At 36.1% G+C, this 288358-nt stretch overlaps 1 protein-coding gene and 4 pseudogenes across 6 annotated transcripts; 1 reads left to right on the top strand and 4 right to left on the bottom strand.

The window, feature by feature from the left end:
- Nucleotides 1-24743: 24743 nt before the first annotated feature.
- LOC119507075 lies at nt 24744-25451 on the bottom strand (annotated as a pseudogene).
- Nucleotides 25452-60591: 35140 nt separating this feature from the next.
- On the top strand, nt 60592-264245 carry USP25 (ubiquitin specific peptidase 25). 6 transcript variants are annotated; one of them, XM_037833407.1, is made up of 26 exons: nt 60592-61074; nt 101174-101251; nt 104455-104599; nt 112859-112982; nt 141987-142149; nt 159797-159883; nt 168263-168400; nt 180292-180368; nt 187380-187453; nt 195650-195798; nt 201626-201753; nt 202146-202241; nt 203343-203504; nt 204118-204344; nt 207463-207533; nt 208300-208528; nt 209936-210136; nt 219776-219915; nt 224390-224503; nt 226603-226698; nt 241851-242029; nt 243854-243932; nt 248688-248767; nt 251482-251605; nt 255529-255724; nt 256054-264245. In XM_037833407.1, the coding sequence occupies exons 1-26, from the start codon at nt 61030-61032 to the stop codon at nt 256224-256226; spliced, it is 3375 nt and encodes a 1124-aa protein (XP_037689335.1). In that variant the 5' UTR covers nt 60592-61029; the 3' UTR covers nt 256227-264245. The 6 variants fall into 6 exon arrangements, with proteins under 6 accessions (XP_037689335.1, XP_037689287.1, XP_037689298.1 ...); XM_037833359.1 differs by lacking the exon at nt 224390-224503 and adding an exon at nt 107974-108057; XM_037833370.1 differs by lacking the exon at nt 224390-224503.
- LOC119509733 lies at nt 145812-151617 on the bottom strand (annotated as a pseudogene).
- On the bottom strand, nt 233493-234627 carry LOC119509718 (annotated as a pseudogene).
- A 12256-nt stretch (nt 264246-276501) lies between the features above and the next one.
- LOC119507003 lies at nt 276502-277453 on the bottom strand (annotated as a pseudogene).
- Between the last annotated feature and the right edge of the window lie 10905 nt (nt 277454-288358).

Genomic DNA, 288358 nt, shown 5'->3' with positions numbered 1-288358 from the left:
TTGCCCTAAGGAGAAAAAATTCTGGGGGAAAAAGAATATAATAATTCAGTGCATTTTTTTTTCTCATCAGAAGAATAGTATAAACTAAAATTTGTTTCCAAGGATGACTATACTTTTAAAATTATATTTAGTTTATATATGGAATTACGTTCGTATATAATATTTTCTATAATATATAATCTTCCCACCCTGCAGTTTCCTGACACTTTATACAGAGTCATATTATAAGAGAGACTCCATGTCCACAGCTTCTCAGCAGGAATTTGCAACCAAACTTATGGAGCCTGAAGGACTTAGTGGTATTGTGAGAAGTTTGTTGCATCAGCTAAAAGATTTTGTTTGCGCTCTCATCTAGAAGAAGTTGTAGTGTAGTTTAGATCTTCAGCTTAAACTTATGGATCCCAATGCTTGCTTCTGTGGTTAGAGATGGCTGTGATGTTAGCCTTGTTTCTGGGATGACCCAATAGAAATTAGCAAATTGTTATATGAAAATAGTTTTTTATACTATTAAAACATATATGACCAATTGGAATATCATTAATCTAAACTTTTTCTAGTTTCTCCACTGAGAAAATTCTAGTTATATGGTCTTACCAATCTCTGTGCTGTATACACCCTTTTCCTCACCCTCCACCATAACAATAAAGTTTCCTTGCTGTTCCAGAATGTGTAATGCAAATGGGACCAAAGAAAAGCCTTCTAACATAATCAGAGTTCTGTGCATCTAACTTGGGAATAGTCTGTATGTGAGAGGAGTGTCCTGCCACCTTCCCTTCCCTGGTGTTCTCAGAGGCCAATAGCACATCTCTTCTAGACCATCTTCTGCGTCCTGCCTTTGGAATTATACCATGCTTACTTTTTCACTCCAGGAAAAAATTTCCTCATTCCTCATTCCTTCCCCTCTGTTCTAGTTTGCTAAAGCTGCCAGAATTGTAAAATACCAGCAATGGATTGGCTTTTATAAAGGGAGTTTAGTAGGTTACAGATTTACAGTTCTAAGGCCATAAAAGTGTCCAAACTAAGGCATCAACAAGAGGATAGCTTCACTGAAGAAAGGCTGATGTCATCTGGGGTTCCTCTGCACATGGGACAGCACATGGCCAGAGTCTGCTGGGCCTCTCCCTGGGTTAGCTTCTGGTCTCCATTGCTTTCTCCAAAATGTCTCTGGACTTCTGTCTTAGCTTCTTTCTCTCAGCTCCTGTGCATCCTTGCTTGTTTCTCCATTTCTCCCAGAGCATTTCTCTCTAAGCATCTGGAGGTCCTCTCTTATCTTCTCCAGGGTAAACTATGGCTTTCATCTCTTAGTTTCTCTCCTGGTTCTTGTTTCAATGGCTGTCTCCAAAATGTCTCTGAGCATTTCTCTCTAAGCGTCTCTGTCTGTGTTAGCTCTCTTAAGGACTCCAGTAAACTAATCAAGACACACCCTGAATGGGCAGGGTCACATCTCCATGGAAACAACCTAATCAAAAGATCCTACCCACAGTAGTTCTACCCCTACAAGATTGCATTAAAGCGCATGGCTTTTTATGGAGTACATGACAGATTCAAACCAGCAGATTCTCATTTTTTTGTGAGACAAAAGTAATCCTGGTCATAGCTGATACATACAAAGGTGAAAAGAACTATGATTTATCACCATTAAGACACCCAGGAATTTATAGTGGAATTAGATACCAAAATGAATTCCATTTATTTCTAAAACCTTGAAAATAGCAGTTTCCTTCAAAATTTTGATAAAGGCTTCTTCCATTTTTCTGCTAATTTAAATGTATTTTTCAAACAGAATTTCAAAAAAAAAGAAAAAATATTTTTGCCTTTCTTGGTTTATGTCATAATAGTCCTAGAGCAATTTTAAAAGCATTTTGTTACAAATGCAATATCTTGGCTATGCCATGTGTTACATGGGTTTTGGTAGGCTATCCTGGGAATGAGAATATTTGCAATAAAGCAACATATAATCATCTTAGTAGTCCACTTTTCATACACAACTAAATGACGTAATGCTAAGTACTGATATCTATGCATTTTTCCTTCTGTATATGTCTGTAGTTAGATGTCAGACTCTGTTAAATGCATTAAATGGAATACTTGCAGAAACTAAATAGTCATTGAGTACTTATTTGTTCTTCATTGAAATTAATTAAACGAGAGTTTCCTTGGCCTCTTTTGAAATGTTATCTCTATACCAAAACAAATGTTAGATATTTAAGGATAAACATATTTCATTAATACCAATAATGAATGAAGACTTTCAACATTTTTTCCCCACCTTAACATGAAGAAGAAAAAGTAAAATTCAAGATTAGTTTGTTCGGGTCTTATACTTGTTGGTATATTAAGGAGGACTACCAACATAATACACTTGTTTCCCATGTGAAACCTTGATTTGGACATTTTCATGGCTTCAGCTTGTAAGCTTGTAAGTTAATAAATTCCCATTGTAAAAACCAGCCCATTTCTGGTATACTGAATTTCAACAAATTTAGAAAACTAAAACAGGCACCAACCTAATCGTTTGAACAAAGTCAACGTGAATAGTGGACCAGATCTTGATATGATGCTCTGAGAACACAGCATGAGTTCTGAAATATTCCTATCAAAATGCCTAACCTGTATCTGATCATGAGGGACATCAGATAGACCCAAATTGAGATACATTCTACAAAACAATTTGCCTGTACTCTTCAAAAATATGAAGATTCTGAAAGACAATGAAACACTGAGGAACTGTTACAGATTAAGAGACTTAAAAGACACTATAGCTAAATGCAATGCATGGGCCTGGATTGGATCCTGGACAGAGACTGGGGAGTCCAAAGATGAGGGAGAGAACTTTACAGGGCATTATTCATTATTGGAACAATTGATGAAATTTGAAAAAGGAATATGTGTTAGGTAATAGTATTGTATCTATATTGATTTTCCTGGTTTTATTAATATATTATGGTCATATAAAACATTTTCCTGTTCTCAGGAAATACATGCTGATATTTAGGGGTCAAGGGGAAAAATGTCTGCAACTTATTCTCATAAGGTTCAGAAAAAGTCAGTAAACTAGATAGATAGATAGATAGATAGATATGGTAAAATAAATGAGGCCAAATATAAACTGTTGGTCTATCAGATCAAGAATATATAGGAGTTATTCCAACAAGTTTGAAATTATGTCAAAATATAATTTGCCCCCAAAAATGTAATTTTTAGGATTTGTTTCTCATAATATTCGTAATTTGCATTATTTGAAAATGATAAAATCTTTCTCAAAGCATTTTGTCTATAATTCTGTCCTCTAGATACTTAGTTCAATACAAACCTCACCATTTAATTTTTAAAGGAACTTGGGAGCTCTCTTTCCTACAATTAAATTTGAATTTGATACTATGATTTCTATGAAACTTGTAACTTAGAGGTTTAAAATTGCTGCAAATCCCAAAGCAGCACAAAATTAATAGAGAAGTGTTCAGAGACTAAGACTAGTCTAGGGGACTAGACTAATAGTCAAGAGGCATAAATTCTATTCTTTTATTTGAACATTAAGCAAAGTGAATTAGCCCAGCTTTACTCATATGAATACTATGACTCTTACAGCTAATTAATTATTTTATAATACTATTAACCATTTTTAATTTTAAATACCATTGCATATTTTAAGTTAAAATATAGAAAAGAGAATCTGACTCTTCCAGAAGGTAATTGTGATACAGACACATTTAAGAATATTTTGAAGAGTGGAGAAAACAGAAAAGAGAACAGCACTTACTATTCAACTTTCTGACTTTGTTGTAAACTGTATGTTTGTTTTGTGTATTGTAAAACTCAGAAAATAATTGGGGAGAAACTACTCATTCTTTAAAATATTAGTTTCAATTTTTTTCATAGTTCAAATGTAGAAAATTCAAGCAAGAGGAACTATTATTTGTTCAATATTATTAATTAAAACATTTTTTGTCCATCCTGTGAGTTAAATTTTCTGAGACCAAAAACAGCAATGAATGAAAAGAGTATGTTTTCAGGAATGTAGAGTTTGTATTTTAAAAGGAAGAGCAGAATGTGAAAGGAAATGAAATAAGCTTCAGTGACAGAGAGATTCCAAAAGGATCTGAGAGGTCACTCTGGTGGGCACTCTTACGCACAATATAGACAACCCTTTTTAGGTTCTAATGAATTGGAATAGCTAGCAGTAAATACCTGAAACTATACAACCCAGAACCCTTGAATCTTGAAGATGATTGTATAACAATGTAGCTTATGAGGGGTGACAATGGGATTGGGAAAGCCATATGGACCACACTCCCCTTTGTCCAGTGCATGGATGGATGAGTAGTAAAATGAGGCAGGGAAAAAAAAAAGGCACCCAGTGTTCTTTTTTACTTTAATTGTTCTTTTTCACTTTAATTTTATTCTTATTATTTTTGTGTGTATGGTAATGAAAATGTTCAAAAATTAATTTTGGTGATGAATGCACAACTATGTAATGGTACTGTGAACAATTGAATGTACACTTTGTATGACTGCATGGTATATGAGTATATCTCAATAAAATTAATTTAAAAAAATAAAAAAACAAAGGAAGAGCAGAAATAGGATATTTTTTTAAGATGTATAGGTCATAGTATCATCTGCATTGTTATGGTTCTGAATATGAATCATTTCTTGCATATAAAAATAGATATTTCATGAAGAAAATATGTACTTTGATGGAAAATATGATTTAGAGGTTGAAATTCTTTAAAAATCATTTACAGCCTCTGAAGATACTTATAATTTTCCTTAATAGTCATATATATTCAATCAAATGCAATGCAATGCAATCCAATGCAAAATTTCCATGTTATTATATAAATTATAATTTAAGAAACCAAAAAAGATATTGGCTTGTTATAGTCTAGTCATTAATAACCTTAATGCTTTTTGTCATTTAAGTAAAACAAGTTCAGTCAAAACTGGAAATAAAGGGTTAACCAGATTATATGTGTGATTCTTGGATACTGAGTCATTAGATTCTCCAGTATAAGAAAAGTAGATGTGGTCTTCTGCAATTATTTTGGACATCTGTTTGGATAATGGGATGAAATATGGGCTCAAAAACTATAAAAATGATCCTTCATAATTTCTAGAGTATTCAAATACAACCTGTGATAGTTAGGTTCATGTGTCAGCTTGGCCAGGTGATGGTGCCCAGTTGTCTGGTCAAGCAAGCACTGGTCTATCTGTTGCTGTGAGGACATTTTGTGGACTTAAGTCATTAGTACACTGATTACATCTGAAGTTGGCTAAAGTGAATGTTTTCTGCAATGAGAGATGTTTAATCTAATCAGTTGAAGGCTTTTAAAGGGGAAGTGATAGCTTCAGGAATCAGAAGAAAGAACCCTCGTTTCTACTTCAGCCAGCCAACCTCTCCTAGGGGATTCACCGAAGACCTGTATCAGTGTGCCAGCTTGCAGCCTACCCTACAGAATATGGACTTGTGCATCCCAAGCATTGCTCGAGACATTTTTATAAAATCTCATATTATTCACATACATTTCCCATTGATTCTGGCTCCCTAGAGAACCCTGTCTAATACATAGCCATATTTCATTTCAAAATAGACAATGGGATAGAAGAGTAAATGAGCCATGACATAGACCATGTCCTCTATTGACTATTCTACTTTGTAAGGTGATCTCTTTGCCAAACATTCAGGTCTCAGCCCAAATGCCCCATCTTCAGATCCCTGTAATTTTCTTCTCTTGCATTGTCTTCATAGCACTTTTTATCTGCTATTATCTTGTTTGCTTATGTGCCTTCTTTCTCTTTGAATGAAAACATAAACTCCATGAATGTAAGGATATTTGTCCCTAAAAGAATGCCTGGCACAAAGTGGGAACTCAATATAAATTTTTTATATGAATGAATCTCCAAAATTGGTTTCTTTTTTCTTCTGTCTAGAAAATGACACTATTTGTGAAACCCTCAAATTACATAAAGCATCTCTTTACTTTACATTAACAAAGAATTCCTTGAGACCAAAATGGACATCATCTTCTTTTAACTTAAATGATTTAATGCTTATATTTTAGCCTTTCTAAAATTAAAAAGTACATGAAAAATTCTGTTTTGTGAGTTTAAGGAAAACACCACAATGTCTGCCTTGTGTTCAAATCCAAGTACAATGGAAATGTTATTGCCCTAGTGCAATGTAGTGTATAAGAACATTTTTAAAAAGCATTTGCATAGCATAGATTCTGTTCATCGCTGAATTTGCAAGCAACAATTTATTCAGTGGAGGGGGTGGCAAAACGTGGTGGCTTCCTTCATTGCAGTGGAATAATATTTATTGTTCTATTATTTCAGTCTTTGAGCAGGCAATCCACACAGATCTTCTTTCCGAAAATTACATTAGTCAGGTTGCTAACCTGGACATGACTGCATATTCTTCATAGTCATCATAGGTTTATACCCAAAAGAAAACTGGGTAGAAACCTCTCTTCAGGTCCCGTGAGCATTACACAGCCAATAGGAGCTATTCACTAAGCTCAGCTACTCCTTAAGAGCCCTGCTGGATCCTTACCTATACTCTCGATACCTAGCATAGTACTCAGTAGTAAATGAAAAAGGAGCAGATAATATAGGTGAGAATTTATCAGCCTATATATTGTCAGCCATCAGTGGATGAACAGCTTTTGTTCAAAAAGTTCATTTCCAAGCTAGTCATGTTTTAAATGAAAAAAAAATGTCCCTGACTGTAAAGTTAGTTTTCTAAGCTAGCCCATTAAAAAAGCAATTTTTCATTCACTCCTTCATCAATATTTATCAAATGCCTTCTCTTATGCTAGGCAATATGGATCAAGTTGGTATAAAATGTATGGAGGCAAAAAAGTAAAAAAAAAAACAAGGGAAAAAAATATGCAGAGCACCCTTGAGAAGCGGTGGAGAATGCACGGATATTGGCCTGCCCCACCTCGATGCTTGCTAACATGCCCACAGACATAGGGGACTGGTGGTTTGATGGGTTGAGCCCTCTACCACGGGATTTGCCCTTGGGAAGACTGTTGCTGCAAAGGAGAGGCTAGGCCTCCCTATAATTGTGCCTAAGAGCCTTCTCCCAAATGCCTCTTTGTTGCTCAGAAGTGGCCCTCTCTCTCTAGCTAAGCCAACTTGAAAGGTGAAATCACTGCCCTCCCCTCTACGTGGGATCAGACAACCAGGGGAGTGAATCTCCCTGGCAATGTGGAATATGACTCCCGGGGAGGAATGTAGACCCGGCATCGTGGGATGGAGAACATTTTCTTGACCAAAAGGGGGATGTGAAAGGAAATGAAATAAGCTTCAGTGGCAGAGAGATTTCAAAAGGAGCCGAGCGGTCACTCTGGTGGGCACTCTTAACGCACAATATAGACAACCCTTTTTAGGTTCTAATGAATTGGGGTAGCTGGTGGTAGATACCTGAAACTATCAAACTACAACCCAGAACCCATGAATCTTGAAGACAATTGTATAAAAATGTAGCTTATGAAGGGTGACAATGGGATTGGGGAAGCCATAAGGACCACACTCCACTGTGTCTAGTTTATGGATGGATGAGTACAAAAATGGGGGAAGGAAACAAGCAAACAAACAGACAAAGGCGCCCAGTGTTCTTTTTTACTTTAATTGCTCTTTTTCACTTTAATTATTATTCTTGTTGTTTGTGTGTGTGTGGTAATGAAGGTGTCAGGGATTGATTTTGGTGATGAATGTACAACTATGTAATGGTACTGTGAACAATCGAATGTACGATTTGTTTTGTATGACTGCATGGTATGTGAATATATCTCAATAAAATGAATATAAAAAAAAAAAGTATGGAGGCAAAGTATGATCAGACAACCACCTGAGTATACAACTATGAATTACAAGTGAAAAAAAAAGCTCTGAGAGAATGTGGCAAGGAGATCTGATTTAGTCTGATGAGTCAAAGAGGGCTCCGATGAGAATGTGACTTTTGAGTTGTGATTAGAACAATGAATATGGGTTAAATAAGCAAAGTGAAGAGTTTGGGGAGAGTCGTATTCTGAGTGAGAGAAGAGCAGGAGAGCAGGCCAGAGCTGGGTGAGAGAATAGCATGTTGAAGAAACTGAAAGAATACAGTATGGCTGGAGATGAAGCAATGGGGAGAGACTGGCACATAATGAGACCAGAGAACTAGGTAGGAGATAGACACGGAAGGGTCTTGTAGATATTGTTAATGAGTCGTTAATTGTTTTAATCTGGGTAATAGAATTAGACTTGCTGCACTGTTTTTCTGCAATGTGTTGGATATGGCACCTATCTAAATGCAAGGCTTCCTTTGGAGGCATGGCCTCCTCAGACTAGTCAGCAGGGGGAGAGGGAGCTAGTCAATGGCATCTGACTTCTCGGCCCTGCCTCTTCCTGGTACACATGAACAATCTCTATTTTGAGACATATACTCGATGTCTGAATTTAGGGGAACACAGAGTTTGTCATGATTACAAAGTCATAGAAATAGAATTGTTTAATGATGTCATCAGCATTATCAAGAAAAATTCATCATCTTGAGTTCTTGTCATAAAAAGCTTTTAAATTCAAAATAACCATTTAAAAGAATGTCCCTTTGCTACTAAACTGGAATTTAGAGAGTATGTAGTTTTGATATGTTGAATTTGTAGAAGCATAGAATTCAATCATTGGCCTCAAAGTCTCCTCTGACTTTGCTACTCAAAGTATGGGCCAGGGACCACTGCCACAGTAGCAGCAGCATCACCTAAGAGCTTTCTAGAAAGAGAGAATCACAGCCTCCCACCTCCCCCGCCCCACCCAGACTTGAATCAGAAACTTCATTTTAACAAGATCTCCAGGTCATTTGTTTACATATTAAATCTTGAGAAGCATTGCCCTAGAAATTTATTCACATCTACGTAGGAATCTCCCTTTATTGAAAGGGTTTAGTTGTGTTTGTTTTTGTTTAATTTCATTTGAATTAATAGTTCTGCCCTTTCAATATGCTGCTATTTAATACTGAGTTCTAAAAGCCAATTCAGAAGACTGACAAATCAACATAAAAAAAATTCTATTTTCAAATTTTTCTTCTCCCTTCCCTTCAGTGGGCATATTACTTCCACATCCCTATTTGAAGTGCACATTGTAGTCTAAACAAATATATTTTTAATGTCTTCCTGGAAGAGGGATAATTTTATTTCTAGAATCATTCATTGAACAGTGTATTTGTAATAGAAATGAAAAATGTCATAAAAATGAAAAGAGGAATTGAGCATGACAAGGCACTTTTCCATTCGTCGTAAGGATACATGGCTCTTTTGTAAAGGAAGTTTGTTAATGGTCTTTTTAATTTGCTAAAGGAAGGTTTCAGAATTTTTGTAGAGCAAATTTTGGGTCAAAACAATTAAGATGTTTCAAAACATGTAATAAGAGAAATTTTGGTTTGGAGTCTTGGTTCTTGTATTAGTTTTCTATTTGTAGTTGTAAGAAACTACCACAAATTTAGTGGCTTAAAATAACACAGATGTAGTATCTTATAGTTCTGTAGTTAAATGTCTAACGCAGGTCTCACTGGTCTAAACCCAAGGTGTTGGCAGGACTGCATTCCTTCTGGAGGCTCTAGGAGATCATCTGTTTCCTTGCCTTTTCCAGTTTCTAGAGGCTGCCCACATTCCTTGACTTGTGACTCCTTTCTATCTTCAAAGTCAGCAATGGCCAGTTGAGTCTTTCTCATATCATATCACCATGACACTGACTCTTCAGCATCCCTCTTCCACTTTTAAGGGCCCATGAACCCACCTCAATAACCCAGGATAATCTCCCTCTTTTAACAGCAGCTGACTAGCAGCTTTAATTCCTTTGCAACCCTAATTCCCCTTTGCCATGTAGCAGATTCACATGTTTTGAGGATTAGGATTTGGACATCTCTGGGGGTACATTATTCTGATTACCTTAGTCATTGTAGGGAAGGGTGGGTAACATGGAATGGGGAGAAAAGTGGAGAAAGAATTCTGGAGAGAGATAAGGAGAAGGCAGTCCCTTCAAAGGGCAGCAGACTATGATCTCAAGAAAAAGTTAAGCAGTGAGAATTTCGCTGTAGTAGTGGTGATTGATTGGCAGTGAGACTTTAAACTGGTTTCTATAACGGTTTTTAATATTCTATTTTAAGTTATTTTCTGTTCCACACAGTTGTGTATCTCTCCATTAAGCTCTAACATTTAATGAAAAACCCTGTTACATCGGATGTCTTCTGGAATGAAGAAAGAGGTGGGTGAAGCTGTGTTCACCCAGCCTGGAGAAAGGCCAAGATCAGAGAGAACAACTGCTGTAGAGTGAAAATGACTAGAAGGTGGGAATCAAGCCAGGAACAGAAATTCACAGCGAGAAAACAGGGATATCACCTCCATCTCCATGCCCCACCACCTACAAGGGTTCACAGAAGATACATCTATGATGATTCATCTTAACTAAGCAGAAGTGACTACTGATTCAACAATTAGGGATTGGAGTTCCTCAATATGGATTAAGCACTGAGATACTAAGGCAAATAGATATGCTTCTACCTTCAAAGTGCTTGCAGTCTAGAGGAGAGATGACAACAAAATCCTGTTACAGCGCAAAGTGTGCACAGAGAAATGCAAGGGAGCATATGGAAGCAGGAGGGGAGAGACTTCCAAATTATATTGCACATGACAAGAAAGCTTTCCAGAAATGATGTTTGAATGATATATGGAAGTCTGGCTAGGAGCATATGTGTAGGTGGAGAGAGGAAAATGGGCATTTCAGAAATAGCAAACATCAAACTGCACAAATGTATAGTTATAATGTAGATACTAGAGACATGCCAATTTTATCTTTGTTGTTCCTTTATCCCATCACACATTTTTTGCAGCTGTGCAGGATTTTTCTTCCTGTAAAACTGAATCCTTCATGCTCTGATCCCATCTATTCATCCTACCCAAGAATCTCTCTGCTATGTTGATTGTCCTTTTTTCCACTTGAGTCTTCAATCTTTCCCTCTATTCTGGCTCCTTCTTTTATGTACTTAAACAAGCTCTCAACATCTCCCATTTTTAATAATTTTTAAAGTCATCTCTGAGCCCCACATCTCCATTTATTTACTGCCTCCTCTCTTTTCCTTCACTACCAAACTTCATGAAAAGACTATCAGTCCTAGATTTTTCTACTGTCTAAAATCTTAGTCACCCCCAATCACTAGTTATCCAAGTCCAAATGTCCCCACACACCTCCCTAAAACTGCTTTCACCAAGAACTTCTTTAAAATTCAATGAACAGGTTTCACACATAATATTAGATTGCAAAGGCTGCCACAACAAAGTAACACAAACTGGATGGTTTAAAACAACAGAATTTATTCTCTCATACTTCTGGAGGCCAGAAATCCAAAATCAAGGTTTCAGCAGAAACATGCTGTCTCTGGAGGCTCTAGGGAACAATACTTCCTTGCCCTTCCCACCTTCTGGGGGTTCCTGGAAATCCTTAGGGTTCTTTGGCCTGGTAAACACATCCCTCCAATCTCTACCTCCATCTTCACATGTCTGCTCCCTATGTGTCTCAGTCATCATTTGACATTCTTCTCTCTCTGTCTATGTCTCTTCTTCTCTTCCTATCGCAGCACCAGTCATATTGGATTAGAGGCCACCCTAACTCAGTGTGACCTCATCTTAATTTCTTTTTCAGCTATTTCCATTATTGTAAAATATAACATACATACAGAAAGGTGTCAACTTTCTATGTACAGCTCAGCAAGCAATTATTTAGGTAATTTCAAAAATTGTTACGGGTTACACACAGTTTTAGTTCTTTCCTTATTATGCAATATAGGGTATATACAGAAAGGTGAAGTCCCTCAAAGCACAATTCAACAAGTAGCTATAGAGCAAATTTCAAACAATGTTAAAGGTTACAGTTCGACCATGTGATTTAACTCCTTCCAGCTATTCCAACACCCCAGCATCCAAAAATACGTATTTGTTTATATAAAATTTCAGTATTCATAGGCCTCTGTCAAATCCTATCTTGCCTGTTACCGCCCCTTCTTCTCAATCTCTTTCTCCATCTTTGTGGTGTCTAGGCAGTGAGCATCTTAACTTGTTCATATTGAAAGAGGGTGTCAACAGTATGGGGAAGGGGGCTGCATCTGATTGTTGTTCTTAAAGAGGTTGTTGTTTCTGTGTTTAGGACTTGTCTGACATAGGAACACTCTGGTGGATTTAAGTTTCTGAGAGATAAAACTTAGTGAGTGAATCTTTTATAGAATCTCAGGTAGGGACCTAGGTATTTGGGGACTACTTTTGGTAAGAGCATGGCATACTGTGGCCATTTGCGGATATCTAGCTGGAGATTACATAGGAGAAACCTCCAGGATAGCCTCTGACTCCATTTGGGCTCTCTCAGCCACTGTGACCTCAGCTTGTTACCTTTCTTTTTTCCCTCTTTTGGTCAAGGAGGCATTTTTCAATCCCTCAATGCCAGGGCCAGGCTCATTCCTGGGAGTCATGTCCCATGTCCCATGTCACTAGGGAGATTCATCTCTGAGGGAGTCATGTCCCTTGCGGGGACAAGGTTAATGAATTTATTTGCCAAGTTGAGCGAGAGAATTAGAGAGAGAGAGGCCACATTTGAACAACAAAAGAGGTTCCCTGGAGGTGCCTCTTAGGCATAATTATAGAAAGGATAAGCCTCCCATTTACAACCCTAAGTTTCACAAGAGCAAGCCTCAAGTCAAGGGCCTGATTTATTGAGTAGTAGGTTCCCATCTTAATTTGATTACATCTGCAAAGACCCTATTTCCAAATAAGGTCAAATTAACACTCAGTGGGATTACAACTACAAAAATTTCTTTGGAGGGGTACACAATTCAACCCATAACAGCCATTAATTTTCTGAACTCTCTTACACATCTGACCCTGGTGCTGACTTCTGTCTGGGAATGTTCTCTTCCTCTCTCCTCTGCGATAACACAGATTCTGATCTTCCACCTCCCTGGTCAAACCTCAACAACTTTTTCAGCCTTCTCTTCCTCCACCTCTTCAAAAAGAATCAATGTGCTAAAGTCCATTCACGTACATTTATTAGTTTAAGGGTAATTCAATGAAACAGACTTCTCATGTAAAAATAATATTTGAAGTGTGACTTAGAATTCACACTAACAGAATTCAACCTACACAAGGCACTTAACGATTCCTTCAAATGACTGCTATTGTTTCCAGCCACATTATCTCCCAGGCAATTCTGTTACTGCTGTTCTATCAAAGCAAATACACCAAGTTAATCTGAAAAAAAATCCGTGCAATTAGAGTATGGGAACAGGACAGTGCAATGCAGAAGCAAGGGTAGAAAGTAATTGTGTTTATAAACTTTACTCTGAAGTTCTTAATGAATGGCATAAGAATAATAAAATTTAACCAGCTAATGATATTTAAATGCAACTCCCATTTTTCAGAAGAAAAAAAATTAAATTATCAACACCAAATAAACTATGAACTCTACTTCCTCTCAAATGACTGAGACTGATTTTTTAAAACAGAAAACATCCTGGAAAAAGCATCAGGAGCATTTTTCTGATGCTGAGAAATATTTTACTACTTACAAGCTTCCACCACAGCCTTCTGCCCACACAGAGTGGTTTTGAAATAACAGTTCATTTTCTTAATGAAAATAAAGTACTTATACAAAGCTAGTCAAAACAAGTATCTAAAGATTAAATAGAAATATTAAATGAGGTGCCTTGCATGGAGAATACAAGATGAATGAATGGAGACCCTGGGGTTGGGTGATGCAGCAATATTCTGATGACTTAAGAGTTATTCCACTTATGCTATGGAAACCTGATTTTGTAGACACATCCTTGTAAGTGGGACCAAAATAGTCAAAATGATAATGCTAGTGTTTACATTTTCACTCAAAGTCTACAGAAATGTGCTAATCCCTGGTTCATACTATAGATGAATGACACTTTGTTTAGTTGACATATTCCCCAAAACATTTCAGGAAGTTCCCTTTGTTTTGCAAAAGTCATCATTTTCTAAATGCTCCAAATAAACTTGATTTTTTTTGAAACCTGTGACTCGTAATTTGAAAAATTATATTCTAACACACTTTATAAGTAATGAATTCTTTTCCATGTCTGGCTGAAACTAAGACTTCTCTTTTGTAATTTACCTGGAGTAGAATTTTAGGTGATGGCTTGGTTCTGGAATCAACTTGTAATGTGAAAAAGTGCATATCCTTGAAAATCCCTTACACTGCCTATAAAATATAGTCCATAGCATTTCTAAGCCACAGTAGAATATAATTTAACATCTCTAGAGTCCTGCAAAGCCAGTTTCTCCCTCAGCCTCAGACCAGATTTTTGTTCCTTAAGGAAATAATATTAGCTGGCTTATGTTCAGGAGCACTGTTGTATAATGAAAAACTTGGCTGGTTTTTGTCCCCAGTTCCTGGGGAAGCAACCTCTGAATCTTTGGAATTTCCTGTGATGAGAGTGTCTTTTGTTCTTCATGGTGGGCCAGGACCACACCTGGTAGTTATAGGGTAGCCAGCCACACTTGGTAGTTATAGGGTAGCCGGCCACACCTCCAGTCTTGGGTAGGGGGTTGGGGGGCTGGCCACCCTAGAAAGACCAACCATGTAATTAAGGGGTTGGGGCTTTGAGCCAGGTCATCTCAGCCTACCTCCCTGAACTCTGGGATGAGAGGAGGCTGGAGATTGAGTTCAACCACATGGGCACTGATTCTATCAATCATGTCTACATAATGGAACCCTATATAACTCTGGACACTTGAAAAGATTCCTGAAGAGCTTCCACAATTGATAAGATACATCTCTGTGCCAGGAGGGAGGGTGACCTGTCGACTTCACATGGAGAAGAAATGGAAACTTGCATTTGGAACCCTCTCTAACACCACTCTTTGTGTCTCTTTTTTTGGTTTCTTCTTTTTGCATCCTTTTACTATAATAAAGTGGTTATCTTAAACATAGCACTTTCAGTGAGTTCCATGAGTGGTTACAGCAAATTATCAAACCCAAGGAGGTGGTGGCAACCCCTGAATTTGCAGTAAGTTGGTCAGCAGTGTGGGTGGCCTGGGTCCCTGAACTTATAAATGGTGTCTGAGTGAGGCAGTCTAGTAGAGGTTTTCCCTTAACCTGTGGAGTCTGGCCTGTATAGGTAGAATCAAAATTTGAATTGAATTGAGTTACTACAATATTTATGATTGGTGTTGTGATGGTTAGGTTCATGTGTCACCTGAACAGGTGATAGTACCCAGCTGTCTGGTCAAGCAAACACTGGCCTAACAATTGTTGTGAGAATGTTTGTGGCTGGCTAATAAACCAACAGGCTGGTTTATTAAATCATCAGTCAATTGACCACAGCTGTGACTGATGACTCACCAAAGGGCGTGTCTTCCACAATGAGAGAATGCATCTGGCTGGATTTAATCCAATTAATCAGTTGAAGACTTATAAGTGAGACAGATAGAGGACCTCCACTTCTTCAGCTGCCCAGCAAAGCATTTCCTGAGGAGTTCCTCAAAGTTGCCAGGTGGTTTCCTGAGGAGTTCATTGGACATCTTCCTTGGAGTTAACAGTTTGCTGACTGCTCTACAGAATTTGGACTCATACATACCCACAGTTGTGTGAGTCACTTTTATAAATTTTATAGTCATAGATATCTCTCATTGATTCTGTTTCCCTAGAGAACCCTAACTAATACAGGTGTCAGGAGCTGTGTGGAAGCTGGGAGAAGTTTCTGCAAATCCTTGTAACAACATTGCAAGAAAAATATTTATCTTTAAACATTAGAATCACACTCAGTGGGGGAGATAATTATACCATAGGAGGCACAAGAGAACTACGGAAAAAATAACCTATAAAATCATCCAACCCATTTTTTTGTTACCTACCTTGTACTGTACAATTTAATTACATTGTGTTTGATGATACTTACATATTTCTGAAGTACTAAAAGATCAGATAACCTAGGCATCAAGCAGGTCATTTCCATGATCTATGTTAAAAGACCCCCAACCCCCATCCCATACCTACATCTTGGACAGGAACAGTAGTTCTCAGTGGAGGGCTAGCACATTGGACAATGTCTGAAGACATGTTTGCTAGTTACAACATGGGGTAATGGGTGTTACTGTCATGTAGTGGGTAGAGGCTAGGACATTGCTAAACATTTTACAATGCACAAGACAGCCCCCACAGCAAAGAATTGTCTGGCCCACTAATGCCAAGGTTGAAAAACCTTGATCTAGCATGTCAGAGACAACATGGGTTTTCATACCCACTGACCTAGGATGAGACAACAGCTGGTCTGACAGTACTTGTATATTATCTAGTATCTAACTCTATTTTTTATCTCCTTTTTCTTCCTGATATAGATTTTCCTCTTTGGGGAGTGTATCAGTTTCCTGGTTGCTAAAATGAATAGTATCCAATAGACTGGCTTAAAAACAGGAATTTATTGACTCATGGTTTCAGAGGCTAGAGGGATTTCTTCCTCCTCAGGTCATTATTTTCTTACTGATTAGCAATTTTGGAGTTCCTTGGCTTTTCTATCACATACATGACAATGCACATGGCAACGTCGTCTCCTTTTTCCTCCAGGATCTGTTGATTTCCAGCTTCTGGCTGCTCCCATGACTTCTGTGGTGGTTTGAAGCTGTATTGCCCCAGAAAAACATGTTCTTAAACCTAATTCTTTCCTGAAGGTGTAAACCTATTGTAAGTAGGACCTTTTGATGAAGTTGCTTCAGTTAAGGTGTGTCCCACCTCAATTAGGATGGGTCTTAATCCTACTACTGGAGTCCTTTATAAGCAAATGAAACTCAGACAAAGAGAGAAAGCCACAGGAAACAATAGGCTGAAACAGAACCCAGAAGAGAAGGAAGAGAACAGGATGTGCTGCCATGAGCCTTGCCATCTGACAAGCTAAGGACCAAGGTCCCAGCAGCCAGACCCAGAACGCCACAGTCTTGGGGAGAAAGCATTGCCTTGTTGATGCCTTGATTTGGACATTCTCCTGGCCTCAAAATCGTACATTAATAAATTCCCATTTTTTAAGCCAACCCATTTCATAGTATTTGCTTAAGCAGCCTCAGAAACTAAAGTAGCTTCTCTTTCTCCGTCCAATTTCCTTTGCTACTGAGGTCTTCAGCCATATTGGATTAGGACACACCCTCATTCTGTTTGGACACACCTTAACCAATAACATCTTCAAAGGTCCTAGTTACAAGTGGGTTCACACCCACAGGACCACAAGTTGGGACCTGAACATGTTTTTGTGGGGGACATGATTCAGTCCTCAACAGGGAGTAACAAAGATTTTCTCTCATTATTTATATTGCTTCTCATGACTAGAGTAAGTCCTGTGCATTTAACCAGGGGCTCCAAATTGTCTAAGAGTACACTTGAGAGAGGATAGTCTACTCAGTAGGAAAAGAGATTTGATACTTCTTTGATGCTGGTCATTTGCATATTTAAGAGAGGTAAGAAAGACCATGGTAACTGCAGGCCTAGCTCAGAGACAGTAGACATTTTATTAATATTTTCTTTTTTTCCATTCCCAAAGTTATAACTGTTTAGGGTAGCCATTAGCTATGTCTTTAATTTTACTTCTAATGGTCTTTAACACAAAGGAAAAATGATCAGACCATGTTGTTAAAAATTACTTTTCTCAGAAAGAAATTTATAAATGCCTCCAGAAGTAAGCATGTTTACAGAGACAGCAAAACTGCAGAAAAATTCTAAAATCATGACTCATATAATTGTAAATACTTAGCAGAAAATCAGAGAAGTACCTTAAGTAATCTAAGCACCCTTACCAATGACGTATTAAAAGCAAATAGTAAGATAGAATATACATTGCTGGAATTTTAATGTGGTTTGTTAAAATTTATTTTAAATGTCTAAAATCTTTTAAGATCCATGATAACTAATGAAACAACTTTTAAAAGTTTGCCACTACATAGAGAAATTTGTGGAGTTAAAAGGAAAGATTACAATGCAAAACATCATATCAAGAAGGAGGATCTAAGATGGCAGCATAGAGAGGAGTGGAAGCTAGTTAGTCCCCCTGGAACAACTGAAAAAAAAAAAACAGATACAACTAGTAAATAATCCAGAATAACTGCAGAGGGACAAAACATGACCATTCACTCATCAAACACCAACCTGAATCGGGAGGAATGCCCAAGATCATAGCATAAAATCTGTAAGTAAAAAGTGTGGATCCAAGGCGGGAGACCCTTCCCCCTACAGCCCAAGCTGTAAAGCCTCATGGTGCTAGAGAAGAGCTCTCACCCAGCAAGCAAATGTAATTCAGTTGACCTCTAACTGGGGTTTTACTTAGAGATGTGAACTGCTCACTATGAGCTACAAATCCCCAACAAGCAGACAGAGGCTTTGGGCAATGACTGACCTTGGAGAGCCAGAGGGTCACTACAGACTAGCCCCAAAGAAGGAATTTCTGTCCCTTTTTTGGCTCATTGAAGAAAGCCTCAGCCATTTTCAGTTCCCAGTGCTCTGATCCAGACAAGGGTGGAGACAGCACAGGCAGAGAGAGACCATTTAAATGCTAATGACCTCCCCTAGTGGGTCTATCTTCTCTAAGAAGAAAGGAGTGGGACCCAGCTCTACTACCTGCCTTCCATTCAGAACCAGACCCCAGAGCCTGGGGAAAACAGCCACAGGCCATGCCTCCTTACATCAGTCTGGAATTATAAGCTGACAGGAGCCACCTGCTGGGCAGGAAAGTACAGTGACCTGAGGCATCACAGGGTGTACCAATTTTCTAAGACACACCCTCAGGGAAACTGGATACTGAATATTTCTTCCTTCTGGGACCAGCCCATTCTGGTCTGGGAAAACCTTATTGGGGTAACCAAGGAAACCATGCCTAGACAACAGAAAACTACAACCTACATGAAGAAAAATGAAGTTATGGCCCAGTCAAAGGAACAAACTTACATTTCAACTGAGATACAGGAATTGAAACAACTAATACTAAGTCAATTCAAAAAGTTTAGGGAAGATATGGTAAAAGAATTGAAATGTATAATGAAAACACTGGATGTACATAAGGTAGAAATTGAAAGTTCAAAAAACCAACAGAATCTATGGAAATGAAAGGCACAACACGAGATGAAAGACACAATGGAAACATACAACAGCAGATCTCAAGAGGCAGAAGAAAACAATCAGGAACTGGAGAACAAGGCAACTGAAAGCCTACACACAAAAGAACAGATAGAGAAAAGAATGGAAAAATACAAGCAATGTCTCTGGGAACTTAAGGACAAAACAAAAAGCAAGAATGTATGTATCATTTGTGTCCCAGAAGGAGAAGAGAAGGGAAAAGGGGCAGAAGCAATAATGGAGGGAATAGTCAAAGAAAATTTCCCATCTCTTATGAAAGAAATAAAATTACAGATCCAAGAAGCGCAGCATACCCCAAACACTTAATAGTCAGATTATCAAACATCAAAGATAAAGAGAGAATCCTGAAAGCAGCAAAAAAGTGATCCATCACATACAAAGGAAGCTTGATAAGACTATGTGCAGATTTCTCAATAGAAACCATGGAGGCAAGAAGGAAGTGGTGTGATATATTTAAGATACTGAAAGAGAAAAACCATCAACCAAGAATCCTATATCTGGCAAAACTATCCCTCAAATATGAGGGAGAGCTTAAAATATTCTCTGACAAGCAGACAGTGACAGAGTTTGTGAACAAGATACCTGCTCTACCGAAAACACTAAAAGAAGCACTGCAGACAGAAAAGACAGGAGTGAGAGGTTTGGAAAACAATTTTGGGAGATAGTAGCCCAGCAATGTAAGTACACTGAACAAAAGTGACTATGAATATGGTTGAAAGAGGAAGGCTAGGACCATGTGGGACACCAGAACAAATGACAAATGACAAAGACTGGGACTGTGTAATTCAGGGAAGCCTAGGGTTCTCAACAATTGTAATAAAAGGTACAAATACGTTTTTACATGAGGTAGAGCAAATGAATGTCAACATTACAAGGTGTTAGAAATAGGGTGGGATTGGGGGGAAAATACAATCAATGCAAACGAGAGACTATACTTAACAGAAACATTAAATTATGCTTTCTTTAATATAACAAAGGCAATATACCAAAGCTAAATGCATACATGTGGGCGGGGGGGAGGACAGGGGAAGGGTATGGGACTCCTGGCATTGGTGATGTTGTCTGACTCTTTATTCTACTTTAGGTTATTGCTGTCTTTCCTTTTGTCACTTTCTAGCTATCAAGGTTTGTTTTTTTGTTTGTTTGTTTTTCTCTCTTTCTCTCTTCTTTTTTCTTTTGCCTCTCTGCCTTCTTTGACTCTTCCTCCATCTTTGCGGAAGAAATGGAGATGTCCTTATATAGAGAGTGGTGATAGCGCTGAATACATAAATATATGACTATGCAGGGAACCAATGATTGTTTACTTAGGACAGAACATATGGTGTGTGAACAAAACCATCTTAAAAGAAATGGGTTGATGAAGAAATCTTGAAGGCACTATATAGAGTGAAATGAGACAGACACATAAAGGCAAATATTGCAGGGTCTCACTGATATGACTTAATTATAATATGTAAACTCATAGACATGAAATATAAGTTACCAGGTGTGCCTGTTTGAATGTATTATGTTCCCCAGAAAAAGCCATATTCTTTGATGCAATCTTGTGGGGCAGACATTTTAGTGCTGATTAGTTTGGAATTCTTTGAGTGTTTCCATGGAGATGCGCCCCACCCAACTGTAGGTGATAACTCTGATGAGATAATTCCCATGGAGGTGTGGCCGCACCCATTCAGCATGGGCCTTGATTACTGGAGCAGTATATAATCTCAGACAGAAGGAGCCAGCTTGCTACAGCCAAGAGGGACACTTTGAAGAAAACACAGGAGCTGCTTTCAAGCAGACTCTTACTCCAGAGAAGCTAAGAGAGGACAAATACCCCAAGTGCAACTAAGAGTGACATTTTTGAGGGACTGCAGCCTAGAGAGAAACATCCTGGTTCGAGAAAGCCATTTTGAAACCAGAACTTTGGAGCAGATGCCAGCCACGTGCCTTCCCAGCTAACAGAGGTTTTCCGGACACCATTGGCCATCCTCCAGTGAAGTTACCCGATTGCTGATGTGTTACCTTGGACACTTTATGGCCTTAAGACTGTAACTGTGTAACCAAATAAACCCCCTTTTATAAAAGCCAACCCATTTCTGGTGTTTTGCATTCTGGCAGCATTAGCCAACTAGAACACTAGGATATAGAATGAGGCTAAAGAAGGGGGAGTGTTTGCTTATTATGAGCAGAATGTTTAACTAGGGTGAACTTAAACATTTGGAAATGGACAGGGGTGATGGTAGCATGTTGTGAGAATAACTAACATTGCTGAAAGGTGTGTGAAGGTGGTGGAAAGGGTAAGCTCAGAGTCGTGCATGTCACCAGAAGGAAAATTGGAGGCTGAAAGATGGGAATGCATAAAACAGTGAATCTTGTGGTTGACGATGTCCGTGATTAATTATATAAATATTAGAAATCTCTCTCATGAACTAGAACAAATATATGACACTATAACTAGCAGTTAATAATAGAGAGGCATATAGGGAAAAAATATATACCTATTGCAAACTATATACTACAGTCAGCAGTATTTTAACATTCTTTCATCAACAGTACACAAATGTACTATAATAATACTATGAATCAATAATGGAGGGAGGTGTGGTTAGGGGTATGGGACGATCTGAGTTTCTTTTTTTTTGTCTTTATTTCTTTCCTGGAGTAGTGAAAATGTTCTAAAAATTGAAAAAAAAATTAATTGTGTTGATGGATGCACAGCTGTATGGTGGTGCCATGGACAATTGATTGTACACTTTGGATCTTTGGATAGTTGTATGGTATGTAAACAATCTCAATAAAAAATATATATTAAAAAAAGCAAAAAAAAAAAGACATCGTAACAATACAAAATATTGCAGTAGCATATTTAAACATTCCATGTTACTGAAAATTAATCTATATGCCTCCTTTCTATATTGCCCAGTGAGTATATGATTAATATTTAACAAATTATTGTATGTCACTCCACATGAGGTCCTGGAACCTTTGAGGTTTTCCCTGACAAGCCTGAATCCAAGTATTCATAACCTCATCGGCTGCCATCACCATCACCTTCTACTCCTCTGCCACCACCAACAACAACCCCATTACCATTACTGCCACTGCCACCACCACCACCATCACCATCACCAACACTACCACCATCTACCACCACCACCACTATCACCATCACTACCATCTCCACCACCATCATCACCATCTCCACCACCACCACCACCATCACCACCATCACCACCATCTCCACCACCATCACCAGAATCACTGCTACTCTCTCCACCCTGGAATAATTACTCTGGTTTTGCTCAGTCTTAAATTCTAAGAGAACACTAGACAAGGGTTTGAGTTTACTATTGACCAAGTCAAATAATTTCCATGGATATATTAGATATTCAAATTGAATTCTAAAATAATATACAAATATTTGTATATTTTTAGATTAGATAGCTTTTCTAAGCATGACACTAATAAGATAAACCATAAAGGGGAGTACAGATTTGGTGACATAAAAACCAGCATCATTGTCATGAAAGAGATACCACAAACAAAATTGAAACACAAACAAAAAGCTAAAGAATTTTTGTCACGTATGTGTGACAAAACAGAAAGAGTAAGGGTGGATAGTGCTACCATTTACTGACATAGAAAAACCTGGGGGAGAATTAGATTTGGGAAAAAAATCAAGATGTTATTCAGGACATGCTAAATTTGAGATGGCTGTGCAACATACAAGAAGAGGTATTAAGTAGATATATATATCATATTTGTGTTACATAATGACATTCAAATGATTTTTTGTTATTAAGAGTTTATTTTTAATATGTCATGAGAATTTTTATTTTATATTTTCCAAAGTACTTTTCCAGCTGTATCTACCAACGCTTCCAAAAGATTCCTTTCACCTTTCTGATAAGGGAAAAGATGCTGGATATAGTGTTGTCCTCCTCTTTTTGAAAGCAATATTCATGACTTTAAAATTGTCATATATCCTTAGCTAATAAAAGAAAAAGTTTACAAATGTCAGAACCCAGTTTTGAAACATTTATATTAGTTTTAAGTTGTATCAGCATTTTGTGGGTTTAAAAATCACAGATAACACTATGAATTCACAACTATGGTAAATACATTTCTGCTGAAGGAAGGGGAAAAAAGAGGGAAAGCAACTGCTATATTTTTCTATTGGCCCCACAAGTGTTCATTTTCCAAAAGGATACATAAAAATCAAACCCATAATGATGGTTTTGAAATTTTTACTTCAATGTAGGATTGAAGTAAGTAGTAATTAGACAACTATCAATTTTTCCCCAAACATGTGACTAGAAAATAACTCTGCCTATATATATACAGCTTCTCAAATCATGTTAGAAGGGTTATTCAATGATTAAGGAATTTTTTAAAAGTAGTAGCTATTTTCATCTTGAGAAGTTTCTCCTCTCTTCCCAAGTATTTAACATGAAAGAAGGCATTTTCTTACATTAGTGTCTTATGTATTTGAAGAAGCAACAATAGTCATCAATAACTTGATAATTCTGTTTACAATTGCTCCAAGTTATTTTTCAATTTCACAAAATCATTATACAGTGTTGCCATGAAATAGAGGCTCTAGATTCTAGGAAGCAAAGACTCTTTCTGAAACCAATGTCAACTCAAAGAAATATAAAACAGGACATGATGCTAAATTTCTGGACCTAATACAATAAAAAGAGTGATGTTCTGGTTTACTAAAGCTGCTGAAATGCAAAATACCAGAAATGGATTGACTTTTATAAAGGGGATTTATTAATTCACAAATATACAGTTCTAAGGCCATGAAAATGTCCAAATTAAGGCATCAAGAGGTAGATACCTTGTCTGAGGAAAAGGTCAATGGCGTCCAGAACACCTCTGTCATCTGGGAAGGCACAAGCGGGAGTCTGCTTCTGGTTTCCATTGCTTTCTCCAAAATGTCTCTGGGCTTCTGTCTTAGCTTCTCTCTCTCAGCTCCTGTGCATCCTTGCTTGTTTCTCTCAAGGCATGTGTCCCTAAGTGTCTGGGGGTCCTCTCTTAGCTTCTCCAGGGGAATCTCTGGATTTCATCTCTTAGCTTCTCTCCTGATTCTGCTTTCAATGGCTGTCTCCAAATTGTCTCTGGGTGTTTTCTCTCTAAGCATCTCTGCATGCTCTTCAAAATGTCTCTCCTTTTATCCTCTCATAAAGGATGCCAGTGAAGATGATTAAGACCCATCTTGAATGGGCAGGGCCACATCTCCATGGAAACAACCTAATCAAAAGATCCTACCCACAAGATTTGATTAAATGAACATGGCTTTTTTACTTGTGGGGTACCTTATAGATGCAAATCGCACAATTGAACACCTGAGAAAAGTTACCTACTGTCTTATGGAAGAAACAAAGACCTGCTGATTTTTGGTTGTATGATATTCCATGCACTGCATGAATAAACAGTGCTAATTTTAGTATACTTGTACTGTTTTTATCCCTGTCCTATTTCCCATATCTATGTCTCCCCACCCCAATAATCTATGACCTTTTACTAAATTGTGGAGATTAGCCAAAATCATTCTAGACTATCCGGAGAACAATTAGTATAATGCACTAGTGTGAAATATGAAGATAAAACGTGTCCCTCTGAATCTTCTCAAAAGCTAAATATGCTTGTATCAGAAATCCTTCAGGAAATCCTGATGTCTTTAACCTTTCTATGCCATCTTTTTCCTAAGTTTTACTTGAATGTGGCTCATATGAGCACTTCCAACTTCTGTATTTCCTCCTCGGCCACTTACACCATCTCTTCCTTGACCACCAATTATTCAACTGTTCTATTTAACATCTGAATCAAATGCTCCTGGTGTTGGCTAATTTGCTTCAGTATTTGAGGATTCTTTTCGACCTCTCTGAGATAGCATTGCTGGAAGCTGGGAAAGATTCTATTGACTAATTCAATCTCTTCTCTTGGAATTCATGCTGATTCCATAAAAATTCTAGGGGATGGCCTCCAGAAGTTGTTGTAATCACTGCTGTTGTAGAAGTTGCAGTTGCAGCCACTGCTAAAGACCCCCAGTAATCCTTGCTTGAGTAGGGTCAACCATAGCCTGACATTCTCTTTCACTAGGACTTTTCCTCAAGATTGTTGAAACTAGTTTTCAGATCTGCAAATACTTGCTCTTGCTCATAACTTATTGGCATGATCTCATTGTCATAGTTTCTTAAACCCGGACTAGGGCAAGGTACTTTCATATTCAAATGGTTTGACCAAGAAGGATTTCCTAATGCGCAGCCAGTTGGTGTTGGGACAGTAGCCATTGGTGTTCTTGCTTGCTATTCAGAAGGTGTCCCTGTTGACAGAGTGATGGGTGCAGTTGCAGAACTGGGAGACAAATCTAGGGCAGAAGTTGGGGCTTCAGCCAAAGCTGCTGCTCTGGATGAACCAACTATAGTAGTGGTAGCGGGATTTGATTCCTGTGTCGTAGTTGGGCTGGTGTTTCCACTGCTTTGGGATTTGCCACCATAACCATCATGACATTTTCCTTATTAAGTTTATATTTTTTGAAAATAGTGTATCAATAAAGGTTTTGTCCACAGAAATTAATTTTTGTCCCATTACTAGAAAGACATCTATAGCATGATGAAAAAGTTGGCTTATGTTTATCTCAAGTTCCTGGGAAGGCAATCCCTACATCTCTGGAATATCTGGTGACTGGACTATATTATGTTATTCATGTTGGGTCCAGGACCATACTGGATTGTTCATATGCTAAAGAGATGGCAGGATAGGGCTAGCAACACCTGCAGTCTTATGGTGGGGGCTGGCCACACCAGAAGATCAAATGTGTTTAGGGGGCTGGGGCTTTGAGCCAGGTCATGCTAGCCCACCTCCCTGACCTCTGGGTGACAGGGGTCTAGAGATTGAGTTCAACCACATGGGCAATAATTCCACTCATCTTGCCTACACAATGGAACCCCATATAAACTCAGGACATTATAAGCTTCAGTGAGCTTCCGTGATTGATACATCAGATTGATACATCTCTCTGCCTGGATGGTGACATGTTTTGACTCCACATGGAGAGAATATGGAAGCTTACATTTGAGACCCTCCCGTAACTTACTCTTTGTGTCTCTTTTGGTTTCTTCTTATTTGTATTCTTTTACAATAATACAACTATAATCATAGGCATAGAATTTTCAGTGATTTCTATGAGCTATTTTAGCAAATTATTGGACCCAAGAGCATGGTGGAAACCCCGGAACTTGTAGGCAATTGGTTGGAAGTGCAAATAGCCTGGGCACTGACCTCGTGACTGGTACCTCAAGGACAATCTTGTAGAGGATCGCCCTTAACCTGTAGAGTCTGACTTGACTCTGGGTAGTTAAGAGCCTGAATTGAATTGAATTGAGTTACTGCAGTATTTGCGACTGGTGTCAGAAACTGTTGGAAGTTGTAGAAGTCTTTGCAAATCCTTAAAGAATTATTCACCTTCAGTCCTTTCACCACAAAGCTGTAGCCAACTCTAAAGGTCTAGTTCTGTATTAAGCTGACTCCCAGAACCCAGGCTCTGCCTAAACTTGGAGCCACAGGCTACATTGCATTCCCAGAGCCATACTTTCCACCTTACCCTCCTCACAGCCTCAATTATCTTTTAAATGACTAAATAGCATCAGTTTCTCTTGGTATAAAAAGAAAAAGGAAAAAAAGCCCTCCATTGGTATACTAATTATCACCCTAAAATTTTAAAAGTTGTAAATAAAAGTAGCACAGTTCACACTGGAGAAATTATAAAATAGTATATTTTTTAAAACAATTTTTAACTGTTGATAAATAAAATCTAGTAGTCCCAACATGGAAGTGCCCATGCTAAGCCCCACATCAGCAAAACCAAAATCTAAGTTTGTTTCTATTTCCTGTAAATACCCGGCTTGCCCAGAAAACCACATTTAAAAAGGCCGGCTAACTTCCTCCTTCCTACATCAGCTAACTTCCTCATTCCTAAGCAGCTACCCGCTCCCTACTTTGTAAGATCCCTTAAGTAAAATGGAAATTTAATGTCAGCCAATCAGAACATTTCCTCACTTCTTCCGCGTTTGCTCTATTTGAGCTTCCCCTTCCCCATGGTGGAGCTTCCTTCTACTTTCTGAATGTGGTGTTTACCCAATTCATGAATCACTCATTAAAGCTGTCAGATCCTAAATTGCATGAAAAATTTTTCTTTTATCACTATTAATATTTTTAAAGCACCTTTCTGCTTTCAATATTTATCTTCTCATACCTGAAAAAAACAATACACAAATGTATATGATGGAGAAGCTTGGAATGAAACAGGTTTAATCAAAAGTTCAGTTTTGGACATGCTACATTTGAGGTACTTGTAGAAACCCATGTGGAATTGCTGAGTAGGGAGGTACCAATTTTAGAATTTTTGCAGAGATGACGTGAAAGTCATGAGACTAAATGACATTATCTAGAAAGTAAATGCACATAGAAGGGGAAAAATGTCTCTAGGCTTGCCAAACTAGAGATTATAAAGGTAATGCAGGATCAGAACTAGACAAGGAGTAGCCAGAGAAAAAGGAGTATCAAGAGCAAAGAAAATCCTGGCTTGGAGCTGGGAAATTGTTGCAAGAAGGAAGGGATGATCATTTGTGTCAACAGCACTTACAGGTTAAGTAATACCAGGACTGAGAATTAGCCCTTGGATTTGACCACATGGAAGTCACTAGTAACCCTGAACAGAATTCCGGAGAGTGACAGATGAAGGCTGATGGGCATGGGTTCAAGAGAGGATGGGAGGGTAGGAATTGTAGACAATGAGTAGAGATGGTTCTTTTTCAGAGGTTTGGCTGTAAAGAAGAGTAGAGAAATGGAGCTAGAGGATATGTGTAGTCAAGGGTGAGTTTGCTCTTGTTTAATATGGAGCAGAGGGAGACAAAGGCAGGAGTAAAAGCCTTGAGAAGGTGAGAGGCAAGGAGAGGAAGTGCAGAAAAGGAGGAGTTGGCCTTAAGACCAAGGACAGTTTGCCAATTTTAAATCCAGGAGGAAATACAGGATGTATGAGTATACAGACAGGTCAGCAGATTTGCATTGTTTTTCCATAAAATAAGAAACAAGGCAATCAGCTAAGAATGAGAAGCAGGCATGAAGTGCTGGAGGCTTTTGTAGAGAGAAGAATATGTGAAATGGTGAGAGTAAGAGATTGAATTGATTTAGGAAAATCTCACAAATTCTCCTGTTAAACGAGCCAGGAAACTTCCATAGTGAAAGTGAGTTATTGCACGTAGCTGCTTACTTGACTAGGACAGAGGTTAAAGGCTATAAGACCTCCCCAGGGGGGAAAAATGTACAAATGGTATTGTAAACAAAGAGGAGATCCCCTCCCTGGTCACTGTTGATAACAAATCTCCACATCCCTGTGTCACAAGACCCTGCTGAAACTCTGTTCTCACACCCTGTGGAATGTCTTTGTCCTAACCCTTATAAACCATCCCCTGGCATCCCCTACTCTTTGCGGAGCACTAACTTCCATTTTTCCTGGCCGGCTGTCACTGCGGAACAATTTCCTGTTCATAAGTCCTAATTAAACTCATGTCTAACTCCATGTCTGGCGTGTTCTTCGGTCTTGGGACTGAGCTGGATTGGAACACCTATTCAGGCTGATATTCAGGCTGATAAAAATGGCTTGGGGGTTTTCTGAAGAGTTCTAGTCCAATGGAAGGACCATGAAATCCCAATTCATTTCCATTCTCATGAGCTGCATTCAGACGTGCTAAGCTCCAAAATATACCCCCTTCATTGGCCTACATAATTACAGACTTCGTCCCAAACTAAGAGCAGAGTCCATTTCGAGTTATTTCTGTTGAAATATACCCTTATAGAGCAATTCAGGAAGCTACCAAGATGACTGAACTATATATAGGCATCCTTCTTGCCAGTTTACTGATTGAAACCAGAGCCTTAGATAAAGTGTCCTATCTCTGGCCAAAATCAATCTGGAATATGAGACAAGTTATCAAATTATCATAGAACACCTCAAAGTGAGTAAAATTTTCATTATAAAATGCCAAAATAATAATTTAAATTTGGATAATGTTGGTTTGTTACATAAACTGTCAGTGGCAACCTCATATAACCAAAATTAGACCAAAATCTAACTTTCTTAACATGTAACAATACTTTTCCTTTATTCCAGAGAGGCTTTAATAATCAAAATAATCTTAAGATTGTGATAGTAAATGTGATTTTAAAAGTAGTATGGGTGAAGAAGCCTACAAATAGTATTATAAATATAAGGTGAAATACTGAGTTCAACTGAAATTTTCAAACATCATGAGTTAGTTATAGGAATATATTAATATCCAAAATAAACTATGAAACAATAAAATAAGGACAAATATTACTCTTGACCATTGGGAGTATAAATAATATAACTATTGAGAAAGATTTGATAAAGTGATATTGACTGGGATTGCTATATTTATGAATTGAAAAACAATTGATTTACAAATTGAAAATTTTAATTTAACTGCATCAAAAATAAAAATTTCAAAAAAATGAAAACATTAAACTTTAACTAATATTGAATATTAACAGCTTTTAAAAATAATTAAAAATTTTTAAATATACATAAATCACCCAAGAAAAATATTGAATTCCAATAGAATATTTTAAAATCTTGAACATAGCTATTAAGTTTGCTTATAAGTTTAGACATATATGTTTAGAAATAATTTAGTTAGGTTTCTGGTTTCCACTCTGATATGTAAAGACCTTGGAAGGCATCACTCCTGTCTTTGCAGCAAGAAAAAAGCTTAACAAATGGAAAATCCAGAACTTTTCTTGAACTCATCAGAGAACTAGGATCCCAGGGCAAACCCCCACCCTGAAATCTGAAGACACTGATAAATTCATAGACTTACAATTGAGATGTACTTACTGAAAGTAGAAGCTGCTGGTAAGAACACTTAAATGGTAATATCAACAAATTGCTGGAGTCTGAGTTAAGGACCAGTGTGACAGTAAAAGTTCCTGGTGACTGCCATTTTAAAGGTCCCCTGCATTTTCAGGGCTTTACTTCCAGGCCCACCTAAGGTTCTGACTGCAAAGATCTGAGATCTTGGAAAGATCCTTGTGGCTTTGGCAGCAGGTGGGCAAAAGTAAAATACACCCAAAGCCTTATGTACAGCAAAGGTCTACTCTCCAAGAGAAAAGACTTTGCCCATAACTTATCTCAGCTGGTAGAAGGGAATTCCTTCTATTCTGTCCCCCTCTTGTCTTCCTGCCCCATCTAAGGAGGGAAAATTCCCCCTAGTCAATAGAGTTCAGGAAACAGATTTGGGAATGCTGCATCCAGGGAAGAAGGTAAAGGACAAAGGGAAGTTGGAGGAGGGAAACAGAACTATCCCACTGGAGAAACACTTACGAAGGTCATAGCCCTGAGAAACAAGCCCTTCAAAGACTGAGATATAATCAAAAGATTATAGGATGTTTGCCCTCCCCCACATCTTTCTACCACACCAACAGGGTTCCAGTGTAGTAACAGTGTATTACAACTGAAAGAACAGCAAGATTCAGACTCTCTCTGAGGAGGAGAACTTAGACACCCAAAGTCAAGATGTGTGACAAAAACAAGGGCACTAGAGGAATTTGAAGCCTCTGGCACTCATAGCTACAAAAAAATATTAAACACAGACAGATTAACGTAAATCCTTGTATTAAAGACCTATTTACCTCAGTTCCTATTATTCGATATATGTCCACCTTTCAACCAAAGCTATGAGACATGCCAAAAGATAAGAAAAAACACAATCTAAAGAGACAAAGCAAGCATCAGAATAAGACTCATGTGACACAGATTTCAGAATTATCAGACAGGAAATTTAAAATAGCTATGACTGATATATTAAGGGGCCTAATGAAACAAAGTAGGCAAAATGCAAGAACAGATAGGTAATGTAAGCATACAGATGGAAACTCGAAGAAAGCATCAAAAGGAAATGCTAGAAATCAAACACTGACAGAATGAAGAATGCTTTTGATGAGCTTATCAGTAGACTCTACCCATTTGAAATGTCTGAAGATAGGTTAAAGGAAATAATTTAAAAGATCTGTTTATAAGAGATGTTAGAAGTTATATTGGATGTCTACTTATTTTTCTTCTGAAGTACTGGACTGAAAATATATTTTCTTTTGTGATGGAATACCAATTATGTAAATGATCATATAATTCTTGCTTTCAAGACTATTGCAATGAGAAACAAATATTTTTAACACTATTGTGATAGCTGAAACAGCTTTAGCCATTCAAATACCATTTGGCCATCAAAGAGCTATGAAACACACAAGTTATATACAGTGATGATTTAAGAGAATTAGGGAAAGATTCTACATTTTCCCCACTATTTGAATATCTTTGTGACGAATTTCTTAGCTTCTTTGCCTTGTCATTTTTTACTATATGCCCTATGTTCTTTATGTTATTGCCTTTACACCTGTCTACTGCTACTTTGATCCTTTCTGGAATTAAGGATCAGTTGCCAAACATTGGATCTAAGAGTTCTTATTTATGGCCTGTCTTCTTGCACTCCAGTATTTAGTATCACTCCCATCAGTGTTCAATTTCAGTTCAGCTGTTCATGTTTGAATACTTAGGTACTTGCTTCCAAATACTCATGGCACTGAACTATTAAAGGTCAGATTACTGCTAAGTGGACTTTTTTCTTAATCATATTTTTGTTGTGGAATATAACATATACACATAGAAGTGATAACTTTCCAAAGTGCAATTTCATGAGTAGTTAGAGAGCAAATTTCAGAGAATGCTATGGGTTACAGTTCCAAAGTTCAGTCATTTCCCCATTGTGAAACACAACATGTCTGCAAAAAGGTAACAACTTTCAGAGTATATGTTAACAAGGAGTTATATAGGAAATTTCCAAAAAATGTTATGAGTTACAGTACCATAGTTTCAGCCATTTCCCCATTGAGCAATATAACATATATACAACAAAGTAATAACTTCCAAATTAAAATTTAACAAATTTATTTGCTCAAATAGCTGTAGAGCAAATTTCAAAGAATACTATGGGTTATATTTCCACCATTTCAGCTCTTTCCTTCTAGCTATTCTAATACTCTAGCCACCAAGAAAAAGAAAATTATATAGAGATTCAGTATTCATAATTCTTTGTCAAATTCCATCTTGTCTGTTGCTACCCCTTCCTCCAGTTCAATCACTCTCCCAATCTCCAGGCATGTTAAGTCAGTGGCCACCCTAACTTTTTCATGTTGAAATGCTGTCAACATAATGGGAAAAGGGAACACATGTGGCTGATGTTCCTAAAGAGGCTACTGCCTCTGAGTTTTGAGACAGCTGGCATATGAGCTCTCTGGAGAATTTAAGTTTCTGAAGAACAAACTTAGAGAGTGAAACTTTTACGTAGTCTCAGATCAGGATCCAGACATTCTTTGGGGTCCTTGGGACCACTGTTGACCTGGGCTCATCACTGTAGCCATTTTGCACATCCATCTGAAGCTTGCATAGGCACAACCTCCAGGACAGCCTCTTGACTCCACTTGAAGTCTCTCAGCCACTGAGAGATAAACCTTATTTATTTCCAAAAAAATATATAAGGTTTCATGTCCCAGCCCGCGGGACGATCAATGGAGGCTCCGAGTCCTGTGAGGGAGGAATGGTACGGGACAAGAGACATGAGGAATGACAGCAAGACAGGTTTCTGATCAAGCTGCAAATCTTTATTGAAGGGGCAGAGCATATATACTCTAGGAGAGAGGGGGAGTGGCTAGCAAGGGCGGGTGGCGGTCTAGGATTGGTGGCTGCTGTTGCTAGGGCGGATGGCAGATGTAAGGCTAGCACAGGATTGGTAGCTACTGTTGCTGGGGTAGAAGGCAGATTGTAAAGCTAGCACTCTAGGTGCGAATCTTAGGCACGAACAGCTATCACTTCCGTAAAGAAGGCTGAGGGCAACTTAAGCCGTTATTGCATCAGCCCTAGCAGCCATGTTGCATATTTCTGGCATCGCTGAGGGTGGATTTTATACATGCTACCTTAATTGTCCCCAACATCTCCTCCATTTGTTTTTCAAAAGGATGGAGGAAGAATGCTGATCGAGCATTCTTTTGGCATTAACCTGCTGGGGGAAATAGAGGCCTCATTCCCCAAGTTGTTTGTGGCACTGTTTTCCTGGGGAGGGGAGTTTTTGGCGGAGCAAAACCCCTATGCAAATGAGGCATATTTCTCAAGGAGCTCGAAAATGGCCTTTAATTGCTTTGGCCCTCCTTTGCAGTGCTTTGCTTGGCACCCAGCGGTACCAATCATAGCATACGCTAGAAGCATATTTTCGAGTTATATGCTGCTCCCGTAGGAGGGGGTTTCTTACCCGTAAGGGTGGGTAGCAGTCAGATGATCTGGATCCAAACCCTGGTCAGCGAGGTGAAGCCGGTGATAATGCACCTGAATAGGCTTGCTTAGGGCAGAGTCAATTTGGTCCTTAACTAGCTGTATTATTCTTTTTATGGCCCAGGGTGCAAAGGATATTATAAGGAGTATGGTTACTAAGGGGCCTAGTATAGGGAGGAGGTAAGGGAGGATTCCATTAAGCCCCCAGGAGATACCCCCTTGGGTTTCTCGCTCACGTTTGCGATTTTCAATTCCTTCCCTAAGTTTGGTCATGGAATCCTTAACTATGCCAGAATGGTCAGCGTAAAAGCAACATTCCTCACCTAGCGCAGCACAAAGCCCTCCTTGCTTAAGGAAAAGCAGATCTAAGCCTCTCCTGTTTTGGAGAACAACCTCCGATAGGGACGTAAGGGATTTTTCAAGATGGGTAATGGAGGTTTCAATGCGGGCTAAATCTTCGTCTATAGCAGCTCTTAGGTGGGAGAAACCTTGGTGTTGGAGAATGATAGAGGCGGCTCTGGTGCCTATGCCAACAATACCTAAAAGAGAAGCAATAGTAACAGCCGTAACAAGTTCTCTTTTTTTTCTTAGCATGGCTGGAGGCTGTGCGTCCCAGTATTGATAAAGGTCTTCTTCTTTATGGAAGAGGACATGGGGTAGAACAGTTACTAAGAGGCACATTTCCCCTGTTTCAGTGAGGGCTTTTGCTGATACGCAAGGAGTAAGCCCCGTGGAAGAGCACAGCCATTTTGCCCCTATTGGGGGAATATAGAATTTACCTTGCGATGGAAAGGACGACTGTGCACAGACCTTTTTTAAGGAGGCGGAAATGTTACCAATACAATGCCCAGAGTAAAGAACAGATTGCATGGTGAGACCGATTTTTTTGTTTGCATTCCAAGGACATTGGGGAGGACTGTCTTCATTAGAAATATTAAATGAGGTATTAAGGGCTACAGCGTCATAATAAGGGGGCTTGACAGAGAAACATAGCCAACAACTGCGAGTAAGGTTAGGCTGGGAGGAGTTTAGAGAGAGAAAGGTGGCTTGGAACACTGACCAAAGTGAGTTATAGATTGGCTTAAGCACTATGGAAGAGCTTGAGGGTGACAATGTTGGGATGTTAGTAGGAGAAGAAGTAGCGGGATGACTTTTGCTAGGCGTGCGAGAGGTAGCGGATTTGCGAGGAGGGGTAGTTGGGGGCGGGGGCGGGAGCACCACATTTGGCCCAATGGCGGATGGTTTTTGCTGTACTGCTTCCTTTTTTATCATGATAAGACTCCCTGGGTCGACTCCTTCCAAATAGATTCTGAAGCCCCAGGTTCGACCGATTAGCCAAGAAGGATCAGTAGGGAGCTGTACAGTGAGATTTAGTTTTTGACAATTATATTTATCGTAATAAGGATTGATGGAATGGTCACGGGGCTTGCAGCCAAGAGGGGCCCATTTTAAAGTTAGGTAATGATCAGGGGCAGGAGGTTTCCAAGTAGTGGCTAATGTTTCACACCCCCAGTATGCACAGTAATATTGGTTGGGAGTATTGCAGTACTGTTTCCCGGGGTTTGAGGATGGGCACATGTAATATTGGGCTTGGTTAAGGCAAGGTGTGCCCTCCGGGAACAGGATTAGGTCACAGGCGTAAACAACGAAGGAAGGGCATCCTGCGGTAACGTGGGTTTGCACAATTTTGGAATCTTCCCATCGTGCTAGGGTCCATTTCCAAGGCTGGTGGGGATTGGGATCAAAGATAGTGATACTTGGCTCACTAAGCATACTTTGCAAGAGAAAATGTAAGGTGGCAACTTTAAATGGCAGTAGGCTTAACAACGCCATACTAATAGGGGCTATAGGTTTTTTCTTTTTTTTCCGTTAAGGAAAGCAAGCTAGCAGAATGATACACCCTACAACGCACAAATATGTTATAGCAAGCAGGATTCTTTCTAACGGGTTCCAATCTTTTGGGGCAACGGTTGCTAATCCGGCTGCAAACAGCAAGGCCAAAAGACCAATTAGTAAAAGCCAATAGTAATTCAAGTGGTAATTCATGTGATTAGTGATGGAATAAACCTGTAAGCAGGACTTCTTTCCACTTCCGGTTGTGTGCGGGCTGGTCGTCTCTGGATGGGTTATAGCAGGAGTTATTGATGCGCTGGAAGAGAGAAGAAAGATATTTTTCTCAGGGAGAGGCTTCTACCCTGGAAAGGTTATCATTAAGAGGAGGGGAGTGGAGTGTCTCAGGGGTTTGTTTCGGCAGTGGAGGATTAACATGTCTTATTAGCCTTTCTGGAAGCCAGCGAGGACCTTCCTTTTGTTGGTCATATATGCAGGCAGAGCCTCGTCCCCAAATGATAACGGGGTCAGGCCCATTCCATTCTGACTTTAAGGGGTCACGCCACATAACAGTGGCTTGCTGCATCTGTGCTTTGGGATGCCAATGTCTGTCAGCTGCAGATTGTCCTTCATTATCCAGAGTTAGGAAGTTAAGAACAAAAAGAGCATGATGTAAAAGGTCTCGAGGTCGTTGTTTTGTGAGATTGAGAGTGCTTTCGACTAAGCGGCACAGGGCATTTTTTAAGGTGCGATGTGCTCGTTCTACTATTCCTTGCCCCTGGGGGTTATATGGTATTCCCGTAGTATGCTTAATTTGTAATTGTTGACAAGGTTTGAAAATTTTTTCCAGTATATCCAGGCCCATTGTCTGTTTTAATGATTTTAGGTTGGCCTAAAATAGCGAAGCAATGTAGTAAATGAGAAATAACATGCTTCGAAGCTTCTCCTGTTTGCAAACTAGCTTGAATAAATCCACTATATGTGTCAATACAAACATGGATATATTTAAGTTGCCCAAAACCGGCAAAATGGGTGACGTCCATTTGCCAGATTTCATTTGGGATGAGTCCTTTTGGATTGACTCCCAAATGAGGGACTGGCAGTTGGATCACACAATTTTTGCAGGTTTTAACAATTTCCCTTGCTTGTTCCCTTGTAATATTGAATTTTAAGCGAAGGGTATTTGCATTTAGGTGGTGTTGAGCATGGGCTTGAGAAGCTAAAGTTAGAGAATTAGAAAAATTAGGACATATTAATTGGGTGGCAACATCTGCCATTGCGTTGCCTTCCGTTAAAGGGCCTGGCAGGTTTTGGTGGGCATGGAGGTGTCCTATAAAAAAGGGACGCTGTCATTTAAGAATTAGTTTTTGTAACTTTGAAAATAAGGGAACTGCATTGGTGGATGGTTTGATAAATGGAGTTGTTTCTAATAGCGGTACAGACTGAGCTATATACGCGCTATCAGTATACAAATTAAAAGGTCGGGTTTGGAGATGGGAAAAGACCTGCAGGACTGCATAGAGCTTGACGAGTTGAGCGGAGGTATAGGGAGAGTGCATGGAAAATGCCTGGCCTTGGATGACATATGCTGCGGTCCCATTTGCTGAACCGTCAGTAAAGACCAAAACAGCAGGGTTTATTGGTTTTGTTTTGGTGACCTTTGGGAAGGTGAACTGATGGATTTTAGCGAATTGGATTAACGGATCGCTGGGGTAATGGTTATTAATATCACCCAGAAACGAAGAGCATGCGATAGCCCATTCGTCATCGGTTTGGAAAAGCCAATGGATTTGATCTTGGCTGTACGGGACGATAAGGGAATCAGGGTCTTTTCCAAACAACTGGCGACTAGTTTGTCGGCCTTTAGTTATGAGGGCAGCTATAAGAGAAATATACAGTGAGAGCACCTTTGTTGGAGTAGCAGGGAGGTGAACCCAGAGCAATGGGTGACCTCGCCCGTTTGGTGATTTTAAATTGGATTGCCAGAATACACCTGTAGGTGTGTGGGTTGTGGCAAGAACTATAAAGACTAAAGGCTGGTGGTAGCTTATTTGATAGCAAATTTGATTTTGGATAGCCTGATTGATGATTGTGAGCGCCTGCCTTGCTTCTGGAGTTAGGTTTCTGGGAGAGGAGGGGTTTGCGTCTCCTTTTAGAATATTATTGAGCGGCACAAGAGTTTCAGTGGGTAGCTTTAGATAGGGGCGAAGCCATTGCATATCTCCTAAAAGTTTTTGGAAGTCATTTAATGTTAAGAGATGGGAGATTCGCAGTTGAATGCGGGGTGTTAAAACTTGCTGGTGCCAAAGTTCGAATCCTAGATAGGAAAAGGGATCTGAAGTTTGTATCTTATTAGGGGCTATTTGAAGACCTTTTGCTGTTAGATGTTTAAGAAGGTTCTGAAAGCAAGAATGCAGTTTAGATATGTCCTGGCCTGCTAATAGAATATCATCCATATAACGGAGAATGTAAATTTGTGGCCATAGTTGTCTGACAGGGTTAACGGCGTCAGCAACAAATTTTTGACATAAAGTTGGACTGTTGGCCATGCCTTGCGATAAAACCTTCCATTGAAATCGAGGCATAGGGCCTTGAAAATTAATTTGAGGGACACTAAAGGCAAAATATTGTCTATCTTCCAAGTGAAGGGGTATGGAGAAAAAACAATCTTTTAAATCTATAACTATTTTGTGAAAATTAATAGGGATAGCAAGTGGCGAAGGGAGGCCAGGTTGCAGTGCTCCCATAGGTACCATAGCTTTGTTTACGGCTCGCAAATCTTGCAGCAATCTCCATTTACCTGATTTCTTTTTTATGACAAAAATAGGAGTGTTCCAAGGGGACTGAGTAGGTTCAATATGTCCGGCATTAAGTTGTTCCTGTACTAACTTTATAGCCGCTAGGGTCTTTTCCTGAGTCAGAGGCCATTGATCAACCCACACTGGTTCCGTAAATGTCCAGGAAATTTTTTCAGCATGGGGTACAGGGATGTCAATGGCCGTTAGGATAAATTTTGGGAGAGCCCAAGTCCTGTTCTAGCCATATTAGGTGTTACAGAGATGGGCAGTTTTATCCCTTGATTAGTTTTGCCCAGGCCTTTGCCAGGGAGAAAATTCATTTTAAGCATTTGAGCAGTGACTGTATCACTAGGGCTGCACATAAAAACCTTCATTTGATTTAATATATCTCTACCCCAGAGATTAACGGGGAGATGGGGGATAACATATGGTATAACTGTACCAGTGTTTCCTTCCTCATCCTCCCATTTTAGGGTTTGTGAACTCTGTAAAGGATTTGTGGCTTTGCCTATTCCTTGTAAGTGGGTGGCAGCGGCTGTAAGAGGCCAGGATTTAGGCCAGTGATTTGAAGATATAATTGTGGCATCAGCCCCTGTGTCTAAGATACCTTCAAATGATTTACCATTTAATTTTAATCGTAAGATGGGCCGATTATGGGATATTGGCTGTGCCCAAAAAATATCAGAGGATCCAGGGGCCTCTGTAGGGTGCTGGAATTTTTTGAAGTTCGAGTTGACATGCTGAACGGGGAGTATTATAAGTTGTGCTATTCGAGTGCCAGAAGGAATAGAGATAATATTGTTTGAGGTGGCTGCAATTATTTGTATTTCACCTCTAAAGTCATTATTTAGCACACCTGGGGTGATTTGAACTCCACGCAGGGTGACACTAGCTCTTCCTAGAATGAGACCAAAAGTATTACGGGGTAAAGGTCCATAGATTCCTGTTCGTATGAGGAGAGGACTGTTTTCTGGGGTTAATATTGATTCGGAGGTGGTACAGAGGTCCATCCCTGCGCTCCCTGCGGTTGCTCTCCATAAGTCTGAGATATGGCAGCGTGGTTTATGATTGGGAGCGCAGGTACTGCGACTGGGGATGGCTGAACAAACCATACTGCCCCTGGGTTCGTTCTGGTTGGGGCCTGGGGCCGGCCCCATTGGAAGTTTCCCTGAGGCTTAGGCTTAAGGGGTTGGCCGTTTATGTCTGTCTGAGAATGGCATTCAGACGCCCAGTGAAACCCTCTTTTACAGCGGGGACAAATAGAGGGCGGCAATAGGGGTTTGTTGATAGTGGGTAAGGGGGAATTAATCTGCGGCACAGGGCAATTTTTTGAGAAATGGCCAGGTTGCTTACAGTTATAGCATGTTGGAGGCCTTGCTTGTGCCGCAAAATTTTTGTGCTGCACTGCAAAATTTTGAAGAGCGGCGCCAATAGCTATTCCAAGGGTTTGAGTGGGCCCGATGCCAGAACAGAGCTTTATGTAATTATTAAGATTGGTATTACGAAAGGGACGGATTGCTGCTTGGCAAGCAGCGTTAGCATTCTCATAGGCCAGGTGTTTGATAAAATCACTTTCGTTTTCGCTAGCCCCAAATAAACGCTCAGCCATGTTTTGCAGACGGCTAAGGAAATCGGTATATGGCTCATCAGGCCCCTGTCTTAATTTAGCGAGAGAGGCAGTGGCGGCGCCCTTTTGCGGAAGTTTTTTCCATGCTCTAAGCGCAGCCGTTTGTATTTGCGCTAAGAGACCTGGGGGGAATTGAGCCTGCTTATCATTTTGATGGTAGGGACTTTGACCTAAAAATTTATTTAAGGTCCAAGTTTTAGAAGTGGTCTTACGGGCATTACGGGTGGCATATTTTTTACAATGCTCCTCATAATCAGATTTCCATAACAGGAAATCACCGCCAGACAAGGCAGCTCTGGCTAGCTGGAACCAATCGTTAGGAATAAGTTCCTTTTCACTAAGGCTTTCCAGCAGGGCGAGCGTGAAGGGGGCGGTAGCGCCATAATCACTCACTGCCTTTTTTAATTTCTCTAGATATTTTAGACTAAGTTTTTTATATTTAGCTGTTGAGGTGGAACTAGCTTCCTCCTGCTCTCCTTCGCTAGAGTCGGGGGAATCTGATTTATTACTCTCCTCGCTATCGCTACTAGAATCGCCATTTTTGGAGCCGGCGACACCATTTTGGGAGCCGGCAGCGCCATTTTGGGAGCCGGTGGCACCATTTTGAGAATCTTGAGTCTGACTACGCGTAACCGGAAAAGTATAGGCACGGCGAGTACAATGGAGGCGCGATGAGCAGGCGTTTTCTGGAAGCGAAAGGGCTGCAATGCTTTGAGTTGCCGACTGGAGGTCGGCGAGCAAATCGGTGGCATGCTGCCGCTCCTGTTTAAAAGTTTCTCTAAAATTATCGGCGTGTAGCCGGAGATTTTCTGTGGCTTCTTCTAAAGCGCGAAACTGAGATAAGGGTGTGACTGGATAAAAATGAGAATATGGTTTGAGAAAATCGGGTGCGTAAGGGGGTGGCCGAAATGGAGGAAGGGAGTTATTTTCTAAAGAGGGAGAAATTCTAACCTCTGGTTCCTCCAAAGAGGGAGAAATTTTAGCCTTTGGTTTGATTTCGTGCTGATCGGGCAACAAACTGACTTGACTGGTTGGGGTATTTGGCCTATCCCTGTTAGAATTTTCATTTAAGGGATATTCAGGCATGTTAATAATTACTGAGCCGCACGCTGAAGCAGGGTGAGAGTGCTCTCTCAAAGCTTCCTCTCCTAATTTACAGAGGTTTTGAACGTCTGGAGCTGAAGAGTGGACTTTTAGAATTTCATTAATTAGGTTCCAATAAGAAAAGGCAGTAACCGGGACCTTTTCAGGACCAAAGGTTCGAAAATAATCTTTTAAACAATCTCCGACTCTCAGCCAGCACTGGTGATCTATAGTACCTTCTCGAGGGAACCAAGGGCAGGTTTTTAAGAGGAAATTAAAAAAGCGCGTGAGATCTTTTTTCTTTACTTGTGTTCCTCGTGCCTTGAGTGATTGCTTAACTTGACTAACATATAATTCGTGTTGGGAAATTCCTTGTCCCATGATTAGGGTGGGGGCTTACCTTTTGTTGCTTTCTTTTCTTCTTCTTTCCTTTCGCCGACACTGATCGACTGGTGAACGGATCTGTCTTGCGAGCGCGCTTCCCCGCGGCGATCCCGGGTGCGGTGAGTGTGAGGTACCTCTCTCCTTGAGTGCGGCCTTCCGTCTCTCACAGAATTCAGGGACCCATGTTGGGCGCCAGTTTGTCCCGGCCCGCGGGACGATCAACGGAGGCTCCGAGTCCTGTGAGGGAGGAATGGTATGGGACAAGAGACACGAGGAATGACAGCAAGACAGGTTTCTGATCAAGCTGCAAATCTTTATTGAAGGGGCAGAGCATATATACTCTAGGAGAGAGGGGGAGTGGCTAGCAAGGGCGGGTGGCGGTCTAGGATTGGTGGCTGCTGTTGCTACGGCGGATGGCAGATGTAAGGCTAGCACAGGATTGGTAGCTACTGTTGCTGGGGTAGAAGGCAGATTGTAAAGCTAGCACTCTAGGCGCGAATCTTAGGCGCGAACGGCTATCACTTCCGTAAAGAAGGCTGAGGGCAACTTAAGCCGTTATTGCATCAGCCCTAGCGGCCATGTTGCATATCTCCGGCATCGCTGAGGGTGGATTTTATACATGCTACCTTAATCGTCCCCAACAGTTTCAGTGGCTAGTGGACTTTTTAAATAAATTTTAATGTCACAGGAAGAGGAGTACAGCATTTTCTCAAGATTATTAGCTTCTGCTACTTTCATTGAAATTGTTACTTGAACTCATATTACATGAGAGACACTGTGCTGCTGTAGAGGTGGCTAAGATGCCTCTGCCTTCAAGGCATGATCAGGCCAGAGCTGTGGTTTTATAATCATCTTGGAAGATTTTTTTAAATTCTTTCATTCGTACTCCAGACCTGTTAGAGGTGAGGCCCAGGTATCAATATTTTTAAGGCCCCCAGGTAATTCTGTTATGCAACCAGTATTAGAACTTCTGAATGATAGAGTAAGGAAAGTATAACACAAATAGATTTGGAAGTGATAGATAAGAAACACACATGCACACAAGATTTCAGATGACAGGTGATTATATCCACTGGAAAAATAAGTAAAGGTTTCCGAACTTAAAGAAAATTTTGGAGAGAAAAATCTGACCTGAGTAGAGAAGGCATTCCTGAAAAGGGCACCCTATACCTGAAAGATGGCAAAGAAATATACCTGACACAGTCCTTTTTTGAACAATGTAAAGGAAACAGACTGAGGAAAGAATCCTATAAGATATTAGTGGGAAATAAAATGATATATGGAACACAGCTCTAGATTGAGAAAACCTTGAAAACTTGAATTTCAGGGCACTAACATTATAAAGTATTTCTTAAATAATTTTTCTATTATGTAAATATAGAGATTTGTATCCATAAGCCTATTATACAGCTTAAGAATTAAACATTGTTTGTACAGTTGAAATCTCCTGTGCTTCCCTCAATAATCATAATCATCCCATCCTCTGCAGAGATAATCATCATCCTAAAATTTGATGCCTATTATTACAGGTATTTATACTTGTACTATAGATACTTATCTCTTAAACAAAAATGAAATACATTGTAAAAGATTGAAGAGAAAGAATATGGCCTTAAAAATATTGAAACCTGCACCTCACCTCTAACAGGTCTGGAGCCTGAATGAATGAAAAAGTGTTTCAGAGCTTACCTGTAGCATACAGGAAGTTTTTTTGTGTGTCATCTAGGAGTTTTTGAGCTAGTGTGTGAGACTGGGTTTAGACAGTGTTTAGGGTTGAATTGTGTCCCCCTAAAAAAATATGGTAATGTCCTTACCCTCAGTACCTCAGAATATGACCTTATTTGGAAATAAGGTCCTTGTAGATGTAATTAGTTAAGATGAGGTCATACTGGAGTAGGATGGGCTTTTAATCCAATATGACTAATGTTCTTATAAGAAGAGGAGTAGAGGCACAGGCCCACACAGAGGGAAGACAGCCAGGTGAAGACGGAGGCAGAGATTGGAGTTATGCTGCCACAGCCAAGGAATGCCGAGGATTACCAGCAACTACCAGAAGCTGGGGGAGACAAGAAGATCCTCTTCTAAAGCCTTTAGAGAGAATATGGCCTATTGAAACCTTGATTCTGGACTTCTGATCCCCAGAATTGTGAGAGGATAAATGTTTGTTGTTTTACAACACCTAGTTTGTGGTAAATTGCTAAGGCAGACCTAGGAAACTAATACAGAGAGAAAGGGGTGGATATAAAAGAATGGGAAGGAAATCTTACTGCCTGAAACATAGAGAATGAGGAAGCAGAATGAGTCAGATAAAGATACTAGGCTTTGGCCCTGAGAGATTGGGATAATGATGGTGGTATTGACAGAGGCAATGACTAATGGAGGAGGAACTGGTTTCCAGGAGTGTAAATCTTGTTTCGTGGAATTTGGTCCTGTTAAGTATTTCCTCGTTCCTGAGGCACTGTCCTCCCTAGCTTTATGCCACATCTCTTTCTTTTGGCTTTGTTCCTACTTCTCCTTCTTGGTCTCCTTTATGGCCTCCATTTTGTGTCAACTCTTCTCTTCCTATAGCTCATACCCTCCTAGATGAACTCATACATTCCCAAGTGTTAAATACACAAATACTGATAACTTCCAAATTTGTGGGGTCACACGTATTTCTCCTCAACTCCAGGCCTGTATTATGAGTTGTCTATGGTTATCTCCATAGCTACTTTTTTTTTTTTTAATTCTTTTTTTTTTTAATCTTCATTTTATTGAGATATATTCACATACCATGCAGTCATACAAAACAAATCGTACATTCGATTGTTCACAGTACCATTACGTAGTTGTACATTCATCACCTAAATCAATCCCTGACACCTTCATTAGCACACACACAAAAATAATAAGAATAATAATTAAAGTGAAAAAGAGCAATTGAAGTAAGAAAGAACACTGGGTACCTTTGTCTGTTTGTTTGTTTGTTTCCTTCCCCTATTTTTCTACTCATCCATCCATAAACTAGACAAAGGGGAGTGTGGTCCTTATGGTTTTCCCAATCCCATTGTCACCCCTCATAAGCTACATTTTTATACAATTGTCTTCGAGATTCATGGGTTCTGGGTTGTAGTTTGATAGTTTCAGGTATCCACCACCAGCTACCCCAATTCTTTAGAACCTAAAAAGGGTTGTCTAAATTGTGCGTAAGAGTGCCCACCAGAGTGACCTCTCGGCTCCTTTTGGAATCTCTCTGCCACTGAAGCTTATTTCATTTCCTTTCACATCCCCCTTTTGGTCAAGAAGATGTTCTCCGTCCCACGATGCCAGGTCTACATTCCTCCCCGGGAGTCATATTCCATGTTGTCAGGGAGATTCACTCCCCTGGGTGTCTGATCCCACGTAGGGGGGCAGGGCAGTGATTTCACCTTTCAAGTTGGCTTAGCCAGAGAGAGAGGGCCACATCTGAGCAATAAAGAGGCATTCTGGAGGAGGCTCTTAGGCACAACCATAGGGAGGCCTAGCCTCTCCTTTGCAGCAACTGTCTTCCCAAGGGTGAAACCTACGGTAGACGGCTCAACGTATCAAACCACCAGTTCCCTATGTCTGTGGTCATTCCACAGCTACTTTTAACATGTCCCAAATCAAACTCATTACTATATCTTATTCCCCTTCCACTTTATTCATCAGCTTTATTATTATTTATTCCTGCTCTTGTTTTTCCCTATCTCTGTAAATATTCCCCAGGATTCATCTTCTTACCCAAGATCTCCAGGGAGAATTGGGGATTGGATGCCATTAAAACCCTAATTGACATCACAGTCAGATATAGCAATCTTAACCATGAGTTAAGGTAACATGTATCTTCTAAGTTAATGTGGGGCGGGGATGTGGGTTTCAGGATAAACTTTAAATCACTCATCCTTAGGAAACTCCCCATGAGAGTTTCTGGAGCCAGCCTCAGTTTTGGCTCCTCACCCACCTGGAGCTCATCTCCAGCACTTTGTTGCATCTCCCACAAAGCACTCTAATCACCATCAAGCAGTAATGAGAAATAGGTAGTTTACTGAAGATCTTGCAGAGAGAGGGGGAATACATGGCATATCACATTCTACATGGCAGGAATATAATCAAAATCCTAATAAGATCCCTATTCTCTTCCCAACACTCCTTTCCTAATCTAATTAGTCCCGCTCTTTCTTTTTTTTACCTCCTGTCGCCTTTTTTTTTTTCAATTTTTAAAACTTTTTATTTTGAAACTATTTCAAACTTAAAGGACAGTTGCAAGAAAATACAAATCCCATATAGAGAACACAAACATACCTCCCACCCAGATACTCAGATCCACCAACTTTTAACACTATGTCACATTTGCCATATCATTCTACATTCTATTTATCTATCATCTATTCATCCATCTATGTACCTACCTATTTTTAAATACTTTGATTTTAATATCCTATTGCACATTATGTTATTTTATCCTCACATCGGCCTCATGAGGTAGATATCATTATCCACAGTCTAAATATGGGGAAACTGAGGCACAGTGTGTCTAAGTGACTTGCCCATGATCAGGTGACTGTTGTAGACATGCTTTCATTGCCTGGCTCCCACATAAACGCCGTCAAATGGGTGAACCAAGTGACAACGCCCTTCCCACCCGAACCAAGGACAGCAACCAATAACCAAAGTTAACCAATAACCCAGAACCCATCAATCTTGAAGACAATTGTATAAAAATGTAGCTTATTAGGGGTGACAATGGGATTGGGAAAGCCATAAGGACCACACTCCACTTTGTCTAGTTTATGGATGGATGAGTAGAAAAATGGGGGAAGGAAACAAACAAACAGACAAAGGCACCCAGTGTTCTTTTTTACTTCAATTGCTCTTTTTCACTTTAATTATTATTCTTGTTATTTGTGTGTGTGGTAATGAAGGTGTCAGGGATTGATTTTGGTGATGAATGTACAGCTATGTAATGGTACTGTGAACAATCGAAGGTACGGTTTGTTTTGTATGACTGCGTGGTATGTGAATATATCTCAATAAAATGAATATAAAAAAAAAAATGAAGAAGAGGAACCTGACACTCCCTTCCCAATACATTCTACCCATGAGTCATTTCTACATGGAAATTCTACAGCAGGATTAGGGGAGACTTAAGGAGGATAGAATTCCCAGCCTAGGGGAACTTCAGGAAGAGGGTTTCATAGCAAGAGAAATACCATTTTCTTGGTAGGATATGGCTACAGGTGAAATAAATGGCAGTTTCTTCAGGATCGAGAGAGAAACTTTTTTAAAAGGGCAATAATAAGAAGGTAATTACTAATTAATAAGACGCATAAAAAGGTAATTTAACCTGATAGTAAAGTGATGTTGGTTACACAAAGTCAACAAAATAAACTACAAGCAGATTAAAAAAAAAAAAAAAACCTATTGGTATTTTAAAATAAATTTGTTGAAGTATAATTTACCCTACATTAAACTGCATCCATTTAAAGTGTGTGGTTGGATGAATTTGACACACAATCCATCACTTTCAAATGATTCCTTGGAGAGGCAATAATTTCGTCTTTGTACAAAATTCCTTTCTCCTTTCTTGCAGTATCTAGCCCCAGTATTGTTTTCAGCCTCAACTCTAATCCCAAATTTAAGTAACTTAAGCAAAGCATTAGCTGGAAAGTTAGCCAAAGAGTAAGGCATCTCCTAGCAGATTTCACTATCCACCATATTCAATTCATTCTCAGGACCCTGTCAAACAAACAGAAGTCTCCTCCTAGTTAAGGATGAGAATTTCACTGTTAAGAAAATAATTCTTTCCCTGTACTGCTACATTCTCCTTTGCTGCAGTACTTTCTAGTGTTCTGTATAGAACTAAGAACAAAAGTCTTTATCGTGGTGGCTAAGAGCTGACTAGATATGCCACTCAACATTCAAAAGGTAAGATGTCTACTCTTTGGGTATGTGCATGCATGTTTATTTGACAAACATTTGAAACAGGTCTTTCGATCACTACAGTGACTCTAGGCACCTAATACTCATTTCAGTCAGACAGGTCTCATTTATACATATATTTTTATTTTGAATTTATTTGCGATATTTCTTTGGCAAAAGAGCTCCAAGGCTAAAAGTAATTTTAAAAATATCCAAAACAAGTGATAGGTAACATCAAGTCTTACATGCTGAACCTTCTTTGATGGTGCAGAACTCTACATGGCCTAGCCTCTGCCTGCTTTCCCACTGTGCTCTCCATACCCTCCCTATGCCCTGATTCTGACCAACCAGCACTCTTGATGTTCCCAGAATGCACATGATATTTCAAGCTTCTGAGCTTTTGCTTGTGCCATTCTCTCCATTCACCTTGGGAGCACCCGTGTGCATTTTGAGACACAGCTTGTTAACTTGTCTATGAAGACTTTACTGACCTTCCCATTGGAATGGGTCACATCTGTCTTTTTTACCCTAGTCTCATTGTGCTTATATAGCTTTTGTTTACATCTGTTTTATCTCTAGTAGACAGTAAACTTTTTTGATAGCCACGACTTATCTTCCTTATTTACTTGTGACTCTCAGCCAGTGTGTAAGCATAGAAGATAAACTTTGACTCTTTGAATAGATACTCATTTGAATGGCCATTTTCAATCTTAAATTACTAGGGGTATTGGTGAGAAAAAGAGGGTAAGTATACAACTGTATAAAGCAAATTCTGCTTGAAAAGATTTAATAAGTCATGGGACTATTTTTTCATTTTCTTTTTAAAGTATCTTGGGTAAGTATGCATCATTAATGATTTATGAGAACTATGTCAATTGCATATTACAAATAAAGGTATAATTTTCAACTACTTCACAGAGTCTGAGATAGCTCTCTAAAGCCTCAACAAAACTGGTTATGAATCTCAATAATTTTCTATTTCCATTCCTAAAACTCTCTGCTTTGTTGACTAACGGAATTGTTCTTAAATAAAAATAATTCCCCACAACCCCACTTACAGTTCCTGCTTATTTTAGAAAATATTCGTCCTCCCAACTTTTAGGATGCTTACAATATAGGCATATATAACACATAGTACATAGCTAGTGGTAGTTTTTGAGAAGCATTACTAGAGATAATTTCTAATGTAGTATCAAAAGAAGGGCAACATTTCCCCAATGTTAAAAAAATCAATTTAAACTTAAAAATATGGTTAACATATCTGAATTGATAGCAATAGGAAAGGTTTATAAATTAATTTCCATGCAAAAAAAAAATAGGACATACATTTGCATCTGAATGTATGTCAATACAATGAAATGCCTCACAGCACAAGAATATTGTGAAAAATTCTCCTTATCTTTTTAAAATGAGAATAGTTTGGGTGATAGAGTGATAAATAAATGCAGACTAGAACACTTATACATTGGAATTAGTATAGACTTGAATTAAAACATTGAGATTGTTAAAGTTCTTTTTGAATTATACTGAAAAAAGAAAAATCTATTTCTAGACCTGTTATTTATTCATATTCATTCTCTGACTCACATTTATGATTAAATTTGGGGCTCTGGCTGGATATATATTTTAGATAGAAATAAAAGAGAAAAAAAATCTGTTTATCACATCACCATAAGAATAGTAAAAATAATTTAAGATGTGAAAAAATTAGCAACTATTAGTATGCTGTTTTATCCAAAATATAAAAGGCCAAACATTGGGAATCCAATTAAATACTGTTTGTATCACAAACTATGGCCAGAATATCCTTTTTTTTTCAAATGGTAACCTATGTTGAGGAAAGACCAAAATATAAAAAAATGAAAACCAAAAATCTGAAAAATCTTTTCATCTCTGAAAACAGGATAAAGTACTTCTAATCTATGTACATTATACTTGCATTCCACAGTCAATTACTCCAACAGTGAAGAATTGTACTGTTCTGTTTTTATTCAGATGAGCTGGGGGATAAGAATATGTAAAGTTCCCTAGATTTTTAGGTGTCAATATACTGTGTATATACCTTATTTCTGGTTTTGAAGACATACTGAGTGTAAGTTTTAGTCTTTATTAGGTTTATTTTTCTCAGTTGTCCCCAAAGAAAGCACCAATACTGAGACTCAGAAACCAATTCCAATTTGTTTTAGTACATGTCTACTATCAGAGAGATTTTCTATTTAATAACTAAACACAGTAATTAATATTTAAAGATTGAAGTACTTGTGCTGGGTAAATTCTAAGTAAAGTAAGACGGAAACTAGTTTATAATGATAAGTTTATAATGATAAGTTGAGAATTCTCATATATAAGGGGTGCATGTGTATGTGTATGTGTGTGTGTGTGTGTGTGTGTGTGTGTGTGTGTGTGTGTGTGTGTGTTAATCATTTTCAGTCTATTTCCAGATTAAATTTGGGCCAAGTAGAACAAGGAAAAACAAACAAATAAAATAAATTTACAACATAAGTTAATTGGAAGATTAAAGTGACACTTCTAAAACTTTTGTTTAGCTCTATACTCTTAAAACAAAATAAAATCAAGGGAAAATAATATATGCATATTCAATTCTTGGCCATTAATATAACCCTTTGTATTTTTTTCCCTTCTGTATCTATGATACCAAATTATTATCTTGCCCTTAAGGAGCATTCAGTTTAGAGTCTTCATAGCATAGATATTTGCAAACAAACTCTTTTACAATTCTGTGAATGATCTGTCTGACAAATATCAAAACAGGAAGTAATAAGAAGACTGAAGTTTATGACGAATGGTTATTTCCTAGATTTTTAGGTTTGGTTTATTTGACCAAAGGTAGTGAGGTATCAAGCATTCCCCATAATATTTCTGTATTTTAAATAACAAAAATAAAATCTGTAAGCCTGGATTGGAAAGTAAATTTGGTTTGATGGGTAAGGATAAAGAGAATGTGGCTCAGGTAGGAATATTTTTTAGAACAATTTGGTTCTAGCACAGAACTGCCCCTATAGAATATTGTAGAATATTGAAAGAGCCTATATTGGAAGAATATTTTTACCTCTGTCTTCAATCGGATGAAATTATTTGAGAGTATTTGTTTTTAAGGACATGAAATGATCTCCAATAAAAATAATTAAATGAAAAAAGTAAGGTACAGAATGGAGTGTATGGAGTATTACCTTTTTTCCTCAGGTTTCTATATGCCTGTATATGCATGGAATGCATCTAAGAGGACAGAGAAGAAACTTATAAGAATAATTGCTCTGGGGGGAGGCAAACAGGGGCATGGAATAGAAGAAATCTTTTCATCCATATATCTTTTTGAAATTGTAAAATTTGGTGTCATATGCATGTATTAACTACTTTAGAAACAAACAAAACAAAACAAAACAAAACAAAAAACACAAACCAACAGCTAAAAAACAAAACAAAACAAACAAACAAAAAAACAAAAACAAGCAAGTAAAAAAAAACAACAAAAAAACAACAAAAAACCCAAACTACATAAATGCCCAGGACCTAGTTCTACTGAATAAGAATCTTGGGGGTCTGGCTGGCACATTTGAATTTGTATAAGCTATACCCTCCCATTTGGCACTTACTAATTTATATTATACATTGTTCACAGAAGAATATAATTTTTATTCCCCAACTAGAGAAGCACATGCTTTCCAGTTTTCTCTACAGTCTCAGCTTAGAGAAGGAATCCAACAGCCCCTTGACAAGGGTAGTATGGAAATGTAACTGCCATTCTCCTATTTCCTTACATTAGAGTGAGGAAGTATTTTTTGTAAATAAATCTCAATTTAGCAGGACTATGAGACCATTAAAAATTTCCACTTCCAATTTATAAAGGGTCCAAAGTCAGTAAGTGACAACAACTTTTGTTTTCTGAAGGCCATTATAATGAATTAATTACACACTACCCATATGGGGAAAAGTGAAGTCCAAAGCTAAGACTGTAGGCCTTGGGAAGGTGTGGTTAGCAGAATCAGAAGAATCACATTACATTACAGAGAGGTTACCCCTCTCCGGGGTGACAGATATGAGGCAGTCCCTTGGTCCCCAGCCTTCTCTTCCATCGGTGTGTCCCCCAGGATGTGCTTATTCAGGTTGTGCAGGGCATTGATGAAGATCTAGCATCCCTCTATTTCCTTCTTTTAGATGCAGTAATGCATTCAGGCCCCTTCTAGCCTTGAGGTCACTGCAGACTCCTGATCAATATTTTTGGTGCTCTTCAAAAATTTCCAGGCCCTATATTCATCATACATTCTGTATATTGCCTTCCAGGATATCCAGAATAAAGCTTCAAAGGCCCAGCCTCCCCACAACTGCATATTTCACCTGCTTGAGAATAAGTAGCAGATGGTACCCTCAGCAAAGGTTGAGGGCAGTGGCCACCCTACTTCCTTAAATAGGGACAGAATGGAGGCAGATAACTGGGCCTTTCCCAGGTTGCTCTGAATGTATTGCTTTAAAAGTCACAGCAAAAGATGCATTATTCACGAAGTGAAAGATAGCTCTTGTATCGTTAGCTCTTGCTAAGAGGCCCAAGGCCCTCCCATGTTCTTCTGACAGTAACCAGATGTTTTCTGGACATATTAGTAAACTGATAAATGGAACTGCATCAGGGGATTGAAGGTCACTCCACTCCTCATCTCATACAAACGGAAGCTTGCCAATATTAGTTCAGTTGAGCTTGTCTCGATTGAATGGTCTCAATCTTTTCTGTAAATAATGAGAAGAATCTATCCATGGAAAGGAACATATATATGGATATGGGGAAATTTGGGAGCTTGGGAAAAGAGAATAAACACACTAGCTCTAAAGGAGATGAAGTGCTGAATCATTGCCCTTCTGAATGCTTGCCAATAAAATTTGGATAGAAGTTATGTCCTTGTCTATTTCTTCCATTAGGTTATAAGCCTACTGAAGACAAGAGACTTCTTATATTCTCCTGAGTATCCCTGAACTAGAGAATATGTGACACAGAGTGTGGTTAGTAGAATTGAATAGTTCTCTGACTTTGCCTTGGGCAACTAGTCTACATTTGACTCTTGCATGTGAAAGAAGGCCTCCACTCAAGTGCAAGAGCTAGGTTGACGGGTTGAATGACTTCTCTTTTTGGCTTGTCACTCACCCATCTTTCCTTCTCCACATATTTATGACTCTGAAGGTACTGCCAAGCCATGGTAGGCAGAATTCTGAGATAACATTGAATGGACCTGCACCCTTGTATAATCTCCTCTCCTTCAGTGTGAGTGGGTCCTGTAGCTTGCTTTTCATCAATGGCAAAGGTTTTGGAATAATACTCTGGAGATTAGGGTATATTAAAAGGGAGAAGGGATTTTGCAGATGGAATTAAGGTCCCTAATCAGTTGATTTTAGGTTATTCAAAAGGGAGATTATCCTGAGTATGTCTAGAAGTCAGAGAATGAACAATTCAGAGTCACTCTTTTTCTTGCTGGTCTTGAAGAAGCAAATCTCTATGACTTCTTTGGTTGCAAGGAAATATATTTTGCCAATAGCCATCTGAACTCGGAAGAATGAGATCCCAATCTTAAGTAAACTTGATTGTGGCTTATGAGATCCTAAACAGAGGATTTTGAGGGCTGTGCTATCAATTAATTCTGTTATCATTTCTTCTCCACAAGGCCTATAATGAATGTCACCTTCTCTGGAAATCTTGCTTTTTTTCCCCAGACTAAGTTCATTGTTCCTTCCTCTGGATTCCAGTAGTTATTTGTAAATAAATTTGCTTATTGATATCTTGCTGTATGTTTTCTGTTTATCTGATTCTCACACCAGATTGTGAACAGAATCAGAGCAAAGACTCTCTTATTCAGGCAGAGTTGGGTACGCTCTACTCCAGGTTTCTATATCACTTTGTATGTTATCACATTGTTTCTGTAGCAGACGTCCCACCAGGTTATGTGCTCCTTTGGGATAGAATTAGTTTTTTCATCTTTGTCCATGGTACTGAAATTCAGAAGAACCAGTAGGGAGGGACCATTAGATCGTCTTAAGTAGACCTAAAACTAAAAGAGGTTCCCATTTAGTTGGCAATGTTATTATACGTTTGGAATGCCAAGGAAACGCCATGTGTGTTAGTGTGTGTGTGTGTGTATGTGTGTTTGTAAGTTATTTCTAACATGCAGTGCAGAAAAGTTAGCATTACATTACTTACACTTTGAAGAGGGAAAAATTAATTTAGGGACTGAGTATAATTTCTTAATATGAGAATGCATATCATCTTCATCTTTTTTTTGCTCTTCTGGCAAAGATCTGCATAAGTGAGTGCTAAATAAGTACTACAGTGTGTCTTTTCAAATTCATTTCTAATCACGATAGTAAATGAAACATTGTTGCAAAATCTGTTATACTCTTAAATTTGCATATGCTAGAGCTAAGACACTGGACTAAGAGTCAGAAGACATGAGTTTTTATTCTTTTCTGTTAATTCAGTAAATTTTTGCTGAGGCATTAAGCTAGCTACAAGTTTTAGCATGAAAATTGCACTTGCTGTATAATATTGGCAAGTCACTCAAGCACTCTGAGACTAGGTATTCACATTTCTAGAATGGATATCAAATGCATCCTGCCTTGTCTCATAGGATGACTAGTGAGGGTCAAATGAGGCACACTGTATATTCAAGTGTTTTATAAATGGTGGAGCACATAACTAAATATAAGTTACAATTATTAATGCAATAAATTTTTATTGATTAAATAGCACTGTGGTTGTCTATCAGAACCAATTCTTAATTTCCAAAGTTTTTTTTCTACAAGAATATTATAATGCCACAACAATATACATTTGAAGTATCCTTTATCATTTCAAAGTGCTTTCAAATAATTAATCTTTGAGTCTTTCAACAACAGAGAACGTAGCATCACATTCTCTGCTTTGTATTTTCATCCACACATTTCCAGGCCTCTACTTTCCTAAATGGTACATTCTAGAGCTTAGCTAGCTTTTTCGAGGATATTTGGATAAGTAAAAAATTTGATTTAATTTATTTTTACCCCAGTTTCTTGAAGAGTCACAATAGTGATACTTGATATCTGAGAGGCATAGAGAGCTGTCAGATCAGTTCACTTTCTAGTTCTGATAAAATATCTGATGAGAATGGAAGTCTATAGCGGTGGGCCTCAAAGGTTTTAGTCTGTGGACTGCTTATACTCTAAAAAATTATTGAAGGCCCCAACATGCTTTTGGGCCTGTGAGTTATACATGTCACTATTTACTGTATGAGAAATTGTGTGGGAAATTAAATAAATATTCATTACTTCATGTAAAAATAGAAGCTCATTTATTACAGTATTATTAATATTTTACCATATCACTCTTATGAAAAATAAGCATACTTTCCCAAGCCAAAGAAATATATATATTATTGAGAAGATTGACATTGTTTTAAATTTTTGCAAATATCTTTAGTATCTGGCTTAACAGAAGACAACAGAATTCTCTAATCTGCTTCTGCATTCAATCTGTTGACATATGTTGTTTTGGTTGAAATGTGTGAAGAAAATCTGGTCTCATACAGACATATAGTTGGAAAGGGAGGATCTCGCAGACCCCTGAAAGGATTTTGAGGACCTCCAGGAATACATCAACCACATTTTGAGAATCTCTGGTCTACAGTGTAAGAAGTTTAAGTGCAGAAACTCTGAAATCAGACAGACCTCCTGAGTAAGTTCAAACCGGCTTAACATGTATTGATTGTTTGTCCTTGGGACCATTTACAAGAGCTATAAGCCAAGGCTGTAAAAACAGTGTAATAAGTCCAACTTTGTGGGATTGTTATAAGGATGAAATAAGTGTAAAGTGTTCAGTACAGGTCTTGGCCCATGGTAAGTGCACAAAATATAGTAGCTGGCTCTAAATGTAGCACAGTCTATTTCCCATATTCCCTCTCGCTCCCAAATAGAAGGCCTAGCATAATCATCCCAATTCACCTCACAGTGAGACCAGTCTTAGAGGGAAAATAAAATAAATAAAATAAAACCTATAAAACCTAATTTTAAAATATGCTATCCCAATTTCACTTGTACAGTATCTATTCTCAGCCAGTATTCCCGTACAATTATAGATATTTGTAATATAATTGCCCAAATTGAAACTGTTGTAGATTTGAACAGAACCATCCAACTAACTTTCACATAAAAACAAAACACACTGTAGTTCTTGATGAAAAAGTAGACCAAACTAATAAGCTCAGACAACAGTAGATTACTTTATTAATATCTCATTTTATAAGATGATATTAGATATATTAAATATACTAAAAACATTTTCTTAAAGCCTGGAAAGTAAGAGAGGAGATTTTTTAAATTTGCTTTTATTTTTTTGTTTATAAACTCATTTCAATTATACTAAGCAATCACTCATGCAGTATAACAGTCATTATGCAGAATCTAAAAATGAACAACATTTCTGCCTGTTTTTGCTTTGTTTTGTTTCTACTTGTTAATAGAACAGTCTGCCCAAGTAAAGATTTCTTATTTCCTCTCTCTAGTATATATTGTTAAAAATTAAAGATATTTACATTTGAACTTTGTGTCTTTTCTACTTTCTAACAGAGAACACAAATGATTACCAAGGGTGTGGACCCAGAGGTAAAATAGTTGCCTAAGAATAACTAAACAAGATATTTTTAAAATGAACTGATAAATTAATCTATTACAGAAATGTCAGCAGAACAGTCCCTTCTTAGAGTGGTAGATTTTTGACCTGACCTCACCTAACTCTGTTTCTTGTCTTGTTTTTCCAGACTTAGAAAATTCTTCTGGATGCTCACCTAATGAATTTTACTTCTTAATTTAGAGGTCACAAGGAAGCCCTAATTATAATAATAATAGCAAGAACAAGCTTACATTTGTTAAGTACCTGCTATGTGCCTTGCAGTGTCCTAAGCACTTTACACATACTAAATAATTTAATCATAAAAATAACTCTATATTATATCATTGTCCATTTATAGATGATGGAACTGACCTGATGCAGAGAATAGTAAGGGTCCTATCGTAAAACCAGAATACTCTCTTTTTTGTGTGTATGTGTGTTAGCTCTCAGTTGACCCTGTAGACCTTATTCCAAGTAGCTTTGGAAAGCACTTAAGGGACACTTAATCCAGGAAATTGGTTATACAGATAATGGAAGAGCTGAGAAGCCAAAGAGGGACAGTGAGTTAAGCCTGAGTTTAGTAACAGCAGGAAGTCACTGCCCCCCTAATTCGAAAGGACAAAAAGAGGAAGCAAGGTTTCCAGGGCTCCTGGAACTGCCTTATCAGGATGAAGCTGGAACCAGGGTGGGCCAGCCTGGTGAGAGCTGGAACCACAAAAAAGACATGGATCAAGGAGTGACCACCTGAGGTGAGAGGGAGAAGAAGAAGGAGAAATAGTCTGCCTTCTCCCTTTCTTTCGCCTTCCAGTTCCTCACCAATGCTTGTCACTGGTCAAATCCATTCTGAAGGCAGCTGACCTTGAGATTGTGGGACATGCAGGTATAGTCCTCTCTGTGATTCAGACTGGAGCAGAAGTGTGATGAATACTACTGATAATAAATAGTCAAGGACTATGCAGAAGGTTTCAGTAGCTTGCCCAACATCACAGAAATAGCAGGTCCCTACGCTGTTCTTGGGGATTTGCAAATATGTAGCTATCATGGGTTCTGGATAGGAGGAGAGACAGGTCTTGGGAAGTGACATAGTCACCTTCTGATATGTGGTTGTTTCTGCCCATACATATTTAGAATAATTTCACGGTAATTTGTGACTAGCTCTATAAAAGAGTAGACTTTTGCCTCGTGAGTATAGCATGAATAGAAGAAATGAAAGAAATGAGAGAGAAAATCTGGGGCTTCTAAGCACTCTTCAGTGTGAGAGTTGGATTTTGAGAATGTTCAAGGTAAGGGAAGCAACAGATGCAAGCATGGAATTTCCACTTTTGCGTTAGCTCTCAGTTGACCCTGTAGACTTTATTCCAAGTAGCTTTGCAAAGCAATAGTTCACGATAGACTAGATTTTTTTTCAATCCACAAAACCTTCCTCCCGAAAACAATTCCAGTTGGAAGGGTCAATATTGACAGAAAATGTGGTACAGTCCTTTACTATATTAATGCATGTCTTACAATCCAAGAGGTTATGGCATGGAGAAAAAAGGAGATTTGGTCACAAAGGTCTGATTTAATAAGACCAAAGAAGCAACATCTGTACACTGTCAGAGTGTGAGTCACCACTGATAGCTAGAGATACTAATAATGACATGATTTGCCATGTTAAACAATATGGTTGTGAACTCCAAAAGTGGCCATCTGGAATGAGAATTTAGAGTTGGGCGTGTACCGCAAAAGCATAATTAAACTTTTTTTCTCTCCTTCATGGCTGCTCCTTTAATTCAATAAGCATTTTATTATGTATTAGGCAGATAGTAGTCTTATAGCTTATAATCTATGAATTCCCTGTCACTGAATAGAATCATTGTGATATCATAGAAACCTCCTCTATCAAATGATTGCTTATTGTTCCCTTATTGGGGGAAATATAATTATCCCCAGAAAAGCAATCTACTTAAAGGAGGAAAATACTGAAGTAGATTTCAGTGAAGCAGACTCAGCGAAGAAGATTTAACAACCACTCTTTTGTCATGAAAGCTGTTCAACTCTACACTATGAATAGAATATTTCTCTTTTATTAATGTCTTACAAATGTGTTTTGGCAACACAGGTAGACCTTTGGTGTACAGAAATGGGGTTTCAAACCCTTCTTAAACAAGAAGAAATGAATAGTCAAGTTAGAACACCAATTTACTTGGTTCACATACAAAACACAAAACTGAATATTGTTAGAAACATCATTTTGATCCAAAATAGAACATTCTTATTTACTTTTAACCTTATGAATAAAGGCTAAAATTTTCATTTTACATGAAATCTATCACATTGTGTTTGCACCTGAGTGTTAGAAACTCAGAGTAATGTGATGGTTTAGGAGTCATTAAATAGTATCCTGAGGGTATACAATTCCAACAACCATACATATTAATGTTGATTCATGAATATCATGAAGATTTTTCAAAACAGAAGTTAAGTTATAAAAAGCTAAAAATGAATGATCCAAGTAGGCAAACATGACTACCATATCAAGAGCTTTATTTGACTATTATTTTTATTAATAAAATAAGGCACTAACAAGGTTTTTTTTTTTTTTTTTAAAGAACTCAAAAATTTAACTCAGAGGAACATTACATCACCAAATTCTTGAAATGCCATATTTTTGTCTATGGCAGTATTATTTTTAACCATGGCATGACATTTTTATGTTACATTTAACTTTCGTAAGTCCAAGTGCTATGAACCTGATAGATTTTTTTTTTTGAACTCTCTAATATAGAGAAAATTGAAGTTGATATATTGGAGAGAATTTTAGACTATTAATGAGGAAAAATAGGCTCTAACATGCCCTAGTATGCTTTAGTACAGTGCCGGTTTGGATGTAATATGTCCCCCAAAATGCCATGTTCTTTGATGCAGTCTTATGGGGGCAGATGTATTAGTGTTGATTATGTTGGGACCTATTGTTTCCATGGAGATGTGACCCACCCAACTGTAGGTGATAGCTCTGATTAGATAAATTCCATGGAGGTGTGGCCCTGCCTATTTGTTGTGGGCCTTGATTAGTTCACTGGAGCCCTATAAATGCTCAGACAAAACAGAAGGAGCTCCAAGCTTCAGCCAAGACAGAGCAGCTAAGAGTGACATTTTGGAAGAGCTGCAGCTGAGAGACACATTTTGAAGACGGCCATTGGAAGCTGACACTGACATTTTGGAGAAAGCCATTTTGAAACCAGAACTCTGGAGCAGATGCCAGCCACGTGTCTTCCCAGCTAACAGAGGTTTTCCGGTCGCCATTAGCCATCCTCCAGGTAAGGTACTTGATTGTAGATGCCTTACCTTGGAAACTTTGCGGCCTTAAGACTGTAACTGTGTAACCAAATAACCCCCCGTTATAAAAGCCAATCCATTTCCAGTATTTTGCAAAAAGGCAGCATTAGCAAATCAGAACAAGTACCCTCTTGGGCCTCAGTGTTCTCATAAAAAGATTAGTGCATTTGATTATAACTGTCATGTTTCTAAAATTCTGGGTTTCCAGATATTTCATGACTTTTCAAATTCTTCTGACAAAGATGTAGGATATTAGTAAAATAAAATTTGTAATTTGTCAAAATCAAATTAGCAAATATGAAAATTCAAAGGAAAGGTCACAAAAGGTGGTAGATGATATCCAAGGGACAGATCACAGAGGTTGTAAATTGCACAGACTTGTTACAAAACTGAGTTACTATGATCCATGATTATTATATTAAACCAATTAATATTTTAATCATTTATCAAGCTTGCTTTTTTCTTGTCATCAGATTAAAATATTATACCTGGATATGCATATTATTTTATTTGTGACAATATGAAATCATTATTTTACCTCTCACCAGCTCCATATCACCACTCCCGGCTCCAGATTAGCCCGTGAAACTCAAGATATTTTTGCAGCTAGAAACTGCTTTGTCAATGTTAGTTTCTTTATACAGTCAAGTATTTCATGTATGGTAGTTAATTGCTAGATTTGGCAAACGGAATATTAGGATTATGTATCATCTAGGCAGTGATACTTTTTGTAACGTTATTTGTTGTGTAGACCATATTTCATATATATTAAATCTCCAGGAAGTAAACCTTGTTTCTCTAGAGTTTAGCAGTGAGTAGCACACGTTCGATAGACGGAAGATGTTAATATTCATATAGCTAATGATTAGTTCAGGAGACAAGTACATTCCAACACAAGGACCTCTGATGCATTTTTGCTTAAGTCACACTTGACTTTTCCTTAGGTAAGCATATTAATTCCTACAAAAGCCAGGGGTGGGATCGACGACGAGAAAAAGAGCAGAGGTTCGGGACCCAATGCGGTTTACAGGGCCAGGAGGGAAATGTTTGTTTTGGAAGCGTTCGCAAGCAGGCAATCTGACAGGTCCTGGGCGGAGAGGAACGCGGCTGCCCTCGGGCCTCAGTTCAGAGTTGCTGGGACTTTCTCAGAGCCAAGGCCAAGCGCCGCGCAAACTGCCGCAGGGGCGGCTCCCAAGCCCCGCCCTCCGGGCGCGCCCTCGCCCCACTCAGGGAGCTCCAGGCCCGCGCGAGGCTGGGCGGGGCTAGAGTAGTGGGCGTGGCTCCGCAACGGCCCCGCCACGCCCCACCACCCCGCGGGTCACAATATAGGGTTAGGGCGGCCGGCGGGCGGGGCTCGGCGGGGGAGGAGCCGCCGGGCGGGGGCGGTGACGGCGGTTGGGGGAGGGGGGAGGGGAGGGAGGAGTCGCGGAGGGAGGAGGGCAGCGCCATTCCGGCCAGCTGTTTTCTCCGTCCCTCGCTCCCTTCCCCGCAGTGGCCCGCGAGCCGCCCGGCAGCCAGCGAACAAGCGCGCGAGAGCGTGACGCGGCCTGGCTTGCTCGCGCCTCTCGCGTCCCAGCATCGCCGCCCGCCCATGGCCCCGGCCGCCGCGGACGAGCCGCGCTGAGTCGGGCGGAGCAGAGAGGTGGGGCCGCCGCCGTGGCCCTCGCAGCCCGCGCCTCGCCGCCTGCCCCTGGTGCCCGCGCACGCCAGCCGCCGTCGCCTTCGCGCCTGGCTGGCGGGGGCGCTGTCCTCCCCGGTGGTCCGCTTAGCTCCCTGGAGCTCGGCTGAGCGCGGCAGCCAGGGCCAGCGGAGGCGCGAGGAGCCGGACGCCGCCGCCTGTGTCGCCGCTGTCGCCGCCGCCGTGGGGGCCATGACCGTGGAGCAGAATGTGCTGCAGCAGAGCGCGGCTCAGAAGGTGAGGCGAGCCCACGAGCCGACCCGGCTCTGCTCCTCTTCCCGACGTGTCGCCCTCACCTTCCGCGATCGGCGCCCTCGGTCCTCTCGGCCGGCTGGGGCCTCCGGTCTCGGGCTTCCTCCCGCGCCTCCCACCATTCCTACCCGTCGTCTTTGGGGGCGTCTCGCCCAGTGGGGGGCTTGGGGAGCGGGGTGTAGTTAGCAAGTTTCTCTCCACGTCCTGCCGATTGTTTTCCTGTAACAGACCGTGGCGGGTATTGAGAGCTACTCTTACATTCCTACACTCCTTTAAATAGCTTCTGAAATTAACTTTTTAAAAAGAGTAGTCAGTTGTCATCCCTCCTGAATTCAGTTTGTATTTCCAAGGTATTTTTGTATTCCAGGCCTACTGTTATGGATCTCCACCAGAAGTGAATTGCCTGCCTTGCGGGCCAGGTACATTTGCCAGGTAGATTCTAGTAGAGGATTTGGTTAGTTCCTTTTTTCTTTTCTCTTTCTTCCCCCCCCCCCCCGGATATGGAAACTGTCCCTTAAGAAAGGAAAACCTTTATAGCTATGTATATTCCAGGAATCTTTTGTCCCCTAAGTTTGACCTTGTTCTACTCTTCAACCTTTACTTCTGCATCAGTCACTCATTCACATGGTCACTCACTGAAGCCAAAAAAAAAACAAAACAAAAAACAAAAATGTGTTTGCAAGGCTTCCAGTTTTTTATAGGTGAATTGTGAAAGATGCTCCTGTTATTTATTGTAGATTTTGCTTTCAGAATTTTAAGTGCACCATCATGGCTTGCCCTGTATCTTGAAGAATAGTTGGCTGTGACTTGACTTTTTTTTTTTCCCCCGTTTGTGTGAAAAGCATTTTGGGCAAAAGGGAAACATTGCTTTAGTCGTGTTGGAATTATTTAATTACATTTTATGGTTAATTAGATTTACTGTGAGCAGCCACCAAGCTGTGTGTTTTCTCTGAGTGAGTAATGAATGCCCCACCCTGTTGTACTTTTGGTGCAGTTATGCCCTACCTGTGCCTGTTTGACTTTAGAGTAAGGCCTGCTTTCCTAAAATGGACTGTGTTTATACTCACAGCCTGTTAAGGTTTTGCTTTGAGATTATTTTTAGAATTTTATGATACTGCATGAGGCTTTGAAGATGCTCAAGAATTTTGGAAAGCAAGGATAGTGCATTATTTTAGATATTTTGGAAAAGTCAGTTTTGGAAACCTTCTTGTATGATGGTTGACTTACTGGTAAATTTAGGAGATTATTGCAGACTGCAATTTACTTTATTTGGCATGAAATAATTCAAAATTTAATAATAGGAGGTTAAAACAATTTATCTCCTAATTCCTCTCTATCCGTTATTGATTACCTTAAACTTCAGTTCTTGATGGTGAGTATGTGATAAAGTGGTAATACTTAGAATAGGATCCCACGGTCATAGGAATACTAAGCAATACTTGATATGGTTGGTATCTGTTGTTTAGAGTTGTCTTTAGTGTTGCATTTAAAGCCTGTTTATTTCGCAGTGGAAAGCGTAATTCATATTTTTCACATCTCCTTAATTTGAAAAATGGCTAGGAGTTTGTGAGTTTGTTGTGTTTCAGTCGACTTTGCCTGAAGTACTTCTTCAGCATAGAATCATAATGCAGGTCTCCATGATTCAGAAATTTATGCATAGAATTTTAGAATCAAGAATCAAATTACTTAGTGATCTTGGCAGTCAAGTTCAATTTTCTAGTTTAAAGAACCCCCCTCCTTACCCAAAGGGAGTAATCTAAAATATCACCATTCTGATGCTATTTTTAGTGTGTGTGTGTGTTTGTTTTAGATAATTTCATTGGTATTGGGGAAATTTTTTTGAGCAATATAGTGTATTTAATTTTATACTTCCTTCATGGTATTTATGTGTTTTTAAATAAACACTTAAATGCTTTTGTTTGCTTTCCATATTAATATACTACTAGTTTGTTATCCCATCTTAAAAGTATTTCAGCATTGTTTATATGCATATAAATATTTAAAATTACCTCAAATAAGTTGACTTTTAAATCCACTAAGCTAGCTTGTAGGAAGTGGATTTCATACTTCAGAAGAAACAAAAGTGAAACTCTTCACCAAGTCTTAGAAACTTTGTGGATTATCAGTAGAACAGGAGGCTAGTGTATGTTGCATAATCAAAACTTTAGCCTGTGTTTTTGCTCTTGTGTTTGTGTGTGAAACATCAGTTTTAAATAAATATATTTATATATATATATTTTTTTTGCAGAAGGTTGTTAGATTAATAGACTTTTTTTTTTTTCCCCCGAAAAAGCAGGACTACCCAGAACTTTTATAGGTCTTGTGTTTATCTACAAAGTAGCTTGTCACAATAAAATGTGATGAGGCAAGGGGCTGGTTTTTTTTTTTTTTTTTCCTCCTTGATGTGTTCTTTGCTTGATTGCTGAGGTTTGGAGAAGGAAGGGAGTTATGCGATATAGTAAAACTAGAGAGAGCTGCCTTTCTGATGTTCAGATGCTATAGTTGAAGAGGAGTTGGCCACAGCTTAGCTACAGTTAAATCCTTTGGTGATTTTGGTCTTAAACATGTATCTTTCAGCCTTTGTGCTTGATTTTTACCTAAGTGTAGCATCCTTTGACAGATCTTAGAAATTTGATACATAGATGAAAGTTCCAAATGAGGATTCTTTAGGGCAGATTAGAAATCTCTCTTCCAGGGAACCAAATTATATAGAGTGAAATGAGCAGGATGCTCTTTACATTAAAGGCATCCTTCTGATTTGAATAAAATGTAATGTTCATGAGAGCAGGCACTTGGCCCATTTTGTTTCACCCTGGAGAACAGTTCTCCGCACATTGTAGGGCTTAGTAAATATTTGATGAATGAAATAATGAATGAGTGGTTTCTGAACGGAATGTAAGTACTTACCTTAGTTCCCTAATTGACTCTTAAGATTTAAAAATTATTGAGAAAGACTCAAACCTTGAAACTGTATACATTTATTCATGCTAGGGAAACAGGCAGTATTGCGTCTTGGAAAGGCAGGAGGATTTGGCTTAGATCTAAATTATCTATCTGTGACCTTGGGCACGTCATTAAATGTGTCCGAGTCTTCTTTAAAAGTCTTAAGGTTATTATGATTCAACATGAGCAACTTCTTTAGATCTGAATGTTTCCAGTGGAGTTAACCAACGTTTGTTCTGGACAGGGAGAATAAGAAAAAAATGAAATAGTAAAAGATGGAGGCACAGGGAATCCTATGGATTTCTAGTCAACTTTCAGTTAATTGCAGTGAATGGTGAGGATTAAATGGGAAGGATGCCAAAAATTAACTGAACTCATGGTTAATACAAAACATGAGAAACAATGCAAAATGGGTTCAGAGTAAATCTCTTAGTTAAAATAAAATTTTGCATATTTTAAATTAGTTATCATCTAAAGTTATCAAAATACAATACAGCATTTTAAGAACAGATATCATTACACAAATCATATTACATCACATAAAGGGCTACTTTCTACTAATAAATAATTGTTGTTAGCATATGACTTGATTTGGGTAGAGAGATAGGGTTCCATCTGCTTACTTCCTTCTTACTGCTTCCCTTTCTTACTTAATTTCTCTTCTGTCATTGTATAACTGTGGTTTTGAATCCATTATCAGTAATAACATGCTGCCATCTCATTGGGGCTGCCCTCTACTTTGCTGTCAAGCCACAAGCCAATCGGGTTATGGGATAGTGAGTTTCCATTGCGATACATGTAATAGTGTTGCCTGTGTTATAGAAAACTTCTAATATAGTTTTCTGTTAGAAATGTAATTTTCTTTAGCAAATTAATTTTTTTTCACTACAAATGTAGTTCAGTGTATAGTCATTGTTATATTTAATGTATAATTATAACATCTAATATGTAATTAATGAGTACTATTAATTAGCCTGCCGCCAGTGATAGTGATAATGTTAGCAGTGGTTACCATTTATTGTTTACTTGAGCAAGGCACTGTGCTAAACACTTATAAGTATAGAATTTAATCTTCACCATATTATCTATCTACATTATCTTTAAAAGTTCTTTCATGAAAACAGGGTTAAAATAATTTGTATACTGTCTTAAAAGGTTTTAAAAAGACAAATACATGTAAATTTCAACAATATGAAAGTTCACACAGTGCAAAATATGGAAAACAAAGAGAAAGTTTCTTGTAATTTTGCCAAAGAAAATAAACCTTTTCCAGTCTAGTCACAGATATTATTGTTTGTGCATTTTATATGAGTGGCATCTTATATATACTGTCTTCCAAGTTTTTTTTTTTTTGCCACAATATTTATAGACCGTTTTTTATGAGAAGGAGAGAGAAAGAGAAGGGAAGAGAAAAAAGAGAGGGAGGGATAAGGGGAGGTGGAAAGAGGGAGAGAGGGAGAATATCTATGTTCTTTTCAGTAGCAGATTGTATTACATTGTATGAATTGAATACAACCTTATTTTTTTTTTTTTGACTAGTCCCGTTTTGACGAATACTAATGGTGGTTTCTTAGAACAAATTCCTAGAACTGGTTAAAAGCATTTACTTATTTAAACTTTTGGTAGATGATACAGATTGTCTTTCAAAAGATTGCATAGGTTTACATTCCAGTTCCCGGAGTACCTCTTTGCCTAGATCCTCAACAGTGCCTGGTATTATAAATCTTTTTAATCCATGCTAATCTGATAGATGAAAATGGTCTAGTTTAAGATTTGCATTTAACAAATTATTGCAGAAATTGAATATATTCATCTTGTATTGGTCTTTAGTACTGCTTCTATAAATTGCCTATTCATTTTCTTTAATTCTAGGAGTCCTTATTTTATTATGGCTTTTGCAGTTTTGCATCCTTTCCTCCCATCCCCCCGCCACTTAATTCTTGGCCTTTTAACTTTGTGTACAATTTCCTATGAACAAGAACTTTTAATTTTTTATTGAAGTGTCAGACCTGCCAATTTTATCCTTTTTTATTTTAGTCCTTGGTCTGGGGGTAAGAAAGGCCTTTTTTACTTTAAGGTTATAGACCTTAAAGTAATATTTTAATGTTCTCTTTTTAGTTTTCTTTCTTTCTTTCTTTGTTTTTTTTCTTTTTGCATTTTTGCATATACATCGTTAAGTCATCTGGAATTTACTTTTGTATATGATGGTAAGGGCTTCATTTTTCTTAAGTGGATAGCCAGTTGTCCTATTTGTTAACTAGTTGATCCTTCCCCAGTTATTTGAAATGCTTTCTTTATTGTAGTCTAAAATCCCACAAACGTTAATCAATCTCTCTAAATATCTACATACCTATATTTTGTTCTTCTGTTTTTTAAATTGTTTCAGTTCCACAATGTTTTAATTAATGTAGATTTAGGATTCATTTTTATAACAGTAGGGCAGATCTTCCTTCTGATTCATTTTCAAAACTGTCTTGGTTATTCTTTAAGATATAATTGACTTTTATAAAGATGTAATTGACTATTAAAGAGGAATATTAAAGAAATGCTTTGGAGTTTTTATTTGAATTGTTTTATATTCATATATTAATTTGGGGAGTAGCTCTATAATATTGAGACTTTCCAGTAAGGTATCTGATATGGTTCTCTCTCATGGTTTGTTTTATGCCTTTTAGTATATGTTGTTTGCAAAAAAAGTATTTATTTTTGTTTTTATTGCTATTGCAAATGGATTTTAAAGATTTTCTTAAATTGGGTTATTGCTAGTGTAAATAAATTTTTGATTTGTGTGTACTAGTATTGTATCCAGTCTCCTTATTGAATTTTCATCAGTTCTGATAAATTTTTGGTTGGCTTTCTTTAGTTATTTACAGAATGCTACTAGGATTATGTTAGTTTTTGTTTTTGTGTTGTTTCATCATGATATGGAAATTTCCCTTCTGTTCCTAATTTTCTAAATGTTTGAAAATTATATTAAGATGTTGGCTCTTTATCAAAATGTTTGGTTTTTTTTTTTTTAGCAACTACTGATGTGATATTTTATGTGTTGATTTAACAAGAACAATAATTGTTAATAGATAACATATATGGAGTATTTACTATGTGTTAGGCACTATGCTAAGAATTTTATAAACTTTTTTTTTTCATTTACTCTTCCCACCTTATGACGTGAGCACTGATTTTTTTCCCTTAAGGTTTTAGTTGAGGGAAAAGATAACTCTTATGAAAAGAACTAAGCAACATTTCATTGCTAGTATGTGGTGAGGGTGAGATTTAAACTCAGGGCCATGTGACTCATAAGCCCCTGCTCATAAGCACTATGCTATATTGCTTCCTAATATTAATTGTCCTTAGATATATAGCAAAATTCCATTTAATCCTGGTGCATTAGTCTTTTCATATACTATGAAATTCAATTTACTCAAGTTTAACCTAGAATTTAGTATCTATATTCCTAAATGAGATTGATTACAAGTTTTTTTTGTTGTGTATGGGTTACCGCTATCAAGATTAGCTGTCAGATTTATGTTCGCTCATAATATGATTGGAAAGCTTTTTGTGTTTTCTTATGCTTTGAAATTGTTTAGTATAGTATTAGGTTGAATCACTCAAAATTTGACCATATTTGACTTAAAAAATTAAGTATGGTTCAACCTAAGTCCTTGTTACTTTGAAGGTTTTATGGGTATGACTGTTATATCAGGGTCAAGCATCTTAATCAGAGAAAGTTTTAGATAAGCTTTCCAAATTTTGCCTGTTGTCTTTTTAGGTTTTCTACCTTTCCCAGAGTCAATTTTTAAAAATGTTTTATAGTTCTGGAAAATCTCGTTGGAAAAATTTTTTTCAGTTCATTTAAATAGCCAAATTTATTGGCCTGAAGTTTTCTCTTACTTAAATCTGTGTATATGTGGATATATCCCCTTTCTTATTACTGTTTTTTTTTTTTTTTCCTCAGTCTTGTTTGCCAGTTGTTGATCTGTTTTCTTGGTCTTTCCAAAATCCAGCTCTTGATTTTATTTATCAGTCAGTTTTGTTTTCTCGTTTATTAATTTTAATATTTGCCTTTAGAGTTTCCACCTTTCTACTCTTTTAGATGTATTTTATTGCACTTTTTATGGCTTGAATTCAGCAGTTTAGTGAGTAGTTTCCCATCATGTTAATAATGAAAAGCATTTTGAGCAGTGGATTTTCATCTGATATTTTTTGGGGGTTGACTTTCGTTTACTCTCATAATTTAAAAGATTTTTTCTTTTTTTTTTTTTTTTTTACCTTCCAAGATGTTACATTTTTGAAGTATTCTAATTGTTGATTTCTTGTTTTGTTGTACTGTGTTTGGAGATTATGATTAAGTTTTTTTATGACCAAGTACATTAGGTATTCATGAGCATATGAAAAGGATGTATATTCTCTGAAAGTTATGGAGTTCTATATTTATATATTAAGTGAACACTTTAGTGTTGTTCGAATATTTCATTTTTTGGTTTTCTTTATCTTTTAAATATGTGATTTCATCAAATTATTTTGTACTTTTGTATTTCTAAAGGAAATATAAACTTGTATATATTTGTGTTCTGGTAGGAGCCACCCATTCTCATATATGATAGATGATAAGTGTAATTTTTTTTTTGTCATCTGATTTCCATGTACTAGTCTTCTTTCCCATTTGATCATATTTTCTTTGTATCACCTCCCCAGCCCTTCGCTTTTTTATCCTCTAATGATTTGGAAATTCTCTTTCGTCTGTTCTTTTAATTTTAAGCAAATATATGTAAAAATATTTTTCTGAAGACATAAAAAATTAATGACTAGTTTCCTTCTTTCTGTCTTCTACCAATAAGAAGACTTTCAGCACATTTTTAGTTATCCCATTCCTGGTTTTATTGGGATAATATGGAATTGTAATTCTAGATGATTAATTTTTTTTTCTTTTTTTAATCAACTTCATGCCTTCTCCCATCTAATAGATAAATCTATAAGAAAAGCAGTAAGTTAACGTTCTGATGGTCTTTTGGTCCATACTGGGATGTTCTGAATGCTGATATGTTATGTTTTTTTAATTCATCTTTATCAAGATATATTCACACACCATGCAGTCATACAAAACAAAGCGTGCATTCAGTTGTTTACAGTACCATTACATAGTTGTGCATTCATCACCAAAATTAATTTTTGACATTTTCATTACCACAAACACAAAAAATAAGAATTAAAATTAAAGTAAAAAAGAACAATTAAAGTAAAAAAAGAACACTGAGTGCCCTTTTTTTTTTTCCTTCCCTCATTTTTATACTCATCCATCCATAAACTAGACAACGGGGAATGTGGTCCATATGGCTTTCCCATCCCAATCACATTGTCACCCCTCATAAGCTACATTTTTATACAATCGTCTTCAAGATTCAAGGGTTCTGGGTTGTAGTGTGAGAGTTTCAGGTATTTACTGCTGGCTATTCCAATTCATTAGAACCTATAAAAGGTTGCCTATATTGTGCATAAGAGTGCCCACCAGAGTGACCTCTTGGCCTCTTCTGGAATCTCTGCCACTGAAGCTTATTTCATTTCCTTTCACTTTCCCCTTTTGGTCAAGAAGATGTTCTCCATCCCACGGTGCCAGGTCTAGATTCCTCCCTGGGAGTCATATTCCATGTTGCCAGGGAGATTCAATCCCCTGGGTGTCAGATCTCATGTAGGGGGTAAGGCAGTGATTTCACCTTTCAAGCTGGCTTAGCTAGAGAGAGACAGGGCCACATCTGAGCAACAAAGAGGCATTTGGGAGGAGGCTCTTAGGCACAATTATAGGGAGGCCTAGCCTCTCCTTTGCAGCAACAGTCTTTCCAAGGGCAAGTCCTGTGGTAGAGGGCTCAACCCATCAAACCACCAGTCCCCTATGTCTGTGAGCACGTCAGCAGCCATCAAGGTGGGGAAGTTCAATATCCCTGCATTCTCCACCGCTCCTCAAGGGTGCTCTGCATTTTTTTTTTCATTTTTTTTTTTAAATTAACTCTTTTTTTTAAAATCAAGTATATATGTATCTATCTATCTATCTATCTATATATATATATACATATATATAATACAATAAAAAATGTCAAAAAAACCATAACAAGGGAGTAAGAAAAAGACAACTAACCTAAGATAACTACTTTACTTCAACATGTTCCTACTCTACCCCAAGAAAATAGCCGAATATAGCAACATTTCTGTGAACTTGTTCCTGCCATACCCATCAGAAATTAACAGACCATGGTCATTCCTGGGCATTCCCAGAACATTAAATTTACCCACGATAGCTTATGTGTTCTTCTTGGGTTATTGTTCCCCCTTCCTTAATTGCTCTCTATTGCTAGTTCCCCTACATTGTACATTATAAACCATTTGTTTTATGTTTTTTAATGTTCACATTAGTGGTAGCATATAATATTTCTCTTTTTTTGCCTGGCTTATTTCCTCAGCATTATGTCTTCAAGGTTCATCCATGTTGTCATATGTTTCATGATATTGTTCCTTCTTATTGCTGCATAATATTCCATCGTGTATATATACCACATTTTATTTATCTTCTTATCTGTTGAAGGACATTTGGGTTGTTTCCATCTCTTGGCAATTGGGAATAATGCTGCTATGAACATTGGCGTGCAGGTATCTGTTCGTGTCACTGCTTTCAGATCTTCTAGGTATATACCGAGAAGTGCAATTGCTGGATCGAAGGGTAACTCTATATCTAGTTTTCTGAGGAACTGCCAGACTGACTTCCAGAGTGGTTGAACCATTATAAAGTCCCACCAACAATGAATAAGAGTACGATTTTCTCCACATCCTCTCCAGTATTTGTAGTTTCATGTTTGTTTAATGGCAGCCATTCTAATTGGTGTGAGATGGTATCTCATTGTGGTCTTAATTTGCACAGATGATTAATTTTTAAATTTGTTAAAGCATATCTCTTTTGTAAAATGATTTATTAATTGTATTACAGGCACATTATTAGTAGTAACTAGTTTTTTAAAATTAGCTATTTAACTTATATGGTTTTTTGATATTCTATAACACTATTTGATGTCTCCTTTTGTTTTTGGTAGGTAAGTTAACTCTCTGTGTAAGCACAGAAGATTTCTTCTTCGGTTTTAGAAATCAGAAATTTCACTAGCATATGTCAATATATGTATATTTTTAACAATTCTGACTAGGATTTTTGATCTGAACAAGTTCAGTGTTCTTCTCAGGAAAAAATGATATATTTTTAAATTATTGCTTTTACTCTATTCCCTTTTTTTCTTCAGTGACTTGCATTATTTGAATTTTCCAAACATTCATCTTTCTTTCTTATTTAATTTCTGTTTGCAATTTCCATCTTTCCTTTTTTGCTGTACATGTTGGGATAATTTTTTAGTGTGATCTTCCAGATTATTATTTTTGTAATGCCATTCTATATTTACTTACCTCTATAGGTGATCTGATACTTTTTTTTAACAATATACCTTTTTTGTTGGTTCTGAGGTGTACAGAGTTGAATTAATCATAACCACTGGTTTGTGATAAGCTATTCATGCAAATGTTTTCATTTATTTGTTAATTTTTTATTTTTAATAATAAGCATGCATGAACCCAGCACTTAAAAGTTAGAACTTTGACAATAACCTATATAAAACCACATGGCCCCCTCATCCCAGTTATCTTATTATACTTTTGGTTGTTAAAATCTTGAGTTCTGTGTTCATTATTCCTTTGATTTAATTGCATCTGTATTAATTTCTAACATATGTAACTTTTATTTTAATTGTTTAACTTTAGTTGTTTTAACTTTTTAAAAGAAATTTTTTCCCACCTCAATATCTAAAAGGTATTCACTTGTAGTTTCTACTATGAATTTTAAAGTTATACATGCAACATTTAAGTCCTTATTTATTCTGGAGTTGGTTTTTGTTTATGGTGTGTGGTAAGGATTCAGTTTAATTATTATTATTATTATATATGACCTTATTTTTTTTTCAACCTTCCTTTTACTGAAAAGTTCATCCTCTCACCAGTAAACTGACATGACATCTCTGTCATATGCAGATGTTTTATATAAAATGTTTTTTTCGCCCATCTGGGCTCTCTAGGCTGTTTCAGAATTCGTTTGCCTATCTCTCTCTCAGTACCTTCCTGTGTTAATTGTTCTTGCTTCATAATAATCTCTAATATCTGGAAAAGTAAATCACTTCTTTCTGATCCTCTTCTTCAGAAGTGTAATAGTACCTTACTCTTCCTTAGAAATTTTAGAATAATCTTACCAAGTTCTATAAAAAGCCCTATTAAGTTTTTGATTAATTCCATTTAATCTGTAGAATAATTTTGATATCATTAACATTTTTATGATATTGAGTCTCTATAAACATGGTATACCTTTCTTTTTCTTCTTTCATATCTCTGATACAGTTTATAATTTTATTGGTAGAATTCTTACTCTTTTTTTTGGCTTAGGTACTTGATAATTTCTGATAATCTCATGTACCTTTTAAAATTATATGTATTTTTCTTTATTAGAGAAGTTGTGATATGTGGTACTTTTAAAAAATTGCCCTTTCTAATTTTTTGTAACTGGTATGTACAAAAGCAGCTAACTTTTATATATTAATCTTATATCCAGGCACCTTGCTAAACTTTTCTATTCTAATGATTTTTCCAGAGATGATTTTGGATTTTTTATGTAAAATAGCATGCATAAATGATGATAGTTTTGTTTAATTTTCAATTTCTGTGCCTGCAGTTTCATTTTTTCTTATTTTACTAGCTAAGTCTTCTAATAAATGTTGATTGGAAGTGATTATAGTAGATATTCTTGTTTTATTACTGATTTAAAGGGCGCTTTCCTACTTTTTTGCCTAATGCACTTAAAAATATTTATATGTGAAAGTTGCATGAGCTTATATGTTATAATGTGGATTCTGTTTCCAAAGAACTAATGAATATTATAATATTTTAAATTATGGTGTCTGTATATATTTTTTCCCTTGGGTTCTAGTGACCCTTGTGAAAGTTTTCACTGTCCAAGGATCCTGGGATTAGAGATGGCTGTTTCTTAGCCACTCTTCTGTTATCTTCAGTCCTGTAAAGTTAGGCAAGGCAAGGGCCCTCCCTCGTCTCCTCTCCCAGGGATCAACCCACTATCATTCATTTGTGCTCTGATGTGCCTAGAGTAGGAGTGGTCACAGGGTCTTTTTATTCCTCTGACATCATAACTTACTTTTATTCTAATGTCATAAAACTACTGTAAGTACTGACATGTAGCAGTAGCCTGCTTTTTTCCTGCAAATATTAGTGAGGATGGGATCATAGCTCATAATAATCATTGATTAATATTAATATGAAAGACCAACTTTGGCATGTCAAAGGCAGTTTCAAGATGTCACTATGCATTGAGGGCAGTTAGAGTATGTGAAAACTGGATTTATAAAGTGGCCTGTAGTATTTAGTTTATTTTGAGAAGCTTGTTTCAATTTCCAAGAATATTTTCCTTGTTATGACTCTTGTTTTATAAATGCAATAAGTAATTTTTCAAAGTTGTCTCCTTGTGTTTCTTGGTTAACTCAGTTTCAAACCCAGTACTTTATTTTTTATTCTTGGTTCTTTGAGCCACTAAATATTTTACCTTTGTCTCTTTTGCCTTTTCAGTGTAGGTTTAGATAAGTGTCTCACAGTGTAATTTGCAGATAAGGTGCATTACTTGTGTTGCTTGTTTAAAATGAAGATTTATGTGCCTCACCCAGACCTACTGTTTTGAGACACTGAAGGTTGGTCTATAGGCATTCCTAACAAGAATCCCAAATGATTCTTTTGCACTTGAAGTTTGAGGACCATTGGTTGAAATTAATTAGTAGTATTAAAGATGTTCTTTAGCCCTGTGTAAATTGACTATAGGGGTCCTCCAGGGTGAATTATTATTATACACCCAGGTTAGTAAGAGAGCAAACTCTGAACACATAGGGTTTCTCATGTTTCAAGTGTTTCTCCCCATCAGGGCACTGACATGCTTTCTTGTAAGCAACTGTTTCCTTCCTCACACTTTCATGTCCAACATCTCTATGGAAACCTAAAGATTCAGGTGAGTAGGTGGGTGGGACACTTGCTCTCAACCCCTAGTGGGGCAAATTTAGTCTTTTTATTTCTTGAATCAGTACATCAGTAAGTTTGTAAATAACGTATATGCAAGATTACAGTCTTCCTGTTGTTTCTTTGTGTGTGTGCACACGTGTGTATGAGTCATTTCTGAAATTTTTTCACATAGCATATGAAAATTTATGTACAGTTTAAAGAAATATAATAAATGGCTACCCTTTGTACCACCCTGGACATGAAATTGAATATCCTGGTATTCCAGAAATTTCCTGTGTCTCACCCAAACTGCCCCTCCCTTCCATGCTCCCACTAGGCACATTCTTGATGTTTTTTCAAACTAATGTTATTGTGGTTTAATTTACATAAAACAAAATGAATGTAACCTTTTAAAGTGGTAATGAAATTTTGTCATATAGAACATTTCTATCACTCCAGAAATTCACTTGTGTCCTTTCCCATTCAGTACCCACCATCTCTATTCCAGGCAATCACTGATCTAATTTTTATCACTGTAAATCAGTTTTGACTGCTCTAGACCTTTGCATAAATGGACCCATACCATGTGTGTGTGTGTGTGTGTGTGTGTGTGTGTGTGTTTGTATTTTGTATCTTCTGGCTTTTTTGCTCAGCAAATTGTTTCTGAGATTCAGCCATGTTGCATGTATCAGTAGTTCCTCTTAATTGCTGAATAATGTTTCATTGTATGAATATTACGGAACTTGTGTATCTGTGCACCTGTTGGCAGACTTTTGGGTGTTTCCAATTTTTTACTATTATGAATAACACTGATATGTGTACCTTTGTAAGCAGGTCTTTGAGTAGACATATAATTTTATTCCTCTTGTGCAAATACACAGAAGTGGAATTGTTATATAAGATATTGCTGAGTTGTTATTCGAAGTATTTGTCCCATTGTACGTTCCCATCAGCAATGAATGAGAATTCCAGTTTTTCCATGTTTTTGCCAAAACTTCACATTATCTTTTTTAAAATTTAATTTTATTGAGATATATTCACATACCACACAGTCATCCAAAGTGTACAACCTATTGTCCACAGTACCATAATATAGTTGTGCATTCATCACTCCAATCTATTTTTTGAACTTCTTCCTTGTACCAGAAAAAGTGAAAATAAGAATAAAAAATAAAAGTAAAGAACACCCAACCCCCCCCCCCACTCTATTTTTCATTTAGTTTTTTGTCCCCATTATTCTACTCATCCATCCATACACTGGATAAAGGGAGTGTGATCCCTAAGGCTTTCACAATCACACTGTCACCTCTTGTAAGCTACATTGCTATATAATAGTCTTCAAGAGTCAAGGCTACTGGGTTGCAGTTTGATCATTTCAGGTATTTACTTCTAGCTATTCCAGTGCATTAAAACCTATGTAGTGCATAAGAATGTCCAACAGAGTGACCTCTCGACTCCATTTAGAATCTCTCAGCCACTGAAACTTAATTTTGTTTCATTTCACATCCCCCTTTTGGTCAAGAAGATGTTCTCAACCCCCCGATTTTGGGTCCAGGTTTCATATTGTCTTTTAAGTTTTTGCTGTTTCAGTGAGTACGTAGTAGTACATATCTTATTGGGGTTTAATTTGCATTTTTCTCATGACTAATGGTGTTGAACATCTTTTAATGTGCTTCTTGGCTATTCTGTTTTTTAAATATTGCATTTCATATTATCAAATTACTTAGTTTCACAGGATCAACAATAACAATGCTACCTAGCCCTCCAAGTCTGAAATTGGGAAGAAAGACACAGGTGTAGTTGAAGGTAATAGACTTGAGAACCAAGCACCAATATGCTCACAAAACAAAATTAAATTTACCATTTTTCCTTCATTTTAATGTGTTTTATCTAAAGGCTGATTACTGAAGAATGGAACATTCCATAGAATGTTTACTTCTTCATGCTTCAAACTTCATATATTCCAAGTATATTCTTCATGCTTCAAACTAAATATTGAGCTTAACTGAACTTGATGTCTCTTTAATAATTAATTGCACATGCAAGAGAAATCTTTGTGATGCATTTATTTGGTTGATTTGGAAGTTTGAAAGAATGATGACCAATTGCAGTGGTGGCTTCAGTTGTGGCGAGGCAAGCAAATCGGGCTGAGAAAGATTTTTCATAGAGTTGTTGGTCCATCTGAAGACAAGAGGACAACTCTGATTTGAACTGGAAAAGAAAACTATGTATTTATTGACTTTTGTTGTTGCTGTTCCTGTTGGAAGCTGGTTAGAGTAAAGGTGAGGAGTGCTAGGCTATCAGGGTTTAATTGGCTGCAAAGCTGAGAGATAGGTCCTCACTGAAGCAAGATGGATGTGTGGGAAGGATTATGGAGAGATGAACCAGGAATGATGAATCATTAGTGACCAAGACCTGTTGCTCTGGTGAAACCAGTATGAGAATCAACTGTACTGTCACGTATACAAGTTTGTATCTTAATTCATGCCAGAAAACATTCAAAATCAAATGTCTCATTTCCTTGAGGTGGAGCTACCGAAATAAGTTTGTAATGGAAGTCCATTGCTGCCTTGGAAAAAGGCTTTAGAGCAAGACAGGATTGAGGAAGAGGATTGAAAGGAAACGAGAAGTAGTCCACTGAGTCAGGTTTAAAATTCTCAGTTTTTGGAAGGAGCAAGAGCTCTGCTTAAGATACCTGAGGACCATGGAAGCTCTGGGTGCCTGTTCTGGTACCACCATACAGATTGCCAGAACTGACTCCTGGGTTTCTTCCCTAAGGGAGCAGGAACTTCATCCCAGTGATAAAACTGCAGAACTGATAGAACTGATGGTTTTCCTATCCTTGCTGGGTGGCATCAGAGAGAGGGCACCAGTGCACCTGTGTATGTAATGTAGGATAGTGGCCAGGTGGATGAAGGCAACATATGAGATGGCCATATAGCTGATGTCTGCTCTGTATGGTGGGTAGGGGACCCAGGCCTCTGGGAATGTGGGGTCATAGGGTTTCCATGTTGAGGAGGTGTGGTCCTTGGATAGTATGAACATTCATGTAATTTGGTGTTGCCATTAGCTTGCTTTAGGCCATCTTGATATTGACTTGGACATACTTTAGCCTCTGGGTTCATGGTTCTCTGATGGAAGTGAATGCCTTCTACATGTTGTGGCCCCTGTTATCCTGGCTGTCTTGAGGTGAGCTTCATAAAGGGACTGTCATACCCTTTGTGCTACCAGAAGAGCAAGTAGGGTTCTCTGGTTTAATATCCACAGAGAAGCAGCTAATGGCATTCCAGCCCCCTTTGATGTGTGTTCTGGTGCTGTTCTGCCTCAGGCTTGAGGTTGCTCCTGCTGCAGGGGCGAGGTGGGTAGGGGAGGAGGAAAGTGATGGGGAAGTGGGGTCATGCAGGGCAGGGCATTGGGAAGGGTGAGAGGTAGGTAGACGGTGTTGCAGTGGGGAAGGAGCTGGGGAATCCTCTGCCTTTCCTTACCATTTTTATGTCTTTTTTTTAAAGTGTTAAGATCTTTTGCCAATTTGTTATTATGGTGTTGTAGGAATTCTTTATATATTCTAATTATGAACTTTTATCAAGTATATATATATATATATTGGAAATATTTTCTCCCAGCGTGTGGCTTGTCTTTTCATTTTCTTATAATTGTCTTTGAAGTCAAAAGATTTTAATATTGCTGAAGTTCAGTTTACCATTTTATTTCTTTTATGGCCAATGCTTTGTGTTCAGTTTGCAAAGATTTTTTTCACCTATGTTTTCTTCTAGAAGTTTATCATTTAAGCTTTTAATTTAATTTGGACTTTATTTTTGTGTGTGTTCTAAGGTGTAAGAGTCCAAGTTCATTTAATTCCATATGGATATCTGGTTATTCCCGCACCTTCTTTTGAAAAGAATATCCTTTCATTGTTGAATTACTTTGATATTTTTATGGAAAATAAATTGACCATATGTGTGTGTCTATTTTTGAACTCTATTCTGTTCTATCTTTATGCTGTATCACACTGCCTTGATAACTGTAGCTTCAAAGTAAATCTTGAAATTGGGGAGTGTAAATTCTCGTTATTTGTTTTTGTTAAGAACTGTTTTGGCTATTCTAGGACTTTGCATTTCCTTATATATTTCATATTACCTTGCCCAGTTGGACAAAAGATCCTGCTAGGATTTTTGAGTGGGATTGTGTTGAATATGTAGATCAATTCAGGATGGATGGACATTGTTCTAGTTTGCTAATGCTGCCATAATGCAAAACACCAGAAATGGATTGGCTTTTATAAAAGGGGGTTTATTTGGTTACACATTTACAGTCTTAAGGCCATCAAGTGTCCAAGGTAATGCATCAACAATCGGGTACCTTCACTGGAAGATGGCCAGTGGCATCCAAAAAACCTCTGTTAGGTGGTAAGGCACATGGCCGGCGTCTGCTCCAAGTTCTGGTTTCCAGATGGCTTTCTCCCAGGATGTTCCTCTCTAGGCTTCAGTTCCTCAAAAATGTCACTCTCAGTTGCTCTTGGGGCGCTTGTCCTCTCTTAACTTCTCTGGAGCAAAAGTCTGCTTTCAAAGGCCGTCTCCAAAATGTCTCTGTAAGCTGAAGCTCCTCTCAGTTCCAGTGTGTTCTTCAAAGGGTCCCTTTTGGCTGTAGCTCCTCTTCAAAATGCCACTCTCAGCTGCACTGAGTTCCTTCTGTTTGTCAGCTCATTTATATGCCTCCAGTGATTTAATTTAGACCCACCCTAAATGTGTGGGTAACACCTTCATGGAAATTATCTAGTCAGAGTCATCATCCACAGTTGGGTGGATAGCATCTCCATGGAAACACTCAAAAGAATTACAATCTAATCAACACTGATAACTCTGCCCACACAAGATTATATCAAAGATAATGGAGTTTTGGGGGACATAATACATTCAAATCGGCACAGTCATCTTAACATTAGTTAGTCTTTCAGTGTAAGAACATATTCTTTTCCATTTATTTAGATTTTCATTATTTTCTCAGCGATAAAGTTAACAGGTCTATTCATACTTTTTATTGGATTTGATGTCTTTTAATGCTGTTGTAAATGATATTCTTGTTTTTTTTACTCCACTTGTTCTTTGATTTATATAGAATACAGTTTATTTTTGTATTGTGCTTATATCTTATGATCTTGCTAAATTCAGTTATTCTGATAGTTTTCTTTGTGTGCATGTGTGTGTAGATTTCATAGATTTAAAAAATATATATCATCATGCTGTTTGTGAATAACAGTTTTCATACTTTTTTACAACCTTTATGTGCTTTCTTTTTCTTGTTTTATTTTGCTCTCTGGGGTCTCCTGTAAAGGGTTGAGTAGGAGTGGTAAAAACAGACATCCTTGCCTTGGTCCTGATTTTATGTGCAAAACATTTAGTCTTTTACCATTAAATATGATGTTAGCTGCAGGTGTTTTGTAAATGTCCTTTAAAAGGTTGAAGAAGTTCCCTAGATTGCTGGTATATTGTTTTGCTTTTGGCATTTAAGTGTGCCACTTGGATTTGATTTTTGCATATTAAGTTTACAATTTCAGTTTTCCCCTTTGGATAGCCAGCAACTTTATTTAAAAGTTCCTTCTTCTCCTCATTAATATTGTACCTGGTGACAGTACTTTAAATTTTCATCCTTGAGTTAGGACCAGTTTAAAGGAAAGTAGATGTGAAGGATACTCTTGTTAAATTAAAATATTTTTATTGTAGTTTAATTGAAACTTGCAGAAATAGAAAGTAGGCAGAATTTTTTTATGCTGTGTTGTATAGCTGTTATACATTAAAACCAAAAATCAGTAACCAAAACTAAAAAAACTGGTAAAATTAAAAAAAAAAAAAGGTTAATTTAATTTGACATATGGAAGTATTTTGCAGAAGCTACCTTTTTACTTGCAGCTTTGACCAAGAAAATTATTATATGCTGTTCTGGTTTGCTAATGCTGCCAGAATGCAAAATACCAGAAATGGATTGGCTTTTATAAAGGGTGTTTATTTCGTTACAAATATACAGTCTTAAGGTCATTAAAATGTCCAAAGAAAGGCGTCAACAGTAGGGTACCTTAACTGAAGGATGGCCAATGGCATTCGAAAACCTCTGGGCACATGGCTGGCCTCTGCTTGCTCCCAGGTTGCTTTTCAAAATGGCATTCTCCAAGATGTCAGTGTCATCTTCCAATGGCCGTCTTCAAAATGTCTGCCTCAGCTGCAGCTCCTCTTCAAAATGTTACTCTCAGTTGCTCTGTGGTCCCTCTGTTTGTGAGCTCTTTTTATAGAACTCCATTGATCTAATCAAGACCCCCCCCTAAATGGGTGGGCCACATTTCCACGGAAGCCTTCAGTCACGAGGTCACACCCTAATCAAAAATGTCACTCACAGTTGGGTGGGTCACATCTCCATGGAAACACTCAATCAGAAGTTTCCAACCTAATCAACACTAATACGTCTGTCCCCACAAGATTGCATTAAGGAATATGGCTTTTTCTGGGAGACATAATATATACAAACCAACACATATGCATATCAGGATATTCTTGTAATATGTTATTACTAAACTTTTTGGAGTGAATTTTATTGCTGTTGTTGACCAGGCTACCTCTATTACTCTGGTACTCAGTTGATCACCATTGTCTTAGAGTAGTGTTATCAGCCTATTTGTTGTAAAATCTTCACAGATATGCTACCAAGTTTTGATCAAAATTTAAAACTTTTTTTTTTTTTTTTTGGCTGTAGCTCAGTAAATGTATAGCAATTATTGCAATGTCTTTCATGCAGAATGTTGAACTGAGCAGGTTGCATGATATAGAATGGGATATATTTGCTATGAATAAGAAGTAACAATTGTAGCTTATTTTTAAGTGGGTGTCAAATAAATATTATTTAATAGAACTTATTATTTTGGCTTGAATAAGTCTCAGTGCCTGGGAAATTAAAGATAGTGAGATACTGCTGTGCCATGTATTAACTGCTTTTGCAGACACTTTGAGACAATATTATTATGCTGGACTCATGATTGTATTGTAATTACTGCTATATTCTGTGGGTTGTTGGACTTTGTTGTGGTGAAGGTATGTGCTGCCAAAATTTATAATACTTGAATGCATATTACAAACACAAAGTAGTTGAGAATTATTGAATAAGAAGGAGAATTATTAAATAAGAAGGCTGTAGCAAGTAGGTCTAGCTGTTGGGCAAGAAATCTGTATGTGAATTAAGTACATGAATTCAGTCTGTTTGCATTTGGGCTATACTGCATGGAAAAATTTGGGCTGTTAATACAGTTTTACTGTGTTTTTACTTCTTATATGTGGGAGTTTTCCAGGTTTAGTCCTTGATTTTCTTTTTTCTTTTCTTTTCTTTTCTTTTCTTTTCTTTTCTTTTCTTTCTTTCTTTCTTTCTTTCTTTTTTTTTTGCAAGCTCTATCTTTGAGTGATTGTGTATTTCCTTAGTCATATGTGTTCATTACTTCTGAGTTTGTATATTTGAAATTAATTTTACACCTTCACTAAGTTCTAGTTTCAGGTTTTCAATTGATTATTGCACATTTCTGCTTAGATATCCCATCATTACTCTGTATCCTGTGCAAACATTCATTCTTTGTTTTAAAAAAGATTGGGAAATAAGTAATACACACAAAACTTAGCGTTTAGTGAGTAGGAGACAGAAATGCATGTGATATTAGAAGTTAAATGAAGCAGTTATAGGATATAGTGATAGGACCAAGGAGAATGGATAATTATATCTAGGAGGAAAAGGAAAGGCTTCATAGAGGAGATAATGGTTAAAATGAGCTATTGAAGATACATAGGTAGAATGAAGGTATTATTTTAAGGCAGAGAAGTCCGTGAGCAAGGACAAAGAAACATGAAAGGATTTGTTGCATTCATTTTGTTGTCTACAAGTAGCTTTATATGGCTAACCATGAGGCATAGTATGTTGTATAGTAGTAGGAAAGGACTACAGAGTTTGGCAGGGGCTACATCATACATTGAATACAAAGGGGCTGGAATTTACTTTGTAGGGAATGGAAAGATTTAAGCTGGAATGCTCTGATTGGATTTATTTTTGAGGGGAGAAATTTAATGGAATTATTTAAATGAGAATTCACTTGATGACTGCTACCATACTTCTTGCAGTTGATTTTGAGTGCAGTAAATAATTTTTGCTGTACCTTTTAGGCATCCCTGCCATTGCTTCTAAAGATGAACCTTTGGCCAGAGCTCTTTGTACAGCATAATTTATGTTTTCCTAGTTTTTGGTTGCTTTTCAACACAACAGTTGTGTTTTAATGCTTATGAGTATGAATTTGGAAATCAGGTATACCTAGCTTCAAATGTCAGCTCTGCTGTTTTCTAGTTGTATGATTGCAGTCTTAACTATCATTTCCTAGAAAATGGGGAAAACAATACTTATAGAGATTTTAGAATTTAATGTTGATGTTCATAAAGCACTTTACCTAGTGCTTTATATACTTTTTAAAGTGTAATTTTATTGAGATATTCACACACCATACAATCCATCCAAAGTATACAATCATTGATTTACAGTATCATCACATAATTGTGTTTTCATCACGATGATCATTTTTAGACCATTAGCATTAGCAGAAAAAGAAATAAAAGGAAAAAGAAAACCCCAAACTTCCCATACTCCTCACCCCTTCTTATTGACCACTAGTATTGCACTCTGCCCAATTTTAAGACTTGCAATAAAGGTAGGTTAACTAAGACAGTGTAGTAGTGTCAGAGATACGTACTTTTCATAAGTGCTCAGTAAATGGTAGTTCTATAATAGTGCTCAGTGTATATGGCTAACTTTTCCCTTCCTAATTGTCTTTGAGACTTATACTCTTAAAAAATACAGAATTACATCATTAATATATTGTTAGAATACAAAAATTGCTTTTAAAGAATTTGTATCAGTAAGGGTCCAATTAGGACCAGAAACTACACAATGATTTGAACAGGACACAGAAACCACACAATAATTTAATATAAAGAAATATTATCTAGTAGCAGATGACTGGCCACTGAAGGTTAAAGGAAACTATGAAGAATAAAGGAAGGAATGCATTTGGGAAAGATCTCCTCACAAATCCCAATGCTCTGAGGTTCAGTTTTTTTGGGGGAAGTTTTGTTACTGAAGCCCCCCCAGATGATGGAGAAGTTTGCTGAGGTATTACAGGACAAGGCATTCCTGCAAATTACTACTTTTAGAGATATAGGAAAGAAAGTTGTCTAGAGCATGTGCTTTATTAGAACCTATTGCTATATTTTGAAGAATGCAGTTTCTAAATTTCAACAGGGTATATTATGCATTTAATTAGTAGGAGCAAAAACTATTTGCTTAAAAGAATTTTGTTACATATGTAGCTTCTAGGAATTACATAGTATCCTAGTTTGAAAGTTCTGCTTAGAGCTTATTTATTTTATTAGAATAAAGTGTTTTATTTTTAAACTACAAGTTAATTATGAAAATATAAGTATAGGATATAGCAGAAACTAGATATACAGAAAGATTTAATTGGACAAGAGAGAGCTATACTAGGAATTAGTCATATTAGCATCAAAGTAAGTTAAACATTTAAACTGCAGACATGGTGATTCAAGAAGATGATTGATTCACAAACCTTTTGTTTATGCACACGTGTATTAGGATATTAGACACTATAATTTAAAAATAGACTGGGTTCCAATTTTTTTTTCAAATTTATCTATTTTATAAAACCACAATTGAAATATACATACCCCAAGAGTAAGTGCATAGGAAATACCATTAAAAACTGCAGAGAAGAGTTTTATAGTCCTAGAGCTACTCTGCCATAGGCGAAGCTCGGTGAAAAATAAACATCAAATTAAGTTGCATAAAATGGCTGTACAATACTAATTTTCCTGTGTGCTATCACAGAAAATATTGTGTTAAGTCAGTCAGCATATCATAAAAGGTTTTCACCCCAACAGGGAGTTGTATTATAATGTGCTGGGCCAATATGGGCCATGTTATTTTTAAAAATTGTAGTGTGGTAAAATATACAAAAGATAATATTTGCCATTTTAACCTTTTTAAGTGCATAGTTCATTGGTATTAATTACATTCACAACGTTTTGTAACCATCACCACTATCTGTTTCCAATACTTTTTCATTTTTCCAAATAGAAACTCTGTACCCATTATGCAATAGCTCCCTAATTTCCCCTCTCCTCAGCCCTGGTAACCTCTAATCTGCTTTCTGCCTCTTTGAATTTGCCTATTCTAGATATTTCATAGAAGTGGAATCACACTATGTATGTCTTTTTGTGTCTGGCTCTTTTCATTTAGCATAATGTTTCAAGTCTTCCTTCATGTCGTAGCACGTATTAGAACTTTATTCCTTTTTATGACCTAATATTCCATTGTATATATACAGCACATTTTGTTTATCCATTCATCTTTTAATAGACACTTGGGTTGTTTCCACCCTTTGGCTATATGAATAATGCTGCTATGAACATGGGTTCCAAATGTTTTTGCACGTTGGGCTTTCGAAATTTGAATTCATGTTCCTATGAAAATCATGTTTCATGGTGTTGGCTTCTTATTTGGCCTGGAAATGTATTTAAGTTTGTATGAACTTAAGATATAGTGATGTGTAACAATATCTTGGGGAAAATTATATTTAGAACATCTACTTTGGATGCATTTCGTTTATCTGCAAGTTAATAGGGATGGGGAGCTCTCTTAGGGCCGTGGACAATAGTGCAACTGTTGGATTGGTTGAAGTGTTGGGGTGACAGGTAGGGATAAGAATTCTGGGTGAAAAAGGATGGAAACCAAAATTTTTTGAAGATCAACTATAGCCATTTCTCTTTGCTAAGTAGTTCACATACAATTTTTTATTTTTTAGAATTTTTTTTTTTTTGATTTTATGAACACTTAAAATCATTTGTAATGCTGGGATTCTGTAAAATGGACAGAAAAGAGATGTTAAATTCAGAATTTCTGGCATTTCTAAGCCTAATGGAAATTGTAAAGAATAACAAAAAGGATATTGCAGATTTGTATGCTGATTAATTTTTGATAGAGGTATGTGATTACTTTATATTAATACCAAAAGCACGTTAACCCTTCAAAGTTGAGATAAGCCTTGACTCTGTGGCAGAAGGAAATAATGGATACCTGAGCCATTCTTGAAACTACTGTTTGGATCATTTTCAGTAGGAAATTTCAACATTATTGTTCTGTTCACTCATCTTTGAGTGGGATTGACAGGATCAGAACTAGGAAATGAACTCTTCTGTGAAATTTGTGATAGAGGTTAGGATAGTGTAGAAAGTTTGCTTTCTATAAAAGTGGGTCTCATTTATGTTTGTGTCTTGTTCCCCTCTCCAGTAATTAGTCTCTTTCCTGAGGGTTAGCTCAAGCCTGTGATTTGACTTACTCCTGCTATTTTCATTTCTTTACTCACTATTTATTGAATGTCTGTCACATACTAGATACTGTACTGGGTACCAGGAGTACAGTGATGAGTGAATAGTTCTGGGATTTATGGTCTGGTGATTAAATAGCCATAGTATATGATTTTAATCTGTGATAAGTGCTGGGAGAGTCTCTAACCTTAACAGAAGGCACCTGAACATGCCAGAAACTTTGTAGTGGGAAAGAGAATGTACTTTATGGAACCTGAATGAAAGTCTACTGGGTAGAGGAAGAGAAAAGGGAGAGTAAGGCAAGATAAGACTGGAGTAGGTCATGGCTCTGCAGAGGGCCCTTTAAGCTATGATAGGGTGTATACCATGGGAAATTTCCCCAGAGAGATCATACAATATACTTGAGGCGAAATGAAAGATCATGTAGTTCACCTTAAAGTTACATATTGAAAATAAAACCCAAACTAACTCAGGAAGTGATGATCCTGTTTTTGCTTAAATAGATGTTGAAAGGCAGGTTTGGGGCTTCCAAAGAGAGCTACCTGAATTTAAATTGTCAGTGTATTTTGGGGATTTCTTGTTATGTCAAAAGATAACATGAACAAGGACAGTTTATTGTTATAAGGTAGTTGCAGAGGATATTTGCAAAAATAGATGCATACCCTGCACGAGGAAGTGTGCATTAATTCTTTTCCTTTATGGGTAACTTTGAAATGCTTACCACTTGGGTACCTAGCAATGCTTCACTGCATGTGATTGTGAAGTTTAAGAATGCTTTGGGATTTTCTCTCATATTGTGTTTTCTTTCCTTCTATTCTTAGAAAATTTTAGTGTTTTTAGAGGTCCTTCTAACCGTTGCTTTTTTTTCCCCCGAAGATGGAAACTTTTGACTTTCTTTCCTTTATACTAAATCAAGTTTCATTTATATTTGGAAGTTCGGTTAAAGGAGCCAATGACTGACTTAGGAGTCACTCACCCCTTAATGCAAAAATCTTTCTGCTTTGAAGTCAGTGGTGCTTCACATTCTTTGTACAATTTTCCAAGTATTGTACATCAGCATAATAGTAGGTTTTGGGATAAGTTTTGATTCTTCACTGAATCTTTACTCTCCAAAGTCAGGTATAATAGAGAGGACAAACTATGGAAGGGACAAGGGCCGTATTGTTTGTAAGACCTGGGTTCATTACTGTCTCTGCATTTATTACTCTCTTGAAGTCTTCATCAACTGTTAAATAAGAGTAACTTCTTACAAGATGTGTATGTGTGTGTGTGTGTGTGTGTGTGTATATGTTTGTGTATTAAATTAGATTATATTATATACTGGAAGTACTTAAAACAGTCAGGCTTACAGCAAGAGCATAATAAATACTAATCTTCTTTTCCTGGCCTGAGCCATTCCCCACCTCCCATTTTTATTTTTTACAAGTTTGAGAAGTTATACCAATATTGAATATGCTGTCAGCTTCCCTGAAACTGACTTTTAAAAGACACTGCATTAGGTAAGGCCAACTGGAGAGGGAAAGAAGTTTCGTGAAGCTCTATTATTCTTAATTTATATTGAAATTACCAATGCCTCTTTGTCCCTGAAGTGCATAGTACTGTATTTTGCACCTTGTAGGCACTTAAAGTACGTTACGGTACAATACAAATAACATTATGGGATCTGAAGGCCTATATGTAGGTTTTTTGTTTTGTTTTGTTTTTTTAATTTAATTTTATTGAGATTGTTCACATACCATACAATTATCCAGAGATCCTGTGCCGGTTTGAACGTATTGTGTCCCCCAAATGCCATTATCTTTTTGGGCTTGTGTGGGGCAGGCGTTTTGGTGATGGTTGGATTTGCTTGGAATGTGCCCCACCCAGCTGTGGGCAATGATTCTGATGAGATGTTCTCATGGAGGCGTGGCCCCGCCCATTCAGGGTGGGCCTTTATCGGTGGAGCTATATAAATGAGCTGACTGGCGGTGGGCGCGGGGGGAAGAAACGGAGTACAGCTGTGAGTGACGTTTTGAAGAGAAGCAAGCTTGCTAGAGAGGAATGTCCTGGGAGAAAGCCATTTTGAAACCAGAACTTAGGAGCAGATGCCAGCCACGTGCCTTCCCAGCTAACAGAAGTTTTCCGGACGCCATTGGCCATCCTCCAGTGAAGGTACCCGATTACTGATGTGTTACCTTGGACACTTTATGGCCTTAAGACTGTAACTGTGTAGCTAAATAAACCCCCTTTTTATAAAAGCCAACCCATCTCTGGTGTTTTGCATTCTGCAGCATTAGCAAACTAAAACAGATCCAAAGTACACAATCAGTTGCCCATGGTACCATCATACAGTTGTTCATCCATTACCACAATTAATTTTTTTCCAATTTTTAGAACATTTTCATTACTTCAGAAAAGAAATAAAGACAAAAAAGAAAACTCAATTCCTCCCCTACCCTTAACCACCCCCCTCCATTATTGACACATAGTATTGGTATAGTATATTTATTACTGTTGATGAAAGAATGTTAAAATACTATTAACTGTAGTACCTAGTTTGCAATAGGTATATATTTTTCCCCTATACACCCCTCTGTTATTAACTTCTAGTTATAGTGTCATACATTTATTCTAGCTCATGAAAGAGATTTCTAATATTTGTACAGTTAATCACGGACATTGTCCACCACAAGATTCACAGTTTTATACTTTCCTTCTGGTGACATACATGACTCTAAGCTTCCCTTTTCCAACACATTCACACACCATTCAGCACTGTTATTCTCACAATAACATGCTACCATCACCTCTGTCCACTTCCAAACACTTAGATTCAACCTAGTTGAACATTCTGCTCATAATAAGCCACCACTCCTCATTCTTTAGCCTCGTTCTATATCCTGTTAACTTTTATTTCATGTCTTTGTGTTTAGTTCATATCAATGAGACCATGCAATATTTGTGCTTATGTGTCTGACTTATTTCACTCAATGTAGTGCCCTCAAGGATTCTTCATCAACCCGTTTTTTTTTTTAATTTAAGACAGTTTTGTTCACTCACCATACTTTCTATCCTAAGTAAACAATTGATGGTTCCCTGTACAGTTACATATTTATGTATCCGCCATCACCACAACTGTCTATATAAGGACATGTCCATTTCTTTCACAAAGGAGGAGGAAGAGTCAAAGAAGGTAGAGAGACAAAACAAAAAGAAAAAGAAAGAAAAAAAATGACAGTTAAAAAGCAACGAAAGGAAAGACAGAATTAACTAAAGTAGAATAAAAGAGTCAGACATCACCACCAATGCCAAGAATCCCATACCCCTCCCTTATGTCCCCTTCTTATAGGCATTTAGCTTTGGTATATTGCCTTTGTTACATTAAAGGAAGCATAATACAGTGTTTCTGTTAACTATAGTCCCTAGCTTGTCTTGATTACATTTTTCCCCAATACCATTCCATTTTTAACACCTTGCATGGTTGACATTCGATTGTTTTCCCTCATGTAAAAACATAGTTGTACATTTTATCACAATTGTTGAGCACTCTAGGTTTCGCTGAGCTATACAGTCCCAGTCTTTATCTTTCCTCTTTCCTTCTGGTGTCCCATATGCTCCTAACCTTACTCTTTCAACCATACTCACAGTCATCTTTGTTTAGTGTACTTATATTGCTGTGCTACCATCACCCAAAATTGTGCTCCGAACCTCTCACTCCTGTCTTTTCTTATCTATCTGTAATAGTCCCTTTAGTATTTCCTGTAGCGCAGGTATCTTGTTCACAAACTCTCCCATTGTCTGTCAGAGAATATTTTAAACTCTCTGTGCCATTTTGAATGTATTATATCCTCCCAAACGCCATTATCTTTGATGTAATCTTCTGTGGGCAGACCTATCGGTGTTAATTAGATTGTAATTCTTTGCGCCCCACCTAACTGTGGGTGATGACTCTGGATAATTTCCATGGAGGTGTTGGCCCGCGCATTCAGGGTGGGTCTGAATTGTATTACTAGAGCACTATATAAGATCGGACAGAAGGAGCAAGCTGCTGCTACAGCCAAGAGGGATATTATGAAGAAAGCACGGGAGCTGCAGATGAGAGACAGTTTGAAGATGGCCTTTGAAAGCAGACTTTTGCTCCGGAAAAGCTAAGAGAGGATAAACGCCCCAAGAGCAACTGAGAGTGACATTTTGAAGAGGTGCTGTGGCCTAGAGAGTAATGTCCTGGGAGAAAGCCATTTTGAAACCAGAACTTGGAGCAGACACCAGCCACATGCCTTCCCAGCTAACAGAGGTTTTCCGGACGCCATTGGCCATCCTCCAGTGAAGGTACCTGATTGCTGATGTTTTACCTTGGACACTTTATGGCCTTCAGACTGTAACTGTGTAACCAAATAAACCCCCTTTATGAAAGCCAATCCATTTCTGGTGTTTTGCATTCTGGCAGCATTAGCAAACTAGAACACCCTCCCTCATATTTGAAGGACAGTTTTGCCAGATATAGGATTCCGTTTTTTCTCTTTCAGTATCTTAAATATATCATACTTGCCTCCATGGTTTCTATTGAGAAATCTGCACATAGTCTTATGAAGTGTCCTTTGTATGTGATGGATGACTTTTCTCTTGCTGCTTTCAGGATTCTCTCTTTGTCTTTGATGTTTGATAATCTGGTTATTAAGTGTCTTGGTGTAGGCCTGTTCAGATCTATTCTGTTTGGGGTATGCTGCATTTCTTGGATCTGCAATTTTATGTCTTTCATAAGAGATGGGAAATTTTCATTGATTATTTCCTTTATTATTACTTCTGCCCCTTTTCCCTTCTTTTCTCCTTCTGGGACACCTATGATATGCACATGTTGTCATTCAGTTCTCTGAGACGTTGCTCATATGTTTCCATTCTTTTCCCTATCTGTTCTTTTCTGTGTAGGCTTTCAGGTATCTTGTTCTGCAGTTCCTGAGTGCTTTCTTCTGCCTCTTGAAATCTCCTGTTGTATGTCTCCATTGTGTTTTTCATCTCTTGTGTTTTGCCTTTCATTTCCATAGATTCTGCACGTTGTTTTTTCAGACTTTCGATTTCTACCTTATGTTTGCCCAGTGTTTTCTTTATAACCTTCGTTTCTTTTGTTTTATCTTCCCTGAACTCCTTGATTTGGTTTTTTATTTGATTTAGCATATTTCTTCAAAAATCTTCAATAGACTGTTTCATTAAAGTGAAACAGTATCTCAACTGTATCTTGATTGAGGTGTAAGTCTGTTCCTTTAACTGGGCCAAATCTTCTTTTTTCCTAGTATGGGTTTTAGTTCTCTGTTGTCTAGGCATCTGGTTTCCTTGGTTTTCCCAGTCAGATTTTCCCAGGCCACAATGGGTTCAGGTCTCAGAATGGGGTTATATTCAGGGTGTATCTTAGAGGGATGACAGACTTTCCTGTGAGGTTTCCAGTCACTGTGCTTTTCCTAACCTGCCCAGCAGGTGGCGCCTGTCAGCTTGTCGCTTCTGACTGGTGTAAGGAGGTGTGGCCTCCTTAGTTTCTGTTTTGGCTGTTTTCCCCCAGGCTCTGGGGTCTGGTTCTGAAGGGAAAGCTGGGCCCCACATCCTTACTCTTAGGGAAGATGCACCCCCCTGGGGAGTTATCATCTGCATTTGAATCATCCCTCTTTGACTCTTTTATCTCCACCCCCGTCTGGGTCAGAGTTCTGTGAACTGAAAATGGCTGTGGCTCTCTCTTCTGAGACCCTCAGGTTGAGAGAGAGATAAAGGGACAGAAAGCCCCCTTTTGGAGCCAGTACATGGCCCCCCAGTTTCACTTGTTGGCCAGAGGTAACACCCGGTCTTCTGGGCTCCCCTTCCCAGGACAGAGGAGTCCTCGGGCTCTTCAAGGTCTGATGTTACTACAAGCCTCTGTCTGCTTGTTGGGGGTTTGTAGCTTGTATTCAGCAGTCTACATTTGTTAATTAAAACCCAAATTGGAGCTCAGTTGAGCTGTATTTGCTCGCTTGGAGAGTGCTGCTAGTTTCTTCTACAGCGAGGTTTTGCAGCTCAGCCTGCTGTGGGGGAATCCAGGTTGGTGTACGATGTGTAGACAATCACGGTTGTCCCCCAGCAGTTATTCCAAATTATTTCCTAGTTGTTCCTTGTTGTTTATTAGTTGTTTCAGGGGACTGACTAAATTCCACTCCTCTCTATGATGCCATCTTGCCCCTCCTCTGTATATAGTTTTGGCTTATTTGCTTATTCATTTTTATGGTGTTTACAAGCCATTAGATCTCTTTGGACATTGTGTCTTGTCCTTTTTATTTTATTTTATTGGAGTGGGAACAGGTTGAACCAACTTTTTTTTTTTTTTTTCAGTAGATAAAAATTCCATACAAGGAAGATATTGGAGTTCAGAACAGCGTTCTAAAGACGGGAATGAATTGTATCTACTTTGGCTCTGAAAACACTAGTCAAGGAGGGGAGAATGATAGATAGGAAATTTCTAGTTGAGGATCAAGGTATATAGTAGACAGAAGTTTAATAAAGAGGCAGGTACAAACCTTGGAAGACCAGGGTCTTAATCACAACAGAAATGGCAGCAACAAAAAAACCATAATTATAGGAAATGAAGGTGCAGGTTTTCAAAGACAAAAAAAGCACAGTTGGAATTTGCTAACAACAAAGGGGGAACTTAGAAATGAGGTAACTATTCTGCCTTAGACTTAAAAATTTTCTCATAGCTGATTTTTAAAAAATCATTTTCCATTTCTGCTAACTTACCTAAGGAAATCCTTTCACCTTCTCATGCACCCTTCTCCCACCCCCATCCTTTTCTCTCCTTCCATTTTTCATTTTCAGTCAAAATGTAAGATAAGGAATCATGCTAGAGACACACCTGGATTATTTTTCTAGTCCTTTTAGCTGATTTTTTGGTAAAATATTTTTTAGTAAATGTAGAGAAAACACTATACAAGTACAACAAAATTTCAAAGGCCTTATTTTCTTTATAAAATAATCAGTGTTATTGGGCTCTATCAATCAACTTATCACAAATTATCACAGTCCATCTCAAAACTCAGTGATATTCCATAAAATTATCATGTTCATAGCTTTGTAGATTGGTTGGAATGGTTCTTCTCTACATGTGCTTAATTCTTCAGGGACAAGTAGGCTTCCCAGATCATGTTCTTAAGACAGTTGCCGAAGTTCAGTAGGGCAAGCCCAACTTTTCAGAAATTCAAGAAGGCAGGAACTTTTCATGTCTGATTACATGCTGTCATCTAATAGGCTGTTGTTCAAGTCGTAACCCAAGTCCACTAGCAGTGGGACAAGGAAATATATTGTCTTTATTTGGAGGAAGTGAAAAATTTTAAATATAAAATTATTTGCATAACTTGAACCATGCTTCTAGGGCCATCTTCATCAAAATCATATGAGGAGCCTATTATAAAATGCACATCTCTAGGCCTGAACACAGACCTCTGGAAGCCTAATATTTGGGGTAGGGTGTTGGAATCCTTATTATTAACAGTCCTGTCAGCTCATTCTTGTGCATGCTGAAGTTTGAGAACTGTTTCCTTTAGTGGAAAGACATTTGTGTCATTTCCACTTTTTCCAACATTATAAATAATAGCCATAAACATTTTTACAAGTGACTGAATTCGTGGGTTATTCAATAGTATTTCCCTAAACCAGGATTGAATAATTTTCAGTTGCGGCAAATAATGTTTGCAAGGGTAGTAGTGGTAAAGTGACAAACAAGCTTGTAAAATTATATTCACTAAAATAGGACAGTGAACTAGAGAATTTCTGTAACATTTTTATGCATCTTTAATTTGTAGTGGTGGATAGTGAATAACTTAGACGTTGTTCCATTGCTAGTTATTGGTAATTTTCTAAATAAAATTAGAAAAGTTGATAAGTCTACAGAGAAATATGCTCTCATATTCAGTCTTGTAACTTTGGCAATTCAGTTTTATTCAACTATTCTTATACTTTCAGACATTTTATATGACCATATTTTTATTTACTTTAATTATCTATTTTATTGTTAGGTAGTCTTGGTTATTTTAGCCTTTTAATAGGATTTTTATAGAGTTGAAAATTCATTGATGGTATGCCAGATACTGCCAATATATTGCCTGTCCAATATACATTCTCTTCTTCCTGATTGCTTTTTCCGAGCAGCGTTGTACTTTGCTGAAAAAATATATTTTTCAGTCTCCTTTGCAGCAGTGTGTGGCCATGTAACACTGTTCTGCTCAGTGAGGCTTAAGTGGAAATCAGTAGATGGGGCTTACTAAGGAAGGCACATTCATTTGGCTGATGTGTTTTTGTCTTTTGTTCTTCCCTTTGTTCTTCCTGGAATATGGGCAGGATTCTAGAGGAGGAGACCATGGGGTGACACAAATAATGATGAATGTCGCATGCTAAAGATGTCCGAGTGGGAAAGCAGGAGTTTAGATCCTTGGTGTCATGTGGGATATCCATATCAGGTCTGACCTGCCCACATTCAGTCTTCTTACGTTAGGGAAAAAAAGAGACACTATTTTGTTGAAGCAATTATTTTGTTGGCACTGTTATTACTTGCAACTAAATATACTTTCTACCTTATATTGTTTCTGTGAAAGGTATTTGAAGTAGGTTATCTCAAACATAGCTTACAGATTGCTGTTATTTTGTTTTTGTTTCATTAAAAATTATTTTGGGATAATTTCAAACTTACAGAAAAGTTGGAAAAATAAAACAAATAATACTGACAAGTCTAGTATACCTGCTACCCAGATACTCAGATTTCCCAATTTTTAACATTTTGCTAAGTTTGTTATATTTACCTATCTACCTATGTGCTGGTTTGAATGTATTATGTACCCCAGAAAAAGCCATATTCTTTGATGCAATCTTGTGGGGCAGACAGAATAGTGGGGATTAAGTTGGAACATTTGAATTAGATTGTTTGCATCGAGATGCACCCCACCCAACTGTAGATGATAACTCATGGGATATTTCCTTGGAGGCATGGCCCCACCCATTCAGGGTGGACCTTGATCAGTGGAGCCATATAAACGTGCCGACTCAAAGAGAAGGAACGGAGTGCAGCTGGGAGTGATGTTCTGAAGAGGAGCAAGCTTGCTAGAGAGGAACGTCCTGGGAGAAAGCCGTTTTGAGGCCGAGCTTTGGAGCAGACGCCGGCTGCCTTCCTAGCTAACAGAGGTTTTCCGGACGCCATTGGCCATCCTGCGGTGAAGGTACCCGATTGCTGAGGTGTTACCTTGGACACTTTGTGGCCTTAAGACTGTAACTGTGTAGTGAAATAAACCCCCGTTTTATAAAAGCCTATCCATCTCTGGTGTTTTGCTTTCTGCAGCATTAGCAAACTAGAACAACCTACCTACCTATGTACCTGTCTTCTCGCTTTCTTCCAAACATTTGAGAGTAGTCTGTGGCTGTATACATTGTGCTCTTGAAAACTTGATCCTTCCTACATATCAGGCTATTTCCTAAGAACAAGGATATTATTTGTAACAATGCTAAGTACAGTTAATCAAGTTCAGGAAATTTAACATTGATATAAAGCGTATAGTCTGTATTCCAATTTTTTCAGCTGTCCCAGTAATGTTCTTTTGGGCATTTTCTCCTCCATTATTAGAGTCAATCTAGGACCATGTATTGCATTTAATTTTCTCTTTAGTCTCTCTCTTTTTAAAATAAAAATTGTGGTAACATACAGCATAAACTTTCCCATATTAACTACTCCCAAACTTACAATTTAGTAGTGGAATTAATCACATCAAAATGTTATGCTCCCATCACCACTGTCTTTACTGAAACTTTTCCCCTAACAGAGATCCTGTACCCGTAATGCATTAACCCCCCCATTCCTTCTTTCCGCCACCCCTCATCACCTGTACTCTATTTTCTGTCTCTTGGAATTTACATATTCTAGTTATTTCATTTAAGTGGATTCATACATTATCTGTCTTTTTATGTATAGCTTATTTAATTAAACATCATGTCTCTAAGGTTTCCAAGTTGTAGCATGTATAAGAAAAATGAAGTTCTTCCTTTTTATGGCTGAGTAATATTCCATTATGTGTAATCTACATTTTGTTTATCCATTCATCTGTTGATGGACACTTGGATTGCTTCCATCGTTTAGCAGTTGTGAGTAATACTGCTGTGAACTTCAGCGTGGAAATAATCTGTTTGAGCCCCTCCTTTCAATTATTTTGGGTATATACTTAGAAGTGGGATTGACAGCTCATGGCAGTTCTATACTTATCTTTCTGAGGGAACTGTCTTCAATAGCGATTGCACCATTTTATATTTCCAGCAGCAGTGAATGTTTCTGTTTTCCCACATCCTTTCCAACACTTGTAATTTCTGTTTTTTTAAAAAACAGTAACCATTCTAGTGGGTGTGAAACAATATCTTATTGTGTTTTTGATTTGCATTTCCCTAATAGCTAATGATGTTTCTTTTTATGTGCTTTTTGGTCATATGTATATCTTCTTTGGAGAAATGTCTATTCAAGTCTTCTGCCCAGTAAAAAAATTTTTTTTGTCTTTTTATTGTTGAGTTGTGTAATTTCTTTATATGCTCTGGATATTAAGCCCTTATCAGTATGGTTTCCAAATATTTTCTCCCATCGTGTAGGTTGTCTTTTCACTTTCTTTATAAAGTACTTTGATGCACACAGTTTTTAATTTTGATGAGGTCTCATTTATGTTTTTTTTTTTTGTTGGCTCATGCTTTTGGTGTAAAGTCTAAGAAATAGTTGCCTCATACAAGGTCCTGAAGATGTTTCCCTATGTTTTCTTCTAGGAGTTTCATAGATTCAGTATTTCTATTTAGGTCTTTGATCCATTTTGAGTTAATTTTTGAATATTGTGTGGGTAAGAAGTTCACCTTCATTCTTTTGCATATGGCTGTCCAATTTTTCCAGCACCATTTTTTGAAAAGTCAGTTTTTTCCTCATTGAGTGGAAAAAAATTAATTGCCTATAGATGAGAGGGCTTATTTCTGAACTCTGTTTTAATACAATGGTCTGTATGTCTGTTTTGATTACTATAGCTTTGTAAAAAGCTTTAGCATCAAGGGGTGCAAGCCGTCAAACTTTGTTCTTTTTCAATATGGTTTTGTCTATTCGGAGTCCCTTGCCCTTCCATATGAATTTGATGATTAGCTTTTCCATTTCTGTACAGAAGGTTGTTGGAATTTGTATTAGAATTGTGTTGAATCTATAAATTGCTTTGGGTTGAATTGACATCTAATGATATTGTCTTATAGTCCATGAGTTGGGATGTATTTACATTTATTTGTCTTCTTTCATTCCTTACAGTAATGGTTTGTAGTTTTCTGTGTACAAGTCCTTTACATCCTTGGTTAAATTTATTCCTACATATTGCTTTTTTGTTACTATTGTAAATAGACTTGTTTCCTTAAGTTCTTTTTTGGGTTGCTCATTGCTGGTATATAGAAATACTACTGATTTTTGTGTGTTGATGTGTTGTACCCTGCCGTTTTGCTGAATTGATTTATTAGCTCTAGTAGTTTTCTTGTAGATTTTTTGGGATTTTCCCATATATAGGATCATGTAATAGGGATCATTTTACTTCTTGCTTTCCAATTTGGATTCTTTTATTTCTTTTTTCCTGTTTGATTGCTCTGGTCACATTTCTGGTTCATATTTGAATAACAGTGGTGAAAGTGGGCATCCTTGTTTTCTTTTTGAACTTGGGGGAAATCTTTCAGTCTTTTACTATTGAGTATGATGCTAGCTGTGGATTTTTCATATATGCCTTTTATCATGTTGAGGAAGTTTCCTTCTATTCCTGGTGTTCTAAGTGTTTTTATCAAGAAGTGTTGTTGGATTTTGTCACATGTCTTTTCTGTGTCATTTGAGATGATCATGTGTTTTTTCCTTCATTCTATTAATGTAAGGTATTACAATAATTGATTTATTTATGTTCAACTACCCTTGCGTACCTGGGGTAAATCCCATTTGATCGTGGTGTATAGTTCTTCTAATGTGCTGTTGATTCTGTTTGCTAATGTTTTGTTGAAGACTTTTGTGTGTGTGTTCATAAGGGATATTGGTCTGTAATTTTCTTCTTGTGTGGTATCTTTTACTGTCTTTAGTATTATGGTAATTCTGGCTTTCGTTGAATGAATTAGGAAATGTTTCTTACTCTTCAATTTTTTGAGAGTTTGAGCAGGATTGGTATTAATACTTCTTTGAATGTTTGGTAAAATATACAAGTGAAGCTATCTGGTCCTAGAGATTTGTGAGGTTTTTGATTACTGATTCAGTCTCTTTTCTTGTTATTGCTCTGTTGAGATCTAATTTCTTTTTAATTGGTATAATTTGTATTTCTAGGACTTTTTCCATTTCATCTAGATTATCCAGTTTTTTTGATGTACTCTTGCTAATAGTGTTCTCTTATTGTTTCTGCGACTTGAATAGTAATGCCCCCTTTCATTTCTCATTTTCATTACTTGAGTTCTTTTTTTTCCCTTTTTTCAGTCTTGCTAAAAGTTGTCAATTTTACTGATCTTTTCAAGGAACTAACTCTTGCTAACTCTTGGTTCAGTTGATACTATTTTGTTTTTTTTCCTATTTCATGTATCTCTGCTCTAGTTTTGTTTTTTTTTTTTAACTTCATTTTATTGAGATATATTCACATACCATGCAGTCATACAAAACAAATCGTACATTTGATTGTTCACAGTACCATTACATAGTTGTACATTCATCACCTAAATCAATTCCTGACACCTTCATTAGCACACACACAAAAATAACAAGAATAATAATTAGAGTGAAAAAGAGCAATTGAAGTAAAAAAGAACACTGGGTACCTTTGTCTGTCTGTTTGTTTGTTTCCTTCCCCTATTTTTCTACTCATCCATCCATAAACTAGACAAAGTGGAGTGTGGTCCTTATGGTTTTCCCAATCCCACTGTCATCCCTCATAAGCTACATTTTTATACAATTGTCTTCGAGATTCATGGGTTCTGGGTTATAGTTTGATAGTTTCAGGTATCCACCAGCTACCCCAATTCTTTAGAACCTAAAAAGGGTTGTCTAAATTGTGCGTAAGAGTGCCCACCAGAGTGACCTCTCGGCTCCTTTTGGAATCTCTCTGCCACTGAAGCTTATTTCATTTCCTTTCACATCCCCCTTTTGGTCAAGAAGATGTTCTCCGTCCCAGGATGCCAGCTCTGCATTCCTCCCCCGGGAGTCATATTCCATGTTGCCAGGGAGATTCACTCTCCTGGGTGTCTGATCCCACGTAGGGGGGCAGGACAGTGATTTCACCTTTCAAGTTGGCTTAGCTAGAGAGAGAGGGCCACATCTGTCTGCTCTAGTTTTTATTATTTCCTTCTTTCTGCTCACTTTGGTTTAGATTGTTCTTTTTTTCCTAGTTCCTCCAGGTGTGAGGTTAGGTTACTGAGTTGAGCTCTTTCTTCTTTTTGGATATAAACATAACAGCTATAAATTTCCTCTGAGCACTGCCTTTGCTGCATCCTGTTAAGTTTTGTCATGTTGTATTTTCATTTTCATTCATCTAAAGATACTTTGTTTTCCCTGTGATTTCTTCACTGACCCATTGTTTAAGATTGTATTGTTCAATTTCCATAGTTGTCAGTTTCCATACTTGTGATCTCAACTTGAATTGATTTCTAGCTTCATTCTATTATGATCAGAAAAGATACTTTTTATAATTTATTGAGACTTGTTTTGTGACCAATTTATGGTGTATCCTAGATAATGATCCATGTGCACTTGAGAAGAAGATGTATTCTGCTGTTGTTGGATGAAGTATATGTCTCACGTCTATGTGGTTTACACTATTGTTCAGTCCTTTTTTCTTAACCTTTTTTCTAGAAGTTCGAAAGTGTTGTATTTAAGTCTTCTCTCATTAATGTAGAACTTATTTATTTCTCACTTCAAATCGGTCAATTTTTGCTTCAGATAGTTTGATGCTTTTCATTTCATTTTGTAATTTGTTAAGGACCTTTGAGCTCTGGATGTTTATATGTTATGGATACTTAAACTGGCAAGCAAGTTTTTTGAAATGCAGTTTTTATGTATCTGAGAGCAACAAATCTTTGTGCATAACAGTTTAAAGCTTTTTATTTTAAGATTATTTCAAATTTAAAGAAAAATTGCAAGAATAGTATGAAGAATATCTGCAATTCCCAGTTTTTTTTCTGAACCATTTGAAAGTTGCAAACATCATGCTTGTGCACCCTTAACTACTTCAGTGTGTATTGTCTAAGAACAAAGGCATTTTTCTTTACATAACTACAGTGAAGTTATCAAATTTAAGGTATTTAATTTTAATATAATGCCATTATCCACTACTCAGAACATATTCAGATTTTTCCATTTGTTCCTAACATTACCATATTTAGTGGTTTTTCCCCTCTGTTTTAGGATCCAGTGCCGCTTCAGGCACACCATTTGGTTTCCAAGTCTCTTTAATCTCTTTTAATCTGGAGTCTCAGCTTTTGTCTTATAGCACGTTGACATTTTTGAAGATTCTAGGATAGTTATTTTCAAAAATAACCCTTTAGGTTTGTCTGATGTTTTCTGAAGATTAGATTTCCACATTGTGGCAGAAATACCACTAAGATGATATCAGCACATCATATATCAGGAGGCACACAATGTCATTTTCTCCCATTATTGGTAATTTTACCTTTGATCACTTGGGTAAAGTGGATCCGCCAGTTTTCTCCACTCTGAAGTTACCTTCATAATTTGTAGGAAGAGAGTTTGAGACTGTATAAATATCCTTTTTGTCATTAAATTTTTGTTCCAATAGTTTTAGCATCTACTGATGATTTTTACTGCATTGATGATAATTAAGATGAATGTGAAACATTTTTAAGAGAGATTTTAGCAGCTCCTAATTTATTTTAGTGACCAGGCCTATTTTCCATTTCATATCCATTGAGCTTTCCTTAGTTCATGGTTCTTTCCTATAAGAACCTGTTTTAAGGCATACGAAGATATAGAGGGGAAAAGATTCTTACTTAGTGAGGTTCAGGGAAGGTTTTGAGAGTGGAATCCTATACCTCTATTTCTTTTTCTCTCCAGAGTTCTGACCAATAAATTATAATCAGAACTGAAGCCAGTGGGAGCAAATTATCAGTTCTCTTCAGGGATCTTCTTTCTCCTTTAAGAGATCTTGGGATCTCCATGATGCAGTAAAATTACTATATATTTTTCAATAACTCCAGGTGCCTGAAAGCTGGCTGGCCCTAGAGACAGGGAAAGAGTACTAGGGCTGCTTGAATTTCAGTGGACCCACTCCTAGTTACACTGGCTCAATGGTTTTTTTCCTCAGTTCTTCTTAGTCTTAACCATCGTGAAAATTTTTCCTTCTTTTTGGTTGGATGTAAATGAGGAGATGGAAAATGTGATCAGAAATTGTTATTCCAGTGTCTTTTTCTTGCAGAGTAATGTAGAAGTTCACTTTTGGAAACATGAGAATGGAGAAAGGGCTTTCCATAGCCTAGTTCATTTTCCCTAAAAGAATGAAGTTTTTTCAGTCAGTCTCACCTATTTTTTCTTTCTTCTAGTTTAATTTACTCTGCATTTTACTTTATTTTCTTTTAACCAAAAGTCATTTATTTTCTTCTCTTTGTATTTTCGGAGTTCAGAGTGTAATGATTTTGGTTTTCTCTTCCAGCACCAACAGACATTTTTGAATCAACTGAGAGAAATTACTGGGATTAATGACACCCAGATACTACAGCAAGCCTTGAAGGTATGGCCTCTGTTTTATGACATACAGTTTGTGGTTTACCCTCATCCCTAGTGCCTACCATATATGAAGGTTGAGTTATTTTATAGCATGTGACAGAAGAGATATAGGAATGGACTTTTATAAAGGAAGAGCCTCACTTAACACACTGCAGTTTTGACTCTGTTAGCTTTCAGCAACCTAATTTTCCAAGATATCTTGGAGTGGTAGATAACCACTCTCTGCATGAAACTCCTCATGCAAAATGGTGGGATGTGAATCCAAATGCCAATGGTTGGTATTACTCAAAAGCCATGATTTTTTATAGTCTAAATAGGGATGGGGGTGTGGTGGGGTAAAGGAAGAGGTGGGAGAAGAAAAAAATTAATAAAGCACGAAGAGCTTACATTTTTTTTCCCTCCCAAGATGAAGAAATATAAATTGGGTTCCATTTAATTAATTGGACCTTAAATTAAGAGACTTGAACATCAGTCTGTTTAGTATATGCAACAAAGTGCATCATTTTGGTTTATCTTCTGATGCACCCTTATTTCCACACTGAGGCACCCAGATGAATCAAATCAGGTGGATATACACATTGGAAAGATCAAGTAAATGAAAGATGTTCAAGAAATAGAACTGTATCTTAAGCTTATTTGTATCTTACTGTTAAAGGCTTAAGCATTTCTACAACTAGAAGCCTATGCATGTTTCCAATCCTTTGGTACTTGTTTTGAGACTAAACTAATTATGTGTTTCCTGATTCTAAGGCAAAGGTTCTTCATTTGTTTCTAGAAATAATTTTTCTTTTAGGTGATGATAATCATAATCATCTTAACAGTAATGATTATAGTAACTAGCATTTATTAAGCATTTATAGTAATAGGCACTATTCAGAGTACTTCATGTGAGCTAACTAATCCTCATAAATAACCCTGTGAGGAAAGTATTATTCATCCCTCTTTAAAGATGAGGAAATGAAGAGAGATTAAACAACGTACTCAGGATCTCATCTCTCTTATTTGGAGGGGCTTGAAATAGAAACCAAGCAGTCTGATCCCAGAATCTCACACTTAATCACTGCTTTTTTTTTTTTTTTTTCCTAACTTCCTTCCCTACCAGGAAAGTGATGAACTACTCTTGTTCAGGGCATTAATGAGAAAAATACCTATTGCGTGCTATGGACTGTAGTTAATAGTAGTACCTTAAAATTCTTTCAGCAACAGTAACAGGTGTACCACACCAATATTAGGAGCCAGTAGTAGGGGGAGATAAGAGATATGGGTGTTTTGGGTTTTCCTTTTTTGTGTCTATCTGATAACTTTTTTTTTGGACTAATGAAAATTGTCTAACAGTGAGTGTGATGATTGTACAACTAAGTGATGATAGTTGAGTTATTGATTGTATAATTTGGATGAAATATATGATGAATATATCTCAATAAAATCTGCCAAAAAAGAAAAACGTTAATAAGGAGTCTGAGGCTTCAGCCAATTACCATGCGAGGGCAAATTTTGGAAATTCACTTTTTGTTTGGTTTATTTTAACATGGGAAACCTAGATCAAATAAATTCTTACCGTGTTTCGTTTGACGTAAGATGTGTGAGCTAGTTTTTTTTGTTTGTTTGTTTGTTTTGAAAGCTTCATTTCAGTTACCAATAGGGGAAATCATTGTAGCCAGTAGTTGTTATTGTAAATTTGTAAGATGTTTAATAATGATTTGACTCCTTTGATAATATATTGACAAGGGGTTTCCTTTTGGAACCCACAATGTCAGTGACTGATTTTATCACTTCTGTTTTGAGAATCTCTTTTTAGCCCTCCAGAGTAAATGAGCTTCAAATTGTGTACATTCCTGTCATATTCAGGATATGATTCATATAATAATGATACAGGAGCCGTTTCTTGGCTCATAGTAAGTGCTTAATATATGTTAGTGTTGTAACTTATTTTAAGATTAATTAACTCTAAAATATGTTGCACCCATGTTTTGGATATCATTTAATAACTTTATAATGTTTGTGTTTGATAACATACTTTAAAGATGGGGCAGTTTCCTATATGTACTCTTATTTGTCTCTCTCCACTAGCTACCAGAATCGGAGTTTGGGTGGATTGGGAATTTTATTATTCTAGTTTCTCAGGCCCCAAATCTTGGAATCATCCTTTGATTCTTCTTCCTCTGTCATATCCCATGTATAATATGATAGCAGATAATGTTGGCCCTCTGCTTCTGCCCTTTCTCTCCTGTAGTCTATTCTCAACACAGAGCCAGAATGATCCTTTTAAAATGTAAGTCATACCACATCATTCCTGTCCAAAACCTTCCACTGGCTTACTATTGCACTCCACGTGTATCTAAAGTTCTTAGGGCTACAGAATCACATGTTCTGATTCTGTTACAAAGATAACTTCTTTATTAATATCTGGATTTTCTCTATGGTTTCAGCTAGCTGTCATAGAACTAGTGATTTTTTTAAATTATTAATATATAACTGGACAAGTCCCTTCTCATTGTTTTGTTGTTTCAAAAATTCTTGGTTATAATAGTATATGCTTTCTTACACATGAACTTTAGAATGATTTTGTCCAGGTATGCTTTTGGTAAGAACCATGTAAAATGTGTAAATTTAGTTTGGGTAGAGCTGTTATCTTGACAGTATTAAGTATTTCTAAGAGCTCTGTGTCTCTCCATTTACTATCAAGCTCCAGAACAGTTTTGCTGTTTTCTTCTTATGAGTCCTTGACATTTTGATTACATTTACCCCTGCTGTGTATTATTCAACCCCCAAATTAAAGAAAATGTCTTATATTGTCCTTGTTTGCAGAAGTACTGTTTAAAATTTTCATTTTGTGCTCTCTTTATTTTTGGCAATTTCTAGAAAACATTTCTTAGTTGATTCATTTGTTTAAAAGTAGAGGCTTGTGATTTACTTTTGTTAAACAGATATGAAAGCAATGGAAAACTAAGAATTGTAGAATTGATTCTTACATTAGATTAGTGGTTGTACTTCATAGAAAAAGGAATTATACCGATATAGTATACTTTGCTTAAGATTATTTACCCTATAATCATGTATAGTATTATATATAATTAAAGGATAATTTCAAATCTGAAAGTGATTTTTCCTATTAAGTATTAGTTATTACAGAGAAAATTGCATAAACATGTGAGGATATATAGAGTTATTCTAAAGTATTTGATGTTCTTGTCTTGATATTTGAAGGATAGTAATGGAAACTTGGAATTAGCTGTGGCTTTCCTTACTGCAAAAAATGCCAAGACCCCTCAGCAGGAGGAGACAACTTACTATCAAACAGCACTTCCTGGAAATGATCGATATATCAGTGTGGGAAGCCAAGCAGATACAAGTAAGTTTTCTTCTCATTCTCAGTATTTTAATAGAAATATAAGTAAAAAAACTTTCCTTGGGAGTATGTTAATTTTAAGCACAGGTGAAGCATAAAAAAGAACTGCTTTAACGGTGGGTGTTTTCTTAGTGTAGTTTAAAGGAGCATATATTTTTATCAGTTACATTGTATTCTTTTTCCAGATTAGAAGTAAAGAATTGTATTTATGTTATATAGCCTTTCATAGAGTATTTGGTGTGGTATCCATTGTTGTGAAATATGGAACAGCTACAAATACCGTATTGATAAAAATATACAAAAATTCCAGACTTCTGTTTCATGGTTTTTAATTGTTGGTAGAAGCCTTAATATTATTTTTGAAGGAAAGTATTGTTTCTAATTATGACAGGTTTACCATTTAACAAGATTTCTTCTCCCTTTAAACCTCATAAATATAAAGATTTTGGAAAAAGTTTTATTGTGTGAAGATCCACTTTCCCCCCAAAAAAATGAACTTGAAAAATGTATTTTGAATGCACACACATGCACATGCATGCATACATACTTACATACATACACGTGTATCCACACTTACATACACACACACATAGATACATATATACATGTAGATATTTTATATGGGACTCTTCATTTTTCTCCATAATATGAATGCTTTATGCTTATATAGCATTCATAGTTTTTCATAATATGTCCAGTTGCCTCCAAATACCCCCTTAGCCTCTATGTACTCATTATAGTATATAATACTATATAAAATATATTTATTTTTATGCATTATGGATTTGAGAAGTTGGATTACTAAAGTGTATGAACAGAATTTCAGATTTTGTTCATAGATCTTCTCAAAGTTAGGAAGCAGTCAGAGCCCATTCACATAGATGTTTTACAGCTACTGATTGGCATTAAACCCCATTTCATCTTTATTGATAAAATAACTTAATTTCCAGTTTTCAGCATACTCTTAGTATTTTTGCTTCACAAATGATCTTGCATCAGTCATAGCTGGAATACTCCCACCTCATACAGCTAGTATGGGAGACATTTTATATATGTAAGACAGACTCAGTTTCTTATTTTCAGTTTTGGAACAAACTGTGATTGGCTCCTACTGTATCTCTAGCCTCATTTTCCACTGTTCTCCTCCCCTCACTTTATACTGTGATAATACAGAATGCTTTGAAGCTCTTAAACACTCAGTGCTGTTTTACTTCTTTGTCTTTACACTTGATGTTCCCTCTATCTGGAATCACTTTCTGGCCTTTTTCCTCCTAGCCTAATTTTTTTGGTCTTATAAGGTTTAGGTCAGGAGCTGCTTGCTCTTGAGAGTTTCCCCTAGCCTCTTCTGTTGGGCCAAGTGCTTTTACAGAACCTAGAATATAGTTCTGTTTTAACCAGTATGGTTTTATGTCAAAACTATTTGCATGTGCCTGTCTTCCTTACCAAACTTTAAGCTTAATGGGGCAAGAGACCATCCATGTTCCCACTATCAAACTTAAAAAGTGCTTGGCATGTTGTAGGTGTTCGAAAAGTGTTTGTTGAATTATTTTTGATAATATGTGTAAAAAAGCTGTTTCAAAACCATTGAAAAGGCAAGTGATTAAGAAGCTTATTTCATGATGTTGGAAAAAAGAAAAGTGGTATGAAGAGAGAAATTAGTATATTAGTATAATGTTAGCATCTTTCAGGGTTCTAAAACTTGGGATGGGGGAAAGAAACTAGGTAGAAAAAGGAAAAAAGAATGCTTTGACTGATTGGGATACTGTGTACATAAAGTGGTTTGAGATGATTGAGAAGCTAACTATTGTAGAAATTATTGTGATCATTATAGTATTAGAAATAGTATTAGAATTCAAGTAGGGAAAAATAGTTGGTTGGATAATAATAATACATATTTATTAAGAAATCTTTAAAAACATATTGTACCATGTTTTATAAAGTTGCCAGAAGTACAGCTGTCTTTAGGAAATAGTCTTGATTCAGTATTTAAATTACATAGTATCATAATAGTGTTACATAATTTAAACCTGAGACAGTAAGGAGATAGCAAACAGTCAGATGTTAAAAAAAAAAAAAATACTCTCAGTACTCTCTTTAAATTACTGTGCACATATTTTGGGGAAGATAAGAGATCTTCCCAGAACTTACATGGGGGCAAAACTTATATGTGGGGGAAAAAGATAGAAAATAATCACAAATAAATATATATTCAAGGACAAGACTTTTGAAAAAGCTGTAAGTGCTGAAGAATGTAGAGTAATAGAATGATCATAGTATGATGAAGTCCTCAAGGGATTGTTGTTGATATGAAAACCCTTTTTGAGCATTTTCTCAATTTTCTGTGAAATGCATTGTTGTCTTAAAATTGACCATTGTTTAACCTATTTCTTTCAAATATGGCAGGGATATTTATTTTAAATTTTTTTCTTCTTTCTTTCCTGTCTCCCCCCTGTCTTTTTCCCTAAGTATCAAGGGCTAAAGCATAATTGAAGCCATGCTAACTTTAAGTGTGTCTGCAGTTGATTGCATTAGTTACAGAATATCCAATGTTTGAAATAAAAATATCTATTAAATGCCAAGTACATATGCTTCCTTGTTGGTATAAGCTGGTATATAACTGTTTACAACTTAGACTTTCTTTTAGAGGAAATAAAAGGCATGTTTTTTGGTGATGAGAAAAATTTAGTTTTTAAACCAATAACTTGTAGAGGTCATATTTGGGGCTTGTGGGGAAATTTTCATGTATGCCTACCTGGATACATCAGAGGATAAGAATTATATCACTTGATTTGAAGAACACTTACATTGTTATTATATTTGAGCCTTCATATAATATTGAAGAAGTAATTACATTTGCAATAATTAGTAGAACAATGATATGCATTTTCAGTGCATTTTTATCTTTCATGTTACCGGGAAAAAAGGAAACCTTTCAAGGAAAGCATGTATTCTGCATAATAAGGAATTTATTTTATTTTACCTTGAAGGCATTTCTTACTATACTTTAATACTCTGTTGAATTCCGAGAAAATACCCAAATCATTTGTATTATAATTTTCAAAAATTCCAGGGACCTTTTTTCATTTTTTAGATCTCCTGTCCAGATTATATATTCTGGATTGCCAAATGTGTGTCCTCTCAGCTTAAAATTGGGTATAAAATTGAGGGTTTTGCAGTCAAAAATACTAAAAAGGTGGGATTAGGGCCCAGTGCAAGGTGTTGACATAACATAGGTGTATTTAATAGTCAGTGTAGAGATTCTGCAAAGCAAACTCTTGTCATAGAGATGACCATAGAAGGCTTTGCCCAATTTGAGATCTAATAGTAATATTCTTTCTTTCATGACCATTAAATTCTTTTGAACTTTTTTAAAACAGGAAATAAACAGTATATGCCCACCAGAACAAGAGGTGCTACAATTGAGCAATCAAACTCTGGATCAAAAGATAAGAGGGATTTGGGTAGGTAATTTTAACACAGAAAGTTATGTCACATATTGACTTAAGTTTTAGAGAAGTTGGTGTTACACACTGGAGTGAGTGTCAATGGTAGGCCCTTTACAAATTTATATTCAATATATTTTTCTTTTTTTCCAAAAGAACTTGATTTGAAAAGTGAGAAAAACATTGAGGTTGTGTCTTAGAACTCCGGTCACGGTATCAGGTACTTTTGTAGGCTGTTAAGAAAACAAACATAAGGAGTCCCAGCTTAAGTTTTTCAAAGTTAGACAGTGGTAAGTTCATGAAGAACAGTAGAGCAGGGTAAAGGGACAGAGGGTGACAGGGGTGCAGTTGTGGGTTGGATGTGGGATACGCTATTTTAGATAGAGTGGCGGGGAGTGCCTCTTGGATCAGGTCACACTTGGGCAGAGATCTAAGTGAAGTGAGAGAGTAAACCTTGTTTATATCTGAGGGAAGTGCATCCCAGGCTAGGGCCTCTCGGCAGGAGTGTGTTTGGTTGTTTTGGAATGGTGAAGAACAAATGGACACAAGTGTGGCTTGAAGCAGAGTGAGTGAGGGCAAGAACAGTAGTATTCTTATTTCCTATCTCCTCCTGAGCATTGTCTCTCTTAACGACATTTTATCCTTTTGGTAGCCCAGTTTTTCTGTTTTGTTTTGTTTTGTCTACAACTCAGTCTCTTAAAATGACCATTTGGTTTGCAGTTCTTTCAGTTTTTGTGTGGAGGCTTTTTCTTTCAGTTTACTTCTGCCTGGGTCATAGTCTCATTACCTCTTCTCAAACTTTTGCTCAACACTTCAACTCCTCAATACCAAAACAGAATCCTGTGCATGTCACTCCCTTGCCTAGAAATGTTTGCTGGTGTTAAACATAAACTGAGCTTTTTTTTTTTTTAAAGTACTTTCCCTAGGAAGATAAGGAGAAAATTAGGAGAACATTTTTTTTTCCTTCCAAAATCCAAGCCTTTTCATATAGAATTGTAGTTCAACTAGATTATGGGTTAAACAGGCTTTTGTGAACTAATTTGGAAACCTCACTTCGTTTAATATAGTATTTTCTTAGGAAAATATGAGTTATACAGAGCACATAGATTTGAAGTCTAATCCAATTATAAGTTGATGACTGCATATATTTTGGAGTTGGCTGATAAATGTTTGGTAGTTGGTATTTAAGCTTGGTCAAAGGTATTTCCTTGGAAAATGAAATCTTTATTATGGTGAGTTTTGTGTTTTGATATATATATTTCTCACTTTGCAGAAAAAATATTTTACTTTGGGCCCTGTTGAAAATGGTGGAGATGACTGCTTATATGTTTTTGTATCATGTGAATTTTCTACAAATGTTATCCAAGTAACACTTCCACACATGCCCCATTGAATTGTGCTCACTAATACCAGAGGGAGGGGTGTTTTACCAAGGATCTGCCCTGGCACAGGTATAAGAGTTTTCATAATGCCTTGATATTTGGATGGGACTTGAATTGACTTTTGCCAGTTAGCTTCTTAATAAGCTTTTTCTCTGTCTGTTTTTTGAGTGTAAGCAAATAAGAAAATTATAGGACATTAGTTTTCATTCTCAAATTGATAGATCATTCCATGTTTTAGAGAAATCATTGTTCCATTATTTCCAGAGAAAGGATAAATACAAGTTTAACCATTCTATGTGAAATAACATTTTATACTTTCTTAATATCTGGTCTTAAGATCATATGTGTTTGGTGTGTAAGTAGGTAATAATAAGCTTCTTTCAGGATTGTTATACTGTTTAAAATAGCCTAAGAAAAGAAGCAACTCTACGGAGTAGTGGAAACATGGAGAAAATTTTTGTGATTATAGTGAAACTACAAATAATAAATTTCCATTGCTTAAAATATAAAGTCCTATCTTTTCAGTTAAGGACTTACTGTTCCTGGTCTCAACCAATCTTTCTAACATTAAATCCTGTTATTCTTTGATACCGGGGATTGCAGACTCAAATGCCTTCAGTAGAGCTTACTGCCTAGCTTCCGGGTGTACCTATCTATTGAATGCCTTAACTATTAGAGCGGCTGGGAGGGAGGGGCAGGGGTAGCTGGAGCTACTGGGTCTGGTCATTCTAGCCCCAGCAGCTTTATCTGTTTCACCAGAGAAAGACACAAATATTTTTTGTGTTTGCCATGATGCAAGGGCAGGGCAGATAATATCATTGTATGTGGCAGGCCATGTGTATGATTGTTGGAGATGGGAGCAAAAAGCAGAGTGAATATCCTATCTAAAGGAAGGTATTACTACTCCATTTTGGCGTTAGTACCATGGTTATTGCCATGTAGGAATTACGTAGCTGGAGCTTCTGATTTTTTTTTTTTTTTTTTTTCCCAAGAGAAAGAATGAAGAAATCCAATTTCCTGATCTTTATATCTTGCCAATTACTCAATTTTTTTTTAAATCACACTTATAATTTCTGTTCTATAGAACATTTATGTCTGAGAACATGGCATAAATAGTAATTCTCATACTTTTTGATCTCAGGACCTCTTTAAACTCTTAAAAATTATTGACTTCAAAGACCTTTTTTTGTATGAGTTATTTTGATCAGTTTTTGCTATATTAGAAAATAAAACAGAAAAGTTTAAAATATTTATTACTTCATATTAAAATAATCCATTTCATGTTAGCATAAATAACACTTTTTTTTGAAAAAAGTTATTATGTTTTCACAAATAAAATAAATTAGGAGTACATTATTTTTACATTGTTGCAAATCTCTAGTGGCTGCCGTAATAGAAGACAGTTGGAGTCTCAGACATACTTCTGCATTTATTCTCTTAGAATTCACTGTTTTGGTTGATGTATATCAAGAAAATCTGGCTTCATTTGAATATATAGTTAGAAAAGGGAGGGGTATTTTATTTGTTCAGATAATATTCTTTCTTAATTCTATATTAGAATTTGATGACGGGTAATTTCTTAAAAATTAATTGCAATGTGGAATCCAAATCACATATGTCATCTATTCGTACTGTGTTAACATTAAAATCCATTGATCGTTTTTGCCCTTTGAATAGATCTTTTGTCCATGAGTAATTTTATAACATTGTACATTGTTTAATTGGAAGATATTTTCTTCCAACTATTGGAAGGATGTCTACAATAAAAAACCGTATTTGTCAATGTCATCACTGATCTCACCAGAATAACCTTTAAGTGTTGTGGAGACTTATCAAGCACATGGTGGAGGAAACAAGTTTTCCAAAGTTCTGATTTTTCTTTAAAGCTGGAAATTAATCGTTAGCAGCAAATCCTCTCATTTGTTTTCTTTAAAGTGACAGGGTCACATGGTTCATTTTCGAGACAATGTCTTCCAAATACTCAAGTCTGAACAATTATAGTTTGTAGTTTGTCAGTTGTTTCAGGTAAAATGGTGTTCCATGTAAAAGAGCTGCTTGAACATTGCACTACTGGTTTTTTTTAAGATACCACGTGCTCTGGATATACAGCAGAAGTGGTTTATATATACTTCCTATTACAACATAGAATTAAAAGAACATGTAAATCATGATTTGAGATTTAATAAAATTGATTTTTGCTTTTTCATAAAAAGCATTAGGTGAAACTTTTGTTTTTTAGCAGTGAGTGTGCATGTTTATATGTAATACAGTGAATACTCATATACTTTGGTGCTTCTCCCTTGATTTTTGCTAAGTTGCAGCAGTTTACCCACTATTGTTTTGCACCATCAGTGCATTTATAACCAAAGGCATAACATCTTAATATTATTATCCCACCCAAAGATAAGGTAATATATATTTCTTTTCTCTTTTCTTATGACATTGTTTTGTAACCTGCTACCTCTCCCCTACTTAACTGTATGCTGTGGTCCCTATCATTGTTTAAATGATAGTGGGAGTTTTCTTATTGTCATCTATGGGTTAAAAATGTTGGCCAATGTATATTATAAGATTGGCTTAAAAAGAAGTTTTATGGAAGGTGGTAATAGTTGTGGCCTTTATTCTTTGGAAAACAAAAGTGAATACCTGTAGAATGAAGGCTATTTACTTTTGTTGGAAGGGGAACAGTTAGTTTCACTTATTTGTAAATTTCTCTGTTTTCACCTGAAGTGAAATCTTGTTTTAAATGAAAAGGACTGCATGTATATAAAACAATTCAGGTGGTGCAGATGTGTTTGAAATAGAAAGTGAATAATCCTAACCCTCTTATGACTATCTTCATCAAAATTAATCACTGTTAACAGTTTGGCATATTATTCCAGACTTCAGAGAATACATATATAAATATATCTATGGTCAATTAGTTTCTGAAACAATTTTTGAGGGCTCAGTTGGTAATTATAATTTGTTAAGTAATGTGCAAGTGGTAGTACGGACAAATTGTAATGTTAGTGTCCTTGAAGGTTGTTGGTAAAGCTGATGAGAGTTTTAATTGTGTTTATTTGGGTTAATTGCAAAAAGCATAGGTATAAATATTGTGTTGATTTCAGTTTTTGTTGGTAAGGAAAATGTTCTTAGCACTCTTTCTGATAGCTTTTACAGAGACCTCAGAGTAAATCCTGCAATTCTTCTGCAGTGAAAAATGTTTTTGTTCTTTTTGCTTCAGGTATATTTTAAAGAAAAATATTAATTATGAAGTATAACCAATTTCAAATATGTTTTCATTTTCTTCAGAGAGGCACATAAAAGACATGTAGAATTAAGTTGGTGTTGACTTTGATTTAATAGTGTATATTGTGTATAAAATCTTCCTGGTAAGAATTACTTTTCATTTTTGTTTGACTTTTAATTTTGAGAAAGATAGTTTTGCTTTTCAGATGTGATTGATCTCACTGGAGATGATAAAGATGATCTTCAGAGGGCAATTGCCTTGAGTTTGGCGGAATCAAACAGGGCATTCAGGGAGACTGGAATAACTGATGAAGAGCAAGCCATTAGCAGGTAAAAAATATATATATATATAAAGCAGATAAAAATACTGTAACAGAAATAATAAGCTTTAATTAATTTTAAGAGGCAATAAGATGTACTTTATTACTCTAAACAAACTATTAATATACTTCTGTATTATTTTTGTATTTTATGTAACCAAAATTTTCATTTTCTAGTTTGGATTGTGATTTAGGCATTACTTTTAGGATTTAAGAGTGGCCTTTTAGGGGATTAAATTTAGGTGTACATTTTAATATTTCTTCATTTTTTTTCTTCCCCTTATTCCTCTTTGGGATACACTGACCAATTTCAGCTTCCAGTTATTATTAGCAGGGTGATCATTCTCTGTGAAGGGCCAAGAGTAAATACTTTAGGCTTTGGTGGGCCATATAGGCTTTGTTGCAACTACTCAACCTTGGTCTTGCAGTACAAAGGTGAATGAGCATGATTGTGTTCCATTAACATTTGATTTACAACAGGCTGCCAGCTGGCTTTGGCCCCTGGGCTGTAGTTTGCCGACCCAGCCTCTGTAGTATGTTTATAGGGTATTTTTTCTTTTCTTTAGTTCTTTTTTTTAAGAAACAGGCAGGTTTCCAAGATATGTGATAAATGTGTTTTTTAAAAATTTAATAACCTAAACTTTTCAGTTTGAAGCAGTTTGATCCACCTATGGATCAAATAGATGAATTTGGTTTCATCACTAAGCAATGTTGATTTTTTAAAAATAGTTTAAATTATAATGACCTATAATCCTCTAAACAGCTATTTGTAGGCAGTGGTTACTCAGTTTTACTGAAGAAATTTAGGTTAAGAGGTTAAATGATTTTCCAAAGATGCACAGCTACAATGGGTCTTATTTTCACTGTAATACAATTGGTTCGTAGCAGAATGTACTAGCTTCCTCAGATAATACTCATTGGTAGAATATCAATAACATTTTTTTCTAAATAATCTTGAGATTACTTTATGGAGATGGTTTCGAAGTGCTTCCTTTAGCAAAAGCAAGTAATTTTTCTTTTTTAATGTTATTTTTTAATATCTCTAAGTGTTACTTTGAAAATTTCTAAGACATTTATATTAAGATGGGAAGACTAAATTAAAATCCATTGTCCTCCTTTGAATTGTGGCTAATATCATTTAATACCGTTAATTTTAATGTAAACCATAAAGGTGTAGTCTTTATTTGAATGTTTTAATTAGGCTTATTTTGTGAAGGATGGAGAAATCATATAAACTAGGTTTTGACTTTTTTTAAAAGATGATTGAAATGAAATAATTCCTGAATAATTATAGAGCTTGACAATGTTAAACTTTGATGAGAAATATTTTAAACATGAAATAAATCAGTTGGATTTCATATTAAAGAGGAATGATCTATTATATGAAAAAGAGGTTATAAAATAGACTATATAATGTGATAAAATTTTTATTTTAAAAATTGCATATTTTTGTTTGTATGAATTTATATTATCGTAAAAATAGAAAAAATATGTAAGCTCAATACCAAATTAGTATCAGTAGTTCTGTTTTGTATGTTCTCTAATTTCTGGGAACAATATATACTAAACTATATATATATATATATTTTTATTAATTAGATAATAAAAAAGTAAAAGTAACTTCAAAGTTAAAGGATTCAGACTATTTCTAATCTGACATTAAGTTATATGTATATATATTTATAGATATAATTTGGGATACTTGTTTTTGGCCAAATAAGAAAAATCACTAAAGACAATGCTCTTTTTCATTCTTTTGTCTTTTAAATTTTAATGTACTTTTAAATAATAAATATTTGTCTAAGTGTTTTATTGTACATAGCATTATGGAAATTCAGCATCCTATAATATGCCATAAAGTTTTACATAAAGTTGAATCTATGTGTGTATTTCAGAATTTCCAATTAAATGTTGAATACAAAATGTGTGGTTGATAAGCCATATATAAATTATATTGTAGCAGAAAAAAGAAAGAATGTGAAAATTCTAGCTAAAATTTTGGCAGATATATATATATGTGTGTGTATACATATATATATGTATACACACACACACATATATATATAGTTCCTATGAGTATTATTAAACAGTAGGACTCTAAGTTCAAAAAAGAAAGTGATACATTTCTTTTTAAATAACATATCGAAATTTGTTTAAAAGTAAAATAAAAATATTTGCTCTATCCTATTTTAAATTAAAAAGCTAAAGATAAAGTACTGTTTCAGATACATATACATCGAGATGCCAGGTTGTTAAAAAAATGTACTTTAACTTTATTTGATTTTAATGAATTCTCCCAAATCTAATATTAAAAACTTTGAAAGAATTTAAGTTTTAATGGAAATTTCCTTTTTTTCCTATCTATTTAAAAAAAAAAAATGGTTTTATTTTCCCTGTTAACACAGTACTCTATTATTAAGGCACAGCTTTTTTTGGGGGGGGGGATAAATATGACTCTGTAGATGATTAGGTTTATTTTACCCAACATTTGTAGTCATATTCTGAAAATAATTAAATATGTTTTTAAATTCAACCAAGATCTAAAAGGCAAAGATCATTGTTTCTTTCCAGGAGCAATGCAAAACATAGCCAAGATAGGTAGTTGGAGGATTTTAATCTGTTAAAGACTTATCTCTAGGGGGCCACCTTCAGGGCATTACCTAAGAGAGGCAAGCTGGACATGTTTTTTTTCTTTTTCCTCTTGTTTTTCTCTTCAGAGAAAAAGATAATACAGTTTCACAGTATTATCACCTAGTTGTGCATTTTTCACCACAATCAATTTTAGAACATTTTCATTATTCCAAAAATCAGACAAACATACATCCCAAATCCCTTATCCCCCCGTTGGTGTGGTACATTTGTTACTGTTGATGAAAGAATATTAAAATATTACTGTTAACTATAGTCCCTAGTTTGCATTAGGTGCATTTTTTTCTCATATACCACTCTATTATTATTAACTCTTTGTATTAGTGATGTATGTTTGTTCTAATTCATAGAAAAGCATTTTATATTTGTACTATTAATCACAGTCATCATCCACCACAGGGTTCACTGTGTTATACGGTCCCATGTTTTATCCTCTAGCTTTCCTTCTAGTGACATACATGACTCTGAACTTTCCCCTTCAACCACAATCACACTCATAATTCAGTGCTGTTACCGATGCATTTTTAAGGAAAAGTTTATGTATCATTTTTTTTTTCTTTTTAAAAAAATTCTGTTTTATTGAGGTATGTTCACATACCATACAGTCATCCAAAGTGTACAGTCAGTTCACAGTATCGTCATACAGTTGTGCATTCATCACCCCAGTCTATTTTTTGAACATTTTCCTTGTACCAGAAAAAGTGAAAATAGAATAAAAAATAAAAGTAAAAAAGAACACCCAAATCATCCCCCTCTCCCAGACTATTTTTCATTTGTTTTTTTGCCCCAGTTTACTACTCATCCACCCATACACTGGATAAAGGGAGCGCAATCCGCAAGGCTTTCACAATCACACTGTCACCCTTTGTAAGCTGCATTGCTGTACAATCGTCTTCAAGAGTCAAGGCTACTGGGTTGCAGTTTGATAGTTTCAGGTATTTATTTCTAGCTATTTCAGTGCATTAAAACCTGAAAAGCATTATCTATATAGTGCATAAGAATGCCCACCAGTGACCTCTCGACTCCATTTGGAATCTCTGAGCCACTGAAACTTTTTTTGTTTCATTTTGCATCCCCTTTTTGTGGTCAAGAAGATGTTCTCAATCCCACAATGTCAGGTCCAGATTCATGCCCAGGATTCATCTCCCATGTTGCCAGGGAGATTTACACCACTGGGAGTCAGTGTAGGGGGGAGGGCAGTGAGTTCACCCACCGATTTTGTTTACCTAGAGAGAGAGTCCACTTCTAAGCGACAAAGAGGTACTCGGGGAGACTCAGGCACCATTATAAGCAGGTTTAGTGTCTCCTTTGCAGTAAGGAGCTTCATAAGGGCAAGTCCGGTGATAGAAGGCTTGGCGCATCAAACGGGCCAGTCCTCAATGTCTGTGAGAATATCAGCAATAATACAGGGGAGGAAGCCCAACACCTCTGCATTTTCCCCCAGCTCCTCAGGGGGGCCTGCATATATATTTTTATTCTCTGTCCAAATTACTTTGGGATGTGTTGTATTTCACACTAACCTATGCAAACCTACCAGGTCTGTGTGACACCTGAAACTCAGAGCTAGAACTCAGCAGATACGATTGTCACTATTAGAATATATAGCAACTGTTAAAAAAGCTGAAAAAGAGTCCAGACTTCAACTAGAGATATGAATGAAGTAGATGTGGTTAGGACTGCAGCAAATCAGGCCAGAGGGTAAACGACAATACTGACTGCATTTTTTTTTTTTTTTGTCATTAGAGTTTGTGTATTTTATATCATGTAAGAAGTAAATAGTGGGGTTGCAATTCAAAAATTATTGACTTCTATTTGTATTCCATTATGGTTGGAGAATGTGCTTTGAATATATTCAGATTTTTTTTTTTTTTTCAATTTATTGAGGCTTGTTTTATGTCCCAGCGTATGGTCCATTCTGGAGAAAGATCCATGATCACTAGAGAAAAATGAGTGTCCTGGTGATTTGGGATGTAAGGTTCTATATATGTCTGTTAAAATTCTCTATATCTCTGTCTCCTTTCTTTGTTTCTCTGTCAGTATGGCTCCCTTTAGTATCTGAAGTAGGGCAGGTCTTTTATTGGCAAAGTCTCTCAACATTTGTTTGTGAAAAATTTAAGCTCTCCCTCAAATTTGAAGGAGAGTTTTGCTGGATAAAGTATTCTTGGTTGGAAATTTTTCTCTCTCAGAATTTTAAATATGTCATGCCACTGCCTTGTCGCCTCCATGGTGGCCGCTGAGTAGTCACAACTTAGTCTTATGTTGTTTCCTTTGTATGTGGTGAATTGCTTTTCTCTTGATGCTTTCAGAACTTGCTCCTTCTCTTCAGTATTTGACAGTCTGATCAGAATATGTCTCAGAGTGGGTTTATTTGGATTTATTCTATTTGGAGTTCGCTGGGCATTTATGCTTTGTGTATTTATATTGTGTAGAAGGTTTGGGAAGTTTTCCCCAACAATTTCTTTGAATACTCTTTCTAGACCTTTGCCCTTGTCTTCCCCTTCTGGGACACCAATGAGTCTTTAGTTTGGACGTTTTATTTTATCTATCATATCCCTGAGATCCATTTCGATTTTTTCAATTTTTTTCTCCATTCTTTCTTTTGTTCTTTCATTTTCTGTTCTGTGGACTTCTAGGACACTGAGTCGTTGTTCAACTTCCTCTAATCTTGTATTATGAGTATCCAGAGTTTTTTTGATTTGGCCAACAGTTTCTTTTATTTCTATAAGATCTTCTATTTTTCATTTACTCTTGCTATGTCTTCTTTATGCTCTTCTAGGGTCTTCTTTATGTCCTTTATATCCTGTGCCATGCTCTTCTTCATGTCCTTTATATCCTTTGCCATGTTTTCTTTCCTTGATTGTAGTTCTTTGATTAATTGTGCCAAGTACTGTGTCTCTTCTGATATTTTAATTTGGGTGTTTGGGATTGGGTTCTCCATATCGTCTGGTTTTATCATGTGCATTAAGATTTTTTGTTGTTTTTGGCCTCTTGGCATTTGCTTTGCTTGATACGATTCTTTCAAGTTGTAAAAAAAAGTACCAATCTAATTTTTCAGAAATACAAGTTGGTGGCATACACACATTCTCTAACCAGCAGATGGCATCTGCTAGTCACCTATACCTCTCAAGTCATTTCTTCTCAACTTTGTCCTTGTGGTGTGTGGGGAGATGATTCTTGTGGGGTTCAGTTGGTGAACTCAGTTTGGGTGTGTTGCTGGAGCCGTCTGCCCTGAATGTGGGGCGTGTGTCGGGTGGCTAGGAAGGCAGGGCACCTTGAATATTCAAACCCCGCAGGTGTTCCTGGAGATTCAAGGCCGCTGCAAGAGTCTAAGTCTTCATTTCAGTTCTGCCCCAGCCCCTCTCTGTTGCTGACCCACAAACCACTGGCATTGACGTAGCGTCCCTGGGTTTTTCTGAGCGGGTCCCCCTTCTCAGCTGTGATCTTTCAGGACCTCCACTGAGGGAAGGCTGTGCTACGTCACAAGTGTGTGCTGTCCCTCAAGGGAAGCCCCGGGCCGCCGGGCCGTGCATGGGCGCTCTCTTCCTGATGCAAAGATGGCTGAATGGGGCATCTCAAACCTCCCCTCCTCACACAGTTCCTCCTTCCCAGCTCCAGGACAACTGGCGCGGCTCTGGGTTGTGGGCATGGCCCCGGACAGGAGTGTCTCCAGCCCGCCGGGGGGCCAGCTGCAAGCAGTGGGGTTTTTTTCTCCTTCTGGCTCTCCCCTCTGCTCCCCTGGCCCTGAGGGAATCTGCAGTGGGCTATCCTCCACGCCAGACACTGAGAGGCCAGCTCAGCCTGCTCCTGCTGTGCTTCACTGCACGGTTCCCACCGTCGCAATTGCAGCCGTTCCTAGGTTTTTCCCTTTTTCTTTTTTGGAAGAACTAGTCCATCTCCAAACAGCAACCCCCAGCTTCCCCACACTGCAGCGCAGCCGTGGGTCTTTCAGCCAGCTTACTCACTCGTTTCAGAATGCAGACTCCCAGTTTCACCAAGTGTACAGCCCCTGTGGTTCTAGCAGACCTTGTCCAACTGGTGCATTGCTGAAACTGGTATTCTGGGTCACCTTCTGGTTTTTATCTGATATTTTTCACGGAGGTGTTTTTTTCCCCTGTCTCACCTAGTCGCCATCTTAGGTTTCCTATGTATCATTTTTGAAAGTAAATTTAGCTATTTATTTATAACCCAAGTTATATGGCTAAATTTTGCCAGTTAAAGTCCTGCAATCATCTAACAATGCTTATATTTCAATAGGCATACTTTAATATGAATTCATACATTTGGACTATTAAATTATTGTTTATAATTAGATGAGATAAAGCCTATCTTTTTACATTTTACAAACCTAATCATGTTTAGGCACCTATAAATTTCATGGTAAAATTTCTTAAGTTGAATATTTTGAAGTATCCTTCTTAATATGATTAATCTTTAATGTCAGGTTTGGATGCGTTTATTATAATTACCTCTTTGTTGTCATTGCTTAGGGAACAAGTGGAGTGTGGGTAATTAAAATGTGCTAGTAAATTACATTGTGACTAGTTTGTGTGAAAATGGATTGCCTCATGAAGTGACTTTGAACTAACTGTACAGGAGGTAGGGTTAGGTTCTAGCTAAAATTGTCAAAAAGAGCACACCTAATGGATTCGGTTATTTGGACCATTTTTTTTTGGTGAAAACAACCCACTGGATTTGAAATATTTTAAAATCTCCTTAAGAGTATTAAAGAATTGTTAAGGCAGTACAGACTAAAATCAAGGACTAAAATCTGACCAAATTCAAAGTGAAAGCTGGAACCCAAAGAGGTGAGCTTGGAACAGTGAGTCGTTTTTTGACCTGATAGAATTTGCCCACATGGATAAACTTGAACTTCAGTTTTGATGTTCTTGTTGGATGTGTGAAAAAGAAGTCAAAGGCCATTGAAAGAAGCTTTAATAGATCATTCCCCTCATTGAGTGGCACATCAAAGAACAATATATTCACTGTAAGGGTAAATCAGAAGTAATTAAGTACACACACACACCACCTCCCCACCATCACAGACAACTGGGACAGTACAAAGAACAAAGATAGCTAATTGCCTTAGCGTTGAGGAGTGCCGTTGGTGGTGATGGGACTTACCCAAAAGTTGTAACAAAAGTCAGCCCTTGTATTGGTTTGCAGCCAAGTTTTCTTTCACTTTAGTGGTTCAGTAAATCTCAATTGGTAATTTAATTTTAAGTGGTGTCAGATTTGTGTTGCCTTTAGGTCTTGGCAGTATTGAAAGTCCAGTCTCTCTCTGGGAAGATGTCTTTACCTTGTTCCTCAAAGAAGACCCTTCAGTAACTTTGAAGCTCTACGAAAAGCACTGCCAGTCAAAAGTTAGCAAGCGTACATGAAAACAAGGCACCATAAAAATCTAAATGCACCCGTATATTCAGATCTTGCAATCAATACAAGTGTTCTTTCAATTTTAGAGGAATCAAGAAAAGCTTGAAAATGTCTTTAGTGAACAGCAAACTCAAAAATATGACCTAACACAGTTGAAAAATAATTCATAATGTCTTTGGGAAATGAAAATTATAACTAAAGTTAGAAATAACAGCAACAGAAAGCAGGCTTTATTGGGTATTGAATCATGTTCCCTGCAGACATGTCCTAAAGATGATGTTTTTGGTTAAGGTATAAACTCATTCATGAATAGGTTCTTTGAAGATCCGATTTAGATGAGGCCAAATTGAATCAGGGTTGGACTTAATTCGTAATTGGAGTCCTTATAAGGAAAGTAAATTCCAACATAGTCAATTAGGAGAAGCCAGAAAGTCGAGGAAGCCAGATAATGAGGCACATCACCATTGATGGAGGCAAATATGCAAGTCAAGGAATCCAAGAGATTGTGGCAAGCCAGCACCAGAATGCTACAGGCTCTGGGAGAAAGCATGTGAATACCTTGGACTTCTAGGCTCCCAAACTATGAGCCAATAAATTCCTTTTTTTAAGCCGTCCCATACTGTGGTATTTGTCATAGCAGCCCTGTCAGAATAAGGCAGTTTTAGTAGATCAGAGAACATTAATACACTGGAAAATGTGTCAGGAGAAATTATCAAACTTATTACACAGACAGCTAATAAAAATGGAAAATATGGAAAAAGGTTGAAAGACATGGAGAATACAGTAAGTAGATCCACATAAATTTATTAGTGTTCCGGAAGGTAAGGAGAGAGTGGATCAGAGACAAAATTTAGAGATGATCACTGACAATTTTTTACAAATGTAAAGATAAAAATCTAGAATTTCATGATGCCCAACAAATTCCAATCAGGAAAATTAAAAGGAACCCATACCTAGATTGATTATAGCAGTACTCTTGAACACTTATCTTAAAAGTACTCAGAGAAAAAAGGTGGGATTATTTTAAAAATAGTGACAATTAAACTGACAAATGACATGCTAGTAGCAATAATGGATACTTTAGTGGAAATGAATGAAAAGGAAAAAAACTACAAGAATTCCATACTCAGTGAAACAGTTTGGGAGAGTCTCACCAGGGAATTTTTCTTCATCAAAATGACTTGAGGAGCAGTTCTGAAATACAAAGATTATTATATAGCCTCCCTTTCCATACCTCCCAAGGTCTAAAATGTTCTATCCCCAGGTGTGGGGTTGTTGTTCTGCCTCTACTGCTACAAAATCAGTATGTCCCATTCTCGTAGCTATAACTTTCCCTTTTTCCCCAGTCATCTCCTATGTGTATGGCTACCTTTCATTCAGAAAGGTCAAGTGCAAGAGGAAAAAGGTGTTTTTATAAAATTTAAGGTGAGTCATTGTACCTCCTACGTTGACCAGTATGGGTCACTGTAGGGGAACTGGGAGAGCAGTGTATTCAACCAAGTGATCATTATCTTTCCACACTCAAACCATTCAGTCTAACAAGAGCATCCAGGTATCTGACCTGGTAATTAAGTCTGTCTGGAAGCCACCCAGAGGGCTTACCAACCAGGCTGACCTGGGGGAGCAGTTAGGGGAAAGAAAAAAGCAGTATGCCTGGAAATAGGGTAGAATTCTGAGCTTTAAAACAGCTCTGTATCCCAGAACCTTTTCATCCTGATGATTATCCATGATACACCCATGAAGGGGAACTGCCTTTAAGAGTTTTGTGGAACAAGAGTAGGTGAAGGAGGTAGAATTAAAATCTTTTTTGAGTCGATTGTGAGGAGGACATTTCAGTGCTCAACAATAGCAGATGTTTGTGAATGGTAGGAAGCATAGAATGTCCATTGAAAACTTGGACTATCAGCTCATTGTTGAATTTACAATAAAGGGTTCATAACTGTCAGATTATAATGGTCTGAAAAAGTTGAAAATATGATACGCATTAATTTTAAAGGCCGCAAGGGTGTGGCTAGAGTTGACTGATCAGATGAATAGCAGGCATACCCCATGCAATGTTGCCTTCCTCACTATGACAGAAACAGATCAAGTTTTGGAACAAGCCGCGTGTCTTGAGAGGCAGTGGCAACCACTATGTCAGAAACATACCATTCCTTAATTTTTACATATTTGTATTTGTGAATGTATTTCCGTATCAGGTACAATGATAGATTGCAGCAGTGGTGGTCTGGGTTTTGCACACTTGATCAGCAGCTTAATTCCTGTCATCTTATTAGAGAATGGGCTCCACTACATACCCATCACAATGCTAAAATTAAAACGACTGACAATACCAAGTATTGGTGAGCATGTAGAACAATTGGAAGAGTCATACATACTGCTGGAACAAATGTATAATTTAAAACCACTTAGGAGAACTGGGAGTTTCTAATGAATTTCAACCTATAGTATACTAGGACTCAGCATTTCCACTTCTAGGAATATACCCAAGAGAAAGGAGTACATATACTCAAAAGAAGACTTGTAAATAAATGTGCACAGCAACTTTGATAATAACTAAAAATTGTTAATAGCCAGATGTCCAAAAGAGCAGCATGGATAATCAGTGGTCATATAGTTACACAATGGAATATAAAGGAAAACATTCCTTATACTTGGAAAAAAGTGGAGGGATACACAAAACAAGATGTTGAATGTAAGAAACCTGAAAACTTAACACAAAAGAATAACTGCTTTGTTATTCCATTTATATGATGTTCAAGGATAGGCAAAGAAAAATTATGGTGTTAGATAGAAGTCAGAATAGTGATTGTGGGGTGTGTACATATGTAAAATATTTCACTGAGCTGTACATTGAAGACCTAATTGTAAATTATTCCTCAATAAATACTCTTACCAAAAGAGAAAACAATTAATGTATTTAACTATGTTGATATAAACAATATACAAAAATTATATTTCTAAACATAAGAATGAATGATAGAGTGAAATTTTAAAAAGATAGCGTTTATAAGTCAATCAGTTAAAAGACTAGAAATAAATCTGATAAATGTGCAAGGACTTCCAAGAAGAAAATCATTAAATATCACTGAGGCATGTTAAAGAATATGTAAATAATTGGAAACACAACTCCTCGTCTCCTTAAATTGACTGACTGGTTCAGTGTGATCTCAATCAAAGAGCAATACTTTTTTTCTTTTTTTATAACTTAGAAAACTGAAAAGGTGATTCTAAAATTTATATGGTAATACCAAGAACAAAGGAGTGGATTTGCTAAACCAGATACCAAGTTTACTTAGAAAGTTATAGTTATTATGAAAAATGAGGTTTTGGTAAAAAGACTAATAAAATAGCCCCCAAAAGACACTTAATTTATGTCAGAGCTGGGCTTCAGGTCAGTGGGGAATGGAGAATCTTGAAATCATTCATACACTATTAAAAAAGTTAATTGCACATGAATTAAAGATCTAAGCATAAAAGTAAGAACTATAAATTCATAATTTCAACTCTGTTAGAACTTAAAACATGTATCAGTCACCCTAAGAAAACAAAAGGGGAAGGACTTTAAAGAGTTGTTAAATGTTTTTAAAAAGTTTCACCTCTACCCTTTTGGAAGTTTTTGTTTTCCTTATACAGATTAGCCAGCCTTCTCTTCTTTGACCTGGTTTGGGAGCATCTTTCCCTAATGGTATGTGGTTTGGGAGCATCATCTTTCCCATAATGGTAATGTGGTAATTGAGTAGTGGAAGATAATCCTGAAAGATGAGAGTTCCAAATTTAACTGTATTAAAAGGTTTCTCGCCAAAACTCCACACGGTAGTTTCTAGTACATGTTAAGGGCTGTTTTAATTTGGGCTGTGTAACTCTTACATTAAATTTCAGCATATATGTTCCATCTTCGGTGTGGACGGTTTTTTCTCCTGAAAATTTAAATTGTGTGTGCATGCAAGTGTGTGCGCTTACACATTTGTATACACATTCACATACTCATGTCTTTCCTTATGTATATGTGTTTGGTTCCCTAATTTCAGTTTATCACTCATGCTCCAATATGCAGGGTTGGAAAAAAAGTAAAAATACATTTAAAATCCTTAACGTTTTATTCCATGTCCAATTTAGGTGGTGTTTTAGTTTCGTAGGCTGGACTCAAAGCAAATACCATGAAATGGTTCAGCTTGAACAATGGGAATATATTTGCTTTGGTTAGAGTCTGGGAAATGTCCAAATCAAGGCATCATCAAGGTGATGTTTTCTTTGCGAAGACTGGCTGCCGCTCATCCTTGGCTACTCTGCCACACATTGCAAGCCATATGGCGGTATCTGGTGGTCTCCCCCTTTTGTTTTCAGTTTCTTGCCTCTGTGGATCTCTCTTTCTCTGTATTCATCCTGTTTATAAAGGCCTCAAGTAAAAGGATTAAGACCCTTCTGAATGAGGTGGGCTACACCTCAACTGAGCCTCATTAAAGATCCCATTTACAGTGGGTTCACACCCACAAGAATGGATTAGATTCACGAACATGTTTTTCTGGGGTACATAAAACTTCAGACCACCACAGGTGGGTAGAAATATTTTACATGTACATTTTATGAAGACTACCTGACAACCTCATTTTCTCTTATAACATGTTAGCTTCTGTAGACTACATACATACCTGAATTGTTTCATAGCCATTTAAGTGTGTTAAAAATTGTATGTGGCTTGTTTGTATATTTTAACAGTGTCCTCCAAAGTAAATACTTTTCTGTTCTCTTTCTATTTTTTCTTTTCTTTTGTTGATCTTTACAGCTTAACTAATACGCATGCTTTTCAGTGAGTATAATACTTCCCAAAAAGGGACTTAGATGAGCTAAAGTGGGATGTTTTCAGAATTTCTGCTGTAATGCAATTTAAGTAACAAAACAAACTCCAGAAATTGTACAGTAAAAATTGTAATGAGATGGTGGAAAATTACCCTAAATAAGTGTTTTAAACTATCAGAATACTTGTGGAAGGGAGAGAGAGCACAAAATATTTTATCTTTTCATATTCCTGAATGGTCATGACCCAGTGTTGGGGTGGATAAGAAAGTAGTTATTGTGTAGTGGGGGTTCATTTTTCTCAGTGTGTGCATTTTTTTTTGTTGTTGCTGTTAGAGAAGTTGTAGATTTTGTTACGGGTTCATCTCTTTACACCTCAAACCTGTGATCGCAGTTAGGAAAGGCCTTAGCCTCATCAGATTGTGATTCAGTTGGTTTGGGCTTCAAGCACATTTCCACTCAAATAGAAATGTAGGCCAGACAGTAGTTTAAAAGTAAAGAGCACTCAAGACAGGTATTGAATTGTCACATATATTTAAGGTAAAAGGAACAGGTATACAAAGTTACAATAAATGGATGCTTACCAAGCCTGGGAATTCCAGTCTCTCCAGTTGCAGCTGGGTGTGAGATGAGTTCCCTCCAGTCTAGTCGCAGAGTATATATAGAGCCTTTGATTGAGGTTGCATCCTCAGTCAGGGGAGCCTCTGATCGAGGTTGCATTATCAATTAGGGGAGCCTTTGATTGAGGTTGCGTCCTCAATCAGGGGAGTTAGACTAAGACTTCAGCCCTAATCATTTGAGTCATGCTTTATTTTTATGCTTAACAAGCTGTTCTAAGCTCAATCTTTATCAAAAGCAAAGAAGGGTCTCCACAGCATTATCAAAGATTTGAACTTAACCTTGAACTGGAGATAGTCTTATAATATAATATAATTTAATATAATAGTAATATAATATAATTATAATATATATAAATGCAGATAAGATATATATATAATATAATGTATATAATATAATATAATTATAATATAATATAATATATAGTATAATTTTATATATAATATAATATAATTTCACTTATATTAAAAAGTGAAAATTAGAAGAGGAATTACTATTAATTTATAACCTACTTATTAGTATAGATTTTCTATTTCATTCTATAATTAATCTAACCATTACATCATGTCTCTCATGTCTTCCCTGCTTGCTTGGGCCTGTTTAGCTTCTCCTTCAGTGCAGTCTTCTAATATAGGACTTGAGGATATGAATCATCTGTCCCAGTTATTATAGCAAAGCCTTTCCATTTTCTATCATTTGGAAATTGTACTCGAGTATTTTTAGGCAAAAGTTCGTTAAGGAAGCCTCAATATTGGAAGGAATAACTGGTTCCTCATTATCAGAACAGAAGGCTTCAGTTGGTATATGAGAGCAGCAAGTCTCCACAGCTGTCTGATCCCTATGTAGAGGGAAGGAGTCAGCGTCTTCATTTTCAGATTCCTCAGTAGAGGTACTGCCCTGCAACAGTTGAAAAATCATGCAGTATATACAGAATTCCTGTATACCCTGCTCACACGCACAGTTTCCCTGTTATTAACTCTGCATTAGTGTGATACTAGTGTTACAATTGATGAAACGAATTATAATTATACTATTAACTATATAGTCCATAGTTTATATTAAGGTTTACTGTTTGTGTTGTACTGTTCTGTGGTTTTTAAATTTTTTATTCTGGTAACATATACAGCCTAAAATTTCCCCTTTAAACCACATTCTAAATATACAATTCAGTGATATTAATTACATTCACAATGTAGTCCTCCCATCACCACCATCCACTACCAAAACTTTTCCATCACCCCAAACAGAAACTCTGTAACTAGTGAAGGATTAATTCCCCATTCCTTACCGCAACCCTGGCCCCTGGTAACCTGTATTCTAGTTTCTGACTCTGTGAATTTGCTTATTCTAGTTATTTCATATAAGTGAGATCATAAAATATCTGTCGTTTTGTGTCTGACTTACTTTTTTTTAAATTAAATTCAGTTTTATTGAAATATATTCACATACCTTACAGTCATCCATGGTGTATGATCAGCTGTTCACAGTACGATCATATAGTTATGCATTCATCACCACAATCTATTTCTGAACATTTTCCTTACATCAGAAAGAATCAAAATAAGAATAAAAAATAAAGTAAAAAAAGAACACCCAAATCACCCCCCCATCCCACCCTATTTTTCATTTAGTTCTTGTCCCCATTTTTCTACTCATCCATCCATACACTAGATAAAGGGAGTGTAATCCACAAGGTTTTCACAATCACACTGTCACCCCTTGTAATCTACATTGTTACACGATCGTCTTCAGGAGTCCAGACTACTGAGTTGGAGTTTGATCATTTCAGGTATTTGCTTCTAGCTATTCCAATACATTAAAACCTAAGAGGTATTATCCATATAGTGCATATGAATGCCCACCAGAGTGACCTCTCTGCCCCATTTGAAATCTCTCAGCCACTGAAACTATTTCGTCTCATTTTGCATTCCCCTTTTCGTCAAGAAGATATTCTCAATCCCACGATGCTGGGTCCAGGTTCGTCCTCGGGATTCATATCCTGCATTGCCAGGGAGATTGACACCCCTGGGAGTCAGGTCCCAGGTAGCGGGGAGGCCAGTGAGTTCACCTGCCAAGGTGGCTCAGTTAGAGAGACAGAGAGGGCCACATCTGAGCAAAAAGAGGTACTCAGGGGTAGACTCTTAGGCACAATTATATGCAAGTTTACCCTCTCCTTTGTAGTAACAAGCTTCATAAGGGCAAGTCCCATGATAGAGGGCTCAGTACATCAAACCACCAGTCCTCAATGTTTGTGACAACATCAACGTCGTGTCTGACTTATTTTACTTAACATGATGTCTTCAAGTTTAATTCACGCTGTTGCATGTATCAGAACTTTATTCCTGTTTATGTCTGAATAATAGTCCATTGTATATATATACCACATTTTGTTTATCCATTCATCTGTTGATGGACACTTAGGTTGCTTTCATCTTTTGGCAAATTTGGATAATGCTGCTATGAACATCAGTTCACAGATACCTGTTTGAGTGACTGCTTTCAGTTCTTCAGGATATATACCTACAAGTGGAATTGCTGGGTCATATGGTAATTCTGTACTTTCTGAGGACTGCCAAAATGTTTTCTACAGTGCCTGCACCGTTTTACATTTCCACCAGCAGTGAATGAGTGCTCCTGTTTCTCCACATCCTCTCCAACACTAGCAATTTTGTTCTTTTTTTTAATAGTAGCCATTCTAGTGGATGTGGAATGGTATCTTAGTGTGGTTTTGATTTGCGTTTCCCAAATGGCTAATGATGTGGAGTATGTTTTCATTTGCTTATTGACCATTTGAATATTCTCTTTGGAGAAATGTCCATATGTTTTGCCCATTTTTTAATTGGGCTGTTTGTCTTTTTGTTGTTGAGTCGTAGGATTTCTTTATATATTCTGGATATTAAACCCTTACCAGATATGTGCTTTCCAAATATTTTCTCTAATTCTGTAGGTTGTCTGTTTACTTTCTTGATAAATAAAAGGTTTTCATTTTGATGATGTCTCATTTATCTATTTTTTCTTTTGTTGCTCATGCTATTGGTGTAGAGTCTAAGAAAGTGTTGCCTAATACAAGGTTCTGAAGGTGCTTTCCTGTGTTTTCCTCTAGGAGTTTTATAGTTCGTTTAGTTCTTTTATTTAGGACTTTGATCCATTTTGAGTTAATTTTTTGTAAATAGTGTGAAGTGTAGAGGTCCACCTTCATTCTTTTGCATAGGGATATCCAGTTTTCCCAGTGCCATTTGTTGAAGAGTCTAATCTTTCCCCATTGAGTGACCTTGGTGTCCTATTAAAAAATCAGTTGGCCACCAATGCGTTGTTTTTTTCTGAACTCTCAATTTGATTCCATTTGTCTATATATATTTATCTATCCTTGTACCATTACCATGCTGTTTTGATTGTTTTAGCTTTGTAATAATTTTCAAAATCAGGTAGTGTAAGTCCTTCAATTTGTTCTTCTCCTTCAAGATAGTTTTGGCTGTATGGGGCCACTTATGCATCCATATGGATTTGATGATTAGCTTTTCCATTTCCACAAAGAAGGCTGTTGGAATTTTGATTGCGATTGCAATGACTCTGTAAATCGCTTTGGGTAGAATCAACATCTTAACAATATGTAGTCTTCCAGTCCATGTACATGGAATATCCTTCCATTTATGTAGGTCGTCTTTGATTTCTCTGAGCAGTATTTTGTAGTTTTCCATGTACAAGTTCTTCACATCTTCAATAAAATTTATTCCTAGGTATTTGATTCTTTTAGCTGCTATTGTAAATTGAAATTGTTTTCTTGATTTCCTCTATTGTTCATTACTAGTCTGTAGAAACTTCTGCTTGTTGATCTGATACAGGGTTGATTTTTATTTGTGGCTTATGGGGTTGCCACTGTGAGTGTGCTGCATTTTGTTACGAGTTTTTTTCTGAGTTCTCTGAGATTTGCAGAATTTATTTTTTCTCTCTACTGACTATCTCAGTATCTGAAATGTAGCCAATGATGACCTTATACTTCAAAGTATCTGGATAGTATCATTGACTTTACTTTGTTGAGGCCTGTAAAGAAACCATTTTGTAGGATCGGACTTGATTTTTAAAAGCTTATATTCATGGTATTACCAGTATGCAACAATCAGGAGAGATTGAGGGTTTGTGATTTGGTCTCCAGGTTGGCACATCTAATATCTGATCATCCATTTACTTCAAACATTTGTTTAGCCTCTACTATTTATCATGTGTTTACTAAGGAGAGAATGGTTGATTAATATTTTGGGGGCAGGATGATAAATATTTCTATATTTGATTTCTTTGAGCAGTATTTTGTAGTTTTCCGTGTACAAGTCCTTTAGGAGCCAAGAGGGACTAGCAGGAGGAAACCTACCTACTCTGAGGCATGTTTTAAGGCTCTGGTGATATACAAAAATCAATGTGTTAGTAACTCTAAGTCAAGGAGCTCACAAAGTTATTGATTCCTCTTTCATCTACCATTTTTTTTTTTTTTTTTAGTTTTAGCACCATCATTCTACCATATTATGTGGTTAAGTAAAATTATAACAAACCTATTTCTCTAAAATCTATAGTTATAATGAATGCTATCTACCATGTTACTGAATCAAAGCATATAAATATTTAATATCTTACAAACCAAGTATAAAAGTTATTAGAAATGGTTATTAATTTATTTTTAAAGCTTGGGTGACTTAGAGGAGCAGTGAGTGTTACATGAATCTCTTGAGCCCTTGTCAGTTATTATAGTTTTTACCTAGCTTTACTTTTTTAAAAAATGTACATGGTAGTGCTGGGAAGAATGTTTTCCATTTATATATCTTGTTCCTCCCCCTTCCAATTTCTCTTGTGGTGAAGTAGTATAACAGACAGTGCAGGCAAGCTGCTTGGTCCTAGAAAGTGCATTTAAAGCTATACATTTTCCTAATACCTGTGGAGGGAGTTCCTTATCCTTGATGTTGTTTAAGGGGCTGTAATAGACATGACTTCTTTAGGCCCTTCTCTTTCCTGCATTTCTTTCTTCACTGATAATTTCACTGTTCTCTGACTGGGTATAGCTAGTAGAAATCATGGATCCCTTTGGAGAGGGGCTATAACTACATGCTTGCTGTGTGAAGTCTTACCTGTTCAATATTTTATCTATAGTGGACCAGGAAGAAATCAAAATGCTCCCTAACATGCAGTTGACAGAACATGAGTAGGTCTGAGGACAAAGAGACTCTTTCTACTGCTTCAGTATAGAAATCTGACAGTTTATTCACCAGGAGTCCACAAGAACTGAGATTAAGCTTTGCCTTCTTGTTACATTTTCCTGTTGGAGCCTAATCTCTGTGAGTGGAAAGCAAACTCAAAAACCATGAGTTGACAGAGGAAAGTATCCCAATTAATGGGAAGAAATTTAAACTGAATAGGTAGTTACCAACCTGTGACAGTTTGGATGTATTTTGTCCCCCCAAACACCATATTCTTTGATGCAGTCTTGTGGGGGCAGGCGTATTAGTGTTGATTAGGTTGGAATCCTTTGAGTGTTTCCATGGAGATGTGAATCAGTCAACTGTGGGCGAGACTTTTGATTGGATAATTTCCATGGAGGTGTTACCCTACCCATTCAGGTTGCATCTGAATTAAATCACTGGAGCCATATAAAAGAGGTGATGAGCGTAAGGAACTCAGAGCAGCTGTGAGTGACATTTTGGAGAATGCCATTTTGAAATGCAACCTGGGAGCAAGCAGACGCCAGCTACGTGCCTTGCCAGGTAACAGAAGTTTTCTGGACGTCAATGGCCTTTCTCCACTGAAGGTACCTTATTGTTGATGCCTTGCCTTGGACACTTTATGGCCTTAAGACTGTAACTTTGTAACCAAATAAATCCCCTTTATAAAAGCCAATCTGGACTGGTTGTTTGATCAGCTGAGCCCTCAATCACGAGATTTGCCCTTGGGAAGACTCCTAGACTGCAAAGGAGAGGCTAGGCCTGCTTATAATTGTGCCTAAGTGTCTCTTCCTGAATGCCTCTTTGTTGCTCAGATGTGGCCCTCTCTCTCTAGCTAAGCCAACTGGGCAGGTGAAATCACTGCCCTCCCCCCTACGTGGGATCTGACACCCAGGGGTATAAATCTTCCTGGCAACGTGGAATATGACTCCCGGGGAAACATCTAGACCCAGCATCCTGGGATGGAGAACATCTTCTTGACCAAATGTGGGATTTGAAATGAAGTGAAATAAGTTTCAGTGGCTGAGAGATTCCAAAAGGAGCCGAGAGGTCACTCTGGTGGGTACTCCTATGTGCAATATAGATAACCCTTTTTAGGTTCTAATGAATTGGAGTAGCTAGCAGTAAATACCTGGAACTATCAAACTACAACCCAGAACCCTTGAATCTTGAAGACAATTGTATAAAAATGTAACTTATGAGGGGTAACAATGTGATTGGGAAAGCCATGTGAATCACACTCCCCTTTGTCCAGTGTATGGATGGATGAGTAGAAAAACGGGGGCGAAAAAAAAAAAAAGCACGCAGTGTTTTTACTTTAATTGTTCTTTTTCCCTTTAATTTTTTTTTTTTCCAAAAGGGTAATGTACTTTATTGAAATTTTTTTTTATTGAGATATATTCACATACCACGCAGTCATACAAAACAAATCGTACTTTCGATTGTTTACAGTACCATTACATAGTTGTACATTCATCACCTAAATCAATCCCTGACACCTTCATTAGCAAACACACAAAAATAACAAGAATAATAATTAGAGTGAAAAAGAGCAATTGAAGTAAAAAAGAACACTGGGTACCTTTGTCTGTTTGTTTCCTTCCCCTATTTTTCTACTCATCCATCCATAAACTAGACAAAGTGGAGTGTGGTCCTTATGGCTTTCCCAATCCCATTGATACCCCTCATAAGCTACATTTTTATACAACTGTCTTCGAGATTCATGGGTTCTGGGTTGTAGTTTGATAGTTTCAGGTATCCACCACCAGCTACCCCAATTCTTTAGAACCTAAAAAGGGTTGTCTAAAGTGTGCGTAAGAGTGCCCACCAGAGTGACCTCACGGCTCGTTTTGGAAGAATCTCTCTGCCACTGAAGCTTATTTCATTTCCTTTCACATCCCCCTTTTGGTCAAGAAGATGTTCTCCATCCCACGATGCCGGGTCTACATTCCTCCCCGGGAGTCATATTCCACGTTGCCAGGGAGATTCACTTCCCTGGGTGTCTGATCCCACGTAGGGGGGAGGGCAGTGATTTCACCTTTCAAGTTGGCTTAGCCAGAGAGAGAGGGCCACATCTGAGCAACAAAGAGGCATTCAGGAGGAGACTCTTAGGCACAAATATAGGGAGGCCTAGCCTCTCCTTTGCAGCAACCGTCTTCCCAAGGGTAAAACTTATGGTAGAGGGCTCAACCCATCAAACCACCAGTTCCCTATGTCTGTGGTCATGTTAGCAACCATGGAGGTGGGGTAGGCGAATACCCCTGCATTCTCCACAGGCTCCTCAAGGGGGCACTACATCATTTTTTTTTCCTTGTTTTTCTTTCTTTCTTTTTCTTTTTTTTTTTTTTTTTTAACTTTCCCTTCTTTTTTAAATCAACTGTATGAAAAAAAAAGTTAAAAAGAAAACAAACATACAATAAAAGAACATTTCAAAGAGACCATAACAAGGGAGTAAGAAAAAGACAACTAACCTAAGATAACTGCTTACCTTCCAACATGTTCCTACTTTACCCCAAGAAAGTTACATAATATAGCAACCTTTCTGTGAACTTGTTCCTACTATATCCATCAGAAATTAACAGACCATAGTCATTTCTGGGCATCCCCAGAATGTTAAATAGCTTATCTGTTCTTCTTGGAATATTGTTCCCCCTTCCTTAATTGCTCTCTACTGCTAGTTCCCCTACATTCTACATTATAAACCATTTGTTTTACATTTTTCAAAGTTCACATTAGTGGTAGCATATAATATTTCTCTTTTTGTGCCTGGCTTATTTCACTCAGCATTATGTCTTCAAGGTTCATCCATGTTGTCATATGTTTCACGAGATCGTTCCTTCTTACTGCCGCGTAGTATTCCATCGTGTGTATATACCACATTTTATTTATCCACTCATCTGTTGAAGGACATTTGGGTTGTTTCCATCTCTTGGCAATTGTGAATAATGCTGCTATGAACACTGGCGTGCAGATATCTGTTCGTGTCACTGCTTTCCGATCTTCCGGGTATATACCGAGAAGTGCAATCGCTGGATCGAATGGTAACTCTATATCTAGTTTTCTAAGGAACTGCCAGACTGACTTCCAGAGTGGCTGAACCATTATACAGTCCCACCAACAATGAATAAGAGTTCCAATTTCTCCACATCCCCTCCAGCATTTGTAGTTTCCTGTTTGTTTAATGGCAGCCATTCTAACCGGTGTTAGATGGTATCTCATTGTGGTTTTAATTTGCATCTCTCTAATAGCTAGTGAAGCTGAACATTTTTTCATGTGTTTCTTGGCCATTTGTATTTCCTCTTCAGAGAACTGTCTTTTCATATCTTTTGCCCATTTTATAATTGGGCCGACTGTACTATTGTCATTGAGTTGTAGGATTTCTTTGTATATGCAAGATATCAGTCTTTTGTCAGATACATGGTTTCCAAAAATTTTTTCCCATTGAGTTGGCTGCCTCTTTACCTTTTGAGAAATTCCTTTGAGGTGCAGAAACTTCTAAGCTTGAGGAGTTCCCATTTATCTATTTTCTCTTTTGTTGCTTGTGCTTTGGGTGTAAAGTCTAGGAAGTGGCCGCCTAATACAAGGTCTTGAAGATGTTTTCCTACATTATCTTCTAGGAGTTTTATGGTACTTTCTTTTATATTGAGATCTTTGGTCCATTTGGAGTTAATTTTTGTGTAGGGGGTGAGGTAGGGGTCCTCTTTCATTCTTTTGGATATGGATATCCAACTCTCCCAGCCCCATTTGTTGAAAAGACCATTATGACTCAGTTCAGTGACTTTGGGGGCCTTATCAAAGATCAGTCGGCCATAGATCTGAGGGTCTATCTCTGAATTCTCAATTCGATTCCATTGATCTATATGTCTATCTTTGTGCCAGTACCATGCTGTTTTGGCCACTGTGGCTTTATAATAAGCTTCAAAGTCAGGGAGTGTAAGTCCTCCCCCTTCGTTTTTCTTTTTTAGAGTGTCTTTAGCAATTCGAGGCATCTTCCCTTTCCAAATAAATTTGATAACTAGCTTTTCCAAGTCTGCAGAGTAGGTTGTTGGAATTTTGATTGGGATTGCATTGAATCTGTAGATGAGTTTGGGTAGAATTGACATCTTAATGACATTTAGTCTTCCTATCCATGAACATGGAATATTTTTCCATCTTTTAAGGTCCCCTTCTATTTCTTTTAGTAGAGTTATGTAGTTTTCTTTATATAGGTCTTTTACATCTTTGGTGAAGTTTATTCCTAGGTACTTGATTTTTTTAGTTGCTATTGAAAATGGTATCTTTTTCTTGAGTGTCTCTTCAGTTTGTTCATTTCTAGCATATAGAAACATTACTGACTTATGTGCATTAATCTTGTATCCCGCTACTTTGCTAAATTTGTTTATTAGCTCTAGTAGCTGTATCGTCGATTTCTCAGGGTTTTCTAGATATAAGATCATATCGTCTGCAAACAATGAGAGTTTTACTTCTTCTTTTCCAATTTGGATGCCTTTTATTTCTTTGTCTTGCCGGATTGCCCTGGCTAGCACTTCCAGCACAATGTTGAATAACAGTGGTGACAGCGGGCATCCTTGTCTTGTTCCTGATCTTAGAGGGAAGGCTTTCAGTCTCTCACCATTGAGTACTATACTGGCTGTGGGTTTTTCATATATGCTCTTTATCATGTTGAGGAAGTTTCCTTCAATTCCTACCTTCTGAAGTGTTTTTATCAAAAAGGGATGTTGGATTTTGTCAAATGCTTTTTCAGCATCTATTGAGATGATCAATTGATTTTTCCCTTTCGAGTTTTTAATGTGTTGTAATACATTGATTGTTTTTCTTTTGTTGAACCATCCTTGCATGCCTGGAATGAACCCCACTTGGTCATGGTGTATGATTTTTTTAATGTGTCTTTGGATTCGATTTGCAAGTATTTTGTTGAGGATTTTTGCATCTATATTCATTAGGGAGATTGGCCGGTAGTTTTCCTTTTTTGTAGCATCTTTGCCTGGTTTTGGTATTAGATTGATGTTAGCTTCATAAAATGAGTTAGGTAGTGTTCCATTTTCTTCAATGTTTTGAAAGAGTTTGAGTAAGATTGGTGTCAGTTCTTTCTGGAAAGTTTGGTAGAATTCCCCTGTGAAGCCATCTGGCCCTGGGCATTTATTTGTGGGAAGATTTTTGATGACTGATTGGATCTCTTTGCTTGTGATGGGTTGGTTGAGGTCTTCTATTTCTTCTCTGGTCAGTCTAGGTTGTTCATATGTTTCCAGGAAATTGTCCATTTCTTCTGCATTGTCCAGTTTGTTGCCATATAGTTGTTCATAATATCCTCTTATAATTTTTTTAATTTCTTCAGAATCTGCAGTTATGTCACCTTTTTCATTCATTATTTTGTTTATATGGGTCTTCTCTCTTTTTGATTTTGTCAGTTTAGCTAGGGGCTTGTCAATCTTGTTGATCTTCTCAAAGAACCAACTTTTGGTGATATTTATCCTCTCTATTGTTTTTTTGTTCTCTATGTCATTTATTTCTGCTTTAATACTTGTTATTTCTTTTCTTCTACTTGGTTTAGGATTGGTTTGCTGTTCATTTTCTAGCTTCTTCAGTTGATCCATTAGTTCCTTGATTTTGGCTCTTTCTTCCTTTTTAATATATGCGTTTAGTGCTATAAATTTCCCCCTTAGCACTGCTTTTGCTGCATCCCATAGGTTTTGGTATGTTGTGTTCTCATTTTCATTCGTCTCTATATATTTAGCAATTTCTCTTGCTATTTCTTCTTTAACCCACTGATTGTTTAGGAGTGTGTTGTTTAACCTCCAGGTATTTGTGAATTTTCTAAGTCTCTGATGGTTATTGACTTCTAATTGTATTCCATTGTGGTCAGAGAATGTGCTTTGAATAATTTCAATCTTTTTAAATTTATTGAGGCTTGTTTTATGTCCCAGCATATGATCTATTCTGGAGAAAGTTCCGTGAGCACTAGAAAAGTATGTGTATCCTGGTGATTTGGGATGTAATGTCCTGTATATGTCTGTTAAATCTAATTCATTTATCAGATTGTTTAGGTTTTCAATTTCCTTATTGGTCTTCTGTCTGGTTAATCTATCTATAGGAGAGAGTGATGTGTTGAAGTCTCCCACAATTATTGTGGAAACATCAATTGCTTCCTTTAGTTTTGTCAGTGTTTCTCTCATGTATTTTGTGGCACCTTGATTGGGTGCATAGACATTTACGATTGTTATTTTTTCTTGCTGAATTGCCCCTTTTAGTAGTATGTAGTGGCCTTCTTTGTCTCTCAAAACATCCCTGCATTTGAAGTCTATTTTATCTGAGATTAATATTGCTACACCTGCTTTCTTTTGGCTGTAGCTTGCATGAAATATTTTTTTCCATCCTTTCACTTTCAGTTTCTTAGTGTCCCTGTGTCTAAGATGAGTCTCTTGTATGCAGCATATTGATGGTTCATTTTTTTTGATCCATTCTGTGAATCTATATCTTTTAATTGGGGAGTTTAATCCATTTACATTCAACATTATAACCGTGAAGGCATTTCTTGAATCGGCCATCTTATCCTTTGGTTTATGTTTGCCATATTTTTCCCCTCTGTCTATTAATATCCTTTATTGTACCCATACCGAACCTCTTTAGTACTGAACCTTTCTCCAAGTCTCTCTGTCCTGTCTTTGTTTCTCTGACTGTAGGGCTCCCTTGAGTATCTCCAGTAGGGCAGGTCTCTTGTTAGCAAATTCTCTCAGCATTTGTTTGTCTGTGAAAAATTTAAGCTCTCCCTCAAATTTGAAGGAGAGCTTTGCTGGATAAAGTATTCTTGGCTGGAAATTTTTCTCACTCAGAATTTTAAATATATCGTGCCACTGCCTTCTCGCCTCCATGGTGGCTGCTGAGTAGTCACTACTTAGTCTTATGCTGTTTCCTTTGTATGTGGTGAATTGCTTTTCTCTTGCTGCTTTCAGAACTTGCTCCTTCTCTTCTGTGTTTGACAGTGTGATCAGTATATGTCTCGGAGTGGGTTTATTTGGATTTATTCTATTTGGAGTTCGCTGAGCATTTATGATTTGTGTATTTATGTTGTTTAGAAGATTTGGGAAGTTTTCCCCAACAATTTCTTTGAATACTCTTCCTAGACCTTTACCCTTTTCTTCCCCTTCTGGGACAGCAATGAGTCTTATATTTGGACGTTTCATATTATCTATCATATCCCTGAGGTCCATTTCGATTTTTTCAATTTTTTTCCCCATTCTTTCTTTTATGCTTTCATTTTCCATTCTGTCATCTTCCAGGTCACTGATTTGTTGTTCAACTTCCTCTAGTCTTGTACTATGAGTGTCCAGAATCTTTTTAATTTGGTCAGCAGTTTCTTTAATTTCCATAAGATCATCCATTTTTTTATTTAGTCTTGCAATGTCTTCTTTATGCTCTTCTAGAGTCTTCTTGATTTCCTCTATATCCCGTACTATGGTCTCATTGTTCATCTTTAGTTCTTTAAGTAGCTGCTCTAGTTGCTGTGTCTCTTCTGGTCTTTTGATTTGGGTGCTTGGGCTTGGGTTATCCATATCGTCTGGTTTTTTCATATGCTTTATAATTTTCTGTTGTTTTTGGCCTCGTGGCATTTGCTGAATTTGATAGGGTTCTTTTAGGATTTGTAGACCTATTGAAGTCCTTATCTCTAATTTATCAGATCTACAGCTTCGTGGAGTACACTTTCTCTAACTAACCAGCAGGTGGCGTCCACGAGCCACCTGTTCTCCACAAGCCAGTTCTCCCCTGCTTAGCCTTTTTTTTGAGTGGGGGAGTGAATCTTGTGGGGCCCAATTGGTGTACCAAGCTTGCGTATGTAGTTGGTGTTGCCTGCCCTGTATGTGGGGCGTGTTTCTGGGCAGTTGGGGAGGGGGGGTGGCGCTAACAATCAAATCTCCCTGGTGATCCTAGAGGTTTAAAGCTGCTGCAATAGTCTAATCCTTCAGTTCAGTCCTGCTACAGTTTGTCTCTGCCACTGACCCACAAGTCCTTGGTATTGGCATATGGCTCCTGAGACTTGCAGGTGGGCCCCTCTTCCAGGTTGTGCACCCCGGGTCCTCTGTTGAGGGATGACTGTGCTATGTCACAGGTGAGTGCCGTCCCCCCAGGGCAGTTCTGTGCTGCTGGGCTGTGTAGGGAGGCTCCCAGTCTGCTGAAATGATGGCTGAATGGGGCTTTGTTAATTCACACTGCTCCACCTTCCCAACTCTGGGACAATCAGCTGAGGTTGCAGGGAAGGCTAATGTCCACGCCCAGTTTTGTGGTGTGTGCCTGTTATCTGAAGCACTTCCGTCACACTGGGTTGTCTGGGGCAGCTCTGGGCTATGGGGCTGGCGATGGGCAGGAGTGTTTCCTGTCCACCAGGATGGTGGCTGTGAGCGGACACCCCCCTTTTCTTGGGAAGTTGTGGTGTTTAGTGAATTTTCTCAGCCACTGAATTATTGCCTTTTGTCTCAGAGCTCTCTTAGTTCTGCTCTTGACTTGACGTGCCCAAATTGAAAGTCTCTGAAGCTTTCTCTATTGGGCTTCTTAGAGTAATTGTTTTAGAAAAAGAAAAAAGGATTAAAAAAAAAAAAAAAAAAGGGTCCTCCTCAGAGATCTAATGGGTTATTGAAATGCTAATAGACAAAGCAACCAGGGCCATTAAGGAAAGGTCCACAGGGCAGAGAGATCAGCTTTTCTTCGGGATTTGCATATGTGCCTTAGGGCCTGAGCTCCGCCCTTCCCCTTTCTGTGTTCACCAGAACTCCAAAAATCCTCTGCTTTTATTTTGGAGTTTTTCGTGTTGTTTTTTTTTTTTCTATGCCTGTCTCCTCTCTGCTGGGCTGGCTGCTCTCAGATTCTGTGGTGTCTGGTCTCAGTCTGTCTATGGTTGGAGTCTGGATCAGTAGAATGAGTTTCCGATAAGAGCAGCCACTGCAGTTCTCCCTTCTGCTTCCCGGAGCTGACAGCCCCTCCTCCCATGGGACTGAGCCTGGCAGGGAGGGGCGCGGGTCCCCTGGTCACAAAAACTTGCAGATTTCGCTGATCTCAGCAGTTCGACGTTTTCATGAGTGTTGTATGAAGTATGCCCAAAGTCAGATTGCTCTGTGGTGTCCAGTCCACGCAGTTCCTGGCTTTCTACCTACTTTCCTGGAGGAGTAACTAAAACATACAGCTCACCAGTCCGCCATCTTGCCCCGCCTCCCCTCCCCTTGTTTTAAGTGTGTGGTTTCAGTGATCCTTCAAGACATTCTCCTATTTTGCATAGGTTATTATAAGTAAAAGGTATTTTTAAATTCTTCTACATTATATCTAATGCCATGTTGTAATTACTGCTGTTAGAGATAAATGAATAATTTGATTTTCCCAGTAATTAAGAAATATAGCTATATTGTTTTGTGGTAGTGTAATAGAGCAAAATCTTTAGGAAAAGATGGTGTGGTATGAGTGAGATTTTCTCAGTAAGCCGAAAGTTGGAAAAACTCATTCTTGCAGATAATAGCATCAGTAATGGTTTATTCTACCACTGAAGTTTTTGTAATTAACACAAAGTGAGTGAAGACAATTTGAATATTATTTATGGTTATTTAGAATAGTAGGTGTTAGGACATGTTTGAGAAGGCAAAATGTTTGGTTAGTTCATATAACAATTAGGGTTCATCCAGTGATGATTAGGTACATGCCCCTTGGAGCAAGAAAAAATTTATCATTAAACAAAGTAGCATTACTTATGCCATGTTTAGGTATATTTGAGATATTCTATAGGACAGTTTATTTTGGAGAGGTTAATAATTTTTTCTTATTATTATATGTGGATATTTATTTCATCACAGTTTACCCTATGTAGACTTTTGGGTGAAGAAGTAAACTTGCAAACATTCTCTTCCTTTATTTAGCTATCAGAGTCATAGATCTCTAGAACTGAAAGGAAACCTAAAGTTTATCTTATTTAACCTCTTTATAGAAGAGGAAGTTAATGCTCAGAGGGATAAAAGTACAGTTTCTTCAATTTTTAATGTTTTCCTGATGATTCAAATTAATTGTCATACAAACTATTTTATGTTGTAAATATATGCTTTAATACAGTGATTTCTGAGAAAATTTTTCTAGGTGCAAATTTATTCCTGGTACAACACCTCTAATTTGCTGAAGCATAATTTAACATATTTTCTATTATATAAAAGTCTTTTTGTTTTTGAAATTTCTTCTTATAGCAAACTAACCGCTACTTGAGTAAAGTTAGCATTAAATATTACTTCTCCAAATGTTTTATCCAGAGCTTAAGTAATCAAAATCCTTAGAGTTTATGGTATAGAGTATAGGGTACAGCATTAAACTACTACGATATTTTTTTCATCATTTTTTCTCCATTGTTTAAGAGTTCTTGAAGCCAGCATAGCAGAAAATAAAGCATGTTTGAAGAGGACACCTACCGAAGTTTGGAGGGATTCTCGAAACCCTTATGATAGAAAAAGGCAGGACAAAGCTCCTGTTGGGCTGAAGAACGTTGGCAATACTTGCTGGTTTAGTGCTGTTATTCAGGTAAGGATCTTTATTTGGATCTTATTTGGTGAGAATGATAGCATTGGAAGGTGGATTGAGGTTGTGTTTATTTTAAGTTTTATACTTTAACATAAATGTAGGCAAGTTTTTAATATTCCTTTCTCTCTTGTAAACTAATTTGGGAATTGCAACCCTCCTCCCTCTGCTTCTCACTGTGCATTTTGGAGTTTTAGCAGTAGAGCACTATTATGCCTTTCACTTATTTTCAATTAATTTCTCCCCTCTCCCTGCTGTTAGGAATTGTCAGGGTAGAAAGAAAATAGTTTTGTTTGTACTTTCTGCAAATTTAGGGAAACGTTGTAGTCAAGATATAAACACCAGAATTGACTTTTGGTAGGTCTGATCATATTACTAGCTTAACCATAAACTGCTGTTTGTAGAATTATAATCATTTAAATGCTATTTTTAATCTAAAGAGATATTTTATTTGCGATTGTATAGATTTACAAATAAATAATTCTCAGTGGGTATAAAGGATAAGTATCAATAAACCAAGAATAACACTTTTTTTTTTAAAAGCTTTGGAACACCTTTAATGAAATCTTTCTTGGGCTCCTTATTCTGAAATGAGAGTATTTGTATGTCTACCACCTTCTCAATTTGGAATAGTTTTCTTTTGATATATTTAGTCTCGTGTCTCTCTTTTTTTAACTCTTTGATAAGATGTGACTATTGTCGTAATTTTTACTATTCTCAGTTGACTTTGATAATGTTAAATAAAAGAACAATCTATACATAGTAATATACCCTTAATTTTTATTGCGTTTTAGGAAAATTAATTCAATTTGTGTTAATTTTCCTAAGAGTTCAATTGTAATTTATTATTTAATGTTCCTAATGAGGACTTTTTAAATTGTGGGATGTGAATACCATTTCTCTTTATATTCAAAATATCTCTTCATTTTGTAATTTTCCAAGCCTGTATGTATGATGGCTTGAACTTTCAAGATATTAAAGCAGTTAACTGGGTACAAGATTGTTGTTTTCTCTAGGTGATTAATCTGTAATTTTCACAAATTTCTACTGTATTGTTATACTTTTCAAAATTTTTGCTTTCCTTTTTTGCTTCTGATACCTAATACCATATAAATTTGATTTCCTTTGTTTTCTGGATTTATGCCTCACCCTTTAGTATGCTTTGATACATGCTAGTAAGTAATATGCTGGGTTATTTGTTTTTCTGGGATATTAAAATTTTGAGGAATACATGAATTAACATAAATCTGAAGTACTATCCTTGTTTGTAGCCTTGATATTATGCATTGTTTGTTCACTTCTATATCAAATATATCTAATATTTGATATGTTAGAATCTCTTATATACTGTTAATAGGCAGTCTTGCTTTACTATACCTGTACTATATATTAATAAGATTTTTGTACATTTTATTGTTAAATCCAAATTTTGTAATTTAGACATCATTTTAAATTATGAAGTACAGTACTAAGGCTATGATCTTGAGTGCCAATGAATATACTTTGCTGCCTGTATTTGGACAAGTAGATCTACCCCAGCACTATTATATCAATAGGGGGCTTATTGATTAGAAGCTTATCTTAGAAAAATAAGAAGAAAGAAAACACTTGCAAATATAGTCAATATTTGATACTTAAAATAGGTGCTCTTTATTTCTCCATACCGTATTATGTTATGTTTGAAGTGAAGTATATTTGAAGTGATAAGGTAATATTATATAAATGTGGAAATAATCACTTTTTTGTTTTAAAAGGATAAACATCTCTTAACATCTCAGTTACAGCTTGAAACCATTACCTTTTATTTCTACTCCAAGTTATGTTTGATAATGTTGGCTGCTTTTTGCTTTACCTTTCAAAGTTTTGGTGTTTTTTTAGTGAGGAAGGAATGGATCAGGAAAAAAAACACTGGCCTTTTTTCTCAGTTTAAAGTAATTTTATTAGTTTTAAAATTTTATCTTAGGTTAGTAGATGTCTAACTGGTTAGTGTGGTTTTGCTACATTCCTAACATAGACAAGAATAGGGTATTTGGGATTGTTCTGGTTTGCTAATGCTGCCCTTTTGCAAAACACCAAAAATGGATTGGATTTTATAAAGGGGTTTATTTGGTTACAAAGTTACAGTCTTAAGGCCATAAAGTGTCCAAGGTAAGGCATCAACAATAGGGTACCTTCACTGAAAGATGCTGTATGGCATCTGAAAATCTCTTTTAGCTGGGAAGGCAAGTGGCTGGCGTCTGCTTGCTCCCAGGTTGCATTTCAAAATGGTGTTCTCCAAAATATTGCCCTTGGGGCATTTTGTCCTCTCTTAGCTGCAGCTCCTCTTCAAAATGTCACTCTCAGTTGCTCTGAGTTCCTTCTGTTTGTCAGCTGATTTATGTGGTTCCAGTGATTTAATTCAGACCACCCTTTGATTGCATCAAAGAACATGGAGTTTTGGGGGGCATACATCCAAACCAGCACAGGGATCATTTAATTTTTATTTTGAAGCAATCTAAACATCTAGGAGATATAACCTCTACCCTTGAAAAATTTGATATAATGACTTAATGAGATGTTGACCTTTGGGCAACTGGAAAAACATGCTTCTTCAGATTTTGTAAAATTGTCAGTAGGCAGAAAAATTTGTCTAGAGATCACTTGAAGTTGTGTTTTACTATAATTTTAAAGCCTATTAACCTATTTTATATATTTTTTCATTTTCATCTCTAATTAAAATCTTGTTTTTTTATTTTTCATTTTTTTCATTTTAATTCCACATCTATAATTTGATATAATTATATAATAGTTAGTCATCTTGGATGGAACTTTTCACTTATTAAAGGAAAGTGGGTAGAATATGTTAGAAGTTTTTGTTATGTTTTATAGCTTTTTCCAAAATGAATTGTACTATAAAGTTTCAATTACAAGATTTTCTCAGAGATAGAGTTGACACTCCCCTGCCCCACAGGTTGGATTTTTTCATAGGTGTTCTTTTTTTTTTTTTGGATTTCAAACACTGAAAAAAGTCTCCTGGGGTTCTCTGGGGTTCCGCATGCTCATGGTCCCTTTTCTCCACACTCTCTGCCCTCCTCCTCACAGCAAATCTGTTTCAAGAAGACAGCATGTTTTATGAACAGTTAATATGGAATTCTCAGCTTGCCCTGCAGGACCAGAGGAGCTGTGTGCATCTGTAATATTTAGATGGACAGTTTCTTTTATTTGACGTTGAGTCCCCAACCACATCAAAATAAACAAGGCATTTTTTTCTACAAAGCTGAATAAGAACCTCTCATCTTTAATCCACTCCACTTTCTTCCCCCCACACTCACCGCTCACCAGCCATAGGGTTAAGAAGGAGTATAGTTAGGAATGTTTTTACTAACTCCAAGCCCTAATTTATATTACCCAAAATACCCCACCCCATCCCACTTACCCCCAGGATTTCATTGAAATTTATCCCAACAGTCATTTGGAAAAAAGGTAAAATAAAAAGGTACAAAGTCTCGGTGCTCAGCCCAAGGGGCTACATGTGTTGGGATACCAATGGGCAGGGGCTTCTGCCTTTCTAGCCCGTGCCTGAGCCACCTCTTGACCACTGGTTGCAAAAGCAGGGAGGGGCAGGAACCATCACAAGACCCGGGGCGGGGTGGTGTCTCAGGATCTGGGGGGAGCCCTGGGCAGCATCATTCAACTTGGCCATCCATAAGCTTGCTGGTGACAAGCGAAGACTTTCCCTGGGACAGATACTGTGTGGTGGGGATGTGGTCACTGGTCACCAGGTTTTTGTCTGGTCCTGCACTTGGCAGCTGCTTATTCTTCATTTTGACTTTGGCCAACGTGTAGTCACCTGAGTCAGAATACTTCTGCTCTCTCTGCCCTCACTTCATGAGGAATTTCGAGCCTCCAGGCTTTTGTCCTAGGCTTGAATATTTGGCCTTACGCTTTGCCTCCTTGGCTCGCTCAGGTGGAAAACCCTCCTTCTCCTGTGTGTCTTGCTTCTCCTCACCAGTCTCCTGCAAAGGGTTCTTCTCTTTCTGTTTCAGGGACAAGGCGGGATGGGACTGTGTAGTATAGCGGTGTCTGGGAAGTCAACTGAAGAAGGGGAGGGGAGGTGGAAATGGGGACAGCCTGCACTGCTGCTCTGATTCCTGTCACTCAGAAATGGGGTTTTACTTAGTTGACAGGACTAGTAGGAAACAACTGGCAATTGTATATTGACCAATTATAGGGGTTTACTGGGGATATAGACCTCTAACTTGAAAGTGGGTAGCTGGGGTAGGCTACAAAAGATATTGCTTTGTTATGCTTGTTCTTTTACGTACTGAGACAAGTATTTTGGGAGAAAGGGGAACAGAATGTCATAAAGAAACTATGAGCAAAGAGAAGATTGTATAGAGAATGGCTTAAGTAATCTTTTGGATGCTAGCAATATTAACTTGTCTTTCTTTAGGTTGGGCATCAATCCCTTATCTAGTCAGGGTTCTTTTTATCCTGTTCACATGGAACTTTTATATGTGAAGTACTAATTGGGGCTGCCTTCCCTACAAAGATGTCAGTGAATGAGATAGTTATTTAGAGCTACATATATTCCTCTATAGTTCAGGGATGTTTACTTCAAGTAATTCATGGATGCTCATGATGACTTAGTACCTTTTACATTTGGATGCCTTCTCAGATGCTCAAAAGTGGAGTGACCACACTTTCTGGTTTGCCTGGCACAGTCCTAGTTTTCTCCTGTTGTACATGTTTGGCACTTATTTAGTCTTAAAGCTGTCTTTCACACACAAAAGCATTGCTGGTTAGGTGATAAATGATATGGTCATGTTACTCATAGTCATATAACTCCAGGTTGACTAAAATACAAGCTCCCCGAAGGCAGAGAGCACATCTTCTGGGTTACTGTTTTTTAACCAGTGTATAATATAGTGTCTGGCACATTGGAGGGGAGCCTATTAAGTAATTATTGGATGAGTGAATGAATCAAAAAGGAGTTTATATGATTTTTAGTTAAATTAAAAACGTAAGATGCTTCTGACACCCTAATGATTGTGGAATATCTAAAGTATTAGTTGATGATATTGAAAAAATGCTACAAGTTTTCAGAAAAATTCAGCATATCACTTAAAATTTTTAAGTTACTTGATCTTATCTCTTTAATGACTTAATTTTCAACAAAGAAGAGAAGTACCTAGTTCAAAGAGGACCCCTAAATCCCTTGGCCGTAAAAGGCCCTTAAAGGCTAACAGTGAAAAATAGCAGTCCTCTGTCTCACACCTCCCTACTCTATAGTCCTGCTTCTTAAACGTAACTACAACCAGTTCTAGCTATTTCTCTTGTTATCTATTTCCTAAATGACATGCCTTCCTGCTGAGATAGATAAGAATTTAGCTGTCCTATTTCACTTGCCCAGAATTGCCTTTTCCTTTCATATCCCCACATAGTTATATCATGTTAAAAATAGTTTATATTTTTCTGTGACTTTGTATATATTAACTCCTGATAAACCAGTGATTCACTGGGGCTGCCCCTCTATAATCCTTTCTTTTTGTGGAGTCATCAATTTCTGCCTTTTTTTTCTCTTTTCTATTTTCTATATAACATTCTTAAAATTTTTCAAATACTCCCACATCTCTGTTAAGTCTTACTAATAATGTTTTGTATATGCTCGAGTAGACAAGTCCTATTTTTTTTTTCCTTGGAGCTCTCTCCTACAGAGAATTTCACTGCTTCAAATCCAGACTGGATTCTGATTCTTTGTGGTTTAAACATGTTTTCTGGCTTTCTAAAAGCAGGTGTAGAAAAAGGGGGTTGGGGATTCAGGATGGGAGTAAGTTTGCACGTTTTCACTTAATCCTTCTGTTTATAGCCTTGAATCTCATCTCCCCCCACTCATATTCTCATAGCCAGAATCACACACATTTTGAACCTGAGCCTTTTAAGTTCAGTTATCTCCAAAGACTAAATTTCCCATATCTCGTGGAGGAGTAGTAGTAGTGTAGGTATTTGACTATTCTGGGTCTGGAAAAAGACATAGGGATTTAATTGTAAACAGATTTTCAGCTTCCAACCATGCCTCCTCACAATGAAGCTTGTGTGATAGTATTGAATTTTAAAAATCTACCAAGGATAATTTATTTTGCTTTGCCTCATTATCCTCCATTGCACAGAGTTGTCATCTCCCTTTGCTCTATTAATTTTTTAATTCTCCCATTATTCTTTCTTCCAAAAATTTTTTGAATTCATCTCCTGTTGGCTCTCTGTTATTAGTAAAGGCCTAGCCAAGCTTTATTTTAGTAGATGCTTTGAAGGATTCACACATTAGTTCTGGACTGAATGAAGGGATGCTTGTATTTGATGTGCATCATCACAAACTTAATTTAGGGAAGTGGTAGAAATCACTTTTTCCCACCCCTTTTTTTAAAAATTCAATTTTATTCAGATATATTCACAAACCATACAATTATTCACAGTGTACAGTCAGTTGTTCACAGTACCATTATATTGTTGTGCATTCATCACCACAATTTTTGGACATTTTCATTACCACACACAAAAAAGAATAAGAATAAAAGTTAAAGTAAAAAAGAACACCCAAAATATCCCATACCCCCCATCTGTCCCTATTATTCATTTACTTTTTGTCCTCATTTTTCTCTTCATCTGTCCATACACTGTATAAAGGGAGTGGGAGCCACAAAGTTTTCAAAATCACACGGTCACACAGTGTAAGCTAGAAAGTTATACAGTCGTCTTCAAGAATCAAGGCTACTGGGCTGCAGTTCAAGTTTCAGATATTTCCTTCTAGTTATTCCAATACACTAAAAACTAAAAGGGGATATCTGTATGATGCATAAGAATAACCTCCAGAATGATCTCTTGACTATTTGAGATCTCTCAGCCACTGAAACTTTGTTTCTTTTCTCTTCTGAACCTTTTGGTCAGAGAAGGCTTTCTCAATCCCATGAAGCCAGGGCCAAGCTCATCTCCACAAGTTATGTCCCATGTTGCTGGGGAGATTTACACCCCTGGGAATCATGTGCCATGTAGAGGGGAGGGCAGTGAGTTTACCTGCAGAGTTGGCTTAGAGAGGCCACATCGAGCAACAAAAGAGGTTCTCTGGGGGTGTCTCTTAGGCACAATTTTAAGTAGGCTTAGTCCCTCCTTTGCAGTAACAAACTTCATAAGCCCCAAGATCAGGTCTCAGCCTTCTAAATTGGTAGTCCCCAATGCTTGTGAGAATATCATTAATTCCCCAGTTGGGAAAATTTAATATTTCCACATTTTCCTCCAGTCTCTCAAGGGGACTTTGTAAATACATCTTTATTCTCTGCCCAAATTACTCTGGGATGTTCTAGGGCATCACAGTAACCTGTACAAACCAATCAGATTTCACTCCCTATTCAACGTTCCATGTAATTACGTTGTTTGAATAAACTGACCATACAAGTTAAATTATATAGTTTTACAAAAAAAATATAGATTTTGCACCTAATAAACATCTCTTCCTTTGGTCTTACACAGAAGTTGAAGTTTTAAAAACACCATCTGTATCATCCTTTACCCTTTAGTCTAATTTACCTTAGTCCTAACCAAGTCCATTTTTTGCGTATCTCTAGTTGAAGTCTGATCTCTTTTTTTCAGACTGCTTAACATATGCTGTGTGGGGTAATGCTGATATTCATAGCTGTTGGACTCTGGCTCTGAATCTCAAGTGTCACATAGATACCCAAAGTTCCAGGGACCAACCAGATTATACACAAAGAGCTCAGCATCTTAGAATGTAGAAATAAACACTGCAACTCAGAAATAGACATAAACTGCTGTAATAGCTTATAGTCCAAGAGCTTTTACAATAAGCCTTCCCCTGATAACCCATGCTCTCAGATTCAGTTGTCAGAGTTTCCACTTTATAGTTAGTCCATATTAGTGAGGCATTGTAATATTTTTCTTTTCATTTTTGATTTGTTTCACTCAACATACTATCCTCAATGTCCATTCACCTCACAATTTCACTCCTTGTAGCATCTCAGTATTACATTGTATGCATACAGCACAGTTCCCCATTCTGTTTATCAGTTGGTATACCCTTAGGCCGCCTCCATCCACTGCAAATCATGAATACTGACACCATAAACCCCACTGTGCACATGTCCATTCATTTCCCTCTTTTCAGTTCTTCCAAGTATATACCCAATAACCAAGTTGCAGGACAGTATAGCAGCCTCATGCTTAGCTTCCTGTGGAACCATCAGACTGCCCTCTGGATGGGCTATACCATTCTACTTCCCCAACAATGATGAGCTACAACCCTTTCTCCACATTTCTCCAGCACTTGTATCCCTCTGTTTATTTTTTAGATGGTTTTAGTCACACACCATACATTCCTTCCTAAGTAAAGGATCAGTGGTTCCTTGTATAAGCACATAGTTATGCATTCACCGACACTATCTATATAAGGACATTTCCATTTCTTCCACAAAGAAAGAGGAAGAGGCGAAAAAAGTAAAAAGATAAAAGAAAAAGAAAGGGAAAAATGACAACTAAAAAGCAACAAAAGAAAAAATAAAATACAATAAAAAAAATCAGACAATACCACCAATGCCAAGAATCCCATACCCCTCCCTTATATCCCTGTCTTATAGACATTTAGCTTTGCTATATTGCCTTTGTTACAATTAATGGAAGTATATTACAATGTTACTGCTAAGTATAGACTCTAGTTTGCATTGATTGCATTTTTTCCCCAGTATCACCCCATTTTTAACATCTTACCAAGTTGACATTTGTTCTCCCTCATGTAAAAACATATTTGTACATTTAATTGCACTCATTGACCACTCTAGGTTTCACTAAGTTATATAGTCCCAGTCTTTATTTTCTCTCTTTCCTTCTGCGTCCTACATGCCCCTAACCTTCTTCTTTCAACTGTACTCATAGTCATCTTTGTTCAGTGTACTTACATTATTGTGCCACCATCACCCAATATTGTGCCCCAGACCTCTCTCTTTTGTCTTTTCCTATCTGTCTGTAGTGCTCCCTTTAGTAGTTCCTGTAGAGCAGGTGTCTTGTTTAAAAACTCTCTCAGTGTTTCTTTTTCTGAGAATATTTTAAATTTCCCCGCATTTTTGAAGGACAGTTCTGCTGAATATAGAATTCTTGGTTGGCAGTTTTTCTCCTTCATTATCTTAAGTATATCATATCACTGTATTCTCGCCTCCGTGGTTTCTACTGAGAAATCCACAAATAGTCCTATTTAACTTCCCTTGTGTGTGATGTATTGCTTTTCTCTTGCTTTCAGAATTCTCTCTTTGTCTTCACAGTTGTGGTTCTATTCGGATCTATTCTGTTTAGGGTACGCTGTGCTTCTTGAATCTGTAATTTTATGTCTTGTATAAGAGATGGGAAATTTTCAGTGATTATTTCCTCTATTGTTTCTGCCCCTTTTACCTTCTCATCTCCTTCGGGGACTCCTGTGATACGTACATTCATGGCCTTTATGTTGTCATTGAGTTCCTGACGTGCTGCTAATATTTTTCCGTTCTTTTCCTTATCTGTTATTTTGGGTTTAGGATTTCAGATGTCTTGTCCTCCAGTTCATGAATTGTTTCTTCTTCCTATTCAAATCTGCTGTTCTATGTTTCCATTGTGTTTTTCATCTCTTGTAGTGTATCTTACATTTCCATAAGTTCTGCCAATTGTTTTTTGAAACTTACCTGTTCTTATGTTCTCCCAATGTCTTTTTTTTTTTTTTTCAATTTTTATTGAGATTGTTCACATACCATACAATTATCTAAAGATTCAAAGTGTGCAATCAGTTGCCCCTGGTACCCTCATACAGCTGTGCATCCATCACCACACTTAATTTTTGTTCAATTTTTAGAATCTTTTCATTGTTCCAGACAAGAAATAAAGCAAAAGACAAAAAAAGAAAAAAAAAAAGGAAAGGAAACTCAAATCCTCCCATATCCCTAACCAACCCCCTCAATTGTTGACTTCTAGTATTGGTATAGTACATTTGTTACTATTTATGAAAGAACGTTGAAATACTACTAACTGTAGTATACAGTTTGCAATAGGTATATATTTTTTCCCTATATGCACCTCTATTATTAACTTCTAATTGTATTGTCATACATCTGTTCTGGTTCATGGAAGAGTTTTCTAATATTTGTACAGTTAATCATGGACATTGCCCACCATAGGATTTAGTTTTATACATTCCCATCTTTTGACCTCCAACTTTCCTTCTGGTGACATATATGACTCTGAGCTTCCCCTCTCCACCTCATTCACGCACCATTCAGCACTGTTAGTTGTTCTCACATCTTGCTACCGACAATTCTGTTCATTTCCAAACATTTACGTTCATCCTAGTTGAACATTCTACTCATACTAAGCAACCACTCCCCATTCTTTAGCCTCATCCTTGGTACCTTATATTTCATGTCTATGAGTTTACATATTATAATTAGTTCCTATCAGTGAGACCCTGCAATATTTGTCCTTATGTGTCTGGCTTATTTCACTCAGTATATTGCCCTTGAGGTTTCTTCATCAACCCCTTTTTTTTTTTTTTTCCAGATGGTTTTGTTCACGTCATACATTCCATCCTAAGTAAACAATCGATGGTACTCTGTATGGTCACATGTATATGTGTTCACCACCTTCACCACTATCTATATAATGGCATCTACATTTCTTCCACAAAGCAGGAGGGAGAGTCAAAGAAGGTAGAGAGGCAAAAAGAAGAAGAAAAAAGAAAGAGGAAAAAAAAAATGACAGCTAGGAAGCAGCAAAAGGAAAGATAACCTTAAGTCAAAGTAGAGTAAAGAGTCAGACAACACCACCAATGTCAAGTGTCTCCCCTATCCCCCCCTTTTATCTGCAGTGACCTTGGTATATTGCCTTTGTTACATTAAAGGAAGCATAATACAATGATTCTGTTAGTTACTGTCTCTAGTTTATGTTGATTGCATCCCTCCTCCAATGTCTCCCCATTTTTAGCACCTTGCAAGGTTGACATTTGCTTCTTCTCCCTTGTAAAAGAACATGTTTGTACATTTTATCACAATTTTGTTGAACACTAGATTTCACTGAGTTACACAGTCCCAGTCTTGATCTTTCCTCCTTTCTTCCGGTGTCTCACATGTTCCCAACCTTCCTCTCTCAACCATATTCATAGTTATGTTTGTTCGGTGTACTTACATTGTTGTGCTACCATCTCCCAAAATTGTGTTCCAAACCATGCACTCGTGTCTTCTCCTATCACTCTGTAGTGCTCCCTTTAGTATTTCCTGTAGGGCAGGTGTCTTGTTCACAAAGTCTCTCATTGTCTGTTTGTCAGAAAATATTTTGAGCTCTCCCTCCTATTTGAAGGACAGCTTTGCTGGATATAGGATTCTTGGTTAGTGGTTTTTCTCTTTCAGTATCTTAAATATATCTCACCACTTCCTTCTTGCCTCCATGGTTTCTACTGAGAGATCCGCTCATAGTCTTATTAAGCTTCCTTTGTATGTGATGGATTGCTTTTCTCTTGCTGCTTTCAGGATTCTCTCTTTGTCTTTGACATTTGATAATCTGATTCTTAAGTGTCTTGGTGTAGGCCTATTCAGATCTATTCTGTTTGGAGTACGCTGCACTTCTTGGATCTGGAATTTTATGTCTTTAATAAGAGATGGGAAATTTTCATTGATTGTTTCCTCTATTATCGCCTCTGCCCCTTTTCCCTTCTCTTCTCCTTCTGGGACACCAATGATACATACATTCTTGTACTTTGTTTTGTCCTTAAGTTCCCAGAGATGTTGCTCATATTTTTTCATTCTTTTCTCCATTTGCTCCTTTGCGTGTAGGCTTTCAGTGTTTTGTTCTCCAGTTCCTGAGTGTTTTCTTCTGCCTCTTGAGATCTGCTGTTGTATATTTCCATTGTGTCTTTCTTCTCTTGTGTTGTGTCTTTCATTTCCATAGATTCTGCTAGTTGTTTTTTTGACCTTTCGATTTCTGCCTTATGTATGCCCAGTGTTTTCTTTATAGCCTTTATCTCTTTTGCCAAATCTTCTCTAAACTTTTTGAATTGATTTAGCATTAGTTGTTTAAATTCCTGTATCTCAGTTGAAGTGTACATTTGTTCCTTGACTGGGCCATAACTTTGTTTTTCTTAGTGTATGTTGTAGTTTTCTGTTTTCTAGGCATCTGACTTCCTAGGGACACCCCAATCAGGTTTTCCCAGATGAGAACAGGCTCAGGTCACAGAAGGAGGAAATATTCAGTACCCAGTTTCTCTGATGGTTTTTCTTAGAGGATTGACACACCCTGTGCTTTTCTGCCTGGCAGGTGCACCTGTCAGCCTGTCACCAGCTTGTGTAAGGGAGTCTGGCCCGTGACTCTCCTCCCCCAGGCTTTGGGGTCTGTTTCCGGTAAGGCAGGCAGTAGAGCTGAGCCCCTCCATTTCCTCTTGGGAAGCTGTGCCCCCTCCAGAGAGGTCAGTTGCATATCAGTAAGTTCTTTGTTTCTCTGACTCTGCTGGTCAGAGTGCTGCGATTTTAAAATGGCTGAGGCTTTCTTTACTCCAAAGCGCTGCGGGCTGGAAACAGCTGAGGCTTTCTCCACAGAGAGAGAAAGGGACAGAAATCTCCCAGATTCACCCATCAGCCAGAGATAGCACCCGATTCTCCGGGTTCCCTGTCCTGAGACAGATATGTCCCCTGACTCTCCCAAGGTCAGTTGTCACCAAAAGCCTCTGTCTTCTTGTTGGGGATTCGCTTTCTGTATTGAGCAGTTAACATTAAAACCCCAGTTGGAGCTGGGCTGAAAGAGTGCTTCTCTCTAGCACCGCGAGGCTTCCGTGAGTGGGGGGCTCTCGTCTCTCGACTCTCAGCGTGGGTCCGCAGTTTTTACTTACAGATTTTATGCTGTGATCTTGGACATTCCTCCCAATTCAAGTTGGTGGATGATGAGTGGACAGTCATGTTTGTCTCCCTGCAGTTATTCCAGGTTATTTACTAGCTTTTTTGGTCATTTATGAATTGTTTCCAAGGGGTACTAAGAGTCTTCCACTCCTCTCTATGCTGCCATCTTAGCTCCTCCCAATGTCTTTTTTATATCCTTCATCTCTTTTGCCATATCTTCCCTCAACTTGTTGATTTGATTTTTGGATTGATTTAGGAGACTTATTTGATTAATAATTAGTTGCTTTAATTCCTGTATCTCAGTTGAGATGTAGATTTGTTCCTTTGACTGGGCTATATCTTCATTTTTCCTAATGTGACTAATAATTTTTTGTAGTCTAGGCATCTGGTTTTTTGATTACCCCAATCAGATTTTCCCAGACCAGATGGGCCCAGTTCTCAGGAGGAAGATGTAATCAGTATCAAGTTTCTCTGAGGAGCAGGTTGCCAGACTACCCGTGAGGCCTCTAGACTTGGTGTTTTTCCCCTCCTGTCCAGCAAGTGGCACTTGTCAGCCTGCAGCTCCCCACTGGTGTAAAGAGGTGTGGTTCCTTTAGTTCTCATTGGACCCTGTCCTTGCCAGGAGCCGAGGGTGTCAGAAGCCAAGCTTAAGTTGTTTCTGTTTTTGTTTTTGTTTTTTTTTTTCCACCCCAGGCCCTGAGGTCTGAATTCTCTGAGGGAGGGCACACTTGAGCTGGGCCCTACTCCCCTTTTCTTAAGGAAGATATACCCTTTAGGGAATTATCATCTCCACTTTTATTCCTCCTTTATCTCTCTGACTCTGTTAACTTCACCCTTGCCTGGATGAGTGCTGACAGTTGAAAATGCCTGAGGGTTTGCCTAATGAGCTGCTTAGAGTTAGATGAAAAAAAAGAAAAAAGAGCAAAAGCCCCTTTTCAGAACCAGCCCCTATCCCCCAGTTTTGCCAGTCGACTGGTGTTGGTACCTGATTCTCTGTGCCCCTTTTCTTGGGACACAGGCTTTTTCTAGTATTCTGACGTCAGCTCTCTCCAAAGCCTATGTTTTTATTTCTTTTTGTGTTTTTTTTTTTTTTTTTTTCTTCCTATCAGCCCTGCCTCCTCTCTGCCAGAAGGAACCTCAGATTCTTTTTCTGTTTGCTCTGGGTTTATCTGTGCTTGCAGCTTGTATTCAATAGTCCAGATTTGTTAATTAAAACCACAGTTGGAGCTTGGTTGAGTTACTTTCTCTCACTCCAGGGAACTGGCTTTTTTTTTCCAGAGGGAAATATTTCAGCTCAGCCTGCCATGCCCATGGGAGAGGCACACCAGCTCTGCCTTACTTATAGTTTATGCTGTGATCTCAGCTGTTTATACCCATTCCAGGCTGGTGTATGATGCATGTCCAGTCATGGATGTCATCTTGTGTTTATTCCAGACTATATACCAGTTGTTTCTGGCTATTTACTAGTTGTTCTAGAGGACTAACTAAATTCCACACCTCTCTGTTCTGCCATCTTGCCCCGCCTCTCCTCCTACCACTTTTGAAGGGATATGTCAGCCAATACTTCTATAACTTTGACTTAGGATATGGGGAGTTTGGGACTTAAACAAATAATTTTTATGATTTGCTAGGATTTGTCAGGAGTTCCATGTTGCATAATAGCAGGCTATGTTGTTTTAGGCCATCTGCCTTTTTATATTTGGCTGGACCTGCCAAATGAAACAAAACAAAAATGAAACCAAAGGCAACTATTTGAAGGCATCACAGAGCCTTGAAGCAGTGAGGATTATTAAGGCTAAAATCTGGGAGGACAGGGGCATCCAGAGAGTAAGCCTGATATTTTGGGTTGATTTTCTCTTGAACTAATTCCAAAAGTGGCCATTGAGTGGTCCCTAGAAAACAGCTTAGACTTTCAGTTAAATTTCTAAAGAGCTTGCTACTAGGATTAAGTAAGAGCTGGAAATGGGTCATTATAATTTTTATTCCTGAATCCAGTATCCAGTCAACACAGAATTGTTTGGATTAAGGTGATCTGATATTGCACTGGATTCAAGTGATCTGGGATTGCCAAGTGGCCCCAGTTTATCTTCCTGCCAGAAGATGAAATCCTCTATAACTTTGGATTATTTCTACAGTTTTCCCATACAATGTCTAGCACTCAGATCAGTCATAATCAGTCATACCTAAATATAATATGTCCAAAAATTATGAGAAGAAACAGGCAGTAGAAACATGTACAGGGGATACAGATAATGAAATAATCTGGAGTATAAGTAATATGCTTAAGGAATTCAAGCAAGATTTAGAATTTTGACAGAAAACTGAAATCTGTAAAGAAGAACAAAATGGAAATTTTAGAATTGAAAATTACAATGACTGAAATTAAGAAATCAGTAGATGAATTTACCAGCATGTTAGATAAAAATAGAGAACTAGTCAACTGGAGGGTCAGTCCAAAGCACATTTCAGACTGAAACTATGAAATATAGGTAAGAGCATATAAGAGATATTTGGACATAGTGAATAGTACGAACATAGTATTTTTGTAGTTCCAGAGGGAGAGAAACAGAGAATATGGCAAAAGATATGTTTGAAGAGATGATGACAGAATATTCCAAAGCTAATGAAAGATCAAGTCACAGATTCAGGAAGCACTAAGAATTAAGTAGGATAAACAAAGAACACTGTACCCATGATAATAAAACAGAAATAAATATATAGACAAAGGGAAATTTTTGAAGTAGCTAGAAGGGAAAAAATAAATCATCTCTATAAAGGAGCAAAAGTAAGACTAAAAGCTGACTTCTCAGCAGAGTTGCTATCATTATAGTGCTGGAAAAAAAGTATCTACCCATCTAGAATTCTCTATCTAGCAAAAATATCTTTCAAAAATGAAGGAAAAAACAAGTTCAGTCAAGTAAAAACAGTAATTCTTCACTAAGAGATCCACACCGAAGGGAATTCTAATGAATGTTCACGGAGAAGGAAAATGTTCCCCATTGGTTGCTCAGAGGTGGGATTGGGATTCTCCTAGTTTGCCAGTATTCTCTTTCCCATTTAAATTCCTTATAAGAATAGCCCATGCTTTGCCCCCCCCCCTTTTTTATATCCCATTTCTCTGAAACTCAGTTCAGCTATTCTTATTCCTTTATCATTCTAATGGAAAAGTGACTTCCCAATTACCTAATCCAAAGGATATCTTTCTACCCTAACCTTATTGGAGTGTGGATACATGTGACACTCTACTAATCTTGTCCTTATTGAAAATTTGTCAGTATTTCTCTGATGTACATTAGAATCTTCTGTGGTACTTCATCTTTGTTGAGAGGCCCCTGACTTCTGTTTTTTTCAAAGCTGTACAAGTTATGCTCATACACAGCTGTGTTTCAAAGCTTTTTTCTTCTAGGACCTCATATTCTCCTCTTCCTTTACTATTCCTATTTTATCTTTTCCATATCTCTTTTTCCACTTGTTTTTAAATTTGCTGCTTCTGTAAGGTTCTGATCTTTTCACATTCTTGCTGATTTATCCCATCTACTCTCATTGTTTTGACCTGTTATCACAAGATTGTAATCCCCATGAGGGCAGGGACTTTTGATATATTTTATTCCATGGTGTCTATCCTCATAGTGTCTGGTATGTAGTGGGTGTACCATAAGTATTTGTTAATCAAATGAATAAATAAAATTATCTCATGCGTTCATATTGTTTACACAATCCTTAAACATTATTTTTCTACAGTTTCTGTTACCAACTTTATGTTTTGACCTTTCATGTTTGAGGCTTTTTTTCCATCTATATATCTGGCTCTATTTCTTTTTATATTGTGGGCCGGTTTTCCCAACACCCAACTACTAAAGAAAACTGTTTTCCCATTGATTTGGTTTACCTGTATTGTCTATGAAGTTTGCTAGCTCATCTTTCTAAGATGTATAGTGATTTTCAAATTAATGTTGGCCCAGCAAAAGGAATAAATTTTATATTGTAAGACACTTTACAGATACACATGTATATGAAATATCTACAATGAAACTTTTATAAAAAAAAATACCATCTGGTGCATTTACTGTATATGATACATTCTGATATGTTATATGGTATTCTCTTTCACTTTTTAACAAATGCTCATCATGATGCCATTAATAGGTTATAAGCTACAATGAAAAACCACTGCTCCAGAAAGCCTTTCCATGAGCCATCCTTCATCTGCTCCCATTACACTCCATGTGTAATATTACCCTGTCCAGAGCCACATAACTATTGTTATGACTATATGTCTGTCTCCTTTCTAGATTGTGTGTCTCCTAGAACATAGGGATTACGTGTTCTGTCTTTGTATTGCCATCATCTAGCATCTGACCAATAAATTTATTGATGTTGTATTTGGTAGAATTAATGATAACTTCTAGACTCTGTGCTTGCTTACCTTTTTATTTTGAGGAAACTGCTTGTTAAGCAAATAGTAATATAAAAGTCAGAAAAGATTTTAATAATATGATATGGTTTTTTCTTAAGTTATCCGTGTATAATGTTGTGCTCTGCTGTAGAATAAATATTAATGATCAAGAATAGTTCATCAAAATATAAGAAATGAGACTTTTTCTCAGGGAAAGAAAATAGGTCTCCTTGTGCTAGTTGCAACAGTTCTATGTAAAAGTAGTAGAAGGTGTCAAAAATAAGTCTTTGAGACAGGTCGTGCTTTGAAACTTCTGTTACTAGAATTTTATCTTAGAGTTTCTTAAATTGTTGTTGTTCTTTTTCAGTCATTATTCAACCTTCTGGAATTTAGAAGATTAGTCCTGAATTACAAGCCTCCATTAAATGCTCAAGATTTACCCAGAAACCAAAAGGTAAAATTATAAAAGATTTTTAAGCAGGTTATATGTACTTTTTTTTTTTAAATTTCATTTTATTGAGATATATTCACATACCACCTTGATTGGGTGCATAGACATTTACGATTGTTATTTCTTCTTGTTGAATTGCCCCTTTTATTAGTATGTAGTGGCCTTCTTTGTCTCTCAAAACATCCCTGCATTTAAAGTCTATTTTATCTGAGATTAATATTGCTACACCTGCTTTCTTTTGGCTGTAGCTTGCATGAAATATTTTTTTCCATCCTTTCACTTTCAATTTCTTTGTGTCCCTGTGTCTAAGATGAGTCTCTTGTATGCAACATATTGATGGTTCATTTTTTTTGATCCATTCTGCGAATCTATATCTTTTAATTGGGGAGTTTAATCCATTTACATTCAACGTTATAACCGTGAAGGCATTTCTTGAATCAGCCATCTTATCCTTTGGTTTATGTTTGTCATATTTTTCCCCTCTCTATTAATATCCTTTATTGTACCCATACCGAATCTCTTTAGTACTGAACCTTTCTCCAGGTCTCTCTGTCCTTTCTTTGTTTCTCTGTCTGTAGGGCTCCCTTTAGTATCTCCAGTAGGGCAGGTCTCTTGTTAGCAAATTCTCTCAGCATTTGTTTGTGAAAAATTTAAGCTCTCCCTCAAATTTGAAGGAGAGCTTTGCTGGATAAAGTATTCTTGGTTGGAAATTTTTCTCACTCAGAATTTTAAATATATCGTGCCACTGCCTTCTCACCTCCATAGTGGCTACTGACTAGTCACTACTTAGTCTTATGCTGTTTCCTTTGTATGTGGTGAATTGCTTTTCTCTTGCTGCTTTCAGAACTTGCTCCTTCTCTTCCATGTTTGACAGTGTGATCAGAATATGTCTTGGAGTGGGTTTATTTGGATTTATTCTATTTGGAGTTTGCTGAGCATGTATGAATTGTGTATTTATGTTGTTTAGAAGATTTGGGAAGTTTTCCCCAACAATTTCTTTGAATACTCTTCCTAGACCTTTACCCTTTTCTTCCCCTTCTGGAACACCAATGAGTCTTATATTCAGACGTTTTATATTATCTATCATATCCCTGAGGTCCGTTTCGATTTTTTCAATTTTTTCCCCATTCTTTCTTTTATGCTTTCATTTTCCATTCTGTCATCTTCCAGGTCACTGATTTGTTGTTCAATTTCCTCTAGTCTTGTACTATGAGTGTCCAGAATCTTTTTAATTTGGTCAACAGTTTCTTTAATTTCCATAAGATCATCTATTTTTTTCTTTAGTCTTGCAGTGTCTTCTTTATGCTCTTCTAGGGTCTTCTTGATATCCTTTGTATCCTGTACTGTGGTCTCATTGTTCATCTTTAGTTCTTTGAGTAGCTGCTCTAGGTGTTGTGTCTCTTCTGATCTTTTGATTTGGTTGCTTGGGCTTGGGTTATCCATATCGTCTGGTTTTTTCATATGCTTTATAATTTTCTGTTGTTTTTGGCCTCTTGGCATTTGCTGAACTTGATAGGGTTCTTTTAGAATTTGTAGACCAATTGAAGTCCTTATCTCTAATTTATCAGATCTACAGCTTCGTGGAGAACACTTTCTTTAACTAACCAGCAGGTGGCGTCCACGAGCCACCTGTTCTCCACTAGCCAGTTCTCCCCTGCTTAGCCTTTGTGGTGAGTGGGGGAGTGAGTCTTGTGGGGTCCAATTGGTGTACCAAGCTTGCGTGTGTAGTTGGTGTTGCCCACCCTGTATATGGGGTGTGTTTCTGGGCAGTCAGGGAGGGGGGGTGGCTCTAACAATCAAATCTCCCTGGTGATCCTAGAGTTTTAAAGCTGCTGCAATAGTCTAATCCTTCAGTTCAGTCCTGCCACAGTTTGTCTCTGCCACTGACCCACAAGTCCTTGGTATTGGCGTATGGCTCCTGAGACTTGTGAGTGGGTCCCTCTTCCAGGCTGTGCACCCCCTGGTCCTCTGTTGAGGGATGACTGTGCTATGTCACAGGTGAGTGCCGTCCCCCCAGGGCAGTTCTGGGCTGCTGGGCTGTGTAGGGAGGCTCCCAGTCTGCTGAAATGATGGCTGAATGGGGCTTTGTTAATTCACACTGCTCCACCTTCCCAGCTCTGGGACAATCATCTGAGGTTGCAGGGAAGGCTAATGTCCACGCCCAGTTTTGTGGTGTGTGCCTGTTACTTGAAGCACTTCCGTCACACTGGGTTGTCTCTGGCAGCTCTGGGCTATGGGGCTGGCGATGGGCAGGAGTGTTTCCTGTCCACCAGGATGATGGCTGTGAGCGGACACCCCCCTTTTCTTGGGAAGTTGTGGTGTTTAGTGAATTTTCTCAGCCACTGGATTATTGCCTTTTGTCTCAGAGCTCTCTTAGTTCTGCTCTTGTCTTGACCTGCCCAAATTGCAAGTCTTTGAAGCTTTCTGTATTGGGCTTCTTAGAGTAATTGTTTTAGAAAAAGAAAAAAGATAAAAAAAAAAAAAAATTGAAAAGGGCCCTCCTCAGAGATCTAATGGGTTATTGAAATGCTAAGAGACAAAGCAATTAGGACCATTAAGGAAAGGTCCACAGGGCAGAGAGATGAGCTTTTCTTCGGGATTTGCATATGAGCCTCAGGGCCTGAGCTCTGCCCTTCCCCTTTCTATGTTCACCAGAACTCCAAAAATCCTCCGCTTTTATTTTGGAGTTTTTCGTGTTGTTTTTTTCTATGCCTGTCTCCTCTCTGCTGGGCTGGCTGCTCTCAGATTCTCTGGTGTCTGGTGTCAGTCTATGTATGGTTGGAGTTTGGATCAGTAGAATGAGTTTCCGATAAGGGCTGCCACTGCAGTTCTCCCTTCTCCTTCCTGGAGCTGACAGCCCCTCCTCCCACGGGACTGAGCCTGGCAGGGAGGGGTGCGGGTCCCCTGGCCACAAAAACTTACAGATTTCGCTGATCTCAGCAGTTCGACGTTTTCATGAGTGTTGTATGAAGTATGCCCAAAGTCAGATTGCTCTGTGGTCTCCAGTCCACGCAGTTCCTGGCTTTCTACCTACTTTCCTGGAGGAGTAACTAAAACATACAGCTCACCAGTCCGCCATCTTGCCCCGCCTCCCAGCCCTATATAATATTAAAGTGTTGAATTTTCAGTTGAAAACCTTCATAGCAGAAAAGTCAGCAGCACAGGTAGCTCTACTGGTGAATTATACCAAACAATTAAAAAAACGTATAGTGGTCTATGGGATAATTAACGTAATAAAACTTCCCAATTCTTTTTATTAGCCCAGCATTATCCTGGCACCAAAAGTGGAAAAAGATATTCCAGGAAAAGAAGACCACATTCCAATAGTCCTCATGGATATAGAAACAAAAATTTGAAGGAAAATTTTGGTGAATTGCATCCAGCAATACACATACACACACACACACACACACGATACTACATTGTGGATAAATGAGGTTTATTGAGGAATGCAAGATGGGTTTAGCATTCAAAACTTAATCAGCACAATTCACCATACTAACAGGCTAAAAATGAGGAAAATGATGATCATCTTAATAGAATGAAGAAAAAGATTTGACAAAAGTCAACATCTATTCATGGTATAATCGCTCAGAAAGTAGGAATGCAAAGGGACTTCCTTATCCTGATAAAGGGCGTTGATGAAAAATCTACAACTAACCTACTACTTAATGGTAAAAGACTGAATGCTTTTCCACAAAGATCAGGACAAACAAGGATATCAGCTCTCACCACTTCTATTCTACATTAGACTGGCATTATTAGCCAGTGCGTTATACAAAAAAAGAAGTACTAAGAAGAATGCAGATTGGAAAGGAAGAGATAAAATTTTTATTCATCGATGATTTGATCATCTACGTAGAAAATCCTAAGTAGTCCACAACCCCCCCCCCCCCCGCCACTGGTACCAAGAAGTGAGTAAGTTTGTATGATACAAGATCAGTATATGATAATCAGTTGTCTTTCTAAATACTGATAATGCAGAATTGGAAATTTAAATTTGAAAATTATTCGTGTTCAACAGCATAAAAGTATAGAATACTTAGGGATAAACTAGACATGGACCTAGGAGATTCAGTACTGTTAAGATGTCAGTTGTCACCACATTAATCTGTAGATTTAGTGCCATCTCAATCATAATCCTAACACGCTTTTTCAAAGTTGACAAACTGATTCTAAAATTTATATGGAAATTTAAAGGATGTAGACTAGCCATAACAATTTTAGAAAGAATAAAAATGTTGGGAGAATTTAATTCTACAATGGTTAAGACACTGTGTTACTGGCAAAAGATATTTCTGTAAATCAACAGAACAGGATAAAAGTCCAGAAATACACCTATACATATAGAATGAATTGACTTTCACCAGAGTTGGCAAGACAATTCAGTGGGGAAGGGAAAATCTTTTCAGCTAATGGTGCCATATGCAGAAAAATAAACCTCAACCCCTAATGTGATACTATGTAAAAAATTTAACTCATAATGTACTATACACCTAAAAGTAAGAACTAAAATTATATAAATTCTTAAAGAAGCATAGGAGAAAATTTTAGTGTTCTTGGATTAAGTAAAGATTCTGTAAATAGAAAAAAGGCACTAACCATGAAAGAAAAAATTGGCAAATTGGACTTAGTAAAATTAAAAACTTTTAGCCTTTGAAAAACTCATACAAAATTTAAAGGAAAGCCACAGACTGAAAGAAAGGTTTACAAAACATGTATTAGAGAAAGGAATGGTATCTAGAATACATATAGAACTCATACAACTCAATAAAAAAAGGACGAAAACCCATTACTGTTTCCGCGAAAAGATTCAAATAGCACTTCACCAAAGAAAATGTGCGTATGATAAATACAGCCATACTATATAGGTTTGATTCCAGACCATGGCAATAAAACTAGTTGCATGATTTTTTTTTCATTTCCCAGTGCATATAAAAGTTATGTTTTTACAATACTGTAGTCTCTTAAGGGTGCAATAGCGTTATATCTAAAAGAAATGTACATGACAGGTTAATGTAATACTCCAGTACATCCCAGAGTGTTTTGGCCGGAAAATAAAAAAGTATTTGCAAAGGCCCCTTGAGAGACTGGGGGAAAATGTGGAAATATTAAACTTCGCCCCCTGGGGAATTACTGATATTCTTGCAAGCATTAGGGACTCCCAATTTAATAAGTGAAGCCCTTGATCTTGGGGCTTGCCCTTATGAAACTTATTCCTGCAAAGGAAAGCTAAACCTACTTATAGTTATGCCTGAGAGTCACCCCCAGAGAACCTCTTTTGTTTCTCAGATGTGGGCCCTCTCTCTCATCCAACCTGCCAATAAACTTACCACCCTCCCCGCTAAGTGGGACGTGACTCCCAGGAGTGTAAGTCTCCCTGGCAACATGGGGCATGACTCCCTGGGATGAGCCTGGCCCTGGCATCATGGGATTGAGAATGCCTTCTTGACCAAAAGGGGGAAAGGAAATTAAACAAAATGAAGTTTCAGTGGCTAAGAGTTTTCAATTAGAGTCAAAAGGTCATTCTGGAGGTTATTTTTATGCATTATATAGATGTTCCTTTTTAGTTTATAGAGAATTAGAATATCTAGAAGGAAATACCTGAATCTATTAAACTGTAATCCAGGAGCCTTGATTCTTGATGAAGACTGTATAATTATATAGCTTTTATCTTGGGACTGTGTGATTGTGAAAACCTTGTGACTGACACTCCCTTTATCCATTGTATGGGCAGATGAGTAATAAAGGCAAGAAAATATATATAAATAATCGGGGGTAAAAAGGGTATGGGATATTTTGGGTGTTCTTTCTTTTTTTTATTTTTTTCTTTATTTTGGAGTAATGAAAATGTTCTAAAATTGTGGTGATGAATGCACAACTGTATGATGATACTGTGAGCTATTGATTGTATACTTTGGATGGATTATATGGTATGTGACTGTATCTCAATAAATTGCCTTAAAAAATGTATGTACCTTAATTAAAAAATAACGTAGGGACACAAAGTATACACATGCTGTTGGAAAAAATTGTGCCAATAGACTTGCTCGACGAAAGGTTGCCACAGACCTTCAGTTTGTAAAAAATGCAGTATCTGCTGGTGGGAATATAAAATGGTCTAACAACTTTGGAAAATAGTTTTGATTGTTTCTAAAAACATCACCTTGGAAAACAATTTTGGTTGTTTGTAGAAAACATCTACCACATGACGCAGCTATTCCCCTCCGGGTTTTTACCTAAAAGAAATGCAAGTCTGTGTCCACACAAAGACATGTTTACCATCGTCCACAACAGCTGCAACAAATTAATAGATAAACAAATTGTGGTATATCCATAGAATGGACTGCCACTCAGCATTGAAATGTAATGAATATTAATACACAATCTTATACTGATTACAAGAAACAAGACTAAAGGAAGTATGTAGCTTATGAGTCAATTTATATAAATTTCTAGAAAATACAAAATGATTATGGTTGCCTGGGGAGGGAATGAGAGATGAAGAAACCTTTGGGGTTGATGGATAATGTACATTTTCTTGCCTGTGTTGGTTTCATGGATGCATACATGTGTGCAGCTAATGAAATTGTACATTTTAGACATGTACAGTTTATTGTATGTCAGTTATATCTTGATAAAACTATTTTAAAAATAAAGTAGCAGACAGTTTCTATGTGTCATGCTGTTTGCATAATTTAGTCTAATGCAGTAGCTGCTTTTAACATCATTTACATTTGCCTTTTGAAATTCAAAAAGGTTTCCTACCCACAGGGAATTGCTGAGAATAAAAATGTTTCATTAAATCAAAGTATTTTGTTTTTCTTCTATGCTTTTCAGCAGAATTTTACTTAATTTTCAGAAGTCATTACTTTCATCCATGTTACTTAGCAAGGAATGTCTCAAAGACTGCATTGATTTAAGTGAAGTGATAAACAAAATCGATCTCAGGAACTTAAGGGTATTATTTTTTTGTAAATTATTCTGTGCATTGAAATTTTTAGTACTTACTTTTAAAACCTATTTGTATCAGGCAGTTGATGGGGAAGAAGGAAGTACCAGAGAAAATTGTGAATTGTTTTGCTCATTTAAATTTACTTTGCATTTTATATTTTCACATTGATGATGGAATTTATTATACTTAAATAAAACTCATGTTTTTTATAGCAGCATTCTTTATGTCGGACTTAGTGTGTTTTGTGATTGTGTAATGGTATGTAGTTTTTAGATGAAATGCTATGTATTTGGAACCAATTTTATTCTCTTTTCCGTGTTTTTTAGGACTCTTTCTTGATAATTTTGTTCTGAGCAGCAACTATTTCTATATTCATTATATTTTTGTGGGTGATAGATATACATACATACACACATACCTATACAGCCCTACAATTTTGTAATGTTAAGAATGTCAACTGTGTAAACTTGGAATTTTTTTCTCCTGTTTAAATATTGTATATAAACTTTATCTGTTAAAATTGTTATTGCAAGAACAAAATATATTATAAAAACTGTCTATTTAGTTGTCACAATGCATGTCACTAAAGTCTATGTATTACATTTTTTTTTAAGTTTTGTTTTAAGATAAATTGTTTGTGATTGATAACTTGGGTGGTTTTGCTTATTCTGGAGGGTTTGATATAATCAGCCATTAAGAATTGATTGCCTACTTTGTGTAGACAGAAGTTGTGGAAAAGATGAAGTAGTTCTAGTCCCTGAGAAGCTTATAGCCTTACTGAGAAACAAAACAAAAGTTAAGTAAAATTTCAAAGGAAAAGTAGGAGGGTGATCTAAGGCTCATCGCAAGGCGAAGGCAGTTGGTGATTCATTGCTGAATGAAAGGCGTTATATCAGTAGGTATGCAGTTTGAAGGCATCATTTGACTTGGAGGGATCTTGATTCCATGATGGAGGAGGAATTTTTGCTTAACTGGGTTTTTTGAGGTAAAGCACTGATAACAGTGCCTGGCACGTAGTAAGCAATAATTGAATGTTGGTTGTTATTGTCTTTGTCAGCAGCAGCAGCTGGGCCTTGCTGAATGGGAAGGATTATAGTAAGTTTGAATGAAGAGGATATTCCTGGCTGTGTAATGACATGAACAAAAGTTCTTCATGGTTTGCTATGAATATGTAGCCTTTATGCTGAAATTGAGACTTGGTATTAGCCCTCTGCTGTTTTGTTAAGTCCTCTGCAGTCCCTGAGTCTCCTAGATGACTCTAAATCAGATCTTTTTAAAATTATGATGGAAGAGTGCTGGACATCTCCTAATCAGTTTAACTAATTATCAGTTAGTGTAATTTTTGGTGAATTTAAAAATAAATATGTTTACCGGCAAAGATTTTGTTAATCTTCACTTAAGGCTTTTTGTTTGTTTGTTTTTAATAGGAACATCGGAATTTGCCTTTTATGCATGAGCTTCGGTATCTATTTGCACTTCTTGTTGGTACCAAAAGGAAATATGTTGATCCATCAAGAGCAGTTGAAATTCTTAAGGATGCTTTCAAATCAAATGACTCACAGCAGGTAGAATTGTTGTACTTGTTTATTAACATTTGTCTTTTGTTTAATCTGTTCATTCTTTAAGCAGCTTTTCCAGGGATACATGATGATTTAAGATTTGGGTGTTCAGCTTTATTAAAAATAACCTGGAGCCATTTATAAGACTTTTAAATTAGAACACATATTTTTAAATTAATAAAAAACTAATAATAATGTCAAAAGTTTTAAAATAAGTGTTAAATTGTGATTAAAGTTAAGTGAAATCAATTGATAAAATTAAAAATGTTCACAAATATATAATTAAATATCTTCATAAATGTGTGATAACCCAATTCAGTATAGTAAATAGGATATATGATTTTGATGTGCATGTTTTTGCTGGCAGGGAGTATTTCTTCTTAACTCAGGAAAGGTTTCTGAAAGATGGTAACTTTGTTATTGCTTCTTTTATTTTTTATTTATTCAGTGCTATTGTAGGGTTTATCCGTTTCTAAAAAAAAGAATATAAGGAATTTTCCTATTAAAAAAAGTCTCTAAACCAACATTTTCACATATAATCTGAGAAGTCAGAAAATTGAAGGACAACAAAGAAGAGGAGGGAAGAAATAACGGAATAATAGTATAGCAACAATGTTGGAAAAGATGGCAGTGAAGAAGTAATGGGCGGAAGATAAAATATTGTTTCAGAGGAGGTTCAAAAAGCCACTTGCAGTATAGTTTTTATAGTAATTGAATGTATTTCTCTTTTTTTGGATGTATGGCAAGGATTTTTGGAGGAGGGCTTTGGAAGATGTCTGGTTCTGCCACTGTCCAGGTGCTTTTTTTGTTGTTTCGTTATCTTATATGGCAAAGCTAAATGAACAAAACGGAAGCTCATATCAAGATTGTTTTTATTTGTTCATTTTGGTTGCTGTTTTTATTTCTAACAGCGTTCCAGGAGGCACTCTTAGATTTAGTGTTTATTTAACTTTGTCGTTTACTCTGTAACAATAATGTTTAAAATGAGTTAAAAGAAATATTCCTAAAAATGATCTCATACCACTAAGAATAGGTTACTTAATTATGACATTTTTGAATTTGGAAGAAAGAGCACATACACACACACACACACACACAGTAAGGTTAGATCAAGTTCCTTATTTGTTAAGCAAAGGACACAGAATCTTAAGAGAAAATTATGGGACTCGCCAAGCGATGGCTGACCCAATGTATTTGACCTCTTTCTCAGTTTCTAGCAGCTATAGGGTATTACTGAGTCCAAGAATTTTAAGTCTGTGCTGCACTACTGTCCTTATATAATTGAGACTCATTTTAGTACTTACAGAGAACTTACAGAAATAACCTATTTTTTTAAACTTTATTTTGGAATTATTATTAATTTACAGGAAAGTTCAAAGAATAGTATAGAAAACCTTCATATGTCCTATATCCAGATTCACCATTTTTTAAACATTTTATTTCATTTGTTTAATCTATCTAAATATGTGTTTTTGTGTATGTCTGTGTGAGTATACACACAAAGAACCATTTAAATATAGGTTACGTATATCATGTCCCTTTAACACTTCAGTTTATAGATCTAAGAACAAAGACATCTTACATAATTTCTGTATAATTATTAAATTCAAAAGATTTAGCACTGATTGAATTCTTTTATCTAATATACAGTCCATATTCTGGTTTTGTCAGTTTTTCCCATTCTGCCCTTGGTAGCATTTTTTCCCCTTTTGTACAGAAACCCATCCAGGGTTATGCATTGTATCTAGTTGTCACTTCTCTTTAGTCTTGTTAAATCTGGAGCAGCCTTTGTCTTTCATTATATGACCTTTCTGAAGAATATCCCTCAATTTTGGCTTCTTCAGTGTTTCTTTGTAATTAAACTAAGGTTACTCATTCTCAGTCAAATACTGCATGAGTAATGATGTATCCTTCTCAAGTTATTACATTCAAAGGCATGTGATACCTTTCTGCTCTTTATGGGGGATATTAATTTTGATTGGTCAAGGTGTTTTCTGGTTTCTCTACTGTGGTTATTATTTTCCCTTTGGAGCTAATAAGCAATCTGTGAGAAGAGACAATTTAAGGCCTTATAAACATCCTCATCCCCATTAATTGTTCTATAGATTTAGAATCCATTGATGATTCTTGCTTAACTAATCTTGACTATGATAATTACAAAATGGTTTTTTCCCCCACCAATCATTTCCTCCAGATTTATTAGTTGACATTCCACGAGGAAGACTGCTCTCTTCTCCATCTGTCTGCCTATCTGCTTGCACCTCTCTCAACTCTCTCTCCCTTCTCTCATTTTGCAATCATATTAATCAGTCTTTTATTGCATTTGGAATTTGAGTCATAGCAGGAAACCCTATCCAGATTATAGAGGAATTCAACCATATTTTCATCTTGTAAGTGTATGGTTTCATATTTTACATTTAGTTATTAGATTCATTTGGAGTTTATTCTTGTGGCTAGCAAGAGAATTGAATCTAATTTTATCATTTTCCAAACGACTATCCACTCACCCCACGATCTTTTATTAAAAAGTTCATTTTTGCCCCAGTTATTTAAGATGCAACTTTAATTCTAAACTATATTTACATATATAGTTGGGTATATTTATGGATTTTTAATTCTATTCCATTCTTCTCTATCAATTTATATGCCAGTAACACACTTTTTTTTTAATTACAGAGATTCTGTAATATATTTTAATATCTTGTAGGGGTAGTTACTACTTAGAGTTCTTCCTTTTTATATTTTCCTAGCTATATATGCACACATTTTTCTGTATGAACATTTATGTTGATCTGTCTAGTTCCAAAAGAATCTTGTAGAAATCTTTATTGGGATTGCATTAAATTTATAAGTTAATTTAGGGAAAACTGACATCTTGATGATGTTGAGATATCTTAACCAAGAGTAAGAGATGTCTTTCCATTTTTCTCTGACCTTGTGTTTTTAAGGTATGTTTTATAGTTTTCTTTATATAAATTATGAACATTTCTTGTTAAGTTTAATCTTAAGTATTTCATATTTTGGGTTGCTGTTATAAATGAACTTTGCTGAAGCTTGTTGATTTTTTTTTAATTTTATTTTGAAATAGATTCAAAGTTATAGGAACAGTTGCAAAAACAATACTAACCCCATACACAGAATTCCATCACACCCTGACCCCCCTCCCCTGATAGCTCAATCCCTCAACCTTAACATGCTGTCACATCGCTATTTCTTTCCCTCCCTCCCTCCCTATCTATCTATCATCCATCATCTATTGCTCTGTCTTTGGAACATATGAGAGCTAGCTGCACACATCCTTGAACATACACTATAATTCACGTATACACTTCCCATGAACAAGAACATTCTTTTATGCAGTCCCATTAAGCGCAGCTAAGAAGTACAATGATACAAAGCTTACATTCTATATTTCCTTTTCCGTATGTCTCAACTGTGTCCCTTTGAGCCACCTGTCCTCTATTGTCCTGTCCCATCCAAGTTCATCCTTAGTATTCAATTGTCATCTAGTTAGACTGACTTTTTTTTTTTTTTTTTCAGTTGTGGAAACATATATACAGCCTAAATCTTTCCATTCCACTCCCTCCCTAGCCTTTCATTAGTGGGATTAATCCCGTTTAGAATGTTGTAATGCTCTTTCCCACCACCCATTACTAGAAATTTCCCTTCACGTCAAACAGCAACCCTACACTCATTTCTTAACTCCCCATTGCCTCTTCCCCCATTTCTCTTAACCCAGACTCTACTTTTCATCTTTATGGTTGTGTAAGTTCTCTGATAATTTCTTTGTGTTTACTGTGGGGCTTAAAATTAACCTCTTAAAACCATATCAATCTTGTTTTTCTTTGATACCACCTTCACTTCAATAGGACACATAAACTATGTTCCTATACTCCTTCATTCCCCCACCTTTATATAGTTGTCTAAAATTACATATTTTACATTGAGTTCAAAACCACTGATTTGTCCTTACAGTTTGTGTATTTTATATCATGTAGGAAGTAACTAGTGGAATTACAGTTCAAAAATTATTGACTTCTGTTTGTATTCCATTGTGGTTGGAGAATGTGCTTTGAGTATATTCAATGTTTTTTTTAAAATTTCTTGAGGCTTGTTTTATGTCCCAGCTTATGGTCCCTTCTCGAGAAAGATCTGTGATCACTAGAGAAAAGTGAGTGTCTTGGTGATTTGGGATGTAAGGTACTATATATGTCTGTTAAAATTCTCTATATCTCTTTCTCCTTTCCCTGTCTCTCCTCCAGCAGGGCTCCCCTCAGAATCTGAAGTAGGGCAGGTCTTTCATCGGCAAAGTCTCTCAGCATTTGTTTGTCTGTGAAAAATTAAGCTCTCCCTCAAATTTGAAGGACAGTTTTGCTGGATAAAGTATTCTTGGTTGGAAATTTTTCTCTCTCAAAGTTTTAAATATGTCATGCCACTGCCTTCTTGCCTCCATGGTTGTTGCTGAGTAGTCACTACTTAATCTTATGTTGTTTTCCTTTGTATGTGGTGAATTGCTTTTCTCTTGCTGCTTTCAGAACTTGCTCCTTCTCTTCAGTATTTGACAGTCTGATCAGAATATGTCTTGGAGTGGGTTTATTTGGATTTATTCTATTTGGAGTTCTCTGGGCATTTATGCTTTGTGTATTTATATTGTGTATTTATATTGTGTATTTATATTGTGTATTTATATTGTGTTGTTTTCCCCAACAATTTCTTTGAATACTCTTTCTAGACCTTTACCCTTCTCTTCCCCTTCTGGGACACCAATGAGTCTTAAGTTTGGACGTTTTATTTTATCTGTCATATACCTGAGATCCATTTAGATTTTTTTTATTTTTTTTCTCCATTCTTTCTTTTGTTCTTTCATTTTCTGTTCTGTGTGCTTCTAGGACACTGAGATGTTGTTCAGCTTCTTCTAGTCTTGTATTGTGAATATCCAGAGTCTTTTTAATTTGGCCAACAGTTTCTTTTATTTCCATAAGATCTTCTGTTTTTTTATTTACTCTTGCTATGTCTTCTTTATGCTCTTCTAGGGTCTTCTTCATGTAGCTTATATCCTGGGCCATGGTCTTCTTGATGTCCTTTAAATCCTTTGCCATGTTTTCGTTTCTCTATTGTAGATCTTTGATTAATTTTGCGAGGTATACTGTATCTTCCGAAATTTTGGTTTGTGTGTTTGGAGTTGGATTCTCCATATCTTCTGGTTTTATCATATGCATTAAGATTTTCTGTTGTTTTTGGCCTCTTGGCATTTGTTTTGCTTGATAGACTCTTTCAAGTTGTAAAGAAAAAGGGATATCGATCTGGTTTTTCAGGAATAGTTTGGTGACGTACACTTTCTCTAACTAACCAGCAGATGGCGTCTGTGAGTCACCTATATCTGTCGAGTCAGTTCTCAACCTTTTTTCCGCTTTGTGTGGGGAAATGATTCTTGTGGGTTCAGTTGGAGAACTCAGTTTGGATGTGTTGCTGGAGCTGTCCGCCCTGAATGTGGGGCATGTGTACGGGTAGCCAGGGAGGAAGGGCAGTTCTAATGTTCAAATCCCCCAGGATCCCAGAGATTCAAGGCTGCCGCAAAAGTCTAAGCCTTCATTTCAGTTCAGCCCCAGCCTCTCTCTCTTGCTGATCCATGGACCACCAGACCTGGTGTAGCGTCCCTGGGTTCTCCGAGCGGATCACCCCTCCCAGCTGCGCTCCTCCAGTAGCTCAGCCAAGGGAAGGTTGTGCTACATCATCAGTGCACGCTGTCCCACAAGGGAAGCCCCAGGCCGCCGGGCCGTGCAGCGGCGCACTCCCAGCCCATAGCAAAAATGGCCGAGCGGGGTGTCTCAGCCCCCTCCTCCTCGCACCATTCCTCCTTCCCAGCTCCGGGACAACTGGTGGGGTTTTGGGCTGTAGGCACGGGCCCAGGCAGGAGTTTATCCAGCCCTCCGGGGGCTAGCTGCTAGCTGCGGGGTTCCTTTCTGCTTCCGGCTCTCCCCTCCGTTCCCCCGAACCCAAGGGTATCTGCTGCGGGCTATCTTCCCAGCCAGACAGCAAGAGGCCAGCCCAGCCCCCTTTTGCTGTGTTTTACTGCGTGATTCCCACAATTGCTACTGGAGCCACTCCTTTTTTTTTTTTTTTTTAAACAGCCAGCTGGTCTCCATAAGCTGAACCCTGGCTTCCCCAGCCCGCCGCGCAGCTGCAGGTCTTCCAGCCAGCTTACTCACTCGTTTCAGAATGCCGACTCCCGGTTTCACCAAGTATACGGCCCCTCTGGGGCTAGGAGCCCTCATCCAGTTGGTGCATCGCTGTAACCGCTATTCTAGGTCACTTTCTGGTTTTTAGCTAGTGTTTTTCACGGAGGCGTTTTTTTCGCCCTGTCTCAGCTAGCCGCTATCTTAGTTGCCCCCGAAGCTTGTTGATTTTTGCATAATAATTTTCTATCCTGCTACTTGTTTGATTCCTGTATTTTTAGTATTGGTTCTCTAGGGTTTTCCAGGTACACAGTTATGTTACCTGTGAAGAAAGGTAGTTTCACATCTTCTTTTCCAATTCTAGTGCCCTAGTTGTTTTCTCATTTAACAGAATTGATTCATACCTCCAGAACAAAGTTAGATAGTAGTGAGACAGAGGCATTCCTACAAAAATAGTATAAACTCAATACAGAGAACTCCAAAATGTCCCTGCTCCCCACATATCCAGATCTACAAGTTTTAACATATTGCCACATTTGCTGTATCATTCTGTTTAGGTATGTATCAGTCCATTTTCTGAACACTTGAGTGTAGGTCGTACACATCGTGCTACTCAAACACTTAATACTGATGTACATTTCCTAAGAACAAGGATATTCACTTAGGTAATCACCTTGAGTGTAGGTATCAAATGCAAGAAATTTAACATTGATAAAAAGCTTACAGTCTATATTCCAATTTTTATATATGTCCCAATAAGGTCCCTGTGTCTTTTCACCTCATATTTCAGTCCCATCCAGGATCATGTGTTGCATTGAATCATCATTGTCTCTTTAGTTGCTCTTTCTTTTTATTTTTTAATTGTGGGAACATATGTACAACATGAACTTTCCTGTCTTAACCGCTTCCAAGCATACCATTCAGTGGGATTAATCACATTTGCAATATCACGGTACCCTTACCACGTTCCATTACTAATAATTTCCCAAAATGAGTTTTTAATTTACTCTGAATTAGTAGTTATTTTCAAATTATTATTTCTTATTTTGTATGCAGTATTTCTGTTTTTTCCTTTTGATTATTTTGATTAACTTAGCTGGGGTGATTTGTCTGTTTCGTTGCTTTTATTAAAAGAACCAGGATTTTGATTTATTAATTTGATATGCTTCTTTCTATTCTCTACTTATTACTGCTTTTATCTTTATTTGCTTCATACTGTGGTCTTTGTGCTTTCTTTTGATTTGCTTTGTTCTTTTTTCTAGTTTGGGGATTGAGAATTTAATTAATTAATTCTCATTCTTTTATTTTCATTTCCATACTTTTTAAAAACTATATAGATTCTTATCATCATATTAAATGTGTACTGCAGATTATGGTGCCTAATAGTTTCATCATTTTTCTGAAATGAATTCTGTTTGAATTTCCCATTTCAAGAGTTGTTTCATTGAAAGTTTTCTGATTTCCAGCTGGAAGGGTTTTTTTTAAATTGATTTCTTTTAAATTTCTAATTATATTGCATTATGATTAGAAAATGTTAGTTATGGGATTTCTAACTAATGGACTTTTCTGATTTGGGAGGACTTAGTATATGGTCAATTTTTATGAATGTATTTGTGTGGTCTTGAGAAGGTGTCATCTCTATTGTTAAAATATAGTGTTCCATATTGATTTATGGGCTCTATCTTACTATGTTCATCCTGATTTTTATGTTTACGTATTTTTTTACCTATTTTTTATGAGACCAGTTTGTTAACAGTTCTTATTTTTATTGGTTCTATTTCTTTTTACATCTCCCATAGTTTTTTGGATATAGTTGGTGTCTGTTTGGTGCATATTCATGACTGTTAAATCTTCATTGTGAATTTTGATTTTAACATTATTAAGCGTACTATTTTGTCTGATAGAACAATCATAAACCCTGCTGTTTTATTATATCTGGTTTTCTGGTATACTTCTGTTCAACCACCCACTCTTTGTGTTTAGCCTTTTTGAATTACTGCATTTTAGATATGTCTTTTGTATACAGCATAAAGTTGGGTTTTAGTTTATAAGCCAATGTTGAAATCTTTTTTTTTTTTTTTGATAGCTGAGTTAAGTCCATTTGCAATTACTAATAAGACTGATATGTTCTACTATTATGTCTTACTGTTTTGTCAGTGGCTCAATGTATATTTCTTCTATAATTTTCTACTATTTTCTCTATTTTGTTTCTCTCAAACTTATATTTGCCAGCTCTTGTACTTCCTATTTTTCCCCCTGTTTATTTAATCCTTTTCTCTCATATTTTCCATATAAAAACTTTTTGTTATGTTTTCTGGGAGATTGCCTTCACTTTGTTTTCCAACCCTTCTGTTGAATGTTTTATTTCAGCAATTGCATTATTTTTTTAGGGTACTCCTTCTAGGTCTCAGTGTGTTTTTTATTATTATTATTATTTTTTTTTTTCTTCCATAGCATTATGTTCTTGTTTAGTGTATATAGTATCTCTTCTGTGGCTCTGAGAATACAGTTAAATGGAAATCAATCACTTCTGTTTCCTGACTTCTGTTTGTAGATTGTGCATGTATGTGTATGCTTATATGTGTTTATTGATTTCTCTCTTTCGTTTTGGAGGCATTCCACACATATCTGGTGATCTTTTGATCTTTGGGTTTTGTTTCAGTTTGCTAAAGCTTTTCTGAAGAAATACCACTGCCATCCAGGGTTCCTCTGTCAGATAGCAAGGCACATGGCCAGGGTCTACTGGTCCTTCTCTCCTGGATTTCATTGCTTTCAGCTCCTGGCTTCAGTGGCTCTCTCAGCTACTCCTGGGGCTTTCCTGGGTGTTTCTCTCTCTGTGCTCTCTGGCTTTCTTCTCTCCTTTATCCTCTCATAAAAGACTCTAGTAAAGGATTAAGACCCACATTGAATTGGGTAGTTCACATCCCAGTTGAAACAACCTAATCAAAAGGTCCTACTCACAATAGGTCCACACCCACAGGAATGGATTAAAAGAACATGGCCTTTTCTGGGGTACACAGCAGCTTCAAACCAGCACAGGTATTTTTCATCTTTAAAGAATAGGCAGCACAGAGTTAAATTAGGGGCATTCATGTACATGGGTGGAGCTTTTCATTTTAAATTGAGAGTGGAAAGGACACAACAAACTGTTAAGCTGTTACGTATTCACCAATGTGAATATCTTTGCTTTGGGCTAACATTGTAGACACTAACTAGTTTTCACATTGTTGATTCTTTTCTCTAGTGGTCTTTTAAAATAGAATGCACATTAATTCAGCTTATGTAGTCTGGATTTTATTCTATTTCCTAAACGCTTGGATCTGAAGTACCCCTTAGTGACATAGTGGAACAATCCATAAGTGAAGTAAGCATCATTATTTTTAAAGATGTGGATCTGAACTATATTTATTATTCTTCCTTTTGCAAATATCATTTTTGAAATATGCATGTGCCTTTTGGAGAACCTTTGGTATGCAGGGTTGTCAAAATTAATCATATGTGTAATTATTTTAGTTTAAAATTAAAATGATGTAGTAAAGCCCTCATTTTCTTTTCTCTTGATGAAAGTAGAATTTTTAGTTTATAATTACATTTTATATTGATTGTTTAAGAAGAGAGGGCATAGCTTCTGAGGAATATTGTAATAAAGTTTAAAAACCTCTCTTTTCTTACCAGACATAACCTTGGAAGATAAGTAAAGTTATAGAAAATATGGAAAGTTGTTTTAAGGTACTATATTTGTTTCCAGGACTGTTTTCAAACTACAGAAATTTATTCTTCCACGGTTCTGGAGGCCAGAAGTCTGAAATCAGTGTGTCAGCAGGGTCGTACTCCCTCCGATGGCTCTAAGAGCGAATCCTTCCTTGTCTCTTCCAGCTTCTGGTGGCTCCTGATGTCCCTTGGCTATGGCAGTGTAACTCCAGTTTCTGCCTCCATCATAACATGGCCTTCTTCCCTGTGTGTCTGTGTCTTTTCTTTTTCTGTCTCTCATGAGGATACCTGTCACTGGATTTAGAGCCCACCCTATTCCAGAATAATCTTGGCTTGAGATCTTTAATTATATCTGCGAAGACTCTTATTTCAAGTAAGGTCATATTCTTAGGTTCCAGGTAGAAATATATTTTGGGGGGGGGAGTGACTATTCAATTCACTATAGGTAGTATGGATGGTATAACTGGAATTTTGTGCTGAGTTTAGTCCTATGTAACTATATGGTTTGGGAGCAATTTTACTTAAGCTGCCTAGACCTTGGTTTCAATATATCTGAGGTGAATAGGTTGACTTAGATGCTCTTCTACAAAATATAGCCAGGACATGTATCATATTGAGTTAGTTTTATATTTAGGGCATTTTGAGAAGTAAAGGCAGGTGTTCTAGTTTGCTAATGCTGCAGAATGCAAAACACCAGAGATAGATGGGCTTTTATAAAACCAGGGGTTTATTTCGCTACACAGTTACAGTCTTAAGGCCACAAAGCGTCCAAGGTAACACCTCAGCAATCGGGTACCTTCACCGGAGGATGGCCAATGGCGTCCAGAAAACCTCTGTTAGCTAGGAAGGCAGCTGGCATCTGCTCCAAAGCTCCGGCCTCAAAACGGCTTTCTCCCAGGACGTTCCTTTCTAGCAAGCTTGCTCCTCTTCAAAACATCACTCCCAGTTGCACTCAGTGAGTTTGCTCTCTCTGAGTCAGCTCATTTATATAGCTCCACTGATCAAGGCCCACCCTGCATGGGCGGAGCCATGCCTCCATGGGAACATCTCATCAGAATCATTGCCCACAGCTGGGTGGGGCACACTCCAAGCAAATCTAACCAGCACCAAAACTTCTGCCCCACACAAGACTACAAAGATAATGGCATTTGGGGGACACAATACACTCAAACCGGCACAGCAGGTTATGATACTAGTTCATCGGTCTTTGGGCAGTCTTAAGGTTGACTTATTTATATTTTCTCTGTGTTCTATATGAAAACATTTTTTATGTTATAACTCACATTTCTGGAAGAATTATGGTAGTTGAGAAGTGTGACTTTTATTGCCCATCCCTGTTTTTATACTATGTTACAGGAGCCAGGGACAAAGGGAAGGGAAGGTAAAAGGTGATGTGTACTCAGGTTCTGAAAGGAATATCAGTTTGAGGTTCATGGGATGATGGTATAACACTACTGGACTCAACAGTTGGAATAGGAGTGATTGGTTGGACTCAACCTTTCCAAGTTAACAGATATCCTAGTAAAAGTGGATATGACTTAAAAAGTTGCATGAGAGTGTGATTTAAAAACTGAATTAATTGTCAGAAAGCACTAGTATTCCTTCTAAGAGAGAAGTCAGTAATACTTCTTATAAAATGAATAACCCTTTGGCAATGAGATGGTCCTTTATAAAGATTCATTACAGAGATCTCTTTTTAGAGGATAATAATACTTTTTTTTAAATACCGTTTATTAAGTTTGAATTTTGATATAGTTTTTTTTTCTCTGAAGTGAAACCCAATAACAGTGATTATCAATATATAACATTGTTTTTATCAAATTTTGATTTCATGCTTTGATTAATTTATAAAAATTTCTTGCATATAATGTGAAACACTTGATGTAATACCTTGGTGGGGAGTCAAGTAATTATACATTTGACTGACTTGTTATAGGTTTTATATTGCAACATTTAGTATTTTTATGAGTAGGCACAAATATCAATAAGATTTTTTTTTTCTTTCCACAGCAAGATGTGAGTGAATTTACACACAAATTATTAGATTGGTTAGAAGATGCCTTCCAAATGAAAGCTGAAGAGGAGACGTAAGTTACCATGAAGTTTAGTAATGGCATTTTAAGAATACAATAACTAACATTTATTTTTCCTCTTATGTATTCAATGTCCATGGAAGAAATAACACACTGAGGCAGACTTATGGGAATCTAAATGTTACATTATTGACAAGTTGTCTGGAATTTGTGACCACAAATGCTGGATAACTTTCAGTTTCCACTAAAGATCAGAATTCAGCCAGAAAGATCTAAGAAGTGAGTCTTGAAAGAGTTAATCCACACATGGCCAGTTCTTTTCCTTAGATTCAATGATCACTTTTTATAGGGAGGAATGGGTTGGTAATGTGGAGTAAAGATAGGAGTGTTAATTCTCATGAAGTGCTTTCACATGGAAATGTGAGGACAGGGACATGAATCTCTGTTTCACCATGCCCTAGTTTTTATTCTCTACCCATTAAGACTTTGATTATTTAAAACATGTGACTGACCTCCTTAGAGGAGAAAAGTAACAAACTTTCAATGAGATCTTGCTGCTACTTTCATGAGGCCACTTTCCTAATACCAATACTTTGTTCTTATCTGTATCTTCTTGAAACACTGGTGGACAAGTTAGACTTTCCCAGCACAGGCTGTGACATATTTCTGCAAGATGCTGTAGTTAAATTAATGCTTAGAATACAGCATATCCAAGACTGAAAATTCTCTCCCTCCTCTCCTATATTAAAATTATGCCCAACCTCATTGTCTAATAAAGGTCATTACATGTTTTCCAATAAGATTAAATTAAAGATGTTATAATAATACAGTGTTAACAACAGAGATGTTCCCAAACTTTAATATAGACCACTTTTCATTACCAAATTCCCAGGGAAGAATTAAGCTCCCATATTACATCCCTTTGATCTTTTACATTCAAGTTCATAGAAGTTTAGGTCAAAAATAAAATTCTCTTGGCCTGTGGTTGTAGTTCAATAAAAAAGAAAACAATTATTCACCGTTTTCTTAGTTTGTTGAGACTTAGCTACAAGCATGTCACTTCCATGCCTGAATAGAGTTGAGTTGTACAATTGCAGCCTTGTCGGTCTTCCATTGTATGGATGTAGTTCCTGAAGTAGTGCTTCAGATGTTGGATTTTCTATACTTTAATTTTAGAGTTCAGAGAATTATTAGGATACCCACTATTAACGTTGTCCCTTACCTTTGAAACTTGGAAACAAAAGCAAAACTTTAACCCCTTTTTTAGTCAGTCCAAATATATTATTATTCCCAGAATCTAGTACTTAGTGCAACCCAGACTCTAGTTGTTGCCAAAGACTGTGGCAGAAACTCGGGGAAGTATAGTAGAATGAGAAAATTACCTTGGGTTTAGTCTGTCATTAAGGGCCAGTGGTTAGAGACAATGATCTATCAACTTAAACTCAGTTGGGAGAAATCTTTCAAGTGATTAATTGTGGCCCTAAGTCTACAGTATCTGAGGGAAGAAAAAATCTGCTTTTTGTAAACTGTCTCTTGTAGTAGACAGTGGAATATGAGAGCTTCTTTCTTCTTGGTGCATTCAGAAGTTTTTGATGAGCTGGTCGTCAGCTGTCTTTTCTTGTCCACCGTAGGCAAAACTCTTTAGTTTCATTTTCTTTATGAACTCCAGGTTGTTGGCACAGAGTGTTGCATTGAATACAGTCTCTCTCTAGGACATGTTTTTATGCTACAATGGCTGCTGCTACTGCATTTTGGAATGGAATTACTTAAGCATAAGAAATTTGCCTTGTCATTTAGTTTCTTGCCTCATGTTTCATCTGGAAAGTCTCCCCCGTAAGATTCCTGAAATGAATCTACTGTTGATGCTCTGAAATCTGAATCCCAGTGTCCAGTGAAGATCATTATCTTGACATATCTTCTTTCCTCAGCTTCTGAATGTTCCAGTTCTTGAATATGTTTCTTTTGCTACATCTTTTTTGGGTAGGATCTGTCTCTAGGGTTCAGTGACCTGCCTTCCTTCCTTCCATTCTTCGTTTTATCCTTCCTACGTTTCTTTGTTTCTTTTAGGAAGGCTTGGCTCAATTTTTAACAATTTAAATTACTTCTTAGCTTCTACCTCAAGTAAGACCAGCCCTATTTGATGGATCTGAATGTCTTCTTTTCCTTTCCTTTCATTTTGTTTTCTGGCCAATACATTGGCTATTTCTAACTTATTTCTCTGATACTGTCTTGATAGGTTTCTCATAATGAGAGGTTGTGAAATCTGAGCTAGGTATAGGCACAAATCATTTATGATTCAAATATGCCTTGTCTACCTTCACCTCTCCAAGTTGGAGGATTCCATCAGGCCAACTGTCTTAATTGGCCAAAGCTGTATGATAAATACCACAAACTGGTTGGCTTCAACCACAGGAATTTGTCTCTCAGTTTTGGAGGCTGTCTAAGTCCAACATCAAGGTACGCCAGGCCATGCCTTCTCCCGGAGTCTGTAATGTTCTGGTAATGGCTTGCCATAATCTTTGGCATTCCTTGGCTTACAGATGCAGTTCTGTCACCATGGTAAGCTCTCCTTTTCTGGCTTCTTCTACGGTGACTGACTTTGTCCATGTTTCCTCCACTTAAAAGGACTGCAGTCACAAGGATTAAGGCCCACCTTTCTTCAGTTTGGTGGCACCTTAATTCATAACATCTTCTAAGGTCCTATTTACAGAAGGGTTCATACCAATAGGTATGGGATTCAGATTTGAGCATAACTTTTATTGCAACATGAATCAGTCACCAACAATTCACTCTCTGGACCCCAAAAAGTCATGTGATTTCCACTTGGAAAATATATTCACCCATCCCAAAACCCTTAAGCTTTTTCAGTAGCAACCCTAAGTTCACAGTCTGTCTTAGGGCAAAGTTCCTCTCTATATGTGGACCTGTGATACCTAGAAAAAAAGTTATCTGCTTCTAAAATATATTGGTGGGACAGGTATGGAACAAACATTCCCATTCCAAAAGGAGAAATTAAAAGAAGAAAAGGGGTCACAGTTCCCAAGCAAGTCTGAAATCCAGCAGAGCAAACTCCACCTAGATTCCGAAATCTGAGAGTCATCTATGGATTGATGCTTTGCCGTGGGGCCTGCTGGAGTGTCATCCCACATTTTCCAAGCCCTGGAGTTGTGGCCATGCACTTCCTGAGCACCACAGCATAGGCCTCACCCTCCCTGAGCAACAGGGTGGCAGCCACACTCTCTCTGAATGTTGGGGCATAGGTACCATCCTCTTCTGGCACTAAGGTGGTGGCTCTGGTTTTCCCAAATGCCAGAGCAGAAGGTCTGCCCCTCCAAATGCTGGGGCAGTGGCCCTTTTCTCGTTTTCCAAGGACATCCCTGTTGCACATACCTCTGCTTCCAGGGTTCTGTTCTTGAAATTATTATTCTTTGATTCTGTCCTGTTTCTGTCCCTTTCAGTCCAAGTGGGCAGTGCTCCTGCTCATGCAAAATTTTTAAAACCATATTGGTTTTCTGGACAATTCAAGGGGGTTCAAGCAATTAGACAAGATTTTTCACTGCTCCTTCCCGGATAATTGAGTCTCCAGTCCTGATTCCCTCTGAGATTGTTGCTTGCATTCATGAATCACATGCTTAATCTCCTTAGTTGTTCAGTCGCACCCTCGCACAGAGCTTTCGAAAACTCATGGAAGACCATGTTAGAACTGCTTCCAGCTCTAGTCTTAGAGCATTTTATCCTGATAGGCTGAGAATTTTCCAAAATCATCAAGTGCTGGTTCTTTGACTTAACAGTTCAGTTCTCAATTTATCTCTTTCTTCTCTGATTTTACTCTAACCAGCAAGGAGAAACCAGGCCACATCTTCCACACTTGCTTGGAAATTTCCTCACTGAATATCCAAGTTCATTACTTACAAGTTCTGCCTTCCGTATGACATTAGAACAAAATTTTGCCAAATTCTCTGCCACTTTATAACAAGAATCACTTTCCCTCCAGTTTCCAGTAGCACATTTATCATTTCTATCTAAAACCTCCCTGGAAGTACCTTTACCATCCATGTTTCTACCAGCAGTCTTTTCAAGGCAATTTAGTGTCTTGGTATTAAGCACTTCAGAATTCTTCCAGCCGCTACTCATTACCCAATGCCAATGCCACTTCCCATTTTTAGGTATTTTTCATAGCAACATCCCACTGAATGGTACCAAAAACTGACTAACAGGGTTCTCCAGAGAAACAAAAACAACAGAAATATATGTAGGCTCATATGACATGGGGGACCAGCAAGTCCAAACTATGTAGGGCAGACTGCACTGGAAACTGGAAAATCTAAAAAAGGTGAGGCTGGAGTCCTTATGTCCAAATTCCCCAGGGGAAGCTGGCTGCCTGAGAATTCTGGCAAGAGCTAATGCTGAAGTTGAGTCTGAATTCCTCTTCTTATAAGGACTCCAGTCACATAGATTAAGGACCACCCTCATTCAGTTTGGCCACATCTTAATAATTTCTTCAAGGGTCTTATTTACCAATGGTTTCACACCCACAGGACCCACACCTCATAGCATGAATAGTATGTCTGTCCTCGTCTAAGGTAACTGTCTCTTCAAAATTCTCTCAGTGATTTCATTGTTTTATTCTGAAATTCCTAATTCCTTCTCTCAGATCTATCCAGATTTTCTGAATGTATGTCACATAGTGTCTTACTTCAAGACATTAACCCTGCACCCCCACCCCACTCCCGCAACACACACTTTTATCTGTAGTTTTAGAAAAGTGCCACTTGACTGTTTCCTGAATCCTTATTCCTATGAAGGGGTCATTCTATCCTGACTTGATATCTTGCTTATTATTTATTTTTTGTTAAATCTCTTTGGGTCATAGTCACCTCATCTAATCTAATAACCACTAAGTTATTGTTATCTCCTCTTTCTCTAAAACTTTTAAAATTGAAGCTAGAACTTTTCCATTCCATCTGAAATTTAAGTTTCATTTGGAGGGTGTCCTTCTTCTCTTTTCATGTCTCATAAATTTTCAGTTTGCTTTAGTTTTTGGAGCTAAAATTGTTTTTGAATCACTATGCTCTGCCTATCCAGAGTAGAGCTTTCTGGTTAAGATGCCGTGGCAAATCAGATTGTGGTCATGTTGAAGTATGGATCTGTTTCTCTGATTGTGTGAAAACGTCTTTTTACCCCCGACTAGTCTGCAAATATTATCTGTGTATGAATTATATTATATAAAGGTTGGGAAACAGTGAACCACAGCATTCTAGATTACTCTGTTAGCTTCCTTAGTCCCTTGTATTCTACCTGTACCAACTTAATTTCCAAGGCAAAAATGTTCTTATTATAAATTTTCCTTAGTGATTTCTTTTGGCTTTTATTTTTGCATCATTCTAGCTTTTTTTCTGCCTTCATGCAAGTGGAGGTTGTATCATTTTCATGGTTGGATCCTCATGTCTTTTAAATTACTCATCAGCTCTGTTCCTTGCATTTCTATTGGCATAACCACAGTCTAAGTCTCTGATTAAGATCTCCTACAAGTTGCAGAGGACATAGTAAATGATTTCTGGATGATTTCTAAAGGAAAGTGAGTGCTTACCACAGGTCAGTGGAAAGCAGGCTAGAAATTCAGGCAGGAAGATTTGGAAGGGAATTTGGAAAGAGTTCCAAAACAGCAGATCAGTCATCCATCTTCCAAAGTCACCAATCAAATATGTCATTTCTTTTTCCATGGAGTATGTGTGTGTGAGGGGGTGGTGGTAGTAAGGAGAGAGTTAGGGACTGTTGCTTTTCTTCATGAAAATATGAGGCCATGGAAATAAAGATTCCTACTAATGTTTGTATCTAAATATTCATAAACTTTTAGATCAAGAGGAACAATCTTTGTATTGTTCCTCTCCCCCGTGTAAGTCTCAAGTCCTTTTTATAAATAATAGTTTATATTTATATCCAAAATAATAAGGTATGAAATAAATTGTTTCTGTAGAGTAAAAATACCTGGAGATAGTATTATGTAGGGGGAGACACGTGGACTTTGGAGTCAGAGTTGAGTTCATTTAGCTTGAATACCTATTAGTTGGGTAAATTTGATCAGATTGCTTAACGCTTTCTACAATATTATCAGTAAAATTGAGGTAATTTACTGTTATCAGTCAAAATAGACTAAGGTATTGGTGTCATAACAACCCCAAAACATTAGAGGCTTCTGTCATGTCTTTAGATGTGCCCAATGAGTGTAAGCAAGGTCTTCTGCTCATCTGCTCACTTGGGGCTGACGGAGTCTGCATCACCTCATTCGCTTTTGGAGTCACCACAGCAGTGGTATATACTGGCTCTCACAGCTTCTACCCAGAAGTGACACATATTACTTAAACTTACATTTTCTTGGACGAAACAAGTCATGTGGCCTGCCTAACTTCTAAGTGAGTGAGCAAATGCATCTTACCATGTTGAAAAAGGAGGACCAGAAATCTTTTTTGAATAGCACTTAACTACCATGCTATCTAGTAGAATTGTTGTAAGGATTAAGTACCTACCACCAGTAGGTCTAAGCATATAACATACTTACCATGGGACAGAACAGGCCTTCACTGGTAATAGCCATTGTCTTTGGATGGTATGCCTTCTTATACATAAAAACAGGAAATGAAATATTAAATTTTGGTAGGAAATTTATTCTGATTGACAGTGACTTTTCCCCCTCTCCAACATTAAACATGTATGTTGCAGATGAAAGTAGGGAATTTAAATTTATAGTGATAAAAAGAGCAAGCATTTTTTGAACATGTTCTGTCATATACTATTTAAAATGTGTTGAATATGTTAATGTCTTTTAACCCTTACAATGATTCTGTGAGTTACCATTATTATCTTCAGTTTATAGATGAAAAAAATGGAAGAATAAGTATAAGTACCGTGCCCAAAGTGACACACTAAATAGCAGAGCTTCAGAGCATGATAACCACATAAATGTTACCATCATAGCTTATATTATGGCTATTTAATGTTTTATATATTTATTATTTATAGATCCAAAAATTATAACCACATTTCTATTTTTTTAACATGCTTTAGGGATGAAGAGAAGCCAAAGAACCCTATGGTGGAGTTGTTCTATGGACGATTCCTAGCCGTAGGTGTGCTTGAAGGTAGAGTTACACGTTTACGTTTTATTATAAGTGAAGGGGTATTATTATTATTCATTAGCTCCTTTGTTTTGATAGTGACTCTGTATTTGTTGAATGGATTTTACTTGTGATTGCCTTGCTCTGTCTAGTGGCTCCTGTTGCATTGCTACTACTAATTTATATAGAGAACTCAGAATTGAGTGAATGAAGAGGAATATAGAAAGTGTATTAACACATGCTCAGTGATATGTAGTTAATGTTATCATGATGTTCTTTCCAATGGGAAGGCTGCTTTTATACTGTGAATTGTTGAAGTACAGGGATTAATAGGGCAATTGATTGATCTTTTGAAAGAGTATATTGGAGGTGACTATTGTGATTGGTATGATATGGTCACACTGTTTTGAAGTGTTTCAAGTTTATGCATACTAGCCTCCTGTTGAAGCCAAACCCAGCAATTTAGTATTGTTAGGATATTGAAGGGTCCCCATTTTCTGAGTGATTACAAAATATTTTAGACACTCGTTTTCAAGAAACATTGTAGTGTCTCTTTTCAAAAAAATGGTTAAGTGTGATACTTCTCCCATCTAGTGCTTATAATCCGGATCTAACCAGATTCTCTTGGTTTTCCTAGGAAAGGAAGGGAACTGGACTCATTAGATAAACTGCATATAATGTTACTAGGTCCCAAATGACCCACTGCATCAATTTTGGAAAATTGTTTTTCCTTTAGGATCTTAAGTAATGAATTTCCAAGAAGTTTTGTTTGCATATAATTTTATAGCATGGGGTTTGGAAAAAAGGCAGACTAAAAAATTAAGTCCTGCATTTAAAAGTGTGTATTGAGGTATCAGTACTTTGTCTCAGATACTAAATATTCATTATTCAAATGGAATACTTTGCTCCAATTTGCTCCAGTTTGGGGTTGGATTGTTATTAAAATACTTAACTTATGAAATGAGTGTTGAAATCTTGTACTCGGTATTAGAAAGTAGTTTCAAAGATATTGTGCTATAATAAATCAGATTTTAATGCATTTCCACATGAACTATGTGTTTGCATCATTAAGAGTAACTTATTTTAGAGCATTTTCTTATCACTTTGCATATGTCTTCCTAATACTTTTAGATCAGTGACTCTCATTTGGGGGTGATTTTGTCCGCACCCCCACCCCAAAGGACAGCTGGCTATGTCTAAAGACATTCTTCGTTGTCACAACTGGGTATGGGGTGCTGCTTTCATCTAATGGTTAGAAGTTGGGGATGTTGCTAAACAACCTGTAATGTGCAGGACAGACCCCACAGTGAGGAATTATGCAGGATGAAATGTTAACAGTGCTGAGGTTGTGCTTCTGTACCTTCTTGGTTTAAAAAAAAAAAAAAAAAACAAAACCTGCTCAGTTGATTATTCTGTCATCAGGTTATACCATCATCTTTGATATAATCATCAGTTGACTCCATCATTTCCTCTCATTTTTTAATTGTAAATTGGCTCACAGTTAACCTCTTCTCTCTTACTTCTTCCATTAGCTTATGATTTCACTGCCCATAAAGATAATCCATTATATACACTTTGCTTTTCATTTCTTTGATTTCTCCATTGCAGTCGAGTTTCTTTTCTATTCTGCCCCAGCTTCCACCTCCCACTGGGCTACTCTTTCTGTTATCGTCAATAAGTTCACTACCTCTGATAACACTAATTAGCTTTTCCACCATAATTTTTTTTCCTAGGTTATGCTTTTTTGTTTTCTCTTCTCTTCTCTTCTCTTCTCTTCTCTTCTCTTCTCTTCTTTTCTTTCTTTTCTTTTCTTTTTCTGGCATCCTCACTGCAGTAGTTCTTCAACTTTACCAGAACTTTTAGTCCATTACCTCTTGGTTTTGTTCTTCTGAGCCCTTTTCTGTACTTCACTGTCTTCCTTTTCAACATTACTATCACACTTGTAAATATTTAAAGCTCTTTCCCCTTTACCCTTCTGGCACCACTTGGCTGGCTCTTCTCTCACCCTAATTAAGCTATTCATCTTTTCTCTGCATGTCCTATGTACCTAAATGTTGCTGGGGAGAAGTCACACAGATGGGCGAATTATAATGGATCATGAATTTGTAGTGATACTCACCTCTACTCGTCCAAACCTGTAAGCCTCCCTGGTAGTTCTGCTTATTCTGTTGAATTCCTGTCCTCTCCCATTTTCTGTAACAGCTATTTCCATTTCCATTCACTTCAAGTCTAACTTCTCCATCGCTTCATTCTCTTGAGAATGACCTTACCTCAAAGTTCATAGATTTACCATGAAACTAATGAAGCTTAACTGTAGGCCCCGTCCAAGGTTATGAACCTAATTTTGTACCATATTTCTTAAAAAGAACTTAACCAAATATATGAGCTTCAGGTTCTACAATCTGGATCTATCTCTACCTATATTCTTTTAATCTGTCCCCTAGGTAGGAATTATTCAGTCTTATATCAGAGGACTATTCTTTGTTTATATGTGCTCAGAACTCTATCCCTTCACACTTTCACAAAGATCTTATTCTATTATGTTGTTGTACTGATGTATCTTGAGCCTCTCCCCTCTACCAGCTCTTGTCAATTTTTAGACATGGCCTGTTACCTCGCATCTTAAAATATCTCTCCTTTAACATATTCTTTTTCCGTTAATATCCTAACTCTTCACTCCCATTCAGAATTAATCCCCTTCAAAGAGAGTTTATTTTCTTTGCTTACTTCCCATTTATTCTCCTTGCTCCATTGTAATTTCTGACCCCACGTCTCATCTAAAATGGATCTTCTTGAGGTTATTGATTTCCTCTGTATCATTAAACCCATTGGATCCCTGTCAGTTTTTATACTGAACTCTTGCCAGCTTTTAATGCTGTGAAATCTACTCTGTCCCCCTCTTCCTCCTCCTCCTTCTTTTTCCCATTCTTTCTCTGAAAAGACAGTTCTCTGGGTTCTATAATAATGTATTCTCTTGGCTTTTTTTCCCCTACATCTGTGAGTACTTCTTAGAAGCCTTATTCATAGTTTCGTCTTTTTGCATTTGTCTATTAAACGTGTAAGATCTTTGGGGCTCAGCTTTGGCCTTCTTCCTTTTCCTGTCTGCTAATTCCCTGGGCAGTCTCATCCACTCCCTTGATATCTTGCTATCAATAATCCAGCAATTCTTGAATTTATACCTTCAGACCAGAAGATTAATCTTAATATAGACTCATATATCAATTTGCTTCTCAACTTGAAATCTCATGAACCGTTTTGAACCCATAATTGCCACTGTTAACTCAAAACAAAAGAAGCAAATATCTGCTCTTCCTTCCGTGATGCCCTTTTCGGTATATAAAAACCAATCAGAGAGAACCTAAGATGGCGGCTAGGTGAGACAGGGCAAAAAAAACATCTCCATGAAAAATACTAGATAAAAGCCAGAGAGTGACCCAGGATACCAATTCCAGCAATGCACCAGCCAGACAAGGTCTGCTATATCCACAGGGACTGTGCATTTGGTGAAACCGGGAGTTTGCATTCTGAAACGAGGGAGTGATCTGGCTGAAAGTCCGGCGGCTGCGCTGCAGTGTGGGGAAACCGTGGGTTGGCATTTGGAGATGGACTAGTTCCTTTAAAAAAAAAAAACAAAAAACCCGGGAGCGGCTGCAGTTATGATGGTGAGAACCGTGCAATGGAGCACGGCAGGAGCGGACTGTGCCAACGTCTTCATGTCTGATGTGGACGATACCCACTGCTGATTGTCTTGGGGCCAAGGGGGCAGAGGGGAGCCAAAAGGAGAAAGAAACTGCGCCCCTTGCAGCCATCTCCCTGATGGGTGGGGAACGCTCCTGCCCGAGGCCTGACCCACAGCCCAGAGCCGCCCCAAGAAACCCAGTGTGACGGGGAGTGTTTCCCTCAGCACCGCACACATGCCACAATATCGGCCATGGACAGTGTCCTTTAGTGCACCCACAGCTAATTGTGTCCCAGAGCTGAGAAGGTGGAGCTGTGTGAAAAGGGGGAAATTAACACGCCCCATTCATCCATCTTTACAGCAGTCTGGGAATGCCCCTGCACTTCCCGGTGGCCCAGGGCTTCCCTAGAGGGCTGGCATGCACTTGAGATGTGGCACAACCTTCCCTCAGCAGAGGTCCTGGAAGAGCATGGCTGAGAAGGGGGACCCGCTTGGAAATCCAAGGGACCCTATGCCAATACCAAGGACTTGTGGGTCAGTGGCAGGGACAATCTGCGGCAAGACTGAAATGAAGGCTTAGACTCTTGCAACAGCCTTAAATTTCTGGGAACACCTGGGAGGTTTGATTATTAAAGCTGCCGTGCCTCCCTAACCACCCAGACACACACCCCACATTCAGGGCGGACAGCACCAACAACACCCCCAAACTTAGTGCACCAATTGAACCCCACAAGAATCAGATCCCCACACACCACAAAGACAAAATTGGGGAGAACTGACTTGAGGGGAATAGGTGACTCGTGGATGCCATCTGCTGGTTACTTAGAGAAAGTGTATGCCACCATGCTGTAGCTCTGACAAATTAGAGATCGATGTTTTTTATATCTGGAAAGAACCGTATCAAGTAAAGCAAATGCCAGGAGGCCAAAAACAACAGAAAATCTTAAAGCATATGATAAAATCAGGTGATATGGAGAACCCAAACCCAAACACCTAAATCAAAAGATCAGAAGAGACACAGTACTTGGTACAATTAATCAAAGAACTAAGGATGAACAACGAAAGCATGGCACAGGATATAAAGGACATGAAGAAGAGCATGGCACAGGATATAAAGGACATAAAGAAGACCCTAGAAGAGCATAAAGAAGACATAGCAAGAGTACATAAAAAAATAGAAGATCTCATGGAAATAAAAGAAACTGTCGGCCAAATTAAAAAGACTCTGGATACTCATAATACAGGATTAGAGGAAGTTGAACAATGACTCAGCCTCCTCGAGGACCACAGAAAAGCAAATGAAAGAACAAAAGAAAGAATGGGAAAAAAATTGAAATGGATCTCAGGGATATGATAGATAAAATAAAATCCAAATTGAAGAATCATTGGTGTCCCAGAAGGGGAAGACAGGTAAAGGTCTAGAAAGAGTATTCCAAGAAATTGTTGGGGAAAACGTCCCAGACCTTCTACACAATATAAATACACAAAGCATAAATGCCCAGCGAACTCCAAATAGAATAAATCCAAATAAACCCACTCCAAGACATATTCTGATCAGACTGTCAAATACTGAAGAGAAGGAGCAAGTTCTGAAAGCAACAAGAGAAAAGCAGTTCACCACATGCAAAGGAAACAACATAAGTCTAAGTAATGACTACTCAGTGGTCACCATGGAGGCGAGAAGGCAGTGGCATGACATATTTAAAATTCTGAGAGAGAAAAATTTCCAACCAAGAATACTTTATCCAGCAAAATGAGGGAGAGCTTCAATTTTTCACAGACAAATGCTGAGAGATTTTGCTAATAAAAGACCTGCCCTACTTTAGATACTAAAGGGAGCCCTACCGATAGAGAAACAAAGAAAGGAGAGAGAGAGAGAGAGAGAGAGAGAGAGAGAGAGAGAGAGAGAGAGAGAAAGAAATTTAACAGACATATATAGAACATTACATCCCAAATCACCAGGATACACATTCTCCAGTGATCACGGATCTTTCTCCAGAATAGACCATATGCTGGGACATAAAACAAGCCTCAATAAATTAAAAAAAAATTTGTATTTATTCAAAGCACATTCTCTGACCACAATGGAATACAAATAGAAGTCAATAACCATCAGAGACTTAGAAAATTCCAAACAACTGGAGAGTGAAAATGAGGGGGAGATGAAAACATTCCCAGTTAATCAAAAGCTGAGGGACTTCATCATCAGTAGATCAGTCCTATAAGAAATGCTAAAAGGTATTGTGCAGGCTGAAAGGAAGGGACACTAAACAATTGACTGAAACCACATGAAGAAATAAAGATTTCCAGTCAAGATCACATGGTAAATATAAATACCAGTACTACTGTATTTTTGATTTGTAGCTCCACTGTTTGCTTCCTACAGGATCTAAAATACATCAAGTGTAATGATAAATCAGTGGTTTTGGACTCAACATAAAATATGTAATTTTTGACAAGAACTACATAAAGGTGGGGGAATGGAGGAGTATATATAGGAACATAGTTTACGTGTCGTATTGAAGTTAAGTTGGTATCAAAGAAAACAAGATTGTTGTGGATTTAAGAGGTTAAATTTAAGCCCCACGGTAAACAAAAAGTATCAGAGAATATGTCCATAGAGATGAAGGGTAGAGTATGGGTCGTGAGAAGTGGGGGAAGGGGCAATGGGGAGTTAAGAAATGAGTGTAGGGTTTCTGTTTGGGGTGAAGGGAAATTTCTAGTAATGGATGGTGGGAAGGTGATAGCATTGCAACATTCTAAATGTGATTAATCCCACTAATGGAATGTTAGGGAGGGGTTGGAATGGGAAGATTCAGGCTGTATATATGTTTCAACAATTGAAAAAAAAAAAAAAGACAGTCTAAATAGATAATGACAATTAAATGCCAAGGACTATCCTGGATGGGATCTGAGGATGGAGGAGAGGAGTCTCAAAGGGACACAGCTGGGACAAAAGAAAGAAAAAAAAGGAAATGTAGAATGTAAGCTTTGTATCAGTGTTGAATTTCTTGAACTTCTTAGCTGTGCTTAATGGGATTGCATAAAAGAGTGTTCTTGTTCATGGGAATTGTATATGTGAATTATATTGTTTGTTCAAGGATGTGTGCAGCTTGCTCTCGTATGTTCAGAAGACAGAGCAATAGATGATGGATGATAGGGAGGGAGGGAGGGAAAGAAAGAAATGGTGGTGTGACAGGATGTTAAAGTTGGTATATTGGGGGAGGGGGGTCAGGGTATGCTGGAGTTCTGTGTATGGGGTTTGTATTGTTTTTGCAACTGTTCGTGTAAGTTTGAATTTATTTCACAATAAAATTAAAAATAAATAAATTAATTATTTAATAAAACCCATCAATCCAGTTGTTCATGCCAAAAATGTGAATGTCATTCTTGATGCCTTTCTTATTCTATCTCCAACCTGCATGCCAGCCAGTCAGTCAAGTCCTCTTGGCTACCCACCACCCCATATATATGTAATATATGTGTAAATGTGTTTGTATGAAATTTCATCTGTTTTTATGTATTTTTATAATTAACACCTTAATTCATGCTACCCTTATTTCTGGTTGGATCCTGCAGTAGTCTCCTAACAGGCTCCTAACACTCAATTCACAATAGCCATATGGATGTTTCAAAGGTATAAATCTTATCCTTTCTTTCCTAGATTCACCTGTTCAATGACCATCCATTATACTGAGAATACAGTGAGGAAAAAATAATCTTTAACAGGGACTATAAGGAAGTACATATTCTGATCTCTACCTGATTCCCTACCCCTGCACCCGAGCTATACTGTCCTTCCCTTAGTTCTTCACATATTCCAGGTTCTTTGCAACCTTAGAGCTTTTGCTCTGAGAGTACTCCATTGCTCTCCCATGCTCTGGCATGGCTAACTCCCATTCACCCTTCTAGTCTCAGCTTAAATGCCACTTTATCATGGAAGTCTTCCCTGCTCTACCCAAAGACTAGGTTAGGTCCCCTTTTTATACTCTTTCATAGCATCCTGTCTCACCATCCTTTTCATAACACTTAAAATAATAATCAATTATTTAGGCAAAATTGTTTGTGCAGTTAATGTGTATGGCTAATGTCTTTCTTCCAAATGAGGCTGAGAGTTCCCTCAGCACAGGGATCCCATAACTCATTTGTTCACTGCTATATATATTCTCAGTGTTTAGCATATTATCTTGCCCTTGGAAGGTGCTTATTGAAACAATATATATACTTGTATATGTGTGTGTGTGTGTGTGTATATATATATATATATATATATATATACACACACATCATCCATGTATGTATAATTTATATGTATTATACATACATCTATGTATGTATAATTTATATCTATGACTGAATGTCAGTGTACCCATATACATTTGTAAACCAACAGAAAAATTATACTAATTCACTCTTCTGGACCATAAATTACAGGTACAGTTTTCAGGTTTGGGAGATAATTTGTGGCAACATTTACTTTTAGTAGCTAAAAAGCCATATTGAGAAACATGAACTTAATTAACTTTACCCCCCTTCTATAGGTAAGAAATTTGAAAATACTGAAATGTTTGGTCAGTACCCTCTTCAGGTCAATGGGTTCAAAGATCTACATGAGTGCCTAGAAGCTGCTATGATTGAAGGAGAAATTGAGTCCTTACATTCAGAGAATTCAGGAAAGTCAGGCCAAGAGGTGAGTTTAGCATCTTTATTATTTTTCCCCCCTCAGAGTCTTTCCTACAATGCTTTAAAGCACAATTTAAGCATCTAATTATACAGTTACCTAATAATTGAGAGAATATTTACATAATGTTTAGATTTAATTATAATAATTTAAACATATTTAGGAAACTTATTCTGTACAATGAGTATAATCTGTAATCTATGTTAATTTCTCATTTAAACTGTATCTCAAAATTTTCTGTTAAAATCCTCTTACCATTTTCTTTAGGACATTTGAATAGGACATTGTTCAGTCTGAAGTACTTTTTAATTTTTCTTAGACTTTGTAATCAAAGTACCAACCATGAGCAACATGCTAGTACTAGAAGTAAAGAGGAAAAACACTAATATTGGGGTGAAATTTATGTAGACAAATATCACTTTCATCAAGTGTTGGAATTTGTCCAGGCCTGTATAGGCAATACTCCACCCCCCTCCTGAGGTTACTGTGCATTTGCATGAAGGGCATATGGAAGATTTTGCTTTCTCAGGGAAGGAATAATTTTTAAAATATATCATACATCTACCTATCTTCACCTGTCTCTGTCTCTCTCCCTGTTTCTGTCTCTCCATCCACCTCTATAGCTTCATTTGTATAATTATCCATCCATCCATGTATCCATCCTAAAGGAAATGTTAGTTAAATTCATATATATAATATAAAGCAAAGGAAAAATAAAGTACTCCAAAATCAGTCATAGTTAAGCAGTTTCTGATATTGTCTAGATGTACGCTTCATGCTATTTTGGGGCGCCTTACCCTTTCAACCTATATTCTAGACTCTAACTCAGTAAGTTTGCTTGTTATAATTAGTTCATAACAGCGGGATAATGCAGTATTTGTCCTTTTGTGTCTGGCTTATTTCACTCAACATAATGTCCTCAGGGTTCATCCATGGTGTTGCAGGCATCTGGACTTCATTCATTATAGCTGAATAATATTCCATTGTATGTATATACCACATTTTGTTTATCCATGCACCGATTGATGGACACTTGGGTTACTACCATCTTTTGGCAACTGTGAATAGTGCTGCTATGATCATTGGTATGCAAGTATTTGCTTAAGTCCCTGCTTTCAGTTCTTCTGGGCATACACCTAGTAACAGGATTGCTGGATCATATAGCAGTGCTGTACTTAGCTTCCTGAAACTGCCAAGCTGTCTTCCACAGCAGCTACACCGTTTTACATTCCCACCAGCAGTGAATAAGTGTTCCTGTTTTTCCATATCCTCTCCAACACTTGTAATTTTCTGTTTTTTTTTAACAGTGGCCATACTGTTAGGTATGAAATGATACCTTGTGGTTTTAATTTGCATTTCCCTAATTATTAGTGATGTTGAGCATCTTTTCATGTGTTTTTTAGCCATTTGTATTTCCTTTTTGGAGAAATGTCTTTTCGAGCCTTTTTCCCGTTTTTAAAATTGGCTTGTCTTTATTTTTGAGTTGTAGTTTTTTTTATGTATATATTCTGGATATTTGGATATGTGGTTTCCAAATATTTTCTCCCATTGAGTAAGTTGTCTTCTCACTTTCTTGACAGAGTCCTTTGATGCACACAAGTTTTTAATATTGAGGAGGTCTCTTTTATCTGTTTTTTTGGTGGTTCATGCTTTGGGTGCCTGCCACAAGACCTTGAAGATGCTTCTCTATATTTTCTTCTAGGAGTTCTATAATCCTGGTTCTTATATTTAGGTCTTTGGTCCGTTTGAGTTAATTTCGTACATGCTATGATATAGGGGGCCCCCTTCATTCTTTTGCATGTGGATATCTAGTGCTCTGACATCATTTGTTGAAGAGACTGTTCTTTCCCAATTGTGTGGACTTAACAGCCTTGTTAAAAATTAGTTGGCTTTAAATGTGAAGGTCTATTTCTGAACTCTCAATTAGATTTCATTGGTAAATATATCTGTCTTTATGCCAGTACATGCTGTTCTTACCACGTAGCTTTGTAATTTGCTTTAAAGTCAAGAGGTGTGAGTCTTCCAACTTCTTTCTTGTTTTTCGAGGTGTGTTTGGCTATTTGGGGCCCCTTACCCTTTCAAATAAATTTGATAATTGGCTTTTCCATTTTTGCAAAGTAGGCTGTTGGAGTTTTGATTGGGATTGTGCATGTTTAACTTCCCTATATTTGTGAATTTTCCAGTTCTCTGCCTGTTACTGATTTCCAACTTCATTCCATTATGGTCAGAGAAATTGTGTAATTTGTCTTTTTGAATTTATTGAGAGGTGTTTTGTGACCCAACATGTGATCTCCCCTGGAGAATGATCCATGTACAAATTTGGTTGCTATTTGCATGGGGAAATCTTTCCCCAGCCTTTTCACTTTAAACCTATTTTTGTCTTTAAGACAAACCACCTGTGCTAACGTTTGAATTGTCAAGATTTGAATTTAATCAGGCTTTGGGAAGACCAGAAAAAATTCATAACAAGTTAGAATTTCCCCAGGTTTTATATCTGGACAGGTATGAGTTGCTGTATAACATGGCTTGGTTTTGTAAAGTGCATATAGTTGGATCAAGCTTTTTTATCCATTCTGCCAATCTGAGTCTTTTGATTGGGGAGTTTAATCCATTAACATTCAGTGTTATTACTGTCAAGGCAGTGCTTACTTCAGCCATTTTATCCTTTGGTTTTTATATGTCATATATAATTTTTTCTCTCTTGGTACACTTCTAGGTACCCTTACTAATCTTCATTTGATCTTCATTTCTTCGCAATACTCCAAAGCACTCTCTCCTATCTTATCCTTTCAGCCTGCAGAACTCTCTTTAGTATTTCTTGTAGGGCAGGTCTCTTTTTGACAAACTGTCTCAGTTTCTGTTTGTCTGTGAATATTTTAAACACCTCCTCATTTTTGAAGGACAGTTTTGCTGGATAAAGAATTTGGGGCTGGCAGCTTTTCTCTTTTAGTACCTTAAATATATCATACTGCTGCCTTCTCTCCTCCGTGGTTTCTGATGAGAAATCAGGACTTAGCGATGAATTGCTTTTCTCTTCTGCTTTCAGAATGCTCTCTTTATCTTTGTCATTTGACATTTTGATTAGTATTTGTCTCAGAGTAGGTCTATTAGGATTTTTCTGTTTGGAGTACATTGTACTTCTTGGACTTTTATATTTATTTCTGTCATAAGAGTTGGGGAATTTTGGGCCATTATGTCCTCAAATATTCTTTCTACCCTTTTCCCCTTCTCTTTTACTTCTGGGATACCCATGATATGTATGTTCATGCATCTCATGCTGTCATTTAAATCTCTGGACACCCTGTTTAATTTTTCCCATTCTTTTCTCTGTCTGTTCTTCTATTTGTAGTATGTTGATTGTCCTGTCTTCTGGTTCGCTGATTATTTCTTCTGTTCATGTCTTCTGTTGCATGCCTCTAATGTATGTTTAACCTCTTGTATTGTACCTTTCATCCTGATAATTTGTTATGCTTCTTTTTATATTTGCAAATTCTTCTTAGTGCCTGCAGATTGTCTTCTTAATATCCTTTATTTCTTTAGCCATGTTTTCCTTCATCTTGTATTGATTTAGGAGATTTGTTTGAACATCTTTGGTTAGTTGTTCTAAATTCCATGTCTACTCTTAAGTTTTAATTTGTTTCCTTGACTGGGCCATATCTTCCTGTTTCTAGTATGCTTTGTAATTTTTGCTGGTGTTTAGGTATCTGATCTGATTTTCTTGATGAATTTACTCTGAAGATTGACTGGCTTTGTGTTAAGTTCCTTTATTGATGTTTGGTTTAACTTATTCTAGACTTTTAGAATAGCCTGTGTTTAAGTGATCAAATTTTTTTTTTTTTTTTTTAGCTCTTCTTCATCTGCTTCTTGCCCTGGATATGTAGTACAATTTTTAAGATTGCACTTTTTGTGCAGTTTTTTCACCTCCAGGAGAAAGCTTCCCTCCCTCTGTTCCTTCTCTGCGAATCTTGATACATTCTGTGTGTTTTGTTTTGCCTCTATTGGTTTTTAAACTCCTTTCATTATCTCTAGCTGCCTTTGCCTGGAAAGCAAATTCTGGGAGGAGGGTCATGCCAGAGGACCTCTTCAAGTCAGTATTTCCCATCTAAAACAGGCCCAAGGTCCCACAGTGGGGCACAGACCAGCTCCAAAGTGCGCTGGGGAGGGAATCAGGAAGGATACCAAAACATTTTGGTGGCTTCCCCAAACTGAGCTTTCCTGGCCTTTTCAGCAAAGCAGCCCTTCAGCTTAATGTTCTTTACAGCCTCTGCTCCTGTTGGGGCAGGGTTGAAACAGTGGCTGCTGCTGCCTTTGTCACAGGGTTGAAACAGTAGCTCAGAGCCAGGATTCAGTGATCCTTCTTCATTAATCAAAAGCCATAATCAGTGACCGGCTATGCCTATCCTGGGATGTAAACTAAGTACTAGAGGAGAAACTTCCCAATTCAAAAAATTAATTCTAGTCATTTTTAACTACCTTCATTCATGTGCCCTTTTACTTTAAATAATAAACTTCCTGCCTGTATCTAATATGGTATATGTATGTATGATTTCTCCAATTTAATTTTTAGGTGAAACTTTGTAAAATTTCTTCTAGCATTTTAATATCATTTGATGCAGCTTTGTGAAGGGAAATTTGGCAGAAGTTACGTTTTTAAATGAGTGTGCCCTGTGACCTAAAGAGTTTAGCTATCATATGTTATTCATAAGTGCTCAAAGGTATTATAGAAAGACATATTTATAAATAGTTTTTCAACTAACTACTGCCTATTAGAATTATATCAATATAATTTTATAAATATATTCTATGTGATATTATGCAGATCCTAAAAAATTGTGTAAAACTGTAAACTAACCCAGAAGGATTTGAGATAAGGTTATAAGTTAAACTTGTGTAAAAACTTTTAAGCTAGGACTTCCGAGTAAGATGGCGATGTGGGGCATGGTATATATTAAGCTCTTAATGTTTGCTGCATTGTTTTGTACTTCTGTATTTGCTGATTCACAAGTCTGTTAAATTTCCTTTCTCTTCAAATCATATGTTTGTGTAGAACTTGAAGCTGTTATATGAAAATAATTCTTTTTTGAAGTTTGGTTGAAATTCATGCTTAGCTAAACACTCATCAAAGTGTTTGAGGGGTAGAGGGGATTATAGCTGTACTCATTTCATTATTATGCTATGACTCACACCATTTAGGCATTTAGTTCTTTAAAGGGTAGTCATTTTAAAAGATTTAACTATAATTGCCACAACCATAAATTTTATATATGTTAGAGATAGATTATTTTCTTAAATTAGTCTGAATTCCAGCAGGAAAATCAAATTTTAAAAAGTCATGATCAGAATTATATTTTTAGTTTTTAGCATGAGAGTTGTGATCATTTTATGCCATAAAAATATTTCTTTTGAGGTACTTCATCTTAGGAGTTACTTTATTAGAGGTTTTTGACAGTATGATTGATTACATTAAGTAAAAGTGAACATTTGTGGGAGTAATATTGACACAGCTATGAAGAAGCCAGAAGACTGTAGCTAGAAACCATGATTTCAATCAATGTCTTTCTCTTTGGGTTTGAAATTCTAATGAAAAGAATTATCAAGGAAGGATGGGTGTTAAAAGACTTTTCTCTTTCCTGATTGTGTGTTTGTTATCCCACTCTTGGATTTTTAAAAGGTTTGGAAAACTTTGAGGAAGAAATTGAGTAACTAAATTGTGTACAAAATCAACTGTTTGTGGTATCAGCATTGTAATGTTGAATACAAAAATGCCAGCACCAACATCCTGTGCCTAAAATTGCAGTAGGTAAAACAGATTTTTTGTTGTTTTGTTTTCTTTCAGCATTGGTTTACCGAACTACCACCTGTGCTAACGTTTGAATTGTCAAGATTTGAATTTAATCAGGCTTTGGGAAGACCAGAAAAAATTCATAACAAGTTAGAATTTCCCCAGGTTTTATATCTGGACAGGTATGAGTTGCTGTATAACATGGCTTAGTTTTGAAACAGTTTAGTAACAAAATGAAGTATTGTGTTTAGAGGAAAATTTTGCTTAATTTTCTCAGAATTAATCTTCACTTTTTACATAGCATAACTAATATTATTTGTCAAGCAAAATGGAGATCTTTTTGTGTTAGAAAAGTGTAGATAACTGTGAATAATGCTATAAGGAAGTAGACAAGACTGTTTCTATAATCTTAAAATTCTGTCAGAATTTTTTTTAAATGCTGTTTTGTGTTATCTGACTTTTTTTTAAACAAAATTTTGATTGATCTTCTGTGCTAATGGCTAGACTTAATATTGTATCCACTTCCAAGATATTTCAAAATGCTAATGATTGCTGTTTTTGTTTTTCCTTTTAGATACATGCACAGAAACAGAGAAATAACAAGGATTAAGAGGGAAGAGATCAAGAGACTGAAAGATTACCTCACAGTATTGCAGCAAAGACTAGAGAGGTATTTTATCTTTTGCAAAATTATGAAATAATTTATTTTGGGTGATTCATAATTCTAGGAGTAGATTATCAGTTTATATTGATATTTTGCTTCAATAGTTAAGTTTTGTTAGAAACTAAAAATAAAATCCATTCTAGGCTTTTGTAAGATTATTTTAGAGTTTTAAATTAATATTCTTGTTTTCGACAGGTAATATTCATGGTGCTGGAAACATACAAAATTAAACCAAGTATTGAGATGTCTTTTGTTTAAGGCTAAATAGTACACTCGAGACTTCCATTAAACAAATGGCTTTCTCTTTCTTAGCGGAGAATATAACCTCTCATTTCTACCAGGGCCTTACAGAAGCTCTATAAAGCAGGAGAGCAGGCCAGGTGTAAGACTGTGGGAAGGGGGAACCTGGAGAGCACCTGTCTGTGTACACGGAATGGCTGCCATCCAGCACTAGTGGGGCGGTGCCAGGCATAGTTGTGGTCTCTCTGTTGACTAGAGCATCTGATTATTTCCAAAAGAGGCCAGAATCCAGATTGTCATATGTTCTGCAGGTCAGACAATAAAAGGGCACAAGCTGAAATGTGACTTGAGGGGTCTCAGTTTGCAACCTCTGATCTCATCTATATTCCATATTTTGTAATAATTTGAAAATTAAAAGCATAAAACTTTTTATACAAAGTTATCTAATTTCAATAATTTTATGCTTTAAAGTATCAGTAATCATATTGAGAAGTAATCAGAGGTAAAATTGTTGATTCATCTTGATCATGAGACTGATGACAGATCTAAAAATAGGAGGAGACAGGAGACAGGACTGTCAGAGTTTTGTCTTCCTATTGAGTTTCAACTTATATCAGCATTTAAGAATTGTAACAGTGTATACACACGTTCAGTCACAGTCACCTTTGGTTTTCTTCCTTTGGAAAACACTTATTCTTGAATGTATATTCAGTTTTACTTTTTCCACTTGAAAGCAAAATCAAATTCATTGTTGAGAAAGATTTATTGATATAATTTCACCATGTTTTATGACAATTATTGAAAAAAAAAACAAACAAATGGGCTGTATATACAAATAAAAGCATTCATACATTTTATGGTTAACAGATATTTAAGCTATGGTTCGGGTCCCAAACGATTCCCCTTGGTAGATGTTCTGCAGTATGCATTGGAATTTGCCTCAAGCAAACCTGTTTGCACTTCTCCTGTTGATGATATTGACGCTAGTTCCCCACCTAGTGGTTCCATACCATCACAGACATTACCAAGGTAAAAAGTTTTCTTGATGCAAGTGACAGTTATGTTACCTATATTACATAATAATGTATGCCTTTAAAGAAGGTTTTGTAATGCATGTTGCGATTTATTTTAATGAACTCTTAAAAACAAAATGTTTGCTTAGAAGATTTCATTATTTCAATATTTTTTATGGTTGTAGTTTGAAATTTTCGTCATATTTCTTTTATTTAGAATTATATGTATTTTGGGGGGAGTATGTAGTTAATATAAATTTCAACCTTTTTTATGATTCATGAAAATAATATCGTTACAATAGAATTTGTGTTTGTAATGTAAGCTGGTAAGTATTAGCAAGAGAGGTCTTTATAATGTCAGTGTACATAAATTTGGTTCCTTTTATTAAAATAAATGTATAAAATTAAGCCATTTCTACCATAAAGCCACAATTTCATCCTTATAATAATGCAGTCCTCATATATTAAGCATCTTATTAGGCTATTAGATCAAGCCACATATTTCTTTTTAAGATGTTTTTCTTTTGAAGTTATAAGCTAATTTAATGCTGTTGTATTTGGCACAGTCCTTGTCCAGAGTTTAAGTGTGGAAAGTTCAATAATAAATATCCTGTGTTTTGGAAATACAGCACAACAGAACAACAGGGAGCTCCTTCTTCAGAATTTCCTAGCACATCACCAGCAGCAATTGCTGCTGTTTCATCAAGATCAGTAATACACAAACCATTCACTCAGTCCCGGATACCTCCAGATTTGCCCATGCATCCAGCACCAAGGCACATAACTGAAGAAGAACTTTCTGTTCTAGAAAGCTGTTTACATCGCTGGAGAACAGAAATAGAAAATGACACCAGAGGTAAGAAGTTTCTCACAGCATAACTACTGTCACCTCAGATGGATATGTATAATATTGTTAAAATTGAGAAGGAAAATTTCCTCTGGCTTTCATATTTAAATGTTATAAAATCTTTTTTTTTTTCCTAGAAATGGTTTGACATAATCTATTTGGGGTCCCTATTTTTATGGTCTAGTATCAGACTCAGAGGGGATGGAAGATTTTCCCAGGATTATTTAGCTGATAAATGACATAGCAGGTGATCTAACTTTCTAGGTTAGTGCTCCAAATTTATACCAAACTTGTCTTTACAGCTGTACCATTGGTGAAATATCATACAACACCATAGTTGTTCGTATTATGTACTTTTCCTGACATTTGCATTATAAAGCTCAATGATAAAAATTTTTTTCTGTAGGCTTGAGAATTAGATATGTGAATTCTAAGTTTTAATCTGCTCTGACAGATTTCCAAATATGATGTAATATGATATATAAGCCCAATGCCATTCTGTGATAGAGTTTTAAATGGCATGCAGCAAAATAAGAAAAGTAAGGACAGTGAGTTTTGTGTTGTACATGTATGTGTATTTGCATTAAGTTGCCATCTATCCTTGCTTGAAAGAAACTCTCCTTTATTCCAAAGTCGTCTACATTTCTGTTGTTAAAATGCCCATTAAAAAAAATGAAGCAATGTTACTGTTTCATGGTAGATTTTATTATTATATTTTTCTCCTTCTTTGTAAAAATACAATACCCTTTTCTCTCCTCCCAACTGTATCCTAATTTTGTTATCTGTGAAAAAAGAAAAATATAAGGACTAGTGTTCTGTTCTACAATATTGATTGTTAGATTTTAGATGATCAACTTGACTCTTTATATACAGTCTCTTGTATTTAAAGATCAGTCCTAATTTAGTAGGGTGTGATGGCAACTATTAACAATTAGCATTAGTAACTGTAAAGATTTTCCTTAGTATTTTTCATATATAAAGGTGGTTTTTATATTTTAATTCATTGAATAGTATTCATTAAGCACACAATGTTCACCGAATACTATGCCAAGTTTTGGATAATTTTCTACTGGCCATGGCAGATTGCATTTGTTTTTATAAGATTCCATTCAGAAGGGTGCAAGCTAGGAAGCCTTTGATAGCCTGTCTTTTCTAAGTTGGAAATCACTCTTTTGAAATGATACTTAATGCAGTCTTTCCCCATTATAGTGCTATGACAGTTGTGTTGGGAGAAGAGTGGGGCAGGGGGGTTAAAAGTAATTTATTTTATAAAATAAACTATGAAAGTTTGTGGATTAAAAAAATGAATTACTGGAGCTTCTTTTTAAAAATATTAACTCTCAGCTCTTGAATTCCAATAGGCTTTGTTGAATGAGCGAAGAGGTGAAATTTATGTATGGTCTGTCTCACTTAAAGCTGGGGTCCTTTTTTGGAAGCATATGGAGTCTGTGAGAGCATCTGTCTTACAGAAAGAAAAGGTTGAGAACCACCAGTATATATTATTTCTTGGTTTTCTTTTATTAGACCATACTTTTTAAAGGACAACTGATAAATAAGAATTTACCATATTTTTACAGATTTCTAAATAAAAAGGTTCACTTCTTCCATTAGTGTAATTGAATCAAATCTCTATTCCCCAACATTAGGAAATAGTTTTAATGCTTGTCTGTCCTGATTTTGCAGTTTTCTCAATGTGATTTGCCATGCAAAAGATAATTATTAAACATTCTTTTCCTCTACTTGATTTTTTTAAACTTATTCCCAAATGTATGCTTTTGAGTATATTAGTTGTTAGTATTATTTTTTAAACTGTTGTATAGTATTCCAAAGTATTGGGTATATTGTAATTTATTTAAGTAATTTCTCTTCTTATTGTCAGTGCAAATAGTGCTGACCTTCTGTCCACGTATTTATACACTCCTGTGGGGATAAAAAATGTTCCGTTTCTGCTCCAAAATATGTATATTTTAAATTTTAACTGCTATTGTCAAATTGCCCCCAAAAACATTGAACCTGTGTACATTCCCACTAATTGTGTTTGAGAGAGCCTGTCTGCCAGTATCTTTCCCAGCCCTGGAAACCTTTTCATCTGAGGCAGCCTAATATCTGTGGCAGCCTAAAAATGGTATTTCATTGTTTTAATTTTCATTTCCTTAATTATGAATGAAATTGAGCATTTATATTTTTGTGTAAATTTCTTGTTTGTGACATTTGCCCATTTTTATATTAAGCCATTTGTCTTTTTCTTATTCTTGATAGAAATGTTTAATGTATTATGGATATTAACTCTTTGCCTATAGTATGTGCTGTAAATACTATTTTCCCAAATTGTCATTTGCCATTTGACTTTCTTTCTGTTGGTTTTTGCTTGTTTCTTTTGTTTTTATAATGTAGATTTTCTTAAGTTTGGTATGATCTTATATTTTAGATTTCAATTACTGGATTTTCTATCATGCTTAAAAGGGGATTTCCTCACTCTAAGGTTACTAATATTTTCCTGTCATGTTTTTTGAGAATTTCTTCCTGATTCTTTTTAACAGCTTCATAGTATGGAGTGACTATGCTATAATGTAACCATATCCTTGTTGACAGATGTTTCAGTTGTCTCCAGATTTTAATTATTATGAAAAATATTGATGGAACATCCTTCTTTCTGAGAAATTTTGTGTATGGATGATTGAAGTAAAAATGCTAGATAATGAGATTCCCATAATTTTCTTTCAGTTGTGATTATGATGGATCTTTGTTCAATCACATATATGTACATGATCTGTGCTGAAGTTACTTTATTTCCTTCTAATGTTCTGTTTTATATCGGTATGTAAAGGGGTCTAGCTTTAGTTTTCATTGAAACCTTGCTTTATAGTTTTAAAAAGTTGTGTTATTGGCTCTGTACATTTTCTAGGTGAATCATATTTTGTTTTACTTTTTAATTATGCATTCTGCTACATCTGTTATTAAGGAGGATCATATTTCATTTTATATAGACTCCAGATAGTAATATTTTTGGTAACAGTTTTAGGAAATTTTCCTTATTCGTCTATCATGTTGGTAAGAAAACATTTATTCTCTACCTTGTAAGTGTCGGTAGAAAATACTTGATGTAAATGATACCTTATATTTTTAGATTTGCAGGAAAGCATATCCAGAATCCATCGAACAATTGAACTAATGTACTCTGACAAATCTATGATCCAAGTAAGTGAAATTTGGAGCTAGTACACATTACCAAAACTATTTACATATATTTTCATTTATCTTTCTGTTGTTTATCTTAACCTAATTCAAATTCTCCCTTACATGTTTTGTTATAAAATGGCTGAACTTCAAGCTTCCACTAAATATTTCCCTCATTCAGTTGTGTTCTTGTATTTGTTACTTACCCTTCTTTTTATTATTTTACAGTACAATTTAACCAAATTTTGAGAGGCCTTAATAATTAAAAAAAAATTCCTTTGGGAGAAAATATATGGTTTTTTAAAGATAGTAATAAGATTATGGGAGAAAAGTCTAGGGCTCAATTGCATTTTAACTTCTCGTCTACATCATATAAGCCAGTTTGTTAAACTCAGCCATCAAATTATAATTGTGAAGATTTATACAAATCATGTGCTGTTTATATAACTGTTCATTGTAAGTTTTTTCTTAAAAAGAAATAATCTAAGTTGGTAACAAATGTGTACACAGTAAATACATTTTCATGTATTTGAAAATCATCCACTTTATAGCTACACACCTATCTGCCTTACTCATTGCTAGCTTACTTCCCTCTTTTTTTCTTTTTATTTCATGGATTAATTTTTGCAAAATTTTCATCCCAGCAAATTTTCTGGGGTTTTTTGGGGTTTGTTTGTTTGTTTTAATACTCTAGTGTTACCCTCCAAATGGTTAGTTTCTGGGTTCATGGAATGTGATATAATAGACCATGTAACTGCAGTTTAACTCTTCTGTTTTTCACATTTAGGTTCCTTATCGCTTACATGCCGTTTTAGTTCATGAAGGCCAAGCTAATGTAGGGCACTACTGGGCATACATTTTTGATCATCGTGAAAACAGGTGGATGAAGTATAATGATATTTCTGTGACAAAATCATCATGGGAAGAGCTAATGAGGGACTCTTTTGGTGGTTATAGAAATGCCAGTGCCTATTGTTTAATGTACATAAATGATAAGGCACAATTTTTAATACAAGGTAAGAAAATGTAATATATAGGGTGCACATGTATTTTTAAATAAGTAGCACTCTTATATGACTGGTCTGTGGTGTGGTTAGTTAGGTGTAATTCACTCAGAGAGTGATGGATAGGATTAGGAAGTGCTATTGTATTATTGTAAGTGAAAAAACTGAAATTGAAAGATAAGGTGATTAGGGGTGAGAAGTGTAATATATTTTGTACTCAACATTAACTATCAGATACATATCTGACATTCTTTTCTCCTTGCTTTAAATCCTTTAATGGCTACATCTACATATTGTCTTATATTCAAGTTCCTTAGCCTAGCATATATACCTCCAATTTCTGGCCTCTAACTGTTTTATCCATCTTTGCTTACCACCATTTTCCATTCTGTATTTTATATACCACACTGATATTTTAACTTCTTTCTGTATTCTGTTCATATCATATCATTTAGCCTATTTATATCTACGTCTTCTTGGGTTTTTATGTGTCACTAATGTTCTTCTTTCTTTGTTCTTTTGCTTAATTTTTTTGCCTCATCTGTCAAGACCCAATTCAGGTGTCATCTCTGCAAAGTTTTTCTTGTCCTACCAGAAAATATCTGTCCCCATGCTCTCATAGCATATCTCAGTGGTGCATTTATGTTTTTTGTGTGTTGGAATTCTGTGTTGACTTGTCTTTCCCACTTCACTCTGATCTGCTCAAAGCCAAGGACCATGTCTGAATCATTTCATTTCTGATATTCTAGTATGGAATTGTTTATAGAAAGCACTTAGTAAATGTTTCTTCAAACTGATAGAATCTACTTTCCTTTGGTATTAAGCATTCAGGAAAATAAGCTAGGTAGTCCATTTATGACTGAAAAGGTAAAGGTTTTTCTTGTTTTTTAATAGGTGGTAGAGGATGAGTAACCTTTAAATACTACTTAATGTTCTGAACAATATTGCTGTCTTGGATAAGTTTTCATAATTGTATTTTTACTTTATGGCTATACTTAACTGTTTCATCCGAAAAGGAATTTTGAGCTTGATAAGGTTATTAAATTGTTTCTTCTCATTTTGCAAAAGTTCCATTTCATAAATATTCAAACATCTGGTATTTTCTTATAACAGTAAACATAATGCTGTGTCAGCATTTGAGTAGCAGAAATTTTTACTTTATTTCCTATGTCTTATTTCTATTATTCAGATTTTTAAAAAATATGAAAGTTGAGAACATTGCCTGTAATGATTATCAAATATTTGTGTCAGTGTTTTTTTCTGAGTGTTTTGAGTTTTCTTTTATTTTTTAGGTAATATTGTTTTGCTAAGTGGTAATTAATTCATAGTGTCAATCTGTTTTGAATGTATTCTATCTTAAGCTTTGCATTTTTCCTTTAATTCTTGGTTTTATATTAGTTTTTGAAATATGATTTACAGAGGAGTTTAATAAAGAGACTGGGCAGGCCCTTGCTGGATTAGAAACATTACCACCGGATTTAAGAGATTTTGTGGAGGAAGACAACCAGCGATTTGAAAAAGAACTAGAAGAGTGGGATGCACAGCTGGCCCAGAAAGCTTTGCAGGAAAAGCTTTTATCATCACAGAAACTGAGAGAGTCAGAGTCTTCTGTAATAACAGGTTAGTACATTTTTATTAGATTGTATTATCACTATTATTATATCTATTATTTTATTTTAAAAATAAGATATACTCATTGAGAAAACTTCAGACATCATAAAATATGAAAAAGGCAGTAAAAATCATCTGAAATTCCAACACTCTGAAATAACCACAGGTAACAAGTTAGTGTACCCCTTTGCCAGATAACAATTCTCTTGTCCATATATTTTATCAAGATTAATGAGATTATTCTATTGACTCTCCCTTCTGACTCTCTTGCCTACCTTGAGTGGACGTGATCCTTTTTTGCAAGAAGGAAAAGCTGTGAAATCAGCAAGAAACCTACATCAATTCACTTATGCTCTCCAAAGAATGAACTCTAGTAATTTCATACTTGAGCAAAATAATAATACTGCTGTATCTATGTATATTTTGTGTAAAGCTGTAATGCCACATTAGTACAGATTATTTGATTTGATTTTTTTCAAAATTCTTAAAATTAAAAAAACAAAATTGGCCAAACAAAATATGTTATAAAAGTACAAAAGTATATAGACACTATAGTAAGTCAAGAAATAAATTTATAAAAATTGAAATATTAAAAATATTCTAAAATAAAGTATTAGCTAATAAATTAATAAAATATTCAAAAGTAACACTATGAAAATGGAGAAAATGTGTTCTTTAATCAAAATTGAAAATGAAATTTCTTTTGATCTTAAATATTAATTTCATAATCACTAAGTCACAAATATATTTTAGGGTGACATATTTCCTGCTGCAATAAAAAGTACTATTTCTCCTGCACTGACTGGGGAAATGAGAAGAGATGAATTAAACCCAGATATTTTCGTGAAGCACATGTATCTTTTTTTTTTAAATAACTTTGAGCGGATCTTTTTGAATAATTTTTTCAATGTCTGCAGTGCTTTGTTTTTTGTTTTTTAAGAAAGCATTTCAGGTCTTTTTTTAATTTTATCTCATAAAGACAGAGATTCCCATGGAACATTACCTAGGTGGGTTTCAATATTATCATCTGAACTTTAGAAAAAATTTTTCTTAGAATAGAAGATTTGTAATTGTACATTACAGTCTGGTGACTAATTTAATGCATGCACATGTCTCCCAGAATTATAGTTTGTTTTTGCATAAGTTGAATTAAGTTATTGATCTTGATCTTAAGCATATGATTCAGAATTTTTAAAAGACCAGAACAATGGTATTATACCAACAAAGATATAACATTTTGATACTTTAAAGTTGTACAGTGTACCTGAATATTATAAACCACCATTGTAGTCTCTAATGAGCGTACCATTATTCAGGACTTTACTTTCTTCCCATACATCAAAGTCACTACATAGAACAGGTGATGCTCTGTAGGTTCACAAAAATGTAGTTTCGTTACAGTGACTGTGTACACATTAGTGGGAAATGAACCTGATCAGTCAACCTAAAAAGGTTTCTAAGCTCAAGTCACAGTACAGTAACTATATTATAGTTCCTTTCATTTTCAAGCCAACTCCATTCCTTTGTGATTTCATCCTTTGTCTTCTATATGAATCCTTTGCAACTGCTTCCCAGAAACTCTCCAAAGAAGCAGCTCCTGTGCTGTTCTTCCCTTAACTCTTTCATACTCGATTTGCATGTTGCTAGTCTTATTTAATAGAAGAGAAGGGCTGCCCAAGGTTCAGGTGACTCCTCCATTCATTTGTTAAGCTCCAGCTATGTTCTTGGCTCACCTATATTTTGTGGTACCAAAATGTTACATTCTTTGCCATCCCCTCTTATCTTTTCTGTTTCTCATAAGTCTTTCCAAATTTACGGACTTAACACAATCTATTTCTACAAACTCAAACTAATAAATATTCCCTACTAATATTCCTATCTGAAAAGGACTAGCCAACATTGGCTCACCTTTTACATTTGTCACTTTGCCTTCTCTCTGTATAAAAGGACCATCTCTATCTGTTCCACACCCTTTTTTCTTTGTTATTACTTCCTACCATACCCTGTATGTGCTGTTTTGCAACTTTAAGAAATTCAGTGGTGGATATTGGGCATATATTTTCAGGTCTCTATTTTTAGTTTTTAAAATAATATTGAAGAGAATGCAGATACATTTTTGAAAGGAGCCAAAATACCTAAAAGAAAAGATGAAGAGAAGGAAATGGTCAATTCATATATAACTTTTACAATAATTATTTTCCAGAGTGGGTTTTTAGAAAGCAGTAGAACACTGCCTCAAGAGGAAACCACTGTGTCCTCTATTGAATTTATGGCAATGTGTTCTTTGAGTTACTAGGAACTGAATGTGCTAAATCTGTAAATTTGGGAAGCGAGATTATGGTTGAAAAGATTGGTTTCTCTTGCTATTTTGTCTTTCATATCATGATAAGAAATCCATCCTCTGTTGCAGAGGAGTTTAACATATCACAGTCGAATAAGGGAACTGGCTAATATTCATGGAACACTTAACCCTATCATTAGTAGAGAAACTTTATTTTAATTCCCATTCCTCTTCATAGTTTTCAAAGTAAGTAATTTGTCTAATTTGGTATAATACTTACAGGATCTCAAAGAGAACTGTGTTTTTATCTCTTAGGTACACATTAGGATTTTGAGTGAGAAATAGAAATAATGCATGGTCTTAAAGTCCATCTTCCCTCACTGCATATCTTCGCAATAAAGTTTTAATGCAAGAACCATTAAAATACAATTTCTTCTGAATTGTATTCCAAATAAGAATATTACTGTACATCAGTTTCCCAGTATAATCCATTGTTTTACTGAAACTGAAATAAATAATAAATAATGGGAAATTATTATTTAGTGTATCTCATGCTACCTCCCTAAACCTACTTTTCTGCAAAGAAAAACTTACCTGAACACTTCTGTTCAGATTTCTAGCCAAATTTTTTTTTATTTGATGTCTTTTTTTTTATCTTCGTTTTATTGAGATATATTCACATACCACACAGTCATACAAAACAAATCGTACTTTCGATTGTTTACAGTACCATTACGTAGTTGTACATTCATCACCTAAATCAATCCCTGACACCTTCATTAGCACACACACAAAAATAACAAGAATAATAATTAGAGTGAAAAAGAGCAATTGAAGTAAAAAAGAACACTGGGTACCTTTGTCTGTTTGTTTCCTTCCCCTATTTTTCTACTCATCCATCCATACATCTTCTTGACCAAAAGGGGGATGTGAAAGGAAATGAAATAAGCTTCAGTGGCAGAGAGATTCCAAAAGGAGCCGAGAGGTCACTCTGGTGGGCACTCTTATGCACACTTTAGACAACCCTTTTTAGGTTCCAAAGAATTGGGGTAGCTGGTGGTGGATACCTGAAACTATCAAACTACAACCCAGAACCCATGAATCTCGAAGACAGTTGTATAAAAATGTAGCTTATGAGGGGTGACAATGGGATTGGGAAAGCCATAAGGACCACACTAGCCATAGTTTTTTATTAAGGGTGTGTACATTACCAGTGGAATTGTTTTCTGAGTACAAACAGCACACCCCACCTAAGGCGTACTGGATCAGAATCTTTGGAAGAAGCATCCATAATATGTACTTTTTAAAAGATCTTCAGATATTTCTGAGGTCTGCCTCTGGTTAAGCAGCATGGCTTTAGTCTGTGTTTTTAAACAGAGAAATTACTTTGAAGGAATGTAATGATCAGAGCTCTGCCTGAGTTCTTATTTTATTTGTGTTACTCTATCTTATTCAAAATTGATTTGAGGTTCTTAACAACAACGTAAATAGCACAACCACATTACAAAAACTTGAGAAACCAAAATAGACAAAAAACTAAGGGTAGAAAAAAATTAGGTAAAAGTGGTTAAGATTAGTATGAAATGCATTCCATAAGATATCACAAATTTTGTCTAGGGATGGGATGCAGATTTGGCTCTGGGACTTCTTCCTTACAAATACTCTCTGCAAGTTAATAAATAAGCTGATGTTTCAGGAAATTACAGTTGGTTCCTGAGAGTAAGACCCAGAAGGATGAACAATATACTCCATCTTCTCAAGTGCCTTGAAAGTATGGACTGGGAAGTAATCTTATTTATATTGCCAGCATCTAGTATGATTAATTATATTATTTAGGGAGGTGGACTAAAATTGTGTGCTGCTAATGTAGTTCTTTGTTCTGGATAAATTTTAGGTTTAACTTGGGTTCCTAAGCACTCCCTTCCACACCATCAAGATTCTGTTTGGGGTGGAGCCCAGGAATATAGTTTTAAAAGCTCCACTGGTGGTTCATTATACTGGCTCTCTATAGGTTATTCTTTGGGTGAACCTTTGATTTTTGAATACATTTCTAGATATGGATGGACTGCATATCTTTCAAGCAATCCTCTTTAAATAGTCTTCTAAAAGTGACTGAAATAAGTATGACTTATATGTAAGTCAAGGTAGTAAACACTTCTAAAAAATATCTCAGATATTGTCCTTTTTTAATTAGCTGATTCAGAGCAGATCTTTGGGCTTTACCAGAAAGCCAGTTAGTCGTTGAGTTGACCCCCTCTTAAAATGTTGAAGAACATAACCAAGAAATATGCATAAGTGAAAGTCCTTCCCTTCTAACCCCCTACTTATACATAAAGGTAGTCCAAAGGAGTGGGGCCAGAGAAAATTCTGGGTCTTCCATAATAGTCAAATAGTTGAATGAAGTTCCTATTTGCAGCATAGAGCACACCTAGAAAATCTCTTAAGGTGGGGGGGGGAGCTATTAGAAAATCTCAGTAAAGCACCCACAGAACAAATAAATGATTTGGAAACTACTTTAGATACGGAGATGTTATAAGCCTCCATACATAACTGTCATTCACAGCAAAAAGAGTGCATTTAGGAATTTATAGTGCAGGTAGGAAACTAAGGAAGATTTCTAGGATGAATTAAGAGTAACTAGTGTTACAAAAGTAATCACCAGCTGTCTTCCAAGTAGTAGCCTGAACAATATATTAAATTGAGGAGCTTATTAGTATATAAAGACAATTAGGACATGAAGTAGAAAACATCATGATCTCTGTTTATTGAGTTCTTAGCATTTACACAGGTCAGCAGTGATGAGGTTTTTGTGGGGTAACAGAATGAGCAAAAATGATTATGTGTTATTTACACAGTAAAAGTGAAACTTTTTTGTACTGATATTTTAAATAATTGCCTAAATGTAGGATATTCATTGTGTGAGCCATCCATACAGAACACAGTATAATCAGCAAAAATTACATTGCCATGAAAAATGTTTGTTTTATCAAGTTGTTAAGCAGTGTATTAGGATAATCCCCTTTTTGTTTATGATAAAAGTGTGTGTTTTGGTAAAGTATGGACATATATATTACCAAAAGTATTAATAGTTCTTATTTCCAGTAGTAGAAAGAGCTTTTCATTTTCCTCATTTTGCTTATTTGTTTATTCTTGTATTCTCTTGGCTTGACAAAATGAAGCCAAAACCTCTTTTTTTTTAATCTGCACTGCCTTTTTAAATTCAGTTTTACTGAGATATATTCACATACCATACAGTCATCCATGGTGTACAATCAGCTGTTCACAGTGCCATCATATAGCTGTGCGTTCATCACCGCAATCTATTTTTGAACATTTTCCTTACACCAGAAAGAATCAGAATCAGAATAAAAAATAAAAATAAACACCCAAATCACTCCCCCCATCCCACCCTATTTTTCATTTAGGTTTTGTCCCCATTTTTCTACTCATCCAGTCATACACTGGATAAAGGGAGTACGATCTACAAGGTTTTCACAATCGTACTATCACCCCTTGTAAGCTACATTGTTTTACAATCATCTTCAAGAGAGAGTCAAGGCTACTGGGTTGGAGTTTGGTAGTTTCAGGTATTTACTTCTAGCTACTCCAATATATTAAAACCTAAAAAATATTATCTATATAGTGCATAAGAATGTCCATCAGAGTGACCTCTCAACTCCATTTGAAATCTCTCAGCCACTGAAGCTTTATTTCGTTTCATTTTGCATCCCCCGTTTGGTCAAGAAAATGTTCTCAATCCCACGATGTCGGGTCCAGATTCATCCCCGGGAGTCATATCCTGCATTGCCAGGGATATTTACACCCCTGGGAGTCAGGTCCCACGTAGTGGGGAGGGCAGCGAGATCACCCGCCAAGGTGACTTAGTTAGAGAGGGCCACATCTGAGCAACAAAGAGGAACTTGGGGAGACTCTTAGGCACAATTATAAGCAAGTTTAGCCTCTCCTTGCAGCAACAAGCTTCACAGAGGCCAGCCCCAAGACAGAGGGTTCAGCACATCAAGCCATCAAAAACTTCTTTCTTTTGTATGAGGGTACTTGGTAATAGTATGTCTCTTAATTAATTCTTTTAAGACTACTTTTCTATCAGTACCCTATGTTTCATCTAAACCAGATTAGTCCTCTTTTTTCTTCCATGTAGGGAGCTTTCTATCCTCATGACATTGTTCTTGAAGTATCCTTTGTTTAAAAAAATGTCCATTCTTGAAATTTTACCCATTCTTTAACATCATCCTTATTTCCAAAGTCTGCGAATTTATCTCATATCACTCTTATAGCAACTATTATCTTTTCTTCTGAATCTCAATCTATTTTCACTACCAATTCATCATATCCCTCTTTATGTTGGACTTATAGTTTGGTTTGCTTTCCATTATAGAGGCTTACCGATAGCAGGAATTTTATTAGCTTTTTCATCTGTTCTTACAAGTGCTTTTGCATATGCTATTCCTTCTGCCTAGAATCTTCTCCTTTCTCTTCTCTAAGATAATCTTCTCTACAAATCCTTCAAGATTCAGCTCAGTTGGCATTTCTTGTAGAAAATCTTTCTTAATATACATCATCCAAAGTGTGCTATTGGGTCCACAGTGCTTCTATAGAATCTTCTGCATAACTTTTTTGCATTCAGCATGTTGTATTATAATTGATTGCATCTTTACCTGATTTCACTGAGTGAAGTGTTTTAAATTTTTTTTAACCTTTTTTGATACCTAGCACAGTACTGATAATGGCACAGGCGCAATAAAAATATTGTGAATACTGTTTGGGTTTTTGCTTCCAATCACCAGGGTCTCAAATCCTTGTAGGTTCATCTATTCTTGACTGCAACCCCACTCATGTGAGTTCCATGGTAGATATATGCACGAGGAAAACTCGAGAGGAAATAATTCTGTATGACACTTAGGCAAAACTCCTTCAATATTATAAGATTTTTGACTCAAATCTCTTTATAAGAGGACATCTTGGCCCTGGTAGATTTAAAGTGGATTTAACTGTATTGATCAGCTAAAATTCCTTCTGTTCTTCAGAATTTACTTGTATTTTACAGACTTCCCAGGTTTTGTTGGTTTAGACCAATGCAGACCTGATGAATTTCTTGGCCCTAATTGCATTAGGCTCACATCCTAATATTAATATTTGGTGTCTTTATCTATTTTGGTGAGAAGAGACAAAAAAGGGCAAACACAGGCTAAAATTTAATTCAACAAGAAGTTTGTCTCTGTTAATCCCTAAAGCAGCTGGCTTAAGTCACCAGTCCTAAAACCTTCCAAAAACAAAACCCTCCTGAGCTGGAAGTAGCCCAAGATTTTCTTTACCTTATTCATCATACAGGGACACTGAAAGAACATTGCAGGTCAAAATGAGGAAGTGTAGAAATGAGAACATTTAACTTTTTTTTCAGTCTTTCCTTGCCACACCCATTTTAGCTTTTCTTCCTCTAGTTTTCTTTATTAAACCAAATATTCCCTCCATCATCCTCGTTACTCATGCAAAAAACTTCGAGTCATATTTCACATCCAGTCTCCAAACCTTTATGTCTAAAATATACCTTGAATCTAGTCACTTCTCTCTACTCTGTTGCTGCCTCTGTGTCCAAAGCAAAATCATCTCTCACCCATACTGCTCTTCTAGTACCTCACTGCCCACTACTAATCCATTTTTCACATTGTAACCAGAATACTTTTTTTAAACTGCCATGTTAGCATCATGTTTAAAACTTTTATTCACTTCCTATTGCACTCAAAAATTTGTGCCTTACTGCCCTCAATGATTTGGCCGTTACCAGTACCATCTCTTGCCATATCTCTCCTCTTGTACTGTAGTCCAGCCACATTGGTCTTGTTTTAGATCCAACACTCACTTAATCCCAGTAGCATCGTAGAACATTTTAGTCTATTTTCTGATTCACAGTATCCATTCATTCATTTTCTCCATTAAGTTATGTGTCTATTATACGTTTGGTGCTGAAGAATCAGCTCTACAAAAGAGAGACAGTATCCCTGTTCTTGTGATTCTTATAAGAATCCATATCCCTACTATAGTTTAGTAGGGATATGGTCTAGTAGGGGTATAGACTAGTATGGTTTCGTAGGGATATGGTCCCTACTATAGTCTAGTAGGGATATGGACTTTAAACAAATAATTAACAATAATAATTTAAAAGAATAAAAAGGATAAGTATAAGTTATTCTCAAGCAGTGGTTCTCATCGGGGAGAAATTCATCCCTACCCCCAGGACATTTGGCAGTATCTGGAGACATTTTTGGTTTGCACAAACATGGGTAGATATGTAAGTATACAGGACAGCTCTCCACAAAAAGAATTATTTGACCCAAAATATCAACAGTGCTAAGAAATCCTGACCTAGAAATTAATCAGAGAGACCTAGCCTAGTCTGGCGTAATCAGGAATACTTCCATGAGGAAGTGGCTTTTAAACAATAGGATGAGTAGAAGTTACCAGAAGGGAAGAGTGAGAGTTGGTGACCATATAGGTAGAGGGAGGAGTATGTGGAAAGATTTGAAGGTAATCCCTTCTTCAGTACATTAGAAGAGCTGAGAAAAGTCTAGCTTACATGCTTGTTTGAGCAGAGAGTGAAGGGCTTAAGAAAATGTTGGAGAGGCAGAGGCTTTCTTAAATCCTTCTAGGTCATGTAAGAATTTTTGGGTTGTCTGTAAAACACTCAGTGGACATTCGGAGTACATGGTTTGATATATGGGTCTGGAGTTCAGAAGGTAGGTAGTGGTTGGAGATACAAATTTTAGAGTTATCTTCACATGGATGGTATTTGAAATCATGAATTTATTTATAACTGGTACTAATTTGCCAAATTGTGATCATTTTTTCCTTGACCACTTAGCTATGGGGAGGGGGACTGTGGTAGAAAGAGGGACAGATTCAGAAAAGATAAAAGGTTGGGTTCATTCGTGGTTAGTTTTGTCAGGTAGTTGAGATAGGATGCTGTGGCCAGAGAAGAAACAGCTACTGTGCTGTGTGTGGAAACCAAATCCTTTTTTGGTAAAATGTTAGTAATCTTTCAAAATGAGATTTTATAACTTAACATGTCAGAAAAATTGACTGTGAATTCCTTATTGTAAACTATAATGAATGCTTTCTTTAGTAATTATTTGATGAGTGCCCTTAGTTTTGATGTTTCCTTTTTTCTTTCTTTTTTTTTTTTTTTTTTTTTGTAAATTCTGGGGGGAAAGTTGAAGGACATATTAGTTTAAATAGAAGAGTAAATTGGTTATTGTATATATTCAGAATTACTAGAAATAAAAACATACATTCATCTTAGTATAGATTCTGTGATTTGTATTAGATATACAATTGATTCTTTTCTCATGAAGCACAAGCAGGAGAACCAGAATATCTAGAGCAGCCATCAAGAAGTGATTTCTCAAAGCACTTGAAAGAAGAAACTATTCGAATAATTACCAAGGCCTCACATGAGCATGAAGATAAAAGTCCTGAAACAGTTTTGCAGTCGGTAAGAACTTTTCTGTTAGCTCACTGAATGTAGCCATATTAACAACATATTCCAGGCAATGTAATGGAGACTGACCTGTTTTGGTGTCAGGAGAGACAGGGTCAAGTGACAGCTCTGCCATGAACATGCTTGGTTACTGTAGCAAGTCACCTAACCTCTAGGCCATAATTCCCTAAGGTTAATTTTAAACATGCTATTCTTATAAGTTTCTATCTTACTGTTAAAGAATTATTAGAAATCATAATTATAGACTAAATGGACCATATGATTTGGAACTTAAAGAGAAATATAAGATTTATCAGTTCTCCTGGCCCCCGACCCTCTCCCCATCTGTACCCTTATTACACTGAAGTAGTTGAGAATGTAATTCTCAAAGTATTTGAGATGTAATTGCCATTGTTCCATGAAATGTATTTAACAATAGAACTACTAGATGCTCTAGGTTAGAGTATTATTAGCAGGATATATATGATTTTACAAAACTGTGCATATTTTAGTAAGGGTCTTGTGTACAAAAATTGTCATTATAATCCTACTGTTTTCTAGTTCCCAATGTCTTTTTATAACAGTAAATTGAGCACATTGGTATTATACTATGTTATCTAGGAATATGATATTATGACAGGTTGTATTTCAAGAATTTGGTACTGTAAAACCATTCAGTTGTTGTAGTAGTTTATCTTTTGTTTCAAAGTGAGCATAAGCCATTACTATGGTGGTTTCATGATAGTGTTTGAAGATCCTTCTGCTAGAGAACTACAGAGTACATGACATGTCATAATTTTAGAACTCTGCATTTTCTGCCTTAGTAAGTGAAATTAATCCCATCATTAACCTGCTTATTCTGATGATGTCTTTAATACAATATGACTTCTGTTAACGAAAAATTTCTATAAATGGGATATTCTGTAATTATGTTTTTATGAACTAAAATAATTATTTTATTTCTTCATTTCCTGTTAAAAATTTTTTGAAAAAGTATTAATATATCATCTACTATGAAAAAAACAATATATTGAAGTAATTAGATGTTTTTGATGATTTCAAATTTTACAAATGCCTAAGAGACTAAATGAACTTGGGATGAACATTTGCTAACTCTGAAATATTTTCTGAAATGTGTTTCTTTTAATAAATCTGGTATGTCTACTTCTTGGGGGACAGTGGATGAAGAAAACCTAGGGAGGGATAAAGGGCAGAAGGGTAGGTACAAAAGGAAAGTATTTTTGCCTGATATAAAACAGTTTTCCAGGGCCTTTGCTAATTAAGGTTTTTGTTAGAGCCTATGTTATGGTTAAGAATCATCCATTTAGCTGGCATTAGAAAACCATAACCATTGCATTGCTTAATGTAGAATCATAACTTTTTAGTTTAAATCATATGTAATTTAAATTCCCAGAAATGGTCACTTAAATTTTGATTGCTTAGCCTCTTAATGTGGATGTCATATTTTAAACTATCAACCTACTGCCTCACCTTTACTTGGGAAAGGAGAATGGCAGGAAGAGAATATGGTATATATATTTTTTTCACTCCACTTGTCTTTTGGAGTTGCACACACACTCCACTTGTCTTTTGGAGTTGCACACACACTCCACTTGTCTTTTGGAGTTGCACAGTTGCAAACAGTTAGCCCCGTTGTTTGCACCTTCACCATGTCTAAGAATGTCTAATCATTGCTATCTTAAGTGGCCTGTGGTTTTTGGTCTTAAGATCAGTTGTTTAAGATTTTGGTAAACACTTCTTGAAGGGTTTTCTCATTTAAATACGTATCTTAGAAGCTAAATTACATAAGTGAAGAGTTTTCAGACTTTGGAATCAGCCAATACAGAGTTTTTGCATATTGTTTTTACTAGTTACTAGCTATGCAACCTTGAATAAATTGCTTCATTTCTCTCATACTCAGTTTTCTTTTCCGTAAAATAGAGGTGATGGTGGGATTAATTAAGATCTCTTATTTGAGTGCCTGGCATATAGTAGGCACTAAGTACCTGTTAGATCCCTTCTGTCACTTATACCTTGGCCTCTGCAAAAATATGTACAATGTTCATTTATTATATATATATATGTTATAAATAAATCTATATTATATAAATAGCATAAATACATGAAATGCAAATAAGATATAATCTAAAAATAGAAATAGTTACATTTATTATAAAAAACAATTTATAGTTAAAATTATAGATTTTAATTTATCAACTGTATATTTATTACACATTATATGTATTTACTATATATATATATATATTTAAAGTTCCAACCTTAATGTAAGAATTCCCTGGTAAGCTTGGACTCACAAAAGCCATAGAGATATGTTCTCCAAATGTTTATGCAGCTTGCTTTTTAGAAGACTGTCTTTAATATAAAATGAAATATTTTAGAAAATTTGATAAATACAGAAAGGTGGATGCCAAGAAAAAATCATGCATATTTCCACTACCCAAAGTTAATCACTCTTAATATGTTGGTACATTTTCTTTCAGTCTTATTTTTATACACAGGTTTGGGATTATTTTATATAGTTGTGTTACCTTTTCTTCTTTTAATCACTCAACCTTATAACATAACCATTTTCCTGTGGTATAAACTGTAAAAAACGTTTACTGAGTATTATTGCATTGAGTGATTAAATTCTAGTTTACTTGCACGTTTCCCTATTGTATATTTGATTCTCCTTTTACATTATTATAAACAGGCTTCTCAAAAAAAAACTTTTTCCATATTTCAGACTATTTCCTTAGAATAGATTCCCCATAGTTGAATTACCGAGTTAAAAGGATGGGCAGTTTAAGGTTCTGTGACCAAAGAGGTTGTAGTTGTAGTTCTCTATGTACCCTTTTTTGAGGCACTTAATTTTTTTTTTAATCAGAGTTATGGGTTTCCGGTAATTAATAAATTTTTTTGTACTTTAATTTTTGCAACTTATTATTTAAGGAATTTATTTTTAACTCCTTTCAAAATGTTTAGCTTTGTTGAAGTGTTTGTATAGAGCCTAAAAATAAAAGAAAAATAAATACACTTAACAATTCAGTGAATCCAACAAATGTCAACCTTAAATAATTTATTAGACAAGTTTTTATGGTACCTTAGGATTATCTGAACTTGATGAATGATATGTCAGAATTATTATATGTGCTCAGAGTTTCATGTAATTGATCAGCATTGTTCTGCTTTAACTCTTCTGTACTGAACTACAAAACATTTAATTCCCCAAAATGTAATTTTATTTTCAAAGGGAATATATTGTTTTACAGGTGATACATTTCCAAATTGCTACTTGCCTTAAATTTTCTGTTCTTAAGATAGCTTTTTTGGGGGGATTGGTTTGCTGGTGAGGAATTCCTTACCAAAAAGTCTTACCAAATTTTTTAATTTACCTGCTAATATTGCTCTGTTGTGAATGGGAACTTAGCACAAGTATTCTTTTTTCATAAGCCAGAAGGATTAAAAAGTCCTCAATTAAATATCATGGGCCAACTTTATGGCTATAAGATCATCTGACTGTCCTGTTTGGTTTAGAATTATTCACATATAGCAATTTGATGTATCATAATAGGGTAGTATAATAATATTGGTAATACTTGCCATTTATAAAACAGCTATTACATACCAGGTGTTGGGTTAGCTGGCTATTATCTCTTACAACATGACAAACATGCAGGTTTCTTAATTTCCTCTTGAAAAGTTAAGGATCCAAACCAAATAAGAAAACCTTTTCTACAAATCTGAGTGATATTTTGAATGAACAGTATTAGTGTCTTTGAGTGGACTTTTCAGGATTTCACACTGGCTACCACTTCATTAGTGTGAATTTAGTTGAAATTTTTAGAACTTGTTAACAATGAAAAGGGAAAAGAAATCTGAGTTGTTAAAAATGGATTCCACTTTCCAGTAGCTTTTCCTTGTTTTCAACAAGAATTTGAGAACCTGTGATGTAATAGCAGTATACCATACTAGATTCTCTTAGACTGTATGGAGTTAGGTAAACACAATATAGTATGAATATTAAGCAGATACAGAGTTGATTAATAGACAGGAAAGAAAAGTAAGACCATAAGAAAAAAAACTAAAAACTTCTGCTGGGTTCAGAGGAGGTCATATCTTATTTTGATGGAGGAATCAAGAAAGACTTTATGGAGTTATCAGAATTTTTTAACATAACCTTTAACTTTATAGACAATAGGAAATATGATTTTAGTATTTAATATTTATGAGAATTTTGAGTCCAAAATACTTTGTGGAAAAAAAAAAAAGAGGAAAACCTAATTTAGTATTTGGAAGATAAAGGGAAAGCTGTAGAGCTTGTATTATTACTTGATTGATGCCTTCGCCACTAATGTTCAGTTTAGGTGGTTTCCTTTCATACTAAGAAAATGCAGGGATTTTAAAAGACTAAAGAGCCTGTGTACTCAAACTTCTTTTTTCCATTGTTCTCTTTTCTAATGTTGATACTGATGATTTTCTTCTGCAGAAACATGAAAATGACACACGCCAACCACCTTCTAACCAGCAAGTTGTAGAGGTGGCCATTCCCCACATAGGGAAATTTATGATTGAGTCAAAGGAGGGGGGTTATGATGATGAGGTACCTTTGTTGTAGTCCTCTGCACCATTCCTACTTATTTTTGCTATTTAATTCAAGTACTTTGGGCATGCCTGCATCCTCACCCTTTTGTGTATTGCTACATAACATACAGCTTTGCCACCTGTGGTCTGAAAGGACCTTATACCAATTGCTAACAGAACTTTATACTTTGAATGAAAATTTAAGGAGAAAGCTTACAGAATTTGTCAAAAGAATACTTTTATGTTTTCTGAAGTTAGTTCTTTTATGTGGAAATAGGGTCTGTTTATTCTTGTCTTGATTGATTGCAATAAGATTGTATAGCAAAAATTTTTAGCATTTAAAAATAACTTATTTCCATCTCCTGTTTTACTTGAATTGTTATAGTAATTTGCCCAACATTACCCACGAGAAAAGTATATGATGTGATTGCAAGCTAGATAAATATTTTTGTATCTGATTCCTCTCTATGTGACTGAATTGAATGATTCATCAGCTGAGTGCTTGTCAGTGTTTAACACACTAGCACCTCCATTTTATTTCTTCTTATGTCTTCACTGTTAATTCTCATCTACTTAAATAGCTTTCCAGCAGTGTGGAGGCATTTTCAATTCTCATGATGTGGCACTTGGTAATCCAGATGAAAATGAGCTCTTGTCCTGGTTCATCAGATTATTCTGCCTCCCCTTTCTGCTTTTCTTGCTGAGATTCTTATACATGTTCTTTCCTTATTGAAAGGAGTGCCAGTAAAGCTGTTTCAGAGTATTAAGAAAGAACACCATGTCTACAAGGGGAGGACATTTGATTTAAAAAAAAACAACAGTGTATTCTATCATTTGTTAATTTTACTGGCATGGGTGAATCATAATTGAATATGTGTTTTTTTCCAAGTAATATTTTTTTCAGACTGAACATCGATGTTATATTTAAACTACCACTGAAGATTAATTACCCAATCAGAAGTGACATAAAAGCATTAACTGTGCAAACATAAGAAGCATGACCTATAAAGAGCATAAGGTGCACATTTGTGAGATAGGGACTGGTCAGAAAGGTTTTCTTAAGCAGATAGTGTTAGATATATTGCAACTCTCAGTGTGTAATCCAAAATAAATATTATGATTAATAAGCATCGGTGAATCAGATGTGCAACCTCTTGAATTAGTCTATTAAGATAGCTTCATATTGCTGTGACTTATTTCCTTTCCAGATATTTTTAATTAGAAACAGCTGAGAATAATAATCTATATGAAAACAGAGAAATATCTTAGTATCTAGTACTTAATGGCAGTACATTTTTCTATTTAACTATTTTCTTACCACTTTGGCTCTTGAAAACTATGGAAACTAACTCTTAAGCAGTTTTATTGAGATATATTCAGATCCCATACCATTGACATGTTTTTAATAAAAATGTTAGTTTATTGATCAAGCACAGAAAGTGTTAAATGTTTGTTTTATGGTGAGCCTTCCGGCACTTAAAAAGGTAGAATTGTGATTAATCATTTAACAGTTTGGGGCAAGTGCTTATGCTGTTGGCAGGTTTTTTTGTTCTGTTTTGTTTTTTTTTTCAATTCACTGGAGTGGCATTGTAACAGTGCATGTGCCTTGGAAGTTTTAAAAATAAGTTATATGGATACAGGGCTGCTGCTTATGGATGTGCAGGTAGTAGAGTTGCTCACGAGTATCTGTCTACTCAATTGGTTGAAGTGGGGGTTGAAATTGAGCTCACAAAAGGGGAGTTTTGAGCTTCTTTAATTGATAAAGGGGAGTTTTGCTTTTTCTAAGTTATTCCCTCAGAGGGCATTTTTCTAATTTGTTTGTCAAGAGGGGGAGTGCCTTTTCTAAAATTCCTGTCTTCAGGGGTGATGTCTTTTTGCAGTTTGCACAGAGGTACCATATGGTCTAGCAGTGGCCCTGTATGGATGATTTTGAAAGATGCTTACATGCATATTGGTTCACAGTTGCTATAAAAAAAATGCAGTGTTTTGTTTATAAATAGTGAAAAACAAAAAAGCTTTAACTTGCATGTAACAAAGTTACTTGTTTTTTTTGTTTCTTTCTTTTTTTTTTTTAATGTTAACCATTCAAAAACTCTTACTTTGATTCCCTTGTGGCAGATCATGATGACACCGAACATGCAAGGTATTATCATGGCAATAGGTAAATCCAGGAATGTATATGACAGGTGTGGTCCTGAAGCAGGGTTCTTTAAGGTACAAGTAACATTTTCTGTTTTGTTTTTTTTTTAATTAGACTTTTTAGAAATGTCCATTTTCTTGAATTTTGGTTTACCTGTATACTTTCTCTTTTCCTATATTAGCCATAGCCACCATATGTTCTGGGGATTTCTTCTTTTATACATGAATGCAAGACTGACTTCTTTCTTTTAATTTAGATAATTCAATAAAAACAAAGCATTTAACCCAAGTTTCCCTAATAATGCACCTCTGATTTGTTAGCAGAAATTTGAATTGTATTTTATATCTTAAGGGAATAAAGGGTATTGAGTAATAGTAGGAACTGAGTAACTGCTTTTGGTCATGGTTTATTTTCTCTTTCTTAATACTATTAGGTAATATTATAATATTTTTTTCTTTGAATTTATTATTTGATACTAAATTGCTTTCTTCATTTGGTAGTTCTGAAATTTCTTATTTACTTATGTTTTCCTCATCAAGCATTGCTCCATTATTCCATGCATTACTCCATTACTAGACCATTTTTCCCTCTACTAGCAGATCTTTAAATGTTTTTGTTACAATATTATTTGCTTTTACATATTTGAAAGATGAAACCACTGTTTATGCTTTGTTATTTTATTTTTATTAACCAAAAATCTTCCTTAAGGATTTTCACTCCTCCTGTTTTCAGCTTAATCTACATAGAAAAAACTGCAGTTTCCCTTCATTTTTGGCATTACAATTCTCAGAATTTTCCTTGGCTTTCTATACTCTGCCATCACTTGACTTTGTCTTAAAAGCTATTTATTTTTACAGTTTCTTTCAGAATACAGTGTACAAGAAAGACCTTGTACATAGGAGCCTTACTATCAATAAATACTTTTGAATTTGTTAGGATTAGGGTGACCAACCACTCTGATATGCCCAGCACTAAGAGGTTTCCCAGAATGCAGGACTTCAATTGCTAAACCAGGCAAAGTGGTCCCAGTGCAAGTTGATCACCTTATTAGCATCCATAAAAGAGGCTGGAAAACTACTGTTGTGAAAAAATTTTTTTTGAAAAGAAGAAAGAAAGAAAAGAGAAAACTTTTTTGTAGTCACCTAGTTTCCTCACTAATTTAATTTTTTTTTACATTGAAAAATGTATCCTTTTACCCAGGTGGTCTACATTTTCATTCTTTACATTTTCATCTATTTCTTAGGGGAAGTTATGTATAGTTTTCAGTGCCTTTGCCATCAAATTGGGTATTTTGATGTTAAATTGGAAATCTCATTTTTTTTAAATTAATACTTATATGTAGTTTAAAGAGTTGGTCAGGTCAATTCTATATACGACAAACAACAGTCTTCAGTGCCCCATGCTAACAGCTTTCAATGCTTTTATCTGATCCTTTTGACATTTAATTCCATATCTTTAAGTAGCATGCTTATTATTTTATTAAAAATAAAACACATTACCTGTTGAGTTCCCTACTATGAAATATGAATGATTAGCCTTCTTTCTTCTCCTGTCCCACATGCACACATTGACACAAAGATCCTTCCATCAACATGCACACACACTCCCATAAAATCTTTGTAATTATGAGTAAATCAAAATGGTATTTTTACTGTGTAGGCTACTCAAGACTGAACTAAGTCATAAACATTATATTAATATTTCCTAAGCTTTCATTTTCCTTGGAGTTAATAATTGCTTTGTTTTTCGATTTACAGAGTTTTTCTATGTGTATCACTGATTCACTTCTAAACTTTCCTCTTAAGAAGATTGCCAGTTTTATGCTCTAGAGGTAGTCTGTTCTTTAGCTTTATGACCTGCTTCAATCTGGAATGGTTGCCCTTGACTCCTTTCACTATCACTCTGGAGATCCCCATTGTATCTTTGCCTTTGTGTGTTTTCTTGTATCTCTTATCTTTTCCATTTTTTGGTTTTCTCTGATTTGATGGAGCAATAAGAAGCATGGGCTATAAAGAAGATACGAAGCAGATTTGTGAGATAGGAACTGGTCAGAAGAGTTTTCTTAAGCAGATAATGTTAGGTATATTACAACTCTCAGTGTATATTTCAAAATAAGTACTGTGGTTAATAAACTTAAGTGAATCAGAGGTAAAAGTTTTCAGGTATCTGTGCAGAGGCTTAAGTAGTTTGAAGTTTATTTATGGCTATAGCCTAAGAAACTTTTGCCCTTTTGTCAGATGTTAAAAGTCACTATTCTTTTATCTCTAGTTATTTCACTAAGTGCTGTGCTTGACTCCCTCACATTGTTTTACCTGCTTTCTTTCTGTTGAAAAATCACTTATAAGAATGTCTAGAATGTATATTAGGAAAAAAAAAATAGATAAAAACTTGATATTAGCAACCAGGCTGCCTCAGATCAAGCTTTGGCCCAACACTTACTAGCTAGGACCTTGGGCAAATTACTCAACCTGTCTGTATCTCACTCTCCCTTGTTTGTTGGAGCGTTGTGAGTTGTAAATAAGTTTACCAATATTATACACTTAAAGTATTATCTAGTAGGTAGTAAATGCTCAATATTTAGCCATTATTATGATTAATATTACCACTAGCCCTTGTATTATAGGTCTAGTTCTAGTCCAGGCGCAATGGGAGGTGGAAAGTGACTGTGTTACGGTTTTGTCAAGGACCTTCATCTTCTAATATAACCTTTTTACTTATCTGTTAGAATTTGCCAATAGACCATTTTGGACCTACAAAATGAGCAGTTTCATATTGCTTAGTACCTACAACCACAAAACCTTCTTTTCTACCTTTTTTTCCTATCTCTCTAGTTTTTGTTTATGTGTAGTTTTATCTTAGTTTTTGTTATGTTTTAGTTTTAGTTTATGTTTTTGAAATCGCTGAAGTTTACATCTGTGTACATTTTCATATATATGTATATGAGGAATACGTATGTGTATAATCATCAATAAACATTTTCAGTTGCCTGTAGTTAATGTGTGTCTTAGTTTCCTAGCTGCTAAGACAAATACAATTCAGCGAATTGGCTTAAGCAATGGGAATTTATTGACTGACTCATGGTTTTGAGGGTAGGAGAAGTCCAGAATCAAAGTGTCAGCAAGGTGATGCTTTTTCCCTGAAGACTGTAGCATTCTGGGGCTGGCTGCCAGGGATTCTGGGTCCTTGGCTTTTCTGTCATATGGCAATGACACTTTCTCTTCGGGATTCCTTTCTCTTTTGGGTTCACTTGGCTTCTAACTTCTCGCTGCTCACTGTGGCTTCTCCTTTTATGTCCAATTTCCTTTGCTTATAAGGACCTCAGATATCTAAGTAAGGCTCACCCTCATTCAGTTTGGGCATACCACAACTCATAACATCTTTAAAGGTCTTGTTTACAAATAGGTTCACATGCACAGGACCAGGGTTGGGACCTGAATATTCCTTTACTGGGGGCATGTTTCAGTCCCTAATACAGTGTATTTTTGGTACAAGACCAAATAGGTAAATGATTAGCATTTGGAAAATTCTAGGTGATAATATACAGTTTTAAAAAATTTGTCATGTGAATAACTAAACTAGTCTGTACCTAATGCAATTATTCAGTAATATAGAGGTGTCTAAAATAAAACTAATAGTACATTATAAAAATATTCTTTCATGAATTTTAGCAAATGTAACACTCTAATGGAAGGTGTTAATAATATTTGGGAACTCTGTATTTTGTGCATGAAAAAAATAAAATTAATAGTGATAATCTCTTTCACTGCTCTGTTGTAGCCACTGTTAATACTTTGTTAGCAAAGTATTTTTTTGTTTGTTTATACAAAGATTTGTATATATAGAAATATTTTTGTTTCTTTTTTAACACAAATTGTAGTATTCACATTATTTTGTAATGTATCACTCAATAATATATTGTGGGCATTCTTAAAGTTAAGACAGTGTATCTACCACATTATCACCTCAGTTTAGTATTCCATGGTATATATGAACTCCATTATATTTATTCTCTTTATGGACGTGTGTCTTATACTTTCTCCTGGTCTGCAATTTCACTTTGATCATTTTATGGTACATTTCTCCATAAAGAAATCTTAAGTATATTATTCTTTTATGCTATCATTTTTTACCCTTTAATGGCTTCTGGAATTTCTTGATTATATTAAAAGGTCTACGTCAACCCAAGGTTTTATAAGTTTTCTTCAATATTTTCCTAAAATGCCATTTTTATTACATTTTATTTAAAATTTTTGAATGTATGCTATTTACATTTAAATTGCTAGTATCGTATTTGGGCTTACCGCAATCTATATTAATAATAGTTTGGTTTATATACTTTTGTTTTGGAGGCTGTCTTCATCAGATTGGATGTTAGGGTTATGTTAGCTTTAAAATGAATATGAAAGCTTTCCTATTATTGGCCTATTCAAATATTCTGCATTTACTTGAGAATTGATTCTAGTCATTATCAGTGTCAGTATTTATTCACAAAATGTACACATAGCACAGTATCTAAGATATACTATTTTTCCCTAAATTAAAAATAGTTTGTATGTTATTGTTCCAACCCAGCTTTCAGAGGGCTTAGATCAGCTCAGCCTAAGACTGTAGAACACTCTGGGCATGGAGTTAGACATGAGTTTAATTAGGACTTATAAACAGGAGACGGTTCCGCGGTGGCATCTGGCTGGGAAAAATGGAAGTTAGTGCTCCGCAAAAAGGGGAGAGGCGAGAGGGAACCCAGGGGGTAATTTTTAAGAATTAGGACAAAGACATTCCATAGGGTGTGAGAACACAGTTTGGGCAGGGTGTTTTGACACAGGAGTATGGAGATTTGTTGTCAACAGTTATGGGGGCGTGGGGAGGGATGCTTTGTTTACCATACTATTTGTACATTTCCCCCCCCCCCTGCGCGGAGGTTCTGTCCCAGTCAAGTAAGCGGCTACCTACAATGACTTACTTTCATTATGGGTTGGGGGGAGGGGCCCTTAGTCCCCAGTTACTTTATTCTGTTTAGTGCTTAGTTTACTATACGTTGATGGAAAAGTGTTTTTTTTGTTTTTAAATATCTCTTCCATCCAGCCACATTATCAAAAAAGTCTTTGGTTCATTTTACATTCACTTTTTGCCTAGGAAAAGAAGCTTTTCAACTCCATATATATTTAAGTAGTTCTAAATAAAATTTCCTTATGCATTATGATCAGTTCATTTTTTTAAGGTTATATATGCTTGATAGCAGTAAAACCATATCATGAAAATGTCAACTTTATTACTGATAAATAGCTAAGTTGGGGAATGAAAGCCTAGATCTGAGAAAGAATACTTGGTAATGTTTAATCTCTGAATTAGGAAGGGCTTCTCATCCCCTTTCCCCTGCCCCCTCTACCCCCATCACAGGAAGTCTTTCAGCCACTGGTTCTCCCATGAGGGAGATTGTCCCTGTAAACATGTAGAATGAGAGAGTTAATAGGTAGGCAGACCGGAAAACTAAGATGACACTGGACTGCATTTATCTGGGTACTTCTCGCAAATTGACTTTGTTAGGAATAGTTCCACCATAACGGAAATTCCCCAGATAAAAATGGCTTAAAGAGAGAAGTTTCTGTCATATAAAAGAAATCCAGAGAAAGGTAGTACAGGGCTACTATCATGAGCAAAAATTAAAGTAGGAAGGTAAACAGGAGTAATATTTTCAGAGTAGTGTTTGCTTTTATATGTGTATGTGCAGGAGAATGAGGTGGGGAGGTTATATCATAATTCAGGGGATTAATATAGCTTTTTTTTTTTTCTTTTTTTTAACTTTCTACCAAAAATCTAAATATGTTGATTTATTTTTATTTAACATAGAAGTTTTGTCATATGCCTTTGGTTGGTATAATAACATGACCTCTCTAGAGCTATGTCTTCAATATCGAGAGTCTTCAAAGAGGAAACAATTCCTCCAAATAACTATGCCTCTGAATATCTGTAATGATTTATTAGTCCATAGAAAATAAAGACAATATGAGGTAAATATATGCAACATCAGAATCAATCACAGATTCTAATTAATAGGTTTCATAATATAGAAACAACAAAGGTACATTTCTATAGAAGCTAAATGGTCATTCATTCATTAAACAAAACGTTCATTGAGTACTTAACCGTGTGCCAGGCATTAAGGAAATAAGTATCTATAAGGCACAATACCCTTAGACTTGTGCCTGACAAACAGCCAATTGCAATACAGTGTGGAAGGTCAGTGGTGGAAATGTGTCTCGGTCTTACTGGGGAACAGGATGAGCTGGAATCAAACTGTGACATCGGGAAGAAGGGACCATAGGATGGACTTCTATGTGGCCTACGAAACAATGTGAAGTTTCTCAAAATCTTGATTTAAAAAAGTAGTATTGGAGTGTGCAGAGGGAAAATAAAAAACAAGCAGAAAACACCTTTTGGAGATGAAAATGTATCACAGGAAATGAAACCTATGATATTTACTCATATCAGCTTTGAACATTAAAAAAAAATCTCATTTGGTTGAAGAGCAGAACATACTTAAGGTAAGCAACAAATGAACACACATTTTTGTATACGAGTGAAATACTAAAGGAGGCAATAGATTGTTGAGGAAAATTCTGTTATATGGCTTACATTATCGTCTTTCTAAGAGAAGGTAAAGTAAGCGTCTACAACCAAGTTTATGAGACTCCATTTTATGATTGCAATTCATATTCTCTGGCATAAGGAAACAGTCACCCTGGTAACACACTGATAATACAAAGACTACATCATGCACAACTACAAACAAGTAGTCAAAGAAATCTGTCATAATTCAAGTGGAACAGCCTGTCCTAATGACATGCAGATGATATTTTCAGGTTTTCATTCAGGAGATTGTGATTGTCCAGTCACTGTCTTCTCTTCCATATTGAATATCAGTCAGTTTGTCCAACATACAGCTTGCAAGCTTAGGACCATTCCCCATAGTTGGAATGTGTATAGTCTTGTCCTTGTATAGTATAACAGAAACTGGGCAGACAACACAAGCTGTACCAGAGCAAAACATCTCTCTCACTTGGTTCCCCTCTAGGGCAGCTGTCAAGTCATCCATAGTGAGGTACCTTTCAGACACCTTAAATTCACCCTAAGTACGTGCCAGGTTCAGAATGCTCTGCTGTGTCACTCCTGGCAGAATGATGCTATCTAGTGGAGGAGTGACTAGTTCTTCTTCTCCATCTTCATTTATCCAGTAAAGAAAAGGAATCATAGTTCCAACTTCAGTTATTTGGTTATTCTCTCCGTAGAGCACAGAACTTGCTGGCACCCGTTCTCCAGTGCTTTGCCTTGGGCAAAAAGAGATGAGCCATAATTTCCTCCCATTTTGCAGTTCCCGGTTCCACCTTTCCAGGCTCTTATATACTTTGGGTTGGCCCACAAGGTCACGGAATTAAATCTTCCACTTGAAAAATAAGGTCCCACTGGACTGAAGATTACAAAGAGCAGGGCTTTGGTTGGCTTCTTGACTCCAAGAGAAGCCTCAGTTCCAGTGAATTTAGGACAAATACATAGGCTAGTAGATGTTGAACATGGGACCCATTCTTGATCTAATTTCACAAGCTGCTGAATACACTAAGAGCTTTTCCTTATCAAATACCAGCAAAGTGGTCCTCACTGCAGATCGGTACATTCTATCCATGTTGAGGTTGACTGAAACAGGTCAATTTTATTATCTACTCTTTGAAATGCCTTCAGTCTTCAAATAATTCCACCACATAGGAATGCAATGACAGGTTTTGAAGAGGCTTTATATGAGGTTTCTCCCATCCAAACTCTGAGGACCATTCCACTGTCAATATGTGATCTGTGAAAACGGTGCCAAAAATCAGAGTATTTGGGTCTGGTTTGTCTTTTAAAATCTTGGCTGGTGTAACTATTAGATCTTTAGCCTTAAAAGTCTCCACCACATCTTTTGATCTTCCTTCTCCAGTATATTCTGCCAAGCATCCATAATTGCAGTCGTGTCACATTACAAAGCTCTGTCTTTAAGAGTTTTTAATTTAATTTAACCTAAGAGCAAGAAAAGCCATTGAAGGTTTAAGGGTTAGGTGGGAGAGAGGAAGAAGGGAAATGACCTAGTATAGCTTTTTAATTTACTTTGAAAGACATTTAAAATTTCTTTTTTGTAATTATGTTGTGTATACCTATTAAGCTACTGTCAAGATTTTAATCAAGTAATAACATTTCAATATTAATGAAGTTTCTTTTTCTTTCTAGCTATTTCATTGTTTCTTAATAATTGTCACCAGTTGACATAACTATCATCTTTTTTTGAAACAGCATTTATTATCGCATGAAATAGATACTAAATTTAAGATATAAAACGTCGAAAATTGCACAGATATTTAGTGTACAGCTCAGTGAATTATCACAGAGTTAACATGCCCATGTAACAACCAACCAAGTCAAGTAGTAGGACGTTACCATTACTCTAGAAGCTATCTTTGTTCTTCCTCTCTCCAACCCAAAAGTAACCATTTTCTGGACTTCTAAATTAGTTTTCTTGTTGTTGGACGGACTTAATATGCTTGGACTCATTCACTCAATATGCTTTTATATCTGGCTGCTTTTGCTCAACATGTTTGGAGCTTCATCCATGTTATTGAATACATTATGGTATTCCATTGTATGAATATAGTGTCATTTATTTTTCCATTCTCTTCTTGATGAGCATACTCAGCAGATATTGAATCCCTGCTTATATGTTAGGCACTGCTCTAAATCCAGTGGCTGTAACTGGTAAAATTATGGACTGAATTCCTACTTAATGAAACTTATTGTCCAGTGGAGAGGCAAACATTATTTAGAATTGTAATCAAAATGGCTAAGGGGCAGTTTGACATGAAAGAAGAACATTTAATGTGAAAACTGTTTAGAAGGCTTTTGGAGAAAGTGGTGTTTAAACAAATAAAATAAAAATACCAAAGCATAGAACATAAACGATTTCCTCCTCACTTCCCAGTTCTCATTCCACAGTTAGTTTCTACTGATTATTTTTTGTATACCCTCCTAGATGAATAGACAGACAAACAAGACTGACTTTCATTCAAATATTCATCTATGTGTATATATATATAAATATATATAATTTAAATAAAAATAGGATTATACTTTTTCTATTTTGGGTTTTTTATTCTTAGTCTATCTTCATATAATATGTTGGTGATTATGTCCAGATACATATCCTAGATTATGATTAATCCTAAATAGGTTTATCTCTTTTTTTTTTTCATTGCTATACTTCATTTCTTATTGAGTTTTACTAAATTTTATTTAAACGTTCTCTTAGAGCGGGACATCCCAATCTTTTCCAACTTCAGACAAACATGAAAATGATAATATATGTACAAAAGTGATGGAAATAGTAGCTTTTGGACATCCTAGGGGCTGATAAGATCAGTAGCTTAACACACCTATAATCCATTCATGGTTCAGGTTAGGAAACTGTGTCCAGCAAGCTAGCTGTTACCAGCAAAAACTCTATAGTCAAACGCCTAGTTTTAGATCCTAGTTTTATCATTTAATAATCGTATGATCTTAGGCAATTTACATAAATTATTAGGACTTTTTTTTTTTTCATTTATGTGTCAGCAGTTAATCTTGAGACTTAAATTAGGTAATATATATGCAGTTTGTCAGACAGTATATGTCACATAATTAACACTAAAAAATGCTAGGTATTCCTAAATTCATCATTGCCATTCATTGTTGATGTGTGTTTGGGTCATTTCCAATATTGCTGGAAACATTCTTTTACAGATATCATTGCATAGCAAAGTGGAATTGCCAAGTTAAGGTGCTTGCAAATCTTAAATATTGATAATATTGTCAAATTACCTTCAAATAGTTATACAGGATTGTACTCCCATTGCTTGTTGTTTGACAAAATGATGGATAAAAGTAATCCCATTTTTAAAATATATTTCTTTGGTCTTTGGTCAGGGTGAGTATCTTTTCATAAGTCTTTTGGCAGTTTCTGTTTCTTAATATTAACTGCCTTTTCATTCCCTTTGCATATTATTTATATTGAGTTGTTGTTCTTTTTAATTAAATGAGCAATTTAACCTGCTAAGATAATTAGTTTGTTTTAAAATTTTCACTTTTTGTGGTTAGTCATTTTTCTTTAAATTTTTTTTTTTAAAATTATCTTCTGTACAGAAATTTTTTCCACTTATAAAATATGGCAGTAATTTCTTATGGATCTGGGGCTGTATTATTACTCCCAAGGTTATGCAAATCTTTAATTGTTCTACTACTTTTAATGTTTTTATTTTTTGTCTGGATTACTCAGTTTGGGATTTTAGTTTTCCTCAAATGAAGAAATATCCAAATAGTCCAAACATAAAATTTTGATAATAATGTATCCTTTTCACACTGACATGAAATATCATCTTTATTGTATACTAAAAGTCATTTATATCTAGTTCTGCTTGAATCTCTCCACTGTTCTATTTTTCTGGTTTTGAAGAGTGAGCCTATATGTGTTAATGGACCATTGTAATATATCTTGACATTTTTTAGGGTAAATACTTTCTTGTTTTTGTTCTTAAAAATAAATGTTTGGTGAGTCTCAAATTTTTCTTTTTTATGAATTTTAGATTCACTTTAGCAACCCCCTCCTAATTTGATTGTACTTGCATTGTATTTATGCTTAATTTAGGATAACAGGGAGAATTCCACCATTTGGTGTTTTGAGTCTTCTCATAAAGGAACATAATATGCCTATTCACTTTTTTGGTCCCCTGTTATGTCCCTTAGTAAAGTTTTATGACCTTCATAATGATTTTATACCTTTCTTGTTTGATTTATTCCTAGATGTATAAACATTTAATATGTCTTTATGAATTGGATCATTTTCCCCCACTTTTTCTACCAGATTATTTGTACAATAGGTAGTTAAAAACTAAATATATATATATGTATATATATATATAGAGAGAGAGAGAGAGAGAATCCAGTCCCTTGATTGAATGCTTTGTTTTCTAATAGTTTTTCAGTTGATTATCTTGATTATTTTAGCACACCTTCTCCCAGTAATTTTTCATCATTTTCTTTATATGTATTTCATATTTCATTTCTTGTTTCATTGCATTGACTAGGAGTTTCAGAACATAGTTAAATATTAAAATAATGGTAGCAGACACCCTTGTCTAGTTCTTGATTTTAATGAGAATGTTTCTAATGTTTTATTATGAAGTATAATATATACTGTTGGTTTCTTGTAGATCCCCCTTAAAAATTTAAAAATACTTTTATATCCATAGTTTGGTAAAGAGTTTTCTTTTAAACTGATGGGTGTTAGAATTTAGTAATTTTTTTTTAATGCATCTATTGAGTTGCTGAACAGATTTCTCCTTAATCCTGATGATGTAAAGATCTTAACATTATTCTATCTTTTTTTATCATTGTCAACACTATCCATTCCTGGTATATTCTTTTTGTACGTTATACAGTTTGCTTCTCAAAAAAATGGATATTGGTGTTGTCATCTATGTACATACATAAAATTGATCTATAGCTTCTTTTTCATATTTTTAAATTTTTGATAGTCAGATTATGCTAACTTTCTATAATCATTAAGGAGGCTTTTCCCTTTTTTTAAACTCTGCAGCAGTTTGAGTATCATGGAAACAATTTGGTCCTGGAAGATTTGACTTAACAGCACAGCTCTAAAACTTGTGGTCCTGATTCCTTTATTGCTTACAGATCTTGGGCAACCTTTTCAGTTTTTCTGTTGTTTTGCTGGGTCTCTAATTAGAAACTACTCTTAAAGCAATTCTGATAATTTATATTTTCCTAGATAATCATCTCTTTAATCTAGGTATTATAAATTATTGAAATAAAGTTTTATGTATTATTCTCTAAAAATTGCAAAAGTTTTTGTATTTTTGGTATCCTCACCTTTCTTATTCCTGATGTTGAGTTTCTCTTCCTTTTTGATCTTCCTTTTGACTTTTTTTTTTTTTAAATCCAATTGCCTCATTATTTTATTTCTTCTAATTTGTTTTGGTTTATTTTCTTCCTTTTTATGAGGTTCTTGAAATAAATGTTATTCTATATTGTTTAAGTTTGAATTTTTCTCTGACTAGCACTCTGGCTGTATCCTATAGGTTTTGATATCTTGTATTCCCAACATTAATATAATTTTGATTCCTTTGTTCCAAGAATAGTTTAATAGAACAACATTTTTCAGTTCTCAAGTATTGAAATCAGTTATTATCTTTATTTTTTATTCCTAGTTTTATTGTATTTGGCCAAAGAACATGGTCTATATATTTATACCTTTGGAATTTGAACTAGATTTTTTTTGTCTCCTGGTCCTCTTTTTTTTTTTTTTTTAATGGTCTACAGGCATTTTTAAAAATGTATTTTCTCTTTGTGATCAATTAACCTAATTTTAGAGATGAGAGTATTAAGAATTATGAGGATTCTGTGACTTGCCTTCTGTCACAATTAATTATTAAAGGTGTCGCTAACTATTCTGAATCAGTCTAGTTGATTGTCCATTAGATCTTACTGCCTTCAGAATATACTATATATTGTTGGTAACTTCTAATGTATGTGTATAGCTATGTCAGGATAAAATTTAAGAAGTTAAAAATTGTATATGATTTAGGAAAGTAGAAAAAACTCTAGGTAGAAAGTCATTTTAGATCTTTAGAACTGAAGAATCCCTTAAAGGAGAGATACACTTAAACTAGTCTTGTTTGTTGCTTATCTGTAGATAGATGGGGGGTGAACAAGAAATAGCATCACGTGGAAAGAACTAAATACACAAAGGCAAGTGTATAATTGTGGGGAGACTATTCTGACATAGGGGAGAGGATGTCTGTGATGAAGAGTAATAGGAGACAAGACTGTGAATAGGTAACATTGGACCTATTAGCAGGGCCATGTTAATGGTCTGGTGAAAGAGAAGTTAAAAAAAATTAAAAGCATTTCTGTCATCTAATGGCCAATATCACATTTCATTTTGTAAATGTGTGGTGGTTTCATTGCAGTGTCTGTGATTATTACTTAAAATACTTACTATCAGAGGCAGCCAAAAAATATGGAAAGGACAAACATTATTCTAGACCAGGATTTGGAGGAAGTCGTGTGTGGCAAATTGGACAGCTCAGCAGTGTTAACTATAATGGCAGATTGTGTAGAACTGTGTGCTAAATATACCAGCATGGAACATCTGGTGAGAATATGAAGGAAAGGATATGATTCCAGTATTTTTAAAAAGAAAACTTTTAAAAGAAGATTGTTAATACAGATATTTGAGAAATTCAGTTATGCTGATGAAAAGTATTCTGGGGGGGGTTGAAAAAATTAATTCTAGAAATTTAGAAATGTCTTTCTACTTCTACTGATTTAAACACCTATAAATTGAAGAGTACTGTGATTTTGACATTTACTTCTAAAAATTAGGAGAATATTAAATAGAGGAAAGTCAAGAAGTAAATAGCATATTCTTGGAGTAAAAGAAGGTATATATTCCAGCATTTTAATAGCTATAAAAAATTGCGGTATCTATTGCAAAAGTAGATCGAGGAATGGATGATCATTTAGTGTGATAACCCCTTTTGTGTAAACCATATTATTTTGAGAGACTCAATGCAAATTTATTTTATTTTGATCATACTAATTTTTGCCAAAAGCAATATATCTGAAATATTTGAATATTCTAAAAAGCTTTCTAATTTTCTATGACAATTATTGTCTGAAGGCCATAATCAGGAAAAACAGTTATTGTTTGTTTCTGTTACATATTTATTTTCAAACTCAGCATAGTTTGGTTGTAAATGAACTTTTTTTTTTTTTTTTTTTCAAATTGGGAAATAGGAAGATTTTTAAGGGTTCTGATCAAGGCTTATGTGGGTTGATTAGACATGCAGTGGTCCTGGAGAATCTTATGTGTTAAATACAATTAATTTTTATGACTGCTTTTAACCACAGCAGTAAGATTTTGAAATGATACATATGTCTTTAACAGCAACAACAAAAAAACCAGTTTATGCAAGGAAAGTGTTTTAAAATCATTTGTGTTAGCTATAAAGGTGATTCTCTTACTCTTTATAATGCTAAGCAATATAGAAAGGATTTATTAGCCTTCTCTTTAATGAAATAGCATATTATATAACTAATATTTTATTTAATGTTTGCTAGTTACATTTTTCTCCCTTCTATAAAATACAGCTACATAGGTGGTAGCATTTGGATTGCCAAGAATTATTTAAGAACTGCCTGCATTTAAAAATAAATCCTTTTCAATTAGAATGAATTTTTTGTAATGTCCTTTTTGCAGGTAGCCCCCAATTTTTGTGCTTAATAAAGCATATATAGATACAATTATAATATAAATGAATACAATTAATATCTTTAATTTGGGGGGCTTTTGTGAACCACAGAATTTGATATGTAAATCTATGCATATTTCTCTATGAGCCAATAATTTCCATGTGTGGGAACATGTATTAGTATTTATTATTCACCATTCTAATTAATTATAAATTCAGAGGAATTTCTTTTATTAAAGAATAAATAAGATCAAGCATCAAGGTAGTGATAGTACTCATTAATAATTATTACTTTAATAAAATTCAAACATTGCTGAAGCAGCAAGGGATTAATTTCATGGTAGCTACAGCATCAGGGTTTGCTGTTTCAATCTTAATTTGTAGGCTGTTAAGCTAAAGAGTTAATTTTAATATTACTGGGCATTTACGAGCCAACCGTTTTCAAATACATATTCTAGGGAGCTCTATTTCAACCCTAGAATTTAGGATGTTAGAGAGATGCATCATGTAGAGATATACTGTTGCTAGAAAGGTAGAACAGGGTAGAAGAACTTAGTGTCTCAGCCTTATGATGACTCCTGAATAGACTTTGTTTGTTCAGGCTTTCATTATATAAATTTTACAAAATTACTCATAAGTTTAGATGTATTAGTTTACCATTCTATGTGGGAAAACAAAGAGAACATTGGTATAGTGATTGGTATAGTGAGATAAGGAAGGGCACATGTCAGTTATTTAGAAAGGAACTTTAAACTATGGAACATGAGACAGTATTCTTAGATGTACTGCCTTGTTTGTAAAACTTAAAACATATTTGAATTCAGGAATAATTAAAGTTATACTATTCAAGGATCTTTATTATTATAATTAACCAAAATTGACATTTTTGTTGAATTTTCTAGGCAATTAAGTTGGAGTATTCAAGGTTGGTTAAGTTGGCCCAAGAAGACACCCCACCAGAAACAGATTATCGTTTACACCATGTAGTGGTCTACTTTATCCAGAATCAAGCACCAAAGAAAATCATTGAGAAAACATTGCTAGAACAATTTGGAGATAGAAATTTGAGTTTTGATGAAAGGTAACTTGGAAATATGAAGTATCTAATACGTATGCTCAAAATTGTCCTTGTTTTTTAAAAATCCCCAATATAGTTTTTTAAATGTTTATTTTACACACACACAAATAGAGTGCAAAATTTGACCTAACTTGATTTGAATTGTGGCTTTTAATTTCTCTGAAATTTATAATCATGCTCTTTTAAAGTTTGAACTGAAAATTCGGACTATTTTAGTAAATTTAAATTGCAAACCAAGTTGCTAAGCAACACAAAGATACTCAAGAGTATAATATAATTACTTCCTTTATAGGATCCCATTTTAGAGAATAGAAGAATTTCTCAATATCTGTACTGTGGACATTTGAATCAGATAATTCTTTGTCATGTGGGGCTGCCCTATACATTGTAGGCTGTTAGCAGTATTCTTGGCCTCTAGCCACTAGATTCCAGTAGCACTCCTCAAACTGTGACAACCAAAACATGTCTCCAAGTATTCCCATATGTCCCTTGGGAGGAGTGAAAATCATCCCTATTTGAGAATCATTGAGAAAAGTATTTAGTCAAGTATATGAATAAAATAATTAAGCATCCTTTGACAAAAAGAGATTGTATAAAATGGTTCTGTTAATATTGGATTATCAAAAAAAAAATTCTTTTAGAAGTTCCTATAAAACTATTTACTAATGTGAAAATTAAAATTTAATCCAGTTAGAATGAATACCACTTTTTAAGATGTAGGGCCCAGGTAATAGTCTAAGGCATTGAAAGTTATTTTAGAATACAGAAACATTTATGCTGTCTTGGAGTTCCTTGTAATCAAATTTTAATTCTAAAATAAATGATTATCCTTTTATGAATGTCTCAAATGTACTAACTTTAAAAATGTTTAGCAGAAGAGAATATGAGGTAAAACAAAACATCTAGGTTAAAATCATGGCTTACCATGTGCCTGCTGCGCAGTGTAGGATTATATTAAATAAAAATAAATAAATGATTTTGAGCACTAACTGATAGAGAGTAAGTGCTCAATGAACACTGGATATTACTTTTGTGTCTAAGTAGAATGTCATTACTTATTTTGTTACATATGACTGTAAAGAGCTAAACAAATGTGACTGATTATGACTCTCATGCCTGGGTTGTCATTGCACTGTGTTCCAGTGCATTTGTACTGTTGAATTTGGGGAAGATGTTAATGGAGTAATGGCATTGACTTTTGAATTATCTGACCTGGGGACCACAAGGAGTTTATCTATAATCTGATTTCTCTTGTGCTTGAAAGACAGAGTTAGGGGCATGTAATTAATTTTGTCAAGATTTCTTTAGCAGTGATTCTGATCATAAAATCCTTTGGCATATTTCCATCCTTGCTTGAAACAATAGACACATTTTGGAATTCTTGTTTTTGCTATTTAGGGATAATGCCACTTGGAAACATAAGATTTAATGTTTCTTGATTTACTTAATAGATACACATTGTAAAACACATTTCAGTATTTTTCTTATGTAATCTTTATTGCATCTCTCAATGTGTCTTCCAGGTAGCAGCTAACATGTTTGATATTTAAATCCATTTGGATGACTTATAAAATTGTACGTTTATTGATAAAACCTAACTTAAATGCCTTATCTAAATATAATGTGGTAAATTTGAATTAGAATTAGGGATGCTATCTTCTGTAAATACTTTGTAGGTATCTAACATTAGTCTAAAAACCAGTTTTCACTTAAGGTTATTGAGAGTTGTTCAGTGACGATGTATTTCATTTTTGTATGAGTTTGGTAATTTAGTTTTTGTGTAAGACACATTTTTCTGTTTTTATGTATTTTACTTTTATTTTGAAGGTGTCACAGTATAATGAAAGTTGCTCAAGCTAAACTTGAAATGATCAAACCTGAAGAAGTGAACCTGGAAGAATATGAGGTAATGTGCCTTTTAGAGGATAAACTGTAGATTATGGAACTCAGTAGTTTACTCACATTCCTTTCATATCAGCACAACGAAGTGTGAATTGTTATGGATGATAAGTAAACATTAAATTTCTCAGTCAGTGCCCAAGTTATTAATAAATTTATAAATGATTTTAGGATTAATTTGATATAATGGCATGTAGACCAAAAAGTTTTTCTTTTTGAGTAGTTTTTTATATTTTGACTAATTCTCAAATATTTTTAATGAATTTTTCCAGCTCAAGAACAATGTAACAAATTACACTATTTTTTAAGTTATTATTAACTAATATTTATCAAGAGCCTACTATATGCCTAGCATTCTTCTAAACCTTTACAATTAGAAAATGACATTTAAAAAAGGTATCAATAATTAACTGAAGATATCATTAATAATTAAAAGACAGTAACACTATGAAGTAGGTGGTATTATCCCTGTTTTACACATGAGAAAATGAAGCCTAGAGAGGTGAACTAGCCTACCCAAAGTTTTCACAGCTAACAAAAACTGACAATGTGGCTAACAAAACCTGCATTCCTACCCACTACTCTGTATTTTTCAGTTTGCTTCATCAGATATTTGTGGGGGGAGTTAAAAATTGTTTTTAATCATTGCATGCCATGTGTATTTGTCTTCATGATACCATGTTTGCACTAGGGAGAGTAAGCACATGAGCACTCATATATGCATGCTTAAGGGCATTTATGTGCACAAAATTCTCCCTTAAGTTTGTCTTTAGAATTAATAGTAGGTCCCCTCCATTTTCAGAATCCATCTCATTTTGCCTCTTCCTCATGCCCTTTCCCTGAGCCTGGGTCTTGTTAATTTTTTAAAAAACAAACCCCATCCATCTGCTTGGCTTTTCCCCAACACCTGTACATAGACCCTGGCATTGATCAGTATTTCTTAATCTCCTTTTCCTGCCCTCTGATGTGCTCCCCACCCCCTGAAAGAGCTGTCTCAGTGTCCCAGCCCACACCCTTCACCTCCTTCAGCCCAGCAGATGGAGGAGGGGCAGAGCCAGGTGGGCAGGCTGCAGGGTTGCCACTGGTTTCTTGGGCCAGTGGCTGCCCCTGCCCCACCCTCCCAGGGACAGCATCTCTGTATATAACATATGTATGTATGTATGTATGTATGTATGTATGTATGTGTGTGTGTGTGTGTATGTATGTAAAACACATAGTTTTTTCTTCAAGCTTTTAAATTTAGCCTTATACATATTCTTTTTTTATTTATAAATCTAGTATATTTTAAGTTGCTTTCAAGGAAGCCTTTGATTAATGTTTGGTCCTGTTTACAAACGTAGTTACTTAAATTCCCTTAAACAATTTGAGGAATTCACTATTTTAAGCAATAAAAGGAGAGATGCAGAAAAACACTTATTTTTGAGAAAACTCTTAGCTAATATGGAATTCAGAGTAGCTAACTTAATCTGCCAAAGAGTGTCTGTGAAAAGAAAATAAAAACCAAAAGCAGGAAACAACAAAACTGTAGCAAATAGCATACTAAATTTTAAATATTGAAAGATTTCCCTTCATGATCAGGAAAAAAAACAATGCTATCTGCTATTACCGCTTCTGTTCAGAAATGTGCTGGAAATTCAAGCAGAACAGTAAGGCAACAAAAAGACACAAAACATAAAAGATATAATTCCAAAACTATTGGGTTTGGAAGATTTTGCACCTACAAAATGCAAAGGAATGACAGATAAATTTTTCAGAAGTAATGAGAGAGCTTTTCAACATACAAATACATGTTAAATAACAAAAATTAGAAAATGAAATTTTCAAAAAAGATGTCAATAATGGCATCCAAAACTATGAGGTACCTAGGAATAAACTTAACACAAGTTGTGCATGACTTCTGTAGAAAAAGTATATAAAACATTATTGGAAGATACTAAAGAAGACTTAAATAAATGAAGATACATACCATATTTGGAAAACTTAATATTGTGAAAATGTCAGTTTTCCTAAAAGTGGTTTATAGATTAGGTGTAGTCCCTATCAAAATTCTAGCAAGTTGTTTTATGGAACTTGATAAGCTGATTCTAAAATTTATATGGAAATACAAAGATCCCCATGTAACCCAGATATTCTGGAAGAACAGGGTGGAAGGGCTTATTCTCCTAGAAATCAAGACATGCTATCTTAACCATTATAGCTCTGTGAAGATATTATTAGCATAAGAATAGGTAATTAAAACAACAAAACAGTTGAAAATCCAGGAACAGATATACATTTCAACACATGATATGTGACAGAGATGGCAAGCAAATCAGTGAAACTGGAAGATCTTTCCAGTAAATGGCACTGTGGAATAAATTAAATTGTATCCATTCTTCACTCCTTATATATAAAAATGCATTTCAATTATGAAAGCCTACTATCTAAATCTGTTTAGAAGACAACATAAGTAGAAGCTCAAAGACATTTATCTAAAAAGGAAATACATTGACCAGGAGTTTCTGACCAGATATATGATAGCTCTAGAGCCATAACTACCCAGAATATGTTTCCTGATGACCATGAGGAATGAGTGGAGTCATCCTTTAGGTAACAGTGGCTCTACAGCTGTGCCCTTCAAATGGGCTGATCTCTCTATCCTTGTCACTAAGATTCAGGTTACTTGGTACTTAATTTTTAATTAAGATTTGAGACTGCAATCCCTCACCAAGGTAGCTTCATCAGATTAAACCTTCTCAAGTTCTTTCTAACTGCAGAGCTATTAACTCTAAAAGGTATTTAAATAACAATTTTTTTTTAACTCTGCATATCCATCTTTGTCTTGCTTTAAATTAGGGGTCAGCAAACCTGGGCCCAAATATCAAATCCAGTGTACCATCTGTTTTTGTAAAGTTGTATTCAATTATTTATGTATTATCTGTTGCTGCTTTTGCGCTACAATGGCAGAGTTGAGTAGTTGCAACAGAGATTGCCTGGCCTATAAAGCCTAAGAACTTTACTATCTGGTCTTTTACACAAAAGGTTTGCCTACTCTTGATTTAAATTACAGCTATGGCAATTATAATGACAACATGGAATGGCAGTTTGAATGCCTTCCCTAGAAAAGCTAACTTTATATTTGCAGAACAAATTTTATCTTTATTTTTTAAGGTCTAATAGTATGAAAATTAAAATTGATTTCGTTTAAAAATTAAAATTGTTTATAGTCAAGGAGAATATAGTTGGCCAATAATTGTCCATATGTTTATTTTCATTTGCTTATAATAATATGCGTATAAAAATGTTGCCATGTTACAGGACAAAGGCAGTGGATTCTCTGCCTGAAGTGTTCAAATGACCATTTCCTGAGAGACCAGGTTTCAAAGAAAGTTTATTGCTAGGTGAGAATCAGGAGATCAGAGGGCCTATCAGCCCAAAAATCTCGCTCTCCAAGTCTAGGGCACTGAAGGTTTTTGTGGATTCTAACAAAGGGAGTTGAAGTCATTACAATTACAATTTCAATAGCAAGTGTAAGCAGAAAGGTAGAGAGACAGGGTTATTATCTCACTATCAACTATAAGCAGAAGGGAAGAGAGGAGTTTTATTTCCATAGCAGGTATAGGCAAAAACAATTTACAGATGTAAAGGAGTGAAACTGTGCTGGAACCAGATAATGGTTGGTTCTGAGCTGATTCAAGTTCCTCCATAAGCATTAGAGGGTTTGTCCTTACAAGTTTCTAAAGTTAAAAAAAAAAAAAAAAAAGAAAGAAAAAATCAAGCAACAACAAAAATAAAATGGATAAAAGGTATGCCAGCGTTTACAATCAAAAAGGCACAAGATAAAGGCTTTTGGGATCACTCTCAGAAATCAGGGCAGCTAGATTAGAGTTCAGAGATTTCAGGTATATCCCTCTGTCTACTTTAATATACCAGAAAGAAAAAAAAGGAATATTTATATAATGATTCAGTAATCATAACCATTTGTTAAATCCTAACTTCTCATTACAAAAACATTTAACAGTTTTTTTTTCAGTATCTTTTTCAGATTAATCCTATAATGAATTTTAGTTTTGTTTTTCTTGAATCTATTCTCTGTTAATAAGTTAAGACAAGTCTGATTTTGTTGTCTTCTAGACTTACAGAATATTAACTCTATCATTCACTTCTGAGTATTACATGCCCTGTAATTATTTTTTTGGCGGGGGAGAGGGTACGTGAAATGTGGGTGACCTCTTTACAGCTATCCTTTTCACCTTACCTCAGATCAATAGACTATGCAGCTACCACATTTAAAATGAAATTAATCACAAATTTGGCAAAATTAAAATAAATAAATATATTAAATTTACTATGGTATTTTAATATTTTCTGTTTTTTAAAATTTTGTAAGTAACAGTGTACAAACATTGATCTATTTAAAAATAATAGCTTTGTTGACTTCCAAAAAAAATGTAGCCTACATTCTGTGTGATGTAGATGCTATAATAATCTATGCTTTTATAATGAAAAATTTATAAGAGTAAGCATGATAACTTGGTTGATATCGCTCGTTTGTATTACTGCTATATTCTAGTGAAATCTTCACTAATTCCTAATAATTTTTACATTCATTATTAATAAATGGTCTTGTCAGAAATTAAAGTTGATTTAGGTCTAGTTTATCTTAATTTTGAACTCTTCTTTTATTCAAATAGTTATCAGAAAAATGTGTTAATTTATGAACAGTCTTCATTTTTACCTTAGTTTTGAAATCTATACTTTAAATATTTTCTATTACCTACAGGAGTGGCACCAGGATTATATGAAATTCAGGGAAACAACCATGTATCTCATAACTGGGCTAGAAAATTTTCAAAGAGAAAGGTAAGGCAAAGTAGAAAAAGCTATGATATGAAGAGCTTAATTTTTGTACTCAATTTTATCAGATATGATTCATTTATGGAGGAGATTTTATTCACAACACATTTTAATAAACTTTTCATTTTGGAACAGTTTTAGATTTACAGAAAAATTGCTGAGGTATTTCAGAGTACCCATAAACCCACACACAAAATCTTTACATTTTAAATTAAGTTTGTAAGTTTGGCATTAGTGTCTCTGTTTTTATCAACCCCCGAATACTATTATCTGAGGCTTAGAACAGAATAGGATTGGATTGAAACCCAGAGAGTTTGGTGAGACCAAAAAACTGATTCCAGCAATAAGAGGCAAAAATCCCTTATGACCTAAAATGTAGCCCAGTACATAGGAGGAGCTCTCCTAACATTTACCTTGAATCACTATCCTTTTTAATATTCTTTCTTAGTCTGATCTGAATTTCAGATCAAAGATAGTGTTTCCAATATTTCTCTTTGTTTGAACTTTCTCGGGTATTATATAAAAAGTGTAGCTGTGGAAAACTGATCACTTGCCTTCTTCTCTTGCCTTCTAAATGATGTATTACAAACACATTTTAGATTATTTTTTCATTAAAATTACAGGTGGTTTTAAAGGAATTTCTACTTAGTAACCTATAAGAATTTATTTATTTATATATTATTATTATTAAGTAGAAAAGACAGATGTTAATTCATTTACCATTACGGATTATTCTCTGTTTATATTTACTTCGTTCTCCACATATTTCTTAATTCATGTTTTTTAACATTAATATACTTGACTAATGATTTTTTTAATGTTATATTTTAAACACAAGTTTATATTGCAGCTAAATGAAAGGAGTATTGATTTTTTTTAAATAAAGTTTAAGAAGCCTCCACTGTGCTAACAATGCTGTTTTTTTAATGCCAACATGGACTGTTACTTCTGGATCTAGATGTGCTGCATTCCAGCCACGTGTGGCAATTTAAATTTAAATTAATTAAAATTATTATTTTAAAAAATAATTTAAAGCACTTTAAAGTTTGGTAGCGGAACATTTTGTCCACCTCAGTAGAAAATTAGAAGAAATCGTGATTTCAGAGTTATTCTTGGAGCGGTAACTTAGGTCTAAAAGGCTATAGAATAATGTCCTTTGGGGAGACCTTTTTTAAAAGGATACCCAATAGCTAGAAAAGAAAACTGGAAATACCTGTTGTCTATTAAATAATAAACTAGCTCAAACTTAGTGTCATAAAACAGTATTTAATATTATTATGACTCCCTTTAAAATGTTTTTATAATTAAATAATCTTTAGCTGAGGTTATGTCTGTATTATTTCAACATAAAATTCATACTCATTTTCTCAAAAACAAATTCCTGGAAAGAAGTCATTTTCAAAAAAAAAAAGTGTTTGTTTAAAAAACTTATTTTTCGTGACTTAGTTTCAAACAGTGTATAATTTGATTGCTTTGTCACATGTGCATTAATTTCTAAATTTTGTATTTAAATTTGGGGTAGAGAATTGATTTATTTTATATCTGAGCACATTAAATTAAACTAACAGTAATTGTTCAAGTTTTTAGATTGTTTCTTTAAAATATTTCACTTTTGGATACCAGGTGCTGGGGAGGATTATGGTAGGGGGTGTTAAAGCTTAATTGGTACAGAGTTTCTGTTGGGGGTGATAGAAAAGTGGAAATGGATGATGGTGATAGTTGTATAACATTGTGAATGCAGTTATCATCTCTGAATTATATATCTGAATGAGTTAAAGGCGAGAATTTCAAGTTGTATATATGTTACTAAAATAAAAATTAAAAAAATCAGTGGAACCAAAAAAGAAAAATATTTTCACTTTTTAAGATGTTACATTTTTTTGTATTAATCTATGAGAAGATATTTTAGATTGGAAAAACTGAAACAAAGCAGATATCTTAAAATATCTTTCATATTTCAGTTACACATACATGGATGTATATGTTTTTTCCTATAAAATGCTAGGAAGAATGATTATTACTTTAGAGAAAAAAACAAACTTTTTGTCCTCCTCTTTATAAACTTAGTTTGAACTTCATAACATCTATACTTATATTAATATAAGATTAATATTATTTAAATACAACATGTAGGTCTAACCCTGTTATCTTTTATATTATTATTTTTAATTTTAATCCCACCAGAAAACCCAAATTTTAAAACCACTCCCTTTTCCATCTTCCCCCATCTCTTTTTTTCAGCACCTAGAACAGTGCCTGTACATAGAAAAAGCTGATACTGAATGAACAAATGGTGTTTGTGAGCAAAAACCAAAGTAACCTGATCCTCCTTTCACACAAACATGACTTTATATTGTTAAACAATTGGATTGTTGGCATTCGTATCAGATTAATTATGAGTCCAAATTGAAAACATTGGGAAAATAAATACCAAAGAAAATGGAAGGAACTATCTGAATTATCAATCTTATAAACTTTTCTCCTTTTTTTTCTGAATTACGAGATCCTTATTTTTTTTTACTTTTAACTAGACTTAACTGTCTTCTGGTTTCAGATGTTGCTATTGCTAAGAAGATGCCCTTAAGCATACAATGCATCAGATATTTTCTGCTGTTCTGGGACAGGCAAAATCTAAATGTATACTAAAGTGTTTTGTAATTATAACTGGCTCTTTTTTTACAAAGATGAAATATTAATGCAATGTATTTCTTATTTTTAAGTTATATAGATTCCTTGCTGTTCCTTATCTGTGCTTATCAGAATAATAAAGAACTCTTGTCCAAAGGCCCATATAGAGGACATGATGAAGAATTGATATCACATTATAGAAGAGAATGTTTACTGGTAAGTTAAAGGCATACAGTATGTGTTTACTTTATCATTTTATCTTACATTTGGCAAATTTTCCATTCTCAATATCAATGATTGATTCTGTAAACTCTGATGGGGTAAGACTCATGGTGATGTCTATAACCTCAGTCTTCTCCACCATATATTCTTAAGACGGAGGAATAGACTGAATTCTTTATCCCTGCCTCTTTATGGATCTTAAGTATTGCGTGTGATGAACCAGAAATGGGTTCAGAATGATTAAGTTTCTCCATCTCTTCATCACTGCTACCATTCCTTTTGTGGGGGGGAGGGGGGACTGCTACATAGAGTGTGAGGAAATATCATCTTTATTGATCCAGAAAATGAATAATGGATTTTTCTAATGTTTTATAAATGGTGGTATACTTGGCATAAATGTCAAAGATTCATTTTAATATCCTTTATTAAAAGTCATTTTTTGTACCTAGTAATCAGTAGTATCTTTCTGCAAATATTTTCACTATATTTACTGAAATATTAGTGCTATTATAAACTCTTTTTTATTGTTTTAGCAATCTTTTTGGATGAGTTTACTCTCTCTAGATGTCTAGAGCACTTTGTTAATGTTTCCTGAATCAGTTATCCTGATAAAATCACAAATTCCATCTTTATACTTTTTTGTGATTAGATTTCAGTCTTAGTTAACTATTACTTCATTCTATATTGTGATCCTAAATTATGATTTTTTTCTCTAAAAAATATATCGAAAAAGATATTCGAGGGTATATATGTTTTGAGCCTTTGTAATTCTGTTACTTGGTTTCAGTGTACTTTTAAAAACTTAATGTAGCTGTGCTGGTGAGATACTTTCTCTCAGTAGATCTGCACGTTATGTACTAATTTTATTCTGCAATAAGTCTTTAAATTTTTTGAATGGGAATATTAGAAGGTAATCTTATTTTTTTCTCTTAGCTTATTTTGGTGCATTTGGCTATATTTTTAAATTTGAGTTGAGTGATGTTTTGTATTCATTGAGAGGGGTGCTTTTAATTTGGCCAGTTTAAAAAGTTTTTGGATCTACCCCTGAGAATAAGGGCTTAATTATAATTATTTCAGTTTTAAAACATAAAAGCAAAGATTGATATAAATATATGAAATGTGTATTTAATGGATTAGAGCAATTTTTATTAACTTAAAAATATCAGAGCCTTGGGTTATGGGACTATTTTGGTAAAGCCAATTTTAAACATAAAGAGTATTTCATGATTGTACGCTAGCCACACCTAGTTTGTTGTTTTACATAGAAAATTAAATGGATCCTTATGAGTATTGTTTTGGTGCTCCTTTCGAGTATTTTCATATTGAGTGTTTACTGAATATCAGGTTCTGATGGATAAAAACATGAGGAAGACACATTCTCTGTGTCTTACACAGATATGACAATCTAGTCTTATCTCAGTCTGGTGAGAGATGTACACAAAATATTTTCATATTCTGGGTTGTGTCATTATAATAAATGTCAAAAAAATGCTTGGAATTGTTGGAAGGAACTTTGAGAAATAAGATGATCACTGATCTGGATCTTGATAGATTAACTAAGAGTGTTATTCCTTACAAAGAAAGAGGAGCACATTTTAGATAAAGGAGCATCAAATGAAAAAGCATGGAAAATATATGACAGGTAAAGAAGATAGATTCATTGTGGCTAGGTTATGAGGAGTGTGGTTAGATGAAGTGGTGACGCTGACAGTACTTACTGAGATAAGACTATGAAGAGCCTTGTGCAATTCCAGTGGTTTTCACCTTATTCTATAAGTAGTCAAGAGCCATTGTAAGTTTGATTCTGTTTGGCATGATCAGGTTTGATTTTTCAGAAAACTGTCAGTAGTTATTTGCCAGACTGGAAAGGAGTAGCAATTGAAGTCAAGAAGCCTAGAGTAGATAGACAGTGGCAGGCGGGTATCTTAGTTTCCTGGGCTGCTCAAGCAAATACTCTGTACTGGGTCAGCATAGACAATGGGAATTTATTTCCTTATGGTTTTGAGGCTAAAAGAAAGTCCAAATCAACGTGTCATCAAGGCAATGTTTTCTTCCCAAAGACTGACATTCAGGGGCTTGGTTGCCAACAATCCTTAGCTTACATGGCAGGGCACCTGGCGGCATCTCCTGGTCTCTCCCTTCTTTTCTGGGTTCCATTATGTTCTGCTTCTGGGCTGCTCCCTTTGTAGCTTTCTTTCTGTCTGAATGTCATTCTGCTTATAAAGGTGTCTGGTAATAGGATTAAGATGCATCTTGATTGAGGTGGACCACACCTTAACTGAAATAACCTCATACCTTAACTGAAGTAACATCCACAGGAATGGATTAATTTAAGAACATGTTTTTACATACAGCTTCAAACCACCACAGAGGGTGAAGGCCTGAACCAAGGTGGAAGTGCAGGGATATCAAAAAGAATATAGAAATGGTAAAGGCAAAGAAATCAAGGGACTTGGTAACTACTGGATGAATAAAAGGGAAATAGAGTAATCAGAGCTCTTACTTTCTAGCTTTGCCTTGAGTATCAGGGAGTCTTAAGAGGATGAACAAGGTTAATGTTGAACATGTTACATGTAAGATATTTCCAGAGCATTCTTTGATTCAGTGAAATTAAAGTAGAATAAAACTTAACATTGACTTTCAGAATTATAACTAATATCTCTTTGCACACATATTGCCAAAAATTCTGGTAGAAACTTTATAGGCATTAATCCTCTTAACCACTACGTAAGGAAGTAATAGTATCCCAGTTTTCATATATAGAAACTAAAGCTAAAAGATTAAGTAATTTCTCAATATTAGAAAATTGATTAGTGGCTGAATTGAATTTTTAGCACAAGCCTCTCTCCACAGTCAAGATAAATTGCACGGGAATGAAATATTATAAACATAAGAAATAATACAATTTTTTAATCTAAAGTTCAATTTAAAATCATCCTGATTATTTTAAAATCCTATTTGTCATGCTGTAATCACCTAAGATTTCATACATGAACTCTTAAATATTATAGCTATTATTATGTCTGTAATTTCTTATCTGTTCCTAATATCTGTATTTCTTATCTCATGGCTGTGATAATCACTGGAATGATTTTAATGGCCCATGTTCCAGCCTGCTCTTGTTTTTATAAACAGAGTTTTACTGGAACACAGTCATACCCAATTATTTTTGCATGACTGCCTTTGCTCTAGAATGGCAGAGTTGAGTAGTTGCAACAAAGACTACATGGCCCTCGAAGCCTAAAATATTTCCTACTTAGCCCTTTATGAAAAGTTTTGCCACCCCTGTACTAGATTGTAAGCTCCATGAGACATCTCCTCTATTATTAATTTGGCTAGCCCTTTATCTAGAATAGTTCCTAGCACGTGGCATGCACACAGTAAGAATTTATTGAAGGGATATGATTACCTTTAGATTTTTGTATCAAGGAATAAAACAAAGAGTGCCTATTCAGTTTTGGAGAAAATGGTGGAAGAGTTTTTCAAAATTAGCGTGGAGTCTGAATTTCTTTATTTTTAAGTTATTTTTGAGGTCTTGTTAAATTTTATATTGAAGAGAATTTCACCTAAAATTCCTAATAGTTGGGATTTCCAGGTAAATAATTTTCTCTGGTGAATAAATTTAAAATAGCACCTATGTTGATGATCAAAGTAATATAATCTAAACATGAACTTTAAAAAGACGGCAACAGTATTCTTTCTACTGCTTTTGACTTTTGTTGCTGTGGCTGTTACACACGTAGCTTTTCCTAGCAGGTTTTAGTGCCAGGGTAAGTTGAGATTGTTATTTTTCATTGCCATTTGTTCTCATTCTGTTAGCATACTTACTATGTTGTTTTCAATATTAACATTTAAAGGTATTTTTATTTCATTAGAAAAGAAACAAAACCTGTTGTTCTTTTTCTCGTTACATTAAGAAATTAAATGAGCAAGCTGCAGAACTCTTTGAATCTGGAGAGGATCGAGAAGTAAACAATGGTCTGATTATCATGAATGAGTTCATTGTCCCATTTTTGCCCTTGTTGCTGGTGGATGAGATGGAAGAGAAGGATATACTTGCTGTGGAAGATATGAGAAATCGATGGTGTTCCTATCTTGGGCAGGAAATGGAAGGTAAGTTAATACAATGTTGTTGGGCCCCTGAATTGTTGGGATTTAAAGTAGTTAGTACTAGATATTACTTATTCTTGCTGTTTTTTATATTCTGTAATATTTTTATATTTATATCATTACTTTTTTTTCTTATTTACAATCTAACTGGGAACACAGCTCTTGACATTTACATTTTACCTCTTCCCCCAAATGGAAATTATTTTACATATTTTGAAATGGAACATCAACTGAAATCTCCAAATTAATAAGCCATATTGAGAATGATCATCTGATAATTTCTCTCCTGTCTCTCTCTATCCCTAGTTGCATCTAATTGTTTGTATTTGCAGCAAATCTCCAAGAAAAGCTGACAGATTTTCTGCCAAAACTGCTTGATTGTTCTACGGAGATTAAAGGTTTCCATGAGCCACCAAAGTTACCATCATATTCCACTCATGAACTCTGTGAGCGATTTGCCCGAATCATGTTGTCCCTCAGTCGAACTCCTGCTGATGGAAGATAAACTGCACACACTTTCGCTAAACACACTGTATAAACTTTTTTTTAGTTCTTAACCCTTGCCTTCCTGTCACAGGGTTTGCTTGTTGCTGCTATAGTTTTTAACTTTTTTTTTATTTTAATAACTGCAAAATACAAAATGACTATATAAACTTTAGCCAGACTGCAACAATAAAGCTGAGAATCGCATGGCACTCAGACTTTGTTTTAACCAGAACTAATGTATAATTACAAATCTGATTGATTTTACCATGGCAAAATCATGCTTTTGCCACCTCTCTGTTACAGTATTATTTTGCTTTTACCTTTTCTTTATCTACAGCTTTTCATTCAGTCTGGATCCTTCCATGACTGTAGCCATTTAAGTGTTCAGCACTGTGTATGACACAATATTTGGTAGCTTGTAAATGAAATTGAAGAATAAAGTTTTATTTATGGCTACCTATGTGTTTGTAAGCAGGTATATTGTATGTTAGTGTATTATTTTAATTATAATATATAAATGGATTTTGTCTGGGGATTTATTAAGATTGAGTGATGAATAGATTAACACAAGTATTAATTTTACTCTAATATTAGCACATTAGAATTTTACTAAGGATTTGACATTTAAAGGTATTTTAATATTTTTGACTAAGTTGTTGAACTTAGAATGGCACTCAAGCATGTTTTGAATTCAAATCAGGTTTCCACTGAATGAGTGACTGATTTTTAAGTCAAACCACACTGAAACTTTTAACTTTTTCATAGATTAACATATTTTTTTATATATTTGCAATAATATACCAAGGTGATTATTTCAAGAGAAACCTGAATAAAGTACTTGAATAAGGGCTATTTAATTGTGAAACTTGTAAGAAATATGTATATGTATTTATACATAAACACACACACACATATATTCTTCATAATGGAGGACAATGTTTTACATTATATAGTCATTCTATTTTTGTAAATTGTATACCACTTTAATTGAGAATGTTCTCTACTAATCAATGCTGTGAAATTACATTGATATTGTTAAACAAGAAGTTGTGAAAATCTTACCTGCTTTTATTTACCTACTTTTTTTAAAAGGAAAATCTGTAGAATATATTTTGTAGATGGAACTGCTGTTTAAATTTAATGAAATATTGTGAATGAACTCAGTGCTTTTGAAGGTAATCATGTTATCAACAACATATTTTTGAATTTATAAAAATTTCTTTATAAATGATACTTTGTTAGCATAGTAAAATATATCATGATACTATGTGTATGTTTATTATAGCGACGTCAAAACTAGTGCTCTTTATAAGTTCCTCATAAAAGATCCTGCAAGGAGTAGGAAGAAGAAAATGTTAAGCTATTATGTGATGGTCTTTGTAAAGGTATCAGCATACTGATATGATTTTAATAGCAAGGAACTGGTACTATGTCTGTTGGAAGAGTTAGACTTTTCAGATTATAGCTATCAAAATGTGTTTTGGTTTAGATTTTCAGTTCTCTGCTGAGCAGAATGAGTATTCTTCATTGGTTTCAAATCCTGTCAGAAGTTCAGATACTTCATATGTTTTATCAAAGCTTTTGAAAATATTTTTGGTATTTTATGATATTCTACCATAATGTTAAAGTTGTGTTTAGGTGCATGATTGACCTCTGAAACATGAAGTGCTTAAAAAATATGGAAATTACTTTCAAAATCGTGTTGAAAGGCACATCCAGGGAATCTTATGCTAAAGGTAAGAAATATTATTATATTTACTCTTTGTACTTTGAAACAAGTAGTAATGATTCTGAATACTTATTCAAAGAAGGAACCTTTTTCAAGACCTGGGGATACAACTGTTTATATATCAATTAAGATTTAGGTCAGTGAAATTTCCTTATATTATTCCCTGGATTAAATATAAATTGTAGCTAATAAACCGTTGTTCACTGCAGGTTGCACTTTGATTTAAATGATTCTCATTTTGATTTCTCTAGTAGTCGCTTCCCAAAAAGTATTTTGAAATAATTCAAGGTAGAATTTAAAGTGGAAGAATTTAAGACTTATAGGAACTTCTTATAAATACAGGGTTTAAGGAGACTATAGCCATGAGTCAAACTATGAGACCCTTCTAATACTGCACTAAAATACATTAATGACCATGCACTAAATCAGTGATTCTCAAAGTGTTGACCTTAGACCAGTAGATTCTTCTTCACCTTGGAACATATTAGAAATTCAAATTCTTGAGCACCACCTCTGATCTATTGATTCAGAAAATCTGTATTTTAACAAGTTGTCCAGGTGATCTGATATTTGCTAAGGTCTGAGAACCACTACACTAAATAAAACAATCTAGCATTTTTTGCATCTTAAATTGACACTATATAATTTCCATTCACTCATAATCCCTTCTTTGTTGGAAGCTTTTCTGTCTTTCCCTCACTGGCAGTTTCAAAGAAATGGTTGAAAATTCTTTTGCTTAGTTTTATATTAATTAATAAAAGGTGGATTTTCTCCATCTGTTTCTGGTTCTCCAGAAGTGCAGTATCTTTCTGTTTTATGAATCAGAGTTGTTGACTCCTACTTCTGGTTTCTACTATAAGCCCTTAAAGTTCAATAACTTGGATGCATGGAAGGGTGCATAGGAGTATCCTTTTGTAATTTTATTGTGTAAGTTGACTTCACATTATTAAGTAGATTATATATCATTTGTTGTGCCCATAATAACTTCATGCAAAAATGTGTTATCAGCCCAGTTTATATGCCTCTTTTCCAGCAGGAGTATGATTGTTGCTGTCCTCCTGTTTTAGTTTCTCGGCTGCTAAAACAAATACCATACAGGGGGTTGGCATAAACAATGGGAATTTATTGGCTCACAGATTCAAAGGCTAGAAAACTTGCTTCCTCCCAGGGTGGGTATCTTCTGGCTGGCTGACAGTGTTGGGGTTCTTTAGCTTTTTCATCACATAGCAGTGCACATGGTGTCATCTCCTCCTTTCTCTTTTTGGGTCAGTATACTTTCAGCTTCTGGCTGCTCCCTGTGGGTTTCTCTCTTTGGCCTTCTCTATAAAGCTTCCAGTAATAAAATTAAGATCCATCCCGATTCTTTTGGGCCACACCTTAACTGAAGTAACCTCATCAGAAGGTCTTATTTACAAATAGGTACACATGAACAGGACCAGGGACTAGAACTTGAACATGACCTTTTGTAGAGATAGGATTCAATCCCCAGTACCTCCCTGTAGCCTCAAGGTTGCAATGCAAAAATCCATAGTTCTGCTCTTACATCTGCTGTTTTCTTTTACTTTCACTTCATTATTAAAATTATAACAATCCAAGTTAGAAATTGCCTTCAATGCATTCATCTAAATCAATTCAGAGTTTTCATTAGACAGAATTTTGTTGAATGAACGAAATAGTCTGTGTTGAGTTCTGGTCCTTATTACTACTATGTTTATTTTATCATTTTCACTTAACATTGTACCAGGAACATGTTTCTATTTTGCCACATTTTTTGTTTTTAAAGATCCCTCAAAGCACCAATTCTCTAATTTATATAGAGAGAAGTTTTAGTTTTACAGCAAAATCATGCATAAAATGCAGAGTTCCCCTGTACCACCCTATTATTAGCACTTTGTGTTAGTGTGGTACATCTGTTACAATCCATGAAAGAACGTTTTTGTAATTGTACTATTAACTATAATACATTGTTTACAATAGGATTTACTATTTGCTACAGTGTTTTTAATTCTTACCTCTTCCACTTCCTTCTTCCACCACCCCTCTTCACCCTCAGCCTGGTGGTACCACTGTTAGTGATTATGGCCACACCTTTTTCAATGTTTGAGTAATGTTAGGCAGCATATACACATAAACAGTGGTATTTTTAGTGGGGAGGAAAGTCACTGTTTTACAGAAATGAAGTTAACATCTATTTTATGCACTTTTCCTTTAAAAAAAAAAAAACAAACCTGTAATTTCTAGCTCCCAGAAAATTATTTTCTAATTAGCTTTAATAGAAGTGACTTATAATAATTATAAAATAAATAATAACACTCAAAAATAATAATAAAAGTAAGTCATGATTAAGGGAACTATATACAAAAAATGAATATATACTTTGAACTAAAATTTCAAATATCCTGATTATTCCATTCACTGTTCTCCTCAGCGGCTATTTCAAACCTTCTCTTCTATCCTCAACCTCCTATTTAATGCCAACTCCAGTTACAACAGATGAACTTTACTTTATCAAGAAAATATGGGACAAGGGTATGATCCCCCTTTCAATTTTGCATGATCCTCTTCACAACCTGGCACTTCCCTAGCCATAAATTTACAATTTATTATTAGTTAGTGAGGCTATAACAAGGAGATAGACCTCACTGATAACATTATGAAGAAAAGATAAATCAAGTCAGATGTAGTATTAAATATATTATAAATTTAGTTAAAAAGACATCCATTATTTTGGGGGCATAATTGCTTTTCTACAGAAGCTATCAGAAAAACTTTTTCCCCCTTGTACTAGCCTAAAGTCTGTACTGTATCACTGAGTCCTTTAGCACTTGATCCTCTCACTATTTTAATAATTTAGAGCTAAACCAGTTGTTCTCTCCCTGGTTGTGTGCATCAAAAACATATGCAGAGCTTTTAAAAACAGGTGGCTAGGGCTTCTCTAGCATCTGTATTCTTAAAAGGCTTTTAAGGTGAGAACTGGTTTGAGAACACTTGATCTAGATAGGTGCTTCTCCAACATTAATTTATCTGAGAATCATCTGTGGCCTTAACTTGAAAGACTGAGATTGAGCATAGCTAAAGTAGGCTAGAGGAGTTTGCTGTTTTCACTGTCATGTTGCATGAAATGATAGAGGGCTTAAATTTACTTACGTACTGTAAGCAGTAGGGTTTCCCCACATTGGCATGTGCTCTGGCCAAAACTACATTCAGATGTTTTTCAGACCTTATTGGACTGCTCTCTCTCTTCAGTGGTGAGTGGTTAAGTTGCACACTCTAAATCAGATTGCCTGGCTTCAGATCCTGGCTCTGCCATTTACTATCTTTGTGTTGACCCAGAGTGAGCTGTTTAATCTTTCTGTGCCTCAATTTCCTTATCTCTAAAATGATAACAATATAAACCACCTTATAGTATTGTTTTAAAGGTTAAGTAGGTTTCTAGATATAAAACAGAAAATGTCTGCCGCATATTAAGTGTTCAGTAATCATCAGCTCTTTGTCACAGTTGATTATTTCTCCTGATTTTCAGGATCTGTGACTTCCTGTGACTTCTTTGGGTTACTCTCATTCTTACCTGCCATCTTGTTGTTTCCTTTTCTGCCCACTCCTTAAACATCAGGGGTGCTCAAGATATTGTATTTGGCTCTCTTCTCACTCTCTTTACCTTCCATTGATTATTTTATCAACTAGTTTGGCTTCCTGTACCACCTATATGCCTGTGGTTCACAAATCAGTGTTTTTAACTAAAACTCCTCAATGAGACACCCATATATGTCCAATTGCTTGTGCAATTTACATACTTGGATGTTTCACAGGCACCTTACACTTAGCATGTCTGAAACTGAAACCATCACTTCTTCCCAAATCTAACTCTGTTATATTCCCTTAGTGAATGATATAAAAATCCAGTAAAGAGTTGTTCTCAATTCTACTTTAATTTCCCGTTGATTACCAAGTATTGACAAGTCAAATTTCTTAATACCTCTCTCATGTATCCCCTCACTGCTACTGCCATGGACTCTTTAATTTGAACTATGTATTTGTTCTCTCTGTCTTTGACCTTTCTCCCTACAATTCATCTTTCACATTGTTGGCAGAAGAATCTTTCAAAGTGGTTTGATGTGCATGTCCATCTTTCACTGATGGACTGAACTCCTCTAGAAGGAGATTGTTTCTCTCGTTTTTGTAAACCCAGCACCTGTTAACATGTCTGACAGCATAGTAGATGGTGTGGTCTTAGAAGTTCTCTAGGCTTTCAGTCACCCCAGATCTGCATTGTCCATTGCTGTAGGTACCAGCTACATGTAGCTATTTAAATTTAAATTTAATAAAAAAAATTCTGTTAGTCACACTAACTACATTTCAAGTGCTCATTGGCTTCGTGTGACTATTGACTGCCATATTGGACAACACATTTTAGAATTTTTCTATTATTGCAGAAAGTTCTATTGGACAAAACTGCCCCAGATTCATGCTTAGGACAGCCCACACTAGGTATTTCAACAGAGGAAATTTGATAATCATTAGAGGGCAACCCAGAGACCCAACTGTAGGAAGCAACTATTGTTAGGGCTGAAGAAACAAAAGGGAAAGGGTTGCAATTACTAGAATAGGTAATTCGAGCTCCAAAGAGTGATGCCCATGGGGTTGGTGCTCAGACCTCTGAAGAAGTTTACCACTTAACTGCTCTTATTATTTCTGAGGGATGCAATGAAGATAATTCTGGAAGTTCTGTAAGTAGTTGAAGACTGGAATCAACTATTATTAGGGTAACACTGATAGGAATAGCAAGCAAAGACAAAAAAATTAAATATTTTTTCTCTTTCTGCCTTCCAGTATCCTTCTAATACATTTTAATGGCAGAACTAATAGAAAGGTAGCTGTAAAGGAGTCAGTGTCCCAGCCCCAGTCACAAAGCAGAAGATAGTGGAGTGGAATAAGGATTTGAGGATAGTGGTGGAGGTAGAGCTGAGAGACAACAGGTAAAGAAACAACACACTAGTTTCTTCTAAAAAGACTACTTTTTGTCCAAAGATGTTAATCCCTAAAACTCCAAATATTCAGGTAGAGATTATTTCTGAGGACTCAAGAGTACGTGTACTAGTTTAATTGCAATCTTGTTCTTTTCTATCAAATGAATCTTTTTAAGGGTGCTATTTAATTTTTTAAAAAGATCAGCAAGGAAGAGGTGTATGTATTATATGAATCCATGTGTATCCATTCATTAACGCATTTATTGCATGCCTACCATGTGCCACACAGTCTGTCAGGTGATACATCATACACAACATAATAAACTTTAATGAGGTGAAAGTAATAATCCACCCAAAACCAACTATCCAGAGTTAGGCACTGTTAATATATTTGTGTTGATGCCTCCAGAGACCTTGGTATATACATGAACACAGACAAACACAGACACACACACCCACACCCACAAATATAGAAATGATTTTAAAATCTTAAAAAATATAAGTGTTAGAGATATTTCCAAGAAAGTGTGTGAAGATCTACCTTGCCTGGGGCTTTGCAGTATACGATAATGAGAGCGTACTATATTTTATTTTGGACATTCAATATAGGCAGCTATGTTATGTCTGTATATATTATTTTTGTGCATTTTGTCTTTCAGACTAATTTTTAGAAGTATAATTTCTGTCTGGATCACTAGGAATGCAGATTTGAAATTTTGAGTTTTGTGAAACTGCCCTCCACCAAAGCTGTTCCAATTTACGCTTCGATAAATAGTGTATGAGTGTGTTTCTTCATAGAATATTTTCAGTCTTTAATAATTTTCAGTGAGAGCAAAAATTTATTTTCTTTACATTTTATTGATTTTTAGTGAGAGCAAATGTATTTCAATGTATTAATTGGTTGCTTGTATTTCTTGCATAATTAGCTCTCTCCTTACGCCTGTAGCACTTTGTCTTTTTGGTGTTTACCTCTATAAATTTGTGGTAGTTCATATTGGGAATCATTTATCCTTTATTACACACATTGCAAATATTTTTCCTTCTGTCATTTATTTTAAACTTGCTTATAATATTATTGCTTTATGACTTTTTATTTTTGTGTAATCAAATCTGTTGACCCTACTATATCATTTCTGCCTTTGGTGTCATGTTTAGAAAGAATTTCCCCTCTCCAAAATTATAAAATTACCCATGTCTTCTGATATTTTTATGATTTTGTTTTTTATGTAATTCTTTAATAAGTTGGAAATTATATTAAGGGGTGAGGTAAAGATTCAACATTATTCATCAAGATAAATTCAGTTGTCTTAATCCATTTATAAAATAATCCCTGATCTAAAATGTAACCTCTGTTAAATAATAAATGTTTACATTTGATATTGATAAACACAGTTTAGTTCCATTTATATTTCTGTCTATTCCACTATCATTACTGATTTAGTTAGTTGCTTCAGTTTATGTTTTCACGTTGATTTTTTTTTTTTCCCCAGAATTTTCTGTACTATTCTTACAGGTAAACTTTATTGTTATTTAATCTTCCTTTAAATAAAAATTCTACTGGTGTTTTGATTATAATTACATTGGCTACAAAGATTGACATATAGAGAAATTGTGGCTCTACAATGTTGACTATCTAAAAAGAATACTGCTTATCCTTTTATTAGATCCATATGACTCTCAGTAAAGTTTTTTTCATTTTTTTCTTAATTCTAGGTATTTTAATTAGTTTTTAATGTTTTTTATGGTGTTTGTGAAGGAGCTCCTTTTTTATCTATTAAAAAGAGCTTTTGCACACCTATTCCTAAGTTGTAATGATTATCTCCAAATTTCAAGATGCTGAGCTCTTTGTGTATAACCTGGTCTGTCTCTGGAACTTTGGGGTATCTGTGTGACACCTGTAACTCATAGCTAGAGCTCAACAGCTGTTAATGTCAGTATTACCTCATACGGCAAATGTTCAAAAAGCTGAAAAAGAGTTCAAACTTCAATTAGTGATGTGAATGAAACGGATCTCGATAGGACTAAGGCAAATCAGTCCAAAGAGTAAAGGACAATACTAACTGTGTTTTTAAACTTTAACCTGTGTGTGACACCAGGGGAAGAGATGTTTATATGGTGCAGGATCTATACTTTCTGCAGCACGCTAAATAATTTAACTTTTATGGTCAGTTTATTCAAACATGATAATGTAATTACATGGAACTTTGAATAGGAAATGAGATCTAGTAGGTTTGTGCAGATTAGTGTGAAATCTCAATACTTCCCAAAGTAATTTGCGTAGAGAATAAAAATATATTTGCAGGGCTCCCCTGAGGAACTGGGGGGAAAATGTGGAAATCTTATACTTCTTCACCTGGGTTTTTACTGATATTCTCACAGACATTGAGTACTAACCATTTAGTAGGCCAAGCCCTCAATCTTGAGTCTTTCCCTTATGAAGCTTGTTACTGCAAAGAAGAGGCTAAGCCTACTTTTATTTTTGCCTAAGCATCTCCACCAGAGAACTTCTTTGTTGCTCAGATGTGTTCTCTTTCTCTCTCTCTAAGCCCACTCGGCAGGTGAACTCAGTGCCCTCCCCCATATGTGGGATATGAGTCCCGGGGATGAGCCTGGTCCCAGCATCATAGGATTGAGAAATCCTTGACCAGTAGGGGAAAGAGAAGTGAAACAAAATCAAGTTTCAGTGGCTGAGAGATTTCGGATGGATGTCAAGAGGTCTCCCTGGAGGGCACTCTTATGTGCTACATAGATATCCTTTTTTAGTTTTTGGCATATTGGAATAGCTAGAAGAAGTGCCTGAAGCTATCTAGCTGCAACCCTTGATTCTCGAAGACATTGCATAACTCTGTAGTTTACATGGTGTGACTGTGTAATTGTGAAAACCTTGTGGCTCACACTCCCTTTTTCCAGTGTATAGACAGATGAGTAGAAAAATGGGGATGAAAACTAAATGAAAAATGGACTGGGATGGGGGGATGGAATGCTTTGGGTTTCTTTTATTTTTATTTTGAATTTTATTTTCATTCTTTTTGGAGTAAGGAAAATGTTCAAAAATTGAGGTGATGAATGCACAACTATATAATGGTGCTGTAAACAGTTGATTGTGCACCATGGATGATTGTGTAGTATGTGTATATATTGCAATAAAACTGAATTTTAAAAAAAGAGCTTTTGCTTTCATAGGTTATATCTACTGATATTTGTTACCACATTAGATATTAAAACTGAGAAAATTTTAAATATTTATTTAAAATATTACTGTAAAATATTACAAATTATTTTTAATGTAATTTTATTGAGCTATATTAACATGCAGGATAATCATCCAAAGTATACAATCAGTGGCTCATGGTGTCATCATATAGTTGTGCATTCATCGCCACAATCAATTTTATAACATTTTCATTATTCAGAAAAACCACCCAAAACATCCATATTCCTTATCCACCCCCACCCCCCATTATTTATTTTTTGTCTTTATTTTCTTACTCATCTGCCCATATGTTGGATCCAGGGGAGTATAATCTTCAAGATGATTGTTTATGTAGCTTTTACGATGTGACCATGTGATTGTGACAACATTGCGACTGACAGTAAATAAATAAATAAAAGGGGAGATAAGAGATATGCAACATTTTGCGTGTTTTTATTTTTATTTTTATTTATTTATTTTTTTGCAGTAATGAAAATGTCAAAATTTGATTGTGGCAATGAATGCACAACTATATGATAATACCATGACTCATTGATTGTACACTTTGGATGATTATCTGGTATATAAGAATCAAGGCTACTGCAATTTCAACAATTTCAGGTATTTCCTTCTAGCTGTTCTAATACACTAGTAACTTATAGGAATATCTACATGCATAAGAATGCTCTCCAGAGTGACCACTTGACTCCATTTGAAATCTCTCAGCCACTGAAACTTTATTTTGTTTCATTTCTTTTCCTCCTTTTGGTCAAGAAGGCATTCTCAATCCCACAATGCCAGGGCCAGGCTCATCCTGGGAGTCATGTCCCACATTGCCAGGGAAACTTACACCCCTGGGAGTCGTGTCTCACATAGGGGAGGAGGGTAGTGAGTTTATTTGCAGAGTTTACTGGGAGAGAGAGGCTACATCTGAGCAACAAAAGAGGTCTCTGGGGGTGACTCTTAGGCATAGTTATAAGTAAGTTTAGCTTTTCCATTGGGGAGATAAGTTTCATGAGGGCAAGCTTCCAGATTGAGTGCTTAGCTTATTAAATTGAGAGCCTCTGTTGCTTAAGAGAGTAGCACGAATTCCCTAGGTGGGGAAGTTTAATAGTTTCCTATTTCCCCCCAGTCCCTCAAGGGAACTTTGCAAATACTTTTTTATTTTCTGCCCAAAATATTGTGGATGTATTGGGTTATTACATTAGCATGTATAGAATAACAAGATCTCATTCCCTATTCCCAGTTCCATGTAATTATGTTGTTTAAATAAACTGACCAGACAGGTTAAATTAGTGTGCCACAGAAAATAAAAATTTTGTACCAAATAAACCTCTCTTCCTTTGGTCTTAAACAGAAGTTTGAGTTTTAAAATATAGTCCATATCATCCTTTACCCTGTATTTTAATTTACCTTAGTCCTGACCAAGTCTGTTTCATTCATGTCTCTAATTGTAGTCTAATATCTTTTTCAGCTTCTTTAACAGTTGCTGTATGGAGTAATGCTGACTCCCTCAGGGATAGATACCTAGAGCTGTAGAACTGTAACTCTCAGGGATCACACAGATCCCAAATTTCCAGGGAACTACCAGGTTATACACAAAGAGCTCAACATCTCAGAATTTGGAAATAACAGTTAAACCTCAGGAATAGATGTGACTGCTATAAGAGCTCACAATCTAGAAACCTTTACAATAAGCCTTGTTGAACATTCTGTACTCCTTAATCATTGATTGCCCAATTTCTGCCACCATTCTATCCCCAAATAACCTATGCTCTTGAATTCAATTCTCAGTGTTTGCTTCATTATAGTTAGTTTATATTAGTTATGCCTTAAAATATTTGCTCCTCCGTTTTAGGCTTATTACACTCAACATAATGTCCTCAATATTCATTCATGTAGCTGCATGCTTTACAACAAAAATTATTAAAAAAAAAATTTTAACATAAATTTATGATAACATAAATATATATTTCAAATGAAAAATAGCAAAATTTTCTGCCTGGCCGCCCTTTTGGAGGCCGGAATGCTGAAATCGCAAGCCTGGGGCTTGAAAGGAAATAATGCACTTCTTGTAACTACCCCCCCTTACAATAAATTATGAAATAATGGTGTGTACAGCTTCAACATGAACATCTAGATTTAAAGTTGAGATTATCAGGGGCTTTAAATTGATTATTTTTGAAATTGGTGGAAGTCATTTTTCAAAGTACCTAGATAATTTCTTGGAAATTTAGATAATTTCTTAGAAAGGTAAAAATTGTCTAAGGATAATTATAATGGTTTGAAACTTTTGCATGCCTTTATTGGTTCTGAAACTTTCATCTAATAAGACATCTGCTCTTTGTTTGGGTTGTACTTCCTTTAACCCATATTTTGAAAATTCCCCCAGGAAGAACACTTACCTGGTATGCTTCACTTCACTCAGGTTATTACAACTTTGCACTGTCCATTCTCCAAATACTGAAAGGGGTTGCTTCTTATATTTTTATCCAGGTTTATAGTTATTGATGGCTGGAAGGTTATTCTGATGATGGCTAAACCACAGAAGTCAATACCTCTTTTAGAATGTGGCATAGGAGAGTATCTTTAGGATAACCAAGGGTTTCTTAACACAGAAAAAAGAGATATGAAGGAAATCTTTGATAAATATAACCACATTAAAATTAAGAATTCTATCAAAAGCTTCCCTAAAGAAAAGACTTATAGGGAGAGGATATTTGCTACATGCAAGATAACAATGAATTTATACAAAATTAGATAAGATATGGACTTAGGATTTAGCTACAGTATTGTGATGACAATTCCTGAAATATTTTCAGATCCTTTCATAAAAATAAGATTTTCAACAAAATTAAAGTAACAAGGCATTCTCATAAGCCACAAAATACAAGTGGATAGAGCCAAACTACAGCCACCCACAGTATTTTTGCAGTACTTTGGCTGGTTTAGCAGATGTGAGGCAATAGCAGAATAAATTAGTAAGAGGAGTTCCACTTGTCCTAAGAACCACGGAATACAGAAATTGCCAACAAAAATTGTAAAGAACACCCCTTTCTGGGTGAAATCTTCTGCAAGTAGATCTGAGGACAATGAGTAAAACAAGGAAAAGGTTCCACTAGTTCTAATTTGTGAAAGAGTACAAAAGGACATTAGGGACACTAAAATGTTACAGGAAATCAGAGGGTGCTGAGGCAGTCTAACCCTCAAAGAATTAAAAAATGCTCGAAAACAAGCAAACCACAACTCCATTCCAGAAGGCTAGAGATCATCCTGAGGAAAATTGCTGGGAATAGGATACAGTTGAAATGGACAAGAGCAAAAACTCAATTATCTGAGCTGCATAAGCTCCTCCTCTTACTTGTGTACTATAAGTGACATTCTTAGGTTCACAGGAATTAGTATCAGTTGAGATAGTGTCCATCATCCCCCAAATCTCTAATATCATTCCTTTTCTTAATGCGCAGTCACCTTGGTAAATGACACAAGTCTCTTTAGGGGAAGGATAGGAGATTTGGGTACAGATATTTTTGCAGTACAATTGGGGTCTTTCTCAAAGGAAGTAGGTCTTCCCTTCACTCGGTGGCTCTAGATCTGTGATCTGGCTTAAGTCTTGGAATTAGTTGAGGGGCCATTACTCTTCATTTTGGTAGCTCAAGTCAGACTTCATTCAACAGACTTAGGTAGGCTTTAAGAAGAAAAGCTCTATTTCAGTCTTATGACAGCATGATGAATTAAACATTGTCAAATGTTTCTGCATATCAAACCATTCCAATTGCCTTGGCTCTGCTGCTCAGTATGGTAACTGTCCACCTATCTCTGCTGGTTCAGTGATTTCACTTGACCCCTACTACCCTTAGATTCTATCATTCCCATTGAATTTAGGGAACCCATTTTGAGGGCAGCATTTCTCACTGTCATTTCTAGTGCACAGAGAATAGCCAAACAGCCCTTCAAGGATGGCAATGGTTGTTGCTTCACCAATGTATTTCCCAAAGTTTTGAGGAGGATATTGTCTTCTGAACTCTCCAGTGGCCATAGTTAGCAGGTGGGTGTAGAGGTCTTATATAATAAATTTACTCCAGCATTCCAAACATCCTAAACCTTCATACTTCATATACAGTATAACAAGGAATTTCTGGCATCTCAACTTCATTCACTGTGGGCCAGTTCTGAGTCTTAGTTGCAGTCAACCAATCACAAAAACAATTAGAATTACTCCTAGCCATTTGAGCCAATTAAATTCTGGTGCTCTGCTTAGTGCACCCATATCAATAAATTCAGTCTAAGCCAATCTTATGTTCCTTCAGCTTGATCCAATGTTCATTTCCCACATGTATTCCTCAGGTAACAATATGAATTGGTAAAATTTTGCTGTACTTATGAACTTGATTCTGGATGTAGGCCAAGAGACAATGACAGGTTTCGAGAATAAATATTGAGGATCATCAGTTCCCTGCAAGATCACTGCTTCAGGTGAGGCCATCACAAGTTCTTTAGGCAACAGAAAACTAATCAGACGAAACCAAAGAAGGTTCAGCATAATTTTGGGGTTCAAAGTTCTCAACTTCATGAGAAACTGCCCGTGTGTCCTCATCTGATTTTTAATGATCCACCCTCTCCCAATCAATGCACTAGGTCTAACGAGAAATTGCAATGCAGTGAATTTGATTTGATTTTTAATTCAGTCACAGAATTAGACTTTGGGTTTGGTTTTGGAAACCCTGTGGCTACAGGAGATAAGGAAATCAGAAAACAGATTTCTTGCCCTTTACCTGGACTTCAAGCTGGGAATTTAAAACCCTTAGCTCATTTTCTTTCTCCAAGTACTTTTTCTTTTAAAAAAAAAAATGAATAAGTAGATGACTTTCCAAATATCTATAGGATATTTTCACTTGGAAATCCCACTACCACCTAAATTCAAAATGAAGCAAAACAAAGTCACTTTTACCCACCTAACTTGTTCACTCTCAATTCATTTCATTTCTAGCATCCCCTCAAGTTTTGAAAGGTTGAGTTGCCTTTGACTCTTGCTTCTCTTTTGTCATATTTAAGCAGTTAGTGTTTCTGATAATTTTACTCTCAAATATTCCTTGTATTTGTCTTTTCCATTTCATTCTATGGCTATCACCTTAACCTCAACTGTTACTACTTGATGCTTCTAATTTTTCTTCCTATTGCTAGTCTTGATTAACTTTTGATCTATCTTGCATGCTAGTGACCAATAAACTTACCTAAAATACTATTTTTATGTCACTACATTGACAAGATCATGATCATTGTAATCATTGCTACCATTTATTGGATGTTCTCTATGTACTGTGCTTTTGTACCTACCATCTCATTTTTTGAGAAGTTGATTCTAGTACTATACAACCCAAAATTTCCCCTTTTAACCACATTCAAATACAGAAACCAGTGCTGTTCATTACCAAACCTGTGCCATAATCCCAAATAGAAACTGTACATTTTCAGCCTTAACTATTCCCTATCACTACCACATCCCCTGGTAACCTGTATTCTAGGTACTGCCTCTATGAGTTTGCTTATTCTGGTCATTTCATATCAGTGAGAATACAATATTTGTCCTCTTTTGTGTGGTTTATTTCACTCAACATGATGTTTTCAGTATTCATCCATATTGTTGCCTGTATTGTACTTACTTCCTTTTTACAGCTAAATAATATTCCATTATGTGTATGTAGCACATTTTGTTTATCCATTCATCAGTTGATGGACATTGGTATTCCAGTTTGCTAAAGCTGCCTAATGCAAAATACCAGAAATGGATTGGCTTTTACAATGAGGATTTTTTAGGTCGCAGATTTATAGTTCTAAGGCCAAGAAAATGTCCAAATTAAGGCATCAAGAGGTAGGTACCTTCTCTGAGGAAAGGCCTATGGCATTGGGGTTCCTCTGTCACATGGGAAAGCACATGGCGATGTCTGCTAGTCCTTCTTCTTCTTGGTTCTGGCTTCAAAATAGCTTTCTCCAAAATGTCTCTGGGCTCTGACTCTCCTAGCTTCTCTCTCAGCTACTGTGCAACCTTGCTTGTTTCTCAGAGGGCGTTTCTCTCTAGGCATCTGGAGGTCCTCTCTTAGCTTCTCCAGGGCAAACTCTGGGCTTCATCTCTTAGCTTAGCATCTTTTTTTTTTTTTACAGTTTGAGTTATATACCTTTATTGTAATTCTTCTAAGTAGATTTTGTAACCATATATTTATTGTGGAATATAACATGTATATATAGAAGTGATTGCTTTCCAAGTGCAACTCAACAAGTAGGTAGAAAACAAATTTCAAATAATGTTATGGGTCACAGTTCCACAGTGTCAGTTATTTCCTTATTGTGAAATATAACATAGATACAAAAAAGGTAATAACTTTCAAAGTATAATTTAACAAGTAGCTATATAGGAAATTTCCAAAGTGACTATGAGTTATTTCCTAACTGAAAATTGTTTCAGTTATTTCCTTATTGTGAAATATAATATATATATTTATTGTTAAATAAAGTTGATTAAAAAACATATATACAAAGAGGTCATAACTTTCAAATTGCAACTTAACAAGTAGTTATAGAACAAATTTCAAAGGATGCTTAGAGTTATAGCTCCACCATTTCAATTCTTTCCTTCTAATACCTAGCAACTAAGAAAAAGAAAATTATATCAAGATTCAGCATTCACAATCCTTTGTTAAATTCCATCTTTTCTGTTGCTACTGCTTCCTCTAGTTTAATCACTTTCCCAAACTTCAGGGATGGTTGATACCACCTTGAATTGAGTGCTCCAGGATGTTGTATGTATCTATTTATGTATCTATATATCTATCATCTGTCCCCTGTCTATCTAGGTTTCTGTATCTATCATCTATCTATCTATCTATCCATCCATCTATCTATCCATCTATCTAATCTCTATGTTGTTCCTGTAAGAGAAGACTTAAATTCAAAATGTCAATCAACTAGACTAATTAATTGCAAGACACTGCCTTGCACTTATGAATAGTAAGAAATTGCTACATCCCCATAATCAAGAGACAAAACCTGAAGTCCAAATAGGTTAGCTTTCTTGCCCAATAGTTCATGTTACATTAATGACAAAACAACCCAGCAGTGATAGAAAACTATAAGGTTACTACCTCAATAACTTTTGTGAGTCCCTTCAAGATCCACATGCACTCAAGTAAAATGCTAAATCAAACTGATGTCTTGCTTCCTACCAGGGCTACTTAAATGTGCTGGTATTTCCACATCTTCAGGAAGAACAATATATGGTATTTTATTAGCTTTGTGTTTCTGTGTCAAACCTGGTCCCAATCCGCTAGACCACTCAGCCTCAGAACAATGTCTGTTGAAGACTCATATTTCTCATGGGAACAGAGCCTGAAGAAATGGTTTTAGTGGTAATGAGATTTGGGATAGAGGGAGATCCTGAAGTGAACAGGATTCTTTGATGGCAAGCTCATGTAATAGCCATGGCTTATTTACATTTACTAGGTCTTCTGGGGTAACCTGTTCCCCAGAAGGCAATTAGCAGAGGAAGTGACTAAATTAGGGGATCATCCAAGGAGAATGGATATACATATTTCCCTAATGTGATGCACTTCTTTCTTGGTACAGTAACATTTGGGACTTCCTACTTCATAAAGGAAGCCATCAGAAGTCTCAACATAAAAAGTAAGCAAACAGCTTATCTGTGTTGGCTCCTTCCTCCTTCCTTCCAGTTACAATAAAGAAAATCTCTCTCATCCCCTTTAAAGCTAATCCCTCCATCTGTACTTTAGATTACCTGCAGCATATAACTCTCTATAACTAGCAATGTCTTTGATTCAGCATTAAGAAATTAACAGTAAAATCATCAGTAAACATGTCTAAATTTACTTTCTCTTTTGTGATCTTATACTTCTCTCCCAAACCTTTAAATGTCAGATTACTCACAGCATCCTTCTCTCATCACTATTTAATTTCTCCCTAAGTGAACCCATCTGATTCACTACAGTAATTAGATTTCTCTAGTGAGGATGATACCTCATATCCAAATTTCAACTGGATTTCTCCACTTGGAGATGCACTGCAAATGCACTTTGTTCAAATTAGAAACTTAGGCCCATCTTTGATGTAACTGTCAGTAAGTTTATCTTTTTATCCCTCATATCTAGTCCCCCAAATTACAGATAATACCTAAATATCTCTCAAATCTGTCCACATCTACTTAGCTCCCCAATCTCCAATGGTAGTCACAATTTTTAAGCTGAAAGAAGGTATCTTATGTTCTAATGCAATTATCTCATTAAATAAAGGGTTACATGTGTCTAAAGTAAGTTTGAGGATTTGTACTAGTTACAAGAAATGTTAGGACCCAAACCCAAGACTGCTCTTATGAGTCAGATGTTCTTTTCACTACATCAACATTTGTTGAGATACTGAAATAATTCATACTTTTTATATGTCTAAATTCTATCCCTCCTTCAATACCTAGGCCCTTACATTATCCCTTTAATTGTTTAGCCTCACTTGAACTCTCTCTACCCTGAAGACCTAGTCTGCCTTTGACTTTTATATTGCTTTACATGAGATACACCAGAGTGGCTCATAGTATACTTGTTTGGGAATAAAAAGCATCATAAAGCAATTTTTAAAAAGAAATACTTCAATTGGTTTGGCATAGGAAATGTTTAATGAATATGTGTTATAATTCATTGATTATAGTCAATATAATTTAATTGATTCCTCTGATTATTACCTCTGCTTTAATCACAGCATCCATCCAAGAGAACCAGGGAAATCAGTTATCAGCAACTCTGATGTCCAAATAATTCCCAAAAGTTTGGCCTGACACCAGATGTGGTTAAGTCATCAATTCTGAGGGAAGGAAGTTACTCAGCTGCAGTCCCCCTGCCCAGTCAGTGACAGGAGGGGCAGCTGTGTTGAATGGAAAATTAACCAAAGTCATATTTTTACAACATGATTCTATCTGACTATTCACTTCCCATTTTGTGTTGTTCCAACTCCTTATCTGATTTACACAGCCATGAATTATTTGACCAGTACAGACAATTTTCTATCCTCTCATCTCTCCTCTAAATCTTTGTTCCAGCTATGCTACAATTTATTTTGTTCCTTCTGTATTTTCACACTTTTAAATTGATTCCTTTTGTGAAAACATGCTAATCTCTCTCTATATATATATCATTCTTAGAAACTCTTCTTCATCTGGGTTAGACTTTCATATCTTTTAACTCTGTCTGGGACAACATTTTTCTCTGTTTCTGATAAGTCCTAAGTGATAGGTTATTCCTGACATCTTTACTCTTTATGTGAAATGATTAACACACTTGGACCTACAAGACATTCCAACAATATTCTTTCTCATATCACTGAACTGTTTCTTTATTTTGATATGAGTTTGAGCCTGGCATTTTTGTATAGACTATACAACCCCATACTTGCTATAATACAGGAAAGTACAATATAAATCTTATGCATTCACACAAAATTTCCCAAAATCAATACGCCAAATTTCATGTTCAGAAAAGGAATGCTACAGGAAATGACTACAGTGAAATTATGAAAAATAATTATCTGAGTTTTATAGTAAATAATGAAAGCGGTCAAGATTTATCTGGAAAATAAAATTCAAAATGGTGAGAAAATGTTTTATATATAAAAATATAGTTTATAATAACAATAATAAATGTTACTAACTGCATGTATTTGCAAGACAAAAAATTCTATAGCTGTGCTTTGTTTCAGGAAACAGAACACATTGTTAGGCAGTTAGAACTGGTTCACTGATCCAACCATGCATGCAAATCTACTATTAGAGAACCAGGCTCCCTCCAGCTGCTTTTGTCCACCATTTTTAATGTGTGGCTTTTGTTCTCATGGTGTTTTTGCATCTCCATGCATCTCTTCCAAGTTTTACTGGATGGAATATAGGGTGAAATAAAATGTCTTTTGCTTCATGACAGTTTGCTAAAGGTGCAGCCATCCTATTTACATCTGGCTCTGAATCCCTGGAAAGAATTAAGCTACATGTTTGCATCTAGAGCTAAGGGAAGGCTGCAAGAATGAGGGACTGCAGTATTGCTAAATGAATGAAGGACAGGATAAATGGCCTTACATATGCCTTTAATGTTTGCGTGTTCATCTTAATCTTGTAAAGGGTTTTTCCTTTAAAAGGAATCTCATTTTTGCTACTTTAATAATACATTATCAAGGAAAGACACTGAAGCATAGATTGACTAAACATTTCACTGTATGCTACTGCTGAGTCATAGCAAGTCAGAACTAGATGCATATATTCCATAGTATGTTATCAAATATTAAAAATTGAGTAAGGAACTAACTAAAAGAAAATTGAAAGGTTTACATGAGAGTATCACTTTAAGGAATTTTTTGATAATCATGTAAAACTTACACCCAGAATATTCCCTAGAACTTTCTTAAGAGCCCCTTTAAACTGTTTATTCCTCAGAGTGTAAATAAGAGGGTTCAGCATAGGGGTCACCATGGTGTAGAAGAGGGAAACAAACTTTCCCTGGTCCTTGGATCTACTCTTGGCTGGCTGCAGATACATGAAAATGATGGTTCCATAGAAGATGACAACCACCATCATGTGGGAATAGCAGATCTCAAACACTTTCTGTCTCCCACTAGTTGACTTGATCTGCCTAACAGCCTGGGCAATGCAGCCATAGGACACCAGGATGAATGAGACTGACACTATGAGGAAGAGGATGCTAGCCACAAAAAGCTCAGCTTCATTGAAAGTGGTGTCTATGCAAGACAACTTGATGAGCACAGGGACCTCACAGAAGAAATGATCCACTTGGTGTTGATCACAGAAGGGCAGCTGAAGGGTGAGGGTGGACTGTACCAGGGTGGTGGCAACCCCACTGAGCCATGCCATAGGGGCCAGGATCATGCAGAGATGGGGATGCATAAGGAAAGTGTAATGAAGAGGATGGCAGATAGCAACATAGAGATCATAGGACATCACTGTAAGCAAAACACACTCTGGAACCCAGGGCATGGGAAACATAGAGTTGAACAGCACAGCCACCATATGTAATGGTTTTTGTGGGCTCCCACAAGTTTACCAGGAACTGGGGGATCACACTGCTGATGAACTATAGGTCTAGGAAGGAGAGATGAGAAAGAAAGAAATATATTGGCATGTGAAGTTTGGGTTCCAGTCAAGATACCAGTATGATGGTGGTGTTACCCAAAATGGCTAGTAAATACAAGAATAAGATGACTACAAATAGAGTCTTCTGTAACTGAGGATGATTGGAAAACTCCAACAGGATGACACCTGTCAGGCTGCTCTCATTTGTATTCCTCACCATCCCCATTTGCAGTTCCAGCTACTTTGTCCATCATTTTTAATGTATGGCTTTTGTTTTCATGGTGTTTTTGCAGAGTAGTTTCCAGAATGCTGAGGCATAGATGATCTGCAATGCCAAAGCTTTTAGATGTCAAATATTTGAGTAGTACCATTCCAAATAACCGTAACATCCCTAGATAACTGTGTTTGATCGCTGTGTCAGGAGGAAAGAGAATGCTGCCAATTTAGCAAGAACACACCATTCATTGTTAAGAGACATCGTGATTTTTTTAGACATGTTAAAATGCAAAAGATATGTATATATGAAATATATGCGGTTATTTCATCACTTTTCTCATCGTGATAGTTTAGGAAAGAGGGCTTCTGCGGCTGAGTAATCCTTCAGCCCTAGAAAGTGTCGGCCATTCTTCTCCCCGCCTTAATTTTCAGCTTAGCATCTTGAAATGTATTTTTGTCTGTGTCTCCAACCATCTGGATTTGTGTCAGCTCTCAGCTCTCTCTCTGTCCCTGAGCTATCTTAAGTACTCTAGTAAACTAAGACCCCCCTTGAATGGACAGGGTCACATGTCCATATAAACAACCTAATCAAAAGATCCCACCCACAATAGATCTGCCTCTGCAAGAGTGAATTGAAAGACATAGTCTTGTATGGAAGACATAACAAATTCAAACCAGGACAATTGTTTGCTTCCATCTTTTGTCAGTTACAAATATTGCCACTATGAACATTGGTGTGAAAATGTTCAAATACTCACTTTACCAGGTCATGTGGTAATCCTGTACTTAACTTTCTGAAGAACTGCCTAACTGTCTTTCATAGTAACTGCACCTTTTTACTGTCCCCCAGCAATGAATGAATGTTCCCATTTCTCCACATCCTTTCCAACACTTGTAAATTTTGTATTTTTTTTTTAAATAATGGCCATAAAACGATGTAAAATAGAATCTCATTGTGGTTTTGATTAGCATTTCCCTAACAGGTAATGATGTTGAGTATCTTTTCATTTGTTTTTTTGGCCATTTGTATATCTTCTTTGGAAAAATGTCTAAGTCTTGCCAATTTTTTTCATTGGGTTGTTTGTCTTTTTGTTGTTGAGTTGAAGCATTCCTTTATATATTCTGGATATTAAATCCTTAGTAGATATGTGGTTTCCAAATATTTTCTCCCATTGTATAGGTTTTCATTTTACTTTCATAATAAAGTCCTTTTAGGCACAAAAGTTTTAATTTTGATGAGGTCTATTTTTTTCCTTTGTTGCTTGTGCTTTGGATGTAAAGTCTTAAGAAATCATTGCCAATACAAAGTCCTGGAGATGCTCCCGTATATTTTCTTCTATGAATTTGATAGTTCTCGTTCTCATATTTAGGTCTTTGATCCCTTTTGAGTTGATTTTTTAATATGGTGTAAAGTAGGGGTCCACCTTCATTCTTTTGCAAATGGAGATCCAGTTTTTCCATCACCATTTGTTGAAGTCTGAGACCATAATCTCCCAATTAAGTGATCTTTGTCACCTTGTCAAAAATCAGTTGGCCGTAAATGTGACCGTTGATTTCTGAGCTCTCAATTCTATTGGTCCGTATGCCTGTACTTGTGCCAGTACCATGCTGTTTTGATTACTATGGCTTTGTAATAACTTTTAGGCATGGGAAGTTTGAGTGCTCCAACATAGTTCTAATTTTTCAAGATGGCTTTGGCTGTTCAGAGTCCTTTACACTTCCCTATAAATGTGATCATTAGCCTTTCCATTTCTGCAAAGAACAGTGTTGGAATTTTGATTCAGATTGTGTTAAATCTGTATTGCTTTGGGAAGAATTGAAATCTTAACAATATTAAAGCCTTCCAATCCATGGCCATAGAATATCTTTCCATTTATTTAGGTCTTCTTTGAGTTCTTTTCGCAATGTTTTGTAGTTTTCTATGTACAACTCTTTTACATCCTTGGTTAGATTTATTCCTAAATATTTGATTCTTTTAGTTGCTATTGTAAATGGAATTTTTTTCTTGATGTTTTCTTCCCATAGTTCATAACTAGTGCATAGAAATACTACTGATTTTGGAGTGTTGATCTTGTACCCCGCCGCTTTGCTGAATTCATTTATTAGGTCTAGGAATTTCATTGTGGATTTTTCCAGATTTTCTGTATATAGGATCATGTCATCTGCAAATAGGGAAAGTTTTACTTCTTCCTTTCCAATTTGAATGCCTTGATTAATTGCTCTGGCTAGAAATTCCAATGCAATGTTGAATAACAATGGTAACAGTGGCCACCCTTTTCTTATTCCTGATATTAGTGGGAAAGCTTTCAGTCTTTCACCATTAAGTAGCATGTTAGCTGTGGGTTTTTCACATATTCCCTTTATCATGTTCTATTCTTAGTGTTCTGAGTGTTTTTATCAAAAGGTGCTGTGTTTTGTGCAAGCCTTTTCTGCATCAATTGAGAGCACGTGTTTTTTTTCCTTCATGCTATTAATGTGGTATATAATATTAATTAATTTTCTTATGTTGAGCCACACTTTTATAACTGAGATAAATCACACTTGATCATGCTATGTTATTCTTGTAATGTGTTGTTAGATTTCATTTGCTAGTATTTTGTTGAAGATTTTTGTTATTATATTCATAACAGATATTGGTCTATAATTTTCTTTTCGAGTATCTTTACCAGGCTTTGATTTGAGAGTGATGCCCTTGTAGAATGAATTAGGGAGTGTTCCTGCCTCAATTATTTGGAAAAGTTTGAGCAGGATTGGTGCTAATTCTTCTTGGAATGTTTGCTACAATTCCCCTGTGATGCTTTCTGGTTCTGGGCTTCTCTTTGTTTAGGAAGTTTTTGATTACTGATTTAGTCTCCTTACTAGCTATCGTTTTGTTGAGCTCTTATATTTCTTCAGTCAGTGTAGGTTCTTTGTGTGTTTCTAAGAATTTGTCCTTTTCATCTAGGTTATTAATTTGCTGACATACAATTGTTCATAGTATCTTCTTGTCCTTTGTATGTCAGTGGGGTCAATAATATCCCCCTTTTCATTTCTGATTTTAGTTATTTGTGTCTTCTCTTTTTTTTCTTCATCAGTCTAGCTAAAGGTTTGTCAATTTCATTGATTTCTTCAAAGAACCAACTTTTGGGTTTGTTGATTCTCTCTATTTTTCTTTTTAATTCTGTTTCACTTATTTCTGCTCCAATCTTTATTTCCTTCCTTCTGCTTGCTTTGGGGTTAGTTTGCTCTTCTTATTCTAGTTCTTCCAGTTTTGAGGTTAAGTCTGATTTGAAATCTTTCTTCTTTATTAATGTAAGCATTTAGAGGTACAAATTTCCCTCTCACCGGTGCCTTTGCTTCATGCCATAAGTTTTGGTATGTTGTATTTTCATTGTCATTTGCCTCAACATATTTCTAATTTCCCTTGTGATTTCCTCTTTAACCCATTGATTAAGAGTATGTTGTTTAATTCCTACATAATTGTGACTTCTCCTTTGTTGTTCATTTCTAATTGATTCCATCAAGATCAGAAGAGATACATTGTGTGATTTCAGTATTTTTTAATTTATTGAGACTTGTTTTGTGACCTACATATGGTCTATCCTGGAAAATGATCCATGCTCACTCAGAAAGGTGTGTATTCTGTTGTTGGGTGATGTGTTCTATGTATGTCTGCTAGGTATACTTGGTTTAGAGTATTGTTCTAGTCTTGTATTTCCTTATTGCTCATCTGTCTAGATGTTCTATTCATTAAAGAAAGTGGTGTATTAAAGACCTCTGCTATTAATGTAGAACCATCAGTTTCTCCCTTTATCAGTATTTGCTTCATACATATTGACCGTCTTCTCTTAGGTGCATATATATTTATAATTTCACCTCTTTGTGTTGAACTGATCCCTTTATCCATGTGTCATGTCCCTTTTTGTCCCTTGTAACAGGTTTTGACATAAAGTCTTTTGTATCTGATATTATAGAGCTACTCCAGCTCTCTTTTGGTTACAACTTGCACAGTATATTTTTTTCCATCCTCTCACTTTCAGCATACTTATGTCTTTGAATTTAAGGTTAGTGTCTTGTAGACAGCATATAGTTGGGTCATGTTTTTTATCCATTCTGCCTATCTCTGTCTCTTGACTGAAAAGTTTAATCCATTTACATTTATAGTCACTACTGATAATACAGGACTTTCTTCTACCATTTTCATATTTAGTCTTTGTAAGTCTTACACCTTTTTTGTCCTCCAATTCTTCCATTAATACCAACTTTCATATTTGATTTTTTTGTACCATATTGAATCATTTCACATTTCTTTCTGGATATATTTTTCATATATTTTCCTTGTGGTTAACATAGCTTTAAAATTTTACATCCTAAATATATAACAGTCCTATTTGGTTTGATATCACCTTAACTTCAATAGCATACACATACACATTTCCTATACCCTTGTGGCCCTCCACCATTTTTTATACTTGGTACAAATTATAAATTTGTACTTTGTATATCCAAAACCACAGACTTGTCATTACTTTGTTTATGTTTGCATTTTAACACCTTTAGGAAGAAAGAAGTGGAGTTCATACCAAAAAATATAATAGTGCTGGTATTTATAATTACCCAAATGGTTACCTTTACCAGAGTTCTTCATTTCTTTATGCCACTTTGAACCACTGTCTAGTGCCCTTTTCTTTAAGTCTGAAGAACTCCCTTTAGGATTGAATGTAGGACAAGTGTAGTAACAATGAGCTTCCTAAGCTTTTGTTTATTTGGGAATATCTTAAAGTCTCCCTCATTTTTGAAAGAATGCCTCACCAGGTATAAAGTTCTTGGGTGGCATTTGTTTCCTCTCAGCACTATATATCAACCAACTGCTTTCATGCCCCCATGGTTTCTGATGAGAAATCAGCACTTAGTCTAATTGGGGCTCCCTTATATATAACATGTTGCTTTTTTCTTGCAGCTTTCAGAACTCTTGTCCTCTGAATTCAACAGCTTGAAAAATAATGTGGTGGGGGCATATTTTTCAAGTTTATATTGTTTGGTATTTTCTGGGCTTCTTGGATGTGCATATTCACTTCTTTTGCTAAGTTTGGGAAGTTTTCTCTGATTATTTCTTTGAATAGTGCTTCTGCCCCTTTCTCTTTTGGGACTCCCATAATGTGTATATTGGTATACTTGATGGTGTCCCAGAAAGCTCCTAGGCTGTTTTCACTCTTTATAATTCTTTTTTCTTTCTCTTCAGCCTGACTTATTTCAATGGTATTGTCTTCAGGTTTGCTGGTTCCTCTGCCAGCTCCAATTTGCTGTTGAAACCCTCCTGGGCATTTTGCATATCAGTTATTGTGGCCTTTAACTCCAGTAGGTTCTTGTTTCATCCTTTTTAAAATCTCCCTTTCTTTATTGAGATTCTCATATTGTTCATTCATTGTTTTCCTGATAATATTTAGTTCGTTCTTTTAATTTTCCTTCATCTCCTTGAGCATGCTGAAGGTCATTTTTAAAAGTCTTATCCAGTAACTCCACAGTCTGGTCTTCTTTGTTGATGTTTTCTGGATTCTTATCCTCTTCGTTAGGATGGTTCATTGTTACCTGTTTCTTTGTCTTGTACTCTTGTTGCACACTGTACATTTTAATATTTTAAAATGTTAACTCTAGGGTTTATTCCCTGAAATGTCTGCTTCTTGAGCTTGTTACGAGCTGGTGATTTGACAGAGCTTTTCTTGAATGTCAGCCTCCTTATCTGGAAGGTCCTCTCAAGGTGAATGTGAAATGCAGTGCCCTCCCTATCTTTTCTGGGCCCTTATCTTGTCCTGGGCATGTGCTTGCTAATGACTTAGGAATTCCTAATTATGGGAGTTTGAATGTCCTGTGTTTAGGAGACAGACCTCCTTTCCTTGATGTTCCACGTAAGGTAGGTAAACCCTTGCCCCAGGTCATCCACCTCTATTGTTTCTTATACTGCTTTCTGTTGTCTCAAGCAGCTTTTGCCTAGAGGGAAAATTCTGGGAGGATTGGCACCTTGAAGAGGAGTTTCTCATGTTGGTTTTTCTCAGCTAGAACAAGGCCAAGGAGCCACAAGGGGAAAACAGTTGACTCCAAACTGCTCTAGAGAGGAGATGAGGCAAGGGCGAGCAAAGGCACCAGTAGCTTCTTCCACAGCTCTCAGAGCTGCACTTTCTTGATCTGCCCAGCAAATGCAGCCCTTCACCTGTCCTCCTCAGCTCTGAGAAAGTTTGCCTTCTTTAATTCTCTTCCACTGCTTTTGTCTGGGACAGGTTGGAACAATGGCCACCCTTAGAGCTTCACCCCCAGGTATCTGAAGTAGTTAATCAAAAGCCATGATCAGTGATCAGCCTATTCCCACTTCAGATCTTGGGGAAGTGGATTTTTATGTCCCTTTCTGGTACCAGCTAGCTACACGATGGGTCAGGCCCCACTGGTGCCTGTTGCAAGAGTGGGAGATGGGTGCTGGTAACCACCACAGAGAGAGAGCAAGTTACTGGAGTTTACTGTAATTTACCAGTCTCTTTCTCCTGCTCTTCCCTGGATGCTGTACAGTGTTCTGTTGGACTCTGGAGTTTAATTGATAAAGACAGTTCCTTTCTGTTTAATAGTTGTACTGGTAGAGGGACCAATTCCTGGAGCTCCCTACACTGCCATCTTCCCACAATGCTCTTTCCAAATTCTTCAGTCTACTTAGAAGCAACTAATCAATTCCTTTATACTCATTTCCACCGGAATATTTCAGCAGCTAATTAGTCACCAAAGTTTTGCTTTCTATTTGATGTCTGTTTGATTACAGATGGTTTAAGTGATGATTGATAATTTGAGTCCCTTTTTCCACTGCAGTTATGGAGTATGAGTGTCCCCTGTACAATTGGTAATATTGATTCCTTTAAATCTAATCAGATTGGAGAAAAAGATCTAGATTGCCGTCCTCAAAACTCAGGTTCCCCTAAAACCACTTCTGGTAACAATAGCTATATTAATCAGGCAAGAGGAAAGTAAGATGACAGATTTCTACATAAAGCAGAATTACTGTGAGTTATGGGGTTAGAAACTTATTATCAGACTTAAAACTTGCACAACTGTGAGAAGATCTGGAAGATGACTTTTCAGAGTGATGAAGGACCAGAGAAGCTATCGCTGACCAGTCAATCTGGGAAGTGTTCAGTTTCTGAAGTGAGACTGTGAAGAGAGAAGATCTATGAAAGGGTGTGTCCTGTGTTGCTACCACTTCTATGCTGGTGATGAGCCCAGGGCAACTGATTGTCAACAAGCTTAGCAGTCAGAAGAAGAGCTGGATGCAGAGTGGAGGAGAGCAGGTACAATGTAGAACCTGTGGCACCTATGCACATGTCTGTCACTATACCTAACCTAATGACCTTCAGAAAATAATGGCTACTTTCTCATTTCTACTTTTCAAATCTAGCAAATTCCTCTTTAAGCCAGCACTAACCCACGACCATACAGAAAAGGAGAATCTAGGAAATAAATATAGAGCTTTAACAATTGGCACAGATCAAACCACCACACAAAGCAACAGATGGTAATGTCATACCAGAAAAATATAGCCACCAAGCAATATAATGTGAAAAAGACTGGTATGCCAATTAAAAAAAAAAAGGTGGCCAAAGTTGGAGGAGCACTTTATGAAAAAAAAAAAAAAATACAAATGACAGAGAAACATGGAAAGATGCTCAACCTCATTAGTAATCAGGAAAATGCAAATTGAACCCACAATGAGAAACCACTAAATGCCCTCAAGATTGGCAAAAAAAAAAAAAAAAAAAAGAGGATTGTGGTAATGGGAGAACTCAAATTACATAGATGATTGTTTAAATTAGTGCAACCAGTTTGGAAGAATATTTAGCATTATTTTTAAAATCTGAAGTTATTAATACCCTGTTTACCCTATTGTTTGGCGATTCCTGAACAATATTTTCTCTAAAGATACTTGGTTACATGGGCTTCAGTTTACATGTACAAGAATGTTCTTAGAAGCATTCATATTATCAGAAACTGGAAAAATCCAAATATCCATCAATATTAAACTGATAGATTGTAGTATATTTATATATTGGATACTATACAGCAATAAAAAGGAAGACTGCAGCTGCATATATCAACGTGAATTAACCAAAATATATAAGAATGCATTCATGAATAGTAAAACTGTATTAGACTGTATAAAAACTATATTTTTTAAAAGGGCAAGAAAAAGACTGCCATATAAGTCAGAAGAATATAACTTCTAGAGAAGAAAGGTGTTTAATTGGAAAAGGACATTTGGGAAGCCTCTGGGTTTTGCTTCTAATTTCATGTTGAAGTTTCTATATGCGTATAAATTTGCACTTGGAGTTACAAGTCTGGAGCTTAGAGCAGAATTATTTCTTGGAGATATAAACTTGAGAATCAGAGAAGGACTCAGGACTGAGTTCTGAAGAGCATTAATAGGTTCTATGTTAGAAAAAAAACAGCAAAGGGAATAAAGAAGAGTAATGAAATAGGAAAGTCTGATGTCTTAGTTCAAGAAAAGAATTTTTCTGAAAGTATATAGTGGTCATCTTTGTGGAATACTTCCGAATTAAATGAGGACTGGATAGTAGGTCATTTTGTTGTTTCAGTGGTGTGGTGGGGACAAAAGACATTGAGTGGCTTCAGGAATTCAGTGGGAGACTGCTATTCCAGTAACATAGCAGACCATGTAACTAGAAAATACTCCCATAAGCAAGACACTTAAAATATTGGATAAAATGTTAGAACGGTTTTAATGCAAAACTGGGAGAAAATTAAGGAATATCCTCAAGGTTCAAAAACCAAGAAAGCCTGGTTCCATTTTGATCAACTGTACTAGAAGGAAGCCCAAATTATTTTTCTATCTTGTCCATGGACAGTAATACGAAATTATTAACAATTTAAGGGGGGTACTGCCAGTATGTAAGGGAATCCAGAAATTATGCTGTTGTTGGTATTTGTCAGACTTTTGTAATTTTTGTCATTTCTTATTCTAGGTAAATATTAACTTTCTAACATAATTTTGCATTTTTCATAAAAAAGATGCCACTATAACTGAATCTTTGGGCCCTTAAAACTCAATTCACATCAAGCAAGAAAAAGAACACAAATCCTAGGGCCCAGGCAAGAGGAAAGTAAGATGACAGATTTCTACATAAACCATGATTCCTACAAGGCAAAATCATCAGGAAAAAGGGAGAAAACATTCTCCCCAAAGACAACAGTAATAAAACCTGCCTTTTTCATCCTTTTCCCTGAATGAAAAAAGGAATTCAAAACCACAAGTTATGTGTTTGAAAATGTAGGTTTTTGAGGCTAGAATTCACATGGTATATAAGGCCTGAAAAATCTCAGTATGAGAACATAAAGTGGCTCCAGGTTGGCAGTGACCATAGGAAACTGGCAATAGCAAATTTCAGTTCTTTGTGGATCAATGTAATTTACACCCAGAAAATCTAGAACTAAAAGATGGAGAAATGTTTGCCCTAAGGAACAGGGTTGTTTTAATTGATTTTATATAAACAATGATCAAAAGATAAATATAAACACTTGGAGAAATTGACATAACGAGTCCCTTCAGATGTTGATGTTAGAACAAGATTTGTGTCAATCTGGATGGCAATTTATAGCATAGGGAAGGAAGAATTTGGGAAGTTAGAAGGATTAAAAACATGATAAATCATGTTTATCAGATTGACAGATCCTCCAATAAATGTATCTTTAATTGTCTTTAGAACCTCCTTAATTCCATGTTGACGTGGATATGGAGAGGGATTGCCAGATCCCTTTCAAAGTAACACTTGTGGCTGTCAGTTACTCAGCTTGCAAAAGCAACTTCACCCACAGGGATGCCCTTTCTGACTGGAGTGGCCCACATTTGGGATCCGGTGAGACAGGGAGTAAAGGCCCATCAGAGGGCTGTTTATGCTCCAGGGCTCTCCACTGGGTTGGCCAAGGCTTTGATAACCACAGTCCAACTTCTCCCTTTACCCAGTTCTGGTTTCCTTCCCAATCCCTTCCAAACGTATTGATCTGTACACCATCTCCTTCTCAGTATCTGCTTCTAGATAACCCAACCTTTGATAACGTGTTGACTCAGTCAATGCAAAATAACTGATGCAAAATTAGAGCAAAAGTAATTTTACAGGCAATTACCTTGTTACAGATTTTAAAATTGGTGCTTTAGTTAATGAATCAGCCTGTTACCAGTCTCATTAATCCAAACTCACTGAGTATACAAAATAGTAAACAAATGGTTGAACTAGAAGTTATCTTGCCTTGAAAATTCCTGATAATTTTGTAAAATTTCTCTATGCCTTTATTGGTGTGTATGTGTTTGACATTCTTTTGATTTCTTTATGGACAATTCAAGAAGAAATACTTGTGGATGAAGACGTAATAAACAGAAGAAAGATGACTGTTGTCTTCTAAATTCCCAGTAGGTGGTGTCATAATACTGTATTTAGGGAATAGTTTTTTTGTTGTGTAAAACGAAAAAAGAAGAAAATGTTAATATGTGCTCTAAACTACATATACTCTCATTTAAGAAGCTTCTTTAGTTTTTCTTCTAAGATGACATTGTCAAAACATCTTGATTCATTATGATGTTCCTTCAATTCACATTTTTATAAGACAATATGTACTAAGAGACAGGATGTTTTAATTTTTTTATCCTCTAGAGTTATACAATACTGCCAAATGAGTCAAAAATAAAGAATGGAGAAAGTGTTTCCAGAAAAATTTCTATTTTTTACACTCATACCTTGGATATATGAAAAAGAAATTGTACTTGTCCTGGGAGTCAACCTGTCATTATAATCAATGTAACCTTTATTGTGTACTCAAAGTATTTTCTCCTTTTAGCTACTCTTTTAAACTATCTACATCATAAATGATTGACACTGATGGAAAACCAGCT

This window comes from Choloepus didactylus, chromosome 1 (genome assembly GCF_015220235.1).
Source record: "Choloepus didactylus isolate mChoDid1 chromosome 1, mChoDid1.pri, whole genome shotgun sequence".
In the NCBI taxonomy this organism is placed as follows: domain Eukaryota; kingdom Metazoa; phylum Chordata; class Mammalia; order Pilosa; family Megalonychidae; genus Choloepus; species Choloepus didactylus.
Note: the sequence above shows the minus strand (reverse complement) of the source record. Positions and strands in the feature narration are given on the sequence as shown.

Bases quoted from the DNA above. Each gene is read 5' to 3' on its own strand.
- USP25 (XM_037833407.1), top strand. From the start codon at position 61,030: ATGACCGTGGAGCAGAATGTGCTGCAGCAGAGCGCGGCTCAGAAG. The intron at 202,242-203,342 runs GTATTTTATCTT...TATGGTTAACAG, and splicing joins TTGCAGCAAAGACTAGAGAG to ATATTTAAGCTATGGTTCGG. The intron at 251,606-255,528 runs GTAAGTTAAAGG...CGTTACATTAAG, and splicing joins ATAGAAGAGAATGTTTACTG to AAATTAAATGAGCAAGCTGC.